We start from the raw sequence: 219,463 nt of genomic DNA, 5'->3' as shown, positions 1-219,463 counted from the left end.
CCTCTGCAGGTACGCATACCTCCATGCTTATCTTGTGTATGCTGTCTTAATGTCATAAGGAATACATGGGAGGAAGTGGTCTCTAAGAAAAACTGGGCCTACACCATTTATGGCTTTATGGATTAAAAAACTAGCACTTTGAATAGTACCTAGAAGGCTGCAGAAGGCCAACACTGATATAAGAGCACCAATGTAACCTACTCCCAATGATCTATCCTACTGGGAGGTAGGGCTGTGCATGAAAACAACCATTACTTTTCAGTCTGTTATGGCATTTCATTAATTTTTATGTTACTTCAATTAAATCCAGTGGGGCAAGCAATGAACATGCTAAATTTGCCTATAAAAATAGTGGTATTCCACCCAATGTTTATGAAACTTGTTGACACTAAAGCTTTCTTCCTCCAAATGACTGCAAGAACTGGGGGAGTGACAGTACACCAGCATTAGAGGCAGCGGCAGAGTGGAGGTGGGTGGCACAGACTAGTACATAGGGAACACTGAGGTGTTGGCAAGGTGCCACACTTTTTCTTCTCCAGTCCCCCCTCCCCCCCGTTTCCCTGCAGTAAGAGCACTCAGCAAAGCACTGGTCTTCAGGGTGTGAAAGTGCCTCCAGAGCTGTGCTTTCTTTTTTGAGTCCCCCTGTGAAACCCTTGGGTGCTGCTGGAAGATCCTTTGGTGTGGCTGGTATTGAGGGCAGATGAAACCAAACTGCATTCAGTTCTGGACCCTGCAATTTAAGATAAACTGGATCGAGTACAGGGAAAGGCAATGAAGATGGTGAGGAGTCTGGAAACCAAGTCAAGATTAGCCTGCACTTTAGTTAGATTTATGTTAAGGGAATCACTAAAAGGTTTTGTTTTAGTTTGCTGGGGGAAAAACAAACTTCTTTGCTCAGATTGTTTGACTCTGTATTTCAGACACAGGGAGATGTATCAGCAGCATGTTCATTTCCCCCACAGGTTTTCCTTTTGCATAATACGAATATGAATATTTATATGCCGCTTTTCAACAAAAGTTCCCAAAGTGGTTTACATAGATATAAAATAAATAAAATGCACATCCAAAAGTGTGCAAAGTGGATGGTGCAAGTGACTAATGCATTTGCTGATTCCACTTTCTTGTAATATAACAAATGCTCAGAACTTCTACATAATCTCTCTCTTGACATATTCTGTTTAGGATGTAAACATATAGGAGGCACAAAGTATTATTTGAAAACAAAGGTTTATTCTTAAAAGGATTCTTAAAAATTGCAGGGCTGGGATGAAAGCAGAAATTTCATTCAACCTTTTTTATGTTTAGACCAGGTAAACAAAAGCCAGATAGATTTATTGTGTGTTCCTTTCACACCTTCAGCAGCTGTGGTTATAAGGCAAACAAAATACAGAATTTAGAAGACAATGAACTAAACTGCTGCTCATAAAAACCTCAAGCTATACAACCTTGTAGTCTGTAACACCAGCAGCAGATTTTTAAAAAAGTATTTAGAAGAAATGTTAAAGTCCTGGCTAGAAAATTATATAAGAGATGAATAAGAAGTGTTAAAGAATAAGTTTACAACCAATACATCTTTTTTAAAAAATCAATAAATTATATATGCATATATATTTAGAATATCTAATGAACTCAAGGCACATTTGTACATTGTTCCAAACTGGAATAGCAACTCTTCAGATTCTTGGAATGCACACAATTAGCAGACTTGGTAAGAAAATATCATAATTCTTTATTTCAAAAAAGGTAGTTATCTATATAAATCTATTTTTAAAAACATACTCATTGAAACTTCAGATTTATAAATTAATGATTTTGATAAAATCTTTGTGGAGTTACAAAATGAATAGTAATGAAATTCTGATCTGCAGAGGGAAGAGACCTATCTTTGTGGTAGTCAAAATTAAAAACTGCTTGCAAATAAAACGTCCTTGGTGGTCTTACTCCAGTTTACATTTATCTTGTTTATCTAGTGTGCTTTGACACTTATCTAACATGTATAGTTTTTCAGTTGGCATTTGCCCCAAACTGTTAGACTCAAAGACTATATAATCAAACATCCCATATGTATAATTTAAATACCATTTTGCGAAGTCCTCATTTTTTAAACGATGAAAATGTATATAAGACTGAGAAGAGAAAAACATGCATACACATTCATTGCATTCAACATTCAGCTCTGCTGCATACTTGCTATTAAGTTAACTACAAAGAATACCTTTGCTCATACCCCCTTAATACACAGTGGTAAAAACAGTGAAATATTTCTTGGCTCTTATATAGAAATAAAAATAATGTCTGTTCCTATTTGGGTTTAACCACTAATGTATTATAGAATATGTGTATTTATATTCACTGCAATCCAGGAAAGCCTACTTTCTCTCAAAAAGAATATATAGTATTTAAAGCAATTTGTTAAACTATACAACTATACATGTTCTTAATATTTCCCATAAACTCAAAAGAAAATTCTTGATTAATATATCTTCCCCCACTTTCAATAAGTTAAGAATTTAAAGTACAGTATACATTAATGCTAAACTTTTAAAACCAACGAACAGATGTTAATATCTATAAATAATTTTACAAATATACATGTTAAGATAACTTTTAAACAACCACCAGGCAAGATACAAAGAAAGTCTCTCTCTGCCTAGATCAGTCTATCCAGGATTGCAAAAGGCTTCTTATTAGGAGAGCTTCTCTTTCAGTCTTGCTGTCAGCTGCATTAATATTTTAGACTCATATATACACAAAAATATATTTATATTTATATATATATAAAATAGATATACACACAATTCTAGTGAAGAAACCTTTTTGTTATGCTAAAGGCACTTGCCTACTGGTACCCGTATTTACTTTCACCAAGTATTTTGTTGCTAGATTGAAACAACTGCTACATTTCTGGGGACAGGTTGTAGAAATCTGTTGTGAAGACTCTTAAGGCCCCATTCTGTAGTTTCTAAGCACGGCAAATAAGTAAATAAATATAGCAAATACCAAGAGTCAGGTTTAACGCTCTCTTTAAGAATCTTAAGCAACCCCCAAGAAAAATTTAGAGGAAAGGAACCACAACATGCCCCCATTTACTATAACCCGCAATGCCTCCAGTCATTCATGTTCTTTCTTGCCTGCATATATTCATTCCATTACTGTCCCACCCCTAGTGCAATAGTCAGCTATTCTTTACCATGGCAAAACTAAGGCAACTTTTCAAGAGGACTAATGCTTTTTAACACTGACTGATTCTTCAAAATGATTTTAAAAATAATTTTAAACAGTGATTTTTCTTTTAAAAATTAGATGTTTACATTAGATGACTGAATCCTGCAGGCAATGCAGCTGTTGAGTGCCACCTAAAAGGTTCATGTACCAATTCCTACATTCTTGACATGTTTTTTTCTCTTTAAAACAGAGACAATTTGTCTCCTTCCTGCTTCCCGCCCCACTGCCCTAATATTCTAGATGCAAAAAGGCAACTCTGGCCTTCTTACTGGAAGTTGAAGGTTCAGCACCTAGATGTAACACTAGCTTGTCTGAATGCTACTACCTTTGCAAACAACTGGTTCTTTCAGACAAACAGTGCTTCTTGACTTCTGATTTTGTTATTGCCTGCATATACACACAACAGAAAATGCTTTATGGCTTTACAGCAATTTTTGCGCTGTGGAGCAAAATCACCATAAAACCCTCCCACAGGTTTTGTACTTGGTCTCTTTCTGACAATACATTCAAGAATCTCTCTTTTTTGCAGTTCTGTCTGTCAGCATGTCCTGATGATGTCATTTGCTTGCTGTTTTGGAAGACAAGGCTCATCTGGCAGAAGATCATGTGCAAATACAGAGTCATCTCCTGAAGAGCAGGCACTGTGGGTGTCCTGGCCTGATGGTGAATACTGCTCAAAAGGCGCTGACAGGTCAAGATACTCCTGCAAAGAAACAATTGCATGGATAATAAAGGGGGCAAAAATGGCTAACACTTCGTTACAGAGTGGTACCTAATTCCCATAGCCATTCATGTTAGATCTGGAAATTCCACATGTAGGTTATAAATATGGCTGATCTGTGGAACGGAACACTATGATTCCAAGTGGTTTAATGACATAATGGCAGGACTCAAACAGACCTGAAGATAATGCAAGGCACAAGTCTCCATTATGGAGCTCACATCACCCACCTCCACTGTCCCATTGTGTCTATTACAAGCTCATAGTAACAAAACATATGATACCTACATAACTGATATTCAAGTTTAAATTCCACTTTACATCAATGCAAACGCATGCTTTTGTAGGACTGACTGCAGCATGCTCACTGCTCACACTACCTTCAAAGTCATTTTCACAGCATCTAGATGAATACTGTGGAGCTTAAGCATGTTGGAAACACACATGGACAATTTTAGACACAGGTGTGAAAGTCAGCTTCTTCAATGTCAGGGCTTTCTGATAACAGAGGAGGAGATACTCACATCAGTTGAGGTCACTGTCAGGACTCTATCCAGGTCTTCAACTAACTGCTTAAAAGTTGGCCTCTGCGAAGGTACTGCATGCCAGCACTCCCTCATGATCATGTACCTGGAGCAAAGGGAGAAAGACATAGGACTCAGCGGAGCAAAGTCTTTGGCTAGCTCATGGGCATGCATCAGCATGATAGGAATGAGGGTGGACCCAAAACACCTCTGCAGGGGTGGGGGACGAGATAGGATGGTCCACCCTTGGAGGCTTATGGATTCTTGATGGCTCTGGAGAAGTTTCCTGCTCAGAGAGTGGACAATCCTGTTGATGGCCTGGTCTCCCTCTGGTATGAATGGGTCAGGAGATTGACATGGTTGCGCCTAGGCATCCTCTCCCGACCTGCTGAGTCCAGCGACTCCCTAGTATATAGGTGAGTTGCGGACAATGAAGCAGGCTGGTAGATGGCTTGAGCATTGTTGACGAAAAACTCAGAATGAATGTGACTGAACACAGGCTAGAGCCCATATTAGGGCCTACACTATGGAGGTTATGGCGGCGAAGAAATCTTACTTTTCCACAACCATTGTGGCGGCTCGTCATCCAGCAGAGCTTTATCGAGTGGTTTGGGGCCTCCTAGGTGAGGATCTCAAAAGACCATCAAACAGAACCCTCAGCAGCCAACTGTGACCAATTTGCATTACATTTTGCGGATAAAAGAGCTTGCATTTGTTCTGACTTGGATGCTAAGATTTTTGCAGTGCTGGAACTGGATGTTGCCGATGCACCGTCCGGTCTTATGATGGGCAACAGCTGCTATCAGCTCCACAGCTGCAGCCTTGTGTGGAAATGCTAGTGAAGGGCAGGAATTGGAGAACCAGTCACTTTTGGAGGCCAGGGATTGGGTGGCCAATCCACTTGCCTGGCCAGGGAAGAAGGAGCAAGAGAAGTGTCCTAATTGTAGGGCTTTATTTAAGGCATGGGCTGCCAAAGATGAGACAATCATCAGGGATGGGGTTTGTTGGTCTGGTGGACTCCCAGACAGGAGCTCAGACCTTTGCTCCCGCTGATAGGCGAAGGAGTAGAGTGACTATACTTCCCTCCTCCCAAACTCTGAGGCAATGCCTGTGCCTATAATTTAGTGCAAGAGGGTGGGAAGGTTGATTAGAGAATTCTTCCTCCCTAAACATGGACACTTACCATGTGCGTGCTTGACCCTTGCCCTTCATGTTTGGTGAAGGCTTCTAAGGAGGCGTGGGTCTATGGGTGGCGGGGGTGATGAATGCCTCTCTACGGCAGGGGGTGGTGCCCCCTCAGCTGCAGTCACCAGGCACCTTCTTAAAAAGCCCTGATTGGACCCAGATGACCTAAATAAAATTTGACCAGTTTCTAACCTCCCATTCTTGGGCAAGGTGTTGGAGAGTGTGGTGGCCCTGGATGAATCTGATTACTTAGATCCTTTCCAGTCTGGCTTCCAACCTGGATATGGAACAGAAACTGCCTTGGTCACCCTGGTGGATGATCTATGCCGGGAGATAGACAGAGAGAGTGTGACTCTGTTGATTCTCCTGGACCTTTCAGCCACTTTTGATACTATCGACCATGGTATCCTTCTGGGACGTCTCTCTGGGTTGGAACTTGGGGCCATGGTTATACAGTGGATCTGTTCCTGTATTTATTGATTTAAAATATTTAAAATAAATATTTAAAATATTAATTTAAGGGTTGCTGGGGGATGCCTGCTCCACCCCTTGACCTTTGGCCTATGGGGTGCCACAGGGATCTATTCTGTCCCCCATACTGCTTAACATCTACATGAAACCTCTGGGAGAGGTCATCCATAGGTGTGGGCTGCGGTGCCATCAGTATGCTGATGACACCCAGCCGTACCTATCTTTTAAGTCAGCAGATACCAGGGAGGCAGTGGATGCTCTGAACCAAGGCTTGAAGGCTGTTCTGGACTGGATGGGGGCAAACAAACTGAAACTTAATCCAGATAAGACGGAAGTGCTCTGGGTTGGTAGAACTGATCATCCGAGCAGTGAGGTAAATCTGGTCTTGGATGGGGTCACACTCCCTCACACTCCCTGACAAAGTCAGCAGCTTGGGGGTGCTTCTGGACCCAATGCTGTCCTTGGAGGCAGCGGTGTGCACTGTGAGCCCCACCGCCTGTTAAGACGGCTGGTGCACCACTTGCGGCCTTACTTGGAGAAGTTGGACCTGACCTCAGTCACTCATGCTTTGGTAACATCCAGATTGGACTACTGCAATGTGCTCTATGTGGGATGACCCTTGAAGATGGTTCAGAAGCTTCAGCTGGTGCAGAACGCTGCCACAAGGATGCTTGTGGGTGCAAGTTGCTTCACAAGAATCACATCCATCTTGCAGCAGCTTTATTGGTTACCAGTCTGCTTCCAGGCTAGATTCAAGGTGTTGGTCTTGGCCTTTAAAGCCCTACATGGCTTGGGGCTGGGGTACCTGTCGGACTGCATTCACCCATGTGAACCTGCCAGGGCCCTCTGCTCATTATCTCAGGCCCTGCTCATGGCCCCACCACTAACAGAGATCCGGCTGGCAGGGACTAGAGACTAGAGACAGGGCCTTTTCAGTTGTGGCCCCTCAGCTTTTGAATGCTCTCCCTGAAGAGCTTCACCATGCTCCCTCCCTCAGTGTTTTTTTTAAAAAAATAACTAAAACAAATCTTTTTAAAGAGGCTTTTAAATGTTCCACCTGTTCCTTATATCTGGTAGGTTCTTTAGTCTTTCTAATTCTTAGTTTTTAGCTCTTTCAAGAATTTAACTTTAAATTTTAAAAGCTAATTCTGATTGTGATTTTAGCTTGCATTTTTAACTTGTTTAATTTGGTTAATTTTATTAGTCTGATTTTATATTGTAACTATTTTATAAATGTTGTGAGCCGCCCTGAGCAGTAATGTACTGGAGAGGTGGGGTATAAATATAATACAATACAATACAATACAACACAATACAATAAAATGGGCTGTGCTTTCTCAATTGTTGCCCCTAGATTGTGGAATATGCTCCCTGTGAGTATGAAAGGCTTACCATCTTTGGAGGCCTTCAATACAGTCCTAAAGACCCATCTTTTCAGCCTGGCTTCTAATAATATTTAATTGGTTTTAAATGGTTTGAAAAATGAGTTTTATATTAATTTTAACTGTTTTTATTTTATATCCATAAGTTTAAATGTTATATTACTGTGTGTGTGTGTGTGTGTGTGTGTGTGTGAACTGCCCCGAACTGTTCTGGGACGGAAGATATAGAAATGAATAAACAAAAAAACAAACTGGATGAGCACATTTCCTTTTGAAACGGAGAGCGTTGCCTTAATGAGATATGGTATACATATACAGGATTGGGTTAACCACTATGCCATAGTTTAAAGCCAAGCTGTACTCTAGAAGCAGAATGAGTCCACTCATCATAGAAACTATAGCTGCACACAAGTCTGCTAGACTCTTCTTGAGGCCATCAGGATATCAAAAGTGCCAGACACCTTCACACTACATGTGTGGGATGGGGATGGTTAAATAGTATTGAATAGAGACAAAGCAAAAAGATGGCTCAGAGGCACAGAAGAGGAGAATGATGAAATCCTTCCCCACCGCTTCTGAGAATGAAGGCATTTGCAACTTACAAATCATGGGTACAGTTTGCTGGCTTGTCCATGCGATGGCCCTCCTTTAAGAGTTTGAAAAGTTCCTCAACCGGAATCCCCGGGTATGGAGACCCTCCCAAAGTGAAGATCTCCCACAGCAGCACTCCAAAAGACCATCTGAGAAACAAAGTAAGTTTCAAAATTCAATGAGATTTGGGGAAAGAAAATGTAGGAACAGATTTTCTTTGTTTCTGTGCAGCCATACATAGTTAATAAGTTATCAATGGCATGACGAATAGCCTGGGTCATTTTTACTAGGTGCCTGCAGCTCTCTGCTGATCTAGCTCAACAGAAATCCAAGGCACCAAATCTAAAAGAAACCCCAAGCATTTAATCAGATGGCTGACAGCCCATCTATTACTCTATGCTCTTTATGAAGCTTTCCACCAGCTCCAGTGAGTGGAACAAGTGAAATTATTCATGCAAAGAATCACTGGATTCCATCTGTGCTTGGCATTTCAATTGTTTTCATGATTGTCTGCATTTTGCTGTTTTGCTTCATTGTTTAAAACTGTGGGTAATGCTTACACATCACTCTGGTGAGTGTAGACCCGATCAAACAATGCTTCTGGAGCCATCCATTTCACGGGTAGTCGACCCTGTAATTAGGGAGATAAAAAGGAAGTCTCTATCAGCAATTTCACCCAGCCCCTATGGCACCACCTGGACTTTCCATTTTAATCTAGTCTGAATCACGATGTGAGACAGTAACAATAATGGGTAAATGGATTATACTATTTGATCCCTTAGTCCAGAATGAGCATTTCTGTTGTAAGTGCCTTCACTGGAGAGCAAGAGGCTTCAAGAAAGGTTTTGGCTAGCATTTATCCTTCCTCCAGGATGTGTGTTGCCCATCCTCTTGCAACCCTAACCCATAACTCTACTCTTTCACTCCTCCCTGATGTGGTAAAACTTCACAACCACAAACACAATGCAATGCAAAGATGGTATTTTACTACAGGAATAGACCGAGTATATTCAAGGCTACCTAACCTTCTCATCAAAGCATCCCTCCTCTTATGAAAACAATGAAGCTCAGGGGTAACTCAGTTCAGCTTGAAATGGCTGCTAGTTTGGGAATTACACAAGGTTGCCTAGGGTGCAATCATGTGTGCATTTCACAAAGAATTAGTTTCACCTTATCCTGAAGGGACTGTTTTGCAGCTAGTTCCTCCAAAACCTGAGGCAGCACCTCTGACAAAAACTCAAGGTAAAAAGAGGCATTCTTCTTGTCGGGTGTTTAATGACAAGTAAATCATTCCCTTAGAACTGGGGGAGGCAACTTTAGCACTTCAGCTGTTGCCACAATTTGGAGAGCCAAAGTTGTCTACCCCTGCCTTAGAACAAGCAGCCCTTTTTAATATCATTTTAAGGGATTTCTGATTTGCACCTAATTACTTTTATGTCTAGAAGTGAGGAAGATGTGAACAACATTGGGACTACAATAACTGATGTTAAGAGAAAGTGGGGGTGGGGCAGGGAGAGAGACCCAGCAACAAGGACTTTCTACAACCATGGGCTATTTCATGTTCCACTAACTGCCTAGAAATAAAACTAAACAGAAGCAAATGAAACATGCTGAGGCGTAAAGGCCATTTGCTCCCTCCTCCCTCTGCAGTGGCAAGAGTCAGCCACTGCAGCCTTGGCCACCAGGCACTTCATCGGGCAAGCCAGCGGGGCAGAAGGAGGAGAAGCCATAGCCAGGCCTGAGTTCTTCTGGCGATGTGTGCAGCAGCTCCTCCTCCCATCTTCCTTATCAACCAATGAGCTTGGTCCCAAGAGTCCCCATGTGCTTGGGACCCTCCCTTCCTCCTGCCCTCCAGATGCAAGCGCCTTTGGAGAAAGCCCATTGGACAATGGGAGAGGGACAGAGTTGCTGCTGAAAGGATTGGCAGCAGCAGCAGCAGGGGCAGATCTTCTCCCCATGGTGGGAAGAAGAGGTGCTGCTGTCGCTGTCAAGTTCTTCAGTGGAAAGTCCTCCCTCTCCCACTGTTGGAGAGTAGGAATCCCCCTCTCTGAGGTGGGGAAGGAGTTGCTGCCGCTTGCATGCTGCTGCCTATTTAAGATGAGGAAGGGCCTGGCCAAAGGGCTCATCACAATCTAACATTGGCCCTCCTCAAGGTTCATGAAAGAGGGTCCTCTTGATGCATGGCATAGAAGGCACTCATCATAGCAGGGCTGGGGAGGGGCAGCACCACAAAGACTGAGCTGCCTGCATGCCCTGGCTCAAGAGGATTACCAACCTCTTGGTGCGACGCTTCCTGCATTTTAAATATATGGATGCCCTATTAAGAGTCACATTCACTTCTCAAGATACGATGCAACTGAATCATCTATCATAAGCTCTCTTGATTGAGGTGAGACCTATGGATTGTATAATTCATAGGACCTCCCTATTAAGGGGAGACACAAATATGAACCTTTTAGATACAGGAGGGATTTGCAGGAGTCCACCTATGTCTTGCAGTTCAGGCTAATAATACTTCTCCGGATAAAATGAGTAAATCAGATGTTTCAAGAAGCCTTGCTTCAGAACATATAGGTGGATCTATTGTTTCTGACACTAATATATGGTAAGAAATTCCCCCCCCCCTGAAAGTTGTTCATTTTGAGTAACCACAGGAAAGTTGTCATTTCTTGCTGAATTCCCTCAAAGTAGCTGGTCTGTGAACATGACATATAGAAGATGTCATGGATGTGCATATCAAGTTGTTACTGCTTTCCTCATGAGGAGAATATAAAATACACAAGTTATCTGCTTCTACGATGCTTGACCCCTTAAGCTATCAAGAATTGCCTCTTTGCTGGGGAAATCTTCACTCACATTAGTTGTTTTTTTGTAATAATCAATGTTGTGAACATCTCTGGCAAGACCAAAATCAGCTATCTTCATCACGTTGTCATCAGTGACCAAGACATTTCTAGCTGCCAAGTCCCGATGGATGCACTGCAAAAGAATGGGCAAATAAAGAAATGTGGGCTGATTAAAATGTTTTACAACAAAAACAAACCACCATTTATGGTTTATGAGCTGCTAATCAAACTCTAAAGGGTGCCTTTTAATTAGTTGCTGTTTGAGTTTGTGGTGCAAACTACTTCTCAACAACATGGAACACCAGGCTTCTCACACCAAATGTACCACACATCATATCTGCTACAGCAGCTCTTCATTCACCTGTCATGGCTATCTGTGCAGTGTTCTTGCCATAATGAAAAAGGAAATATACCTATTACAGAGCAAACATATGATCAAACTTCAACAGAACTAGAATTATCTCCCCAGAATTAAGTAGGAATTAAACAATGTAAAGGTTCTTGAAAACACCTTGGGTTTTATTCTTAGTTTATTAATATGGCTATATGAAGCTTCCCTTTAACTCATTGGTACAAGTAGGGAAAATGACAGAAAGTAGTAGCTATGCTCAGTGGATCATTCTGCAGGGAGGAAATATTGCTTGAGATAGTGAAAACAGATTTCCAAGTCTCTGCAGAAATAGATGTATGATGTAGCAGGGCAGAAGGAGAACATGCAAGACACAACAGACATTTGTGCTGGGAGTCAATGTGGGGCTGGAAAGAGCTGAGGTGCTGATGTGGCTGTTTGGTATCCCCCTTCGGTAAAGAAGAGAAGGAATGTTGCAGAAGCCTGCCTTGCTTTGGAAAAGTTCTGCCAAGCACAAGCTGCGTCTTTAATATAGGAGTTCCATTCTGGGAGCTTATTCTGAGTCAATTCCCGGACAATTCTACATTTGCTTCAAGGGCATCCAACATAATTTTGCTTAATATACAGAGATTATTTCACTTGTTCTGTATCTCTCTGGAAATAGTAGGAGTATTTAACTTCTTTTCTTTCTTCAAAAACTGCTGATTTTTTCTTGCCTTTTCCATTTTTTGTGTCCACTTTCTTTGGATTGTCCATGTTCTTCATCAATTCTGAAATTGTTAGCCAGAAAAATCAGTCCTTTAAAAAAATAAAAATAAATTCCCGACGAGGGAACCAAAACGAGGAGCCACAGCAACCGAGGGACTGATTGCTATGGCACTCAAAAAGGAACGGAGGGAGCAGTGTTTCTTCCTGCCTTAAATAGCAGCCATGTGGTCACGCAGGGCGGGACTGAAATGCCATGAGGAGCTGTGGTACTCCACACCAAGGGATTCCACAAGGCGCAGAACCCATTTCTAATGGAGCTCGATGGATCACAATCCAGATCATCAGATTTGATCTGGATTTGATCTCCTAAGAGAGTGGGAGACAACTGGTGGCACCATGCTGATTCACACGAGACTTGGCTGTGATGTTGTTTGAGCTGCTTAGAACATGTTGGTTTTGAACCATGGGCAGAAACTCAGCTAGAGTGAGTTGGACTAATCAGAGCTCAAGCCAGTTGATGCAGTGATGTCTGCCCATGCGGTGCCCCCTGCCCTGGGCCACCCGGTTGTTGCAATGGGCTCCCCAGTCCCAGAGGTTCGCAACAGGAGTCATCTGAATTCTGAGAGGTTCCCTGAGGGGGATTCCCTTCAGAAGGGCTGGTGATAGCATCACTGGAATAAGGCGTGGATTTATTTGGATAGAGGAAGGCATATGTGGACCTTGTGCACATCTGATTTTGCTGGGGAGGAGGATCCACTGCAGAGGTCAAGAGTGCCACCTGGTCCATGGTGCAATCTATGCATGCTATCATGGACCCTAAGATCTGTGTCAGTCACATGAGATCTGCGGATGTTTTCCAGGCCAGGGACCTCAGTAGTAGTACAATCTTGGGCCTCCTGTCCCTGCAGGACAAAGTGGCTCAGTGGGTGTCAAAAAGTGCTTGTATGTGTAGTGGACACTGAGCCAAAATGAGAGAGCTCTTTGCTATGTTCGCAATGAAGCTGTAGTTGTCTAGTTGTAGGGTTAGGCTGATATCTGTTTGGCCCCATAGCAGAGAAAGCAACTTGTTTAGTAAGCCATACAGAGAGAGAGATGGATCCCCTGGGTTCTCATGTGTGCCACAAGAGCCACCATGATTTTATGAACACCCACAGTGCAGACAAGAGTCTAAAGGGGAGAGCCCTGTACTGCAAGGGTTGATGGTGATAGCAAAATCAAAGAAACCAGTGATGGGCTGGGAGGATCATGACATGCAGATATGCCTCAGATAGATCCAGGGACACTAGGAAGCCTTCTGGTTGAATGACCTCTTTGATCATTCGAAGAAGCTCCCTTCTGATTGTGTTGTGAATAAAGCAGTTGAGTTATTTTAGGCTCAAATGGCTCTCCATATCCTGTCCCTCTTTGGTACCAGAAATAAAATAGAATAGTTGCATGCACATAATTCTATTGGTGGTACTAGTTCTGTCTCATAGTTCTGAATCAGATGTTGAACAGCCTGTTGCATCAGAGAGTGCTTGGCAGGGTTCTTGAGAGCGGTGTGTGCATGAAGTGGTTGTAGGGAATGGCGACGAAGATGGAGACATAACTCTCTCTTATGGTGGAGATGACCCACTGATCTTGAGTGGACCTGAGGAAATTCCTTGAGTTCTCCTCCTATCTGAGGGTCCATACAGTCATTACTGTTGCTTACAATTGTTTTTGTTGCCTCCTGCAGGAATGAATGGATGTACATGCTGGATGTTGGCAGGTTATTCCTGGATCTAGGAGGCTAGGGGGAATGCCAGGAAGACTTGAGATTGTGGTTGCCTTTGAAACAACACAAATTATTGGAAGAAGGAAAGGAAGACTGGTTAGTTCTGAAGGATCTACATCCTTCTTTCTGCCCTGAGGGTTTAGCTTTCTTTTTGTCACATTTCTACCAGAATAGCTTTGAGAAGGTTACCAAAACCTTTTTGTTCCCTTAAAGCAGGGCTGCTCAACTTCAGCCCTCCTGCAGATGTTGGCCGACAACTCTCATCACCCCTGACTACTGGCCACTGTGGCTGGGGATGCTGGGAGCCGTAGTCCAAAAACAGCTGGAGGGCCGAAGTTGAGCAGTCCTACCTTAAAGGGAGTGGAAGCCAGATTAATTCTAGACTTTGCACCTACATTCCAGATCCACCAGTTGCACAGAGGTTTTTGTTTGAATTGAGGGTTCTTGATGAGTGACCGCCCAAGAAATGTCCAGCTGGGTGGGATCTGCAGCACTGTGTGCTAGGCATTAAGTGGCCTCTGCACTGTTTGGAGTTGGAGGTGGTAGCAGCAGTTGCGTTGCAAGGAGTACTGTGCTATGCTCAGCAAACATCCCTGGTCCTCCATGCTCACTGGAACACTACCCAGAAGGCATGGCAGGCTTAGCAGGAAATGGCTGTGTTCAACAGACTGTACATCTTGGTTGAAGGAGGACGTGTAAGTCAGTGTTGGTGCTGCTTGGCTGAGCCATGAGGAACTTGTTAAGATAGGTAACTAACTGTTGGGCCTTTTTTGCCACTTTCCCCTGCTTTGGAGAATGAGCACTTCTGTATTCCCAGGCAGAGTCTTGCCCTCCCGACTGGAGCGTTTGGATGAGGGATGATGGATTTCAACTGGATTTTGATTTAGTAGACATTTTGTCCCTATTGCCAGTGGAGGGTTCCTTGAAGAGAGAGCCAGCCAAAAACTCTGTAGCAGTGGCCAATCAACAAGCCAAATTAAAAAGAAAAATAGAGAAGAGATTCATTTTTAAAAATCTAGGATCAACTTCCTGACTGAAGTCTAAAGGTCAGCAGAGAGAAAAGTAAAAGTAAAAGAAGAAACCAAGAGAAAAAAACTAAGGAGGAAAAAATGCTGGAAGCAGAAGCAACTAGAGAGCAGGAGCTCTTCTGCAGTCATGTAGACCAGGCGCAAACTATATCATACTTTGGAACATTATGCGAAAACGCAGCTCCCTTGAGAAGTCCATAATGCTAGGACACGTTGGAGGAAAGAGAAGAGGGTGACCAGCAGCAAGGTGGATGGACTTGCTTAGCAATGAATGCACTACTGAGAGACCTTAAAGGCCAAGTTGATCATTCTGGAGAGAATCTATCCATGTGGTCGCTAAGAGTTTACACTGACTTGAAGACAATCAATCAATCAATCAATCAATCAACCAAGTGGAAGCAAGACAGGAGTGGATCTGGAAGGGTTATGCTCCCGCAGAATGATTGGAAAAAGCCTAATCTACATAAGCCCTGTCTATTTGCAGGATACAAAACCTGCAAAACAGTGTTGGATGCCCTCCTGCACTGTATGAGAAAGCACAGGTCAAAGCAATGAAGCTCCTTCTTGGTTCCTTAAATCTGCAGATACTACTCTTAAAGAATGTCAGAAGCACTTGTACAATTTTTGCTTCACTGTATCAATATGAAGCAGATAACCCTAGATACCAACAGAAAGCACTCTTGGGAATATCTTTTCTGAAAAGCTGTTTGCGACTTACTTTCTGAGATGCCAGGTATTCCATCCCACGGGCCACCTGGTAGGCACATGAGACTAAGTCTTTAAATGTCAACTGCTCCTCAGGTAACTTGCAGGTATCAAAAGAGTAATCCATGCCAGGTGGTCGACGAGCTCTAAGATATTCCCGTAAATTTCCCTTCGATGCATATTCCACCAGAACATAGAGAGGACCTGGGGCGGAAAACAACCAAGTATTATCCAAAAAAGGTACTATTATATTTGCAAGCTCCTGTTCTGATGAGCATCAAGAAGTTCTTTTGTACTGTGGCATATCCAGTCCAAAGGCAGGAGCTTCAGCTCTGGATTGGAAGAGTCAACTTCAAAACAACAAAAAGCAGCACACACTGTAACAAGATAGCAAGGATGCTCATGGGTGCTAGTCACTACACAAGTATTACACCAATCCTATGGCAGCTTCACTGGTTGCCAGTTTGCCTCCAGGCCAGACTCAAAGTGCTGGCCTTGACCTTTAAAGCCCTACATGGCTTGGGACTGGGGTACCTGTTGGACTCACACATATGAATCTGCAAGGCCCTCAGATTCTCAAATTGAGTCCTTCTCTCAGCCCCACCATTGACACAAATCCAGTTGGCAGGAACCAGGGATAGTGCTTTTTCAGTAGTGGCACCCTGACTTTGGAATGCCCTCCCAGATGGGCTTTGTCAGTCTCCCTTTGTCTAGTTTTAAAAAGAGAACTTAAAACCCCTCATTTTTAAAGAAGCTTAAAAAACTGGCTGTAAGTGGGTCCCCAGTGTCAATAGGTTTTAATTCTGACTGCTGTTCTACCTTGTGTATTGTTTATATTATCTGCTTCTATCTTTTATTGTGTTTTATGATGATTAATCATGTTTACATGGTTACTTTTATCTTCACAACAACCTTGTGAGGTAGATTAGGCTGAGAGTTAAGGCTCAGAATCACCCAGTGAGTTCCATGGCTGAATAGGGATTTGAATTCAGGTCTCCCTGGTCCTAGTCCAGGACTCTTACCACTACACTACACTGGCTTATAAATTTGGCTTATAAGCTTGGCTTTGGCTTATAAATTTGGCCCAAGCAGCAGTGTGCTGAACAGGAGGGATATAATTATTTTAAATAAATAAATAGAGAAGATGCAGATGGACAGCTCTGGAGAAAAATGCCTCCCCCCCCCCGACCAAATCACAGGAGGGCATACAAAAGCAACGCCATCCCTGGGGCCTCAAAATTCTTTATTTACTAAGGAAAACCTAATGGACAAATGCAGGCAAATTCACATCAAAGTGGAAGAATGCAAACTGCCTTACAGATTTCTTCCAAGCAGGGAGCGTTCACTTTTCCTCATATGTTCTACTTCAAGATTGGGTGGTGGGGGAGGAAGAGTGTTGAAATTTCAAAAAAGTGACATTCAAAGCAGGTTTCAGGGTTCCTCCCAAGGCGAAACATCTGATAATTTTCAAGGGAAGCCAAACAAGTTTTTATAACAGCAACATTTCTCAGAGAGTTCCTGCACATTTCTACTTTTGGGGAGCCTTAAAGAGAACAAAAATAGTCAGAGGGCCTCTGTGAAAATGGGATTGCTTAAATGGTCTGAACATCCACATGTATTAGATGGCTCCCCTTCCATGTCACTGATGTGCCCTGGTGCCTATTTTCTTGGATCTCACTACTGTTGCCTCTTGTTAGGGAAAACCATTCCCTGGCTGCACATATGAAGGAAGTGAGAAGCCCACACGACACTTTAAAGCTGAAAGGGGGAATCACTATAAGAGTGATTTTTCACCAAGTCCTGCTGTGCTCTAAAAACTTCAGAGCCCATAACTATTCACTATCCCCTATGTGGGAATGGGGAAGAAAAGCTGCACAGCAAGCTACTCCCCACTTACACTGAAGATGGGGGAAGAAAAGTATCTCCTTTGCATTTAACAAAGAACATAAGAGCAGCCCTGCTGGATCAGAAAAATGGCGCCTCTAATCTAGCATCCTGTTTCTCATAGTAGCCAGCCAGATCCTCTAGAGAGCCCACAAGCAGAGAATTTATGGCAATAATTGTACGTTTCCAGCAAGAGTCTTTCTAGCAATATGTTTCCAGCAACTGGTTTTCAGAGGTATACTGCCTGTAAAAACGAGAAGTTCCATTCAGCTATCCTGGCTAATAGACCCTGAGAGCTCGGACCTCCATGAATTTGTCAAATCCCCTTTTTAAACCATCTAGGCTAATACTGTTGCCACAGCAAATTCTATACATTAATGAAGAAGGACTTTCTCATCTGTCCTGAATCTACAGCCGATCAAATTCACTGGGTGACCCAGAGCTCCAAAATCATAAGAAAGGGCAAATAAATTCTCCACATTTCCAACATGAAAATTTTATAATGATTTCTCCCTACTTCCTGTTAGTCATATTTCTTCTAAGCCAAATTAAGCTCCAAATGGGCTCAAAGAAGGGAGAAAGGACAGAATGGGGTGGCAAAAAACCTTGCTGATGTTACTAAAACGAGGCTCCTGGTACAAAACCGGAAGATCATTTCAAGGTGTTGGAGGAAAAGTTCATCTATGGGCTAGATAGAGAGAGAGTTGCTTCCTGGAAGGAGGTCAGAGATTGGCTGAACCTTCTGGTCTCTAAAAGGAGGAGCATTCCACAGCACAAATCACCTTTTTGATTAGATTTCAAAATGCTTCACAGACATATTACTTTGGTTATTTACAGTTATGGTAGTGCCTGGGAAGAGGGGGACTAGATGACCCAGACACTTTTCAGCACAGGTTTGAATGCCATGGCTTGAATGACTGATTCATACAACCTCTTTGACATGGCAGAACAGGAAACCACAGAGCTAATTACAAGAGCAGAATATGATTAATTTACCACTGCACACTTTCAATATACATTTTTGCTATGGGACCTCAGCATATGAGAATGGGGCTGTGGATCAGTGGTAGAGCAACTTGCTTTGCATGCAGATGGTCCCAGGTTCAATTCTTGGCATCTTCAGTTAGGGTTGGGAAACCTTGCCTGAAACCCACTGCCAGCCAGTGTAGACAATGCTGAGGGAGATGGTGTGATTCAACATATGCCAGCTTCCTCTGTTCTTATATGTTGGTGAATTTGGATTCAAGATAATAATCTGTGTCCCATAACATTTGGAACAGTCTCATCCATCACCTGGAATGATTCAGAAGCCCAAATTCCACATGTTTGCCTGCTAGTTTTCCCTCAGCAACTAATGAATAATGCTTTTCAACACAGACAGACAAATTTCAGACTTAACTACTGTTCTTCATCTGTGCAGTCTCAGCAATGCAACAGAAATATGTACATAACAACTTTGGAATACCTGAGCTTTAGGCAGGGAAGTGACATTCACCCCACAACAAGTACCACTCCTAAATTGGCAGAGCAAGCATGTCCCACTCAGTTCCTTCTACCTGGTAACAGAACCAAGGAAAGGGCACAACAAGGAGAAAGGAGGGTGGGATGTGCAACTGCAAAGATGACACTCAAAGAACATCACTTATAATTAAGCAACTTTTGATTGAGCAGAGAGAGAAAAAGAGATAAGTGCCAGAGTGGCCAGCTTGTGGAGATTTACAAGGACTTCCTGCCCCTGTTTATGGTTTGCTCCATCATACTGAAAGATCAAGGGACTGAACCTCTGGGTGCCACACCTGCTGTTGGCTTGAGAAATAAAATCTATCCTGACTAGGAAAGTGCTATGGGTTCCAACAAAGTTGGAGAAGTAGGAGGAACTATACGTTATATGCAGCCATAGCAAGGCAACAAGGGTGCACTTGGCATCATCTCACCATAAGGACTCAAGGGAATAAGGCAGAGATGGGCCCCTTCCATCTCAAAAGCACTGCCTTTCAGCCACCCTGGAACTACACTTTCAGTAGGGTCACAAAGAGGTCTAAGGAAAAGTGGAGCACCTGTGCTTAGACTTCTTCATGACCTCACTGGGTGCTGAAACACTACATCCAGGTGATGAGGATAAGATACCACTCATGTCCCACTACTACTGATCAGCTGAGGATGTCCATGACCATATTTTGTTTGCCTGGCAGGTGCATAGCAATGAGGAGAATGTCATGGGCTACACATTAGAGCTAAACTTGCATGGCCAATCTGTATGGGGCAGAGACATTTAGGTCGAACTTGATGGCCATGTTATTGCTGGCCAGTTAGACTAGCTGTGTAATGGAAGGTCCTCGAGGCATTCAGAATAGCTGTCTCCTCCATAGTGCTGGACTGGTACACTACTCTTAGAACCAGGCTCCATTCACTATGAGGGAATGGCAGCATACTCCTAGAAGCATCAGTAGTCAGATTGCATTGGCAGATGAAAAGGAAGGTCATGAGAGAAATCTGGGTCATTGGCCCATCAGGCTAGGGAGGCCAGCAATTTCAGTGGGATCAATAGCCACATGGTGACAAATGCCTGGACAGAAGACAGAGACACCACAGCTGGAGCTGTGCATGTTGGAAGAACAAAGTACAGGTGGCCACATGGCCTGAATTGCTCTTGCTTGGCATGAGGGCAGTAGTGGATTCAGTGGATATGGGACAGGACTGTGACTGCCCTGTTGGAGGAGAGAAAGATCTGGCCTGGGTTGTGTTTAGAAAAGCTTTGATGAACTGCAAACACCTGCAAGGATGGAGGTGAGACTTCTCCCAATTGAAGAAGAGATGAGGTGATGAAGGAGGACTGAGGTATGACGTAAATGTGAACGAAGTTGGTCTTGTGATGCCACAACCAAGACCCAGTTATCTGCATAATTACAGTTTATTGTTTCCAAAGATGCATGGCCAACCACACACTTTAAAAATACACTGGGAGCTGCTGAAAGTCCAAAATGGGAGGATGCAATATTGATAATCATCAACTCAAATAGTGAAAAACACAAATACTGGTGAAGTTGAAGCCAGTATCAAGACATGAAAGCATGTGCCTTTTAGATTAATGGAAGCTAGCCAAACTGTTGTTGCAGACCAGTAGGCTGAAATTCATTTTATTCAGAATTTGTGAGCCTTTATGAAGGCATGAAGTACTCTGAAGTTGAGGAGTGGATGTAGCATGCCATCAATCTTGGGAAGCATGAAATATTGGGAGTAAAAGCTTCACTGATCCAGTTCTATCATCTCCTTGATGAGAAGAGAGTCAACCTCATGAAGAAAAGTGGGCAGTTGGTGGGGTGGAAGAGAAGATGTAGCTTGTGTAAACAACCATGAACATCTAGGTGTCAAGGAAACAGTAAAGTAGTGTGCTGAAGTGTGGGTGGTGGTGGGAGAATGGAACCAGCTGGTAGGCCGCAGGACAGGAAACAGGGAGTCAAAAACCTGTCATCAGGTGAAGTCACTATCACTTGTCACCAGTGATGTCACAGGTTCTAGCCAAATGGTATATAGAGAAGAAAGGAGAATCACATTTATTCAGCGTCATCAACTTATTTGACTGCTGGGTAACACACAATTTTTCTTGAAACCAAAGTGCAAGCTGAGCAGGGGAGGAAAGATCCTCCTAATAATTTCAAACACCATTGTCTGGATCTTACACAGCAGAACATGTTTCTTGCAGAGGAAAGCCCTTGTCTGGAAATGCCTGTAACCACACTACTTCCTGAAGGCTTACTTGCTCAAGCCTTGGAACCAAGTTAATACCTTCATGTTCTTATACAGTGAGGGAAATAAGTATTTGATCCCCTGCTGATTTTGTCCGTTTGCCCTCTGACACAGAAATGACCGGGCTATAATTGGAATGGTAGGTTTATTGTAGCTGTGAGAGACAGAATAACAACAAACAAACCCTCAAAAGCCCAGTGCCCAAAAGTCAGCAATGGATTTGCATTGTAGTGAGGGAAATAAGTATTCGATCCCTTCACAAAAGATGTCTTAGTACTTGGTGGCAAAACCCTTGTTGGCAATCACAGAGGTCAGATGTTTCTTGTAGTTGGCCACCAGGTTTGCACACAACCCAGGAGGGATGTTGTCCCACTCCTCTTTGCAGATCCTCTCCAAGTCAGAAAGGTTTCGAGGCTGATGTTTGGCAACCCGAACCTTCAGCTCCCTCCACAGATTTTCTATGGGATTAAGGTCTGGAGACTGGCTGGGCCACTCCAGGACCTTCATGTGCTTCTTCTTGAGCCACTCCTTTGTTGCCTTGGCTGTGTGTTTTGGGTCATTGTCATGCTGGAATACCCATCCACGACCCATTCTCAATGCCCTGGCTGAGGGAAGGAGGTGCTCACCCAAGATCTGACGGTACATGGTCCCGTCCATCGTCCCTTCGATGCAGTGAAGGTGTCCTGTCCCCTTAGCAGAAAAACACCCCCAAAGCATAATGTGCCCACCTCCATGTTTGACGGTGGGGATGGTGTTCTTGGGCTCATAGGCAGTATTCCTCCTCCTCCACACACGGCGAGTTGAGTTGATGCCAAAGAGCTCGATTTTGGTCTCATCTGACCACAGCACTTTCGCCCAGTTCTCCTCTGGATCATTCAGATGTGCATTGGCAAACTGCAGACAGGCCGGTACATGTGCTGCCTTGAGCAGGGGGACCTTGCGGGCACTGCAAGATTTCAGTCCTTCACGGAGTAGTGTGTTACCAATTGTTTTCTTGGTGACTATGGTTCCAGCTGCCCTGAGATCATTGACAAGTTCCCCCCGTGTAGTTCTGGGCTGCTTTGTCACCGTTCTCATGATCATTGCAACTCCACGAGGTGAGATCTTGCATGGAGCCCCAGACCGAGGGAGATTGACAGTTATTTTGTGTTTCTTCCATTTGCGAGTTATCGTGCCAACTGTGGTCACCTTCTCACCAAGCTGCTTGGCGACAGTCTTGTAGCCCAGTCCAGCCTTGTGCAGGTCTACAACCTTGTCCCTGACATCCTTCAACAGCTCTTTGGTCTTGGGCATGGTGGTGAGTTTGGAAGCTGAGTGATTGCTTGCTTCTATGGACAGGTGTCTTTTATACAGGTACTGTAACAAGCTGGGATTAGGAGCACTCCCTTACAGAGGGTGTTCCTCATCTCAGCTCGTTACCTGCATATAGTGAAAAGACACCTGGGAGCCTGAAATCTTGCTGGTTGATAGGGGATCGAATACTTATTTCCCTCACTACAATGCAAATCCATCGCTGACTTTTGGGCACTGAGCTTTTGAGGGTTTGTTTGTTGTTATTCTGTCTCTCACAGCTACAATAAACCTACCATTCCAATTATAGCCTGGTCATTTCTGTGTCAGAGGGCAAACGGACAAAATCAGCAGGGGATCAAATACTTATTTCCCTCACTGTATATTACAAATGCCCACCCCAGTTAACATATTAACTCTCCATCACATGCAGACAAGTCTTGAAGGATAATTCATCTTCACATACAAACCTTGGCTTAGTTTGCCCTGCACAACTGAAAAAGTTGAACTTGGCCTGTGACAGAAACTGCAGCATAAAGGTGGATGGTAGTGCTATTGCTGCATGCCAATTGTAAACACAGAAAACAGACCAGGCTGGTATGTGACCAACTTCATTAGCTTCCCACCCACATGGCCGTGGGAACATACCATCCTGTGTGCAGGCACCTAAGAGGTTAATGATGTTTTTGTGCTTCCCAATCATTTTCATCATTTCCATTTCTGAGACCAAGTCAGAAAGATCCTTGTCCGTAGCATCATCTGTAAAGAAAGAGAAAAAAATTCATTAGAAACTCCCCTGATTTTATCACATATTATAGATAGAATTTATTCAGCAGCATACTACAGCCCAACTGCAGGACTATGCACATACAGTTGGAGCATTCTATGTTATTTGCTTGCTGTTCCATTGCTCTGGGCTGTTACTGGATGTACATACATATACAGAGGTCCCATTCCAAGTCAGAAACTCAACGTAATGTAACAAGTGATGCTTCCAGATCTAACAACCTGCAGGTAACCAGCACTCTGGTTACAGAGCACTGATCATTGCAAACACATGTTCAGGCAGGAAAAGGGAAGTGATTCACATTTTGATCACAGCTAGTCCATGTGGACTAACAGAACTAGCACAGTGGGTAAGGCTTTTGTGGGGCCTAAATATTGACCGTAAGCAGTGGTCCCTCTAATTTTTTTCATCTCTGGGCGGAATGAGTTTGTTCTGGGCAGCAGTATCAAGGCAATGCATTCAGATTGGGGCCTTCCTAATTCAACCTGAGCAGAATCTAAAATTAACTGAAAATTTGTGAGCTTGTGAAGGTGCACACGCCTGAGAGGGAACATAAGAACATAGGAAACTGCCATATACTGAGTCAGACCATTGGTCTATCTAGCTCAGTATTGTCTTCACAGACTGGCAGTGGCTTCTCCAAGGTTGCAGGCAGGAATCTCTCTCAGCCCTATCTTGGAGAAGCCAGGGAGGGAACTTGAAACCTTCTGCTCTTCCCAGAGCGGCTCCATCCCCTAAGACAGGGATTCTCAAACTTGGGTCCTCAGGTGTTATTGGACTTCAACTCCCATAATCCCCAGCCTCTGGTTGGGGATTATGGGAGTTGAAGTCCAATAACATCTGGGGACCCAAGTTTGAGAATCACTGCCCTAAGGGATCTTGCAGTGCTGACACATCAAGTCTCCCATCCATATGCAACCAGGGCAGACCCTGGTTAGCTATGGGGACAAGTCATGCTTGCTACCACAAGACCAGCTCTCTTCTCCTAACAGTGACCATAAGCCTCTAAAACAGGAAGTTTTCCTTTAGTGAAGGCTTCTTCTGGCTGCTGCATCCAAGGGTGTCTCACATGTGGGTTATGTTCCATGACACTCTAGAAGGCAGGACTATGCAAATTAAGTTAGGCTTTTTAAGGCTGGGAGGAGCACGACCAGTTCTTTTAGGACCTCAGTTCTTTAAGGACCAGGGGCGCCTTAGAGCACCTCTATGAAGAAAAAACCACTCTAACTAATGTTAACTAAAGACCAATGAATCCAAACTAACTGGAGCTACCTATGGTAAACAGGAAAAGTCTTGTGGTGCCTGTCTAGGCTAGGCTCCAATACGACGAAGAAGTTATAAAATATGCAGGAGCAGTCAAAGCAAAAAGAGATTACCCCTTCAGAGTATCCCTGTCACCTGTCTCCCTAGGTAGTGGGCCCCTGGGATTCAGGGAATCTGGTTCAGAGAGTTCAGATGTATGCACTCTCTCATCTCTGTTATGATTCACATCTCCCCCTTTGGTTTTTTAAACATGTTTTCATTTCTTCTTTGCTTTTTTAGGGTCTGGCTCTTCCGAGACTGAAGAAGCGGTAGAGGATGTGGAGGAAACCCGCTTGGCTCACTTTCTCTTTTATAGACCTCAGTTGGTCATATTTCTCAAATGACTTTGCCAATAAATCCCCAAACCATGTGCCCCAGATGGGTAGCATATCCCCTGGCATCTGGGAGAGGGCTTCACCCACTGGGGTTGGTTGAGGGAGTGTGGATGCCCCTGAGGGTCCTGGGGTGGGGGAGGAAAAATGACCCAACTTGGGCTGGGCTCACTGGATGAGAAGATGCTGCCATCGCTGCACTTCTGGTAATAACCGTGCATGTCGTTGCAGCCATTGGGCCTGCTTTCGTGCCTTCAGGCGCCTCCATTGCCTTTTGCACCCCCATTATCCTCTGTGCCTTTTGGCCACTATTGGAGGCCATAGTTGGGGCTTATGGGCCTCAGCGTTCTTCTGCTCCCCCCACAAGACAGTGAAGTTGGTGCCTGGACCACTTCCCTGCCCTCCAAAATGGCGGCTCTTATTCTTTCTCATTCCGGAATGCCACCCACCAGCTGTTCAGCATGGGCTGAGCATTCCACGGAGCTGAACTGTGCCACTGAGCAAGCCGGTACACAGGACCTCAGGGGTGGGTTCCCGGCTGCTCTAAAGGCCCTTTGGAGGCCCTGTTGCTGTTTGCCTTTTGGTACCCTCATGTTGAGTACACTGGTTGCTCTTTCCCTGCAGCGAAAGAGCAGAGAAAAACAGCAGAAGCACAAAGAGGGGAAATGAAAGTGGAAGAAGCAAACTGGAACGTTCTCTCTCTGTCTGTATATATGTCTGTCTGTCTGTATGCATCTGGAAAGCAAGCCATTTGAATTTGCCATCAGTTCCGACCCCCAATACCTGCCACTTACTGTTTTCTTCTCCTCCTTTTAGAAAGTGGCAGCTTCTCCGGCCACTTTTCCTTTAAGAGCATTTGAAAGGTGTGATTGGTAGAAATGGCAAGGATGAGAGACTGTACAGGCACAGAGAGAAAACTGAGAGAAGCTGATGCAGAAGGAACCAGTAGCAATATGGCATGCCAAGGTGCAAGGGGGCCCATCTATGTTCTAGGTACCTTTCAGCATCTTGACAGCTACTGTGATTGCCTTGTTTGGTTTTTCTCTGTCGATCCCAATAGCTTCTGCCATCACTACTTGACCGAAACAGCCTTCACCTAATGGCTTCCCAAGAGTCAGGCTGAAATGGCAAACACAGGCAAAGATATTAGGATGTAAACACTGTGATATATGAAGCACCCAGAGGCATATCTGGGGAAAATAGCGCCTACAAGCACTGAAATTGCGCCCCCTGTCCAAACATCTGACAACCATCTTTCAGATAACTTTACCATAATATCAGCTCAAAAATACAAGTCAAGCTCATTAATCTTTTAATATTTCAAAAACTATTTAGCAGTGGATGTAGCCAGACCAAAAAATGCTGGAAAACTACAAATTTCAGTATTCTGGGGCTCATGAAATACCCAAATACTATGCGGAGGTGTACTTGGAAAACTAATGTCTCATTCTCTACTATGCATTGTAGCATCACTATTACATAAGTTTTAAAAATAAATGGAGAATTTGACTTTGCCCAGATACTCTGAAAATAATTAAAGGATATGCAGAGTAAACTGGGTCACTGCTTGGAATATATTCTAGTATTTCAGAAAGACAGTTAAAATGAGAGAAAGAGAGCAAGAAATTCCCAGTGGGCCTTAATACTAAGGATTTCACACTGATTCAAAGACAAACACACCATTAAATAGCCATATTATTAAGACATCACATATAATAATAATAATAATAATAATAATAATAATAATAATAATAATAATTCGATTTCTATACCGCCCTTCCAAAAATGGCTCAGGGCAGTTTACAAAGAGAAATAACAAACAAATAAGATGGCTCCCTGTCCCCAAAGGGCTCACATTCTAAAAAGAAACATAAGACACACACCAGCAACAGTCACTGGAAGTACATTTAACTCACTTATCACAAGAAGCAAAGTAAGAGCAAAAGAATACAATCCTAGCTCATAAGCTTCAGCTCATTATTCACAAGCCCTAATTCTCTGTACATAGTGCCAAACTGAATATGTGTACAGTGACTTATGTTATATTAATTTTTTTTAAAAAACCAGTAACCCCTTTGGGGGCTTCTTAAAGGCTGTGGGGTGGGTCTGCAAAGGTTCCCCCTCCCCTCGCTGGCCTCTAGGGCTTTGAAGGGACCATATGAGCATGCGCGGTGGCCATTTTATATATATATATATATATATATATATATATATATATATATATATATGGCTGCTGAAAACAAAATGGCAGCCGTGCATGCTCAAATGGCCTCTGTGAGGCCTGGCATGGCCTAGGGCCTCACAGATGCCATTTGAGCATGCACAGTGGCCATTTTGTTTTCAGAGGCCATTTTTAATTTTTTTTTTTAAATTTTTAAAAATGGTGCCCCCCTTCAAGTGGCGCCCGGGGCACATGCCCTGCCTGCCCTAGATAGCCCCTGGAAGCACCATAAACAAGCAGGCAGGCACCCGGTGCCCGGCTCACGTGCCCTGCCTGTCCTAGATAGCCCCTGGAAGCACCATAAACAAGCAGGCAGGCACCCGGCTCAAAACTACTCTTGCTGCATACACTGTACTAACCGAGATCTTGCCAGTTCCCACTTGGGGTCAGCAGGCAGCTCAAGCTCTGAGACATTTGCCAGCATTGGTCCATCACTGGAGGAAAGGCGAGTGATCCTGACCAGTGGCGTGTTGGAATTCATCGAAGAGTTCGATTCCAAAGAAACCTGCTTGAATAGAACAAATGAAGTGTTATTGCCAACCGTTTCTAACAAGCACTGAGAAAAGTTAAAAGGAAATTAACTGGAGATTTTGTTTGAACCAATCTTTGTTTCATTTAGTCAGCTGCAACATAGGAACTAGATTCCTCCTCTCTTAACCATATAATTTCAAGGTCATCTTTTGGTTTAAATCAGAACAGTTTCCATGTTCAGCCATGCTATTTAGCAAGCTAAGAGGAAAATAATAATAAGTTGTTAATGTGCAGAGAGTTTCAGATAACTGGAGGTGCACAACCAGAGTTAATTTGCTAATTTCTAGGTGCAAAGAGCCTGCTTCGTAGGTTCTGCCATATAAAATAAGCATGAAGATCAGAACTCCAAAGCAGTTAACCTGGGCCGCCAATGCACAATAGAAGTGGCCACATTCATCAAGGCAAGACAAGATTACATTTTACTCCTAAGGAGATTAACCGCTTGTTGGAAAGGGGTGTGGAGAGAAGATATTAACTCTGTAAGGTCATTAACTGGAACTTGATCTGTTTTTCTTTCCTCTAGAACAGGGATTCTCAATAGCGGGTAACAAGCTGCAGTCAGGCTATTTGTTCTCCATCTGAGGATTGTCAGCTTGAAGCCAATGCATCCTCAGTAACATGTCCACTGCAGAAGGAGAGGGAGGAAAGTGAAGACCCTCCTCCTCTGCTCCTGATTGGTTGGCTATATGCTAATGCTCGGCATACCTCTCCCCTCAAGCTGACTGAGAGACTTCAGGAAACTTGAGTACTCCCACTGACATTAATAGAACAGGTAAACTTGTCCCATTGATTTCAATGAGAGTTTTCATGAGTAACTTAGTCTGGATGTAAGCCAGTGACTGGACTAACCTATCTCATAAATAGGTTTAAATACAACATCTAAATTTGTATGTGTGTTTCTGTATGGACACACACAAACATGTGAAAACACACACACACACATTCTCTAGGGGGTATATGAGCTGAAGGTGTGCGACAAAAGAGACACACTCGTTTAAAAAGGTTGGGAACTTCTGTTCAAGAACATGTCAGGGACCCCTTGTTAAAGTCCCTATTAATGACCTTAAGCAGAGTATCTCCTGACTCCCAAAGAGGGCATGAGAGAGGAAGTGCTGTGGAGATGTAGCTCTCTGATCCCAGACAAGGCATTTTTAAGCTTTTAATGGGCCCAGGATAAGAATAATTTGTACTCCTGCAATGACGACTCAAAATTGTTTCAGCCAGGCTGAAACCAGAAGAGTCTCTGTTGTGCTGTGGCACATGATGCCTGTAAGCACAGGATCCTGGGCAACCACCCCAGTGCTTCATATCAGATACACTTGCCTGGAAGTACAGCTCCATAGGATAGGCAATTCAGGTGCCAATTCAGGTGTCTATTTATTACTGAATTATTATTGCATTATTTATGTAAGTGCTTTAGGAGCTTACAAGATACATTTTGAAATGGCGAGCAGATGACAAGAGGAGAGGATTGAAGGGAGGAGAGCAAGAGAAGGATGGTGTTTCTTAGAATCACTGGGTCTAAACCAAACACAAAACAGTTTTTACTCAAGAGTAAGTTTCCCACTGAATTTAGTGAAACTCTAATTACTGCCCCTGTAGCCAATCCTAGACATGTTTACTCCAAAGTAAGTCCCATTGTGTTCAGCAGTGCTTACTCCCAGCCTTAGTCCTATAAATCTGTGGCCTTTATATACATTTATAACAAGTGTCAAGAAAGCCTATGCATATTTACTCAGAAGTAAATCACAAATTCAACGAGGATTGCTCTCAGCAGCTCCTGTTGTGGCAAAAATGGCTCTGAATTCATTTTAGTTTATGACCAGTTAAGTTTAAGGGAAACTACCTTAAAACAGTTGTATTAAATATAATGGTAACTTCCAGGCTGGACTTCTGAAACAAGCTATATGTGGGGCTGCCTTTGTACATAGTCTAGAAATTGCAACTGGTGCATAATGCAGCAGCCAGATTGGTCTCTGATCTGAAGAGACCATATACTGATTTTAAAAGAACTGCAATAGCTGCCAATATGTTTCTGAGCAAAATACAAAGTGCTGGTTATTACTATAAAACCCTTAATGGCTTGGGTCTAGGGTTAGCTAGAGAGCGCCTTCTCTGTCATGAATCCCACCGCTTATGGAGTTCATGTGGAGTTATATGGAGTTATAGTTGCCAACAGCGCATTTGATGGTGACATGTGGGACAGAGTTTTCTTTGTCGCTGCCCCAGGGCTTTGGAATGCTCTCCCTGACAATATAAGAACTTCTCCATCTCTGGCTGCCTTCAAAAAATAGCTTGATGTACCTGTTTTCTCAGGTCTTTTGGTTTTTTAAAACTGTTTTAAAACTGTTTTGATTGTGTTGTATTTACTGTGTTTAAATCATTGTACACAGCCTCAGGATTAATATGTTATTTATTTGTTCATTCATTCATTCATTCTATATATCACCCTTCCTGTGGCTCAGGGCAGTTTACATTAAAATAACCCCCCCCACACAATATAATAAAATAATTGAAATATTTTTTTTAACCAGATTAAAATTAAATATCATTAAAAGCCAGACTAAAAGAGCCCCTGGTGGCACAGTGGTAAAACTGCTGCCCTGTAACCAGAAGGTTACAAGTTCGATCCTGACCAGGGGCTCAAGGTTGACTCAGCCTTCCATCCTTCCGAGGTCGGTAAAATGAGTACCCAGAATGTTGGGGGCAACATGCTAAATCATTGTAAACAGCTTAGAGAGCTCCGGCTATAAAGCGGTATATAAATGTAAGTGCTAGTGCTATAAAAAGTTGGGTCTTTAAGGCTCTCCTAAAGGCCTCCAAGGAAGATAATCCTCATATCAACAGGGGAGCACATTCCATAACCCAGGGGAGACAACTGAGAAGGAACTATCCCAGGCCACCACCAGATGAACTGGTGGCACCTGAAGACAGACCCCTCTGGTGATCTTAATGAGTGGTGCAGATCTTGTGGAGAATGGCGTTCTCTCAGGTAACCTGGACCTAAGATATTCAGGGCTTTAAAGGTAATAACCAGCACTTTGTACTTGGCCCGGAAACATATTGGCAGCTAGTGCAATAGTTTAAGAACAGGCATAATGCGATACCTCAGAGACCAATCTGGATGCCTCATTTTGAACTAAATGAAGTTTCCGAACCACATATAAAGGCAGCCCTACATAGAGTGCATTGCAGTAGTCCAACCTGGAGGTTACCAGCTGGTGTACCACTGTTTTCAAGTCATTCTCCTCAAGGAATGGCCAGAGTTGTCTAGTTACCAGTTAATAAAAAGCGCTCCTGGTCACAGCCTCAACCTGAGGCACAAGGATGAGACTCAGGTCCAAGAATACTCCCAAGCTACGAACCTGTTCTTTCTGGGGTAGTGTAACATTGTCCAGAATAGGAGGTTCTATCCTGTCTTGCAGATTACTATCCCAAACAATGAGCACCTATGTTTTGCTTGTATTCAGCTTCAGTTTATTATCCCTCATCTGGACCATTACTGCTTGTAGGCAGGCATTTAAGGAGCTAGTGCCATTTTCCATATATTAATTGGTTCATAAACTAACCAACTAAATAGATATTGATCTTAAGAAAACGATCCTCCTATAGGCCTCCACTCCAGTTCTGCTGCCCATGGGATGCTGGTTTACTTCAGAGTAACTACCACAGTTTATTGGTCATATTTTTCCAAACCAAAGTTTTAGATGGGATTATAAAGCATTTTATCATCCTGATCCATGACCTTGTTAAGCCAAAACAGGTCAGAATTTTCCCTTTCTCCTCTACAAATTATGTTTGTAAACCCAAGTCACAGAAGGTTAGGGTTGAAGCTACTAGGGTATAAACTGATCACCCTAAAATAATAAAAATCCTTAACATTTTTCCTTTGAAAATAATTAAAAAAGAATATCCTGCAGCTTTAAAAACATCTCACATCTGCAACACAGAAAGGATTCTGGTTTTCAAACTTGTAATCCTAAACAAACTTACTTGGAATAGCAGCAGTTCCTCAAGTTATCTGAAATTCTTTTTAACCATGCTCTTACTACGCAAATTTACCTTGGAGCAAATCCCTTGAACTCAGTGACACTTACTTCCATATGTAAACATCACAGATGCAGCTTTGGTCTGCTTCTTTTCTCCCCCCACCCCTTCTCCCTAGCCCTCCAGCAATTACTCCTTATCCATCCTAGGCGGGCAGGTCTTTCACAACAGCAGGCTGGGAAAGGAGAAAAAGAACTACTCCTGCTAGAGCTGAGGAGAAGAGAGGAGAGTGTCCGCCGCTACAGCCAACAAGCATTCCCAGTGCAGCAGATTGCTGAGCAGGGCTGCTGCTAAGCCCATAATGTGCTAGACTTCAGGCAACTGCTCCCCATTCCCCCCTCTCAGATGCCCAGGGAAGGAAGTTTGCCTGTCTCTTTCCTAAAAGGAAACTGGAGGAGACAGGTGCTGTGCTGGAGTCTAGAGACTCTGTTCTGTCCTCACACAGCCCTCATCAGAGAACAGATGGACAACTGAAGCTCTCGTTGCTGCAGGAACAGCAGCAACAAGGGAATGAGCAGATGAGGGTGGGTGAGGGAGGAGAGGTGTTGCGGTCCCTCAACCAGGGATAAAATTTCCAGGCGCCATGGTGTGCTGGTGACTTGTGGAGCCTTGTCTGCACCACTGCCGTTTGTGACTACCACATGGAGTTACGGTAGGTCAAGACACTGGGCTGCTCCACAACAGTTCCAATCTAGGTCCTTCTGCTTGTCTTAAGATTTTAGGAGCCAGAAAGCTAAGGCTGGATCCACTGCATTTAGCGTACATCAGTGGGAATGGAGTTCGGTCCAGCTGTGTTCTCCAGGCATGAATGTTTACCCCATAAAGCAAAAGTAAATAAAGTACAACACCCATGGTCTCTGCAAGGTCTATGCTTTCTTTCAGTTATCAGGTTTCTTTAACACACTATATAATGTCAGATCTTGGCAGAATAACCAGTGAAAGAAGAAGAGGATCTATAACCAGAACATCTTAAACTATCATCAGATTTTAAGGCTACACTTTACATAATATTGTTTTAAATATTTTTCAGCGAAATTAAGAAAATCATATCTATCTTCTGCAGACACTATACTACTAAAATATCTCATTTAGAACTTCAATAGGCATATGTAATCAGGAGATTTGTATCTAGAAAGAAAATTGCAAAGAGAAAGTGGGGGTATGGAGGGCAATGGAATCTTGTATCTACTTTCTGTTACCTGTCTCTTGAGTGGGAATTTGGAGACTTTCTGAACAGCGATGGAGTTCATAGGTTTTTTGGTTGGTCTTTTTATTCTATAAATAATCACCACCACTGCCATCAGTATGAAAAAAACAAAGCCAGTCCCATAGCTGAGGATGCCTGCATAAAGAGAGCTGGAGTCATCCACTGCAACTCGCTCTTCCGCTGCAGAATAATAGACATATGTTAGGAACCCAAATAGGTGACAGCATTTTACAGTACATACACTGACTTCTGAGTCTATTATGTGCAGTTCATGGCAACATTAATCTCACGTGACAGCCTTTCACGTAAAATGTTCAAATGCTCTGGATCACTGGAATGTGCTCCTGGGACACCAAAAGGCACCCCACTGTCTTCCACACACTAGACTGGACTCATGTTAATCTATAGATCCTGTTTCATTACTTGGCAATAAGATGAGCAATGTACTGAACCAATGTACTCCAAGGTCATCACCACTATCTATAGAATGCAATTAAAAAAGTTGACAGACCTCTGCAGAGATTGCTTTTCAGCATAAGGGATATGAAGCATCATCTTCTCAGAGTTCAGTCAAGCACTGTAGTTATTCTCTATCATGTCTATTAATAAACTACTAACCATTTAAATATTAAAGAAAATGCAGCACTAAGAAGTGATTAATTGTGAATTAATAGTCATACTATGACTATTCAGATTCAGTTCATGGAGATGCTTATTCAAACGCAATTATCAATTAGAAAGAAAATACTGAAATACAAAATGGGATTTGTGAAAGTGAAAGGCTTTATATGCTGAAGCTCTTCTTGAGAAACTGTTGTACCTTGGCTGAAAGAGCACCAATAATCTCTACTGAACTAGCACAGATAGGGATATTTAAGGGAGAATGAATTTGTAGGGCACACATTCCTGCGATTCCCATGATGGTGGTGTTCATTTTGCATAGAGCATCAACATACCGTCTCAAAAGAAGCCCATGGAGCTGAAAGGACTGGGCGTCTTTTGCTCAGCAGGTACATCGTGTGTGAAATTTAAGAACCATGCTGGGCCTAACACACAAGGCTTGGGTGTTTCCCAAGATGAAATATGTGCACAAACAACTCAGAAAAACACTTTATCTAAACACAATGATATGAAAACCTACCCTACTCACTTAAAAGCCAATGGTTAGAAATGCCAAATGTCTGAGCTATACACAGATTGAGAAAGAAGATTTTGCTTAATTTGATAAGCAATTCATATAACAATTCAAATAATTGGCAGCAGTGTGTCTGCTCTGGTGCACTTTAAAATGCTGTATACTGAGGTGTGCCATGTGTTTGCAGCAACATGGATATCAAAGGGCCAGATCAGAAGTGATGCTGGAAATGCATGAATGTATCTCCTAGTGCCTTTCTTTTGGCTAAAAGAAGGGGAGGGGGTAATTAGAACTGGAGTTGCAGAGGGGGGAGTTTAACTCTTTTCCTAACATCAGTTTCCCCATGCAACAGTCCACTGTGACCAGAGCTGCTATTAGCCACAGAGTGGAAAACATGCAGGTAGCTTATTGTACTTGCATATCCAACCCACCCCCCGAGTAATTTGCACTAGGGAATTGGCACAGGAGTAAAGGATTAAACTCAGTAAAAGGTAAAATAGCCCTGATCCAAAAACACCCCTCCCCCTCCCCTGCTGCAATGCTTTAAACAAAAGAAAAAGGTGCCAGAAGATGTATTCAGACATCTCCAGTGTCATGTCTCATTTGGCCCTAAATTGTACATCTCAAGGGCAGTGAAATCTACTTTAAGCCCATGAAGAAAATTCTGCTCACTTATAAACAAGCTGGCTGAAGATATTTATGGAAGCTAGAGAACTTGGCATTTCTGTAGTGGGCAAAGGCCCCTTCAAGAGGGAAAGGAAAAGGTGACAGAGCAGAAGTACCTGATAATACCGTCAGCCAAGCAGAATGATGTGAAAACCCAATAGAATTCCCAGCAAGACAAGTATACTCCCCAGCATCCTCAAAAGTAACATTGGGCAAGTACAGAATTTCTAGCTCTTTATCCGTTGTGTTAACACCAGCAGTCTATAGAGGAGAAAGAAAAACAAAAAAAGACAGAGGCAGAGAAGAAAGGAAAAACACAGGATAAGCCAAATTCTAGAGAAGGCAACACACACACTCAGGAAAATTTCAAAAGCAGATTGTAATTTTTGAGGTGCCAGAGATTTGTCTTCATTCTCTACCACAACCAGCTGTATAAAAAGCAAAAGGATTCCCTTCACCAGGCTCTTACTCTGTCCCATGAATGACACATGCAAGCAAAAGCATCAAAATGGAAAATTGCCTCCACAATATGACTGTCTTGGTTAATATGATAGCAAGTGGGGTGAAAGAAAAGAGAATAAACCAAGGGGGAAGAAAAACAAGCAACAAGAGTTAAAGTGCAGCTCATGTAAGTGGTGAATTAGCATAGCAAAGACAAGGCTTAAGTTTTAAAAAGTCAGGATTTTTCTTTTCTTTTTAGAGACATATTCGGAACTTTTCGTTAACTATATTTATGTAGCTTCCAACTATTTCAGTGGCCAACATGTCGTGCAAGGTAACACTGGTGTTTCCAGTCCACTGGGGCTGCTGCTCACATGAAAGACAGCTCCAGCGGTGTTGCGCAGGAGCACATTTGCACAATTAATTAATTCAGCGCACAGGTAGTTGCAGACTGCTACTTCCTTTGTTTCCAATGGAGTAGCACTGCAAAAGTGCCCACATGCTGCTTTAAATAGTTTTGCAAAAACGCTCTTGTGCAACACCATTGGGGCAGACTTTCACATGGGCAGCAGCCCTGGTGGCCTGGAAATGCTGGCGTTGCCTTATGCAACATGTTGGCCAGTGTATTTAAGTGCAATTACTGAGAGACTCTTGAGGGAAACTGGCAAAGAAATACCCCAAGAGTCTGGAAACTTATGTCTGTGCGGAAACTTTCCCATTATTCCCAGATGGGAAGGGTATATCTGATGACTAATATTTGATCCACTGAAGATATTCACAGATTGATGAATAACAAAAAAAAAAAGGGGGGGGGGACTGTGAATAGTTTATATTAGGATTATGAACCAACAGGTAATTAACATGCAAGGGGAAATGATGAGTGAGCAAAGTTTAATTGACAGTCATGACTGTGGGAATTTTTCATTGCAACTGGTTTTTTTAAAAGCATTTGTTATTTTAAAAATTAGCGAAGTAGTAAGAGCTAGACATATAATATTAGTGAACAGGATGGAATACAAAACATATAGTAATTTTAATGACTAGCACCTTAAAGTGTTACAGCTTGTTCTTGCAGTTGCTAAGCTTTTGGGACAGAGTCTAGGGTTTACCTGGTTTTGATTTGCGAATGTGGAGCCAAAATGATTTTTCGGCTCTGCCTACGAAATTGTTGGCTCTACATAGATATTCGCCTTCATCTTGTTCTGTCACATTGAACAGATTTAGGTTAGCATCGGCTTCAGCGTTTTTACTGATCCAAGACTGCAGAATAGACAGAAATCTGAACTTCAGTAAACCAAACAACATTCCTCCATCACACTTAGACAGACAGGACTAGTTTTCTTGCATGCAAGTTATTTCTTTGCATGTGCTTTCTGAATACAGAGATTATTTCATATGCACGGCTTCTACACATGCACACCAAAAAGAATCTGATTTTGCTGATGAGCTGTTCTTCCGTCCACTGAAGTGTTCCTTTTGCAGCCTTTGCTGCTGCTTGTTTGGAAAAAAAAAGTTAGTTAAAGCAAAAGTTCTCATGCTTTTTCAGTTGCTATCCAGAGCTCCCTTCTAACTGCAGTTTTCAGTGTTTAATTGCACCTGACCACTCAGCAAGTGTTATTCCTAAAATTTCCTCTCACTTTTTGGGATACAAGGGACTGCGCATGCAGGCTCTTCCTAGAAGACTCTGAAAGGTCATCTTTATGCTCATTTGTCTATAAATTCTATCATTTGTCAGCTTGCACCAATCAATCTAGCAAGGAGCCAAGGTGTGTAGTACAGATTAAAGAGAAGAATTAGAATGAAATTAAAATAATCCTAGGGGATTGTGACCCTGATCCATATTGGGAGGGGAAGACTTAGATACCTCCTGGGCCACATTGTGGACCCTGTTTTGAAACTCTTGCATGAAATTATGAAGCTCAAATACTGTAACAAAAACAGACAAACCATTCACCCTTGTTGAGATACAGATTATTTCTAATAGTTAAGGACTCAAATCCTGGCAAGTTCAGAGTGGAGAATAGCAGTCTTTAAAGGCAAAGGTGTGGTCACTCTCATTGTGTCAAGTCCCACATTGCAGAGGGTTTTCAGGGAGCCCCATCTTTCATTTTGGATCTGGTGGCTAGAAATGTTGGAGGCAGCATAAGTCAAGCAAAAGGCAGCTCTTTCAGTTTGCACAAAATGGCCAGAAAGATTGGTTCCAACTTCCCAAACTGAAAGATTGTGTTTAGGTGACCCCTCCCACGCCACCAAAGAGGACTGTACAGTCTATCTGGATGCAATGTTGCCACCAAACAGATGGAGTCTCTTCCGGCAAGACAGTGCCAGCAATCTACCTTCCCAGATGGCTTGCTGATGTTTGAGAGAATAGCAGGGGTTATGAATCTGGGTTTAGAGCAGGCAAACTGAACCATATGCCCAGGTCCCTCAAGATGATGACTTAACTGCTGCTAAGATGCTAGTGTTGCATTTCTATAAAGATAATGACGTATTTGGGTATGATTACACTTGGTGCTAAAGGACAATATTTGCTAAGATGTCACAAGTTTATGTCAGAAGTGGTTCGGTGATTATGACTTGACACAGAAGTCAGAAAAAGGCAAAGACAGAATCATAAAATGTGGATGGAGCCATCACCATCTGCAATCTTGCATATCTACAAGAACACCACTTTGCATTGGGCTCCATTTTTTCCTGGAAATTCAGTAACAGAAGGTGGTGCTGGGGACTATAGCTCTACCTCATGGTCATGGGATTACAGACTGTTGCAAGAGTCCATCTTGTCTTGTATTTAAAGTCTATATAAAAATATTGGGTGAGGTCATCTGGATATTTGGACTTGACTTCCATTAGTATGCAGAATACACCCAGTTCTCTCTCATTTTCATCTGCTAATCTAAGGGAGACTGTGCCAACCAGTGTTTGACATCAGTATTGAACTGGATGGATGCACACAAGCTGATATTTAATCCGGGTGAGACAGAGGAACTGACGGGGCTTTGATGTTTGAGGACTTATTGTACAGTCTATTTTGGATGGGGATGCACTCACTTCTAGGGGTCCTCCTGATAGCAGTGGTAACCAGGAGTCCTTTTTTTCACCATTTCCAGTTGGTATTTCCATTCCTAGAAAAATAAGACTGGTCCTCAGTCATTCCACCCTAGTCACAGCAACATTAGATAATGAATGTGCTCTGTGGAGGGTTGCCTTTGAGGATGATTCTAAAACTTCAACCGGTTCAACATATGACTGCCATATTACCTGGAGCTAGCAGGAGAGATCATATTATACCTGTACTAAGCTATCTTCATTGGTTACCAGTTTGCTTTCTAGCTCAATTCAAAGTACTGTCTTTAAAGCCTTAAATCATCTGCGACCAGCTATCTTAAAAACAGTCTCCCCTCACCTACACACTGAGACAAAGATCTGAGGTCCTGTTCCATGTTCTGCCACTGGAGGCACAGCAGTGGACACAAAATAGCAGGGTCTTTTCTATAAAGATGACAATACTTTGGAACACCCTCTCAGAGGAGGTCTGCCCAATTCAGTCTTTTTACTTGCCTTTAGGTGGGGGACAAACATGGTTTTATTCTAAGGGGCATTGAGTTCCTTTTATTGATGTGTTGAATGTACTATAGTGTAGGGAGCGTGGTGTTGCGTGGTTAGCAACACCAGAAACATCACATGGGTTCGTGGATAAGGATCTGCTCTCCTCTTTTTTAAAGATCCTGTGCGCTGCTCTGCTCCCCACAGCACAGAACAGGTTCAGTGCTGAACCTTGGTTCATGCACATCGCTACTGTGCTGTGCCATCTGCAGCTAAATGAGCAAAGAGGCACCTTTTAAAATGCTGGTTCTCTTATATTTAGCAGGGGGAGAGCAACAGTTCTTATCCAGTCCCAGCACAGCATCTCTTCAGTAGCTTCTTGCTGGTAGCTACCTTTTTAGTGAGCCCTTTGGGGACAGGGAACCATATATATATACATACACACACACACATATACATATATACATATATATACATATACACACACACACACACACACACACACACACACACACATATTTGTTTTGCCTATGTCAATTACTTTGAGAACATTTGTTGAAAAGCAACATATTAAATAGTAGTAGTAGTAGTAGTCTGTTTTATCTTACTGCTTCATTATTTTGTATTCACTGCTTGAACTTTGTTAAGCACTCTGATCATCTTCCGGTAGAAGAGTTTAATAGTTTAGAAATAAATAAAATTCATTTTACCCTCTGGGTTTTCCAAAACAAAAAAAAAGACAGCATTACAAAAGTCAGCATTAGCCCAGGCATAACTAACAAGATGCAGCAGAGAAATGTGCTTCATTAAATCAAATCCTGTAAACTTTTCTTGCTGCTAGTTGTCAGATATTCACAGGAAAATACCCAAATAGCAACTGTAGTTGGTCATTCAACACACTAATTTAGATGTATACTTTGTATACCCCAATAAAAGAGGAGCCTGCATTTACAATAATTCTCTTTCAAATCAATTTATAAACTCTCAAAGGCAGCATTTAGTTCAAATCAAATATTAGAATAACTGTAGAGATGGCACTGAATGAAAGGGGATTTTATTCAACATTTGTTACTTTGGCTTTTTAGGAAATAAATTTACATACTAAGAATCTGGAAAAAGTTGTTCACTAATATGTGAACAAGCAAAGAAAAACATAAATGGTGGTGTTTCTAACATTAAATAATTTTTGCCAAAGCTGGCATAATTGTACATGTAGTCTCAGTCACACACTTCTACTGAAAGTAGCACAACCACATTTTGGATTCTTTCAGGAGATTTCCCATTAATTTTGCTGTAGTTATTGTTTATCCTTCACATATGCTACAGACTGACTTAAGGGGATCTCATAAGTCAAAACAACATTTCAATAGTATTTACTCTCTGATATAGTTAGAAATTAGCTGATTAGCAGAGCATCGGTGCCCCAAGTTCTCCTTGTCTTTCCTCCCCATCTTCATCCCCCTCTGCTTCAGCCACAATCCATTCTCCCCCTCCCAGGCCACTTTCCCTCGCCAGCCAGCCTGGCCAGTGCTTTCCCTCCCCGCTGGTCAGCCTGGCTGGCACTTTCCCTCACTGCCCGCTGGCGGCACTTTCCCTCGCTGGCCCAGCTGGCACTTTCTAGTTTTCCCTGCCGCAGTTTCCTCCCATGCTCGCCCTCCCCATCGTCATCACCACTGCTGTCATTTTCTCCTGCCCACCCGCACCCCTCCCCCTCCTCGTGCCCGCCGGCTCCATCACTTGCCCACCATCATTATCTCCCCAGCCCGCCGGCCAGATGGCTGCCACCGCCGCCATTTTCTTGCCCCCACCCATCCCCGTCGCTATCCAGCAGCTCTCCGAACTCTTGTGAGAGCTGCCATGCATGGGATTAGCCATGGGTATGCCTTCATGAATACTGCTAAACAGATGCTGCTGCCACCAGCCAGCTGTGTTTCTAATTTCAGTTCATTAATGACTACTTAGATGGCATTTTTGGTCTCTAACCAGATGACAAACCTGGAGCTGAATGTAAGAAACAGAACTAACTATTCTGCGCAGAAGCTGGATGGAAATATTGTCCTTTAATGATTGTGAGTGTGCTCTTGACACCACTCCTACCAGAGTTTGTCACAGTACTTGGTTTTGATTCCTCATCTTTGTGCCTGTAAGTTCTCAATAACCTCCCTCTGTCCTGATCTACATTTGACATAGTTTGCTTTATGCTTTCATGATGAGCAACACGTTTCACATTGTAAGGTTCCTATAAGCTATAAATTTCAAAAGCAGATCACCAGCACTGGATGGGGTTGACAAACACATAAACAGGGACTCGTCTTTAAGGAGAGAGGGCTTCACAGTTCTTGCTATCAGCACACTGAAACTGCAATGAATGCTGGACAGCATCCTGTTTCTCAAAACAAGCATTATACCCAGTTTCCTCTGCTGCATTATTAACTCATGAACCAGATAATATAAAACAAATACATCTGTACAATTCATCACTTAATACTGATGAACACACTATGTCACAATGAAAAGTGATATAGAACAACAAAATGAATGACATCCACAGAAACAAACTGCTGGCAGAGAGCAAATTTAAGAACAGAAAAACAGCCCCGGTGGATCAGGCCCAAGGCCTATCTAGTCCAGCATCCTCTTTCACACAGCAGCCCACCAGATGCCTCTGGCAAGCCTACAGGCAAGTGCTGAAGTCTGGCTTTCTTTCCAGCTGTTGCTGCCCTACAACTGGTATTAGAGGCATCTTGCCTCTTAGGCTGGAGGTGGCCTATGGACCTCAGACTAGTAGTCACTGATGGACTTGTCCTCCATGAATTTATATAAGCCCTTCTTAAAGCCATTCAGGCTTTTGGTAGTCATCACACCTTGTAGCAGAGAATTCCATAGGTTAATTTAAGTACTTCCTTTTGTTGGTCCTAAATTTCTTGGCAATCAGTTTCATGGGATGACCCCTGGTTCTAGTGTTATGTGAGAGGGAGACAAATTTCTCTATCAACGTTCTCCACACTACGCATGATCTTATAGACCTCTATCATGTCTCCCCTCAGTTGTCTTTTTTCTAAACTAAAAAGCCCCAGATGTTGTAGCCTTGCCTCATAAGAAAGGTGCTTTAGATCCCTGATCACCTTGGTTGCCCTCTTCCGTACCTTCTCCAGTTCTATAATGTCCTTTCTAAGGTATGGTGACCAGAACTGTATACAGTACTCCAAATGTGGCCACACCATAATTTTGTATAAAGGCATTATATTAGCAGTTTTATTTATTTTCAATCCCCTTTCTAATGATTCCAAGCATGGAATTGGACTTTTTCACAGCTGCTGCACATTGAGTTTACACTTTTGATGAGCTGTCCATTACAACCCCATCATCGTATATCTGAAGTCGGAGATTTTTGTCCTAATGTGTATCACTTAACACTTGCTAAAACTGAACTGCATTTGCCATTTTGTTGCCCATTCCCTCAGTTTGGAGAGATCCTTTTGGAGCTCCTCACAATCTGTTGTGGATTTGTGCCAGTGTAAGATGTTAGATGGGCTAAAAATTGAGAATTTGCAGAATTCTGCTACTGCACCATAGTACTATAGCACTCTTGCTCAAACGTCCCCATTCATACAAATAGGACTTCTGTTCAAGTGCAAACATGTTTGTGCTAGTGCAACACTAGTTAGGAGGGCAAGCTCTAGATTTATCACAACTAACTAGATCAACACCCTTCTACAAGCGGTTTCTTGCTCTGAATGTCAGCCAATGAGTATGCTGGCTTCAAATGGTAAATCTGAAGTCCAGTTATCCAACAATGTTCCATTAAAGATGGATTATTTTATACTATAGGAAGAATTAACTATTAGGTTTCTCAGAAAGTCTCGCTTCACATATACTTGCCAACTTGTTATGAAAGGCTTTCTATAGACATTGTCCATGTTTAAAGTACGTGCCTTTATTGTCAAAAATGCCCAAATTACAGCTGTGGATATTTCTGGATCCTCTTAAACTGCCTCAGCAGGGCATGTCCCACCCCTAGTGTGACATAGACATAAATGAGATCTTAATTTACCCACATAGCTGCATACCAACCTTGAGGACAGTGACGTAAGGTGTCCCATCTGGTCCATATTTACTTCCATTGACCTCCACATGTTTCAGCCACTGGATGTGAGGCTGGGCATCACTATACACTTTGCAGTGGAATTCAACATCACTCCCAACAACCACAGTCTGGTTAGCAGGTAATCCTGCTTGGAGTATAGGACGGTGGGGTGACCTTTCTACATAAGAAAAGAAGGCAGGGATGGGCTTACTCTTTCCTGGTACTCAATTAGAAGGCTGCTCTATATGGCAGCTTTGTTTTAAAGAAACAGTCTATTGTTATAGTTGTGAATGCTGCTGGGTTCACAACTATATGTTGAGAAAGGCATAGACAGCTACTCTGCAGTTTCTGGCACACAGCACTCCAATACCATTCTACCTTGCTATTTCATTCATTCCCCCTGAGCTTCTGTGCCTTCTTAAAGCTTTCTGTTTGCACTGTTCATGCCAGATGGAGCATTTTTATGCTCAGAATCACCTGCTGAATAAGTGTGTTATTCAGTGAATGTGACGGGATTCACTTCCCCAAAGGATTCACTTCCCCACTTCCCCTTGGGGATTCACTTCCTCAAGTGAATCAGTGGGGAAAACAGTCCCCGAGGGACACCATCTGGAACCTACCCAAGAGGTAGGAGCAGAACCACCGCAAAGCAGAGCCTCACCACTCCGAACCCCCTCAGACGTTCTAGAAGGATACTATGGTCGATAGTAGCGAAAGCCGCCAAGAGGTCCAAAAGGACCAACAGAGTCACACTCCCTCTTGATATTTTTCCTATACTTTATTGTTAATTTATTTATTTATTGTTAAATTTATATACCGCCTTTTATTAAAAATTTAAACACAAGATGGTACTTCAGCTGCTTGGCAGTCAGAACTTCAACAGGTGCAGTTTCCATCCCTACATGCTGGGGGAAACTCCACTGGCCTCATAGCTGTCTGTTATTCAGCTGTCACGCAGAGCACTGAGCATGGGGGAAGCAAGTAATGCCTTCTCTATGTATAGCTCTCTGCTAAACGGAGAGTGAGTTCAATTATTTGTTGGCCCTTGAGGGTTGCTATAGGAGAGAAACTGAAAGAGAAGAATTCTGTGGAGAGACTTTGAGAGAGAAAACAGAACATCCTGAGGAGAAGTTGGATTTCTAGAGGAGTTTATGAAGTGTTGGAGACAGGAAGATCTGAGAAGGGCAAAACCTATGAGACTGGAAAGAGGAGAGTGGCAGCTTTCTGCTATCAAGGCCAGCACTTAGAAGTTGAGGCCTGAAACTGCAGACAAGCCTTGGATCTGCTTCATAATCCATCCTGTGTAATACAAACCTTGATGAGATGCCTTCTTTGGAATTGGTTTGCTTTCACCCACACAAACAACAACTTTCTGAGGGAATTTACATACTCTGAGTGTGTGTTTGTATAATTTATGTATACATATCGAGATATATATATATATATATATATATATATATATATATATATATATATATATATATATATATAATTCTCTTATGGCCGACCCGAAAGAGAACTACGTCCGGATGTGTCTGGAGCATCTGGATGCCTGGAACCCATTGCCTGGGGAGGGAGCGGCAGGAGGGAGGCAGGCGGGAATTGGCAGACTCAGGGAACGGAGGAAGAAAGGCGGACAGGCTGAGGCGGGGAAAAGGAGGAAGAAAGGAGGCAATCGGTGGTGGAGGAGGACATCAGGGAGGGAGAATTCAAGGAGCACCCTCAAGGAGTAGGTAAAGAGGACTGGGGTGCCTAGCCTTCAAACGGGGGGGGGGGGGCGGGCATTTGCTCTGCACAGGTTCAGCTAATGGCGGGTAAGCTGAAAGCGGCAGAGAGAGATCAACAAATGAACTGCTGTCAAAATGAAGCCCAAAATCACTGGTAGCATTAAGGAGAGGAAGGAGACGACAACACTGGCTAGGGTAAAGCGTATTTAATATAGTGGTGGGGGATCGACAGTGTGAGTGCCTGGGACTGTGAGGGCACACTTCTGACCTTCCCGCCCCCAAAATAAAATAACCTGTTTGGCCATTGTTCCCAGCCCCGCTTCCCACAAAAAAACACCTTGGGATCGTGAAAATCAGAACAGCCAGTCTTCCACAGCCCACACCACCAAAAAACCAAAAACAAACAAACAAACAAAAACACCCCACAATCCCCCGCTCAGCTTCCAGTCACCCCTTCAACCCCCCCAAAACACCAAAAAACCTGGCAGCCCCCCCCCCGCAAAACAGACAGTCTTCCTGACCCCACATACAAAAAAATGGGGGGGACCCACCCAAAAAATGGGACTGTGTGGGCCAGCATTGCCTACAATGCTGGGAACTGAGAGCACAAACCGCTGCTCTTAAAAAAACAAAAAAATAAACTTGGGGACTGTGTGGGCCAGCCTCTGGAAGGTCCCCCCCCCACCAACCCCCTCCCCAGTCTTCCTGACTCCCCTCTAGTTTAGAACAGTGAGGACAAAAAACCAGCTAAACCTCAAAAAGTAGGTAAGGAGGGGGGAAAGTAGGTAAGGAGGGGGGAAGGAAGGAAAAAGAAGGAAAGGCAGAGTGTGTGGGGGGGGAGGAAGAAAGGAGGACAGCCAGTCGGGCAAGTGGTGTGGGGGGAGAGAGCGAGGGGGGGAGAGAGTGGGGGGGGGGAAGGGGGATGCCACAGGCTCAGTGCACTACCACACAGATGTTCTGTGCAGGGTCAGCAAAAACCCCCAAAGTAAGTAAACTACTGCACAGATGCTCTGTGTGGGTTCAGCTAGTTATTGTTTAACAGTATATTATTTCTTTTCAAAGCCTCTGAATTCATTTCTGTGTTGGTCTCTACAGTGTGGACTCTGGGTCTAATTGTGCTGATTGTAGTTATTACCTTTTAAGGTAAGAGCACCCACCATATGCTCAGAGGCACATGTTACCAGATTCTTAAACACTGCTGTAACACTAATCCCCATTTTTGCTGCTGCCACCAGCCTACACAGGTAGTGGATTGGAGCATGGAGGACCTAGCTAGGGGTGTGCATGGAACCAGTTCTGTGCACACCTGGGAGGCGGGTAGGGGCTACTTTAAGGTGTGGAGAGGGTGCTCTTATCTTCCCCGTGGGGCTTCCCCCTCCAGCGCTGCGTAAAAACCGCTGGTGCGAGGTGGCTGTATTCCCTCTTGCCACCCCAGTCAGTGTAATACTAGAAGTGGTGTGTGTGCGGGCACGGGCATGACGTGTGCCCACCACTTCCAATATTACTCTGGCCAAGGTAGCAAGAGGGAATACAACTGCCCCACACCAGCGGTTTTTATGTAGCGCTGGTGGGGGAATCTTATCACAGGGGAGATAAGAGCACCCTCTCCACGCCCTAGAGGAGCCCCCACCCCCCGTAGTTGAACCGGTTCCAATGCAGGGTTCCAGACCTGTTCAGCATTCTAGGACTAGAACGCTGAACAGGTTTGTGCACATCCCTAGACCTAGCCAAATTGTGTTTCCATTCTTATGGTTTTGTAGGCCAATACAATATCTGCAGATTTCATGTTCTCATAGCATGATATGAACATCATGGAGACCCCAATCACAGACGATATCTATTTTCAAATCAGGTCTAATTTAAGAGGCAAGAGAAAAGATAGGTATGTTCAGAGGAAGCACATAGCGCTGGTAACCCAAACTAACATTGGGCAAGTGATGAGTTTTCTGACATGCAAGGAGGAAAGAACACTCACCAAGAACATCGAGCTGGTAAGTGTGCTGAATGACACCATATTTGTTCCGCACAACACAGGTGTAGTTGCCTCGGTCTGATGGAACCACACTCTCCATGACAAGGCTCCATTGCTGATGCCGTAACTGCAAAGAGAAATAAAAAATAATCACAAATTGTTCTTGTTTGCAGAATCCATCTCTGAAAGAGAGAGAAGTGAAAACATTGAATATTTTCCTGTGTTCTTACACCTTCAAATTAATAAGTTAGTAATAAAGCAGCTTTGAAACAAAAGAAGCCTGGCTGAATGTGAGCAATTCTTATCCACTATGATCTCATGTAAAGATAATTTCCTCCTAGGATGATAAATATAAGAGAAAGTGGGAAAAGTTTAACATACTGTTATCTCAGAAGAACAATAGTGTTACATTTGCAAACAGTTTCAACATATCATTGACTTTAGCTATTAAATGAATTTTCTATTAGTTTATATATTCCAATGCTATTATATATTGGGCTGTATCCAAAGTTAGTTAGTCATTACTACATTGAAATGAATGGATAAATTATCGCAATCAGCTTGTCTCACTGATTTCAATGGTGCTTAATGACCAAAAAAGAAAAAGAAAAAAGAAAAAAAGGAGGGGGGAAATTCTTAACTAACCTTCCTCAGGAAAAAACAACAACCCCAAACACACCACAAATACTCCATAAGCTTTTCCCCCTTGGCCTTCATATCTCTAGTCCTCTCTCACACACCCAACTCAAGGCCAGCAGCAGTCAATGAGCCACTTAGACAATCTGTCTGATCAGATTTTATGGAATTGCCCTAAGGGAATATGCCTGCCTGCTACATTTCAGACAGATACAACAAAGGGGCAACATTTTTGATGTATTTCAGAAGGTAAACAGACTTGCAACCTAAATGCTGCCTAAGGTTTAAACCAATGTTTAAACCTTAGTTTTTTAAACCAATGTTTTTTAAAAGCTGGTTGATTTGTTTTTATTTTATGAGATTATTTTTACTGTATTTTGTGAAATTTTAATGATTTTACTCTGTTTATTATTGTTTTTTTTTTAATTTTGTACACCGCCTAGAGATTTACATAACAAGTGGTATAAAAGTATGATAAATAAGCAAGCAAGCAAACAGCAATAAAAACTACAGGTATGACAGGGGATAACCTAGCTGGGCAGACTAAGCAGATTTCAAAAGGAGCTAACTGCTACTAAAAAGCTATCAATTCAATATCATACAAACACCCACTAAATAATATGCTGGGGCAACAAAGAATACATGTGGTGGAGGGTAGATTTATTTATTTGTTTATTTATTATTAACATTTATATCCCGCTCTTCCTCCAAGGAGCTCAGAGTGGTGTACATGCTCATTAGATGAAGCCAGTGTGGTGTAGTGGTTAGAGTGCTGGTCCAGGACCGGGGCGACCCGAGTTAAAATCCCCATTCAGCCATGAAACTAGCTGGGTGACTCTGGGCCAGTCACTTCTCTCTCAGCCTAACCTACTTCACAGGGTTGTTGTGAAAGAGAAACTCAAGTATGTAGTACACCGCTCTGGGCTCCTTGGAGGAAGAGCGGGATATAAATGTAATAATAATAATAATAATAATAATAATAATAATAATAATAATAATAATAGAAGATCAATGATTTGGAAAACAGATTTCAAAGAAAATGGGAGTCTGTCATCTGAGATTTGGCAGTTCTGGTTCCTTGGAGGGGTCCTAGAATGCCTGAATACTTCAAGGTGATTGGCTAGAAAACATCATTTAGATGCTGGAGGAATGCAGCTAGTTTTCCCATTAAAATCAGTGAGAAACAAATTAACTGGATGAATGTCATGGTAAAAGAAATACAATTTAAATGAATAAATACAAAAATAAGCAATAAAAATAAAAGCAAATGAAATGCTCAGCAATGAAAATTAGAGCAAATGGATTACCAAAATAAAATCTTGCATACCCTAATATATAACCCGTAAAAGTTTAAAATAAACAAAAACCACCTTTCTCATACTTCTTTTAAGGAAAAATGTGTTAAGGTTATTTACTAGAGGACACACTTCTGGGCAGTCACACAATGCTACTTCCACTGGAAAGCAGTACTTTAAAATTACGCAGCACTACCATAGCACTGGTGGGTCCTTTACACAGAAGTTCTATTACCTAATACAGATGTTCTATTACCTAATACTTGTCATCTTAATTTTTTTTGTCTAGCAAGTTTTCCTCAAATTTTTGGTATGGGTGGGGAATCAATTGTTACCCCAGCCAATTTATTCTCCATCCTTCCAGCATATCAAAACAAATGTCAAACTTTTGTCCCCATATGAAACCTTACTCTTTTGCCTCTACTACAGGCTTTTTTTTGTATGACTTCTATTATCTAGAAAGACATTTGAGTAAATATATTGATTTAAAGATACAAATGAAAATGGAGCACAGCAGCATGTTCCACCTGGTTTTATAAAGTACAAAAAGCCAAGCTATTGTGTCTCGTTGAGAAAAAAGATAGGAAGTGTAATTTTTAGTCACCTTCTAGACAGCCTCTCAACAAGTTGGTCAAGTATTATTTTGTAGTGGTGTCAGAATTCTAATGCAGAATCAAGAGGCTGGCTTGTAGTTATTCCAGATTAGTTTACTAAGTAAGCATAGCTCTTAATCCAATCCATGGGAGAGGGCTCCAGCCCTATTGACTTGAGTCAGATCTTTATCTATTTGTTAGCTGTGAAGGAACGAGACCTAAACCTCTTCTTTTTGTATCTAGGATTTTATGTTGCCATATTGTCTTGCTATTCACTGTGTTAAGAAATCTGTGCAGGGGTCAGAAGTTCATGGCTCCTGTTCAGCAGTTTCATTTTTGATGGTAATGAAATGTACTGGTTTGATTTTGGAGGGAAAGGGAGGTTTGATTGTATCGGCTATGTTTTGAAAAATGGAGGGAAGTTCACTTGAACTCTTCAGTTCTGTACTTCTTCTTCCAAACTGAACTGCACTCCCTTGGACTCTTTTCCCAGCACTCTTAACTTGTCATGCACATGAACTCTTCCTTTCCAGCCCTCCAACTCATACTGCACTTGAACATTTATTCACCTAAGCTTTTAACTAGAACTGTGGTTTAAAGCGTTTTAATGTTTTGTTTCCTGTTTTAATTTATTTTATATTGTTGTGAACCTCCCAGAGATGTAAGATTGGGACGGTGCACAAATAAAATAATAAAATAAAATAAAATAAAATAAAATAAAATAAAATAATAATAATAAATAAAATAAAATAAAATGCGTTCGTCACAAATATCAGTATGTACTGAACTCCAAATCCCTACATTCCTAACAGTGTGTGAAGCAATATTGTAAATATTACTTATCAACATGAATGCAGAACATATACTGATCTTTGGGACGAATGCATTATTTTTATTTATTTATTATATTTGCACACCGTCCCAATCTTACATCTCCGGGCAGTTCACAACAATATAAAATAAATTAAAACAAGAAATAAAACATCAAAACACTTATAAATCACAGTTCTAGTTAAAAGCTTGGGTGAATAAATGTGTTTTAAAAGACTTTTAAAAAGCTGTCAGAAATGGGGAGGCTCTTATTTCATCAGGGAGTGCATTCCAAAGTCTTGGGGCGGCAAAGGAGAAGGCCCATCCCTGTGTGGCAACTGCAGATGAACCTCTCCAGATGATCTCAATGGGCAGTGGGCTCATGGGGAAGAAGATGTTCTGTTAAGTACCCCAGGCCTAAACTGTTTAGAACTTTATAGGTTGCTAGCTGGGCTGGGCGAAGACCTGGGGACTGCAACCTGGCTGCCACAACCTGGGGACTAACCTGGCTGCCACATTTGACACCAATTGCAGTTTCTGGACTACATACAAAGGCAGCCCCACATAGAGTGCATTGCAGTAATCCAGTCTGGAGGTAACCAGCATATGTACTACCGTCCTGGGGTTTAATCTCAAGAAATGGACACAGCTGGTGTATCAGCTGAAGCTGACAGAAAACACCTCTGGCTATTGCCTCAACCTAAGACACCAGAGAGAGATTTGGAACCAGAACCACTCCCAGATTGTTCCCTCTGGGGGAGTATAACCCTGCCTAGAACTGGCAGAACAAAATTGTCTCATGAGTTCTGACCCCACACAATAAGCACATCTGTCTTATTTGGATTCAGTCTCAGTTTGTTATCCCTCATTCAGTCCATCACTGCCTCCAGGCAGGCATTTAGGGAAGCTATGTCTTTTCCTGATGGCTCTGACATGGAGAAATAGATTTGGGTGTTATCAGCATATTGATAACTCTCTCTCTCTATCCGTTCAGTCGTGTCCGACTCTCGGTCACTCACGGCATTGATAAAACACTACACCAAATCTCCTCATGATCTCTCCCAGCGTTTTCATGTACATGTTAAAGAAAATTTGAGACAGTATGGCACCCTGGGGGGTGCCATATAAACTTTCTGAAGAGCAACAGTCTCCAAGCAACACCATCTGGAATCTGCCTGAGAGGTAGGAAACCACTGCAAAGTAGAGCCTCCCACTCCTAACTGTTCCAGAAGGACACTGTGGTTGATAGTATCGAAAGCCACTGAGAGATTTAAAAGGACCAACAGAATCACATTCTGTCAATTCCCCACAGGAGATCATCCATCAGGCTGACCAAGGCAGTCTCCACCCCACCCCTGACCAAAACCCAGTTTGAAATGGGTCTAGATAATCAATTTCCTCCAAGACTGGCTAGAGCTGGGAAGCCACCACCATCTCAGTTACCTTGCTCAGCCATGGAAGTTGCTTAACTCTGAGGAATCTAGAGTTTTCAGACTTCTTCAAAAGCAGTCTAATAATTTCCTCCTTAAAACAGGAAGGCATCCTACGCCCCCTCAGAGAAGCACTTATAATATCTATCAGGCTTTTTACAGCAACCCCTCTAACATATAGTATAAGGCATGCTGGACAAGGGTCAAGAGGACAAGTCTTGGGAGCATTAGTTTTGGGATGTTTCCAAAACTGGAGATTAATCAAATGAATCACAATCCAGATTCTAATTTAATATTTTTATTGTGTAACTTTTATAGTCTTATATTGTTTTAAATGTTTTTTAAACCACCTGTTTTAATGAAAGGCAACATATAAATTTAACAATAAATAAATAAATAAATTAGCCAACTGATGCCTTACTTTGATGCCCCCAATCCGGTGTTCTCCTTTGAATTCTTTGTCATTTTTCAGCCAGTATATGGAAGGAGAGGGATTGCCAGCAGCTGGGCAGCGGAAACGAACTGTGTTGGCAGCAGGCACAGCCAGAAGCTTCCTTTCCATTTTTTCAGGACGGGTCCAATAAGGGGCAACTGTAGACAAAAAAGCAAACACACACATATATAGTTATTTTAAACTGGAATGTATACATTTTTGAAATCAGAGCATTAAAAAAAATTATTACTACAATTATTTATATCCTGATTTTCAACAACAAAAATTCAAGTAGTTTACATAGTAAGGGAAGAAAGATGATTCCTTGTACATAAAGAGGCTTACAATCTAAAAAAGGACACACAAGAGACACCAGCAAACAGCAAATGGGAGGGACGCTGTGCTGAGATGAATAGGGAATTGCGGAAACGTGTGCCAATTGGCATGCAGCAAAGGGACCTGTTATGTGTGATGTATGTAAATAATCATCAACTAGCTGACCCGAGCATCTGTATGCTTTGGGGCCGGCTGTTTTCCACTCCCTCCCCCTCCCTCTCTCCCCCCTTCCCTCCAAGCTCGCACTATCTTGCCCTCCCTCCCTCCCTTCTGTTCCTCCCCCTCCCCCCACATAGAGCCTCACCAGGCTGCAGGCGGCCAAAAAGGGCCCCGCCGCTGCCGCTCCTCCTCTCCGATGGAGAACAGGGAAGCCCCGCCGCCTGATTCCTTCCCACCCCAGGCTGTAACAGGTGAGTGGGCTGTGCCCCACCACTCGTTCCCCACTCACCCCTGCAGGCACCTCCAGGGCCAGTCTGTCCCACTGCTTCCCGCCTCCCGCTTTCTCCCAGCCCAGGCCGCGGCTGTGATGGCCAGGCTAGGGCTGCCGCCACCTCCTTACAGCTGTCTGCGGCCGCCATTTCCCCTCACAGCTGCAGCTCAATTCAACGGCCTCCTGCCGCTTGCTCAGCCAATCCCAACAACTCCCGCAGCCCAGCCAATCCGCTGGGTTACCGGGACGCATCCCCACAGAGGCACATCTATGGGGATTAAATATATGGATTTATTCCACAAACTGCCAAGGCTAAAATAACTTACAGAAAGCTAAGATCATTTCCACAGATAAATATAAGTACTGTACTGTATTTACTTCAAGAGGTTTGTGGATAAGTCATGCTTCTTCCCAAAACTGATTCAACTCCAAAATAATATCCATGAAATTAGGCATAAGAGTCATTACAGGCTGGCATCAGAATAAGTCCTCAGACTGTCTGAATGCACCTGTTCTAAACCCATTTTCAAGGCAATGCTGTGCTTAGCAGCCAAGCACCACAGAGAACAGAAAAACGTCAGAAAATAATTTCAGAATAATTGTTGCAGAGATACTTCAAGTAAGTGAAGATACTTGTGAATTTGGAGATACTGATGTTTGTACAAGACAGTTTTTCAAAATCTGTCTTAAGTAGAAAGCAGTATTTCTTGGCATTGCTAGAAATATTATAAAATGATTCCAGGTGTTCAGTTATAAATTGACTTCAGGTATTATGTAAGCGGGTGCATTGTACATTATTACGTCAACAGGAGCACATTAGCAAGCCTTGCCCTCATGCTCCTTCACCAAGACCCCCAGCTCTCCATGGATACAGTGTTTGTCTGCAGGGACAAATTGTGTACCAAGGGAGAGCTCCACTCCCTGATTAAGAACTCCAAGTGCCGGGTGATCTTTCCACTCATGGGCAAGAACTTGCAGGGTTAATCTTTGCAGGCAAATAACATATCCATAGAGAACTGGGGATCATGGCGAAGGAGCATATTGGTGCAGGGCTTGCTCCTAGTGGCATGGTAACCGTGTACATCATACACATTACATGCTGCTTTTAAAAGGCTTAAGGCAATAGTAGATGCAAACACATTCTACTATGTGGAAAAATTCTACAGTTTCCTTATAAGGAAACATTGTACAGCTGCATGTTTATTGTCACACTTAAAAGCTACCCATCATGGCACATTTCAAGTCAGAAAGACTCATGGTAAGATAATTTTTACTTACTATAGTGGGATAATTCAAATCATGTGAAATTTATGATTGGAAGAATTCAAAAGAGGATTCATTTCTGATATTAGAAATAAAAATCAACCCAATTTCTGAACTTTATTTGCATCCCATAGACTAATTTAGTGTGCAATATTTCCTGTCTTCTATGGTGCACAAAATCAGTTGGTTGCTGATCTGTAGGGAATTGCTGGCTTTCCGTTCTCCCAGCTTCTAAAGCTCAGCTCAGTTCAGAAGCCTCCCACCTTAAAGCTATATGCCACTGCATCTGGCACTCACTGAAGAAAAATTGAAAGCTTGGTGTATGTAGCATGGCTGTTCAAAGGTTAAGAGGGAGGGAGCTACTGAGTTCTAGTGCCTGATCTAGAACTGCCCTGTGATCTTCAGCTGTGGAACAGCCGGTGTTTGGACCTAGTAACTGCTTTCCTCTTCTTATCCTTGCACTGCACATGGCTGAGGGGGCTGAAAAAGCTCTGATAGAGTCAAGGGGGTTGCTGTCTCCCTTTCTCTCTCTGTGAGCTTATAGGACACTTCTATGTAGTGAGCTTAAATAGGTTTCTTCAGAAGTAACTGACACTCGGCATCAAGGTGTTACAGTATCCGTTAACACTGTTCAATGTCGAGGTCAACTGTCTTGCCTTCGGCATTGGTGGGGACTTCATCGGCATTGCTGCCGGGGAAAAGGAATCCACTCTCAATATTGATGCCGACTTAGGTGCTGATGGGGATAGTAGCTTCAGTGTTGATGATCTCGATGCCAAGAGAGATGCAGCAGACAAAGCTTGTGTCGATGTTGAAGCTGCTACCACCACAAGATCCTTCAATGTCAATGCGTGGACATGGATGGCACTTGCCGATGTTGAGGATGGATCTTTTGATGTCAATGCTGGTACTGAAGCCGCTTGCTTTGGTGTTGATTGTCTCAGTGTCAATGCGGTCGGAGTCGATGGTCTCGATATTGACACAAAAACTTCTTGTGCTGAAGTTGGAGACAGAGTTGCTTTTGATGTTGACGATTTCTTTTTCTTCATGTGTCCACAATTTTGTCTCCATGCCGTTTCGATGCTTTAGGAGACTTAAATGCCAGCGTCGAGGATTTAGACTGGGACGAAGCCTCAGCCCTTGAGCCATCTCTGTTAGAAGTCGGATGAGTTCCCTCTTTAGACAGACCAGGGGAACTTAATACATCATTGTAAAGCGCAGCCCTCAAACGAAGCTCCCGGTTGCGTTGCATTTGCTTTGAAAAGGACTGGCAAATCTTACATGCAGAGGTGTTGTGGGCTTTCCCCAGACACAGCAGACATAAGTCATGGCCACCTTACGAGGATAACTTCACTTTATATTTAGAACTACTTTTGCAAGTATTTTTATCCATTTTCTTCTCTAAGTGTTTAGGGTCATCCATTGCCATTCCGTATTCAAAACCAAAAACTATCAGTCTAATCGTTCACCTCAAATAGTTCATGCACTAAAACAGTTCAAAGGTCAACACAGCCAATACATTTTTTTATTTAAAAAAAAAAAATAGAAATCACTCAAAAGCTAGGAACCAGAACGAGGAGCCAGTGACCAAGGAACCAATCGCTACAGCAATCACAAAGGAACTGAAGTGCTGGCGCTTCCTCCTGCCTGAAATAACTACGTGGTCATGAGGCGGGGGGGGAGCAAACGTCAAAAAGAGCTGTGGTATTGCACCTTGACAGGCTTTGGTGCAGCCGCAGAACCCATTCTAATGGATCACGCCCCAGATCTATGCCTTTGAAGTGTCCTTATGTGTCCCTACAACTGTACCAAATTTGATCCAAATTGGTTACCACTTGCACCTCAAACGTCCACCATCGTGTCTTGTAACAATTTTGGTTCAAATTGGTTAGGCAGTCACAAGATAGCCCGGTTAGGTCTCAAATGTTCATGCATCCACCATCTTAAATTGGGGTGGATGACATCACCACAAACCACACCATCTAGGTGTCCCTATGTGTCACTCAACTGTACCAAATCTGTTTCAAATCAGTTAGACGGTACACAAGTTAGCCCACTTGCACCTCAAACGTTCACGTGTCCACCATCTTGAAGCAGGGTGGATGACATCATCACAAATTATGCCACTGAGGTGTCCCTATGTGTCCCCTCCAACCATATCCAATTTGGTTCACATTTGTCCAAGCATTGCAAAGTTGATAGACACACACACACACACACACACACACACACACACACACACACACAGAGCTGGATGATCTCATGAGCTTACTTTCCCTAAGAAAAGTAGGCTAAAAACAAGGCTAGTTAAAAGCCATCACAATAGCAGCAGTCAATCCTCATATTAGACAAAATGCTTTTAGCTCCAAGACTGAGATGGTTGCTTCAAATTAACACAAACACTCAAAATATTAAGGGCTTGTTGGTGACTGACCTTGCTTTGCCGCTACACAACTTTCCTGTTTCAAAAGAAGGATAGTAGAGCTGCAAGTCTATCTGTCATGTCTCCTGATATGGTTTGAAGTGTTCAGCATATTGTGCTTTTTTATTTTTAAATAAAAGGAGGAGGAGTTTGTATAGGAGTTAAAAAAAGAAAAACAGTTGTCCACACAACAGAGGGCATTACAGACATTGCCTATGTGCTACAAACAGCAGGAGCATAGTAAAATGGAATCTATTCTCAACCAGCAAAAGACCCAAGTGTCTTTGTTGTTGTTGAACCGAATGACAATCGAGTCAAGAAGATGAAAGAGAAAAAGGAGAAAGAACAAGGATAAGATTGGGAAGTCAAGTCCTAGAAGGTAGGTCTGGCCCTAGGGTTTTTGGCACCCTAAGTGAAGTTTGATTGTGGCACCCCTCCTCCAGATGAGAAATGTGAGCCCTGGCTTTAGCTTGAGGTAGAATGGCCAGCCCACACAGTTGACCAGCGAATGACTAACCCAATCTGGCTTGAGGATATCAATGGGAGAGTTCCTTGTCTATTATGGGGGCAAAACTCTAACACTTGAGAGATCAAAAGATGCTGCTGTTAATCTGGAAATTCAGTCTGACAGAATATATGTACTGTACCTCATGCTCTTCTGAGTGCAGTTCCAAGCAAACATTTTTACAATGAATGCTGAAAAATCACGGGGAAAGAGAGAAGTGTTTTTCAATACTGCTAAAGCTTTCTTATAGGTACTGAATATTACTAACTGGAAATGTTTCAGCTCAGCATTAATCATAAAAGATTAACTAATCTTTAATAGCAAAGAAGCTGAAATCACTGAAATCTACACATCAGTCTTTTATCAGCACTGGTGCAAATCCCATTAATTCCAAGATAGTTGATGTGAGAGCACTGGATTTTGTCTGTCTCAGACCCCAGACATTTACCTCCATCTTCAGATTCATCATCATCATCATCTTCATCTTCATCATCACCCGATGATGGAGAGTCTTGAAAAAGAAGGGAGAAAATAATGGAAATTATTATACTTTATGTAAATGACATTTTAAAACTCATTCCTATATCCACATGTTCTGATGCTGGAAAATTAATTGCCATGCATCAAGTTCAATGAATTTAATTATCTCATTTGGTGATTTTTTGAATATAGCTTGCATTTCTGCAGCTTCATTGTGTATACTTGCCATACAACAATGCACTATGAATACTGCTAGATCTTATGGATATGCTAAGTCAGCTATGGCCAATACATGGGTCTTTAGAAGTGAATGAAAGCCACAAATGGTGTGATCAGGTGTCAGTTTGGACGATACTTTCTCCAGCCACACCAGCCCATGCTCCAAGAGCATGCTCATCTTGTCTTTTCTGGATGCCCCGACCAGCCTGCTGGTGCATTACTTTATTATGTGGGGGTCAGTTCATTTTAACCACAGCTCCAAACACAACCCAAATGCTACTTAAAACTAGAATCTTCTACCCTGCCTCTTCCCTCTGCCGCCCCTCCCCCAGATTAGGCCCCCTTGATGTTTGCATGTAGACAACCCATTTTAGAATATAGGGTATACTTCATAGGACCAATAATTACTTCAGTATTTTTGGATTATTTACATTGACACAGGATGCAGTGGCTGACATGCACAGTTAAATGTAACATTTGTGCAGCTGCATAAAAGTGCTATTGTGCAAGCACAAAAATAGCATAAATGGAGTTGTGCGACACTACAGCCATTACACATATAATGCATAAATGTTATATTCCACCATCTGCATAGGAGGGAGTTAAGATGGCAACAATGCAACAGCTCCAGCCAAGTACTCCAGAGTATATTTGCTGATTTATTGTTTTTATCAATTAGTTTTAGTATAAATTTTATTGTCTTACTGCTATTACTCCCTATTTTTGGATGCAATAAGAGTGGTTTGTTTTGAACGAGATTGACGGCTGTTGCTGCCTTTTTATGCATTGGGATTCTAGCCCAGCTGAGATATAGGTCTGAAGAAAAGACTGGGTTCACCGACTCAACTGCCGGATACCCAGGCAGGAAAACAGTTGAGATTAGATCACATTTGGGTGAATGAGCTGGATGATACTATATTTATCTTCCCATAAATAACAAATTTTCAGTTTAGGAAACGTTTGATGGAGAAGAACAAACACTACCGCAAGATTCGACTTCCCCCATACAAGGTAAATCACAGCACTCTGTTGAACAATTTGATAAAAGTATATTTGAGATACTTTCCAAACAAGCTCTTACCATGGCAGAAATTGGATTAAATGTCTTTGAAAAACTTCGTGGGATGGAGAATAAGCTTGAAACCTTGTGTAAGGCAATTGATTTATTAAGGGGCAATGTGAAGGGAGAGAACCAACACTTGGAGCTCTTACTAGCTTAAATGACTCAGCTAATTTTAAACCTGCCCCTCAGGTGACGCACTCTGTGACTCATTCATATAATAGAGATATTGTTTCTGGTAGTATTAAACATCTTGTGTTTTGCAAAGGAATCAAATTGTATTTTGCATTCCTCATGGGGATTTGCACTGGAAACACTAGGACCCATATCAGCAAGTTGCTCAATCTTTGTGTCTTTTGCTAAACTGTAATGCTCCACAATTAGCGATGTGTTCATTTTTTTTGGCTGCCAAGAGACATTAATTACAAGAGGATAGTCATTCTATTTAAAGACTTTAAGACTCCCGACAATTTACTTCGATGCTGTGGGTACCTCAAGAAATTTGGTATTGTGCCTGTATGAATTTTTAAGGATATTACAGCCCTCGCTTTGCTTCAACAGAAGTATACTCTTCCTGCTGGAGCTGCTACAAAATATAGCTCTGAGCTTGGGAAAGAGAAATCTGACTTTTGTTGGCAGAATTCCCTACATAACATAAGAACTTGGCCAGGAGCTCCTGGCAGATGGTCCAGTCAGGTGGGCAGTAGCTCTAGTGAGACACTACCTAGATATTTACCCAGGAGAGAAGAGCCTCCATCTATTAGGACTGCTAAAAACTTTCAGAAATGGTTCAGGCTTATAGGAATATCCCTTTACAGCCTGTTAAGAACAATAATGACTTATCTGTGAGGGAGGGCATGCAGACTGGATGTACAGAACTTGTGGCAACTAATTTTAACTCATCAGCACTGACTACACATGCTTCATCTGATCTAACTGAATGTTTACCTGTTGGTTCTTCTTGACCTGAATCTACACCACTACCTAAACACTCTGTTTCGGACAGCTACTTAGATGTGCGAGCTACAGTGGACAATTATGGCACTGAGGATTGCAGGTACCTTCATGCTCCCCTCAGCCCAACCACGAAACCCCTGAGGGAGGCTTCATTTCTACCATTGGATACTTTCAGTAATTGTCCTATTCAATCAGTTGACCAGATGGAGTTATCAATGGTGGCCGATAAAAGGGTCTCATTGAAATCTGCCTCAGAAACACCCTTGAGGGCCTACAACTTTCACAGGATATGGCCTCTATAGAGCTCTGGGAGCTGGATTAAAGAGTCCATCTCAGCATTTTGTATGACCAACAGAATCATACACCTTCTAGGTCGCTAGCCCAGCAGCTACATGATGCTCAATTGACTGATGTTGCTAGCCCACCTCACTCCTTTTTGGGAATCCAGCAGGAGGTTGAGCTTTCTAAGTATGATTCTCCTGAACATCCTATACATGATTATTGTGCAGCCTCTCCTATTGAGGAGTCTGAGGCATCTCTAACATTTAACATTTAAATGTTAATCAGGTAGCCGAGGCTAATGGTGCATTGATGCATAACGCCATAATAACGATTTTGTCACTCCTTTGTCGTGGAATATTTCAGGGTGGGCAGCTAAAAAAAAAAAAAGGATAGCACCTTTATTGCATATTTATCTGGGTTTGATATTATATTGATCCAGGAGACATGTATGTCAATTGATATTGATCTAGAAGGGTATGGTTATTATGGACCAAAAGCTGACCCTGCAGTAAGTAACCAAGGGTAGGGGCCAAAGGAGGATTGGATGTGTTCATTTCCATGAAATTGTGGGGGGAAGTACTGGAACTTGAACCTCATGCTTCCTTTTCTAAGGCTATTATTATCAAATTTACTGGTTGCAATTTGTTGATCATCAATGTATACTCCCCCCTCCCGAAAAATTGCATTCTGAAATTAGAGTTGTATGGAGAGGTTTTGAGGTTTATGTTCTTATGAACTTCTTATGAAGTTCCAAAAATTCTATGTTGTTATAGCTGGTGATTTTAATGCTAGATTGGGCCCAAATGACAACACTTTATATACAGCCCATCAAAGATAGCCCCCAGAAAAGGACTGTCCCCTTCCAATCCAAACACGCCAGTCCAAAGATCGGGTTTGTAATCTCACAGGCCTTTGTTTGACTAATCTAATGAATTTTCTGGATTTTTTTTGTAATGAATGGGGCTATGGAAAACTCGAGCGAGGGGGAGTTTACTTAGTGGGCTGGGAGGAGGGCAAGTGTTTCAGATTATATCCTTGTATCATGTAACTTACTGAGTTTGTTGGATCATTTAAAGATAGATAACCACATAGATAGTGACCATCTCTCTTTGGTCCTTTCTCTGAAACCCCTTTCAGAGGGATTATATTTAGAGCATATTTACCAGACTGCCAAGGTGCCAAGATGGTGCCAAGTTCACTAGAGTGAAATAGTCTACCCGACTAGACGGACAATTTAAGAAGCTGTTGCTCTTGGATAACTTATTACAATGTTGGGCTACCTTGCTAACTGAGCACTCCAGTGATGGGGTACTTGATCAATTCCACAATCTTATTCAGTTAATTGAACAGCCCCTTGCCCAATGTGCTAAGAACAGATCTAATGGATGTAGAGGTGGTATTAGTGGATGGTTCAACCAAGATTGCCTTAATGCAAAGAAGGTCTTAGTTGCCAACTTTGAATTTTATAGGGCCAATACGAACTGCATTACGTTACAACATAGTCTCTATCAGAAAAAAACAATATAAAGCACTAATAAAAGGGAAAGAGAGAGTTGCACTTAGGGAAACCTGGGAGTGAGTTTGGGTCGCCTCTAGGTCTAAAGATACCACCACGTTTTGGAATATCACATTTTGGAATAAGGGGGCCCTTATTGCCCCAGTTAGAAACTCTACTGATTTGGCCTTCAGCTTCCATTAAAGAGATCACTAGTGACCCAACTCAAACCAGGTAAGACCCCGGGGTTGGATCAGATACCTTCTGAACTGTTAAAATCGAACATTGCATGGTGGGCCCCTGTACTTGAAATACTCTTTACTTATATTAATTGTACTCCCTGTATCTCAGAGGAGTGGGGTACAGCGGTGATTGTTCCCATCTACAAGAAAGGCCAATGCTCTGACTCTTCTAATTATTGACCAATCAGCCTGTTAAGTATTATTATTAAATTATATTCTAGGCACCTATATGTTAAACTCAGCTGGAACAGGAGAACATACTAAGGGACAAACAGGCGAGGTTTAGATCTAGTAGGTCGACTCTTGATCAGGCCCTAGTTCTACTTCTGGCTGAAAAGTATTCACCGCTGTATGCAGCTTTTATTGATTTTAAAGCAGCATTTGACTCAATTTTTAGAGAGCACTAGTGGAGTAAACTTTCCAATTTCTCCATTGATTGTTGGCTGCTCTCTTTAACCAAATGTTGCATGAGAACACCTCACTGAGGGTGAGAGGCAGTGTCCAAGCACATCAGAAGAGAGTAAAACAGGGATACATTTTGGCCCCACATCTTTTCAATCTTTATATAAACTCTCTTATATTGAATGCACGGATAACCCAGATTTCCACTCTCCTAAATTAGCCAGTAAATCTATCACAGTGCTGCTTTATGCTGCTTTATGCTGCTGCTCTTTGGGAACAGGGATTCATCCATTTTATTTCTTATTTCTCTGTGTAAACCGCCCTGAGCTATTTTTGGAAGGGCAGTATAGAAACTGAATAGATGATGATGATGATGATGCGCTTATTCTATCCAGAATATCTGTTGGCATGAGAAGAGCTTTTTGTAGGTTAGCTCAATACTGTGAAGAGGAATATTTCCAAAAGTCTAAGATCTTGGTTTTTGCTAAAACAAACAAACAAAAAAACCAAACACCTAAGAAACATGTCTGGTGGATTAATGTGGAGATAACTGATCAAGTAAGAACTTATAAATATCTGGGAGTGGTTTTCAATGAAAATGGCTCTTGGAGGGCCCACTGTGAGCATGTTGCAACTAACACTCAGAAGAGTGCCTCTGCTATCTTAAAATTCTTCTTTCACAGATATGGCCACTGTATACCTGCTGCAATTAAGGTTTACGAGGCTAAAATACTCTCACAATTGATGTATGGTGCTGCTATTTGTGTGCCACATACCTTTAAACAAATGGAAGTGGTCCAATCAAAATTTTTGTGTGTTCTATTCTCAGCCCCCAGATGTGTGCCCAATGTCATTCTACGGCTGGAGGCCAGCCTAACAAGAGTGGAGGTCAAGGTTTGGATGCATGTATTTAACCTTTGGATTTAAATCATTTTCTGTCCTAAAGGACTAGACCCCTTTTGTTTTGGAAGATGGCTTCCAATCTAGCTGGCGTAAATGACTCTATGATGTGTTGGGCAAGCATGGATTTCCCTCTCAATTTCTAATGCCTCTGGCCTGTGATGCTACTAAAGGGCTTATAAAATAACATATAGCAGACATTGAGCAACCTGGCACGAATTTCTGCAAGAAACTCTCTTGGTAGTTTCATGAATTTCCCTAAACCAGCCCACTATTTAATGAATTTAACTACTTTGTCCCAGAGAAGGACCTTCTTCCTCACACGATTTAGCGCACTTCCATCTGATGTACTGGAGGCTAGGTTCCATAAAACCCTTATAACCAGTCAAATCTGTTCTTGTGAGCAGGGTGTCGAAACTGTGACTCATGTTTTTCTATACTGCACATTTTACAGAGATATTCATATTTCTCTTATCTCCCTCCTCTTATCAGACATTCTTGTTAGAATGGATGATGGATATACAACTTTTTAATTAGCTGATCGCTGTGTATCTACAACATTGTGTGCGTGGCCAAATTTTGTGCAGCCACATATAAGATCAGGTCTGAGCTGATTCAAGTTATTGGTGTTTTGTATTACTGTATTATTTTCATTTTGTATTGTTTCTGTAATGTTGGGTCAACGACCGTAATAAAGCATTTATAATATTACATAGTATGTCAGCAAGAGAAAAGCATCTATGTGTACGCATGTGTGTCTGTGTGACGGGGCTCAAACATTCTGCTAGGGATGTGCATGAACTGAAGCTCATGCACAGGTTTGGCGCTGCAGGTGGGGAGCAGCGAGTGCGATCTTTAAAAATGAGGAGAGCAGGTCCTCTTGGGGATGCATATACTGCAGCAGGAAGCTACATGGGGCAGCGGAGAGCAGGTAAGACTGCTCTCCTCCTTTTGAAGGATCCTGCTCACTGCTTCCCCCTCTTCCTAGCGCCGCCAAACCTGTGCATGAACCGAGGTCTCTGCATTCTGCTCCTGGGCCTTTCAAGAGTTCTGAGAAAAAATCCTGAGGCCAACAGTTGCAATGAGAAGAAGGAAAGTGAAAGAGAGAGAAGAAGGAAAGGGAAGAAAGAAAGGAAAAGAAAAGGAGAAGGCAGGAGAAATAAAGATAAAGCAGTGAGTTTTTGTGCCCAACTATGACAGACAGCTTTGGAACCCAGTCACAACAGCATATGCAACTTCTTAAAGTGCATACCTATGAGATAAGAGTTATCCAAGTACTTATATTTCTCTGTAACAAAATATAGCATTAAGTGTTTGTAAGGTAAATGTACATTTCTTTATCTTCCATTACTATTAACCTTCTCTATTATTGTTCCATACAGTTTCCCCCCTCTAATAACAAATGAGAAGGGCCTTGGAAAAATATCTGGAATCCCTAATTAGAGTAACATACCCCTAAGGAGGATTACATCTGGCCTGAAGGAGTGACTGGTAGGGATGTGCACGGGGGTGGTTCGGCGGGTGTATGCGTGCATCTTTAAGGGTGAGGGAGGGTGCACTTACCCCTCCCGCCACATTTCCCCCACTAGAGCTCCGTTTTGTTAAAGCCTCTCAGGGCGACAGCATACCTCCCTGCTGCCCCGTCTCCCGGAAGTTCTGTGCACCTCCCTAGTGACTGGTGAACTGACAACATTACACATGTTAGGAGCTGAGGGGAACTAGAAGGTCTTCTGTCTAATTCCCTGCACGAAGAAGAAAAAGGCATATTGCTTAGACAACTGGAAGCCCTTTTCACATGTTCACTGTGAAAATATGGTCACAGTGAACATGTTCTGAAGCTTTGTAGTAGAGCCAAATCAAATTCCAGAGGAAATATTACAACTGTGATTTGTTTTACAAAATGCAGTTTAAAATATTCATTTCACACATACAAATAAGCAAACATAGTCCAGTACTGTATACTTATTAAAAAAAACAACCCCAAAACAAAACACAAGTGATACTGAACGTATAACTATGGAGAAATTAGTATTTTTTTGCTTTGTATAAGGTTTGTATTATGTATATGTATGATGATACATTCTGTTATATTTGTGGTAGAGAGTATTGGTAAGTATAGTTTGGTCAATAAAGAATTAACAGGATATAAGGTGTGCGCTAGGGCTTTTTAGTAGAGCAGCCCCTGCGTTGCCCAGGAAATCTTGTATGGAATGTTGCCAGGGAGAGATGAGAGTTAACAGGCTTGTCACGAGGCAAGTTAGAGTTGGTGTCTGACTCTCAAGAAGAGAGGTCAGTAGAAGATAGTGTTCTGCTCTTTGAGAGAAAAGAGTGGTTTGTGTTAATCTCTTGTTTAGCCTAGCTCTGTGACAAAGTGGAATGGCTAATCATCTTTCTGTTATTTTAAGAACATAAGAACTGCCCTGCTGGACCAAGGCTTATACCATGGCCCAACAGATGCCTCTGGGAAGCCTACAGGCAAGAGGTGAGGGCATGCCCTCTCTTGCTGTTGCTGCCCTGAAACTGGTATTGTATTTAGAGGCATCTTGCCTCTGAGGCTGGAGGTGGCCTATAGCTACCAGACTAGTAGCCATTGTTAGACCTGTCCTCCATGAGTTTGTCTAAGTGCCTTTTAAAGCCATCCAAGCTAGTGCCACATCCCATGGCAGAGAATTCTATAGATTATTTATTTATTCATCAAATTTATATGCCACCCCAAATTTCCATCTCTTCACTGTGTGAAAAAGTACTTCCTTTTGTTGGTCTTAAGTTTCCCGGCCTTCACTTTCATGGGATGACCCCTGGTTCTAGTGTTGTGAGAGTGGGAGAACAATTTCTCTTTGTCCACTCTTTCTACTCCATGCATATACATATACACCTCTATCACGCCTCTTTTCCAAACTGAAAAGCCCCAGATGCAGTAGTCTTGCCTCATAAGTAAGGTGCTCCAGGCCCCCAATAGTCTTGGTTTCACTTTTCTGTACCTTTTCCAGTTCTACAATGTTCTTCTTGAGATACGGTGACCAGAACTGCATGCAGTACTCAAAATGTGGCCGCACCATAGATTTGTATAACAGGATTATAATATTAGCATTTTTATTTTCAATCCTCTTCCTAATGATCCGTAGCATGGAATTTGTCTTTTTCACAGGTGCCGTGCACTGTCGACACTTTCAATGACCTGACCTCCACGACCTCAAGATCTCTCTCCTGGTCAGTCACAGACAGCTCAGAACCCATGTGTGTATGTTAAACTCGGGGTTTTGTTTGTTTTTTGCCTCAATATGCATCACTTTACACTTGTTCAAACTGAACCACATTTGCCATTATGTTGCCCACTCACCCAGTTTGGAGAGATCCTTTTGGAGCTCCTCACAATCTGTTGTGGATTTCACTACCCTAAATAGTTTGTCATCTGCACATTTGGCCACTTTGCTGCTTACCCAAACTTCTAGATCACATATGAATAAGTTAAAGAGCTCTAGTCCCACCCAGTACAGATCCCTGGGGGACCCCACTTACTTCCCTCCATTGTGAAAACTGTCCATTTATTCCTACCCTCTGTTTCCTCTCCTTCAACCAGTTACTGATGCACACATGAATCTGTCTCCTTATCCCATGACTGCTAAGTTTACTCAAGAGCCTTTGGTGGGGAACTTTGTCAAAAGCTTTTTGGAAGTCTAAGTATGTCAATAGGATCACCTTTATCCACATGCCTGTTGACACTCTCAAAGAACTCCAAAAGGTTAGTGAGGCAAGACTTGCCTTTCCAGAAGCCATGCTGGTTCTACTACAGCAAGGCCTGTTCTTCTACATGTTTAACAATTTTGTCCTTAAGTACGCTTTCCATTAATTTACCCGGCACAGAAATTAAGCTAACTGGCCTGTAATTTCTCGTATCCCCCTTGGATCCCTTTCTGAAAATCAGAGTTACATTAGCTACTTTCCAGTCCTTTGGTACAAAGCCTGATTGTAGGAACAAGTTATATATTTTTGCTAGGTGATCAGCAATTTCACATTTGAGTTCCTTCAGGAATGGCTGCCATCTGGCCCTGGCAACTTGTTATTTTTTAGTTTTTCAAGACAGTTTAGAACAGTGTTTCTTAACGTTTTTGGAGTCATGGACTGGTACATTATTTGTGCGCAGTTTCCCAGACCAGCAATTAGCAAGGGGTTCGCCCCCATCACCCCCAAACCCACCCCCAGGCATCCCCCCCAAAACAATTTTGGGTAGCTCTCTGGAGCTCATTTCCAGGCAGCCCTCACTGCTGGATAATGTTCATTTTGAACATTATCCAGCAGTGAGAGCTGCCTGGAAATGAGCTCCAGAGAGCTCCTGCCAGCCCAAAATTGTTTTTTTGGGGGGTGATTTTTATTAGTGATGCCTCGTGGACCGGCACCGGTCTGCGGACCAGGAGTTGAGAAACACTGGTTTAGAACATCCTCTCTCATCACCTCAAATTGGTCCAGTTCTTCAGCCTCTAAGCCTGAGAAACTCAGTTCCGGAGTGGCTATATTGTCAGCATCCTCTGCCATGAAGACAGATGCAAAGAACTATTTTGGCTTCTCTGCAATCTCCTTATCCTCCTTAATAATCCCTTTCATGACCTCATCATGTAAGGGTCCAATCACCTCCTTGGCAGGTTTTCTGTTTCTGATATATTTAAAGAAGTTTTTGTTGTTCCACTTGACACTTCTAGCTATTTGCTCCTCAAACTCCCTTTTTGCATCCCTTATTGTCTCCTTGCATTTCTTTTGCCAGAGTTTATGTTCCTTTCTGTTCTCTTCATTTGGGCAGGACTTCTATTTTCTGAAGGAAGTCTTCTTCCCCTTTTATATCTTCCCCAACTGATGATTTTTAGGATTTTCTTGAGGTTCCATCTTTGGAACTTCCAAGCATGGGGTCCTTGTTCCCAATACTATACATTTTCACTCGAAAGTAAGCCCCAAAGAAATAAATGAGGTTCCCCCCTTAGAAGGGTTCCTTGCTTCTATGCTTTGTTGAGGGGCTGGGAGGAAGGGGGGGGGGAAAGAGGACCCACATTCTTGCCTAGGATCTCTGCTGATTCTTATGTGTGTTTACTCAGAAATAAGTGCCAACCTAATCAATGGACTTAGGTTCTAGTAAGTAAGTAATGGACTTACTTTCAGGGGGCACTTCCCAGTGTATTGCTCAGAGTGCTGCATGGATGACTATCTGCTTGATGGGCAGAAGTCACAGGTGTGTGTTTGGTGCAAGGAACTTCTGGCTCTCAGGGAACAAGTTTGTTCCTTCGAGACCAAGGTGGCGGATCTGGAGAAGCTTAGAGAAACAGAGAGGGATGAGGATGAGACCTTCAGGGACGTGGTAGAGGCATCCCACTCCAAGGCTGATAGCTCCTCTGCTGTCAGGGAGAATGAAGGTCTCGGGGAAGGAGGACAACAGTCTGAGGAAGAGGGAAATGCTCCCTTAGAAGGGACCCCTTCCATGGATGATGAGCCCATATCCTCTGGCACAGGGGATACTCCTTCGGGGGGTGGGGGCATCCGTGTAGTCGGTTATTCAATCATTAGAGGTATAGAGAGATGGGTTTGTGACCCGCGTGTTGACCATAAGGTGACTTGCCTGCCTGGTCCGAAGGTTGCAGACACCATGCAGCTTCTAGATAGGCTGTTAGGCAGTGCTGGGGAGGAGACAGCTGTCGTGGTACACGTTGGAACCAACAATGTGGGGAAGTGTAGTCGGGAGGTCCTGGAAGCCAAATTTAGGCTGATAGGTAGTGTAGTGAAGTCCAGGATCCCCAAGGTAGCATTCTCAGAAATGCTACCTGTTCCACGCGCAGGTACAGTGAGACAGGCAGAGCTGAGGGATCTCAATGCATGGATGAAACGTTGGGGCCAGGAGGAGGGGTTTATATTTGTTAGGCACTGGGATACATTTGGGGGCAAGCAAAGCCTGTACAAAAGGGATGGGCTGCACTTGAATCAAGATGGAAACAAACTGCTGCCGCTTAAAACAAAAAAGGTTGCAGATCAGCTTTTAAAAGGATGCACTGGGGAATAGCCGACAGGAGCTGGGCAGTATCCGGTTCGGCAAATGCCATCCTTTAAAGTGTGAGCTTTAAAAGGATTTTTAAAAAACAACAGAAGGGGACAGAGCAGAACCACATAAAGAGCAGACAGAAGGCTGTGCTAGCTAGTCAAAGAGATCAAGGAGCCAAAAGAAAGATAGCATACACTAGATGAGAGATTCAGCATATAGGTGCTTATATGCCCATGCCAGAAGTCTCTGAGCCAGGATGGGTTGCCCTCTTCTGCACCTTTTACAGTTCTACAATGTCCTTCTTTAGATGTGATGACTAGAATTGTACACAGTACTCCAGGTGTGGCCGCACCATCGTTTTGTAGAAGGTCATTATAATATTAGCAGTTTTATTTTCAGTTCCCTTCCTAATGATCCCTAGCATGGAATTGGCCTTTTTCACAGCTGCCGCACATTGAGTTGACACTTTCAACGAGCTGTCCACCGCGACCCCAAGATCCCTCTCCTGGTCAGTCACTGACAGCTCAGATCCCATCAGCATATACTTGAAGTTGGGGTTTTTCATCCAATGTGCATCACTTTACACTTGCCAACATTGAAAAGCATTTGCCATTTTGCCGCCCACTCCCCTAGTCTGGAGAGATCCTTTTGGAGTTCCTTACAATCCATTTTGGATTTCACCACCCGAAGGAGTTTGGTATCATCTGCAAATTTGACCACCTCGCTGCTTACCCAACTTCTAGGGGTAACCATATATACTAGCTGGGTGACTCTGGGCCAGTCACTTCTCTTTCAGCCTAACCTACTTCACAGGGTTGTTGTGAGGAGAAACTCAAGTACGTAGTAGTACTCTGGGCTCCTTGGAGGAAGAGTGGGATATAAATGTAAAAATAAATAAATAAAATAGTTCAATTGAATATATGGTTTTTGCAGCATTGCATTCTATTTCCCCAGATAGAAAAGGAGACCTAGATGTTTCTTCCACCTCCAAAGAGCCAGGACAGGCACCTGAAATATGGGGACAAGAGAGCCAGTGTGGTGTAGTGGTTAGAGTGCTGGACTTGGACTGGAGCGACCCAAGTTCAAATCCCCATTCAGCCATAAAACTAGCTGGGTGACTCTGGGCCAGTCACTTCTCTCTCAGCCTAACCTACTTCACAGGGTTGTTGTGAAAGAGAAACTCAAGTATGTAGTACACCGCTCTGGGCTCCTTGGAGGAAGAGCAGGATATAAATGTTAAAATAATAAAAAATAATAATAATAATGAGAGAGGCCAATGTGTAAGGGTATGATTGTCCAGGGGTATTTGCTATTAGCCCCAAGAACCACACATTTATCACACAAATACTTTAATTGTTCAATGCTGATTGTTAATCTGAAGTGTGAAAAGACAATTCTATTTTAAAATGTTATTTTAAAAAATCATAACTTTCCTTCCAGTTAATCATTCAAAATGGTTTAAGTTAACTCATCCTAAACACAATCATCAAATCAAATAAAAACCTGGACCTGCAAATGCATGAGGCAAGTATAAAGTTGCCCTCTAGTAACCAGGTGCTAATCCCTTCTTTGCAGTTCATTGCTAGCATGAGTCTGGCCTTTTAAAAGAAATATACAAGACATGCTCAGTTCAGCAATGAGTAAACCCATGCATGACTAACAAATATGCAATCCTATGCATAATTATTCAGAAGCAAGTCCAATTATGTTCATTTGGATTGAATGCATGTGTAAGTTGTTCATGGGATTGCTGGCCCAGCCAATTCTGTACCTAAAGAAGGCATAGGCAACCTTTCAGAAAGTGGTGTGCCAATCAGGGGTATTGTTAGGGTCCACCAATGGTCCACTATGGTCCACCAATGAATTGCTCAGAGCCCCAAATCTCAGCAGCCATCTCCCTCTGTGACCTCTACCAGAAAGAAAATGTAGCAGTGGAGGTACCTGCACAGAGCAAGGGAGAGAGGTCCTAGCCTCCCCTGGCTCTCTGCTGCTTCCACTTCCATGCTGTATTATAATAGAGACTTTTTTAAAAAATGAAGATATTTGAGCGGGGTATGATTGAGTTTAAGTGGGGCTGTGGATCTTTTAAGTACCTAGCAACACACCTGGCACCAAATCTTTAGGGGTGGCTTGAGGAGAGGGCAGCTTGAAGCAAAGCTGGCAGCCCTGCCTTGCTAGCCCAGCCCCCCACCCAACCATAGCATCAGCCAGGCCATGATACTTCCCCATTCCCCACATCACTAACCATGAATTGAGCTGCAGAACTCACCACTGGGCTAGAAGCCTTATGCTGATCACTCCTTCTCTTCTTCTCAGCAGTGTTCAGCATTGTTCTCCAGCCAGCATTAAGCACTGCCATTCTTCAAACTTTTGTGCTTTCTCTGCTCCATTTCAGGAGCAGATAAACCATCAAGGTTAGTTGCTGGATGGGAGGGAGAGCCCACACATAAGGAAGACCAGCTGCTATGATGCCTGCTGCCTGCCTCTGGCTGGTATGTCACTGCTTGCTGTAGCAGGCAGTGGACATCCAGAATTGGGGATGGCGATCTCTCTGGCTGGGCAGTTGTCTCTTTCTCACACATGCACATTCATTTTTTCAGAGCACGCATGTTCAATAGAAACTAAGTAGGCCCCAAGGTCAACCTGCACGTACATACACACGCACACACACACAAACCCACCTATCTACCTCAGAGTAAGATAAGGCAGCCTCCCATAAGGTGAGATGAGGTGGTCACCTCATGCAGTGGATTTTGAGGACAGTAAAATGCCCCCTAGTTCATCTGCCTCCCTCTACAACATGTTGCAACTGGAGTGCACCTTAGCAGAGCAATGGAAGAGCTGCCACTGCTCAAACAGCTGCCCTAAAGCAATAGTTTGCTGTGACCTCCTCCTTCCAGACCAGCACGCACCTTCCTACTTCTCCCACTGGGCTAGTCATTAAAAGAAACGACAAGGAAATAATGAAAGTAGAATACAGTACACACTCTATAAAACATCTATCGAGTATTTCTTTCCATAGCGCACAGGAGACACACCATAGAGTGCCTCCTGTACTCTACCGCCCTTACATCATTTCCTCTTCTGCTTCCTTCTTTTCATAATATTCATACATGAGGGAAGTAGGAGAGTGTGTGCCCAGCCAGGTAACAGCAGTGGCAATTGTCACTGCTGCAGAAGGGAGAGGAAACAGAGGAGGTGGTAGGTGTTTGCATGCATATGTGCACACATCTAGGGAAGCAGTGGCCATTGCAAACAGGGGGGAAAGAGGCATAATTGGCGGAGGGAGGGAGGCAGCATTTAGCACTCTGAACTCTTAGGCCACTACTGACAAGCAACCTGCCTCTAGATAGGGTTGGAGAGGGGTGAACAAAAAACAGAGTCTGCCAGGAGGGAGTGTGGCACATTCAGATGAGTAACCACCCTATGCTGGAATTTGCAGTTGCTCTACTACTGAATGCTTCAGGGACAGACACAGCACTTGGGGAGGGGGGGGGGGATAAAAGCAAAATCAGCTCCCTCATGTGCCCCCCTGCCACTTCTCATGGATTTTGCATCTCTACATCCCCTCTCAGATTTGACTCCATTATTTCTGCTTTATTGCAAAATGGAAATGAGAATGAAAAATTCAAAGTTCCATCTGCTTCAATAGTGCTTTGCACAGCCACAATGGCCAGTGCCTGAACTCCATCAAAGTCGGAAATATCATTACAAATAAACTCCGGATGCAACAATTTAGCAATGATGTAAGGATTCTCTGTAAAAATGGAGTGAAGGAGAAAAGAAAGCAGAAAAAAGAGCTATAGAAAAATTCCTGGTAAGGCCTTTGGGGCTTTTTTGGTATCTTATTGCATTTAAGTTTAGAAAGTTGTAACAGAGCAGAGTGGAGAGAAAAAACCTGTTACAATATGAGGAAAACAGACACATTAGCTCCAAGATCCTATTGATCAATAGCAAAGGCACTGATCAAAGCCGTCTGATTTTTAGTGTAGAGCCTGGGGCCAAACCTTCAACACCCATTCCGATTTGTAGACAAAGACTGATTTGTGGAGACTGAGTGAACAGCAAAAAACAAAAAACAAAAAACCCCAAACAAACTTTGCAATCTCACTTACCTGTCACTCGAACTGTAAAATTCCTGAGCATTTCAGTGGAGTGCCTTGGTTTACAGCTGTACAGGCCAGAATCATCATAGGACACATTGATAATCCTTAACATTTTTTGTCCAATATGAGTTCGGTTAGTAAGTGAAATCCCAATGCCATCTTTATACCAGAAGACAGACATAGAAGAGACTGCAGTATTACAGGAAAGTTCAATGGTATCACCAGTTCCAAACACCAGTTCTTCAAGGGAAGTAGTTTCTTTCTTTAAATAATCTATGAGGAGGAAAAAAATTGAGACAACATTAGTATGTTCTTGATTATCTATCTCTCTATCTAATTCTCTAAGGCGTACCCGTGGCTAATCCTATGTGTGGCAGGTCTCGTGAGGGTTCGTGAGCAGAAGCACCATGGTGATTGGGCAGTGGAGATTCTATATGCAGACAGGAAGAAGGAGCCTGTGATGGTTAAGGACAGTTGAAATGCAACTCTTACTGGTTGGAAGATATTCTTGATTGTAGAGGAGAGGGATATATGAAAATTATCTATATCTATATCTATCTAAAGGACAGTGAGCAGGGGTCTGCGAGGAGAGGGGTCGTGAGGGAGGAAAGAGCCTCTGCAGGAGAAGGAGGCTGCTGTTGTGTAAATTAGATGAGGAAACAAGATGAACAAGATCTGTTAACTGAGAGGGGGGTGGGGAAAAAGAAAGAAGGGAGGGGAAGAAAGACAAAGGGGAAGAGCGAGTGGAGGAGAAAGAAAGAGAAAAAGGAGGGAGGGGAAGAGAGAAAGAAGGAAGGACAAGGGGTGGGCCTGAGCCTGTCAGCAGCCTGAGGGGAACGTGTGAACCTATTGGCAACAAGGAAGGGCCCAGTCAATCACTGCTGCTGTTTGGGGCTACCAAGGCCATTGGCAGAGGCAGGCAGGCAAGGGACAGGCCTGGGCCTGTCAGCGGCCTAAGGGGAACAAGCGGCAATGGCAGTGGCATCAGCGTGGAAGGTCAACTGCTGCTGCTGCTGCTGCTCCTGTGGGGAGGAGCAGGAGTGGGGCTCTGATGAGGAGGTCTCTGGGGATAGGGGGCTACAGCTTGGCCAACAGGCACCAGCAATGCTGCAGTCGTGACCAAGAGGGGTGAGGGGGATGAAGATCAAGAGGGGTAAGAAGGATGGAAGCAATTGGATGGAGGAGGAGCAGCAGGTGTGAGGCTCAGGTGAGGGTGGAGAGATCTCTTAGGTGAGGCGGGCTGTGGCATGGGGTGCGGGGAGGGGAGCAATCAAGTACTGACATGCAGATGCTCTGTGCGGGTTAAGCTAGTTCAGAATAATCTAGCGATATGCCCATAAAGTGGTAGGTATGTGTATAAAACATGGTATTTTAAAAAACGTGAGAGGATGGGTCTCAGCCCCTAACACTCTTGCCTGTTCCCAGTGGCTTTTAGTTGCTTTATTTTGGCTCCTGCTTCCTCCGGTCCTCCTACTCTCAGTTACAGAATGTTAGAGCTGGAAGGAACCTTGGAGGTTTTCTACTCCAGTCTTCTGCTCAGTGCAGGAAAATGTTGCAGCATCCCTGACAGATGGCTGCCCCAAGCTCTATCTGAAAATCTTTAGAACCCCTCTGCATGAGGCAGACTGGTTCATGCTGAACAGCATTGTTAGAAGATTCGCCATAATGTCTAAATTTTTTCTTGTGATTTCAATCCACTGGCCCTAGTCTGGCCCTCAGGAACAACAGAAAACAAGCCAATTCCTCCTCCTATGTGACAGCCCTTCAGATATTTGGCTATCGTATCCCCCATTAGTCTTCTCCAGCCTAAAACATACCCCTGCTGAGCAAAGAAGTGACTTTTAAAAGTGGTAGTTCTTTTTATTTAGCAGGAGGAAAGCAACTGACCCTATCCATCCCCAGCTGATCCCCATCCCTCCAGTGGCTTTTGCTGGTGTCTATCTTATGTTTCTTTTTTAAGATTGTGAGCCCTTTGGGGACAGAGAGCCATTCTATTCTATTCTATTCTATTCTATTCTATTCTATTCTATTCTATTCTATTCTATTCTATTCTATTCTATTCTATTCTATTCTAAACTGCTTTAGGAGCTTCTGTTGAAAAGCAGTATATAAATATTTGTCATATTCTTATTCAACACCGGCAACCATTCCTCATAGACACTATTCTTTATTGCAAGGCCTAGGAGTCAGTGGTTCCCCCTGCTACTTTTGCTAACTGAGCAAAGAAGCATCTTTGAAAAAATGGTATTCTCTTATATTTAACAGGGGAGATCAACTATCCCAGTCCAACCCCAGCACAGCATTTCTCTAGTGCAGGCCTGCTCAATTTAGGGCCCCCAGCTCTTTTTGAACTACAACTCTCATAATCCCCCAGCCACAGAGGCCAACAGCCAGAGATTATGGGAGTTCTAGGCCAACATCTGCAGGAGGGCCGAAGTTGAGCAGCCCTGCTCTAGTGGATGTTGCTGGTGTCTACCTTATATTTCCTTTTAGATGGCAAGACCTTTTGGGACTAGGAACCATCTTATTTACTATTGGTGTTTCTATGTAAACCATATTGAACATTTTTGTTAAAGAGTGATATTTATAAATATTTGTTGTAATAGTAGTAGTGGTGGCGGTGGCAGCAGCTCCCATCAGCCCAAGAGTGGTTCCCTGACTAATTGTTTTTTGGGCCTGTATGAAACTTCAGCCAAAGCTGAAAACTCTGCACAGCCCCATGGCACCATGTGGAGGAGACTGTTCCCACTGTGCAGTGGTGCATTTTGCCCAGCACCAGTAGGCCTCTTAAGGGGAACAAAGCTCTCTGGAGCCCCTAAACCATCTTGGAAGCTGTGCACAGAGTACTGGGACATGTACCCTTCCCAACATTTTCTCATCAAGCTCTAAGAGAGGCAGAGCCTTCTTAAGCTCTCGAGGGCCCCCTGAGCCCTTGAAAAAGGGGTATACTGAGTAGAGGTCAGCACCCTCGCTGATTGCATTTATGGCATAAGCAGGTGAAATACAGAACAGACCCGCCTGAATGCTGCAAAAAGGAACAAAAGAGAAAGGAATGCCACCTCTCTTCCCTCCTAATTTGATAAGAAGCTCCCAAGGCTGAGTCAAGCTCTACCTACTATCTCCCTATTGTTGTCTGTGCCAGAGGGTGTGATGTTCCCTCCTCTCTCCCCTTTGTCCAGGTGATTGCTTTAGTGATCTCCCTCTTTGAATATATTTTGTCATGGAGCATACAGGAAACCACCACCCAGGGACAACCTAATCATAATTTATTCATGCCTTATCAGGAACAGTAATTCCTGAAGTCATCAGGAAATTCCAGGAAGGGACCATCTGCTGGACTCCTCCTAGCTGGAGGACTGGATGGTGACCATCTGCTGGACTCTTCAGGAGAGGAGAGCTGGTCTTGTGGTAGCAAGGCAAGCATGACTTGCCCCCTTAGCTAAGCAGGGTCCACCCTGGTTGCATATGAATGGGGGACTTGATGTGTGAGCACTGTAAGATATTCCCCTTAGGGGATGGAGATAATATGGGAAGAGCAGAAGGTTCCAAGTTCCCTCACTGGCATCTCCAAGACAGGGCTGGGAGGGATTCCTGCCTGCAACCTTGGAGAAGCTGCTGCCAGTCTGTGTAGACAATACTGAGTGAGATGGACCAATGCTCTGGCTCAGTATATGGCAGCTTCCTATGTTCCTAGCCTTAGGACATTTTTGCCTATAAGAAACCCCTTCAAACATGGGATAATGCTTTTGGTGTTGCCTTGCATCTGGCACACATACTGTCCATGCAACCCGCATGCATCCTACCATCAGAATCTGCATCCCCCATGCTGCCCGGGTCTGCCTCGCTCTGTGCTTGAGCTCCCCAGAGATAATTCCCACAGTGAGATTAAGGAAGATATGACAAATGGCTTTCCTCTGTATTTCTCTTTCTTTCACCCCCAAACCTCTATTCCCCCTTCCTAGTATAGCAACCTAGTAACATGCCTAACCAACCACATTTTCATTTTCTATACCCCTATTATCCCTCAATAAAGCAACTCTTTATTTTCAAAGTAACGAAAGAGTAACTTTACCTTTCCAGTATGTCCACATTGTGGCCACCTCTCGCACAGCTCTTAAGGCATGTTTATTGCTGTTCATGGGTCTGCACCCATTTGATGCTAATTTCCCCCATTTGAGCCAAAACATAGTCACAGAGGGTGGTAGCTGACACATCTCACAGTCATCGTAATAAACCTTGCTGATATTTCTGAATACCTTTTACATCTTTTAATGTAAACACCAAACTTTAAAAAGTGTCCTTGAACAAAAACCCCTACATCTATTTGTCTGTGATCTGGCAGGCTTTATGAAGTGTTTCATTCTGGGATCAAAGTTATAGTGTTTTAGTGATAATCTCTGAAGCAAAAAGTAATGTGCAGTCAAAGCAGCAAAGTGAGTCACACACTCCTCCAAATGTCTGAGGTAGTTTCTGAATCAAATCTTTGTTCTGTGTGCAGCCCTAAAAAGGTCTCCCAAGCTCAGAGTGTCTGGTTCAGTAGAAGAATCTCTTGTAGCAGGAATGGGAAAGACCCAGCCAAGATCTCTGAATGCCACTGCTAGCTGGAGAAAGTACTACTGGACTGAGTCTGGCTCAGAGCTTTACAGCTTTACATCTTAGAGGAGCACCTGAGATGCAAAAATGGGCAGCGTTTGCAGTCTCAGTCTATACGCAAATGTAATAGTTAAAAAGAAATCCACATCCACCCTATCGGGCACCTCAAATTCTTTGATCTGCTTTATCATAGTCTTGCAGCAGGTGAAGAGGAACTGTTGCAGATGTGAACAAGCTGAGCAAGTTCCACTTCAAACATGACAAGAAGTGCTGCCAGCTGAATATATAAGTGAAGGCATTCAGCGAACACAGCTCCTCCATAACATATGAAGCTGCTTTTACGCAAAGAAACTCAGAAAGCCAAAAGGGCAGTCTTCAAGAAAAACTGGCAAAACACACACACACACACACACACCCCACAACACCACCAAAATTTGGATCTTTGTTTTAATTCAAATATAATTAGCTCCAAAGCATGATGAAGCCAATGTAAAACAATACATATTCCTTGAAACGACCAGTAATAATGTTATAAAGAATAAGAAATGTTTCACCCATGGTGATCAACATGAAGTTAGAACTATCTTTTCTGTATGTGCCTTTTTTTGCTCTTTAGGAAGCAAAAATCAACACATATAGGGAATGGAAAGAGGAGCATATATATCTAAGGAAGAGTACAAAAGAAGAGATGGTGTCAGGAAAGCTAAGGCTCAGAATGAGCTGTGGCCTGCTTTCAAGGTATTCCAAAACCAACCAAAACTGGTTTTACAGATATATCCGGAGCAAGAGGAGGGTGTTTTATTATTAATTATTACTGAGTAGTCGCCTCTGAGGAAAGACACAAAGTTGAAAATGCATTGGGAAATCTGATAATCAGGTTTGTTAATTGTCTTGCTCCTACTGACTCTACCTTTTCTTAATTCAACGAGTGATGTGGCCTTTCTTCCATTTGCAGAATTCATTACAACTACAAATTAACCCAAATAGCAAGATTGAACAAATGGATAAGGCTAGCATTCCCCAATCACATAAGCAAGTAACTATTGTTTGCTTATTAATTTTGTGTACCACTTCACCCAGATGGCTCTAGGTGGTTCACATAAATAAAAGCAGATAAACACAAAAACCATTTAAAACAATTAAAATTGTTTAATTTTTTATTTTAAAAATTACTGAAGGCTAAACTAAAAAGATGTGTTCTTAGGGGTCTTTTAATGGCTGGTATTGGTCTAAAGCCTCCGATATCTATAGGGAACGCATTCCACAGCCCAGTAGTAGCTACAGCAAAAGCCTGATCCCAAGTCACTGCCAGATGAACCAGCAGAAGCTGGTTCAGGACTGCCATCTTGAATTATTAGCTGTTCTATGCCTTGACAAAATTGTCATTCAATCTAGGAGCCAGCCCAAAAATTCATGAGCCAGATTAAGTGTTGCTTTAGAGGATCAATGGACCTCTAAAACAACATTTCATTCATTCAAGGTTCAAATCACTGGGAAGATGGGGCAGGTGGAGAACTGAGAGACCCAATAATGGGGATACTTTTGTGTCAAATGTTGGGAGAGGGCAACATGGTTCCGGAGGAGGAGCATGAGAAATGAAAGGGAGTTGTGAATTACATCCTGGGGCATGTAGGACTCAATACTTGAGGAGCCAGATATCTCTGTTCTAAGTTGCTACAGAGGAAGAATAGGTCAAGGTATGGGTTTGGCTTGTTGAGAATGGGGAAGCACAGTGGCATGCTAGAAAGTAGTAGGGAAAGAGCCAGAAGAAAAAGATACGCTGATAATTTGGTGAGGATAACTGAAAGGTCACCAGGAGTTGGCAGGGGTAGGGTCAAGGGGACACATAGTGGGGATAAGGACAGGAGAGAAAGGGGAGAAATAGGAAAGGACTGAGAAAGGCAAAAGAAGGAGGGAGAGCTAGAAGAGGAAGCAAGGGGTGGGAGACTGATAAGAGAGATCAGAGCAGATGGTTTTAATTTTGGCATTGAAGAGCATGAAGCCTTGAGCAGAGAGAAGGAAGAGGAAAGGCAGGGGACAGGCCTTTTTACTTGGGTTGTTTTCAAACAATAGCCAGAACACTGTATTCTCAATCCCAAATCAGGGGGAAATTCACCACTACACAAAGTATGTGACCAATGAGTAACTTTGCTACAGCTACCATGACAGTCAAGTTGTATCCCATTCTACACTGTGGTGGAAGCACTGGTGCCAAAAGCATTTTAAGGAAGCCTGGCCCACTAGAGGATCACGATGGCATCACAGTGCAACATGGGTATTGCTTCTTGACAGGCTCAGCCTCAGTCCCCACACAACTTAGACCCTCAATTTTAATTATGCCACTCAGCCTCAAATCATTCAGAAGACTAGACGGGCCCTTCCTCCTCAAAGTATTTCCACTTGCATAACATGCCAGAATCTCCCCCTGCCCATATAGTTATTGTGTCTATAGGCAAGGCAACCATCACAATGATAGCTCAAAACACTATGCTGAGTTTGTGTAATGAAGTAGGGCAGAAAATTTCATTCTGTTCTTCTGAAGTTCAAGCAGAGGCCTAACTAGGGAAAATAGCGCCTAGGGCAAGGACTGAAATTGTGCCCCTGTCCAAACAGGAATGATGGGACTTGTAGTCAGCAATATCTGGAAATCCCTGTTAAAAGGAACACTGTACCATCTAGACATGGTTGTTGATCAAAACCTGAAAACATGAGCCATCTCTGTAAAAGACTTAGAACAACAGTCAGGAGTTATGCGAGGATTCCAAGTGTCATTTTCTCTGTCTCATCTCATTCTTTTTTAAAAAACATGACTTTGTCCTAGAGGATCACCTGCCCAAATAGCCACTAGCAAAATAGGGGAAGAAGACGGTGGTAGTGGTGGTGGTGGGTCTATAAACCAGTGAATGATTCCTGCCAGCCTTTGTCTTATGATGACTGTTGGCTCATGATGGGGTATATGTGCATTCACCACACCAGTGCTTACTTTGACACCAAGAGGGAGGAGGATACATTAGTTTGCCACACTAGACAGAGGCATTTGCAACAGGAGCAGACAGCCAAGTTCTGCCAGGGCCAAAACCAGCCCCTGCCAGACTAAGAAATCATTGTAATTTGCCCCTTCCTGTCACAAGCAGCGTGCTGTTCTTTTATTATTTACTCTAACTCTCAAATATCCCAGTCATGGATGGAAAATTCAGGGTCAATTTACAAGAGACAAATTTTCTACATGGAAGTTTCTTCTGTGCAGGTGTTGTGCAGAACCCATGTGTAGTGACCGCCAGGGGCATAGCAAGGTTGGAATGGGCCAAGATGATATTTTAAAATGGGCCCCAGACCCTCAAAGTCCAGGGCCTCCACACACCCCAGGCCCCCAAGAATTTAAGTCTGATATTTCAAAATAAGTATGCTGCCTGGAAATACATTTCACTGAATACACACATGCACACTTCACAGTATATAGTGATATACATTGAGTACTATATATTTGTCCTTTTAATGCCTAGACCACACTAGCAACGCTAATCATTAAAATGGCCCCCTCGCTGCAGATTAGCAAAGGAGACTTTCAACCATGCAGGGTGAGCCTATGTTTGTTTTCTCAGAATTCTGAACAAATTCAGTAAAGTTTGATTCCAGGAGGTTTTTCACACGAGGCTTTTAAAGCCCTTTAACACACATCTCCTCTGGAATGGAGGTGCTGCATTCACATGTTGGCCAGATTTACCCTGAAGTCCCTGCAAGTTATTGGAGAGCAGTTCACACACAAGAAAAATAAAATAAAAGCACAGCACATGCTTCACAGTTCTCACTCAGACCTTCTGGGTTGCAAAACAACTTGAACATAAGTGCATTTATGAATGAATGGATAAATAAATAAATATTTGTTCCAGAAGTTTTTGTAATTTTCTGACATGAAACAAGCCACTTATAGGTCTTTTTAGATAGTTTTTGTTTTTAAAGCCAGCACATTTTTCAGTCTGTTTTAAATTAAATATTCAGAGACTTCTCAGTCTCGCCCCACCCCCCATATCAAAGCCCTATGGCAAGCAGATCCCTATATGGGCGGGGGGGTAACCACAAAAAGGAATTCACAGCCTACCTGGCAAAGGCTGTAATGGATGGTCTGGGCAGAGGGTCTGCTGCAGGGAACTCTGCCAGCTTCTTTCCTGGCTTCTTGTCTCCCTTCGTGCCTGCTGAGTTCAGGCTTCAGGGAGGCCTGCTCGGAGGCCTCTCCGGAAGCCCCGCCCACCCGCTGATCAGCTGAGAGGCAGGGAGAGAAGAGCTCTGCAGTTTGCAGGCTGCTCCGATCCTAGGCCTCGCCGATCCTAGGCTGGAGCTGGAGGCAAGTGGCTGAGGGGCCCTGGGGCTGGGCAATGGGGTGGGGGTGGCAGGAACTGGCATGGCGCCCCCACCTCAGTGGCACGTAGGGCACGTGCCCTGTCTGCCCCCCCCCCAAGTTCCGCCTATGAGTTCAAGCAAGCACACTAGCCATAGGATGGTCCTTCCCCTTCTCATGTTTTTGCTTTCTTCTCAACTACTCCATTCTTTGAAATGCAGATTACAGATCTACCAATGTGCAACAATGCCTTGCCAGTAATCATTAGCAGAGACATTAAAATGTAAAGATCATTGCTTTCAGGACATATGTAGCACCTGAATAAAATGCACAGTTGGACAAGGGATTTCAGCAAACTCCAGGCTTAAGCAAGGGGAAAGTGACCCTCACCTTCATCCACTCAACTCTGCTTCTTTTCTGTAGAAGTTTTGGGAACTCTTTTCTGACAGTACGCAATGTACCAGGGCTTCTCTTTTGTGGAAGAGAGCATGTAAGCTGAAGGCTGCCAAAGAGTGCTACTACATTCACTTGAATACCATGCCTTCTATTCCTATGCAAATTGCTACAGTATTTTTCAAACTCAGAGTTATAGCAATGTTGGCCTCCTTCCTCCAAGCATGGGAACTGCCAAGGAGAAGGCTGAGTCTTGACTTAATTACACCATGTGGTGGAATATCAGCACTTTCTCCACTATATTGTTGAACCCTTAAATTGCTGCACAAATACTGTATGACACCAATATCATGGAAATGTCCAGCATAAGGAGATTGCTAGTAAGACAATGACCAATAGATTCTTCATATTCCTGCCAATTCAAGCATGCAAGCCAAAACACCTTTTCATCACCTTCACTTCAGCAGTTCAAATGCAGAAGATTAGATGGCTGGACGTGACATATGCATTCATGTTCTAAATAAGAGTCACAGAGTAACTGAGGTCAAACAGAATTATTTCCCCAACATTCAAGAATATTTAACATGAGGAAATATGTCGCACATTTTAAAGCACTAACCAAAGAAGTCACACTTTTGCCAACTGTCTGCAGCACAAAGTTTGTATTAGTTTAAAAAACATTTAGCGTAGTGGATTTTCCAAAGAGTAGCCAGTGATCTGAAACTGGTACACTATTGCTATTTTAAATCAAACCAATACTTTCTAATATCAACTCCAAATTTGTGCCCTGCAATCCTCAAATACATGGCAGGACTAGCAGTCCTCAATAACTAAGGCTTTGAAAAGGAAGCGAACACTACATTTGAGAGGCTTTGCATTTTCAACACTACTTGGTATTCAAAAGGAGACTGAACAGTAATCTGTTTATGGAGAGCCAAGCCATGGCATCCTTCCTAGGAACTTGTTGATCTTAGGAAGGGTACCCAAGGGTATTGTACTCTTTTCACCAATGTTTCCTGCAGTGGTCTGCATTGGTTCAGAGTGCACAGCATCTCACAGAATACTGAAGTGGAAATCCTGGCACTAAATCAGGGACTTGTGTGCTGGGGTGGGGTGGAGACGAAACTATTTCATAGTCATTCCCTGCTGCCCCGTTTAGTTACTCTGAAGTTAACTAGCTACCAAGTTTAGAATATCGGATCCTGGAAGTTATACTGAGACCACCAAGACTGTATAAAGAAATCAAAATATCTAGGGGCGGGGGCAGATTTCTCCCTGAAATGCGCATGTGCACACACACACTTCTATATTTCAGCTTTCTACTGGCCGTAACAGGCAATCACTGCAATCCATCCATATATGTTTCTAACATGGTAACAAAGGTCCAGACCATATTCTTTTTCTATATTCTTCATATTTTCTCTATGTGGTAAGCTCTTCACCCCAACAACCTTTTGAACATCTCTTTCAGCTGGAAGCAAAATGCAATTGCCTTGAACATAAACATTTTTATTTTTATTATGTCAAAAGTGAAGAGTTTTTATTCTGCAGAATGTTTAGTGGCACAACTACATGGCTAACAGTGTGTGTGTCAATGACCAAAAATAGGACATTTCTCATCTGGCTATTCAGCCACAAAAAGAAGCTGAAATGGCTGTTAACACATACAATAAGCCTGACTTGTTGGTCCAGGGATATAATTCTTGCTTATAGTGCAAGAGAATCCAGGTTCATATCCTACACAAGCCCAGCCTGGAGGGAGGATAGGGTGACTGAACCTTTGGGGAAGGGGCCAAAGCTTAATGACTGAGTAAATGCTTTGCATGCCAGAGATTCCAGGATCAATCCCAGGCATCTCTAAGTAGGGCTGGGAAAGACCCCCCTGAAACCCTGGATGATCTGCTTCCAATAGACAACACTGAGCTAGATGAAACAACAGTTTAACTTGGTACAAAGCAGTTTCATATGTTCTCTGTTAAGACACTGCTGGTTCTGTTGGCTCTCGAGCAAGGTGTTTCCAATGGGGGAGGGGAGAGAGAGCATGCAAACAACTCTCCCATGCTGTCTCTGACTGTCCTGGTGCTCTTTCTGTGTAAAGTAAGAATAGAAGCACCATTCAGAAAGTGGCCTCTGGCAAGTGTCCAACCTTGCCACCCACTGGACTTGGTCACAAGTTAACCTTTTAAGGCAGCAGAAGCCAAGCTAGTCTCTTATTGGATGACACCATTTTGAAGACCTGTTAATGGGGGGAGTTCACACCACAAATCTCTCTTTCATAAGAAGATTATTTTTCTCCTCCTCTTCAAATAATCTGGTGATGCTCTTTATTAATATGCCATTCCACCTAGTTGATCTGCCACAGCTATACATCCTTGTCTCTATATATAGCAGGCCTACTCAACCCAAGCTGTTTTTGAACTACAACTCCCATCATCCGCAGCCACAATGGCTAATAGCCAGGGATTATAGGAGTTGTAGGCCAAAATCTGCAGGAGGGTCACCGTTGAGCTTCCCTGATATGCAGGAACTAACTATATATATTGCCTGTATATTGTCTGGGAACTAACTATATTTCTCAGTAGGATCTGAGGATAGTGGCCTGTAGAATGTGGTGTTGGAGAGTTGTCTTTCAGCCTCCTGTAGCCCTACTTGTTCGTTATGACAAATGGAGAAACAGTTACTACTATGGACAAGTAGGTACCACATACAGGAGGCTGAAAGGCTCCTACAACACCATATTCTACAGTTTGCTACTCTCAGACACTACTGAGAAATACCAGAAGGAATCATACAACTTGAAGGAATTTCCTACAGAGGGTACAAGAACAAAATTGGCACTGACTGTAACCATCTACTAGCGGCCTTCTATTTATTACCACAAATATACACATGGGCAAACTGGGGCCCCCCAGAATTTTAGGCATTGGCACTATCATAATCTGTGTAGGTGGACTCAGTTCTCAGGACTTATATCAACAAACTCTATACACCAGCACTCCTCACAAAAATGGACTACAAGCTATCAGGGTGGATTGATTTAAATTATCAAGAGAAACCTTCCGTTTTGATCAGTTTTAAATCAAGTTTCCCCACGGATACTTCTTCATATATTTCTTTAACAATGGTGCAAATCTGATCATCAAAACATGCTAATTTACAATCCAACAGCATTTACAACATCTAGTGTGAGCACTAGAAGATCTGCAGAAGGTTTCAAGTTCCCTCCCTGGTTTCTCCAAGGAAGGGCTGAGAGAGATTCCTGCCTGCAACCTTGGAGAAGCCGCTGCCAGTCTGTGAAGACAATAGTGAGCTAGATAGACCAATGGTCTGACTCAGTATATGACAGCTTCCTATGTTCCTATCTAGGTGGTATACCTTTTTTTTTTTTTAAGGTAACTTGAGGTTATGAATTTAGGAAATAGTACATAATACCTGGTTGTTTTTTTAATGGTATGGATACCTTTAATCACTACCTGTGTCAAGCTGACCTGCATCTCCCTGTTGGACTACTCACACTTGACACATTTTACCCAGGGAAGGCATTTCTTCAAAATATTCCCAGACTGAGGTGGGTGGTGGTGGTGTCTCTTACACCCAGAGACTATGACATTTTTTCTGAGGCGAGCTGTGGGGCCCACTGGGACATCCTCCAGGGGCATCCCAATGCCCTCCTTGATTACATACGGAGGCTGTTTATCCTAAACATGTGCTACACCAGGAAGTCCATGAAGAACGTCCTGACAGCGCCACTTTTGGCACACACCCTCTTCATGTGCACTGAGACAGCCCACTGACCCAATGTTTGAATCAGCCCACTGTCTACTTAGAAACAAACTGGGAGCCCAGAAATTTCCAAAAGCAAGAGCTTTTAGTATTTTATATTTACATTATTTAGTAGTCATGTAGTATTTACATCATTTAAAAAAAAAAGATTTAAATTTTTTTAAAAGAATTTTTAAAAATAATCCATTTTAATCCACCCTTAAAGGTAAAGTGTGCCATTGAGCTGATTTTGATTCCTGGCGCCCACAGAGCCCTGTGGTTTTCTTTGGTAGAATACAGGAGGGGTTTACTATTGCCTCCTCCCTCACAGTATGAGATGCCTTTCAGCATCTTCCTATATTGCTGCTGCCCAATATAGTAGCAGCGGGGATTTGAACCGGCAACCTTCTGCTTGTTAGCCAAGCATTTCCCCGCTGCACCACTTATGGTGGCCTAATCAGAAATACTACCCCAGATGATATTACAGCAAGTCTACCAAACTTTGCCATTTTGTCCTCACCCTTCAAGTTTGGTCATAATTTGTATTGTTAGGCCAACAGTACTGCCATGAAGATTCACATAGTTTCTCAGTATGCCACCCTATTCATGGTTGATTTAGTCCTCAGTTCCTGCTCCCAAAAAGCTTCTCCTCTACCTGAGATTCATTGATAACATCATCCTCTCATGGGCAGAAGATCCTTGAGAAATTCTATCAGGACTTTTGCCCTACCATCAGCCTTCCTGAATCACTCCATTGAGCAGTGGATACTGGATACTACTATACAGCTATATGATGGTCTTATAAGCAGTAGCCTAAACAAACAAAGAACCACCGACCGCTACACATACTTGCACACTTCCAGCTTTCACTGAGAGTACAGCACATGTTCTGTTGCCTATAGTCAAGCCCTACATTAAAACTGCATTTATTCCACTCATTGGACAGGGACTTACACCTGAAGGATTTAGAAAAGTCATTCCTAAAGTTACAACACCCAACCAAGTGATTGACAGGGCTAGAATGGTACCGAGGGATGAGAGACCCTACATGACAGACCCAGAAGTGAAAAAGGCAGAAAGACCATTAGTTGTCACCTATAGCTCCCAATTCATTCCATCCCCATTCCATAGACTCCCATTCCAATGTATTAATGACCGACACCCCATCCTGGTCAATTATACTTCTCTCCAACAGAACTTGGGTACCAGATCTGTCTTTACTTATTGGCAGCCCACAAATGTAAAATACGTTACTCACCAAAAACAAATAAAAGGACCAGATCCTTCCACAAACGCCAATGCCAATTCTGTTCCCATATCCACTCAGGGAACACCATTATAGAACCCCAATATTGTCAGCTACACTATCAGGGTTTCATTCACTTGCTCATTCTCCGATGTGATATATACTATTGTCAACAGTGCCCTTCTCCAACAGATTAGTATCTACAAAAACAGTAAATGGCAAAAAATAATAATAATAGCAATAGCACTTACATTTATATACCGCTCTCTAGCCGGAGCTCTCTAAGCGGTTTACAATGATTTAGCATATTGCCCCCAACATTCTGGGTACTCATTTTACCGACCTCGGAAGGATGGAAGGCTGAGTCAACCTTGAGCCCCTGGTCAGGATCGAACTTGTAACCTTCTGGTTACAGGGCGGCAGTTTTACCACTGTGCCACCAGGGGCTCTGGTGGCGCAGAGCCCACCAGAGGGCAAAACTCTGACATGAGAAATGACATCATTCAGAAAACAAGTCAGAGAACAGTTTAACCTTGCAGGACACTTTGCTGTAGTAACCCCTGCCAACTGTGCAAAGAGACACCATTTTAACACGGTGATTCTTTTTATTTAGCTGGGGAAGAGGAACTGGCCGTATCCACCACCAGCACAGTACCTCCAGTAACTGTTGCTGGTGTCTATCCTATGTTTCTTTTTTAGATTGTGAGCCTTTTGGGGACATGGATTGATCCTATTTATTATTTCTTTATGTAAACCACTTTGGAAACTTTTGCTGAAAAGCAATATTTATTGTTATAGGTGTAAAAGTAACAATTCTTTAATAGAAAATGTTCAAATGAAGACTATTAATTGAATTAGAACCAGCGGAATTAGAATTTATAAGCTAGGCTTAACACCACCACCACAGGCCTTGAGAGACAAAGGTTTATCACCACATTAGAAAGTTAATTAACTTAGCATTGCTAAGAGGTTATCGTCATCTGTTACTGCTGTTTTGAACTGTCATCATGTTTGCCTTGTAAGTTTTTAAACTAGTCACAAGCCCCTTGCATGTCCTGGCATTTGACAACCCATTTTTAATTTCAAGGTGTCACAAGACTTTCTATATTGCACAAGTGATTAGGATGCAGGGCTGCAAAGCCTCCTGAATAGTCAAGTGGGCTTACAACCCTATTGTGAACTGTGGAGAAGGAATTCTCTCTGACAAAGAAAATCCGTTGCTTCATCCCATAGCAGAGTGCTGTGGCTCTGCCATCAACCTAGAGGAGGTGGATATTCAACACACTCAGACTTACTGGGAAAGTATTTTTTAAAAGTTGCATAATACAAAACATTTACAAACTTCTTCCCTATAAATGATCAAGTTATTCTGGTAAGAACTAATCCACCAACTTTTTTTTCACCATAATCTTAACTGATAATTACCATCTTCATGTTAGCCCACTTCAGCCTGTTCACACATCTGCCATCTTGAATTGGGGTGGATGACATCATCACAAAATACATCGTTGAGCAGTCCCTATGTATCCCTATAGCCGTAACAAATTTAGTTCAGATTGGTTAGGCGGCACACAAGCTAGTCATAGGAACATAGGAAGCTGCCTTATACTGAGTCAGACCACTGGTCCATCTAGCTCAGTATTGTATAAACACAACGGCAGTGGCTTCAGGGTTGCAGGCAGGAATCTCTCTCAGCCCTATTTTGGAGATGCTAGGGAGGGAACTTGCCAGAGCAGCCCCATACCCCATGGGAAGTCTTACAGTGCTGACATATGTCTCCCATTCAGATGCAAACCAGGGCAGACCCTGCTTAGCAAAGGGGACAATTCACACAAGACCAGCTCTCCTCCCACTACCTCTTGTGCCTCAAATGTTCACATGCCTGCCATCTTGAATTGGGGTGGGTGACATCAGCACAAACTACGCTGTTAAGGTGTCCATATGGTTCACTCAGCACAACTGCACCAAATTTGGTGCAAACTGGTTAGGCAGTCCACAAGTTAGTCCACTTGTGCCTCAAACATTCACGCCTCCACCAACCTGAATCAGGATGGGTGACATCATTACAAACTACACCCTGGAGCCATCCCTATGTGTCCCTACAACTGTACAAAATTTGATTCAAATAAGTTAGCCAGTTAGCACAGTTATGCCTCAAATGGTCATGCCGCCATCTTGAATTGAGGTGGATGACACCATCTCAAACTATGCTATTGAGGTGTCCCTATGCGTCACTCACTACAACTGCAGCAAATTTGGTTCAAATTGGTTAGACAGTCCACAAGTTAGCCCACTTGCGCCTCAAACGTTTATATGTCTGCCATCTTGAATTGGGGTAGATGACTGGGAGACTAGAAGTGTGAGCCCTGTAAGATATTCCCTTCAGGGGATGGAGCCGCTCTGGGAAGAGCAAAAGGTTTCAAGTTCCCTCCCTGGCTTCTCCAAAATAGGGCTGAGAGAGATTGCTGCCTGCCACCTCGGAGAAGCTGTTGCCAGTCTGTGAAGACAATTCTGAGCTAGATAGACCAATGGTCTGACTCAGTATATGGCAGCTTCCTATGTTCCTATGACATAATCACAAACTACGCCATTGAGGTGTCCCTATATGTCCCAGCAACTGCACCCAATATGGTTCATATCATCCAGGCACTGTGAAGTTAATGGGATACATGCTCACACACTCACTCTTAGCCGGGTGATCTCATAAGCTTACTTGGAAAGTAGGCTAAAAAGCCAGCTTTTGTGAGTAGTTGGTAGGAGAGAGGGTTCCTGATTCCAGAATGTTACTTTCTGTGTTAGTTTTGCTGAGCCCATGCTGCATGGCTCTTAGGAGTTTACAGAGTTCACCTTGATACAAGCTTTTGTTTTGTGATCTGCAACTTAAGACCTAAGGTCTACTGAGCCTCCTGTCTAAACACCAGACAGGAAGAAAGGTACCTTGCTTGTGCATTTTGACCATTTTGCCTGCAAAACGTCCTGCTTTTTATGTTTACTTGCTTTTTATATTTACTTAAATAAACTAGATTGTGATTGTTTTAAACTTGATCTGGGCTGGAAACCTGCTCTGTTGTGCCTCCATAAGTGCCTGCTCTGGCTTACATGTTATTTAAGAATTTTTGAGGTATTTTGTTATGCTCTGTGCTCACCCGTTTCTAGAGACAACAGGGAAGATTTTGAGGTTGTCTCATAGGAGACTGGTGGCACCTCTAACAAGGATTTTAATGAACTCGGGGTTCATTGAGGGCAAGAAACTTCCTCCGTTTGCCACAAGCCTCTTCTAGATGTTTTCTGGAATTCCAGACCCAATATAAACAAACCTATCTTGCTCTGGAGGAAAGGGGAAAAACCAAGGACTATGCTTTCTCAAACAAGCTGACTTTACATTCAGTTATTGCTAACTCCAATCCACCAGCATCTGATTCCTGTGCCCATGCTCCGGAGGAAGTGTGCTGCGGATTAATGACCCTGAGCATTAGCAGAGGCATTAAAAAGGAAGGATGCGAGTCAGAGTAGTATGCATTTGTTGCTGGGAAACCCGAGAGTCACACCTCTCCATGTTTACACCAGAAACAAAAGACTATTTCCAATGTTTCCTTTGTGCCGGAGAAAGATTTGCATTTCTACCCAGGGAGGAGTCAGAACGAGGAGCCTCACTATCCCATGACACACTACCTACTGGAAACAAAAAATGCTGCAAACACAAAGAAAAAGCCTGGGGAAAAAATCTGCATCTCAGAGGGAAATGGGGGGCGGGGAGCTTTAAATCCCAAGGGAGGAGGTCTGCCTCTCCAACCTACACTGCTCCCACCAGAAACTTTGAAACATAAGACAGACACCAGCAACAGTCACTGGAGATACTGTGCTGGGGGTGGATAGGGCTAGTTACACCCCCCCAGTAAATAAAGAGAATCACCACTTTTAAAAGGTGCCTCTTTGCCAAGTTAACAGGGAGTCATCTTTCTTGAGGGAAGCTGCTATGCCATGGATGACCCAGCTCCTTTCGGCTGCGCACACAGCTGGAGGTTGCACAGTGAAGGTCTGACCAGCCTCAGGCCCCCTCTCTTCCTCCACGGAGGCGGGTGGAGGCATGAGTAAGTGGAGAATGAGGAAGGTTTGATGCTGTAAGCTTGAGATTACTCACTTTGGCTGGGGCAGTGGGGGGAACACAATTTGCCACTGCGGTTAGGGACTGTAGGAATTATTCAGCAGGTATGGATGGAACTAGTGCTGGGTAGAAATTTAAACTGCACTTTCAAAAAGTAGGCTGGAGATGTTCCTGTGGAGCTACTCCCTTGAATCAGTGCTCCACCCCTGCACCCAATTAGCTCATTCAGTTTGAAGCATCTGACAGGAGTACTCCCACTCTTAGGCTTGCTCCTCAGTGCCTGCACTTCAGGTCCATTGTTCTGTTCACCCACTGTGAGGAACTCAAGTTCCTCCCTTTCCACACACAAGACCATGAAGTAAGGCACTAAACACCAGGAATCTGATTATACCAGCTTTTCTGAAAACATACCCTAGGAAAATAAGATGGTGCAAAAATACCCTAATTTTCATGCAAATGCTAATGACCTTCTTCCAAATGGCAGCACAATTTCAAGAGAAGAATGCAAAAGGCTTTTACCCTTGCTGCAGGAGACCTTTTTGGACACATTACACTGTCTAGCTGGCGTCACTCTGCTCCATGTATGAAGAATGACAGGGCAAGTTTGATTGGATTACCTTTCATGTTTAACTACCAAGTTTACCTAAGGCTTTGCTCTTCTCATATCTCAGAGTTCTTGTTTGCTTTTGATATCACAAAGCCTTCCTGGTGACTAAAGACAAAGGTTACGAGGACCAGCAATAATGAATATCAGATTCACTGTATAAAGCCACCCTTGCCTTCATATAGTCTCCATAGCATTATAAACTAAGAGTACTTCTTGCAGAAGGAAGAAAATAAAGCACAATTCAAACATATACAGATCCAGAAGAACTATACTACTACTACTACTACTGGTTACAATGAAGTGGTATGGATTTGAAAGCAACTCAACAGACCAAAGAGCTCAGACTTGCATCTCTCCATTATGGAGGAATCTCACAAACAGGCAATAATGGTGTTCTTAAGCCTATGGTTTGTATGATTGCAGGCATGTTTTATGCAGGATTTATGGATAAACACTATATGGTGAATTAAAACTGAAGAGCTATTGGTCATAGTAACATAGAACTAAATAATTAAAGTTTTATGTCAAGGCAATCCAAATATTTGTCAAGGCAATCCAAATATTTCACCAAGAAAGCTGAACCTCCAAATTAAGCAAAAATGCACAATTCCTCCTAGGAACAGGCAGCCCTCAGGGCTACACAATGGACTTGCAGGGGAAAGGGAGGTAGCTGAAATTCCCTCACACACATACGCTACTGTCAGTGTGTTAGTTTAGAACTCTTAGGAACATAGAAAGTGACATTCTACCAAGTCAGACCATAGGTCCATCTAGCTCAGTATTGTCTACACAGAGTGGCAGCAGCTTCTCCAAGATTACAGTCTCTCTCAGCCCTATCTTGGAGATGCCAAGGAGGGAACTTGAAACCTTTTGCATGCAAGCATGCAGTTGCTCTTCCCAGAGCAGCCCATCCCCTTAGGGGAATATCTTCCAGTGCTCATAAATGTAATCTCACATTCCAATGCAAACCAGGGCAGAACCTGCTTAGCAAAGGGGACAATTCATGCTTGCTACCTCAAGACCACCACCTACTGGTGCAGCAGAGAAATGACTTGACTAGCAAGCCAGATGTTGCCGGTTTGAATCCCTGCTGGTATGTTTCCCAGACTATGTTTCCCAGACTATGGGAAACACCTATATCAGGCAGCAGCAATATATGAAGATGCTGGAAGGGATCATCTTTCAAGATGAGAGTCGACACTGACTCGGCGGCACACTTTACCTTTACCACACGACCAGCAGTCCACACCCCACTGGTACTTCATTAGACAGGAAGTCAGCCAGTTCCTATTTACCGAAAAGGATCTTTCAAAAATGGTAGAGTCCATAGTATGAAACTATGGAAAGAACTCAAGAGGACATAAAGCCCCATTAACCTCCCTCAGAACTTAAATTTCAAGGATGGATCATCATCACAAGCACATTTCAGTCTCCAGTTCTTTTCACTTAATACCTCATGTGAGAGTAAGTTCTCTTTCGGTCTGTATATGCAGCCTGCTATATGTATGGCCAAGGCAGAAAGAAGCAGGAAAACAAGTTGGAATGTTGCCTAAAGCTTTTCTGCAACCTTCCACCCACTAGGCACACTTAGATTAGGAAAATAAAACTGGAGAACACTGCCTGCCCCCAGGGAGCCAATTTCTTTCTTTTTTTCTTTCTTTATTGCAACAAGTTGGCTGCCATATTATTATTTATTTACCCTCCTGGTACATTAGGGGCCAACACAGCCACAGAAGCTAGAAGCTTAAGGCTGTCTCCTTCCCTATGCATAATGGAGCAAGTCAGCTCCAAACCTGCTATTGCAGCTGAAATATCAAAGTGAATCAGCACAGCAGACCAGGAAGGTAAGCAGCAGTAGGGTGAATGGTTTAGAAAGCTTGTAGTAAGGCAGAAGTTGCTCATGGTGCAAGACATATTAGATCTATCTAGCCATGCTGCAAAGTGGAAGAGGATTAAACACAGCAGTTTGTCCATACACACAAGCCACCAGAGCCATGAAAGAGACGAAAAAGAGGATGAAAAGTCTTGGTCCATGACTATAAATTTAATAAAAGTAAAGTAAAAAAGAGGAAGACAGCACTTCCATTGAATGTTTCAAAGCTTCAAGCTATTAATTTAATACCTTTTTACTAACAATAGAAGCAACATCTATCTTCTATCTATCTATAATTCTCTAAGACGTACCCGTGACTAACCTTATGTGTGGCAGCTCTCGCGAGAGTTCGCAAGCGAGGGGAGGAAAGGGAGAAGAAAGAGAGGGCAGCAGGAATGTAAGGCCAACGGATAGGCCAGCAAACGGGCAGGCAGGCAGTGGCGGCTGGGGGGGGGGGCAAAGGTGGTGGGCAGCTGGAAAAAGTGGCTGGCCAGGCAGCCAGAGAGAGAGCGGGGGTGGGGGGAACACTGGAGGGGAAGGGCTGAGAATGAGGGAGAACTAGAGCGCAGATGCCCTGCGCCCAGGCCAGCTAGTCTAAATATATTACAATAAGCAAGATGGAAAGCATTGTATACTAAGAGAAACAAAATGATGTGTGAAGAAGCACTCAAGATGAGATGTGGCAGAAGCTTCTCAGAACTTCTTGTGGATTTGTGAATGCCAAGTCAGAAATGGATTTTTCCTAACTCTAAGATTTCAGTATCAGTCCCATGACTACATTCATTAACATACTCAATAGGTAGAGAAAAAGGAATAATTGTCACTTCTACAGATTTCAAGAAAATATACATCAAAATTAACCTAGCGACACTGGAGACTGAAAACAGATCCCATTGGTTGATGTGATAGTGGCATCACTATTCAGAGCTTCATCTGTGGGGCAGATATTGTAGGGGAAGAATGGCAGTTCAGTCCCCAAATAACAAAGCAAAACTAGTTTGGTAAGAAAGCAGCAAAGCAAGAGGTCTTGAGATAGTTTTTTAATATTGAAGAACTAGATAAAGATAAAGTGTGCCGTTGAGTCAGTGTTGACTCCTGGCGACCACAGAGCCCTGTGGTTGTCTTTGGTAGACTACAGGAGGGGTTTACCATTACCATCTCCTGCACAGTATGAGATAACGCCTTTCATCTTCCTATATCGCCGCTGCCCGATATAGGTGTTTCCTATAGTCTGGGATTCAAACTGGCAACCTCTGGCTTACTAATCAAGTCATTTCCCCTCTGCGCCATTAGGTGGACACTGAAGAACTACAAGGATTTATTTAAAGAAAAGGTTACAATCAACTGTGAAAAAGCCTGCAGCTTAATTTTAGCTGTAGCTCATGGCTGAAGAGAGAGACCAAAATAAACAGCCATCTCTGGAGAAACAAAATGGAGACTAACATTGGGAGAACAAAGAGGGGAGGAGTCCAACACTTTCATCCATGACCCTAAACCCCCACAGTGGTCACTATGTAGCTGAGAGCTGATGCTGTCAGGGTCCTAGTTCCAATAGATATATGGCAAATGGAGCTGCTTATTCTGCTGGCTTTGCTCTGTCTTCTTCAAACTTTGCTGCCAACTAAGGCCACAAAATCCTAGCAGGCCATTAAGATGAGCAAACTGCATGGTGGCGGGTGTGTGTGTGTGGGGGGGGGGCAGTTCTTCCAGCCAGGGTTAGTTTTCAATGCTCAATCTGCAGCCTGTTTAACAGCCTACAAAAATCTTGCCTTGATATCCCACACCTTTTGCAGCATATGAGGAGGGTGCAGTTCTTATTTGGGTGGGATACTGGGGAACTCTCTCTTTCTCTACCACCATCTCTAATGATCCTGGGAGTGGGGATGGAGTGGTGGGGAGCAAAAGGCATGTGTGTAAAGGGACAATTACTAGGTTATATGCAAAGGCCACAGAAGCTGTGTTTGAGTTTCTCCTATGTTCCTAAAGAGAAACCCCCCTGAGTTGGGGAGGACCAAGAAGATCAACATAGGAACGTGGGGATTAGGGTCCCAAAGGACAGAAAGCAGAAGAAAGTGTGGATCAGTGCAGCACGAAGAGACAACAGGAGTGTAAAATTACAGATAATTTTAACCTAAGTATATTCACAGTACAAAATATAACAAATAAGTGGGGTAGGGTTGAGGTTGAATAGATGGACAGAAATCCACTGTCAGTCCAACTGATCTACCCAGGTCTGAGCCTCTTTTTTCAGAAGAGGAGCATATTCTAACACTATAGCATGAAGGTGTCAAACTCAGATCTACTGGTAGGCTGGATTGGATTCTGATGCCCCACCTTCTGTCGCCTTGTGCCCACCTCACACCACATTCTGTCTCCCCCGCCCCATTCCCCCTTTCCCCTGCCACTTAAATTGGTTGAATGCACTACTTTTACACTAGAATATGCTCAGGGAAATCTTAAATATTTTTTGGTGTGTTTTTTTTTTTTGAAGAAATTCTGCTGGGAGGATGCAGGGGGAGGAGTAGGGTTGCCAGCATAGCAACAGATTCACACACTTTTTTTATCCTTTATCACAAACCCCATGTGTGGCCAGAGGGTGCGTGGCTAGAGAGAGAGGGGATGGGGCAGGCTTGACAAGGGGTGGGGGAGAAAGAAAGAGAAAGGGAAAGGGATGAAAGAGGGGGAGAGAAATACCAATGGCAAAGTGAAGGAGGAAGCCGGTTGGACGTCAGCACAGCCAGGCTGGGGGGGGGGGGTAGAAGCGGAAAGGAATAGTGGCTCAAGGGGTAGAAGCAAGCTGGTTGGTACTTTGGATGCCACCGCTTTGATGGGAGAAGGGAAGGAAGGAGTGGTGCACTCTGTGTGTGCCTGTGCATATGTAGGAAGGAAGCTAGCCAGTACTTTGGCACTTTAGTGTGGGGCAGGAGGAAAGGAAAGGAAAGAGTGATGCAGCACTGCAAAGGGGAAGGAGGCAAAGTAAGAGGGACAGAGGAAGGAGCTGCATGGCCTGGAACTGGCCCACAGGGTGTGGGTTTCATAGCCCTACTCTAACCATAGTTTTAAAGCTTTGGTTTTAGAGGTTTTTATTGTATTTTAAAGTGTTTTAATTATGTTAATGATTTAATGGTTTTATACATTGTGAACCACCCAGTGACCTGTTTGTATGGGGCAGTATATAGATGTACTAAATAAATAAATACCATATTGAGCCACTTTGAATCTCAATAGGTGAAAAAAAGTGCCATTGTCCAGCCACACTGAAAAACACTCTATATACCGTTGTCTCCCATAGCTGTATATAACCTACAGCAGAAGATGTTCTGTTGGATCTATTAAAGGTAAAGTGTGCTGTTGAGTCAGTGTCGACTCCTGGTGCCCACAGAACCATGCGGTTTTCTTTGGTAGAATACAGGAGGGGTTTACCATTGCCATCTTCTGTGCAGTGTGAGATGCCTTTCCGCATCTTCCTATATTGCTGCTGCCTGATATTATTATTATTACTTCTTGTTTACACAGTCAGACAGGTGTTATTGACTGGTTTGTTTTATCCAGACATCGAGTCCTTCCCAAGGACCCAGGATGGCTGAATTTTATTGTCAATTGTTATAGATATTGTCGCGGAATATAGGCTGTTCCCAGTAAAGCTGCTTTTTGTAATTGGCTGATGGTGATTTCTAGTGATGTGCACGGTCCGGAGAAGTCCGGACCGGCACCGAAGGGGGGCCTTGTTTTTAGGGCGGGGAGGGCTTGCTTAGCCCTCCCGCCTCCTTGCCCCCGCCAGCGCCCATATTTAACAGTATAGGGGCGCTGGAAACCAGCCGCCCCCCCACCGCCGCCGCGGCGAAAGAACTCCCCAAGCCAGCCCTCTCTCCCTCCCAGCTAGCTGCCCGCCCGCACACCCACCCACCCGCTCGCTCACCCGCTCACTGGATAAGAAACGAGAGGAGCTCCGGCACAGAGCTCCTCTCGTTCGGAAGGCCTCCTGCAGAATGGTGGCTTGCGCGCGCGCACATGCGCGCGCTGCAAAGCACGCCGTTCTCCGGAGGCCTGGTCTACCCGCCGGGAAAGGGCCGGGTAGAACGGGCCTCCGATCGCTGAGTAGACCGGGCCTCCGATCGCCGGAGGCCCGGTCTACCCAGCGATCGGAGGCCCGGTCTGCCCGCCGGGAAGGGGCCGGGTAGAACTGGCCTCCGATCGCTGGGTAGACTGGGCCTCCGGCGATCGGAGGCCCGGTCTACTCAGCGATCGGAGGCCCGGTCTACCCGGCCCTTTCCCGGCGGGTAGACTGGGCCTCCGGAGAACGGCGTGCTTTGTGGTGCGCGCATGCGCGCGCGCGCAAGCCGCCATTCTGCAGGAGGCCTTCCAAATGAGAGGAGCTCTGTGCCGGAGCTCCTCTCGTTTCTTATCCAGTGAGCGGGTGAGTGAGCGGGTGGGTGGGTGTGCGGGCGGGCAGCTAGCTTGGAGGGAGGGAGGGCTGGCTGGCTTGGGGAGTTCTTTCGCCACGGTGGCGGCAGCGGCTGGTTTCCAGCGCTCCTATACTGTTAAATACGGGCGCTGGCGGGGGCAAGGAGGCGGGAGGGCTAAGCAAGCCCTCCCGCCCTTAAAGGCATACCCCCCACCCGGACCCGAACCAGGCAGGGCCGGACCGGTCCGGCAGTTCGGCCATTCTTTGGAATGGCCGCCGGACCGGTTCGGGCACACCGCTAGTGATTTCTGTGACCCCTATGGTGTTGAGGTGCTCTTCAAGGTCTTTTGGGACTGCACCCAGGGCGCCAATTACCACTGGGATTATTTGGGTCTTTTTCTGCCACAGCCTTTCAATTTCAATTTGTAAATCTTTGTATTTTGTGATTTTTTTCTATTTCTTTTTCTTCTATTCTGCTATCCCCTGGTATTGCTATGTCGATTATTTTCACTTGTTTTGCTTTCTTCTCAACTACAGTGATATCTGGTTTATTGTGTGGCAGATGTTTGTCTGTTTGTAGTCGGAAGTCCCATAATATTTTTACATCTTCATTTTCTTCAACTTTTTCAATTTGATGGTCCCACCAATCTTTGGCTACAGGTAACTTGTATTTTTTGCAGATGTTCCAGTGTATCATCCCTGCTACCTTGTCATGCCTTTGTTTGTAGTCAGTCTGTGTGATCTTTTTACAACAGCTGATTAGGCAGTCCACTGTTTCATCTGCTTCTTTACAAAGGCAGCACTTGCTGTTTGTTGTGGATTTTTCTACTTTTGCTCTTATTGCATTTGTTCTTAGTGCCTGTTCTTGCGCAGCCAGTATTAAACCCTCTGTTTCTTTCTTCAAGTTGCCATTCTTAAGCCATTGCCAGGTCTTGGTGATGTCTGATTTTCCACTTACATTGTGCAAATATAAGCCACTGCATGGTCAATTTTTCCATTTTTCTGCTTGGTTCTTGACTTGTTCTTTCTCGTAGGCCTGCTTTGTTTCATTGGTGTTGAATAGTTTCTCGTTCTTGACCATTTGAAGTGCATCTTCTTCACTGTCCTTGATATATTCTTCAAGGATATCCTCTTTCTCCTCCTCTACTGTTTGATGGACTTGCAGCATTCCTCTTCCACCTGAGCTGCGAGGGAGGTATAGCCTATCTACATCACTGCGGGGGTGCAGAGCATGACTCATGGTCATTATTTTCCTGGTCTTACGATCCAGCGTCTCTAGCTCTGCCTGGGTCCAGTCTATTATTCCTGCAGTGTATCTGATAACAGGTATAGCCCAGGTGTTTATGGCTTGTATGGTGTTCCTGCCATTGAGTTTGGACTTGAGGATTTTTCTAACTCTCCTGATGTATTCACTTCCAATTTCAGTGTGTGCAATGTCATCAGCCTGGAGAATGCCCAAGTATTTGTAAGGTTCTTTCTCTTCTAGATTCTTGATCTTGCTTCCATTGGGTAGTTCTGTTCCTTCTGTTTTTGTTGTTTTTCCTCTGTTCATTATTAATGCAGCACACTTGTCTAGTCCAAACTCCATTGCTATATCGCTACTGAATATACGGACAGTGTTTAGCAGTGATTCGATTTCTGACTGGGACTTTCCATACAACTTCAGATCGTCCATGTACAGCATATGGTTGATTTTACTGGATGTTTTAGATGTTTGGTATCCGATGCCTGTTTTGTTAGTATTTGTGAAAGTGGGGTCATGGCAATTACAAACAAAAGAGGGGATAGTAAGTCCCCTTGGAAAATGCCTCTTCTAATGCTAACCTGTCCAAGTGTCTCACCATTGATTGTTAACTGTGTACTCCACATGCTCATTGCTTTTTTAAATAAATATCTGAATGTTTTTACTGACACCAGTTGTTTCTAAACATTTTAGTATCCATGTGTGAGGCAATGAGTCAAAGGCTTTCTTGTAGTCAATCCATGCTACACTTAGATTGGTTTTTCTTCTCTTGCAATTTTCTAAAATCATTTTGTCAATCAGCAGCTGGTCTTTTGTGCCTCCGGTGTTCGGGCAATTTCCTTTCTGTTCAACTGGAAGCTGTCTGTTAGTTAATAAGTGTTGCATCACTTCATCTGCTATTATTCCAGTTAATAATTTGAACATGGATGGCAGGCAGGTTATCAGTCTATAATTACCTGGAACTGCACCTTTTGCTGGGTCTTTCATTATGAGATGAGTTTTCCCAGTTGTTAGCCATTGTTCAATATCACTTCCTTGCAAAATGTGATTGAACTGTTTTGATAGTTGTTTATGAAGGCTTGTTAGGTGTTTAAGCCAAAAGCCATGAAATTCATCGTCGCCTGGAGCAGTCCAATTTTTAATTTTCTTTGCTCTTTCACTTATTAATTCTGGTGTTATTATTAGATCTTGCATTTGTTGGTTACATTTTTGACCTCTTTCATCCAGCCTGCTTTTTTATTATCATCTATTGGATTGTCCCATAATTTCCCCTAGAATTGCACTGTTTCTTCTTTATTTGGGGTTTCTACGTTTCTTGCAGTTTCTCCTTCTATGCTTTGGTAGAAACGTCTCTGATTCGACTGGAATTGGAGATTCTGCCTGTGTTGTGTGATTCTGGATTCGTATCTGCTAATCTTCTTTGACACTGCTGTTATTTGTTGCTTTATTATTTCCAGGACTTCTCTAATTTTCCTTGAATCTAGGTGGTATTTTTGGATCAGATACTGTTTGGTGTTTTCATTCTTCAGCTTCTTGTTGGAGATGACCTTCCAGTGCATCGACCTTTTGCACCAACTGTCCTAATGACCACTAGGGGCATTGGGAGTAGAGACAGTGAGTCAGGGTCTCCCTATCTGTCCCTACTCTATGACCCCTGAACTGACTCTGCAGCACTTCCTGTGCTGAGTCACAATCCTTCCTTTCCTCCTAGAGAACCGATGGAAACATCTCTCTCTCTCCTTACCTATCTACTATGTAGTCCTTTAGATTAGAGATAGGTCTTTCGTATCTAAGTGTATTTAACCAATAAATATTTAGTGTTTACTCATACAAGGATCTCTATGTGTTTTTCTCTAAACAGCTGCAATATCCAAACCATCCTCTGCTACCTACTCTGTAACTTGAGTGTGTGTTCATTCCTTAGTGCTCTGCTGTTTTACCTATTGTGGGTAAAAATCAACAACCTCTAACACTTCTTGTCTTTCATATCTTTCAATTTTCTAGCATCTGATCTGAGCCTGGAGATTTTATTTTCTAATCTAATCTTCCATTTAGGTGATGTACTGCTTTCTTTTTTTACAGGTCCATTGATCTTATATCCGAGCTCTTGTGTTGTTATTGTTGCTGCACTATAAATTAGTTGGTTTGTTTCTTGCAAATTGGTCAGCGACCAGCATGAGATTAAAACAAATGTAGAAGCCACATTGTAGCTACAAAAGTTGCTCTGGCCTTAAATCCATCACCCATTTTCCCATTATTAAGCTCTTACGCAAAAGGAGGACTGCACTACAAAATTTAGCTACCTATTTGGTGCTGGTACTGGAATTACTTCCTTCCAACAGCATGGCAAACATCTGAGGAGAATCAAGACCTGGGCATTTAGCCATCAAAGGGTACATGAGATCCTGAAGCAGGTCTCTATAGAACAAACATTCTAATAGCACATGGGTGACTGTTTCCACTTGACCCTCCCCACATGGGCAGAGCCTCTCCCCATAGGGAGTCCCTTTATATATGCCCTCTAAGAGGACTGAAGGCAGGGCATTGCATCTTGCCAGAGTAAAAACTCTTCTAAGTGGAGGCACCTCCAAGATAGTGAGATAGGATGCTGGGGTCAAACTATACCTGACTGATTCCTGGCTCTGAAAGTCAGGTGCCCGTGCTATATCCGTTTGTCTCTCAGTATCCTCTATTCTCTGTTTAATGAGCTTCCTAGCTGTCTCCAAACTTTGCATAAGCAAGGCAGACTGATCGAGGAACAGTGGATGGAAAATATGAATGGCCATCAGCCTACAACAAAGCATTAAACAACCCTTTACTCACCATTTTAAACTGTTGCACTATTTCATCACACTATGCAAATCTCATATTCTTTAACTGTTGCAAATCTCATATTCCTGATAACGCCCAGGAGTTTCATGTGGGCTTCAGCAGGCCTCTTGTGCAATCTCCGTTGAAATGAACACCTTGCCCCCCTAACCCTGAGTGATGACTTTCAATCCAGCTGGAAACAGTCAATTATGACTAAAATATTGTTCCTGGGCCTATACCCACCACACCGTATTTAGTTAACATGGGCTACGATCCAGCCATGGCTCTTATCAAACAGCATGTTACAGACATAGAACGCAAGTCTGATATAGGCAAGGCCCTGAACTATTTATATACCAAAATATTTGTATACCGCTTTTCAACAAAAGTTTCCAAAGCAGTTTACACAGAAAAAAATCAATCAATCAATCAATCAATCAATCAAATGGATCCCTGTACCCAAATGGCTCACAGTCTAAAAAACATAAGACACACCAGCAACAGTTACTGTGCTGGGAGTGGATAGGGCCATTTACTCTCCATCTGCTAAATAAAGAGAATCACCATGTTAAAAAGTTGCCTCTTTGCGCAGTTAGCAGGGGTTGATAACTTGATTTATCAGTGAAGTACTCAGGTATACTACCTCTCCTTTGGCATACCTAACACAACTGGAAGTCCCAAAGCACAGGACGGCCTTCACACTGGCATGTTGCCATGTTCTTCCCTCAGCTGTGCTTGAGGGACGATATAGGAAGATCCCACTCTCAGAACATCAATGCCCCAGTGATTCTGGGCAAGTAACTACAGGGCACGTCCTCCTTCAGTGTTTGTACTACAGGAACATCCATGCCACCTTCACTCTACCATTATTACATAAGTATCCTGATCATATGGACCAATTTTACACCTCCTTACCGCTATCTGATAGCAACCCTGCCACCACTTACAGTGTTGCCAGGTTCTGCGCGGCAGTGATTAAAATCCGGCGGATGATGACCTCTTACTCATGCCCAGCGCCCAACTGTATGGTCTAACTCAAGCACACCCTTGTCTGCTGTCTCAGAGCACTTCATGGCAGTCCTGCGCTCCTACAGTTCTATAGCCCCACACCTTCTTGGCTTTTTATCTTGCCCTAAATTGATAAAACTCTTACTATGTCTATAGTTGCCATTGTATGATTTTATATATCCTTTTATGCCTCTATGTTTTTAATACAACTTTTTAATGCATTCTTGCTTATCTCTTTTATGCCTTTTGAAAAAATGATGTTTTTATGATGCCTTATATAAAGATTTGTACCCATTTTTTTTTTACCATGCTTAACTACTGTTAACTACAGTTTTCAGGACTCGGCCATTAAGGGTCATTTAGTTTGTGGTCTTGCTTTGTTTTAGACAGCCATAGTTTTATTTTAAATTTTACTTCCATTTCTGATTTTTATATTCATAAAAGACTACAGAGGGTAGATGGAAAAAATGGAAGAACTCCAAGAGGATGAAAAAGTCCCAAAAAATAAAAATAGCAACTCCAGGAAAAAAAGAATACACAAGGAAAAACTGTAGGCACTTACAGAAAACTTAAAATAAATATTGAGCTCATTAAAAGAGGATAAAACATTAACAAACCACAGAGCTCCGAAGTTAGAGTCCTGACTAAACACCATCTTGGTTCCTTCCCCCAACAAAATAAATCATTCTTAGTCACTACCCTTTTATAATAGTCTTTCAGTAATTGTGCACCCCTAGGCTGCTGAAACTTTTACTTTTAATATGTAATATGTAATCACCCCCCACAACGTTATGCTGGTCTATGACCAAAATAAAGATGGATGTCATTTGAAATGAACAGGAGGTATTCAGCAGCACTTCCTGGATGGTTTCATCTGCATTTGCAAGTGTGATGTTTCTATTTACAATGCAAGAGTTAATCAATATGCGTGGTATTTTTTCCATAAGGAAAAAAAGGTTCCTAGAGAAAGGACTGAATATATCACATATTGTTTTTGTAAAACAAAAAAACCACACACATACACACACACACAAAACCTAGAGAAGATATAAAGTTGTAAAGTTTAGGGGTGTGCACAAATCAATTTTTTTCTTTAGATTTGTACCTGAATTGAAACACCCCCAATTTGTTTTGGGTCCAAATCTGACCCCCCCAATCACCCCAGATTCAATTTGTACCTCAATTTTCTGAATCCTAATCGATTTGGATAAAAAAGGGGTCCCAGGGCCAAAAGAGTGGGGTAGGTGGTAGTGCCCAATGGGTGTAAGCTACCACTCAAATTTCAAAGAAATTGGGCAAAGGGGTGATTTTTAAAGAATTTTTAAAATTTACGCTTCTTTAAGCTTTTCCCCATAGGGAATAATGGGGATTTCAGCAAACTTATAGCTCCACGTGGGGGGGGGGCACCAGGGTGGACCAGAGCAGTTGTGGTGGGTGATAGTGCCCAATGGGTGCAAGGAAGCTACAATCCAGATTTCAAAGAAATTGGGCAAAGGGGTGATTAAACAAGCATTGAATCCACTCATTTGCTACCAGAGAATCTACTCTCAGAACACATGAGAAACAACAAAACCCAGTGCCTCATGGGCCTGTGGGCTTTGGGGTGGCTGGCACCCTATGTGCCCTACACAGCACCCTGCTCTGGGCCACCCTGGTGCCCCCCCCAAGTGGAGTTATGGGGCTGCTGAAATTCCCCATTATTCCCAATGGGGGGAAAGCTTAAAGATGTGCAAACTTCAGAAATTCTTTAAAAATCACCCTTTTCACCAATTTATTTGAAATCTGGATGGTAGCAGGCACCCATTGGGGCACTACCATCTGACCCACTCTTCTGCCCTGAAACCCCTTTTCTGCCCCAAATCTGCCCCAAAGACATGCCAACTTCAAAAATTCTTTAGAAGTCACCCTTTGCCCAATTTCTTTGGAATTTGGGTGGTAGCTTCCACCCATTAGGCACTAGCACCCAACCCACTTTGACCACAAAGTGGTGGTCAAATATTTAGTGGTCCAAATCTCCGAATTTTTCAGATCTGAATCGGGGGTGATTAGTTTTGTACTCAAATCTGGGCAATTCAGGACGGGGTGATTTGTTTTGTCTACAAATCACCCGAATTGGCCAGATTTGGGTACAAATCATTTTGTACCTGAATCGTTTTGTACATCCCTAGTAAAGTTGTACCGTTGAGTCAGTGATGACTCCTGGCAACCACAGAGCCTTGTGTTTTTCTTTGGTAGAGTACAGGAGGGGTTCACCATTGCCATCTCCCGCACGGTATGAGATAATGCCTTTCAGCATCTTCCTATATCCCCTGCTAACTGGGCAAAGAGGCACCTTTTACCGTGGTGATTCTCTTTATTTAGCAGGGGGAGAATAACTGGCCCTATTCACCCCCAGCACAGTACCTCCAGTGACTGTTGCTGGTGTCTGTCATGTTTCTTTTTAGAATGTGAGCCCTTTGGGGACAGGGAGCAATCCTATTTGTTTGTTATTTCTCTTTGTAAGCCGCCCTGAGCCATTTCTGGAAGGGCGGTATAGAAATCGAAATTACTACTACTACTATTATTATTATATCGCTGCTGCCTGATATAGGGGTTTCCCATAGTCTGGGATACATACCAGCGGGGATTTGAACCAGCAACCTCTTGCTCCCTAGGCAAGTTACTTCCCCACTACTTCATTAGTTGACTAGAGAAGATATAGGAGCCCTTATTTCTTGGCACAGAAAATGTATGTAGAAATAGTGCTCTGCCCCACTTGGTTAAAATGGGAGCACCAAGTGCTTCTTTACCAATTGCCAGATTACAAGAAGTAGGAAAAGCTGCTATCTCTATTTCTGATACAACGTGTGAAGCAAATCACACTGCAGCAAGTTCCATGAGCTCTAGATTGTTTCTAGCTCATACATCTTGCCACTCATGAACCCGTACATGGTACACAAGTGCAAGAAGCCTATGCTCTGTTTTCCCTCTGCTTGTTTTAAAATCCAAATCAGCTCCAACTTATGCCTCACAGTTTAACACAGGTGTTTACATGAATTTGTTGTTCTTCATTGATATGAGCAAATGTAATATGTTCATTAACAAAAACTCTCTCTCAAATTTCCTCATCAAATTCAGTGTGTAGAAAAGTGCTCTCTCTTTACTGGACAACAGGATTTCTCTGTACTAGAGATTTAAAAATAAGTCACATGGAAGTAGCAGCACAATTGGAGCAGGACACTTCACGGACTTCTTAGCAATGGTAAATGTTATTTATCTGTCTGCAGTCTAACATAGTTAGCACTACTTGACATTCACAAACCGTACCAAGTAATATCTTTATCTGAATACTAATGCAAATTGCAAGAGCTTTCGTATCCAGACATCTATTCTGTGGCTGCTGAATAGAGCGACCACATGCTCAAGGCCGCGAAAGAGTTCATTGACCTCCCTAATCATCTCTGTCATTGCTAGTGAATGACATACACGGTCAGTTCTGCCTTGCCTCTCCACTTTCATTCATAAAAAAAAATGACATTGTTCTCCTTGAAGCAGTCCTGAGAAAAGGAGAGGAGAGAAATTCAGCCTAGATGAGGCCCCAGTGTTTTTAGTGTGAATTCTATTCAGCAAGAGCCCCACCATCTGCCTTCTTCCTGCTAGCAGCAGAACATCTCCCTGTAGAGATGTTAAAATTTGCACCACCTCCCCTAATAGCTAGTATTCATATTAGCAAACATACACATACCTTCAGAATGCCTCCTTTCAATGTGTGTTTTATGTAGCTGAGCAGCAGCACAAGGCAGTAGCTGTTACAACCTTCACAGCCCTGTGTGGAGAATTAGATCACTAGGGAAAAATGCTTCCAAGCCCCTTTATGGAAAATAAGGTCTTGGATGGTTAAATGCAAACGCTGCTGAACAACAAGCCTCAGTAATGAACCAATACCCCATGGCCCATTTGACCAAGAGAAAGTATTTCCTTGTGAGTGTGCAATTTATAGATTAAAAGTAAATGTGTGCATTTTGCTTGGCTCTGAATTTCTATCTTCTTTGTACAGGTCATTAAATAAAATATTTTTTCAAAGATAATGTTTAAACTCTTCAAGAACAGGGATTGACTTGACTAAAGCTAGCTAAAAAAACAAAGTTAGCTATTCTTCTGTAGTCTTGCTTCTGTTACTAGTCATTATGAATTGAAATTGATGTGAATTATATTTAAGAGTTGTTCTGCTTTTATGGACTGAATCTGTTTTTCTAGTGGGAATATAAACTGGTTCATATACTCAGTAAATTGTTAGTCATATTTCTTGGAAACAAGTTAAACTAGCTCTATTCAGACATTTTTGAATGGTGTTATCCCTATCCCTCGCCAAAATAGGAGCACCCACCATCATTGATACAGCGCTTCCCTGTTCACACAAATGCTGCTCTAAGTGTGAGCAACAGGGCACGATGGTGATGGATGGGTTGGCCTCTGTCTGCTGGTGAGTGAGCCTGTTGAAACTGCCCTGGACTTACTTGCAAGTAATCATTTAAAAAAAAAAGATTTCTTGGACCAGGTTACAACCCTGCAATCCAAACAGCCACTGAGTTCATTGCCACTTACTTCCAAGTGAATCTGCATAGGACTGCAGTCTGTGTATACTTCCTTGGAAGCAAAATCTCCTTGAAACCTGTGGGGCTGCCCTTCAAATGACCTTGGTTAGGGTGAAGCTGCGACAATCTGAATCAACGGCCTACTAGATTTTTAAAAGAGATGTTTAAGATGTTTTTTGAAACAGCCCTCATCTCTTAAATATGTTTGCAGAACTATCCAGAGCTGAATGGCACAGAGAGTCTCTACTTTGCATGCAGAAAGTCCTGAGTTCAAATCCTGACATTCCTAGATTAAACACTGCAGGTAGTAGGCATGGAGGGCCTGCTGCTGCCTGTCAGAGGAGATGATGCTTCATGTGGGCCAGCATATCACTGGCATAAAGTTATATTGACTATAACTTAACATAGGAAGCTGTGATCTTCAGAACAATACAGCCAGAGATCGCATGTGTTCCTCTGGAGAAAAACCAAGGTGTTTTCAACTGCAGAAACCCCAGATACACTAAGCAGAATGATTGTCTAGAGCAGGAGTTCCTAGCTTTGGGCCTCCAGATGTTGGAATACAGATCTCATCACCTCCAGCCATAATAGTCTTTGGGGATGATGGAAACTGAAGTTCAGCAACAACTGGGGAACCAAGGATGAGAGCCCCTGTTCTAAAGATGAACTAAGCCAATATTTATTGAACCCTGATCATGATCTAGTTTGGGCTGGGCAAACTTAGCCCTCCAGTTGTTGTTGAATTACAACTCCCATCTTCCCAAGCCACAATAAATTTGATGGGAATTATAGGTCAACAAGAGCTGGATGGCCAAGTTTGCTCACCCTAATCTAGCCTAAGAAAGCCATTGACAATTGGTCCTTAAGTGCAAAATTCGCAAGACATAAGGATACAAATGCCAAAGTGACATTTTGCATTTGAAACATTTAACTCATTTCCTAAATAAATATTGCTGGATCACAAGTCTGAGAAACAGAATAATTATTCTTGTATATGGAGGACAGTCTTTATACAATATGGCAGGTTGGTGTAGCTTCTTCCCAAGAGCAAGCACATACCAGCATCGCTTAAGGAACCATCCAGCGAGTAACATTTTTATCTGGCTGGTGAACTGAGCTCACATTTACTGACCCCTGAGTCATTTAAATGAGCTCCTATTAAAGATATTCCACAACACAAGCTAATTGTTTTCTGCTATACACAAAACTCAGTCTACCATGACAAAACTGTTGAGAAATAAGCCCACAAGTCAACTATTTGGAAACGAAAATTGAGCCAAACAATTTTCCATGGAAAATCTAGTGTTCTGTTAAAACTTCCTGGAAAACAAAAGTATGTCTGTATGATTTAGAGCTCTAACCAAAGAGGATATGGCCGTTATGTCCTCAGCCTGAGACTCCGTGAAGCACATCTATCTTCCATCACGTTTTTTGGCAAACATATTTTAACTCTTCGGCAAACAATGGAAACTTGATGTGGATGGAAGTTTCATGAAAGAAAGAGCATGTGGGCATAACTGAGGGGAGTGCCAGGATGGCGGCAAGCTGAGGAGCAGCAGGTATGGAATGGCTCTCCTATGCTTAAAGGGGCTGTGTAAGCCCTAGATTTTAAAGGGAGGTGCCCACCATTTGGACAGCTGAATCACATTTTGACAGATCTCTAGTCTCCCCCTCCCCACACCCACACAACAGATTCAAAGAGCAGTTGAGGATTATTAGAGCAAAACCAGTTTTGTATATTGACACTTTTTCAAACAGTTTTTTTTTTAACTGTGCAAGAACTATATATAAATTCTTCTTCTGATTGTTATTATTTCTTTATTTACCAATAAAGGGCAAATTAGAAGAGCCTAATGAACTCTCTCTCTCTTTCATTGTTTTCATAATTAAGCTACTTTCTACAATTATTTTACCACTTTAAAGTGGATATAATAAATGGAGGCAGTTAGGCATTCAGCACAAATGTGCATGTCTCCTTTATTTCAAAGATCCAAACGGGAATTATTTACTTTCTCTGCTTTTTCCTTACTTCAGTATAGCCTTGGAACACCACATAACAAATAATAGTAAATTCACTGCACTGAGGCCAGAAAATGAATTTGAATTCATTTCAAGGTGCTGTTTATTTCCAAGTTTCAAAAGTACAAAACATTTTTTATAAGTCGATATTATTTTGTGTGGTCTGAACATTCACTATTTTAAGATTTGAAGACACATGAGTTCATTTTTATGGGCAGCCATAAGCAACTGGGTGTGCTCACACTAATAGTTTGCCACTTGTTTACTGCTGCAATTACAACTGGAGGTGCTCCTACTATTGTGGAGTTTGCCCTTGACCAGCTCAAGCCTGATGTTGAAAAACGTCTGGGAGAGTCAGCAGAAGTTTCAAACATTCCAGATAAAGTATGGCAAAGAGACAGTGCAGACCATTCTGGAGGGAAAAGAAACTATGGCTGCCCTTTGGAATAGAAATAGTTGGACTGTGCCCTTTTCAAGAGGGCAAGGTTCCAGAGGGACAGCCATGTTGGTCTGTTGCAACAAAGTCTCCAAAGAATTTTGTGGCACCTGAAAAACTCATTTACATCTTTAAGGTGCCACAAGATCAACTGCAGAATAGGTTTTTGTAGACTACAACCCACTTCATCAGCCCATGAAAACTGTTACAATGAAGTTGTTGGTCATCACAAGACTCTGTTGTAAGAACTAGTGATATTGTGATAGGAGCTTTTGCAGCCAACAGCCTGTTTTCCAAAGGCTGAATCCTCCAGATTTCATTATACCATGCAAAAGAATACAGGAGCAGCCACCAGAGTTTTCCCTCCACGCAAGAGGATATTGGAACAGCAACAGCTTGATTCCCTCTGAAGTAGCAGTGCAAATGTACAAAACAATACTGCTGAAATATTAGTGGGAAAACTGCTCTCACATGAAAGTGAAGGTGCAAAGCCACCCCATCACAAGTAACACGAACAGCAAAGTTACTGGCTGAAACTGAATCTTGACTGGGATCAGGCCATATCAGACAAAAATAAAAATCCAAGGCTTGTTCATACATTATGCAGTTACACGACATTTGGTGTATACTATACACAATAGCTAAAAACTTACTGACAATATTAATACGTTGCACATTTAATTGTTTCTCATCACCTTCACCTTGATATTCACAGGGATATTCACAAGGACTTAAACCATTAATTTTGATCACAAACAATTCCAGCTTTAATATAACTAGTGCCCACCCCCCACCTGGAAACTGGAATAGAAGTGACTGCCACAAAGTCAGAAAAGGAAGAAAGCAACAACAGTTGCAGCTAAAGTTGTAACATTAGGTACTGAATCGGGAAAAATAACCCTGCTGCCTGCCTTTGCTGTGACAAGAAGCCTGCTTGGGAGAGCACCAGGCTGCAACTGGAGAGAGGGGCCATGTAGTTTCGTAAGATCGCTAGCTAAGAAAGTCACAGGGAAACAGGGAACCCCCTAGCAAGTTGTAAGAGAAGCCCTCCATCCTGCACCACAACCTTGCTTACCTGATGACTCTCTTGTAAACCTGTCTTCGAGATCTGAAATAGGCAATCTTGCTGCAGGAAGACTGCCGACAGTCACCACCAGGAAAAAGCAAGACAGTGTTCCCCAAGCAGGAATCATTCCTCTCCTCTCACTCTGGGAATGGGAAAACCAGCGTTGGGTGGCGGCTGTAGCACTGCCTTGGCCAGACTCAGCCATCCTCTGGATGCATGCTGCCCCTCGCACCAAGGTCCCCCACTTGTGCCCGTCAAATGGTGTGGGGATAGTGCTCTGCAAGGAGGCAAGAGGAGATAACACGCATACCACAGGCTTAGTGCAGACTCAAAAGGTGAGCTCAATTCCTCCCTCCATAAGTATAAACATTGCCATTTAAAGTTTTTTAAGCACCGTTTGAAAGCCAAGCATGCTATTGCCTTTTAAGATCTCTCTCTCTCTGTATCTCTCTCTCACACACACAGAGCATTTTGTTATAATGCTCTCTATTCTAAGTTTTACGTCTGAAAGCCAGAGAGTTTCGAGAAGTGTTTTCCGCTGCCGCCGCCGCCGCCGCCACCAGATCTCCCGGTTTTAGGAGAAGTGTGCAGGATCCCTGCCCCTCTTAACTGGATCTGTCCTCCTTTATAATCTCTTTCCCAGGTGTAGAACCGAGGTAGCAAGAGAGGCAGCTTTCTACTCGCTCCTGGCCGCTCTCACACCCTTCCCCTCACCGAAGCACCCACCCAGGCTTCCGCGCCTGCTGCTCCCTGAGGCGAATAGCAAGTAATGCCGGCCACAGACACGAGCCGTCCGGCAAGCTCCAGCCAAGCACTGGCGGAGGTTGCGCGCGAGGAAGAAAGCCCCGGGGAATAACGCGCCTTTCCTGCCCGCCTTACCTGCCGCTGCCGGGCTGCTTCTGGGCGCCGCTGCCTGAGCGCTCTTCTGTACTGAGACGACGGCTGTGTCTGGTTCGCCGGCCGCCCCGCCCCCTTCAAGGGGTGGTGCGCTGTGACCGGCCCCCTGCAGCGAAAGGGCGGGCTGCTCCTTCGCTGCAGGCAGCGCTGCTGTCCCTAGGAGTGGGCGAAGAAGAGGGGCATTGCTCCAAGCCCCATACCTCCGCTAGCCCTGCACTAGCGGCCATGGAGATACTCCGGGCGGGAATCTTCTGTCCCCAGTGCGAGGGTGTGCCGTGGGGCTGGCTGGGTGGGAAGGAAGCGGCTCCACAGGTGGGACCTGTGCGCAGTCCGCGCAGAGATTTCTCACCCCCGCAGGCCTGGAGCAGCCGCTGCTAGCCATGCCCTGCGGCGCGCCCTGCTCAGCACAGCAGATCAGATCGTGCCATAGGGCTGGCTGAGTTGGAGGGCGGCTGCTGCAGTGGGTGGGAGGTGTGCTCCGCTAGTGAATGTTCCCAATCCCCACCACTGCTGCACAACTCTTGATTGTCTCAGTGGTCGCTCTGCAACTCGAACGGCTCCGCAGCAGGCTGGTCAGGGGCGTGGTAGCAAGGGGAGAGGGGGCCTGTGTTCGCCACTCTCCCCAGCAGCTAAAGGTAAGGTAAAGTGTGCCGTCGAGTCCATGTAGACTCCTGGCAACCCCCAAGCCCTGTGGTTGTCTTTGGTAGAATACAAGAGGGGGTTACCATTGCCTTCTCCCACGCAGTATGAGATGATGCCTTTCAGCATCTTCCTGTATTGCTGCTGCCCGATATAGTAGCAGTGGGGATTCGAACCAGCAGCCTTCTACTTGTTAGTCAAGCATTTCTCCACTGCACCACCTCTTAAGGTGGTCCCTAGCAGCTAGGGTTGCCAAATGTCCCTATTTCCAAGAGTGAAATGCTCATCCCATTCAAGACTCAATTTCTACATTTTAATTAAAAAAAAAAAAAACCTTTTTAAAAATGCTGCTGCTCTGCAGCAGTGGTGCAGCTGGGACGGTGGCGAGAGCTCTGCCTGCCTCCCAATTGCGCAGAGGCCTGAAATCGGGCCAGTCGGCATCATTTGGGAGGAAGATGGGCCAGGGAAGGAGCTGCTTTGCTGCTGTCTCTCCCACCTGCCTCCAGCGCGTCTGCCCCAACCTCACCTGTCATGGTTTGGGTCTGAGAAGCGGGCGGAGCTCTCGCCACCACCTGCACTGCTACTGTGCAGCAGCAGCCACCCCACCCCCCGCCCACCAGGTGGGCGCAGCCGGCAGCCTGAGCAGTGCTCCAGAGGGCCTGGCTGCACCCTTTGAACATGGGGCCAAGTCCCACTCCTGGGTGTCCCTAGTCTCCCCCAAGACTCCCCCCCCCCGGCCCTGCCTTGTGTCCTGATTTTGGCCAACATAATGTTGGCAACCCTACTGGCGGCCCCTTGGAGTGAGATAATGAAGACAATAGGGAGGGGTGGACCTGGGGCGGGGCCTGGGTTCTTTGAACCCATCCGGTCAATGATAACTATGCCCCTGAGGCTGGCTCTGCTCAGCAAGGCAGAGCGGGCCATGGCATGGAGGGTGGCTGCTGCTGTCGTGGGCAGGAGCTGTGCTCCACAGCAGCGGCAATGTTGGAATTTCCCACTGGCCCAGAGCACAGCTCCTTCGGTGGTTTCCCTCTAACTTGATTGGGCCCACAGTGCTCTCTGCCTGGCAAACCAGAGCACATTCTAGGGCTGGCTGAGTTGGCAGTCAAGTGTGGATGGGAGCTGTGCTCCACCTTTGGCAGCCACATGGAGATTTCCCATCAGCAGCAGCAGCTGGGAATTCTACTCCTGCCTGTTGCAGTAGTTGCTCTCCGACTTGGCCAGGCCCCCCATCCTCAGCTACGCTCAGCAAACCAGTGTGTGCCATGAGGCTGGCTGAGGCAGCGGCAGGTGGGAGCTGCGGCAGGTGGGAGCTGCGCTTTGCCAGGGGCAGTGGTAGTACAGAGATTTTCCTCCACTGCTGGCTCAGATTGTACATTGTCGCTACTGCCTGTCACGGCAGTTGCCCTTCAACTTGGTCGGCCCTGCACTGCACTCTGCTTAGTAAACCCGAGCACACTGCGAGGCTGGCTGAGTCAGAGGGCAGCCGCTGAGGTGGGAGCTGCTCAGCATCAGCAGCATGGAGATTTCCCACTGCTGGAGGTGTGGTGGAGCACAGCTCCCATCTTCTGCAGCAGCTGCCCTCCAACTTGACCAGGACCGGTGGCACGCTCTTCTCTGCAAGCTAGAGCATGCCACAGGGCTGCCTTGAGTCAGCATCGCTGGTCCAGAGCCTGCCCTGCTGCAGGGATGTCTGAGTCGGAGGGCAGCTGTTGTGGTGGGCAGGGGCAGCAGCACAGATATTTCTCACTGCTGCTGACTCAGAGTTTGGCTCCTGCCTTTCTCAGCAGCGGCCCTCCAACTAGGCTGCACCCAGCACCCTGCAAGGGGCTGACTTAATTTGGGGGCGGGAACTGTGCTCTGACAGCAGCCGTGCTGTGGCAGGATTCCTCACTGCCGTTAGCTCAGAGTGTGGCGCCTGCCTGTCATAGCGGCTGCGCTCCAGCTGGGCTAGCCTCCGCCTCATGCTCTGCTCGACAAACCATAGTACACTTCAAGGGTATCTACTGCGGTGGGTGGAACAGAAGTAGTGCTCCAGCTGGCTGTGGTGGTGGTTATGAGGCGATTCCAGGCAGGAATCTCTGCCCTCATTGGGGTTTTGCATCTCTGTGCCACTATGCCTCTCTCTGAGGCCCCACACCCCCTAAGGACAGCCTTGCAGGCAGGCAAGTCAGCAAACAAGCAAGGGTGGAGCTTAGGCGATAATCTCTGCCTCACTCTGCCAGCTGATGTGGTGAGTACAGGAGAAAAAGGTTCTTGGCAGGACCCAACCTGGGGAGTGGGGAAGGGAAAGCCTCGGTTGGCAGGCATCCCTTTAAATATTGGCCAACTGGCAGCCAAGGAACGTCCCAGGCGGAAGAGCTATGTTGTCTCCCTTTTGCATGCCAACTTGATGAACCCACATGGAAAAGCAAAAGCTGGCTGAAGCCGTTGATTTAAGTAGAGTGGCCAGAGAGAGAGAGAGAGAGAGAGAGAGAGCGAGCGCATGGCATGCTTGGAAAGATTTGACATGAAATTCAAACCAGCTTGAAAGCTGCTGTCTAAGCCTTCCAAACAAGTCCATTTTCTCATGGGGATGGATTTGGTAGTCATCCAGGTTTGGCGGAGGAAGACATTTCACTTACACGCATGAACATGCTTTGGAGAGGGACCCGCTAGCTTGTCCTTAGCATGTGGCTAAAGTGGCTTGGTTTCCTTATTGCCAGAATCAACTACTTGCTAAAGCGAAAAGCAGTTAGTGAGAAAACTGCTTTATCTCAGTTATCTAGTGAGATAACTGGGGCAGACACCCTGCCTAGGTCACTGGGCTGCCTTTGGTGGGGCTCTTGTGCAGACACACCCCTGATCTCGTCTGGATGATGTGGCTGCTGTCAGCTGTTGAATCTTACCCAATTGCAGGGAAGTGGCTTGGCTTTGGAGAATTTTGATTCCCTCCCTCTCCACTCAATACTTCTCTGAATGCATTTCTGAGGTTCCAAAATCTATCCTAGGCCTCAGCGTACCAAGTGTCAAGTGTCTAAACTTTGATATTTTAAAATAACTGAAACATCAATGCTTCCAAAATGGCAGATTTCAAACTTCTGAAGCTTGTCTGCTAAAAACAGGTCCATCTTAACCTAGGAGCGCTAAGGGAGATTTCTGTCTTCTAAGGCAGCAGGCTAGTGATTCAAAAAACTAACTACAACACATTTTTATGTAGCACTTTTCAACCAATTTTTTCAAAGCAGTTTATACAGGAAAACAAACATAAATAAAATGGTTTGTCACTAATAATTACTTTACTAGGATAATAGTTATAATATTTGGAAATGAATTTAATTTACAAAATGAATAATTTGTGTGTTTCTACATTGCAATGGTAAAAAGTAATAAAAGTCTAATTTTTCACAATGGTACCTTGACCACCAAATTTCACAGCTGAACTCTCCCCACAGAGCTTGAGTCTTGCAAAGACTAGAACATTTAATAAGTTTGTATTTGATTGCAAAGGGTTTGAATTTGCATTTGAGATTCAAATTTAAGTATATGCTTATTGCAGAAATAATTTTACATGAACAGCTTTCTGTGTCTCATATTAGGACTAGAGGAAGACAGCTGTGGAGTCTATAGGTGTTTTAATTATAGTTATTGAAAACATCAATGTTATAATTTTATTTATCATATTTATATACCACCTGATATGTGTATCTTTAGGCAGTTTTATATTTTTAAAACAAATATAAAACAGTAAAAAAACAATTTCACAAAATAAAAAGTTGAAACAATTAAATAAAAAGATAAAAAGGATAAAAAGAAACATTTTAAAATTAATTTCAGTTAAAAGCCTGAGAAAACAGGTGTGTCTTGAGGGTCTTTCTGAAAGCAATCAGAGGCGGCCTCACCCAGCCCAGAGTCATCAACAAATCGAGCTGGTGGCAACCATAACTGGACCTCCCCAGATGACCTTAATAGGCAGCTGGGTTCCTGACAAAGAAGGTGCTCTCTTAAATACCCGGGACCCAAGCTGTTAAGGGCTTTATAGGTGGCAATCAGCATTTTGTATTTTGCTTGGAAACATATTTACAGTCAGTGCAGTTCTTTCAGAATCAGTATTATATGGTCCCTTTGAGTTGTCCCAGAGACCAGTGTGGTTGCTGCATTCTGTACCAGTTGTAGTTTCTGGACTGTGTACAAAGGCAGTCCCATGTAGAGTACATTACAGTAGTCAGTCCTGAAGGTTACCAGCATATGCACCAGTGTTTTAAGGTCATTTACCTCCAGAAATGGGCATAGCTGACGTTATCAGTTGAAGATGATAAAAAGCGTTCCTGGCCACTGCCTCAACCTTAGAGAGAGTTTTGGATCCAGGAGCACTCCCAAGCTATGTACCTGATTTTTCAGGGGGAGTGTAAGATCTCCAGAACAGGCAGATCTAAACCATCTCTTGGGTTTTGACCCCCACATTCAGTGATTGATTGATTGATTGATTGATTGATTAAGTGCCGTCAAGTTGGTTTCGACTCTTAGCAACCACATAGATAGATTCTCTCCAGGATGATCTGTCTTCAACTTGGCCTTTAAGGTTTCTCAGTGGTGCATTCATTGCTGTCATAATCGAGTCCATCCACTTTGCTGCTGGTCGTCCTCTTCATCTCTTTCCTTCAACTTTTCCCAGCATTATGGACTTCTCAAGGGAGCTGGGTTTTCACATAATCACAGTCAGTACCTCCATCTTATTCAGATTCAACTTCAGTTTGTTATCCCTCATTCAGCCAATTACAGCCTCCAGGCAGGCATTTAGGGAAGTTATGCCATTTCCTGATGAGGTTGATATAGAAAAATAGATTTGGGTGTCATCAACATATTGATAACACCCTGCACCAGATCTCCTGATGATTTCTCCCAGTAGTTTCATGCAGATGTTAAAGAGCACTGGAGAAATTATTGAGCCTTGTGGAACTCTATACTTTAATTCTCGTTTTGCAGACCAGCAGTCTCTAAGCGACACCATCTGGAATCTACCTGAGAGGTAGGAATGTAACCATCGTAAAATGGTGCCACCCAATCCCACCTCCTTCAGCAAACCCAGAAGGATACCACAGTCGATGGTATCGAAAGCCACAGAGAGATCCAAAAGGATCAGCATAGTCACACTCCTTCTGTCAATAACCCATTGGAGATCATTCATCAGGCTGACCAAGGCACTCTCAGCCCCATAGCCAGCTTGAAAGCCAGTTTGAAATGGGTCTAGGTACTCTGCATCATCCAGGACTGCCTGGAGCTGAGAGGCCACCACCCACTCCTTGTCCAACCTTGTCCAACCATGGAAGATTAGAAATGGGTCTGTAATTAGCTAACTCTGAGGGATCCAATGCAGATTTCTTCAAATAACAGCCTCCTTAAGACAAGAAGGCATCCTGCCCTCCCTTAGAGAAGCATTTATAATATTTAACAAACCCTCTCTGATAATATGATTACCAGATGAAATAAGCCAGGTTGGGCAAGGGTCAAGAGAACAGGTTGTAGGACACACTGATTAGAGCAGTTTGTCCACATCCTCAGGAGTCACAAACTGAAAGTGACCCAATCTAATCCAATAAGAAGAGTTGCTGGACACCTCCACAGTAGACTCTGCAGTAACTGTGGAATCCAGTTTGGCCCTGGAATATGAGAGAATTTATTCACGAAAAGTCATTGAAAACATCACAGTGAGTGACTGATGGTTCCAAATTCAAATTTATGTGTTGGTATGTGGACATACTAGCCCCTTCACAACTCTAGACAACTCCACTGGATGTGAATTTGCAGAAGCAATCTGGTCAGAAAAGAACAGCTTCTTTGCCACCCACATTGCCAGAGCATAGATCTTCAAATGGGCTCTATGTGGTGATCTGTTGGATTCACACTGAGTCTTCCTCCTCTTGTGCTCTAGTTGTCTACCTCGCCACCTCAGCTCAATTTTGTTCTTGTGCTGAGACTTGATCTTCCATTGTAACATCATAATGATGATGAACATGGTATTTAAAACCCGTGGATCTTACTTCTACATGGGATTTTGCTATGGAATCACCCCAGGCTTTTTAGCAAATGATTTCTTTTTTAACTTCATTATATGTGATCTACGTTTCAATGTTTCTGTAGCACATGTACACACATGCCATTATACTGACACGTCATTTCAAACTTAGAAAGGGTTTGATATCTTCCCAAATGACAGTATGTACTCTACAGTTGTGCAGTTGACTAGCAACAATTGACAATTACAATACTGATGGAGAATGGGAGATGCAAATATATCACACCAAATGGGAAAGGCCGTATCAATGTGTCAGCCTAAATCAATCATCCAGTAAAGACTTTTGTTGAAACATTTAGCTTAGAGGGGGTAGACAAAGGACTTTGTTAAAAATGTTTAAAATCTAAGGATCTAAAATGATAAATTGCAAAATTACTTGCAAGACTCATTCCATATGTGCCTGCCTGGTCATTAAGATTTTCAGAGGGTGTGGGGAGACTTGCTCCAGATTCCACCCCTCTCTGAGGCACAATTTGGTGTGACCCGTGAAAGGGTCTTATCAGTGGCAGCACTTATCAATAGAGTGTGTAGGTGGACACAGAGCTCTCATTTAAGGGTGGGAGGCATTCGGAGTTGATGTGTGGGACCACAAGTCATGCCCCAAAATGTTAGTCAGATCAGCCCCCAAACCAAAAACCACACCCAACAAAGCAGAGAGCACATATGGTTTGTAGCCACAGAATGTTTTAATGAAGGTTCTGAAAGGAGAGGGTTCTGCCAATCAGCAGGGCAGAGCCAATAACACTGAATGTTTGGAGGGGCAGAGTGAGAGAAATCATGCGGGGGAGGAAGCAGAGAAAACCACGGACAGTGGGTGACAGTTGGTGTTAACATTACACAACACAGGCTACACAGAGAAAAAAGGGGAAGAAAATGACAAAAACAAAAACAGAGAGGGCGTCCTAAAAACAAAAAGAATCAAACTTTTAAAAGAAAAAGAAACAATGAAAGCAACAAAATATACTATGCCAAAGAAGAAAAACAGTTCTGACAAGATCCTCCTAGTCCCAAACCTACATTTCTCCTTCCTGCTGCCCATCAATGCCAGCCTTTCCCCACCAATATAGCATGTGAGGTTTCAGAGCTGACAGTGATGGTTTTGTTGTGGGTTCCACTTGTACTTTGGAATTCCCTGCCCATGGATATTTGTCCTTTTGCAGAGAACTTAAGATTGTGCTCTTCTGTCTAGCATTTTAAACTTGAAATATTTGTTGTCTTTTAGTTTGATGTGTGTATTTTCTGTTGTAGTTGATTGTGAATTGTTGGTTTTAAATGGTTTGGTTATTGTATTTTATTGTAAATTGTCATGTTTAGTTTATTTATTTTTAATTGTATGCTGTCTTGAGTTCCAGCATTTGAAAGAAAAGTGGTATATAAATCTGTGAAATTATATAATATCTTAAAAAAAATTGACTGTCAGTACCTGTGAGGTAAGGAAAAGATGTAGTCTCATCACCGTAATTTTTTGATGAAAATCTAAAAGCCTTCATTTGATTCAATTAGAATAAGTAATTTTGGATCTTTCATCATAAAATTTAAGAAGGGTATATGCCACCCAGGCTCTGACCAGTTAGACCTTCTTTGCTTCAGCAAAGGGGCTATTTTAAGTGCCCTCAGGCTATACCCAATGCACTATGAAGCGGCCAAACCCCCAGATCCCCCAAGCATGGCAAGCATCAAGCACAACACAAAAGGTAACAGGAATGGTTTCAAAAAAATCACAAACCAGATTTTGAAGATCTTGAGCTGATTAACCAATAACCTCATATTGAGGACCCAACGATACATTAATTGAACGATCAAATTTCCTGACATTTGAACGTTTATTTTAAAGCAACTGTGGGATGAGGCTCTGAATTGGATCCTAGCAGGGACATAGGGAACTCACCAGCGGCCGTGGGACAAGCTCTTGCCAGTGTGGCTCCCCCGCTGTATTGTTTGTGTGCAGCCATGCCCCTGTAGATGCTATCATACGCGGGAGGCATGGCCACCACTGGCAAGATCTTCTGCTGCTTCCAGTCAGTGCTTTATTCAAGCCAGGGGTGTACCATCAATAAGACGAAGGGAGACAAATGTCTCCTGGCCCAGCCTCCTCTGAGAGGCCCCCAAGGCCAGTCCCCCCAACAACACCCAAGAAGCCTGGCAGTCTACTCCCCCCCCTTTCGATTTGCACTCACCCCTTCAAGCAATGCAATTTCAAACTCCCCACCTCACCTTTTCCCCACTCTCTCCCCCATTTGCAGGGAAGATGGTATCTCCCAGAATGCTACCTATGTTTGCGGAAGAGAGTCACTTGCTGTTGGGTTCTACTGGATGGAGACAGCAGCGGTGGCTCTGTGGAAGCTGCTGTTGCTGAGGGGGAGGTTGGGGAGGGGGCAAAGAAAACAGCATGAGTGGGAAAGAGCAACTGCTGAGAACCCGGAAAGGTGAGAGGGTGGCAGTGTGTGGGGGCTGAGCCGCAGGTTTGTGGGAGGTGGGAGAGATGCAGGACGTTGGTGCAAAGAGGCGCAGGATCCCATCCGATCTCTTTCAGTCAGAATAGGTCGCCAGTGAGAGGGACGTGCTATCGCCCTCCGGATCATAATGCCGACAGTGACTGGGAGTTGCAGGAGGAAATCAGGGAGGCGTCAAGGAGAGGCAGGGCTGTAATTATGGGTGATTTCAATTACCCACACATAGACTGGGTAAATTCACATTCAAGTCAGGACAAAGAGGTCAAATTTCTAGATACACTAAATGACTGTGCCCTAGAACAGTTGGTCATGGAACCAACCAGATAGAAGGCAACATTGGATCTAATTCTGAGTGACACCCAGGACCTGGTGCGTGACGTCAGTGTCATCGACCCTTTAGGGAACAGTGACCACAGTGCCATCAAATTCAGCATACATGCGGGGAGAGAATCACCAAGCATGTCTAACACAGACATTTTGAATTTCAGAAGAGGAAACTTCTCCAAAATGAGGAGTATGGTGAAAAGAAAGCTGAGGGGGGAAATCAGGAGAGTCACTTCATTCCGGAGTACATGGCGTTTACTCAAAAACACAATAATAGAAGCCCAGTTAGATTGTATACCCAAAAGGAGGAAAGGTACCACTAAGTCCAGGAGGATGCCAGCATGGCTAACGGGTACCGTCAATGAAGCCATAAAAGGGAAGAAGACTTCCTTCCGAAATTGGAAGGCCTGTCCAAATGAAGAGAACAGAAAGGAACACAAACTCTGGCAAAAGAAATGCAAGGTGACAATAAGGGAGGCAAAAAGAGAGTTTGAGGAACTTTTAGCCAAAAGTTTCAAGGGGAATAACAAAAACATATTTAAGTACATCAGAAGCAGGAAACCTGCCAGGGAGGCAGTTGGACCATTAGAAAATGAGGGATTATTAAGGATTATTATTATTATTATTATTATTATTATTATTATTATTAGGGAGGATTATTAAGGAGGATTAAGGGATTATTAAGGAGGATATGGAGGTTGCAGAGAAGCTGAATGAGTTCTTTGCAGCTGTCTTCACGGCAGAGGATACTGAGCATATACCTGTTCCTGAACCAGGCTTTTTAGGGATGGAGGCTAGAGAGCTGAGTCAGATAGAAGTGACAAGGGATGATGTTCTAAACTGTCTGGAAAAACTGAAAGCTAACAAATCAGGATGGCCAGGGCCAGATGGCATCCATCCAAGAGTCCTCAAAGAACTCAAATGTGAGATTGCCGACCTCCTTGCTAAAATATTTAACTTATCCCTGAAATCGGGCTCTGTACCAGAGGACTGGAGAATAGCAAATGTAACACCAATTTTCAAGAAGGGATCCAGGGGTGATTCGGGAAATTACAGGCTGGTTAGCCTAACGTCTGTTCCAGGCAAATTGATGGAAAGCATCCTCAAAGATAAAATTGTAAAGCACCTAGAAGAACAGGCCCTGCTGGGAGTGAGCCAGCATGGCTTCCGCAAAGGTAAATCTTGCCTCACCAACCTTTTGGACTTCTTTGAGAGTGTCAACGAGTGTGTGCATCAAGGTGATCCAGTTGACATTGTATACCTGGACTTCCAAAAAGCTTTTGATAAAGTTCCTCATTAAAGACTCCTGAGGACACTTAGCGGTCATGGGATAAGGGGACAAGTACATGTGTGGATTGCTAACTGGTTGAAAGACAGGAAACAGAGGGTAGGTATAAATGGAGAGTTTTCACAATGGAGGGAAGTAAGAAGTGGGGTCCCCCAAGGATCTGTACTGGGACCGGTGCTTTTTAATTTATTCATAAATGATCTAGAAGCAGGGGTAAGCAGCGATGTGGCCAAATTTGCAGATGATACCAAACTCTTCCGGGTAGTGAAATCCAAAATGGATTGTGAGCAGCTCCAAAAGGATCTCTCCAAACTGGGGGAGTGGGCGACAAAATGGCAAATGCGGTTCAATGTTAGCAAGTGTAAAATGATGCACATTGGGACAAAAAAACCCAACTTCAAGTATATGTTGATGGGATCCGAGCTGTCGGTGACGGACCAGGAGAGGGATCTTGGGGTTGTGGTGGACAGCTCGTTGAAAGTGTCTATTCAATGTGCGGCAGCTGTGAAAAAGGCAAATTTCATGCTAGGGATCATTAGAAAGGGGATTGAAAATGAAACGGCTAACATTATAATGCCCTTATACAAAACTATGGTGCGAACACACTTGGAGTACTGCGTACAATTCTGGTCACCACATCTTAAAAAGGACATTGTTGAACTGGAGAAGGTACAGAAGAGGGCAACCAAGATGATCAGGGGCCTAGAGCACCTTTCTTATGAGGCAAGACTACAACACCTGGGGCTTTTTAGTTTAGAAAAAAGATGACTGCGGGGAGACATGATAGAGGTCTATAAAATCATGCATGGTGTGGAGAAAGTGGAGAGAGAGAAATTCTTTTCCCTCTCACACAACACTAGAACCAGGGGTCACTCCATGAAATTGATTGCCAGGAGGTCTAGGACCAACAAACGGAAGTACTTTTTCACACAATGCGTGATCCACTTGTGGAACTCTCTGCCACAGGATGTGATGACAGCCAACAACCTGGATGGCTTTAAGAGGGGTTTGGATGACTTCATGGAGGAGAGGTCTATCAATGGCTACTAGTCAGAGGGCTGTGGGCCACCTCCAGCCTCAAAGGCAGGGTGCCTCTGAGTACCAGTTGCAGGGGAGTAATGGCAGGTGAGAGGGCACGCCCTCAACTCCTGTCTGTGGCTTCCAGCGGCATCTGGTGGGCCACTGTGTGAAACAGGATGCTGGACTAGATGGGCCTTGGGCCTGATCCAGCAGGGCTGTTCTTATGTTCTTATGAGTCCAAGAGAGAGTCCTGGAAGGCAGAGAAGTCAAGTCTTTTAGAAAGAGTGAAAGCTGAACGCTGAAGAAGACAGAGTCCTGGGAGTGAGTCCTGAGAGAGAGACCCGGCAGCAGAGTATAGTGGTCTGCAGACAGTGTGCAGCCAGCAAGAAGAAAAGCCTTCGAGCTGAAATTGCTGAAGAAAAAGAAGAACCAGGCTGGATTGCCCAGCAAGAAAGTACAAGAAGACTCTGAACAGGGACCTGTATAGAGGCAGGTAGTGATTACATTTCTCCAGCTTTTTATTTTCGCTAACCTGCTCTGTAAGTAACTGTTTTGAGTTTGTATTTTTTCTGTAAACAATATGTTTTAATTGAACTAATTTTTCTAAAGTAAATTTTCTTGTTAAAAAATTAGAAGCTTCTTGATTGTCTCCACCCCACGCCTGTAAGCCTTTCCACACTACTGAGGTTTGTTTTGGGGTTTGGTTTTTTTGGAAGTTTTTGATAAATGTGAAGGGCTGTTGTAGTGGACCCAGCCATACCAAAAGTTCACCTGGTGGCAGCGGTAAAAAGGTTTGGAGGAATAGAGGGCTGTTCCTCCACATGTGGTGGTAGCAGTGGGTTAGCTGTTCCTCCACAGGGCTGCTCTGGGAAGAGCAGCTGCATGCTTATATGCAAAAGGTTCCAAGTTCCCTCCCTGACATCTCCAGATAGGGCTGAGAGAGACTCCTGCTTATAACCTTGGAGAAGCCACTGCCAGACTGTGTAGACAGTTATGAGCCAGATGGATCGATGGTCTGACTCAAAAGAAGGCAGCTTCCTATGTTCCTTTGAGGAGTTTTTCTAGCAAGTAATTGCTGGAGATGCACCTCTTGAATTTATGCCTCAGTGCATCCATCCCCAGTCCAATCTCAGTCTGAAAGACCTACACAAAGTGTGGGTGCATGGAGCCTCATTTCTAAAGCAGCATAATATAGAATAGTGTATCATCTTTACAGTTTATATGGCACAGAAGTTAAGATGGGCACTTTTACTTGCAATTTCCATGCTTTTTAGAGCACAAGTGAAAAAGTAAAGTCTCTCATCTTCAGTCAGTCAGATCTTTATTACAGTCAATGACCAGCAATAGACAGCCTAGAAATGCACGTATCAGGTAGTATACAAATATGATAAACAAAATAGAAAAGAAAAAGATACAGTTATGAATACACAAGGTATTTGTACATATCTGACTAATATTGTTTAAGCAGAAGCTACAATAATACAATAAGCCCTAAAGTCACAGATGGGTCTCTGTTATCTAAAATAAACTTAACATAAAAGCCACATGACCTGGTAATTTTGCTAATATTGGTAAAATCAAGCCTAGCCTCAGAGCACGATAAAAGGACATGGGTTGTTGACTCAATCTCACCAGAGCCACAAGGACATTGGCGTTGCAATACAGATACTGTATACATTGGAATCTACCTTCTAATAATGCTGAGGGAAGAACATTAAAATGGGACCTAGAAAAAGCCCAGCAATATTTTGCATAGGTAAGAGTTGATAGATAAGATGCTGGTACAGATCTAGAAAGTTTCCCTCAGCCACCTATAGGAACTAGACCAGCAAGCTTAAATCACTCTGCAGTTCAGAATCCAATATATGCTGTTGGATGATACTGACTTTTCATGGCTCTGAGACAGTAGATAATCAGAAAAAAGGCCATAAGAGAGCAATTTATGCTTTATAGCCTTCTGTTAAGCAGACTGAAATGTATTCAACATAATTAAAGGTGTCAGTCCCACAGGGATAAAATTGAGCCTAAGCCAGAAGAAAACAGCGGCGATCCAAACTCTGGCTTCAAATCTAATCATACCTGCTTCCACTCTCAGTACAGTTGTGGCACATATAGGTATAGTAAAAAGAGCTCTTAGGAATCCAGATTGAACTTTGGCCTGCTTGAAAAAGTTGGATTATGGGCCCAATTGCGCTCCATATAAGAGTTTTGCTGATTGCTTAGCAGAGAATAATTTAATGGCCGCAGGGAGGAAATTTCCTCCCTGTGCAGAATGGAATCTTAAAATGGCTGCAGCACTTCTCTGGGCCAGTGTAACAGCATGTTTAACTTGTGCAGTTTTCTTTCCATTGGCCTGAAAAACAGCACTTAAATATTTAAAGCAGCTTACTTGATCAATAGATTGGTTATCAATATACCAATTATAGATTTTTGGCCTGATGGAAAAGACCATAGTTTTCATTTTAGAATAACTGATGACCAAGTGCTCTTCCTTGCAATATTGAGCAAGGGCCTTAAGGGCTCACTTTAGGCTAATTTGATTTTGTGATAAAATTACTGCCTTATCTGCATACAGTAAAATAGGCAGGCATCTGTTTGCCAGCTTAGGGGCATGTAGAGCAAGTCCCTGCGCTGCAACTGCTTAATTAAGGAGTTGAATTTGATGTATATATTGAATAAAAAGAGTGCCAAAATACAACTTTGCCTAAAACTCTTGTATGTAGAAATGGGATTAGATCGATGTCCCACTAAATTGCATCTAACTCTAAGGCTGGTTCTCTCAAAGTTTATATATCAATCACAGCAGGCATCTGTTCAACACTAGATCTTACCCATTATTTTATTTATTTAAAACATTTATACACTGCCCCTCCAGTACAGTACTGGTTTCAATGTAAAATTAAGCTAAACAAGTTAAAAATTCAAGCTAAAACCAGAATCAAAATGACAGATTTTGAAATTTCAAATAAAAAAGTTATTTAAAAAAACTAAGAATTGTAAAAACTAAAGAACCTACCAGATATAAGCAACAGGTGAAACATTAAAAAGCCTCTTTAAAAAGATGTGTTTGTAGTTGTTTTTTTAAAACACTGGGGGAGGGAGCAAGGGGAAGGTCTACAGCAGGCTTCCCCAACCTGCGGCCCTCCAGATGTTGCTGAACTACAACTCCCAGCATACCCAGCCACAGTAAATTGTGGACAGAGATGCTGGCAGCTGTAGTTCAGCAACATCTGGAGGAGTGCAGGTTGGGGAAGCCTGGTCTACAGGGAAGACCAGAGCCGAGGCGCCACAACCAAAAAGGCCCTATCACTAGTTCCCACCAACCAGAAGTCTATCAGTGGCAGGACCATGAGCAAGGCCTGAGATGATGAGCAGAGGGCCCTGGCAGGTTCATATGGGTGAATGCAGTCTGACCGATACCCTGCCCCCAAGCCATCTGGAGCTTTAAAGGTCAAGACCAGCACCTTGAATCTAGCCTGAAGTGGACCAGTAACCAATGAAGCTGCAACAGGAAGGAAGTTATACTCATGAAGTGACTTGCACCTACAAGCATCCTTGCAGCAGCATTCTTCACCAGCGGAAGCTCCCAAACTGTCTTCAAGGGCAGCTCCATTTTAAAGCAGGGAGATCCGTTCCCGGCCTTGCTGCAATTGCGGTGCTGGGCGGAATATATTTGAAAACAGAGTGTGTGGCTCGGTTTGCAAGCATGTCAGATGCGGGGTGTGTGGCTGGGGGGCGGGCTGCCACTGGTGAGCTGAACCAGGGCTGCTGGCAGCTTCCCTACACCCCTGGGAGGCATGATGATGTCTCTTATCACCCAGTTTATGTCTGCATGTGGTCATGCCGATTTGACAGACTGTTTTAATTTTATGAGCAAGAGAATGTTCAGGGCTAATAATGGTAAAATTTTGAAACAACTCCTTCTACTGACACTACTGTGGCAGAATAATCCCATCCACCCAGTATTTGCACCAACTCTATTTTTTGCAAACTTTCCCCTAAAAATACCAAGCAAGAATGCCTGGATAGAAGGCATGATCAGGATATATCCATTTGTTTGTATTTCTTTTGTAGGTACAAGCTGCCTTCAATCCTTCATTTTGGTAATGGAATTAGGTAAAAAAAACTAAAGAGATAAAGGAGATCTGTGATTGGATCTCTCAATGGTTTTTAGAAACTTATACGCAGCTGTGGGGCAGAATCTGAATTGGACTGGTAGAATGGTACCGAGGGAGAGGGTGTTCACTCCTCCCCCATGCCATTTACCTGATTAAAATTATGTCCCTGAAGCTACTATTTGCTCCATGGAACAAAACAAACAAACAACAACCACAGGCATAATTAAAGGTAGCTGTCCCTCCACCCAGTATGGCTGTAATGAAGTCCTTACACTCACTGTGTGTCAAGCTCTAGCTCTTTTGATTTGCAAGCTCCCCTAGTTTGTGTTTAGTAAAAAGTTACAATCAAAACCCTGAATGCTCTGCAGAACAGAGACAGCTTTGTTGGGCCCACTCCCCCAGATAGGGATGTGCACAAACCACGGTTCGTGTACAGGTTTGCCACCATGGGGAGGGAAGTGGCGAGTGGGATCTTTTAAAAAAGAGGAGAGCAGGTCCTTACCTCTTCCTGCTTCCTCCTCTTTTTAAAAGATCCTGCTCACTGCTCACCTCCCTGCAGCGCCGAACTGGTTCAGCACCGAACATCCCTACCCCATGAGTGCCTGCTGTGTCCAGAGGCTCCTTTCTCCACAGAACTTGAGGTAAAGATCCATGCTCCAGCAGCTCCCGCTATCTAAGCCCCCAAATCATGCAGGTTGCCGCCTGCCTGGTGGTAGCAGAAATCTCCTCTGTCTAGCCATTGGTAAACACAAGTCAAGACACACATGCAACCAGGTGGTTTGGCTGCAGCGCCAGCAGCATGCCTGATCTCCTCCTGATGGCAGCGGAGGCTGGGCAGGAGTCGTGTGGGCTCCCCTGTGTCAAGATTCTCAATCCCAGCCAGAGCTGGAGGCAGTGCAGGCCCTCAGGAGCGCCTAAGTTGAGCAGAGAGGAGCAATCTGAAGGGGGAGTTACTGAACACTAGCTTTCAGGACAGAGGAAGAAAAAGAAGCAGAGGAGAGGTGGGCAAAGAAAGAAGCAGTAGTGCCGTACCATTCTCCTGCTTTTTTCTTCACCCTCTCTGCGTTTCTTTCTTCCTTTGCTTGCTGTAAACGTAGGTGGGCCTTTGAAAGCAAGCCTCCACCTCTCCCTCTCCCATTCCATTGACTGAGGGCAACAGGAACAGAATGTGTAAACTCAGAGGCTTAAATCTGTTGTGCTGCTTGATCTCCAAGTAGCCTATTGGCTCTTCCCTCTAAATCCCTCAGAACTCAGATCTTCCCCTCAGAACATGAATGCTGGAAAGGGATGAGGACGGAGTAAGAAACGAGTGAGTTTCTGTCTTCTCCCCACCTTCAGCTTTGCCTTTTCATTTACTATGTGGTGGGCACTGTTCCCTGTAAGAGGGATTTCCAATGGCTGAAGATTCTGAAAATCCTCAGCCAAAGGCCATTGCAGCTGAGGATTCTGGGAGCTGTAGTTAACAACATCTGGAAATTCCTCTTACAGGGAACACTGATGGTGGGGGTTGATGAAATTCTAGCTTGGTTGGTTTTACTCTGGTCTGTGGTGGTTGTTAAAAGTATATTCACATACTGTATTGCTTTTCAACCAGACAAGTTCTCAAAATAATATATGGTTTCTTGCTCCCAGAATCGCTCACAATACCTTGCGGGAGGGGGAGTAGAGAATCTTTGATTGCTAATTTTAAACTGGCCTGATTGGATTTTCCCCTAAAGCAATTTACATAGCAGAAAGTATGAAAACATGGTTCTCTGCTCCAATATGACTCTCCTCAAAAGAGTTAGTGGCTTAAATTTTTTTTTTTTGCTCAGTGCTTATAATAGCTCACACACAAATAATTTACATATTATCTGTTTTACAGGTGAAACTCGGAAAATTAGAATATCGTGCAAAAGTCCATTAATTTCAGTAATGCAAATTAAAAGGTGAAACTGATATATGAGACAGATGCATTACATGCAAAGCGAGATAAGTCAAGCCTTAATTTGTTATAATTGTGATGATCATGGCGTACAGCTCATGAAAACCCCAAATCCACAATCTCAGAAAATTAGAATATTACATGGAACCAAGAAGACAAGGATTGAAGAATAGAACAATATCGGACCTCTGAAAAGTATAAGCATGCATATGTATTCAGTACTTGGTTTGGGCCCCTTTTGCAGCAATTGCTGCCTCAGTGCGGCGTGGCATGGATGCTATCAGCCTGTGGCATTGATGAGGTACTATGGAAGACCAGGACGCTTCATTAGCGGCCTTCAGCAATTCTGCATTGTTTGGTCTCATGTCTCTCATCCTTCTCTTGGCAATGCCCCATAGATTCTCTATGGGGTCAGGTCAGGCAAGTTTGCTGGCCAATCAAGCACAGTACACTGTATACTTTTCAGAGATCTGATATTGTTCTATTCTTCAATCCTTGTCTTATTGGTTCCATGTAATATTCTAATTTTCTGAGATTGTGGATTTGGGGTTTTCATGAGCTGTACGCCATGATCATCACAATTATAACAAATTAAGGCTTGACTTATCTCGCTTTGCATGTAATGCGTCTCATATATCAGTTTCACCTTTTAATTTGCATTACTGAAATTAATGGACTTTTGCACGATATTCTAATTTTCCAAGTTTCACCTGTATAAGCTTGCACTGTAATAAAATAGACCCCAATTTTTGTGACTTTACTCTTTGCAAAGGAGTACAAAATGCAAAATTCAAATTTAAACATTTCTCCCACCCACCACACCAAAAATACATGATTTTGTAGTCTGTTTTTTAAAATGCTTTGGCTGCTGTCAGCATAGCTTCCTCTGTTCCCTTGATTTCATTGTGACTTTGTAATAGACTAGAGGATCAGGTGGTGGTGTGGGTTATGTACTTTTATTCAGGATCAATAGTTCTTAGAAATGACTTCGGACAGTTTGTATCTATCTGAACTAATTCTGTTAGTCAGGGGAGTTCTCCACACAGTGCATTTTCTGCGAGGCTTTACAGCGAACTCAACGCTATCCAAAAAACCTGATGCAAAAAGTTGATTTTTTTTAACCCCGGATATAAATTGGGTTGCACTCTAACGAGCAGTGAAAAACCTGAATTGTGTGTGAAGTGCTCCCCAATAGCTCACAGGGACTTTGGGATAAATCTGCCCAAAATGTGAACGTGCCTGCTCCATTCCAGAGGAGATGCGGGCTAAAAGCTGGGTGTGGAAAACTTCAGAGAGAAGGTGACCATGGCTTAGTTTTCACCACAAGGGTGAAAGGAATGTTTGTCACTGCTATTTAAATACTGGCAGAAACGATGATGGTAAATGCCTGTTTACACAAAAATTGGGGGATTGCAATATTCATGGTGCCTGTGGTATGATATAATGGTATCATACAACGATATAATGGTATGATATGATGACCACAATGATGTTTGGATCACAGCATAACAAGGGGCTAAAGACAGAAGGGAATAAAAGGTTCTTGCTTATCCCTAGCTAGCATTGCTACATACATCACTGTTTTGTATTGTTCTCTGCTTATTTAATGATCTATTGTATGATGCTCTAAAGACGATGTAGCTGGTGGAAAAGCAGGAAACAAATGCCCCAATAAATTCAAGACAATCCTATTCCTCCTCTGAGACCTTGTTTCTGACACTTTGAAATAGGGAGAGAATGCCTTACAAGCACCCCCCACACATTGTAAGGTGATTAAGTCCAGGAGCTGCATCACTGGCTGTGTTGTGTTCTAAGGAAGTCTAATTCGCGAGAACAGTCTGTCTGCCTGGGAGTTATTTGCACACAGCTTCATGCTTTGGGGTAAATGTTGAGTGAAGCCACTTCAAACTACACTTGCAGCATTGAGGGAAGCAGCTCCTCCCCTCTGCTCTTGGATTTTGTTTTGAAACAAGTTCACATGGCATGCTCTGTGTTTTCCTTCTAGCCAATGGGGGTGGGGGAGAGCTTCCTAATGACGATATCTCCATTTCTAAAGAGAACTTCCCTATTATCATGCTAATGATTCTAGGTCAGTGCTCCTATTTGCTCCAGGGCTTTCAGAAAAATTAGCTTAAAACCAGCATTTAAAAAATCCGGAAATACATTGAGATAAGGTAGAATTCACATCACAGAGCCCGATTTGTATGTGGAGTGGGTTCAAGAATCTCAAAGGGACTTCAGGGTAAGTTTGGCTGGTGTGTGAACTCACACACTCTCCTCTGAAGTAGATTCGGGGTAGATGCCCTGTGTGTAAAGCCTCCTGGTAGAACTCAAGGATTCTACATGTAATTATCTTTTACTTCTGGAGTTGGTCACAACAAGGTTCTATTAGTTCAGGCGAGCTAGCTTCATTATTATATTTGGTTTAATGTGTGGTGTTGCAACTTCTTTTTCCACTACTCCTTTTCAAACCAGGCCCTTACCCCTCTGTTAAAAGAAACTACCTTTTGATCTGGTAACTGCTGGTCTGTATCTGGTATGTCTAATCCCAAAACTCCCAATGGCCCAGATGTTTGGGACATGTTGTTGTAAAAAGGAGGTAGTCTGGGGCTAGCCATCCTACTCTGTCAGGTGGGCTGTTACAATGACCAATTAAGTTTTAAGGATTTGGATTATTTTAATCAGAGAAATGTTGTGGGGTTAACTTTCCTGTCAGCACCTCTGCCCCAATCTAATTTGATATCCCAACATGCTTTAAAGTTAATGGTTTCCACTGCATTGTTTATGTTATATTGTAAGCTTCTGTCAGAACCCACCCAGATCGGGAGGCCCCCTCAGAGGAAAAGGGGGAGAAAGTCCCAACCAAAGTCCCCCTGGGTCCCTCAGACCCTGAGCAGTTTGAGATTTCCTCCTTCACAGAAACTCAGGTACTACAAAGATCCAGTGCCTATCCGATCCTCGGGATCACTTCCATCACCCCTGAGGGGCCAGCAGCAGAAGGGATGCCAAGCCAGGGATGAGTTCCAGCACTGAAGTTGACATGCTCACCTGTAGGGGTGTGCAATTCAGATTTTCAGTGATTCAGTTTGGGACCCGAACCGAATCACCCCTGTTCTGTTTTGTGCTCGAATATGGGCCACCCGAATCACCCTTGATTCGGTTCGGATTCGGATTTAATCCGAATCTGAATCGATTCGGGGGGGAAAGGGGCCCCAGGGGCAAAATATTGGGGTGGGTGGTAGTGCCCAATGGGTGGAAGCTACCACCCCAATTTCAGGGGGATTGGGCAAAGGGCTGATTTTTGGAGAATTTTTGAAGTTTCAGTGACTTTGGGGCAGTTCGGGGGCATAGCATGGGATCTGGGCAAAAAGAGTAGGGTGGGGTGGTAGTACCTAATGGGTGCAGGCTACCACCCCAATTTCCAGGGGATTGGGCAAAGGGCTGATTTTTGGGGAATTTCTGAAGTTTTCATGTCTTTGGGGCAGATTGGGGCAGAAAGTGGGGCCTGGGGCAGAATAGTGGTGTGGTGTGGTAGTGCCTAATGGGTGGAGGCTACCACCCCAATTTAAGGGGGATTGGACAAAGGGCTGGATTTTTTGGGAATTTCTGAAGTTTTTGTGTCTTTGGGGCAGTTTGGGGGCAGAAAGTGGATCTGTCCCAAAAGAGTGGGGTGGGGTGGTAGTGCCTATTGGGTGGAGGCTACCACCCCAATTTCAGGGGTATTGGGCAGAGGGCTGATTTTTTGGGAATTTTTGAAGTTTTGGTGTCTTTGGGGCAGATTGGGGGCAGAAAGTGGATCTGCCCCAAAAGAGTGGGGTGGGCTGGTAGATAGTGCCTAATGGGTGGAGGCTACCACCCATCCCCAATTTCACCCATCCCCTCAAAAGTTTTTCTGAAGGGATGTTATTCCCTTATTTTCTGAGGTGTGAATTCTCATTCTATGATAGAAAATGAGAGTTTTTTCAATTAAACAACTCTCATGACCCCACTTTCACTTTTTCACACTCTCATTTACTAAGAATATGATGAATGGATCAATCTAGCAAACTGCACCTTATGAAGAAAAACCTCAGAAATTCACCAAAATTCAGCCCTCTGCCCAATCACTCTGAAATTGGGGATGGGTGGTAGCCTCCACCCATTGGGCACTATCTACCCACCCCCACTCTTTTGGGGAAGATCCACTTTCTGCCCCCAATCTGCCCCAAAGACACCAAAACTTCAAAAATTCCCAAAAAATCAGCCCTCTTCCCAATCCCCCTGAAATTGGGGTGGTAGCCTCCACCCATTAGGCACTACCACCCCACCCCACTCTTTTGGGGCAGATCCACTTTCTGCCCCCAAACTGCCCCAAAGTCACTAAAACTTCAAAAATTCCCAAAAAACCAGCCCTTTGTCCAATCCCCCTGAAATTGGGGTGGTAGCCTCCACCCATTGGGCACTACCATCCCACCCCACTCTTCTGCCCCAGGCCCCACTTTCTGCCCCAATCTGCCCCAAAGACACAAAAACTTCAGAATTTCCCCCAAAATCAGCTCTTTGCCCAATCCCCTGAAAGTAGGGTGGTAGCCTGCACCCATTAGGCACTACCACCCTACCCCACTCTTTTTGCCAAGATCCCATGCTATGCCTTCGAACTGCCCCAAAGTCACTAAAACTTCAAAAATTCCCAAAAAATCGGTCATGAGCCGAATCACCCGATTTTTTTTGCCCCGAAATTCAGGTGATTCGGCTCGGCCCCGAAAAATATCGGGGGGCATCGGGGGTGATTCGGTTCGTCCCTGAATCACCCGAAATTGCTCGTTTCGGGCACAGATCGATCTGTGCCCGAAATTTTTTGCACATCCCTACTCACCTGGCTGTTTGAGGTTTCCCTCCAAATAGGCTTACTCTGGAAGAAGGAGAGGAAAGCTCAGGTGCCTGTGTTGGATCACAGCCGGGCTGAGATCCTGGAAGAGGTGGAGCTGCTAGCTCCCATATAAGAAGCATGTGTAAAGGGGTGATTCAGACAAAGCAGGGACATATCCAGTGTATGTTCTTATGGTGTGAATGATGGAGGTTTTGGTTGAGAGAAGTACACTTTATGGATGGGAGAAAGCCAGGGCGGTGATTGCCCCCACTTCATTTTAAATAATTTCAGGGTTGGCCTTGCTTGCTATTAGCTCCACCTACCATTAGCCCCAGCTATTGTTATTGCTAGCTCTGCTGCTTTGCCCACAATTAGCTGCCCTGCTCTTTGGGTTCAGAGGACTAGTGCCAGGCACACTGAATATCCATGCCAACATGCATCAGAAACATTTAATTATAGGTGGTACTTCCACACTAATACTACGAAGTGCTGCAATCCATGGGCCACGAACAAGCAAAAAAGGCTGTTAAAGAATATTGGACATGGAATGGCAACAGGAGTTAAGCAAGGCCCCCAAACAACTTAAATTATGGAGACATGCCTTTAGCACCACGCCAGCTGATTACTGTCAAGCCCTAATAGTTTCCAAATATTGCAGAGCATTTGCGTGAGCCCGCTTTGATGTATTGCCCTCAGCAGTGCCGTATGGCAGATATAGTGGGACTCCCTGCTCTGAACACTACTGTTCCTGTAGTACACTGACCATAGAGGATGTGGGTCATGTTTTATTATATTGTAATTTTTACAGGGATTCACGTGCATCATTAATTTTACCCTTGATTAAGGATTTGCCAGGCAGAGGAGATGAAGCATACATTTTATTTCTTTTATCAGATCATCAAGCCCACGTTACTCATAACGTGGCTAAATTTTGTTTAATAGCAATGAATATACGACAACAACTAATGACCATTATCATGCCACTGTATATTCATAAAGTTATGCTGTTGCAGTGTGTATGATAATATTGTTAATATTGTTGTTATGTGTATGATAATATGTTTTTTCTGCTTGCTTCTGTACTGGTCAAAGACCACAATAAAGTTTATCTATCTGTCTGTCTGTCTGTCTATCACTAATACTAGTTTACTAAGTTTATGTTGTTTTAATAAAAGTCGGGCATGTATTTTTTATTAATCAGTTTTACATATCTTTTTAAAGAAAAGGGAAAAACACACACACCAACAAAGCAGTTTCACAAACCAAAACATAGCCATAATGCAGCAATATGTTAACATTACAGGGAATATGGTTTATGGTTTTTAATGTTGATTTTAAGGTTTTAAATGCAACTTTTATGGCATTTTATTGTATTATCTTTTGATTATGAAAGGCAGTATAAAAACTGAACAATTAATAAATATCTGTAAGATACAATCAGAAAAAGAAAATAGAGTAAAAGGGACTATTCTTATTTCAGAGGGAAAGAACATCTTTCTGAAATGTTAAATAACTACTAGAACCATGAAAGATATCTCTGTTATAAGAGGATACCAATGGTTAATAAAACAATCTGAGGTGGAAGATACTTGAAAAATTTCAAAGCTGTTGAATTAATTTGATTTTTTTGGGATCACAAAACACTGGGGGTCAAGGAAGGTATCAAGTACCCTGTTTCCCCGAAAGTAAGACCTACCCCGAAAGTAAGACCTAGCAGTAATTTCTGATGTACCGCTAATTGCCCTAGTGCATTTGGGGGGGCTAAAATTAATATAAGACACTGTCTTATTTTCGGGGAAACACGGTAATAATGGTGTTGCTAGGTTTTTTAGCCATATTTCCCCTACAAGTACTATTGCTTTAAGGTGAGGATTAACTATTTCCTTGTTATTAACTAGAGATGAGTCCGGACCAGTTCGGAGGCCATTGCAAAGGCCTCCGAACTGTCCGGACCGGTCTGTCCCCTGGCCGGTTCGGTTCGGGTGGGGGGTCTCCCCTTAAGGGCGGGGAGGGTTTACTTACCCCTCCCGCCGCTTTGCCCCCTCCAGCGCCCGTATTCTTAGTAGAAGCCGCCCCTTCTGCCTCCTCCAGTGCCAATGCCGCCTGGGCGCGCGCGCGGCTTTGCTTTTAAAAGTTCCTTTTGCTGGCGCTGAGGGATTAAACACCAAACAGAAGCCGGCAGAGCACCGCGCCAGCCGGCGGCTCCCCCATGCTCAGCCGCCCAGCAGCCACTGAGAACGCCCAGCGAGGACGCGCCGTCACCATCGCCGACGCGCCGCGGCCCCCAGGCAACCCTAACTTCCGGCTTCCATGCGACTTCCCCCCGCATACAGAGTGGCAGAATGCAGCCACTCTGTATGCTGGGGGAAGTCGCATGGAAGCCGGAAGTTAGGGTTGCCTGGGGGCCACGGCGCGTCGGCGATGGCGACGGCGCGTCCTCGCTGGGCGTTCTCAGTGGCTGCTGGGCGGCTGAGCATGGGGGAGCCGCCGGCCGGCGCGGTGCTCTGCCGGCTTCTGTTTGGTGTTTAATCCCTCAGCGCCAGCAAAAGGAACTTTTAAAAGCAAAGCCGCGCGCGCGCCCAGGCGGCATTGGCACTGGAGGAGGCAGAAGGGGCGGCTTCTACTAAGAATACGGGCGCTGGAGGGGGCAAAGCGGCGGGAGGGGTAAGTAAACCCTCCCCGCCCTTAAAGGGAGACCCCCCTTCAGTGCCGGTCCGGACCGCTCCGGACCATGCACATCCCTATTATTAACCCACTGCCAGTCAAATGGTAGCATTGTCTGTTCAGGATATAGTTCAGGAGATGCTTTCATTTCCGCCCACAGCTGGGAATTATCCTCTTGAGGTATCATAGTATGCATGTAAAGAGGAACCCCAAACCCATCCTTTCTTACTTCCCTATGAATTATCTTTTTTGATATATGGGTTTCCTACCTTTGTGTATGAAGGAGTCTATTATTGTTTTCCATTCTTTCAATTGAGGAGGAGGGATAAAAATAGAAATGTTTTGGAATAAAAAATTCATATGTGGAAGTATTTTCATGTAACAGTGGGTATTCTGCCACTAGTCTTGTCCTGCCATTTTAAAAAATCTAGTTTTATTGACTCTATCAATGGATCAAAATTAACTTCTATCGGTTTAGAATGATGTTTGGGAATTGCTCCTCCTAAACATTTTAGGTAATGTTTCATAAAAGAGAAACCAAACCACTCATTTTAGCCAATATTGATTGTGAACTTTCTGGGGTATACATACAAAATAACTCTGATATATTTCAATTGTAAAACCAGCTACTTTACCATGTTTTTCAATAAGATAAAGTAATTCTGGGATGGCTTCTTTGGGATTAACAAGAAAGATAGCTATGTCATCTGCAAATAAATTAATATTATAAATTTGCTTACCAGTTTTGGTCTTTTAATTAGTGGAGAATAACTTATAGTATCTGCTAGTGTTTCTAGTGAAGATGCAAAAAGCAAAGGAGAAAGTGGGCAACCCTGTCTGGTATTACTGATTATATTAATTAAAAATGAATCAAAGGCATTAGAATGAATTGTGGCCAATGTTGGACTACATATACACACACACACACACACACACACACACACACACACATATATATATACACACATATACATACACACACACACACACACACACACAATGTTGGACTCAAAGATAATATGCAAAAATTGTCGCCCCCATATCCATTTTATACATTAATGCCTTAAGGTATGGTCATCCACTAGGGATGTGTGAAATGATTCGGGTACAAAACAATTTGTATCTGAATCTGGCCAATTCAGGTGATTTGTAGACAAAACAAATCACTCCTATCCTCAACTACTCAGATCTGGGGACAAAACAAATCACCTCCGATTGGATCAAAAAAATTCAGAGATCCAGACCACCATTTTGTGGCCAAAGAGGGTTGAGTGGTAGTGCCCAATGGGTGGAGGTTACCACCCAAATTTCAAAGAGATTTGACAAAGGGGTGATTTTTAAAGAATTTTTGGTGCATCTTTAAGCTTCCCTTCATAGGGAATAATGGGGATTTCAGCAGCCTTATAGCTCCATGTGGGGGGCACCAGGATGGCCCAGAGCAGGTTGTGGTGAGTGGTAGTGCCCAATGGGTGCAATGAAGGTACCACCTAGATTTCAAAGGAATTGGGCAAAGGGGTGATCTTTAAAGAATTTTTGAAGATGATGTTCTTTGGGGCAGAAAAGGGGTTTCAGAGGCAGAAGAGCGGGTCAGGTGGTAGTGCCCCAATGGGTGCCTGCTACCACCCAGATTTCAAATAGACTGGTGAAAGTTGTCGTGTCTTTAAGCTTTTCCCCATAGGGAATAATGGGGATTTCAGCAGCCCCATAACTCCACTTGGAGGGCACCAGGGTGTTCCAGAGTGAGTGGTAGTGTAGTGCACATAGAATGCCAACCACCCCAAACCCACAAGCCCATGGGGCACTGGGTTTTGTTGTTTCTGAGGTGTTCTGAGAGTAGATTCTCTGGTAGCAAATAAGAGTGGATTCAATGACAAACATTGAAATTTGGGTGGTAGCTTCCACCCATTGGGCACTACCACCCACCCCACTCTTTTGGCTCCGGGACCCTTTTAAAAAAAAATCCAAATTGATTCAGATTTGGAAAATTCAGGTACAAATCAAATCTGGGATGATTCGGGCTGTGTGTGTGTGTGTGTGTGTGTGAGATTCGGACCCAAAACAACTGGGGGGTGTTTCAATTCAGGTACAAATAAAAAAAAAATCAATTCGTGCACACCCCTAAACTTTACAACTTTATGTCTTCTCTAGGTTGTTTTGTTTTGTTTTGTTTTGTTTTACAAAAACGAGTACAAATAGAATCTGGGGTGATTCAGGGGGGCAGATTCGGACCTAAAGCAAATCGGGGGTGATTCAATTTGTGTACAAATAGAATTGAAAAAATCTATTCATGCACACCCCTACCATCCATCATGTCAAAAGCTTTGCATGCATCCAGTGAAAAGATAGTTACTGGGTGATTTAATTTTGTGGCTGTAATGAACAATATTCTCTCAACATAAGCAAAACTCTGGCATGTTTAATCAGACATTGGTGTGTCTCCTTCTCTACCGTCTAAAAAGGGTTACATTTTAAAAGCTGTCAGCATAGGGGATAGACTCTGAGCATAGATAAAGTACATTCATTAGACCTTATGGAGGACAAGGTACAAAGAGGCTACAGCTTCCTGGTGTGTAAGCACATAGGAACAAACATAGGAACATAGGAAGCTGCCATATTCTGAGTCAGACCATTGGTCCATCTAGCTCAGTATTGTCTTCACCGACTGGCAGCGGCTTCTCCAAGGTTGTAGGCAGGAATCTCTCTCAGCCCTATCTTGGAGAAGCCAGGGAGGGAACTTGAAACCTTCTGCTCTTCCCAGAGCAGCTCCATCCCCTAAGGGGAATACACTTCTAGTCTCCCTTTCATATGTAACCAGGGCGGACCCTGCTTAGCTAAGGGGACAAGTCATGCTTGCTACCACAAGACCAGCTCTCCTCTCTTAAGACCAGCTCTCTCTCTCTCTCTCTCTCTCTCTCTCTCTCTCTCTCTCTCTCTCTCTCTCTCTGAAAGAAATAATAAACTACTAAATCATTAAACCTACCAACAGAGGGCACAGTTTCTGAGCATACACAGAGTACATTTATCGTCTTTGGGGGAGAAGGTACAAATATGCTACCACCTACCGATGCTTAGACAGGACACAAGCCAGACACAAATAATATGTTAGTGGAAAACAGCTGCTTAGGGGTCTGTTTTCTATTGATTAGCCTGTCGTAATGGGATCTTCAAAGGCTAATAAGTTGAGAAATATTCAGCAGATTGCTTTTTTAAAATAACAAATAATGAACTGCTCTGTGGACCTGAGTTTTTGGATAGAGGTGGACCTTGTTTATTGTGGTACTGCTATTCGCGGTTCCATGTATCTGCAGTCAGAGAATGGGCACCCGGCCTCAATATCCATGGATACAAAAGGGTTAAACCTGCGTATCTGCAATTCCTAGGAAATGACCTCAGAGGTCATTTCCGGCCACCATATGGTTTAAAGGAGGCATTTTGTGGCTCTTCTGTTAGGGGAAAAAAATCCCCCCCCCCCACAATTTTTCATGGGGAAATCGGCAAAATTCTGTGTTGGGGGGTGGGGATTGCTGGACAGCTGGGAACCTGCAGAGCACGTTATGGCACTTTCTTTCTTCAATGTTTGTCTTTTTATTCCTCTTTTTTTTTTTTGCCCTGCAGGAACCTAACCTTCCAATTGCCATTGCCTTAATGCTGTGTTATCCACGGTTTCGTTACCTGTGGTTTGCACCCCAATCTTATGTATATTTACTTTGGAGCAAGTCCCAATGTGTTAAATGGGACTTGCTCCAAAGAAAGTGGGTATAGGATTTCTACATATGTGGGAAGGTCCTACTTGTGGCAGGGGAAGGGCTAAAGAACTGTTACCTCAGAGACAGCAACAATTATCAGCAGAGTTGGGTTCTGAAGAAACAATATGGAATCATAATTCATAACTATAAGGAGCTTTCCTTTGAGCTTTTATAAAAAAATAAGAAAAACGTAGTAAAAACGAGTCATGCTGAATGAGAAAGCTGGGTTACATGTTTACTTGGATGGAGAGAGAGTGCAATTGAAAAAGGGGGGTCAAATGTCCATAGGCCCCGAGGGAGCCTCCCCCCGGCTGGGTGACAACTTGCTTGATGCTCCCCTGTTCATACCTCTCTGAAGAGGAGCCTGTCTTCAACTCTTTTCTCAGGGCCCACCCCACCCTTGCTACGTATGCCCCTGGTGCAGGAATCAAAATCTATATATCAATTCCTCCCTCACACCGCTCTTCAGAAGTAAAAATAACATCAACAGTTTACTTTCTGACTAGGAATAATCCAACGGCTATCACAATTCCAACAACAACTGTGTGTGCTTTTTGTGCTGGTGATTTCCTGCCATTCTAGAAAATGCTTTTTGCTTCCACGAATACTGGAACACTGGCATTGTGTTTTTTAGAGCACATAGAACTGTTAGAATTTTAATGAATTCCCTCACATTCACACTGTGCACACATGAAAAAGTCATTTAAGATGAATGAAAAGGGGGGAATATATTTGAAGGTAAAGTATATTTTTAATACTGTGTATATTTCACTCAGTGTAAGAATGGCCAGAAGGTAAGTTAACCCCATTGCTTTTGATGCCATATATATGTAAGCATTACCAGTGCTTTGAAAAATCAATGGAATGTTGGGTGGCGTGGTAACTGAAACGCTCAGCAATAGTCAAACAGTTGCAAATGACCTCAGGGAAACTTCAGAGCCGCACCTTTGTCTCTGCACAACTTTTAGTGTTTATCTACAGTTGCTTTGGACTGAGGTATGCTATATCTTTTGAAAACACATGTAAGGCCTCATTCTCCACTCCCTTGCACCTTGACACATTATTCATCTTACATCAGTGTAGGAAGCCACTTCAGAGAATAAAGAATTTGGATGTGGTTTGTATGTTAAAAGCTATAGATAATTAGACAAGTTCTTAGAATAAGTAAGGGCCTTTATGATGAGAACTTCTCTTCTTCGATGTGGTCTTTGTCTTCTACACAAATGGGCTATGCGCCTGCGCAGAGACCTCATTGGAACCTAATGAGCTGAATTCTCCTGCTTCGGGCGGGAACCCTGTCCCCAGCCGCTATATGTGGCTGCGCCACTCCTCATCCCCTCAGTCTTTCTTTGTCCATGCTTCAATGAACATCATGGAGTCTGCAGCTCAGCAATGAGTAGGATCAAGATGTCTCCTTGTTGTTTTCCCCCTTGCTTCTTTAGTTTCTTAGTTTTCTTTGTTTGTTTCCTTAATTCTTTCACGTAGTAGCGGTTTTTCTTTGGCATTTTGTTACTTGCGGGTTTTTTTTCTTCCTTGGAGCTCCAATCCCAGCTGGGACAGAGCATGGTGGCCAGCCAGCTTTTGGCATTTATGCCGGGCATGATGAACTTCAAAAAATGTATCTGCTGCGGATCAAAGATCCCTTCCCCCAATATTCATACCAAGTGTCTCTTGTGCTTGGGGGAATCCCACATTGTCAAGACCTGTCTTCACTGCCAGAAGTTCATGAAGCAGTCTCGCAAAAATAGGGTTTCTTGCCTGCGCGCAGCCCTGTGGGATCTGGCTCTCCATTCCTCGGAAGCCCTATCATTGAAGAGGTCTGTAAAAATGGCTTCATCAGTACAATCGGAGCGCATAGTATCTGCTCCTGTAGAGGCCGAAAACCCAACCCTGTTACGGGTCTCGGCATCCTCTACCGCTTGGCCTTCGATGGCTTCGAGTGAGCGCAGGTCCTCCCTCAGCATCAGGCGCCTGTGGTACCGGTCCTCCCCGAATACCTCAGGGTTAGTACTGAAGATAAAAAGGAAGAAGCTGCATTATCATTTGCCAGTCGGTCAACACCTCCCTATTATAAAGAAGAAGAAATCGGAGGAAGTTCCTACGTCAGAGGCTCCTGTGGCTAAAAAGACTAAAGTGGCCTCGGATCATCCAGCGCAGAAGTCATCAGGGTCAACAAGACTCAGCTCACCCATGGCTGCGGAGTCGGTAGAATTAGCCCACGATCGGGCTAGATCGAGTAGAGAACGTTCGGTGGCAGCGGATGAACTGGGGTGTGCTTCATCAGAGGAGGAAGCTTATTCTCCAACCAAGCTAGCAGAAGATGCATCGTGGCTGCCTAGACACCGGTTGCCCCCTCAAGGGTATCCCTCTTAGAGGGTATCCCTCTTAGGGTATCTCTTGTGCTTGGTATCCCTCTTAGGGAACATGGTACCTGTTGGGACTCGGAAGAACGCTCCTCGACTTACAGACAGGATCGGTCCTGGGACTGTCGTGATCAATTGTACCAAGATCGATACCAGACGCCGGAATATCGCTCACCCTTGGTGGATGCTGAGCCTTTTCTGGGTCATGCGATCGATACCAAGTGGACTATCGGTCTGACTACGCGGACTATGTTCGACCCCATTATGGGTCCTGTTACTTGGAAGGTCCCATGTATGGGAAACCCGTAATGATGAGGGGTTGGTGTGAACCCCCCTCACACTAAGAAGGGAGGCTCCTGGGTCTTTCTCCATAGCATGTAAAGCCTGGGAGCTTACCTTTGCCAGATGGTGTAAACTCGGCTCAGAGATTCAGGAATTCTCTCTTTTTCAATACTTATGGGTGGATTCTTATCCCAACCCTTGACTAACATATTTAAATAACAAAATAATGCAACTGGGCCTTTCTCCTTTTGAACTTCTCACTCGGGAATGCAATAAGGTGAAGGAAATACTATTTCTCCGGTTGCATGACACTGAATGTCAGGAACTAATGTCTTTGGCCAACAGGACTTGTTCCCCTCTGCATTTTGGGATTTTGCAACCTAGGGGAGATAGAGGTGCCAATTACTTAACAACGTTGCACTTTTCTAAATTTCGGGTCTCATTTGCTCGGGCTCGGTTAAACATGTTGCCCTCTTCTCTTTTGGAACGGAGGTTTGCTAAAGACCAATCTGCTATGGTTTTTTACTCTTGTGGTGCTGGCCTCCTGGAAACTGTCACCCATGTTCTGCTATATTGTTCTTTGTATCGGGATGCTAGAGAAGAACTTATTTCCCCTTTATTAATCAAATTTCCTGGGAGGTGTGAGCGTTTTTATACAAATTACTGTCTCACGGATGTAAGCTTACAATTACAAAAATTGTAGCAAAAATTTTTTATATTGCCATTAGGTTAAGGTCTCAATTAAGTGCTTAACTGTGGGAGCTGTTTATGCTTTTTAAACTAATTTTTAATGAATGACTGTATTGTGTCTTATTGTGTTTCAGTATTGTTGTATTGGATATGTTTGTTATTTCTATTTCTGCTGGCCAATGGCTGTAATAAAATTGATGATGATGAAGAAGGGAGGCTGTGTTCCTGCTTAGTGCAACACTCCCCGAGGGATCGTAACAAGCGTCATGAACTGCCCCCTTCGGTTCCAGTACTGCATCAGGCTACTGTGCCTGTCCAAAGTTTGCAGGCAGGACATTCCGCTTCGATACCGGACAACACAGGTAGCAAATCAGGCTCCCCTTCGGGTTCAATGCCCGTGCCACAAGACCCTCTGACTCCCCCGGAGCCCGAATATGAAAGCGATGCTAGCTCCCAGGACTTTGAAATAGTTTCCCTGGGCTTGTCCCTGCTCGACATACAGTCTGACTCGAAGCCTGTCTCCCTTTTGGGGGACCTCAAACTGTACTCCGCTTATGTGGCCCGAATGGTGTCAGTCTTGGGAGTGAGCCTCAGTAACCAGCAAAAGGGAGAACTGGACCCTTTGTTCAGTCTTATTGATTCAGAGGCCAAGATACCAGCCGCTCTGCCCCTGAATTCGGTATTGCTGAAGGTCATGTGAGCTCACTGGAAAAAGCCAACAATGCTTTCTCAGCCTAACAGGCATTTAGAGAACTTCTACAGGATGCAACTGCAGGATGATATGGCCTTTTTGAAAAATCATCCCACCCCAAATTCGATTGTTGTGGAGGCTTCCTTGCAAAGGACCAGGGGTTACAGCCAGTCTGCAGCAAGTGACAAGGAAGGCAGAAAGTTGGAATCCTTCGGGAGGAGGCTGTATTCGACCTCAGCGCTTCACTCGAGGGTGGCCAATTATCAGGCTTATAACGCCTGATATGACCACTTTTTGTGGAAGAAGGTGGGTCCTTTCCTGGATCTCCTCCCACAGGACAAGAGGGATCTGGCAAAAGCATTTTTCCATGAGGCCATTCAGCTGGCAAAATAGGAACTTTATTCGGCCCAACATTCGGTGTAATGTGCGGCCAAGTTGATGACCACATCTGTGGCACTCAGATGACACACTTGGCTGCACTTGTCTAGACTTAACTATGAGGCCCGTACTAGGGTCAAGGACTTGCCCTTTGAGGACTCTAGTCTCTTTTCAGAACAGACTGATGACACGCTCCAGAAAGTTCAGAAGTTGAGGAGCACAGCACGTTCTATGTCGTATGCTTCACCGACTACCAAACCTCAGAAAACTGCCAGGTGGTCGCCTTATCAGACACAGAGGGCCTCTTCCCAGCAACTGTCACCTTTGGAATGGTCCTTTCATGGCAACAAATTCCAACCAAGATACAAGTCGGGTGGCCAGCCCAGTAAGCTGGTCTTTCAGAAACAGCACCCGAATATCTCCCAGAAGAAGCAAGGATTCGGGGTGCTTCAGGACTTGCCTGGCCCCATTCTCGGTGAGCTGGGACAAAGTGACTACAGACCAGTGGGTCCTCACAATTATATGTTTGGGCTGTGCCCTGGAGTTTTGTGGGATAAGGCTGGTGTCCGGGATCTTGGTGACCACTTGCACCCTGGAGTTGGATCAAGAGGTCGCTGCTCTCCTGGAAAAGGATGCGATCGAGCCAGTAGCCAACCCCCACAGCCCTGGGTTCTATACCCGATACTTTCTTGTGCCCAAGCCAGATGGTGGTCTGTGCCCTAGACTATACCTCAGGGCCCTAAACAAACATTTGGTCTACAAAAGGTTCCAAATGCTGTCGGTACTGACCATTATGACCATTCTGGAAAAGAACATGTGGGTGGTTTCCCTGGATTTAAAAGATGCGTACTATCATGTTTCAATACGCCCTCAGCATCAACGCTTCCCGCGGTTTCAGAGCGTGAGAGAGAATGCTGCTGGGGGGGATACAGAGCGCGCGCGAGAGTGCTGCTGGGGTGGAGACAGAATGCGCGTGAGAGCGCTACGGGGGGAGACAGAGTGTGTGAGAGAGTGCTGCTGGGGGGGAGACAGAGCGTGAGAGAGAGTGCTGCTGGGGGGAGACAGAACGTAAGAGAGAGTGCTGCTGGGGGGGAGACAGAGCGCACGAGAGAGTGCTGCTGGGGGGAGACAGAGCGTGAGAGAGAGTGCTGCTGGGGGGAGACAGAGCATGAGAGAGAGTGCTGCTGGGGGGGAGACAGAGTGCACGAGAGAGTGCTGCTGGGGGGAGACAGAGCGCACAAGAGAGTGCTGCTGGGGGGAGACAGAGCGTGAGAGAGAGTGCTGCTGGGGGGAGACAGAGCGTGAGAGAGAGTGCTGCTGGGGGGAGACAGAGCGTGAGAGAGAGTGCTGCTGGGGGGAGACAGAGCGTGAGAGAGAGTGCTGCTGGGGGGAGACAGAGCGTGAGAGAGAGTGCTGCTGGGGGGGAGACAGAGCGTGAGAGAGAGTGCTGCTGGGGGGAGACAGAGCGTGAGAGAGAGTGCTGCTGGGGGGGAGACAGAGCGTGAGAGAGAGTGCTGCTGGGGGGAGACAGAGCGCGAGAGAGAGTGCTGCTGGGGGGAGACAGAGCGCGAGAGAGAGTGCTGCTGGGGGGGAGACAGATCGCACGAGAGAGTGCTGCTGGGGGGAGACAGAGCGCACGAGAGAGTGCTGCTGGGGGGAGACAGCGTGAGAGAGAGTGCTGCTGGGGGGAGACAGAGCATGAGAGAGAGTGCTGCTGGGGGGAGACAGAGCGTGAGAGAGAGTGCTGCTGGGGGGAGACAGAGCGCACGAGAGAGTGCTGCTCGGGGGGAGACAGAGCGTGAGAGAGAGCGCCGCTGGGGGGGGAGACAGAGTGCGCGAGAGAGTGCTGCTGGGGGGAGACAGAGCGTGAGAGAGAGTGCTGCTGGGGGGAGACAGAGCGTGAGAGAGAGTGCTGCTGGGTGGAGACAGAGCGTGAGAAAGCGCTGCTGGGGTGGAGACAGATTGCGCGAGAGAGCGCTACTGGGGAGGGAGACAGAGCGTGAGAGGGAGTGCTGCTGGGGGGAGACAGAGCGTGAGAGAGAGTGCTGCTGGGGGGAGACAGAGCGTGAGAGAGAGCGCTGCTGGGGGGGGAGACAGAGTGCGCGAGAGAGTGCTGCTGGGGGGAGACAGAGCGTGAGAGAGAGTGCTGCTGGGGGGAGACAGAGCGTGAGAGAGAGTGCTGCTGGGGGGAGACAGAGCGTGAGAAAGCGCTGCTGGGGTGGAGACAGATTGCGCGAGAGAGCGCTACTGGGGAGGGAGACAGAGCGTGAGAGGGAGTGCTGCTGGGGGGAGACAGAGCGTGAGAGAGAATGCTGCTAGGGGGAGACAGAGCATGAGAAAGCGCTGCTGGGGTGGAGACAGATTGCGCGAGAGAGCGCTACTGGGGGGGGAGACAGAATGTGAGAGGGAGTGCTGCTGGGGGGGGAGTCAGAGTGCGCGAGAGAGCACTACTGGGGGGGGAAGACAGAGCGTGAGAGAGAGTGCTGCTGGGGGGAGACAGAGCATGAGAAAGCGCTGCTGGGGTGGAGACAGATTGCGCGAGAGAGCGCTACTGGGGGGGGAGACAGAGCGTGAGAGAGAATGCTGCTGGGGGGAGACAGAGCATGAGAAAGCTCTGCTGGGGTGGAGACAGATTGCGCGAGAGAGCGCTACTGGGGGTGAGACAGAGTGTGAGAGAGAATGCTGCTGGGGGGAGACAGAGCATGAGAAAGCGCTGCTGGGGTGGAGACAGATTGCGCGAGAGAGCGCTACTGGGGGGGGAGACAGAGTGTGAGAGGGAGTGCTGCTGGGGGGGGAGTCAGAGTGCGCGAGAGAGCGCTACTGGGGGGGGAAGACAGAGCGTGAGAGAGAGTGCTGCTGGGGGGAGACAGAGCGTGAGAGAGAGTGCTGCTGGGGGGAGACAGAGCGTGAGAGAGAGTGCTGCTGGGGGGAGACAGAGCGTGAGAGAGCGTGCTGCTGGGGGGGAGACAGAGTGCACGAGAGAGTGCTGCTCGGGGGGAGACAGAGCGTGAGAGAGAGCGCTGCTGGGGGGGAGACAGAGTGCGCGAGAGAGTGCTGCTGGGGGGAGACAGAGCGTGAGAGAGAGTGCTGCTGGGGGGAGACAGAGCATGAGAAAGCGCTGCTGGGGTGGAGACAGATTGCGCGAGAGAGCGCTACTGGGGAGGGAGACAGAGCGTGGGAGGGAGTGCTGCTGGGGGGAGACAGAGCGTGAGAGAGAATGCTGCTGGGGGGAGACAGACCATGAGAAAGCGCTGCTGGGGTGGAGACAGATTGCGCGAGAGAGCGCTACTGGGGGGGGAGACAGAGTGTGAGAGGGAGTGCTGCTGGGGGGGAAGTCAGAGTGCGCGAGAGAGCGCTACTGGGGGGGGAGACAGAGTGTGAGAGGGAGTGCTGCTGGGGGGGGAGTCAGAGTGCGCGAGACAGCGCTACTGGGGGGGGAGACAGAGTGTGAGAGGGAGTGCTGCTGGGGGGGAGTCAGAGTGCCAGAGAGCACTGCTGATGGGAGTCAAGATGAGTGAGAGAGTACTGCTGGGAGGGAGACAGAGCGCATGAGAGTGCTACTGGGGGGGGGAGGAAGAGCACGTGAGAGCCCATGGGGGGGGAGACAGAGTGAGCAAGGGAGCGCTGGGGGGGCGAATGAGACAGTGCTCCTATCCTCCCCAGCTGGATGTTTTCTACACATCTGGTACACATCTTCCTCTGCCCCCACATCCAAGTTATTTACAAAAAAGTTGAACAGTTCAGCGGCCAGAACATAGTTTTGTCACACTCCACTCAATATACCTCCCTCCCGGCTGATGTGGAATCATGAATGAACATCCATTAGGTACTGTTGTGCAATCAGTTGTGAATCCAGTTAACCCTTGTATCATCACATTTTACATCTTGTCAACAAGGATATCATGGGATACTTTGTCAAATGCTTTGCTGAAATCAAGATACATTCCCATGATCTACTAAACAAGTAACTGTAAAAAAAAAAAGGAGATGAAATTAGTTGGCCTAACTTGTTCTTGAAAAACCCATGCTGGCTTCTACTATTCACCAGATCGTTTGTTCACAGAAAGATGTCTTTATAAACTGTTTTAGGAGCTTGTCAGGTAGTGATGTCAAGCTGATCAGTCTGTAATTTTCTGGCTCCCCCGCCTGCCCCTTTTGAAGATAGGGATAGCGTTTGCTTGTCTCTTCTTTTCCAGCACTCATCTCTGAGCTTTCAGAGATTAAAGACAGTGGCTGACATCCTGATTAATGAAGCACAGATGCTTCTTAGTTCAACTAACTCAACTCCACTGCTGGTTCAGTGGTGGGGGAAAATTTCAAAGCCCTCCCCTTCCCCAGTTCTCAGGGATATCTTTCCAGTTGACACAAAGGCTTCTGGGGAAAGGGGATGTATTTGAAATTCACACACACACACACACACACAGTGTTAGTCTGGAACTCTTCAGAAGCCCAGTGTTCTTCCCATTACACTGGGGTTTAATTAGTCAAGATGTCAGTCAAGGGGTCTGCGATCACATCTCCATGTTCCAGGGAAGGTCATTTAAGACAGGTAGGTGTCCTTTTTAGTGTCTCTATTCCCTTGACCTGTTGGGAGAAGATAGATGCGAAACAGGCAATAAGCAGCTTGGTCTTCTCTCTTTTATGTTGTACTGTGAGCATTTATTAATTATGGCCCAGTTCAAATCTCTGCTAGTGGAGTGGCTGCCATAAAAAATAATGTCCACAAAGTGGTGGGTTTTGAGAACCTCTTAAAGACCCTTCCCACAAGAGTCTGAGGATTGTGTGTGGGGAGGGCGGTCTGCTGGTGCTGCACCTCCAAGGGGTCCAAGGAGTGCTGCCACAGCCCCATCCCTCACAGTGTGCTGGACTTGTGGGGAGGGACTCAACTGTTCTTGCAGCGACATGACATCTTCACCATGCAGACACAATTTAGACAGCAGCCACCCCTCTTGCAGAACATTTCAATCAGCCCTTTGTCGTAAATTGCCATGAGCTGATACAGCATGGGGGGTGGGATAAAATGTATTAAATATTTCACAGGCAGAGTAGATGCATTCACAGGTTAGTTTATTTTCAATGCCTAATTCAGCCAGTAGTAGTGACTATTTCAAAGAGCAGGTCAAAAGTTGAAGGCTTGAATAAATGAATCACTCTTTGAAGGGGAAAAAAAATCCTGTTATTTATCCTTTGGAGACATGCAAGTATTACAGACACCATTTTCTAATGAAAGGGGATGTTTAATAATAAGTTATATTGGGAACAGGAGTTTAAAAAGCAAATAATAACTGACTGGAGCATGTTTATGCAAGCAAGCAAGTTTTCAAACAAATTGTCAACAGTGAACTGCATTATGAAGCTATTAGGAAGGAGAAAAGCTGTAAACAACTCTCTTGCCCCAGCAATTATTTCATTTGAGACCAGTAAATAAGCTTTTCTTTGGAATACAAACCAAGCTGTTGTGAATTTATTGGCTCATTTGCCTGCAAGAAGTCCCCAATGCAGAGTCCAACTGGAACAGGGTTGCCACCTTTTCAACCAGCCCCGCTCCTGTGACTGAAACCTTCCCCACCACTTCATTGCCATTTCAGGGTTCTATTTCTGTATGCCAAATTGCCATGTTTATAGGATTTTTTTTAAATTTAAAAAATACTACTACTACTACTACTACTACTACTACTACTACTACTGTACTTTATATTAAGCATGGTCAGTATAAAGGTGAAATTATAGCCTTTTCCTCTACACCTTTTGTTGTACTCATTAAATTTCTCCAGAGCACCCCCTGCCCCCGCCGCCCAGTCTGCCTTTTTATCTTTGCAATGTAATCTGAGCGTGTGGCATGTGCATGGCCTTTTCTGCCCCAGTCATGCCATTTTTGTCAAGGCGTCTGCCTTGGAGACTTTCCAGATGGCAGTTTATACCACCCGGACTGCCGATTCCTTGGGTCAAGCTTGCTGGATGGCCAGATGACATACTGTCCTTCCTGCATTTTTTGTTCATGACTAGCCCTGTAATCCATGAGAGAGCTGGACCTTTTCAATAATACTTTTTTACTGACCTGAATGCAGATAGTGAAATATTCCACAAGTAGGAGTAGTGTGTGGATGAACTGTGCACAAACTGTAGAGATGTGGTTATCTGTGTTGGTGATGATGCAGGGGAAGGTTGGCTCGAGTATGTATGTATGTATGTATGTATTTAAATTTTCTTATATACTGCCTCCTCCAAAGACTCTAGGCAGTGAACAACAATACCAATAACAATTTATTATTATTATTAAATTATTATCTTGTTTACACAGTCAGACAGGTGTTATTGACTGGTTTGTTTTATCCAGACATCGAGTCCTTCACAAGGACCTGGGATGCCAGAATTTTATCATCAATACTGTTGGTTATTATAGATATCGTCGCAAAATATAGGCTGTTCCCAGTAAAGCTGCTTTTTGTAATTGGCTGATGGTGATTTCTGTGGCCCCTAAGGTGTTGATGTGCTCTTCAAGGTCTTTTGGGACTACACCCAGGGTGCCAATTACCACTGGGATTATTTGGGTCTTTTTCTGCCACAGCCTTTCAATTTCAATTTGTAGATCTTTGTATTTGGTGATTTTTTCTATTTCTTTTTCTTCTATTCTGCTATCCCCTGGTATTGTTACGTCGATTATTTTCACTTGTTTTTCTTTCTTCTCGACTACAGTTATATCTGGTGTATTGTGTGGCAGATGTTTGTCTGTTTGTAGTCGGAAGTCCCACAATATTTTTACATCTTCATTTTCTTCAACTTTTTCAATTTTATGGTCCCACCAATTTTTGGCTACAGGTAGCTTGTATTTTTTGCAGATGTTCCAGTGTATCATCCCTGCTACCTTGTCATGCCTTTGTTTGTAGTCAGTCTGTGCGATCTTCTTACAACAGCTGATCAGCTAGTCCACTGTTTCATCTGCTTCTTTACAAAGGCGGCACTTGCTGTTTGTTGTGGATTTTTCGACTTTTGCTCTTATTGCATTTGTTCTTAGTGCCTGTTCTTGTGCAGCCAGCATTAAACCCTCTGTTTCTTTCTTCAAGTTGCCATTCTTAAGCCATTGCCAGGTCTTGGTGATGTCTGATTTTCCACTTATATTGTGCAAATATTGACCATGCAGGGGCTTATTTTTCCATTTTTCTGCTCGGTTCTTGACTTGTTCTTTCTTGTAGGCCTGCTTTGTTTCATTGGTGTTGAATAGTTTCTCGTTCATGACCATTTGAAGTGCATCTTCTTCACTGTCCTTGATATATTCTTCAAGGCCTCTTTTCTCCTCCTCTACTGTTTGATGGACTTGAAGCATTCCTCTTCCACCTGAGCTGCGAGCGAGGTATAGCCTATCTACATCACTGCGGGGGTGCAGAGCATGATTGATGGTCATGATTTTCCTGGTCTTACGATCTAGCGTCTCTAGTTTTGCCTGGGTCCAGTCTATTATTCCTGCAGTGTATCTGATAACAGGTATAGCCCAGGTCTTTATGGCTTGTATGGTGTTCCCGCCATTGAGTTTGGACTTGAGGATTTTTCTAACTCTCCTGATGTATTCACTTCCCATTTTTCTTTTAACTTCAGTGTGTGCGATCTTATCAGCCTGGAGAATGCCCAAGTATTTGTAATGTTCTTTCTCTTCCAGGTTCTTGATCTTGCTTCCATTGGGTAGTTCTATTCCTTCTGTTTTTCTTATTTTCCCTCTGTTCATTATTAATGCAGCGCACTTGTCTAGTCCAAACTCCATTGCTATATCGCTACTGAATATACGGACAGTGTTTATCAGTGATTCGATTTCTGACTGGGACTTTCCATACAACTTCAGATCGTCCATGTACAGCAGATGGTTGATTTTACTTGATGTTTTAGATGTTTGGTATCCAAGGCCTGTTTTGTTTAGTATTTGTGAAAGTGGGGTCATGGAGATTACAAACAACAGAGGGGATAGTGAGTCCCCTTGGAAAATGCCTCTTGGAAAATGCCTCTTCTAATGCTAACCTGTCCAAGTGCCTCGCCATTGATTGTTAACTGTGTACTCCACATGCTCATTGCTTTTTTTATAAATATCTGAATGTTTTTGCTGACACCAGTTGTTTCTAAACATTTTCGTATCCATGTGTGAGGCAATGAATCGAAGGCTTTCTTGTAGTCAATCCATGCAACACTTAGATTGGTTTTTCTTCTCTTGCAGTTTTCTAAAATCATTTTGTCAATCGGCAGCTGGTCTTTTGTGCCTCTGGTGTTCGGGCAATTTCCTTTCTGTTCAACTGGAAGCTGTTTGTTAGTTAATAAGTGTTGCATCACTTCATCTGCTATAATAATAATAATAATAATAATAATAATAATAATAATAAGTATAATAATAATAAAGGGCAAACCCCTGGCGAAACAGGTGGGTCTTACGCAGGGCCTTAAAAGCAGCCAGGGAGGGAGCTGAATGAATCTTGGGGGGGGGGAGAGTGTTCCAACGAAGAGGGGCGTTCACAGAGAAGGCCCTCTTATTGGCCCAGGTACTACACACTACACCAGGGCCTGGGACTCTAAAGAGGGCCAGCTGAGAAGACCTCACAGGCCGGGATACATCTGTCCAAGAGAGGTGATTCAGGAGATATACAGGTGCTAAGCCCATAAGGGTTTTGTAGGTGAGAACCAGCACTTTGAATTGGACCCGGAAGCGAACAGGCAATCAGTGTAGCAACCATAAAAGAGGTGTAGCACTATCAAATCTACAGCCACCAATAAGGAGGCAGACTGCTGCATTCTGGACTAGTTGAAGCTTCCGAATCATTTTCTAAGGCAACCCTAGGTAGAGTGCATTACCGTAATCCAAACAAGAGGTAACGAAGGCATGAGTTACTGTTGCCAGGACCTGTCAGTTGAGAAAAGGCTGTAACTGGTGTACCAGCTGAAACTGGGCAAAGGGACCCCTGGCCATGGCCTCCACCAGCTGTTCAAGCAGGAGCCGCGAGTAAAGAAGGACCCTCAGATCACAAAACATCTCTCAAGGGAAGCATAACCCCATCAAGAGATAAACTTGCACATGGCAATTGGCCAGATCGCAAACTGAACAAGAGCAACTTGGTCTTGGAAGGACTGAGCCTGAGCTTCTTTTGGCCCATCCAGGTCCTGACAGCCTCTAGGCACTAAGCCAGCACATGGAGGGGTGTGAGTACTGCCCCACACACCCCTCACTTCTGCATCTATGCAATTATGCACAGTCATTTTCTGGTCTGTGACCCATCGAGGTGTTCTTCATTGATCCCTAGCTATCCATTTTTTTTTTTTTTGGTATATTTGTGCAAGTTTGCAATCACGGGCAGCACTTGGGTTCTCTAATCCACACGTGGATTCTCTAATGGTAAGCATGTTAATCTGTAACCACGGAGCTGAAGGCCATATGAGCAGGGTGGCATGGCAGCATGGGGTAAAACATTTTTTTTAAATTGCTGTCTTAACATCTTTCATTTAGACTGTTTAGTGACTAAGTTGTCATATTTCACTTAACACGGCTTAACAGGTTTGTGAAATGGGCTGTAAAAGTAATTATGAATTACCTCTCAACTGCTTGGAGATATCAAGGGATGGTCTCCAGAATCTTGAATGGCTGCCCAGTATTTGTATTGGGAAGAATTACTATTGTTCTTTTGTTAGCTCTTCTATTTTTCTTTTACAACCTTTTTTTCATAAATACTATTACCCTCACAGAGACTTTGGTTCATGTGGATTATTCACATAAATATTAGTTTGTAGGAACTGCCAGTCGTGGGAACTGCTGGGAGCCATGCGGCTTCTGGCAGTTAGCCCACTTAAGTTATCCCCCTTAAACAAGGTTAGTGGAGCAAATACTCCACTAACCCCATTTTGCGGATCATGTGCTGCCAAAGTGCAGCTCTGCACCATGGCAACACCTGAGGAGACCCCTGACGGGGAGGCTACAAGCAGCCTCCTGGCCTTGGGGGGGTCTCCCCAGAGTGCCTCCATGCTCTTGCACCTGGGAGTTCTGGGGGCTGGGCGGCCCCTGATCCCCACTGCCCCTGCTGGCTCCGTGATGGAGCTGGTAGTCATGTGGGTGGCTGATCTGGCTGCCCAGGGATGGCTCCCTGCTCGTCTGTGGGGTGAGCAGGCTTAGCCTGCTCTACCCAATCATTGTGCCTCATTGATTGATGGATTCACCAGGCAGTTGGGATCTAGCACAGAACTTGTAACATTCAGCAATCACATTCAAAGTAGGGTTGAAGTGGTCATCTAAGGTTTGAAGAGCAGCTTCATAAGGGTTGGCATCCACTTTCAAGTTGGTAGAAAAGGATGAATGCTTATATTCTTAGGCCTTTTGGATCCAGGCAGTGAAACAATATAGCCTTCTGCTTTGCTGGAGTAAAATCAGGGGTCTGTATAGTGAGGAGGTAATTGCAGAAATAGTTGCAGAAATCCCTGTTTCCAGGGAAGAGCAGGTTATCTTGGGGTGGACAAGAAAAAAGGTGAGCATCCTTAAAACAACGAAGTCAAGAGTGGATAAGGAAAAATTACCTTCAGTACTTGTGCAGGTAAGGAAAGTACCTTGTGCAGGTCAGGAAGCTGGAGAAACAATCAGCAGTAGTAATAGTGGAATGCAGCAGTTCAGGGATGTAGGCCCAGTAATGCAATAAAATGAAGATCCATGAACCTTCACAAGCTTTGCAGGCATAGCTGATTCAAAACCTCATCGCTAAATGTTTTATAGCTGCTTTCCTCGTACAATCAAAGTAATCTTATGTTTGTTTAACTAAGAGTTTATTCCAGAAACAACTTCATTTTCTCCTCTTCCTTTTCCTTTCTGACTCCACCCCCACCCCACACACTCTAGACTACAGGATGCTCACTTGTACAAACTTCTAATCAACAAAACATAAAGGACTACTAAATAGACTAAAACAGCCCCAAACAAGCTAAAAATGATGGAAACATTTGGAGCAAGCTGAGAAAGCAGATCAATGGATACAGCCAAGAAAGGACCCCCTCTATAAACAAGTCTTGAACATGTGAGGAAAAATAGAAGAGCTTGGGATGATGGACACTGGAGTGGAAAAGCTAGTTGTACTGGGTCAGGTTGGAAACAGGAGGAGAGGCAAAAGAACTGCAGACTGTACTTGGTGCTACATATTCTGCAAAATAAACATTTTTTTTGTTTCCTCATTCCGTTTGTTTGTCATTTGTAGATGTTTGAACATATCCTCATCCCACTTCTTCTTCTGTATATGCCCATTTTTATTTTATGTTGTTGCATCTGGGGTATCTTGAGTGGGGTGAGGATATGTTCAAACATCTACAAATGACAAACAAATGGAATGAGGGAAGGGTGGATGGGACGTGTAGCATCTAAACCTTTTGGAGGCACTAGCCAGGTGGGCGGCAGGAGGCTAGTTCTTGAGGCTTTTTGTGGGAATTGTGCCAAAAAGGAACATCTAGTTAGACTTGGTTACCTAAATGCAGCTTGGCTGTAGAGATTTCTCATCACTGGAGTGAGGTTTATGGTCTATCAGATATCTGGCCCCACTGAAACTTAGGTGGATCTCCATGTGCATATGCCATTAATGTAGATTTCATGTTCCATCTACAGCCTTTGAAATAGCAAAATCTCATATGTTGTTTAAGCTTTATCAAAAGAGGCAGCTTTTCATTTGACAATGTTCTGTTGGTGCAAAAGTTTGTAAGCCTTCTTTTGCAATAGAAGCACAATTCTGCTTGTTGCTGCAGAAAATCTTAGCTAGGCAGCATGAAGTCTGGTAATCCTGACACACAACAAATACACCAGAAATAATTGAAATGGTACCATAGAAAATAGTTATCTAGGTGACAGCATCATTTATTGGAGAATAATATTATGGGGATGCTGTTTTGGAGAACATGGCTGCTGAGCAAAAGAAGATAAATTTGCCATGGGCTCTTTTTCTTTTTACAAAATGTGTTCTTTTTTAATGCCATTTTAATTCCGATCTAATATAACCTACTTTATGCTGGTCAAAGACAGCAATAAAGATTGATTTGATTTGATTTGTGTTTTGAGCAGGAATTCTGTCTGAATGAAGACATTGTGAGAGTCCAAGCTGGACTCTCATTCATTTTACTGATGATGCAAATGAGTAATTTTAAGAGCATTAAAAAGTGTGACACTTGAACAAACAGCTCAGATCACATCTTAATTAAGTATAGGGATTTTTTTTTTTAAGGGGGAGGCATAGTTAAAACCCATTTGGTGTGTCTGCAATTACAACTCAAACAGCACAGGCAAAAACATGTGCTTTGATAAACATATAAGGGCCTGCATTCAGTTGTGCTTGGGTGATCCCACTCTACAGAGGTGACAGCTCAACCAATCACATTCCTAATTAGCATGCACTGCAAATGAGAATTCTCTTTTCTCAGGACTGGGACAGATGGCCTGAACCACTCAAACAACTCCCCACTCCTAATCCCCCCTCCATCATGTTTGCTCCTGTGGCTGCGGATATTTGCACTGACTCAACAATAACCTATTGAAACAAACCAGTTTGTTTTTGTCCCTAAAATAAAAAAATAAAATACTGCAGGCTGCTGCCCCAATGTGAATCTCACTATGTGTTTGATAGTGAGGATAAAACAAGATAAGGTTACTTTCTAAACCACTCTGCATCCCTGGGAAAGCAGGAAAGATAATCTAAGGGTGTGGAACAGACAACCATACAAACAGGGATCAGTGTGGGCTAAGGTGGGATGAACTGTTTCCTCCCATCTTAACTCTCTCATGCATAGTCAGACAGACACATGACATACACATACCCTAACTTTCAAATCCTATGTGGATTTCCTCTTCCCTTTTGTCCCTCTCTTGTGCTTTAGATGGTCCACCCACCCTTAATTATTTTAAAGCACTTTTATCATCATCATCATCATCATCATCTTAATAATATTGATTGATTGTCTGGCCACCACTGAACTACCACCTTCATCACCTCTCTCCCACAGTGCTTAGGATGGGAGAGTGTTTCAGTCACCCTGATGCTCCTCTTCTGAACATATTGCCCACAAACATTGCTCCTCACTGGGAACGAGATGCATCCTCCCGCTTGCCATAATTAACATTCCCTCTTCCTCCCTGAAATAGCCCTTTGCACCTCATACAGTCTTGCAGGCAGCTTCCAGTTTCCCATGAGACTGAGAGCCCTTTTTGGCGCAGCCACTGACAAGTGGCAAATTACCCACCATCCTCTTTTATCTAGCCACACTTTTGCGGCTGAGTTTGCACTTCTCTCAGGCATGCGTCACCTCCCACCACCAGCTCTGGCTCATCTTGCCAAGCTATAACCCATACTGAAAGATAGGTCCACTATATTCTAGCAGATGATAACATTGATTAGGGCAAACAGAAAATAATTTTTCTCAGTGTCTGTGGCAACAACACATATTCCCTCTGAAGAACTCTGTTGAAACCTCAGATGTCAGGAGACACGCGTGTGTGTATGTGTGTGTGTGTGCGCACGCACGCGTGGTTGTGCGCAGGCATGTCAGGTACTTCTGGTGACGTAGGAACCGAGGAGGCAACAGGGTGGCAGGGAGGTAAGCTGCCGCCCCGACGGACCCTTTGCAAATGGTAGGGGGAAAGCGGAGGGAGGCGTAAGCACCCTCCCCCACCCTTAAAGTCATATCTCTTAAAGCCTTTGAACCTGTGGAACTGCTGGCCGTTCTGTCAATCTGTCAGTTTCTTTACATCATGGTATATAATCTATTTGTTTTCTTAATAACCATGATATTAAACACATTTTATTATTCTCACTAAATTGCATCTGGAATCTAATATTGAGATTTCTAAGATTGGACAAATCAATAAAAGAATGTCAGTTCCCTCAGGGTTTATGATGGTCCTTCCACTCCTTTCAGCTTGCAGGAGAGGAAGTTGTTGCACACACTGCCTCCTCCGGCTGGACTAAATCTCTCTCGGTCTGGTCTCTTGCCAGAGGAGCCAGACTCCACCTCAGCACTGTGCATTGGGTGAGCGATAGCCTGGTTATAGAAAACCTTTTGCCATTTCTGCTACTCATGTAATCCATTATCTTGGTACCTTCACTGGCAGGTGAGTGAGGTTCAGCAGACAGCTTAGTGCCACACATTCCACCACTACATCTTCTTGCTCTCTCCACCTAGAACCAAGCTCCAAACCTGCCCCCACTTCTGGGCTGTACCCCATTAGGAGACATGGGAAAAGACCAGAGATGTACTGCTGATGGTTGATCCACTGATGCCAGGCTTATTGAAGCTGTGGTTGCTGCTATTGTGATCTTTTTTGCTTTTTCTGCTGGCTAAAATCCCTGCTTCTGCAAGCTCAGATGTTTCTGAATGCTTTACTTGTTCCAAACACTAGGTCTGACATTGTGGGAGGGGTTGGTTTCATCTGCCCTAATCTGGGAACACAGAACTATGTAGTGCTTCACACTAGTTTTGAGACACTATCATCATCAGGGGAAACAAAACTGAAGTTTCTAAAGAGAAACAGAGGCTGCCTTCAGATGTAATGTGGAATCACAGGTTCAATGGACCTGTGGTTCCGCCTCCTCGCACCCTGTGCTTTCCTGCCCAAATTTGGATGTTCAGGAGAGCTCCCTCTCTGTAGTCTCGCTGACTGCAGAGTGGAGGGGGAACTGGCTTCCTGGGCTTCTATCTTTACCAGAGTGAGGGAGGTGGGAGGAACTTCCTCCTTTAACTCCAGTAGCAAAACAACTGGACTACAAGGCCAGCATTTGAACGTAATGCTGACTAGGGGTGTGCACAAACCAAAAATAGCTGTTTGGCTTGAATTTGAATCAAATTCAAGCCGAGCTGCAAGCTGCCAAACTGGTTCTGCTGAACTGACTGGCTGATCCAGTCCATTTGACTAAATTGGTTCAGCAGTTCGTGTGGCTAATATACTTGTAAAGGGGTATCTGGTAAGGATTCACCTTTACAAGTACAGGGGTGGGGGACCCTGGCAATGGTAAGGGGCATTTCTTTAGGAAACTGCCAATGTGGTTGTGGAGTAGTTCCAGCCTCTGTGGATGCAAGGAGGCCATTTGCATTGTGTGCACACATGTGCAGATACCATTAGTGTGGCCCCACAAGTTGCATGGCCACACAAATAGCATCTGTGCATGTGTGGAAGCCAGAACTGCTCTTCTTAAGTGTGGGTGGTTTCCTAAAGAAGGCAGAGCTCGCACTTGGGGCCGCACCAAGGAGGGAGAGTGGCAGTGAGCTGCGGCAGCTGTGCCAGCCGGGTAAGGACCTTACTACCTCCCTCACCACCCCACCTGACTACCTGTTCCTTGCCAAATCGGTTTGCCTGAACCGGGCCTGGTTTGGTTCGATCACGGACCGAACTCCCCCTGGTTTGGTTTGTGTTTGAAGCTCTGAACTGGCTCGGTTCGGAGCAAACCAGTTCAACAACGAACAGTTCATGCACACTCCTAATGCTGGCACTGTAGAACCATAGGTCCAGGCAAAGGACCTCACTACAAACCAAAAGTACAAATCACTGTTTAGGGAGGGAAACTGCGGGTCTGTTTTCTTTCTTAACTGCAATTGCCCACTTTTGGACATTCAAAAATGGAAACCGGAAGCCCTTCACCTCCTGTTTCATGTAATGTGTGAATGCAGCTAGGGTGTTCTCCCCCATCCCAACTGACTTATAACGGGAATGAGGGGGGGAAACACCATAGAAAGCCCATTCTGTTTGGAGTAGTTTTCTATTCTGTGTCATATTTGGATTAATAACATAAATATCATCAATGGTGAAGGGGCATATTTGTGGATATATTGTGTACTGGATTGCAGGTAAGAGTTTGACAACAAGAGCGCAGTTGTTTGCTTGTTTATGCACCTTAGGCAGCTGAGGGTGGAAATCTACGCCAAAATTTGGATAAGGGTTAAAGCTCCTGCTTCATTTTGACTGCAGAAAATAACTGACACTTTTCTATTATGCTTTCTGACATGGAGTGGGTGTCGTTTTGTCTCATCAATGTGAAAATATAAATATGATATGCTAAATGGGCAAAAAGTCATCTATTAAAGTGGCAGCTTTTTAGCAGGGGGAAAACAATCATCTCTATTCATTTGTAGCACATAGCATCCTTTCCAATGGTTGTTACTGGTGTCTCCCCTGTTTTTCTTTTTAGATTAAGAACACTTTTGAGACAAGCTACCATTTTCCCATTCCTTTTGCCATTTAACCACTTGATGAACTTTGTTGTTAAATTAATATTTATTTATTTATTTAAAATATTTATACTCTGGCCCTCCAGTACACAATGCTCAGGGTGACTAACAAATTCAGTAAAACCAATATACTATAAAAACAATATAAAACTAATAAAATAGAACTAACTAAAACCAAACCTCGGTTAAAACCAAAATTTTAAATTACAAGTTAAAATATCAATAATACAATACTTATACACAGCTGTACCATACAATATGTGACCCTGAATTCAGTTGGAAGACTGAGAGCTGGTCTTGTGGTAGCAAGCATGACTTGTCCCTTTAGCTAAGCAGGGTCCACCCTGGTTGCATATGAATGGGAGACTAGAAATATGAGCACTGAAAGATATTCCCCTCAGGGGATGGAGCCACTCTGAAGAGCAGAAGGTTCCAAGTTCCCTCCCTGGCATCTCCAAGAGAGGGCTGAGAGAGATTCCTGCCTGCAACCTTGGAGAAGCCACTGCCAGTCTGTGAAGACAATTCTGAGCTAGATAGACCAATGGTCTGAATAGTGAGGCTATTCACACGATGGGGCGAAATTGGGCTAGTGGAGGCTAGCCCTATTTCGCCCCATTGTGTGAACCACCGGGCTCGGCTGCAAGCCCAGTGGTTCCTAGGCGGGTAACACACCTAAGTACCCCTTCCCTAAAACCAGGTTTGTGGAGCTTAAAGATCGTGGTTTTAAAGATCGTAAGTAGTCGCGGCACAGCTTCGTGCCACAGTAACTCACGAGTAGACCCCTGGAGGGGAGGCAAAAAGCTGCCACCCAGCTCCGGGAGTCTCCCCAGTATGCCCTGCGTGCTTGTGCAGGGCATACTGGAGCTTCCGGGGACTGTGTGGCCCCCAAGCTCCCCAGCCCCCATCGGCTCCATCACAGAGCTGGCAATCCAGTGGGCGGCCGATCCAGCCCCCCAGGGCTCTCTCCATGCTTGTGTGCGGGGAGAGCGGGCTTAGGCCACTCTCCCCGCTCACCCTTCTAAATCGAGTCTCACTGATCGTGAGACCCGGCTCAGTATGTGGCAGCTTCCTATGTTCCTATAGTGTAGGAAGGAATAAGTATATATAATTAAGATAACTTCTGCAGCCCATATACATATCTAAGGAGGCTATTTAGGAGATTGGGCAGGTCAATGAAATGCTAGTCTTGTCTCTAGTCCTGCCATAAAATAAGCAATTGCTTGAGCCCCTCTAAAATTTAATAAGGCAGCTAGACCTTATGCACTGCAATCTTTTTCACTCCATTTTGGTTTACCATAGTGCCATTGTCTTAGTTTGGGTGACTGTCCCCAGGCAAAGCAAGGCCTCTTTTATCTTTGTTTGGTTTCTTAGACTCAGGTAGGCCATTCACACGACCAGGCGGGTAGGGCGGCAGGTGGGCAGTGAAGAAGGCTGGTTGAACTCACCTTCCCCCCAAACGAGCACTTGTCTGTTGCTGGGAGCACTCCAGAGGTTGGGACAACATGGCCTCCAGATATCCCACTGTGTGACGTGCGTGATGCATTGGGGGATTCCCCTGCCTCTAGGCATCTGTCTCTGTGTCCACTGGGGCTGAATGAAGCTCCAGCGAACACACAATCCCAGAGCCCGGGTTAAGAATTTGCTTGGAATTAAGGGTTCGCTAGCTCAGAATCAGGTTTAAAAGGTGGGCTGGATGCCACTTCCCCACTGGAATCAGGCCCAATCCTGGCGGTTCTCACACACAACCTAACAACCTCAGGGTATTCTCAGCCTATTTATGCTGAGGGCAGAAACTACTCAGTGAAGTATTGTGCAGAGATATGTCTTTGGGGGTGGGTGGGCAAAGAACAAGGAGTGAAGAAGAGCTTCCTTCCTCCCTTTACCCCTTTCTTCAACTGTGATTTCTTAGACATCCCCATTATGAGATATAGAGGCTGTTTTCACGAGCAGCCTAGCCCACATGGATCCACGTGGATCCCAGCGCTTCCACCAAGCCAAACCTTACTTTTAATTCGGCTCTTAGCCAAGGCTAAGGGAGCGAGAGAGGGAGTGAGGGCTCCTTTTACCTGGCTGCCCGCAGCCTGAGGAGACACAGAGAGAGGCGCCCAGAGCACCCCTCTGATGGGGGAATCCCCCAATGCACTGTGCTCAGCACGCGGTGCATCATGGAATACCCAGAGGTCAGATGGTCCCAGCTGCTGGAGCTCCGTGCTGTGTGGCACAGTGCTGCTCATCTGCTCATCCATGATCCTAGCAACGTTTGAAGGATCATCTGGGGAGGAAGGGAAGGTTTTGCAGCCTTCCACCCTGCCCTTCCTCCCAAATGGTAATGTGAATAGCCCCATAGAGGTTATTCACACAATCAAAAACTGTGTTCTACCCGGGTTTGGGTGCTTTGTGTGCTCCTAATTTTTGTTTGTGGAAGCGAGGTAGGAGGAAACGCTACCCAGGTTTTCCTCTTACCTTGCTTCCACACAAGTGAAAATTGGGAGCACACACAGCTCCCAAAGCCAGGTAAAACAGTGTTTGATTGTGTGAATGACCTCTTAATGTCCTATCCATCTACCCCACTGAAGTAATACGGTAGCAAAAACCTATGGAATCAAAAAGCAAAATCTTGCATGCACTCATAACTTCCTGCTACCGACCCACAATTCTGCTTAAAGCTCGCTTCCCCAAGCACTGAGATTTTCTTTCAATTCAGCACAGTTCAAAAATATTCCCTTGCCATGAGATGATACCTATAAGGGTATGTATTTTGATTTTTTTAAAAATTTATTACCAAAGCTTGATTTCTTGCATTTATTTCCTTAGAGACTTGCATAGTAAAATACTAAAACCCCACTTCTAGTGAATCCGACAAGTGGCAATATTTGAAAATGAAAACAAAACAAGATGTCTCTTTAGAACTAATTCCACCAGTTTGTGTAGATGAGGATTGTTTATGCAGTGTAAAGCTCCAGGCGACATCAGCCTGAATAAAAATCAGCCTGCGGTAAATATCCTCTGAAGGAAAAAAAAGAGGCAGGCAACCACATGGAAATCTTGTGTTTAAGCCCATTAGCAGGCTGTTTAGTTAGTCCCCCACCTCTGTGAATCAAACTTTTTCCCCCATCTCAGAAGTATTCCAGGTCATCATCAACGTCAGATGCCAACCATTTCTCAGGACTACAAAAGGCATGAGAGTGTCAGAGAGGGAAAGATGAAGAATATTCACATCTAGTAGCCAGTGACAGCTTTATAGCCCACAATACAATGGTTAGAGACTCCATCTTGATGAGCCGAATGCACCCGTCTGCCCCCATGGTCCCCCTTGTGCTTCAGCTTCACAGAACAAATCAGCAGATCGGTCACAGAGGCCCCAGCTGAGGGGCCCCGGACAGACACACCTTTGTGATGGTCTCCAAAGAAAAGCTGCTACTTAGCAAAACAAAAGGCATCTTATAATCTATGTATTGTGCCTCATTAGGATTGAAGGCGGCTCTGTCACCTAATGGGGAGGCGGGCTGTGCACTCCAAGGTTTCTATTGGTTGTAATGAAGACATTTTGCTGATCTCGTCAAAGCATGACAGGACATACCAGCCTTTTCTGAAGGACAACCTGACATCTTCATTGTCTTTGCTAGAGGTTGATTCCCTCTACCCAATAACTCCCCCACCCCCGATTTCTTCTAGATTAAAACAACAACAAACAACCTATTTTACTGTGAACAAAATCAGTCTGTTTTGAAAGAGTACAAGTTGGAAAAAGAAACACATGTGGCTGTTTGCTTGAGTGATCTTAATACATTTTCAGAAAGTATAGTTGTCATCCAGGGGAATTTGTACAAAAGAATGCTAAGCTAGTTTAGAAAATATGCCACTGTAACATAGCTCTGAGGTGCAAAATGTGTATTTAGCATTGGTATATCACAGGCCAATAGATTCACTGAGATGCTTCAGTTGATAAACTGAGCCCAGCCTTCCTCAGTCTACTGATATTAATAAATCTGTTATTTTTATCTGGCATAAGCCTTTCAAGATACATACATTATATATACAAAATGGATCTTAGCAACCCCAAGATCTCAGGGTAGGATATAAGTAAGTGTGTGTGTGTGTGTGTGTGTGTGTGAATGAATCTGTTACATACATACATACATACATACATACATACATACATACATACATACATACCATGGCATTGCTCCCAGTTCTGGCTTTGCTCCTGAATAGGCAGGTGAATTTTTGTGGTTGTATTATGGAAACAAAAATGGGCTCCCATCAGCAATCTAGCTGTTATAATTTACAGCTAAAATTTGTAGACACTTTTCATAGGCAGCTCCACGTACATGTTGGAGGTTGTTAATTTTTACCCCCAGTAGGTAAAACAGCAGAGCATTAAGGAATGAGCACACACTCCAGTTACAGAGTAGGTAGCAGAGGATGGTTTAGATGTTGCAGCTATTTAGAGAAAACACATGGAGATCCTTGTAGAACTAAATACTAAGCATGTTGTAGTGGTTAGAGTGCTGGACAAGGACTGGGGAGACCCAAGTTCAAATCCCCATTCAGCCATGAAAACTAGCTGGGTGACCCTGGGCCAGTCACTTCTCTCTCAGCCTAACCTACATCACAGGGTTGTTGTGAAAGAGAAACTCAAGTATGTAGTACACCGCTCTGGGCTCCTTGGAGGAAAAGTGGGATATAAATGTAAATAATAATAATAATAATATTGGTTAAGTACACTTGGATAGGAAAGACCTAAAACTAATCTAAAGAACTACATAATGAATAGGTAAGGAGGGAGAGAGATGTTTCTATCTTCTCTCTAGGAGGAAAGGAAGGATTGTGACGCAGCACAGGAAGTGAGGAAGAGTCAGATCAGGGGTCATAGAGTAGAGACAGGTAGAACAGTTACGGAGACCCTTACTCACTATCTTTACTCCCAATGCCCCTAGTGGTCATTAGGATAGTTGGTGCAAAAGGTCAATGCACTGGAACTCCATCTCCAACAGTACAATGCATAGATCAACCTGGACATGACCAAAACATACACAGCTGTGGCAAGATCCAGCCTCACCAAGAAAGGTTGCTGCTGGCACACTAGCTGGGAATGGGTATCAATTGGTTGTATTTGCAGTTGCAGCCTCGTAACTTTAGATACCTATAGCAAATGTCTGACTTTCTACTACTCCAAGCACCCATGCACATTCCTTATCTGTTTCCCAGGACTCCCACTCCCCCAAAGCATCAGTCCAAATTATTCTGGCACTGGCTGATGCTCAAAGATACTGGGCCTAATCTGGAAAAACAGGCTTGGAAGCAATCATGCCCCTGCCTATCACAGCCAGCATGGCTGCACCATTCAGCTCATCAGTCCTGAAGGGGAGAGAGGTGCTGCTGAACCCAAAAGCATGGTTGCCACAGTAATGGAGATGCAACACTGGGAGGCAGCGGAAGAATCCCATATCTTTCAGGGAGGCCAATGGGTGGCCATTATCCCCTTAACCTCTTCTGATGCTTTTGTTGAAAAGCGGAATATAAATATTTGTTGTATCCGCTGTCCTCATAGTCTCGTCAAGACCCTTTTCAGTATAGTATTATTGCCTTCATTGCTTTCAGACTCACAGGGGAAATGAATAATTAATTCTCAGAGTAGCTAACTTGCATGCTTTTTCTTTTAAAGTGAAAAGATTACATACACTTTTTCTTAGCAGACAAGTGAGAAATAAGCAGACCTTGATCTCTCCACTGCCAACCTAAATTCCCTTTCTTCCTCACTTCAGTGATGGAACATTTTATTTGAATAAATTAATATTTTCAGTAATGTATTTTCTGTATTCAGTCTAGCTGGGCCAAACTGACAAGTTTCATGGGTAGCATTCAAACCACATCTCAAGGGAAATAAATAAATAAATCACATGAAACAGAAGCAACAAATATATTCCTAAGCACAACACATTTGAAAAAGATTTTCCAAAGGAGTTGAAAATATAAAGATTACTCCAAGGGGAAATGCTCTGTTTTATCTGTACTTCTTCATTGCAGGAAACTAAAAGGGACATGGTAGTTGTTACCTCAGTGCTGTAATGCAGATTGAAAATAAAACATTAACTTGGACTTTAAAATACATTAGGTAAACTGAGTAATGTGAGAAGGCTGAGCCATCCAAATTAGCTTTCAAATTGACTTTCAAAAGCAATGACATTTGTGTGAGTCTTTCCATTTGCCTTTTGATTCTGACTTTGTAGGGCACATGTTGCTGTCTTATTTTCTGTGACTATGAGGTCTAGAAACTTTCTTTTTCTATTATAAACAAACCCTAGTTTTTTGTTCTTTTAAGAAAAAGAGTAAGGTATCATGTGAGGCAAAAATCTTTGGTTTAACCTTTAAGCATTACATTCTTTGGCCATTAGCTAAACTGAGCTGTCAGAACCTTCTCTTGAAACATTCCTTTCTGGCCTTTTAAAATCATATATAAGAATTACTTAATCAGAAGCTGACACTCATATCATCTTCTCCTATAGCTGTGCCTGCCCATCTTTCTGAGGTCATGTGGCAGAGCATGACTGAAGCTCTCAGTAAGCTGCACATAACTTCATGTGATCTGTGTTGGAATTCTTCTCAGCCAAAGGCTCATGCATTTTTTAAAATTTTTTTTTGCACATTAGAAATTCCCTTTTGTTTGGATCCAGAGTTCTTTAGCAGGTGTTAAGGAGGGCTGAGAGTCTTTCTGCTCCACTCTGGCTATATTAATCTTGCTTTTGAGGATAAAGGATACAAGCACAGTTCAGCTGCTTAAATCTCATTGAAGTCAATGGGATGTAAGCAGTCCAGCTATGAGCAAAATTGTAGATAAGACCAGCCTTTTCTGTTTCAGTTCCTTTGAAAGCTTCCTCTGAATGCCTCATAGCAAAAATTGGGTGCCTTACACAATTAGTTCATTAGGAACAGAAAGTTTCATGTGCAGAATAACTGCAGCTTAAAAATTAAAGAAGTCATCCTGATGTTTCTGAGGATGTAGTATTCCCTTGGGAAGAGGTGATCACATGGAAGCGCGCATTATGCACAGGAGCAGAATATTCAGGAGATATTCAGTGCTACTGGGGCTGAGTAACCAGTACAAAGCCCTACCTATGGAGAGTGGCCTGCAGCCCCCTGAACAAGGATTGTCATCCCAGGCTGCACAGAAGAGGGAAGAAGATACCCAGTCCCCTGTGATTGGGAGGGACCCAGCTACTGCCCTGTTGAGTAGGAGACACATGAGGGGTTGGTGGTAGCTAGGGGACTTTCTGCTGAGAGGGATGGAGCCATCTGTGTGCAGACAGAGATGGACAGCCTGTAGTTTTTCAGGGTCAGGATGGTACTCTGGGTAGAATGGGATTAGATGAATTGATATATAAGCTTGGGGACAGCTACCCAGAGGATGTTTCGTATGATGCTGTTTTGTAAGATCTCAAAGTCTGATATATGTGGGATATTGGTTCACCTTAGAGGAGAGGGAGACATGGGTTCTTCCAAAGAGATTTGCTCTCTCTTCCAATTCATGTGATTCATGGGCAGAAACTACAAAAATGTGAAAACATACGGGTCTTGGGCTGTTTTCTCTGACCTGTGTGAGTTCTCTCTTGGAGTGGATGCTTGGAGGAGGTTTAAGTATGTTCCAAAAGATCCTTCCCCAAATTTCTTTTACCCCAGTACCCAAAGAACATACACTTGAGTACAATACACTTCAGTACAATATTCCCATTAAGTACTTTGGAATCTCTGCACCCATATCTCTGAAATTTTGCAGGGAACTTCCTTAGCATGAGCCCCGCATTTCTCATGACTCTAGTGCAAATTGGACAGGGGGAAAAAAGTCATAAGCCCATTTATGTAATCCTGGCAGACATCCACCATGGCATACATGTTCCAAACACCACTGCACATGCAGTGCTAGCTCCTGCACTAGTCTCCAATGCTTCTGAAGCATAGGCACTGTTGTGCAAAACTGCAACTGATGTGCAAAACGTGGTGCTCTGGAAGAATGTATTTTCTGTCTAACAGGTCCCTCAGTGCCAAGAGAACTACAAAGTATTTGTACTGGTGCACGAGAGCACTTGTGCTTTGGATGCATTGAGGACAAATGTGATGACTAGTGCTGCATTTGCACCATGTCTGGAGCATGTGTGCAGTGTTAGGATGTCAGCCACTGTTTTTATGAACCTCTGGACCTATCTTTTTAAAATTTGCAGAAATCTTATCCAGGGGCACCTCTACATTTCCCGTTTTATACATATTAGCCACAGACGTAAGTTGCAGGACCACCATGAATTTTTTAAAATTATCAGTTGCCCCTAGAACTAAAATTGCAGCACCTGTTTGCATATAATTTAGCAGGCTTTGCCCCTCATGCAGGGCCTCCTGTCTTGTCAAATTTTACCTGATTCTGAAAAGAAATTAGAAAGTTACCAATGAGGTTAAATTGTCCAATTAAAATAACTGGGAAATTATTTTCAAAATAATCAAACTTGAAATGAAGCAATTGCCCAAATCAGACACAAATAAATTGTTGAAATGAACTAAAGAAATTAATCAATCCACCAAAGCGATAAAATGAAAAGTTAAATGAGTGTGTATATATTTGCACATCCATACATTCTGTTACTTTCAACCGCATCTACTATGCTTGCCAGTGGCAGCCAGTGAGGGTGCCACGGTGGGGTGGGCGGGTGGGGCGGTGGTTGAGATCTTTAAAACTAAATTAGTTAGTGCTTACCAGTGTTACAGCTGCACCTGCACTGTGCCTGGCATCCCACATGGTGTAGGGCAGCTCCAAAACTTACCTAGCCTCTGTGCATGCCAAGAGGCCATTTATGTGGTCGGAATGGTGTTGATGACCATGCAAATGGCCTCCACACATGCAGAGGCCAGGTGACTTTTTGAGCTGCCCCTCTGCCGTGCGGGATGCTGGGTGCAGTGCTGTTGCTTGCCGTATTCGCAGGTGTGGCAGTAACACTGGAAAGCACTAACTAATTTTTTAATAATAATAACTGCCCAATGGAAGCAAGATCAAGAACCTGGAAGAGAAGAACATTACAAATACTTGGGCATTCACCAGGCTGATAAGATCGCACAAACTGAAGTTAAAAGAAAAATGGGAAGTGAATACACCAGGAGAATTAGAAAAATCCTCAAGTCCAAACTCAATGGCAGGAACACCATACAAGCCATAAACACCTGGGCTATACCAGTTATCAGATACACTGCAGGAATAATAGACTGGACCCAGGCAGAGCTAGAGACGCTAGATCGTAAGACCAGGAAAATCATGACCATCTATCATGCTCTGCACCCTCACAGTGATGTCGATAGGCTATACCTCCCTTGCAGCTCAAGTGGAAGAGGAATGCTGCAAGTCCATCAAACAGTAGAGGAGGAGAAAAGAGGCCTTGAAGAATATATAAAGGACAGTGAAGAAGATGCACTTAAAATGGTCAATATAAGTGGAAAATCACAATATAAGTGGAAAATCAGACATCACCAAGACCTGGCAATGGCTTATGAATGGCAACTTGAAGAAAGAAACAGAGGGTTTAATACTGGCTGCACAAGAACAGGCACTAAGAACAAATGCAATAAGAGCAAAAGTCAAAAAATCCAAAACAAACAGCAAGTGCCGCCTTTGTAAAGAAACAGATGAAACAGTGGACCACCTAATCAGCTGTTGTAAAAAGATCACACAGACTGACTACAAACAAAGGCACAACAAAGTAGCAGGGATGATACACTGGAACATATGCAAAAAATACAAGCTACCTGTAGCCAAAAATTGGTGGGACCATAAAATTGAAAAAGTTGAAGAAAATGAAGATGTAAAAATATTATGGGACTTCCGACTACAAACAGACAAACATCTGCCACACAATACACCAGATATAACTGTAGTCGAGAAGAAAGAAAAACAAGTGAAAATAATCGACTTGGCAATACCAGGGGATAGCAGAATAGAAGAAAAAGAAATAGAAAAAATCACCAAATACAAAGATCTACAAATTGAAATTGAAAGGCTATGGCAGAAAAAGACCCAAATAATCCCAGTGGTAATTGGCACCCTGGGTGCAGTTCCAAAAGACCTTGAAGAGCACCTCAACACCATAGGGGTCACAGAAATCACCATCAGCCAATTACAAAATGCAGCTTTACTGGGAACAGCCGATATTCTGCGACGACATCTATAACAACAGCAACAACATTGACAATAAAATTCAGCCCTCCTAGGTCCTTGGGAAGGACTCGATGTCTGGATAAAACAAACCCGTCAATAACACCTGTCTGACTGTGTAAAATCATCATCATCATCATCATCATCATCATCATCATCAACATCACACATGGATACTAAAATGTTTAGAAACAACTGGTGTCAGCAAAAACATTCAGATATTTATATAAAAAAAGCAATGAGCATGTGGAATACACAGTTAACAATCAATGGTGAGACACTTGGACAGCTTAGCATTAGAAGAGGCATTTTCCAAGGGGACTCACTATCCCCTCTGTTGTTTGTAATTGCCATGACACCTCTTTCACAAATACTAAACAAAACAGGCCTCGGATACCAAACATCTAAAACATCAAGTAAAATCAACCATCTGCTGTACATGGATGATCTGAAGTTGTATGGAAAGTCCCAATCAGAAATCAAATCACTGCTAAACACTGTCCGTATATTCAGTAGCGATATAGCAATGGAGTTTGGACTAGACAAGTGTGCTGCATTAATAATGAACAGAGGGAAAATAAGAAAAACAGAAGGAATAGAACTACCCAATGGAAGCAAGATCAAGAACCTGGAAGAGAAAGAACATTACAAATACTTGGGCATTCTCCAGGCTGATAAGATCGCACACACTGAAGTTAAAAGAAAAATGGGAAGTGAATACATCAGGAGAGTTAGAAAAATCCTCAAGTCCAAACTCAATGGCGGGAACACCATACAAGCCATAAAGACCTGGGCTATACCTGTTATCAGATACACTGCAGGAATAATAGACTGGACCCAGGCAGAGCTAGAGATGCTAGATCGTAAGACCAGGAAAATCATGAATATCAATCATGCTCTGCACCCCTGCAGTGATGTCGATAGGCTATACCTCGCTCGCAGCTCAGGTGGAAGAGGAATGCTGCAAGTCCATCAAACAGTAGAGGAGGAGAAAAGAGGCCTTGAAGAATATATCAAGGACAGTGAAGACGATGCACTTAAAATGGTCAATAACACAAAACTATTCAACACCAATGAAAGAAAGCAGGCCTACAAGAAAGAACAAGTCAAGAACCGAGCAGAAAAATGGAGAAATAAGCCCCTGCATGGTCAATATTTGCACAATATAATTTGAAAATCAGACATCACCAAGACCTGGCAATGGCTTAGGAATGGTTGCTTGAAGAAAGAAACAGAGGGTTTAATACTGGCTGCGCAAGAACAGGCACTAAGAACAAATGCAATAAGAGCAAAAGTCGAAAAATCCAAAACAAACAGCAAGTGCCGCCTTTGTAAAGAAGCAAATGAAACAGTGTACCACCTAATCAGCTGTTGTAAAAAGATCACACAGACTGACTACAAACAAAGGCATGGCAAGGTAGCAGGGATGATACACTGGAACATCTGCAAAAAATACAAGCTACCTGTAGCCAAAAATTGGTGGGACCATAAAATTGAAAAAGTTGAAGAAAATGAAGATGTAAAAATATTATAGGACTTCCTACTACAAACAGACAAACATCTGCCACACAATACACCAGATATAACTGTAGTCGAGAAGAAAAAAAACCAAGTCAAAATAATAGACATAGCAATACCAGGTGACAGCAGAATAGAAGAAAAAGAAACAGAAAAAATCACCAAATAAAAAGATCTACGAATTGAAATTGAAAGGGTGTGACAGAAGAAGACCAAAATAATCCCAGTAGTAATTGGCATTGTAGGTGCAATTCCAAAACATCTTGAAGAGCACCTCAACACCTTAGGGGCCACAGAAATCACCATCAGCCAACTACAAAAAAACAACTTTACTGGGAACAGCCTACATTTTGCAGCGATACCTATAAAACCAACAATATTGATAACAAAATTCTGGCATCCCAAGTCCTTGGGAAGGACTCAATGTCTGGATTAAAAAAACCAGTCAATAACACCTGTTTGAATGTGCAAACAATGAATAACAATAACAATAACAATATTGATAAAATTCAGCCCTCCCAGGTCCTTGGGAAGGCCTTGATGTCTGGATAAAACAAGCCAGTCAATAACACCTGTCTGACTGTGTAAACAAGAAATAATAATAAACAACTTTATTTGTTAGCTGCCCCATAACAAATTGTTCTCTGGGCATCTCACAACAGAGGATTAAAACATACAATGTATAAAAAGTACACAACACATCAAATCATAACGGAAAGAAGAAGAAGAAGAAGAAGAAGAAGAAGAAGAAGAAGAAGAAGAAGAAGAAGAAGAAGAAGAAGAAGAAGAAGAAGAAGAAGAAATTAGTTTTAAAGGTACCTCCCGCTGGCCCCCCACCCCACCTCACAGAGGCGCCCTTGCTAGCTGCCACTGATGTTTGCAATGAATCAGTTTACAAGCTACACTTATATAAATTATCCAAGTACATAAGAACATAAGAAGAGCCCTGCTGGATCAGGCCCAAGGCCCATCTAGTCCAGCATCCTGTTTCACACAGTGGCCCACCGAAGTATAATGGAGGGTGGTGCAGTTTTGAAATCATTTGAGGCAAAAGTAATAGCACAACCGCTATATGATGCACAGTTGGGTCTTTACTCTAATTTTGCGCTGGCAGAGACAGTACAATCAAAGTTTTTAAGATCAATCATGCAAGTCCCTAGAGGCATTTCTAACACAATGCTAAGACTGGAATTGGGAGTCACTAGTTTGGAGACCCGGATGTGGATTACCATCTTTAATTATTGGTTGAAGATGGTATTACTTGGGTGGCGCTGGCTCCACTGGTGCTTGAAGACAGTTCCCAGTCATGGTGGAAGCCAGCTGTTAGAGAAAAGCTTGCTTTTTATGGCTTTTCTCCTGAAGCGCTATGAATTGTGGGATATGAACAAGCAAAAAGGGTTTGTAAAGCAAAGAATACTAGATATGGAATGGCAACTAAAATGAGTAAGGCCCCGAAACAACTTAGAATATTTAAATCTGCCTTTATTTATTTAATTAATGTATATACCGTCGGACTCCAAAGGTTCTAGGCCAGCCAATTACTGTCAAGCTCTATTTTTAAGTATCTTCGAACATTTGTGCCAGCCTGTTTCGATGTATTGCCCTCAGCTGTTGTCAATGGAAGATATGGCAAGATTCCTTATTCTGAATGCTACTGCCCATGTGATACACACGCCCTAGAGGATGTGGGTCATGTTTTTATCTATCTTTCTATCTATCTATCTATCTATCTATCTATCTATCTATCTATCTAATTTCTATATTGCCTGATATGTACATCTCTAGGCGGTGTACAAAATTTAAAATATTTAAAAGTCACAGATTAAAATACATGACAATAAAAACAACAGAATAAAAGAGTTATTAAAACAAGTTTTAAAAATTATTTAGTTTTAATAATATTGTAATTTTATAGGGATCTGCGAGAGACTTTAATTTTATCTCTAATTAAGGATATACCAGGCAGAGAAGATGAAGTGTACATTTCATTTCTCCTGTCAGATCATCAAGCTAATGTTACTTATAACGTGGCTACGTTTTGCCTAATAGCAATTAATATATGACAATAGTTAATTACTAATGCATTTGAATAATCTACTATGTAGTTATATATTCATAAAAAATCATATTTTTGCTACTGTTAACAGGTATGATATCTGTTGCTTCGTGTTTCTGTACTGGTCAAGGATTGTAATAAAGTTTGTCTGTCTATCTAGTCATATTGGCATTCTTGTGAGAGTTCAACACTTTTGCATGAATCCACCTGCCTTCTTAGAAGAGTTTAATCCTCTCACAGCAAGCCATCTTCCTTCATATGTTACTTTAATCCTTTTGCATAGGAAATAAACATTCAGGAGAACAATTAAGTTTATGCCGCCTTAAACCATGGTGATGTGAGGCCATAAGCAAAATATGCCTGTGTGAATATGATGAATTGAATTGATGGAATCCTCTGAAATGTGAATTTGTAGCTAGCTCTTCTTCAGGTAGCCACTTCTCAGAACTGGAAATAAAACTACAAAATGGGATTCTTCCTGTTGGCACCATGGATCTAAGCTTCAGTGGAGGAGTTGTGGGTTTTGCTTGTAATGCGCATGGGGTAACCCTGCAGTTCATCATGAATGGTTCCCCATTCCAAACATCCGTGCTGTCACTAGTGCAGTGGTTCCCAGGCAGCATTCCCTCTAATTTTTTTCATCTGTGCAAAAAAAGGAGTTTTGTTCCAAGTGGCAGTATCAAGGCAGTGTGCACGCACATATATTCAGAGTGGGACCTTCCTGAGTGGGATCTAAAATTAACTGAGCAGACATACAAAAACTTGTGTGTGCACGCATGTGCTCACGTCCTAGAGGGAACACTGTTCCTTATCAGGATTCCTTCAGATGTTGCAGAACTACAACTCCCAGCACCCCCAGCCTTAATAAATTGTGGCTAGGGATGCTGGGGGAGTTGTAGTTCAGCAATATCTGGAGAAACCCAAATTGGGAACCACTGCACTAGCTGGTGTCAGGAGCTGCCTGGCCGAAAGCCATCCATGCTTTTTTAATACAGTGGCTCCACATGGCAGATTACTGAACAGCAACATTCTTACCAGAACCTATAGATCTCAGGCCCTGCACTGGCCCCGCCCAGCCAGCCAGGCTGACTAGTGGATCCTTCCAGAAGGATATAAAGGCTTCCAATTTGACTGTTTTGCCTCAGTACCAAGGTCTTTTTGGTCCTGATGCATTGGTACCTACAATTCCTGGTTTGTCACAGCTGGCAACTTTGGTCATTATGAATACAGACTTTACCACGTCTAGTATACGCATAGTATCTTTGACGGTTTGACAGTTTATGCTGGTACTTATGTGTTAGAAACAAAGAATTTGAGAAGTGTGTAGGTACTTTAGGCAAGCTTACTGACGGAAACGATGCTACAACCCACCAATTAGCCTCCTCATTGCTTGCTACTTGTAGCAAGATTGCTTGTTAATCTGTTACAGTTCCATCAGACTGGGAAGTTAACAGTTGGTCCAAAGGTTCATGATCCCCTTTTGTATGAAATATTTTGATTATTTCAGCAAAAGAAATAATGTGTTCTAATTTCACATACAGTAAAGACATTTGCTTCCTAATTCTAGATGCTGTGGAACACAATTCTGGAACAAGTGTGCATCGATTAAGATGGAAAATCAGTAAAGATATAGAAATGCAAACCCAAGGCAATGGAGAGCTAATTCAGATCAGATATGCTCTGCATTCCTACTGAGTCATCATGTTACAGAATTTCCCTTGAGATAATGCTCCTACCTTGCTTGTCTGGTTTTTCAGGTATGTGTACAACTATTTTTACAATCAAGATCATGCCAGTTTCTCTATCTGTTTAACAAAAACAAAGAATCAGAGTCAATAGCTGCTAGTGAAACAATACCAGAGTTTAAATAGAGAGTAATACCTGCAAGCGGGCCAAAAATATTGCAAGCCTTATGTCTCTAAAGGTTATGTATTGTGCCAAATCCCTCCACAATTGTGAACGAGATAACATGGTCACAAAGAAAAAGGACAGCAAGAACTGGGCTGTACACATGGTGAGGCAGCAGAATTCTGTGAATGCCGCTGCTGGGAAAAGTACAGCCAAGATAACGGAGATGGCAGGATCCTTGGAGAGTGCTCCAGGTGGCTGATCCCTGATGTTGGCCTTGCCTGTCCAGTCCACTTTGTCCTTGCAGTTTGAGCAATGCTGTCACGTCTGTGGTCCTCTGAGAGAGGAGGGAGGTGCATGTGACTGCTACTGGTGATGGCTGCTGCTGCTGCTGGTGTCACTGAATGTCCAGTAGTGACTCCTGCCACTTCTCCCAAGCTGCCTCCTTGTCCACTTCCTCCTCCTCCTCTCCGGCCAGCCTGAACCCTTTTTAAAGGGCTGTGCCTGGAGTGGGGCATAGCCACACACCACCAGGGCTGTCCTTAGGGCATGGCAAGCAGGGCGACCACCCCGGGCCCTGCTCTTTTAACTATCATTAGAATTAACTGGAAAGGGGCCCTGAACTGGATGATTTGCCCCGGGACCCACACCCCACCAGGGCTCTCTAAGGACAGCCCTGCATACCACTACCAGCATAGCACTACCCTGCGATCTCCATTTCTGGTGAGGCTGGGCCACGTGGAGTAGCCATGATTGCCCCCACAGTGGTGATGGTGGTGCTGGCTACACCCTGCACACAGAAAACTCAGGGAGGAGGTTAGGCTACAAACCTTCTGCCTAGCATCTAGTTCTCTACTCAGCAGTTACTGGCACCACTTATAGGAATTAGGGTGGATTTAGTCCCAGTAATATAGTTGGAATAAGTAAACCCTAGCAATGAGGCATTCTTGAATCGGTTTGGATTCACCTATTGGATGGGTGTAGGGATGTGCCTGAAACATGATTTGGCGTCCAAATCGTGGGCACATCCCATTTAAACCAAGGGTTTACGCAGCCCCTCTAACATGGGAGCATGTTCATACCTGCTCCTCCTCCAATTGCACCATTGCCTTAATCCCAGATCTTAATCCCAGTGCATTGCCTTAATCCCAGCGCTCCCTCCAGTTATGCCTGCATGCACATGCGCAGAGGTCATGGGCGTGGCGTGTTTAGAGCATCTTCCAGCATGCAGGGGCAGCTGGGAGATGCTCTGCCAGTGCTTGGGCATAGCTGGGGGGAGTGCCGGGATTACGGTAATGGCAGTGATTGGAGGAGGAGCAGGTATGGACCTGCTCCCCTCAAGGGGCTGTGTAAGTGCTTCATTTCAAAGGGATGTGCTCATGATTTGGATGCCGAATCGCATTTTGGCACATCCCTAGATTGGGTGGGGGTCAGGATCTGGTTTCTTAAAACTCTACAGTTGGGAGGAGAGCTGGTCTTGTGGTAGCAAGCATGACTTGTCCCCTTAGATAAGCAGGGTCCACCCTGGTTGCATTTGAATGTGAGACTAGAAGTGTGAGCACTGAATGTTATTCCCCTCAGGGGATGGAGCCACTCTGGGAAGAGCAGAAGTTTCGAAGTTCCCTCCCTGGCAGCATCTCCAAGATAGGCCTGAGAGAGTTTCCTGCCTGCAACCTTGGAGAAGCTGCTGCCAGTCTGTGAAGACAAACCTGAGCTAGATAGACCAATGGTCAGACTCAGTATATGGCAGCTTCCTATGTTCCTATGTTATTTTGGAATTCACATGAAAGCTGTTCACAACATTAGTGTTATGCTGAAGTAGGGATAGTGATGGTGAACAATGAAACTGCTCCTGTGCATCATGACAAAGCCAAGTTCCCTCTCCTTCCTCTGGTACTCATTTTAAGGGGAGGGCACATGTGATGCCCCCACTTACATGGTCATATATACCAATGCAAATGTTTTCCATCATAGGGGCGTTCGGGACTATTTCGGCCCCTTTGAAAGCACTTTTTCATGGATGACTGTTTGGCTCAGCCCTATTTCAGATCTCTGTGGCCCACATACTGTGTAGTGTCACCATCTGCTGTTGGGAGAGAAAGTTTAAACTGTTTAATTAGCTAGCAACTTCAGCTAAGACCTAATGTTCAAATAAACGATCCCCATAGACTCTAAACAACCAACAAAACTAGTTATGAAGATAGAAAGCAGGGGAGGGGGCACTTCCCAGTGTTGCATGGAGTGTTGCTCAGAATGCAGCAAGGATGACTATCTGCTTGATGGGCAGAAGTCATGGGTGTGTGTTTGGTGCAAGGAACTTCTGGCTCTCAGAGAACAAGTTCGTTCCCTCGAAACCAAGGTAGCAGACCTGGCGAATCTCAGAGAGGCTGAGAGGAATGTGGAGGGGAGCTTCAGGGACGTGATAGAAGCATCCCACTCCCAGGCTGACAGCTCCTCTGCTGTCATGGAGAATGAAGGTCTTGGGGAAGGAGTACATCATTATGACGAAGAGAGAAATGCTCCCTGAGAAGGGGATGATGAACCCATACCTTGGATGATGAACCCATACCCTCGCACACATAGGATACTCCTCGGGGGTGGGGGCCTTCTAGTGGTGGGTGATTTGATCATTAGAGACATAGAGAGATGGGTCTGTGGCTCACGTGTAGCCCGCACAATGACTTGCCTGCCTGGTGCAAAGATTGCAGATGTCACACAGCGTCTAGATCGACTGTTAAGCAGTGCTAGGGAGGGGTCAGCTGTCATGGTGCATGCCAGCATCAATGATGGGGAATGTAAGTGGGAGGTCCTGGAAGCCAAATTTAGGTTGCTAGGTAGCATATTGAAGTCCAGGTGGCTAGATAGCATTTAATTGATAGCACAAAAGGACACCCCATGGAACGGTGTTAATAATTATTTGGGGTCCTGCCTTCTCAGCTGGGGCCTGGTCCCTAGAGGACTGGCACTATATTATCCTTGCCTGGGTGAAGGCCCCAGAATGGGCAGGTGTAATTAGGGGCCAAAAATATTGCAAGCTTTGTGTCTCTAAAGATTATTTATAGTGCCAAATTCCTCCAGAATTGTGAATGTGAGAACACGATCACAATGAAAAAGGACAACATGAACCGGGCTGCACATGTGGTGAGGCAGCAGACCTCTGTGACTGCAGCTGCTGGGAAAAGTACAGGCAAGACAGAAGAAATGGCAGGATCCTTGGTGAGTGCCCCAGGTGGCTGATCCCTGGTGCTGTTTGCAAATGGCCAGTTTGATCTGCCACTCCAAATCTCTTTCCCCTTCTCCCCCTCAGCCTGTTCTAAATAAGGCAATTGCTAGAACAACATTGTTTTCTTAGAAATCCTTAAAGAGCTCTTTTTAATCCAGACATATCTGATGATTCTGAGAGAAATCCTTCACAATATTGAATACATCCAGATAATTGCCAATGTTGGATCCAACAGCACAGTCAGATAAATCTGAATAAACAGCCCTAGTGTATAGGTGAAACTTTGGATATATTGTTTTTCGCCCCAGTGTGCGTCACTTTACTCTTATCTATGTTAAACTGCTTTTGTTATTTGATTGAACATCCCCCAAGTTTGAGACATCTTTTTGGAATTCTTCACAATCCATTTTTGTTTCTACCAGCTTGAATACTTTTGTGTCATCTGTGAACTTGATTACCCACCAAACCTCACTCACCCTAATTTCAGATAATTTATGAATAAGATAAAAAGCACCAATCTCAATACAGATCCTCAGAGAGCCCTAATTCTTATTTCTTCCCATTGTGAGAATTGTCAGTTTCTTTCTGTTTTCTGCTTCCTGTGCACCACTTCATAAGAGGACCTGTCCTGTTATCCCATGACTGCAAAGTTTACTTAAGAGCTTTTTGTGAGGGACTTTACAGAAGTTTTTTGACACATTGACTTGGCTTTTCAAAAGACTGAAAACATTATAAAAGAGGCTAAACCCAGAAAACTTCTCATTAGAAATCTGCTGCTGTTAAACCATGAAGTTTAATCAAGGTCAGGAACACACCAGAGGTCAAGCCAAGCAGACAGTTGGAAGTCAGGGGATAAACCAGTAGCCAAAGGTCAGGGACATGACAGAGGCCAGGCTGAGCAGACAGAACAATGAAGCAGGCAGGACACACCAGAATATACCAGAAGCAAAGGGACTGAGGAAACTGAGGCAAGATTCACTTTCAGACAGGAAGACTCATATTCCTTTTGTCCGTAGGTAAGTCAATAACATAGAACCTGGAAACTTGAAAGCTGTGGCAGATCAGTAAGTCACCACAAGGGGCAGTGGAAAGCAGAATCTCAACCTCAGGAACCCGTAACACAATGGCCAAATTCAGATGTAACACGAAACAGGTTGGTGAACCTGCAGTTTCAATTGTAAATTGTAAATTGCACCGCAGACTTTTGTCCAACGTCCAACATTTGTCTGTCAACCTCCAGTTCCAGGTGAGGGGAGCCCCTCCCTGCTCCTCGGCCTCCGAGGCTGATCCCAGCAAGCTCCATGGCCAGACTGTGGGCATCAGCGCATCAGTGGAGTGGCCGTGATTGGCCACGATCTTGAAGGGAGCGTACCAAGCATGATTGTATTTTTTCAGAGCAGTCTGCCCGCCCTTGGCATGCAAAGGGCATTGAATTCCCTTTAAATGCCATGCCATGCCATGCCAGCACTTCTTCAGACAGTGATAGCACCACTGCCTTCCAAAGAGCACTGCACTGAAATAGTCCCACACAAGCATCATTTTGGGGGAGGGAGGTTGGGAGGACACAATTTCCCTGTTACTCAGGAAAGGGAAGGGAACTTCGTGGGGGGGGGTATGTATATGAGGCAGGGCAAAGGATCCTTGGTGGGGGAAGGGTCTGTCCCACTGAGAGAGGAGAGCTGGTCTTGGGGTAGCAAGCATGATGAGTCCCCTTAGCTAAGCAGGATCTGCCCTGGCTACATATGAATGGGAGACTAGATGTGTGAGCACTCTAAGTTCTAAGTTCCCTCCCTGGCTTCCCCAAGACAGGGCTGGGAGAGATTCTTGCCTGCAACCTTGGAGAAGTTGCTGCCAGTCTGTATAGACACTACTGAGCTAGATGGTTCTGCGGTCCGACTCAGTATATGGCAGCTTCCTATGTTCCTATGATCTAGGATGCTGTTGAGCGGGATCACCCTATCAGAGCAATCCATAAAGAGCAAACTATATTCCAGCTCTACTGTTGGGCTATCTCTCTCATGAGAGGGCCATTCCCCTGGGGAGGACCATGGGGTTGTGGACTGCACACTCACAAGCTGAGTTAACTAAACAAAGTCCTCCCTCCACTTGTGTGGGGCCTCCAAACCGCCATGTTAAAATATAGAACAGAAGCATTGCAAACTGCCCCCCATTCCCTGTGAATCCTTCTATGTGAACCACCCAAAGGTGATTTTGGCACACCATGTGTGCCGCTGGCATGGACAGAACACTGGATGCCTGGACAGATCTTTAAACCCATTCAGAATTCCGGGGTTCGAGCTGGCATTGCGCTGTATGCAGATCTGCCAGCGCAGGGAATCACGAGAGAGGGGAGCCCTGATTTCCAGGGACTCCAGGATCATGTGGTCACCATTTAGAGGGCACAAGCAAGGTTATGCATGCCCACATGGACAGTTGGGCTGGCAGGGGGCAAGCTAGCTTTGACAGCTATTTGGTGGCAGTCACCAAGACAGGGAGAGCAGTTGCTGGGTAGGGGTGTGCACTGATGTGCACGCACGCAAAGCATTACTGGGAGTTTTGCAGAGCCGCAGCGGGGAAGGGGCAGCAGGGAGGTATCCTGCCGCCCCAATTACTCTACTAATTACTCTACTAATTACGGTGCCACGGCGGAAAGTGGTGGGAGGGGTAAGTAAACCCTCCCGCCGCTCTTAAAGCGACCCCCCACCCCCAATCCGGACCACCCAGGTCTGGACCGGTCCGGGCCCATCCCTATTGCTGGGGTACCAAATCCCGCAGCTTTTCTCTATACAGCAACCTGGCTTGATATAGAGCCCCCATGGCCAGTGAGAGAGCTGTCCGTGGGGAGAGGGGTTATTTTGTCATCGCACGTGATTAGAGATTTTGCTGAGCAACTCTCTCCCCTCAGACGGTTCGTCTCATGAGTTGTGAAGGGGTGTCCCCATGACCTGGCACACTCTTGAGCAAGCATGGGTGCCCCAGGCCGGCATCGGTCATCATTGCATATGGAGAATCTTCCTTCTCAGCAATGACAATGCTGATCCTGCTGCCTGGCCCTGCTCAGGAGTAAGGCTAGGGACCATACAGGTACCCGCAAGGGGAAGGGGCTGGGCCTCCCTTCCCCAACCTTTCTGTGAAAAAAATAGAACTTGGCTGCTCGAGAATCCCTGGTTGGGGCTGCCTTTTAAATGTGACTCTGGGTATCTGCACCTGCCAGCCATTGGTTCCCCTCCCAGTGCTGTGATGGGCTGCCCTACTTATGTTGCCACCTGGATTGTTTGTGCTTGTGAACAAACATCACTGTCACTTCATTATTGGGGAGCAAAGCACTTAGTGATGGTCCTGTCATCCTGTCCCCTTTCCCTCCTGCTTGCCAGGAGGGGAGGAGCAAGGGACAGAGTGGCAAGAGGGAATGCCCCTGTGTGACTGTGCCACTTGACAGGCTGACAAGCCTGGGGTGGGACATAGTGGCAACTGACTAGCTAGATAGGTGACAGGAGGGATGGGGTACTCTGAGAGGTGGCCAGTGAGAAGTGCTGCAGTCATGGAGCGGCTGTGATTCCAGACTGGTCTGAGCCACTGTCTCTATGATTTTGGTTTCAAAATCAGTTATGGGGGCATCTGGGATCGGACGTAACATTTTCGCGGCTAAACTGGAGGTCTTGGCAGCAAACCTTGTGCAAACTGAAGGTTCACATTGGACTTCGGTGAGGCAAACTGCAACTCGTTCTTGGCTTGAAACCACAAGTTCATGAATTTGGACATAATTGAGTTCCAACCTCTGCCCCACTGAACTCAGGTTTTGTGTTACATCTGAATCCGGCCAATGTGGACAACCTCCCACATGCTTTCTTCTTCTTCTTCTTCTAGGTTGCAAGCCTTATGATTCCTTCTTTTTCTCTGGCACGAGGAGGATCCCTCTCATGTCCTTGTATTGACTGAGACTCTCCTCTACATTTTCTGGCCAGATTTTATAGATATCGATGGCACTAGGACATTTTATACTCATATTGCAAGGCTGAACGAACTCCTCCACAATGAAGCACCTTTCTGAGGCCTGAACCCTTTGTTTTGGGCTATGGTTCTTATTTATAGAGTTCATATGAGTTTCCTTGTTTTGTACTACTTGCAAATCCTTTAAGTTTGTCATAGCTGCTTCCACAGTTGCTGCCAATCCTACAATTATAGCCCAAGTCAGATTTCCTGCCTCTTGTTTTACTCCACAAAATAACCCATATCTCAACATATCATCCAAAACTTTACCAAATGAGCTGTGATCATTTAGCTTTTTGAGGTTAACTAAATATTCTCATACAGCCTCCCTTCTTCTCATCCTGCTAAAGAATTTAAAATGTTCCACAATAATTAAGATATTTTGCAGATCTGCTAGACGTCTGTCTCTTGGCTTCTGAAGTTGCAACAGACTTTTTAAGGGGGAGTATGTTTTGCTGCCACAGACACTGTGAAAATATTGCTTTCTGTTTGTCCTGACATGTGATATTGTTTACTAGAAAACAGTGGCCCAATTTTTCAGTATATTGCTGCCCATATTCTTTTTCTGAAACAAACTTCTCAATTTCCCCAAAGGATTCCATAGGTAGATTTTCTCAACACTGGTTTTGTATAGATGCTAATGCTTCAGAAAACAGAACAAAAACCACTGACTTTTATTTGAAGCCAAACTTAAAAAAAACAAAAAAACTGTTGGGTGGATAGAAATGCACTAATTAGAAATGAAAAGGAACAAGAAATGAAGAAGTCTAACTCCAGAAGGTTCTAATATTTAACTCTCTAATGTTATGGTTGCCTATCTGGTTTCTTTCTCTGTCTCCTGATCAGCCTCAGCATTTTGCTCAGGAGCAATATTATTTCTCCAGTTCAGCCTGGTATTACCACTCACAATGATTCAGTGCTGGAGTCTGCCACTTTTGAATTTGCTGTTGTATAGGATAACCTAGGAATATTCCATGTCCTCTTGGAAAAAACCCAAGTAGGGATATGCACAAAACTGGTTTTCCCAGTTTGGTTCATGTCTGAACTGGGCTCGGACCAAACAGGGCCTGTTCAATTTTGGCACCTTGAATGAGGGGCCTGGCTTGGCTCAAATTTGAGCTGGTGAGGGGCCAGTATGGGGTTAAAATGGCAGACTTACTGCCTCCGAGGCCTGGGGGGGGTGCTGCTGGCAGTTGCAGGGTGTGTGTGTGTCTGTCTATGGAAGTTCACCTTTCCCCCACTGACCAGGTCACCTCTCCCTGTGTGCGTGTGCGGTGGCCTCCAGAATGGCCACTGCAAGCTCGGTGAGGGCTGGAATGCCCCCCAAATGGGCTAAAATGGCCCGGGGGAGACCAGGGGGGCAGTGGTGTAGAGGGAACTTCCAGAGACCCCCCATGGCTGCCAGCAGCACCCCTGAGGCCTTGGAGGTGGTAAGTCCACCATTAAAACAAACAAACAAACAAAAGACCCTGGCCTGGCCCCAGACCAGCCTATGGGCTTTGGCTCGACCTTGAGTCTGGCCCAGTCTGGCTTGAGGCTTGATGGTGAACTAGCTCAATGTCAAGCTGGTTCTCACATCCCTAAACCCAAGTACCATAATTGCAGAGTCTGCTATAACCTATGGATGATATAACAGATGACCCAGGTACCAGAAGCAGAGACTATGGACATAACAAAATAAAAATGAACTGACTAGTTGAACCAAGTGATTCTTAGAAGATCCCGTATTTGTTAACATCAAAGGAAAGAGTTTGAACATCAAATCAAACGTTTACAAATTATGCAAAATCAATTACAACTAGAGATCTGCAATCCAATATTTGAATGGTTAGTTCAAAATCAATAAGTGCAGCTCAGCTCCTTTCCATTACTTCTTTGGATCTCTTGGCCCAGTTCATCTGCCCCTAAAGCTCCGATTATCTGCTCCATTCCTTTCAACAGCTTCTGCCCATCCATTTTGTCTGAGGCTTTCCCCAGCCTCTTTATATGCCTTGTTCCTTCTTTTCTCTATGGTATGCTTTCCTCTTTTCTTTAAGACTCAAACTATCAGATGCATAGCAAACCTATTTTTACTGTCAGGGCTGGCCAGTCCCAAAGCTGCCATGGGAAAGAACAGCACTGATATCTTTCTTACCTGTTTTACTTTCTTTTCTTTTCTTTTTTGTTTTGCATATGTGCAAAAATGAGTAGTTCCAGGATACTCCTAATGAAATTAATGAATGTGAATTTAGACCAGATTTTCTAATATATAAATTATGATTTGTGGCTTTTAAAATACATAATATGCACATTTTCACATTTGATTTTGATAATTTACCTTTTACTGGTTTTTAATCAAGTTTTATATCTGGATTTCATGCCCTTCTATCTGACCCTATATGTCCCATCAGCTTGGAAAGTATAATACAAATATGTTAAATAAGAACAGGATTCTTTCAAATCTAACACTACACTATTTCTTCTGCTTCCTGTTACAAATTACAGGGCCAGGAAAAAAAAATTCTAGAATGGAATCCTTACCCATAAAAGCCTTGGGCGTGCGTCCGTGCCGCCCGTGTCTTTTTCGCCCGATCTGGGCATGCGCGGAGCGCATGCCCAGATCGGGCGAAAAAGATACGGCCGCCCAGAGACGGGCGGCCATGTTGGACCAGGCGGTGGCCGCGGCGGAGCGACTGGCTCCGATGGCGGCCGCCGCCGTTACGGCGAGAGGGCCGGGAGGAGCAGAAGCGGCGGGCCAAGGAGAAGCGGCCGCCGCTAACGGCAGGAGGAGAGTGTGGCCGAGGCGGCGGCGGAGCCGCGGCCTCGGCCAAAGGTAGTTGTGGCCGCGGTGGGGCGACTGGCCCCGTTGGCGGCGGCTGCGACGCCACCGAGAGTGCGGGTGAGGCGGTGGCGGGGCGACTAGCCCCGATGGCGGCCGCGGCCTCAGCAAGAGGTGGCAGTAGCTCCCCTTAAGGCTAGCGCCCGTTATTACAACGGGCTAAAAATTACTAGTGACTAATAAGAATTGATCTAGGGTTGCCAACTAGGGACTTGTATAGAGGACATACAACTATTTTGGCATCTGGTGTGGTGTCCAAAGTCCTGGGGAGCAGCTGGAACATTTTGTTTGCTCAGAACACTTTGCTTTCATGAGCAGCTTCTCTTCCTCTCTCTCTCCTTCCCCTTCCTACTCACCATCCATCCAATGGGGAAGCCAGAGGGGAGATTCTGCTTCAGTGGCAGGTTGCAGAGTCATGTGATGCAGGAGCACGGAGAGGTGGGCCTGACAGTGACAGGTGCAGCTTGCTTCTTTCATGTGATGGCGGTGAGAAGTTAGTATTTACCTAACTAACTTTACTCAGTTAGCAGTTGCTGAGTAAAAAGGTGGTGGATCTCTTCTGTTTATCATGGGGGGAGCAACTGGCCCCATCCAACCCCAGCACAACATTACTTCAATGGCTGGTGCTGGTGTTACCTTGAGTTTCTTTTTAGATTGTGAGCCCTTTGGGGACAGGGGAGCATCTTATTATTTAATTTTCTTTGAAAAACCACTGTGAAACCTTCTGTTGAAAAGCAGCCGATAAATGTTTGTAGTCATAGAAAAGAGCAAGTGAGTGGGAGACTGTGCACTCACTGCTGTGCCAGCAAGGCAAAGAGGCTGGCTCGGTAGCTAGCTAGCTACCCTACCTTGAGCCTGAAGTTGTGGGCCTGGCTGGGGAGAGCTGGCTGGCTGGGTGACCTGTGGGGGAGGAGGGCAGAGGACTCTGCGTGTGGTAAACCTAACCAGGAGAGGAATTTACTGTTAAGGAGCAGGGGCCTTGAGCAAACAGCACCTAGACAGCAGACTGAGCAGACATGCAGTTCACTTGGTCATCAGCTTCACAGTGGTGAGCTGTATTTATTCTCAAATCACCCAATTGTTAAATCAAAATATGTATCTATTTTGGATGTTGACTTTTCTCACCATCTGGACCTGGCAAGCCTAGACTGATCACAGCTCCCTTTCTCCTGCACATCATGCCACTGAAATGTCATTCAAACATGAATCTCAGTTTGAGGCTGGAGTTCTGATTGCACCAGAGGATTGAACAGCCATGACCAACCTCTCCTCAAATCATCGCCATTCATATGGTCACAAAAGGCAAATGTGAGGACAGAAGGAGAACTGAGCAGAGTCTCAGGCTAAGCATGCAACAATGTGATTGCTATAAATGACTCTTTCAACCATAAATTGCATGTGGACAGTAATCCCCCATCACATTTCTCTTTCCCCCCACTGCAAGTCTCAGGACAAAGGATTGCCTCTCTGAAGGATGCCTTTCTGGAGGATTAAGCAGCTTTTGCTGACAAAATACAAATTACAACTCTTTTACGTGGAACCCCGCCTTCTCAGCTGGGGCCTGATCTCTAGGGAATTGGCACGATATTGTCCTTGCCTGGGTGAAGGACCCAGAATGGGCAGATGTAATTATTAACATCATTCCATGGGGTGTCCTTCTGTGCTATCAATTAAAAATCTCTACTGTTTTCTTTGCACTAAATGCTGCCTGCTGGTGTCACTTAATCCCCCCCCCTTAATGCAACTTTTATTTCAAGGGGCAGGAGGGAGGGAGAGAGATGTCATTTGCTTCGGGGGAAAGTTAGTTGGAAGACTTTTGTAGTGAACTCATCACATATTCGGTCACAACACATTGTTTAAGAATCCCTTAAGATATAAACTAAGTACAGTACAATGTTGCAAATTGTTTTGTATCAGTACAATTTCATCTACTTTGGACTAGTACCGCAGAGTTCCTGTTGCAAAAGTAGTGAACTACACATTTATTAAGTTATGATCACCAGACAGAATCAGTATACAACACTCATCACCAAGATGCTTACACAAATTAACAAGCAAGTTTTGACTCAGCAGTCTTTCTTAACAGCATAACCCTGCAAATGTACACTAAAGAAATCCAAATAGAGCATCCATCTTCCAGGAGGAATGGGCAGATGGTAATTCACTGAGTACTACAAGAACTTAGAATGATCTCTTATTGTATTATTATACAATCTTTGAGTCATATTTTCCCAAATAAAGGCAGTGAAATTATTATTTTTAAAAATCAAGAGAGAAACATTTTTTTACAACCCATAACTGAAAGGCAGGAATTAGCTGCCTCCACCAGGTCTTCGGTTCTCTTTTTCAGTTTTTCTATTCCTGTTGGTAGAAATATTATATTGACATTGTAGTGCCAGTAGAGTTAAGATGATTAGTTGTTTCAACATTCTACCATAATATACCGTGAACATTCTATTAGCCATACAATCAAAAGCATCTGTCAGATCTGCCTGACTGTTTGCAGACATCAACTAGGCGACAAGAGACACCACCCTTTGAAATTTGGTATAGATCCATTGAGAAATGGCTTAGATACAGCAGTTTAAATATCATCCCCTATGAAGAAGAGTTTTAAGTGTTGGCTGCCTTTTTCACCACCAATAATGTACTTTTTCAATTTTTAATGTCAATGTTCTAAAAATAAATAAATTAGGTCAGTGCTGGACTAGTGCCTTTTGCTTGTTTGAAAAATACTCATAAAATATTTTTAAAGTAATTAGTGTTTGAAGTCCCTATAATAACGGCAAAATCAACAAAGGGCATGCAATGTCTATTTGCCTACTGAGGGTTCTGAAGCCAGAGTTGGGAGGTGCAAGTCCTAGCAAGTTGTAGAAAGTGCCTTCCTTGTTGTGAACTAAATGTCTGATAAGGAGAGTCTGTGAACACTCTAGCACTTGTATAGTTAAACAAGGGTTCTCTTCCACTTTCCTTTTGTTTTATGGGCTTTTGTTTTTTCCTCTCTTTTTGCCTTTTTCTCTCACCTCCACCAAAGCTTGGAAAAAATCATTCAGAAGCAAGTCCATTAATTCCACTTGGGCTTACTTCTGAGTAATATCAGAGATCCTGGGAAAGAATGTAGGCTTTCGCCCCCATTCCCTCACTCTGGCCCCTCAACAGAGGATAGAATAACTAAATTGAGGGGGGGGGAACCATTGATTAATAATAAGAACATAAGAACAGCCCTGCTGGATCAGGCCCAAGGCCCATCTAGTCCAGCATCCTCTTTCACACAGGGCCCACCAGATGCCTCTGGAAGCCTACAGCCAGGAGTTGAGGGCATGCCCTCTCTCCTGCTGTTACTCTCCTGCAACTGGGACTTACTGCAAAGTAAACATGTGTAGGATTGCAAACAAGGACCAAAGCTAGAAAACTAAAAAGAAAAAAAGAAAAAAGAAAAAAGAGCAGCAAGGAACCTCTGTACACCATTCCCACTCACTGCCAATAAACTAGTTTTCTGGTGAAGGCTCCCCTTGAACATGGAGGTTCTACATCAGAGCCAAGTTGCCTGTGAATATGTGGATGCTTTAATTTTTCAGTATGTGTAAGTGAGCTCTCAATATTATATCAGAATATAACATTATTCCGGGCATCTTTCAGGGCACGAGATCTGTTAGTATATTTTAAACAAGAAAGCCAATAACTAGGGATGTGCCCGGACTTCAATTTGAAGCATGGTTTGGGCACTTTTAGGGAAATTAGAAAGTGAACCCAAAAGGCCCCCGCAAACTATCAGCATGCACATGGTGTCTGTGCATGCACGGGTGCCATTTGCATGGTCAGCAACACCATGCTGACCATGCAAATGGTGCCCACGCATGCGTGGATTCCATGTGTGTGCTGACAGTGCACAGGACTTTTTGGAATGCAAAGCACCCCAGCAGGAAGCTGGAAGGGACAGCAGAGAGCAGGTAAGCACATGCTCTTCTTTTCCTTAGAGTTCACTTTCTAATTTCCCTTAAAGTGCTTGAATTCAGGTCGTGAATTCCATGCTTCGGACACATCCTGTCCAATAACCCCTCCTCCTCTGCAGGGAAGACAGTAAGGAAGAGCATTAAGAGGAAGCCTGTTGCTTAAAGGGGAGACGTACCCTGTGTAAGCTCTGTTGACAGCTTTTAAAATGTACTACTTTCTGGGGAAGAAAGATACTGACCAATAAGTATCCTTAAAACATGCCACAACTTCATTAAAAGTAGTAGAGAGCCAAGGAGGACCAAACCAAATTGTATTTCCATTGTTATGATGATCAGCTCCTGAGAATGCAGCCCTTCACCCAGCTTTCCAGGCCTTCTTAAGGCTTGTATACCCTGAGGAAAGGAATAATTAGAGCAAGAAACATCTGGTATACAGGGTTAGTTATGGGTGTGGAAGCTCCAACTTAACTCCAACAAGTGAAGAAATGTGAGGAAATGACCTGATATTTGGTGTGAGATATTCTAGTGCCCCCACACCAGCTGGACCTCCTCCTCCTACCCCCTCTGGCTCCATCTGCCGAAGTTCCATGAGAGTCTGATGTCCCCTTTTGCGAGACTTTCAATGGAATCTAGAATCTCAGCCTCAAACGGAGCTGGAGGAGGGAGGAGGATACAGCTTTGGCGATGGGCAGCCCAGCCCACTCCCAAGTCTTTCTTAACAGCCTTATAAAACTCCTGCCCACAAGGCACGCTGAGTTTGAGCACACAAAGATTCTGAGAGGAGAGAGCTGTCACTTGATTTCTTCAGCTTTCTGGGCCTGATTTCTTTTGAGAGAGTGCTGACCTTGCTTTTCAGGGCTATTTCTCCTATAGTCCCTGCAGAATAGGGTCTGATTTCATTTGAGAGAGCATTTGCTTTTCAAAGCTGTTCTCGGGTTTATATTATAATCCCTACAGGTTCTGATTTCATGAGAGAGAACATGGACTTTGCTTCAGAGCTATTTCTTCCATTTATATTGTAGTCTCTATCTATAGAATAGGGTCTGGTTCAAGAGTCTGTGGGTTTTGCTTTACAGGATTGTTTCCCCAGTTCATATAATCAAAATAATGCCCACAAATTAGGGTCTGGTTCAAGAGTCTGTGGGCTTTGCCTTTCAGGGCTGTTTCCCCAGTTCATATCATCAATATACCAACAAAATGGAGAGAGATAATAGAGAGCCCCTGGTGGCGCAGTGGTAAAACTGCCGCCCTGTAACCAGAAGGTTACAAGTTTGATCCTGACCAAGGGGCTCAAGGCTGACTCAGCCTTCCATCCTTCCGAGGTCGGTAAAATGAGTACCCAGAATGTTGGGGGGGGCAACATGCTAAATCATTGTAAACCGCTTAGAGAGCTCTGGCTATAGAGCGGTATATAAATGTAAGTGCTATTGCTATTGCTATTGCTAAAATAGGGTCTGGTTTAAGAGTGCGGGCCCAGTGAGTGGCTGGGGGCGGGGAATTAAAAAAAAAAATTCCTGTCTGCCAGAGTGTATCTGTTTTGTCCTTTTATGGTCGGCAATTTTATTTTTTTACTTTAGCCAAAGGTGTACATAGTATGTTCCCTTTACTATATTGCTGTCATTTTACCCTGTTTTAAATATGCAGTGTTTGTTTTTAGTGCTATCCAGCTGGACTTCACAAACATTAGACATTTTCATTTGCAGAGTTTAAGTTTTGTCCTTTGTGTTCAGAGATTTATCCAACTGCATGAAAAGACGTATCCCTGATGTTATGTGTTTTGGTTTCTCCATCTCCTCACCTTATACGGTGCATACTCTTCCGCTCAGAGCCTCTCACTGTGTGGCTGAAGTTAGACAATGACACAGAAAGCTCATCCCATTCATGTCACTGTGTTTACTTCTTATTTCAACAAACCAACCTGAATTCTTAGGCAGGAAGAATAAAACCCTAAACATGAGAGGCCTGCATTACAGATTTGTCTACAGTGCTTCATACTTCAGCGGTGAAAGCACTGTTGAGATAGCTGAAAAGTACAAACCCGGCATTTCCATTGCTAAGAAAGCATTTTCCCATATAGGGTTTTTCTTTTTCTTGAGTAATTGGGGAAATATTTATTGCATTGGAAAGCTAACATAATGAAGTTGTGGCAACCAAGGACTGGGCCCCTACACTATCCTTTATTTGCCCTGCATCATGTCTATACTAGCTACTACTATGACACATAATTATATTCCGCTCTTCAAACAATGTTCTCAGAGCAGTTTACATAGAAAATTTATCTATCTATCTATCTATCTATCTATCTATCTATCTATCTATCTATATATATATATGGAGCCATATATATATGCCCTACATGTATGTGTATGTATGTGTGTGTGTATGTATATATATGTGTATATATGTGTATATATATATATATATATATATATATATATATATATATATATATCCCCCATCATATATTAAGGTGTTTCTTTGCTTAGTTAGCAGGGGTTAGGCTACCAGTGTTACTTAGTCAAATTACCCAGGCCACTTACAGCTATGGCTATGGGCCTCAGGTATGTAGTTGGTATCAAGACAGGAGGACTGCAACAGGATGGTGATTCTGAATGTCAGCAACCTTGGTGCTTGCTACTACTGATACAAAATGAAGCCCTGGTAAGTTCAAACTGTTGAGGGGTATGAGGAGAAACATTAAAGTTCTCACACAGCAGAGTATGCTCTAGTGGTAAAGAGGTTTAGCCTAAGATATTATCTGAAGACACTAGGTTGAGTTCAAAAAGCAAATAAAGCTTTATCAAGAAACTAAAACATCACATACTGAGAGAATTGAACAAAATATCCAAACAGGCACAAGCCTTCAACAACTGAACAGTTCTAACTGACTTGTAAGTGGCCAAGAGGATCTATTCATATAACTCCTTATGCCTCTAGTAGCCAGAAGAGGTAACTGAGGTGTTAAGAGCAATGCTTTAGAAGTCCCACTTCTAACACAAACATTGGCCAGGTTCATACATAACGCCAAACAAGTGAAACATGGCAGAGGTTGTAACTCCAGTACATTCAAACATGCGGAACTGTGATTTCATGGCAAAATCAGCCTCTGGTTTGCCTCACCAAACTGCAATCTGAACCCAGTTTTTACCCTAACTTTGTTTCCACACAACCGAATTTTTTTTGATTGTGTGAATGACCTTAATATATATTAAAATAACCAAGCAGAGAGCAAGAAAAGTGTGAAAAGGCAATAGAAAAAAGCAAAGTGGGCTTGCTCTGGATTAAATAAAGTGTGTGATTTCACTGATCCTACCACTAAAACCACTCCAGTCACATACTCTGAGTGAGGGTTTTTGCTATGGGCAGTAAGGGAGTGAATTCAGAGTGAGTGCATTCATGAGGAGGCAAACTTGCAAACTCAACATAGCTTGTGCACAGCTATGAAAAATTACTAATATCTTTTGTATTAGGAACAAGTAGTTCTGATAAGAACTAATCTGCCTACTTTTCTTTCATTATTCCAACAACAACAACTACTACTACTACTACTATTACTTAGTAGAAGAAGAAGAACTGGACTAAATTTGGTCCAAATCAGTTTGGCAGTTCAAAAGTTAGCCCACTTGTGCCTCAAATGTTCATGCATCTGCCATCTTGAATTGGGGTGGATGACTCCATCACAAACTACGCAGTTGAGGTGTCCCTTTGTGTAACTCACTATAACTACACCAAATTTGGTCCAAATCGGTTAGGCAGTCCACAAGTTAGCCCACTTGCATCTCAAATGTTCATGCATCTGCCATCTTAAATCAGGGTGGATGACATCATCACAAACTATGCTGTTGAGGTATCCCTATGTGTCCTTACAGCTGTACCAAATTTGGTTCAAATTAGTCACGCAGTTCACAAGTTACCCACTTGCACCTCAAATGTTTACACATCCACCATCTTGAAATGGGGTGGATTACATCATCACAAACTATGCCATTGATATGTCCCTATGTATCCCTACAATTGTACCCAATTTGGTTCATATTGGTCAGGCATTGCAAAGTTGATAGTGACGGACACACACACTGCCGGGTGATCTCATAAGCTATTTTCCTTAAGGAAAGTAGTCTAAAAATCGTTGAGCTCTGTGATGACAATTTTGAATTACTAGATGGTAAAAATAAATATCAATATTGATAAACCGTGCTTAATCATTAAGGAATTTTGTTGTACTAATTCAGAAAATAGGAACAAATCAAGAGGATTTTAACATCCTAACAAAGAACCAGTGCAATGGGAGAAACCTCGATGCTTCTGAAATGTCCAAATAACTCAGCTCCACTACTGGCTCTGTGGTGGATGCAAATTTCAACAATCTCCCCTTCCCCAAGAAGTGCTCTGGGCCACCCCAAATTGTTCCTAAGGGTCATACAGCCCTCAGGGACATATTTATGGGAGACAGAGGGAAGGGGAGGTCATTAAAATTCCTCCTCACTACACACACACACACACGGGTATAGAACTCCTCAGAAGCACTGGTGATATACTGGTGCTTCTCCCGCTGCTTCATTAGGATGTCAGTCATTAGGATGTCAGTCATTGTCAGAGATGATGTTTGTATTTTTTATTTAATCAATCACGTGGCACTTGAATTGAAGCATTGCAGATTGCAGCTGGGGAAATCTCTGACTGCACTCTGTTCCTAATAAAAGAAAGTTTTCCCTGACATGCTAGTTTTGAACTATTTTCAAATAAAAGTTGCAGGCAGCTAATGAAACTCGGGCCATTGGTCTCCCTTCTCTCTGAGCTTATTGACAATACCTTTACTGTTTCATCTGGCAAAAGGAGAAGATGGACACACAAATAAAGAAAATCATAGGGAAAGATACAAAGGACTGAACAATTCAGACTCTTGTGTGATAAGGAATATATTAATTTAGATCTGTGAAATAGTATGGGAAGAGGTTTTTCTTTTATATAAAGTAGGAGACTATATTCATCTCTAAAGATAGTAGGGTTGTTCTTGGGAGAACAATGCTTGCAATCACTTTAAAATTAATTAAAAACCAAAACCTGTTCTAGCACGACTCCTTTGCTTACTTCACCATTTCTACACAGTCCATCCATGTCTCATGTTGCATGTATATTCATTGCAGTTTGTACTGAAACTATGCATAAATTGCACAAAAGCACATTCATTCCCATGAATGCCAATGCATTTGATCTAATGTGGAAAGGGTGGGTGAAGCTTTGAGATATCATTGTGGAAATGGGAGGAGGGAACCCAAACTGGCATGTTTAGTTTGTTTTTTGAAAGGAAAAGAGCTCTGATTATGAAAAGGTGGAACAATGAGAGCAAGGCAGTTTTCCAAAGAGGCAAATTAATGTTTTGTTAACCAAGTGCCAGAAAGTGAATTGCTCATGAGTGACAATCAGTGCCAGGATGTGGGACAAGTCTCCGTTTACACCAGCTACTTGGACTATTTTCAGAGGGAGAGTGCATGAAAATTAGATGGTTGGCGTTCTACTCTTCCTAGTCTTCCAGGCTATGTACTGTATACAGCAGCAACAGTAACAGTTCAACACTGGCCCTTTAAAGAGTTAAAGTCAGAGTTAATTAAAAAAAATTTTTTGAACATACCAAGCTATGACAAATGGATTTAAGTAAGAGCATGTCTTGACAGTGGCTTTCAGCACAAGCCCTACATGACCGCCTGACTCACAAGCCCATTTAATCTCCTAACTTGACTCTGAATCAACACATCACTGAGGGTGGGGGGGGGGCAACACATCAGTCCCTTTTCTTGTTGCAGGAATATGTGTGCTTTTGGCTAAAGTGAAATGTTCAACATCTGTCAGCAATCGGAGGGAGGACCCTGAAGGTAGTTTGCACATGAACAATGCTAGATGGCAAAATCCAGCAGGCAGCCTCTGAGCATGGAAACACTCTGAGAAGACAAGAACTTGCCTTTTGATAAGCCAAACATGCTCTGGCCTAACATGATAAAGGAGGGTCTAGCACTGAGGTCTAAACAGCAAACATAAATGTATTAAGGTGATTGGTTCACATCATATTGTTAAGTGCTTCCCACTTCCTTGAGCAGTCAAAAGTGCAGGTGAAGTGCCACAGAGTTTAGTTTCCTTGGGATGAGAGAGCACCTGAGACTTATGGTGTCTTTGTAATATCTACAAATACATGAAAATGACACTCTGGAAGCAGACAGACGTCCCAAGCAGACAGCCCAACCACCAATCCATATCCAATCATGCACCCAGCTGCTTCCAATCCAGCCTGTAAAAAAACCCCTCAGCTCCTGCTGTCTCTGTTTGAGTCTAAATTCAAATTGCTAAACTACTTCAAATTGTTTCTATGCTTATTCCCCTAACTTCAGTGGAAATAATAGCCATGAGAGCTCAGGAGGGGAGATTTCTTTATCTGCCCCAGCTACAGTGGAAGTGCACAGGTAAGGGAGCACTGCTAATTAATATTGTCTGGAGACATGGAGTTTCCAAATACACTCCAAATAAAGTAGTTTATTTAGGAAATCCATCAGGGAGATAGATTGAGACCTACATGCCTCATTGCTACCTACATACAGGAAGAAGAAGAGGAGAAGGAAGGGAGAAGAAGGAAGTCTTTCTCTTTGGATGAGAGAATGAAACCTGAGAGTCTAACAAAGGGGAATCAGAGTAGATAAAGGAATACCATTACTGGATGTCTCTACTACTAATGCCCCTAGTGGTCAATAGGGTTGCTGGTGCTAAGAGTTGATGCCATCAGGAGCTGCATCTCCAACACCCCTTCTCATCATCTCATGCACCGATCTACAACTCCCATCTTCTCTTGAAGAATCTGGAACTGTTCTATTGGTAGTGGCTTGGTCAGGCCATCTGCTAGCATGTCTTGAGTTGGACAGTACTTCAGCTTAACTAGTCCACTCTCTTGTGCCTCTCGAACATAGTGCTGCTGCTTTGTGTCTGTGTGCTTTGTTCGAGATATAGTATTTTCTATCAGAGATAGTTGGATGCATCCTTGGTTGTCCTCAAACATCTTAGTTGGCTTTGGCTCATCAGTTACAAAATCTGACAGCAACTTGTGTAGCCATGTGTCTTTTTGACATGCTTGGCTGGCTGATACAGTTTGTACTCCAGTTCTGTGGATGGAAGTGCAACAATTCACTGCTTCTGGTTAGTCGAACTGATGGCTCTGCCTTCATAGAAAAACAGATGTCTGCTTGTGGACTTGCGATCAGTTCTCTCTTAGGCTCAGTCTGCATCCATGCATTCTACTAGTCTGGAGTTGCTGCTTGCTGGTATCATGAGTTTGAAGTGTGCTGTACCCTTCAGGTATCTTCCAAGCCTTTTGATTGCTGTCCAGTCATTCTTGGTTGGGGCACTCACTCTTCTCCTTAGAATCCACCCACCCACTGCTGCAACTATGTCTGGCCTTGTGACTGTTACTTTGTACAGAGTTTTCCCAATTGCTCTTCTGAATAGACTGTCTGGCAATGGCTCACTGTCCTGATCTTGCTTCAAGAAGCTTGTTTCCATTGATGTACTGACCTCGTTGGCTTCTGTCAGTTTCAGGCATTCTAGGAGATTTTTTATCTTCTGTTTCTGATTAAGAAGGTAACTTCCAGGGGTGTACCAAGGTTGGAGTGGGCCCGAAGACGAGATTTTAAAATGGGCCCCTCATTGCCTTCCTCTCCTTCTCCTGGCCCCATATCTCTGCTGCAGAACATTATTAATGAATAAGCACCATAAATATGGAAGGAAAAAGAAGTGTATTTTACAATTCTACTCTATTTTGTTACAAAGTATAATAAAAGCAAGGCAATACTTCAATAAACAGTTACTGAAAGTAATAATACTTCAATATTCAAATTAGTATGGTGGAAGTAGTATTATCACACAGCTGCCTAGAACGAAAATCATACCGCACACAGATGAAAAAAAACACAGAATGCTGATCTGGCCTCAGGTCTGCATCCACCAAATGTGTATGACAGGGGGCCTACCTTGCAAGGCTCTTTGTGCTGTTTTCTTAGCATACTGAGATCCCGCTCATCACCCAAGAAGCATTGTCAACCTGCTTCACAAATGCAATCACACATAATGACCAGAACTTCAAGTGACCATGTGCATAACAGTGTATATGCACCATAAGTGAAGATGGGGAGGCAGGGAGCGCCTTCGTTGAATGTGGGGCAGCTCTTCCGGTGGTGGTGGGGAATAGAAGAAGTAACGTCTATGAGTCTATGTCTCTGTTTATATCATGTATATATTATTATAATATCATGTGTATTATTATGTATGCTTTACATTTTGGTCTATGACCGTAAATAAACATGACTGACTGACTGACTGACTGAAGAAGTAACGTTGGCAGGTCAGCAGGTTGTCCAGGGGAAGGGTAGTCAGAAACCTAATAGCTATCTCCCCTTCCGGCTGTCCTGCCAGCTCTTTGACCTTAGGGAGCATTGCCAATATCCCTCATAACCTTACCTTGCTCCTCTGCAATGCCAGTTTGGTCCAAAATAAATTAGAACTCATCCATGATTCGATCGTGGATGAAGGGGCCGACCTGGTGTGTATTACTGAGACTTGGTTAGGGGAGGCTAGTGGCCCAGTCTGGTCCCAGCTTCTTCCTCCAGGATATCCTGTAGAGGAGCGGGTGAGGGGACGTGGGTGGGGACGTGGAGTGGCTGTGGTCTATAAGGATAATATCTCCCTTACAAGGGTTCCTGTTAGGGTATCGGACCATATTGAATGTGTGTACTTGAGTTTGGGGACCAGGGATAGATTGGGACTTCTGTTTGTATACCGATCGCCCCGCTGCCCAACTGAGTCCCTTCCTGAGCTCACGGACTTGGTTGCGGGACTTGTGTTGGAATCTCACAGACTTTTGGTGCTGGGGGACTTCAATGTTCATTTCGGGACCAATTTGTCTGGGGCAGCTCAGGAGTTCATAGCGGCCATGACAACTATGGGCATATCCCAAGCAGTCTCTGGATCGACGCATATTGCAGGTCACACACTTGATTTGGTCTTTTACTCTGATCAGGGTGGTGTTCTGTGGGTGGAGACTCCTACGATCTCCCGGTTGTCATGGATGGACCACCATCTGGTTAAGGTTGGACTTACATCCACTTCCCACCTCCGCAGGGGCGAGGGGCCTATTAGAATGGTCTGCCCGAAGAGGTTACTGGATCCGGTAGGATTCCAAGAAGCCTTGGAGAGATTCAATGTTGGCTCTGCTGGTGATCCTGTTGATGCCTTGGTTGAGAATTGGAACAACTTGCTCACCAGGGCAGTAGACACGATTGCTCCTAAGCATCCCCTCCAACCTGCTTCAAAATTGGCCCCTTTGTACACGGAAGATCTATGGGGGCTGAAGCAGCAAGGTAGGCGACTGGAGCGCAAGTGGAGAAAGACTCAGCTCGAATCCAACAGATTACAACATGGAACCCTTTTAAAGATCTATGCTCAGGCAATACGTGCAGCAAAGAAGCGGTTCTTTCCTGCCCGTATTGTTTCTGCAAGTTCATGTCCGGCGGAGTTGTTCAGGGTTGTGAGGGGACTAGTATCTGCCCCCACTCCCTTGAACCAGAATTTGGAAGCATCAGTTGCCCGCTGTGATGTGTTTAATGAATTTTTCGCAGACAAAATCTCTCGGATTCGGGCTGACTTAGATAGAGACTCCACAATTAATATGATGTCTGAACTGGAGGTGTCCAACAACTCCTCTTATACGATTCGACTGGATCAATTCAGTTTGTGACTCCTGATGATGTGGACAAGCTGCTTGGAGCGGTGAGGCCTACCACTTGTTCTCTTGACCCTTGTCCAACATGATTTGTTCGATCTAGCAGGGAGGCTGTTGTAGGCGGCCTGGTAGAAATAATAAATACTTCTCTGAGGGAGGGCAGGATGCCTCCTTGTCTTAAGGAGGCAATCATTAAACCTCTTCTAAAGAAGCCTGCATTAGATCCATCAGAGTTGAGCAATTATAGGCCAGTTTCCAATCTCCCATGGCTGGGCAAGGTAATTGAGAGGGCGGTGGCCTCTCCGCTCCAGGCAGTCTTGGGGGAAACTGATGATCTAGACCCACTTCAAACTGGTTTTTGGATAGGCTATGGGGTGGAGACTGCCTTGGTTGGCCTGATGGATGATCTCCAATTGGGAATTGACAGAGGAAGTGTGACTCTGTTGGTCCTCTTGGATCTCTCAGCGGCTTTCGATACTATCGACCATAGTATCCTTCTGGAACATCTGAGGGAGTTGAGGGGAGGAGGCACTGTTTTACAGTGGTTCCGCTCCTACCTCTTGGACAGATTCCACATGGTGTTGATTGCAGATTGTTGCTCTTCAAAATATGAGCTTAAGTATGGTGTCCCTCAGGGCTCCATACTCTCTCCAATGCTTTTTAACATCTCCATGAAACCGCTGGGAGAGATCATCAAGGGATTTAGAGCTGGGTGTTACCAGTACGCTGATGACACCCAGATCTACTTCTCCATGTCAACTTCTTCAGGAGTTGGCATATCCCCCCTAAATGCCTGCCTGGAAGCGGTAATGGGCTGGATGAGGGAGAATAAACTGAAGCTGAATCCAAATAAGATGGAGGTTCTTATTGTGCGGGGTCAGAACTCTAGAGATGATTTGATCTACCTGTTCTAGACAGGGTCACACTTCCCCAAAAGGAACAGGTTCGCAGTCTTGGAGTACTTCTGGATCAATGTCTCTCCTTGGTTTCTCAGGTTGAGGCAGTGGCCAGGGGTGCTTTCTATCAGCTTCGGCTGCGCCCGTTTCTTAAGATCAGTGACCTCAAAATAGTGATACATCTGTTGGTAACCTCCAGACTTGACTTCTGTAATGCGCTCTAGTCTGGAAACTTCAGTTGGTTCAGAATGCGGCAGCCAGGTTGGTCTCTGGGTCATCTCGGAGAGACCACGTTACTTCTCTGTTGATGGAGCTACACTGGCTGCCAATAGGTTTCCGGGCAAAATACAAAGTGCTAGTTATACAAAGCCCTAAACGGCTTAGGCCCTGGGTATTTAAGAGAGCGTCTTCTTCGCTATGAGTCCCACCGCCCATTGAGGTCACTTGAGGAGGGCCGTCTCCAGCTGCCGCCAACTCGTTTGGTAGCTACACAGAGACGGGCCTTCTCGTCTGTTGCCCCGAGATTGTGGAATGTGCTCCCTGCTGGGATACCAGCCTCCCCATCTCTTGCAATTTTTAAAAAATGTGTTTTCAGAACACATCTCTTCAACCAGGCTTTCTCAGCTTTTTAAAACCTGTTTTTAAATTGTTTTGATTATTTAATTGCTGTTTTATGATGTTTTTAATTGTTAATCATTGTGTTATGCTTTGATAATTTTTGTTTTAATTATTAACTGATTTTAATGGTGTTTTAATGTAAACCGCCCTGAGCCTTTTGTAAGGCTCTATTTTAAAAGTTTTAAAAATAAATAAATAAATAAATAAATAATAACCTATGTTGATGTCCCAAACATGCACACTCCTGGCCAGTCACCCATATATTTTTGAAAATGCATGCTCCAGGTCTCAGGGAAAGATAGATGGTGAATTTCACTTCAAGACAATCCACAGAAAGACACAACCAGAGTTGGAAGTCAGTTGCCTCTTAATAAACAAGAACTTAATGTAGCACACTGTAGCTTCCAAACTGCATTTTGTGCTTGTGCACACCACCAAGGTAACACCACTACCCCAAAATGGCCCTATCCACCCCCAGCACAGTACCTCCAGTAACTGTTGCTGGTGTCTCTCTTATGTTTCTTTTTAGATTGTGAGCCCTTTGGGGACAGGGAGCCATCTTTCTTTCTTTCTTTCTTTCTTTCTTTCTTTCTTTCTTTCTTTCTTATTTATTTATTTATTTATTTATTTATTTATGCTCAGTGTAAACCGCCCTGAGCCATTTTTGGAAGGGCAGTATAGAAATCAATCAAACAAACAAACAAAATGGGAAAAGGTGGGAGGGAAGAATGATTGACATCACAATACACACGGGATTATGAATAGGAAACCCCAATGGAAGAATGAGGGCAGAAGCAGTGGGGACAATAAGAACAGTTTTATATGCCTAGCCCATGTTGGTTGGTTTTAATAGAGAACCTGGCAGGAAACATTTAGCCACCCAGACTGAACATACAACAAACCCATTCCCTCCCTCCCTTCACTATTATGTCACTAGGATGCTAAATGCAATGCTGGTAGCTCATTTTTCCTCCTCAGCAGCAGACCTCTTCTTTTATTTGAACTGGCCTCAAGCCATTCTCAAGCCATTGAGAGCCTCAAGCCTCAAGCCATTGAGAGCCATCAAGTCGCTATTGCAACTCAGAAACACAGGGAAGCAACGGAAACACAAGGAGGGAGGTGCAGAAATATTTTTCCTGAGAATTACCCCCACTGCCACAATCTCGTGAACTGCTCATGCAAAAACAAGAGGAGTCCTGTTCCTCTCCCACCTAACTTATTATCTGGAGCTCCTCCTTCGTCGGCTTGCTCAAAACAACAGGGCATGCACTAGGCAGAAGGAGAGCACGAGCGAGCAACTTTCGATAGCTCCCTGCGCCCTGTGCTCCCCTGCAAACATTTTCAGGGGAAGGGACTAAGGGAGAGCAAATCTTGCTGAGGGCTCTTGTTGCTGAGGTTATCTTTAAAAATTTGCACCTAAAGAAGATGCATGTCACGTGCCAATTGCTTTAAAAAAATAAAATAAAATAATAATATTTTTAAAAACCTAGCTGCCTCACGAAGCAAAGTCTTGCAGAGGAGAAGGGGAGGGGGGATACATATAAAAGGAAGTGGAGAGGGAAACTGGAGGAGGCGGTGGCGGTGGCTGCAGCAGCAGCAGCAGCAGCAGCAGCAGCAGCAACAACAACGAGAGAAAGGTGGGAGCCACTCAAGAATTGCTCTGCTGCTGTAACACTTGGGGGCTGACTGAATAAGGCAGCAGGCTCAGTGCTTTGGTGCAGCCCAGCATTGTCCTATTGTTGCTGCCACTGGTGCCTCCGTTTTGTTGGTTGCAATGACTCTCCCCGTGGCTCGCGCTCTTCCCAATGGAACACCGCTCAACTCCCCTCAATTGTGACACTGTTGATGACATTTGCAGGGCTGCGTCCTCCTGTCCCATGTCACACTCCCAGCACCTTGTGGAGTGGGGAAAAGACAGAAATAGTAGCCTAAGCTACTACTTAGCTTAGTAGCAACGGGCGGAAGCTGAGCTGGAGGAGGAGGAGGAGGAGACCTGGCTGGGGGGAGGGGGGAAGGAGAGGGATAAAGAGGTGGCGGCGGCCACCTGGGAGAGGGCAAATGGGCAGGGACAGGGGTGCAACATGTTGGGTTGAGCCAGACCAAGCTGCTTGGGGGCTCCTCAGAAGCTGTGGGCCAGGAGACATTCGTCTCTCCTTGCCTTATTAACCATATGCCCCTGGTAACTTCCATCCTCTTCTCTTTCTGTTTGAATGCCAAGATAATAGGAAATGCTTCCTATTCCTTCTATTTCTTTGTTCAGGTGCTCCACAGTCCCTTGAATATCTTGCTTCTTTTCATAACAAATAATCAAGTCATCAACATAAGTCAAAATGTAAGTCCATCTGTCATTTTTGAATCTTAGGTACAGGCAGGAGGTCAGCCTTCCCTTGTGTGAACCCCTCTTTGAGTAACTGCTGGTTCAGCTTCTCAGTCCATGCAGCTTACTTCAATTCATAGATGCTTTTCTGGAGTTTGCATACAAGCCTCTCTTAGGGGTGTTTGAACTGGCTCAATTCAAAGGGTGGTTCAAATCAAATTGTCCTTGTTTGGGCGGTCCAAGTTCGAACCAGACTGGCACACAAAAGGAGGGGGGAGTGCTGGTCCGAGTTCAAACTGGCCCAGCCCTGGTTCTAAGAACCAGTTCGTGTTGGGAATTCTCTCTGGTAAGAGATATTCTTCTATTACAGCAGAGTGCACTGAGGCACGACACAATGGAGTCTGCCTAGGCATGCATGTATGCTGAGAGTTAAAGTAACTTGGAGCCAGTTCATAGTTTCCAATCAATATAAGGAGTCTTTATTGGTGATCTCCATTCTAGATAGTAAAGTGGAGAGATATAATCTCTAATCTAGCTAGCTAGCTGGATGAAGAGAGATGGTTTCTGCATCTCTGCACACATGGTGCAGGGAGAGAGGAGTGTGTGTGTGTGTTGTAAGGGAGAAGAAAAGGGAAGAGGAAGAGGAAATGCAGGAAGTAAGTAAGTCCCTGAGAGTAGCAATCTACATATCAAAGGGACAGTGTCAGAGCAGTAGAAAAGGGACCAATGTCTTGCCCCCTCTAGCCCTCTGACTCACTAGTCTGTCCCCCTCTGTCATTGAGACATGAGATAGCGCAGAGTCCTTCACTTCCAACAGTTTGCAGACTCATTTGGGGATACTTGTAAAGGGGAATCTGGCAAGGATTCCCCTTTACAAGTAAAGGGGGCATTCCCTAATCGCTATCCTAAAGGTAGCCAGGGTGAGTGTGTGAAAGAAAGGTTATTTCTCTGCACCTTTAGCGGTGGTGGCGGAGGCAGGGGAGAGACATTGGAGGTGGCAGGGGATGTAGTGGCAGGGACTCCTCCAAGCCCCTCCCCCCAGCTTCCTGAAGGACAGCCCGTGCTGGCTGCAGCCCAGTTTGGGACTCCGCACACATGCGGAGGCCATTTCCTTGACCTCCACACATGTGTGGAGGCCATTTGTGTCACCATGTGATCTCCCTTTACCACAAGATCCCCCTTTACACATGGGCTTGTGATCCACCATGAGATCCCCCTTTACAAGTATCCCTGAACCAGCCTGCCAACCAGTTTGACCTGGTTCGATGGCCAAACTGGACCTGTTTTGGCCAAACCCAGATTTGGACTGGATCAGTTCAAATCTGGTCTGGATATGAACTGAACTGGCCAAACCAGTTCCGTGTACATCGCTAGCCTCTCTTTTCCAGGTTCTTCAAATTCTGGTGGCTGCTCCACATAGATGTCTTCCTTTATTTCTCCATGCAGACAAGCAGGTTTCACATCTAGGTGATCAACTTGTATCTTTCTTGATGATGCTATGCTGAGAAGTGTTCTTACTGAAGCATGCTTCACAACAGATGCAAATTTTTCATCATAGTTTTTACCCTATTCTTGAGTGTACCCCTTGGCTACTAATCTGGCTTTGTAGTGCTTGATGTCTCCTTAATATGCTCAGTTAAACCCTATCCTTCTCTGAGTTTAATAGGACACAATCCCTATCTTAGTTTCAATTTTTTCCAAGGGATGCTGCATATTGTTACAGTTCTGGCTCTGAGCAATGACCAAGGCATGGTTCAAAGGGAGATATGCTTGGGGAAGTCCTGGGGCCCTGCGGGCTATGGAGAAACTAGGTGCAGTCAGTACTTGACCAATTCAGGATTTAATTAGATTAAATCCTGCTAGCTTGGCAAAGAGGCACCTTTTAACATGCTGATTCTCTTTATTTAGCAGGGGGAGAGTAACTAGCCCTACCCACCCCTAGCACAGTACCTCCAGTGACTGTTGCTGGTGTCTGTCTTTTGTTTCTTTTCAGATTGTGAAGTCAGATTGTGATTGTGTTTGGGGACAGGGATCCATCTTATTTATTTATTCTTTCTCTGTGTAAACCGTCCTGAGCCATTTTTGGAAGGGTGGTATAAAAATTGAATAAACAAACAAACAAACAAACAAACAACTAACATAAAAATTATCCACCTGAGCCAGAATCCCCTGGACTGACATACAGGAAGATAGGAACATAAGCCGCTGCCTTATACTGAGTCAGACCATTGGTTCATCTAGCTCAGTGTTGTCTACACAGACTGGCAGTGGCTTCTCCAAGGTTGTGGGCAGGAATCTCTCTCAGCCCTGTCTTGGATAAGAACTTTCTGCTCTTCCCAGAGCGGCTCCATCCCCTGAGGGGAATATCTTACAGTGCTCACATGTAGTCTCCTATTCAAATGCAAACCACGACAGACCCTGCTTAGCAAAGGGGACAATTCATGCTTGCTACCACAAGACCGGCTCTCCTCCTTACATCCCCAAAGAGCCCTTCAAGGAGCCTCTAATCTTTACTTCATCACCTGCCAATGGGTTCAGCTAAACACAGATGAGCTGTGACTGAGGGCAAATATCTAGGCATGGGGACTGCCCCTTTGAACCCCTCCATCCAATCCAGAGGGAGATGGGGCCAGACACAGGGGCAATCTAAAGGCTCAGTTGGCAGATCAAGCTTGGAGCATGATTTGACTGCCTACAGCTGGGTTGACTCTCCCTAGAACCTTTTCTTGTTCATGGGCTCCTGCTCAAGGTCAGGATAAAAGGCCAGCTTTTATTATAATGAATTATACTTCCACCACCCTGGCCCACGTGATTAAAAGGGGGGCACCCAGAGAGCCTTCAGTTGCGACATCTTTCTGACATGTTCCAGGGCCCTTCCGGTGAATCCCTTCTTGGGGTGGGGGGCTGCGCATCTGAATAGCAGCTCTTGCAACTCATACACTGGTTTAAACTATCAACATTATTTCAATATGATTTCATTGTATTAAATGTTTAATTAATTTTACAGGAATTTTTGCAGGTGTTTTGTGTGATGAAAAGCAAGATTTAAAATAAGACATTCATCAGCTTCGTTTTATCCACTTCCAGAAAGGAAGCCAGAAGTCAGGGGGCTTCTCCACGTGTTGAGACATTTTCAGAGGAATTTGTTTCCTCAGGTGCTTTTTATTGTGTATATTTATTTCAGTCTCCAACAAACTTAACAACCTTACAGGTCTGATAACCTTTTCTGGCAGCATAGGTACAGGTCCCCCCAAAAGGCAGGCACAAAGGTATGTCATGGGCAGGATGAGGAGAGGCAGATATATGCCAGCTCCTACACCTGTCTCACCAGACATGCCCCCAACAATGTTAATGTTACACTGACTTCAGAGATGGTGCAAATGGAGGATCACCCATTCAGCTAAAATGGAATCAACAAATATTGCCCCCGCCCACTGCCTCTTGATTCACTAATCCATCCACTCCACCACAACACTGGATTCAGACTACCTCTGCAGTCAATCACATCAGACCTACTCCAATATAGAAAACCCTAACAGATCCTAACCACATTATATAAGTGCTCCACCAGCATAGTGATGACATTGGCATAATTGCACTATTGAATAGCCTGGCCTAATTCATAATTCATTCTATCCATTTTGTGCTGTTGACCTAAACTATACTTCAAATGGCTGCCATTTTGCAATTGTTCAATTGTTGATTTCTAAAGAAGCTTTGGGAGAAGTGTTAGGCCTAATATTAGTTTGCAATCAAAATTTCATCAGCAATGTGGCTGGAAGAGTATATGTTGGTAAGTGGCTGGTATCAGTCATCTCAGGTGCCACCCTTCACTTTGGGATCAAAGCTAAAGTGCCTTCCTTAGATACACAGATTTGGATTCACGAGTTTGGCAAACATGAAAAGCACTCAAGCAAAGAAATTTCCTTCAGAGTCTCAACACTTGGGAAATTTCCCTAATTTCTGTAGTATAAGAAAGCATTTTCTACTAAAGTCATCTGTTCTTGCAAATTCCATCTAGTATCTTTACCGATGTCAATATAACAAGTGTGAGAGAGGAAATTCGGGTCTGTAATGCTTAAAAATTACAGTGTGGCTTAAAAATCAGAGATGACTCTTTTTATCCATTCAGTAAGAGTAGGTACGGATACTAAAATCCTTCTCAACTTCAGCCTGCTTTTGGCTAATTTATTAGGTCACTTGCACAGAGGAACAGAGTTTGTAAAAGGCCTTCTTAGATGAATTTTACTATACATGCTGGATTCTGAATGCACGTTGTACTGTATCCAAGTCCAAGGATTTACACCAGGAGAACTTGACTGCTTAATCTGGTTACTGCTTTGTGTGAAAGCTGGTGGGATGAGGGCAGCAACAGAGAAAGCCTTATGCCTATTTGCGCAATGAAACCCCATCTCTTCTTTAGAAACCAATCACTGGCATCTTTCATGCTTAATTGCTTCCAAAATGCTAAGCATCGGTTCTATAATTGAGAGGCAAACTACAGCAGTACCTTTATACCCAGGTTCCATTAGGCTTTGTTGCATCCCTAGCAAGCTACAAGGAGGGCTGAACAACCTTTCCCTGTTGAGTAAAGTGATTAATACCACAGTTCAAACTTTCAATTAATCCTTTCAGTGCTGGTGGAAAGTGTGTATGTCACAACTGTTGTTTGAAAAAGAAATTTCATTGATTCAGTCATGTAGAGAACCACACTGTTTCTGCATAGCTTCTTTCATATAAACTCTATCTTAATGAAATTAAAGCTAGAAGTAAAGCTAATAAGCATCAGAAGAGAGAGAGAGAAAGGTAAGGCAGTAGTGGCACAGAAGCTGCTTTGCTAACCAGCCTGCTAGTTATTTCCTAGTTTTCTGGAATTTTCTGGTGAACTCCTCTCAGCTCTAGAAGAAGAGTGCACCAAACTGTGGATGCCACAGCACGTGGCAATTGTATCAGTTTCTTTATTGAGACTTCTGATGTCCCAATCAGCAGACACTAGTAAAACAGCAGAAGAGATAATTCAGTAAGATATGGACAATCAGTGTCTGAGAAAACCTAGTCAGGGATTACGTGACAATAACATAAGGAAGCTGAGAATTGTGAAGCCAGATGTGAAGCTCCATTCCAGGTAAAGCAACCAACCACACAATGTAGTCAAGAGTACATTTGACTTCTTTGTGTTTTTGAGCAGGTAAAGGGCAAATACTAATCTGGGTGGCCCAGTGGCCTACAGTAATATCCCACTGGCAAGGGCCCTCTGGGGCATTCATCTTGTTCTTCTTAAACTTTGAGAAATTCCACAAATGACTCTGTAAATATGGAAGAATAATAGGAAAAACCTTTTTAAAATGTGGGAGGAGATATGTCCCACTTGACAGCCTGGGTGGGGAAACTTTGGTCCAACCCTGCACAGAGGATTATTATTATTATTTATTGGTCAATGTGATGCACAATGCAACACTGGCATTGTCCATCATGTGGCATTGCTGCACACGTTACAGAAAGCACCTGTCAGTATTGTGCAAGTGGGCAGTTGCGCAACTGCTTAAAACTGTGTATCTGCAGTTACACAGCATGACTTCCATTGGTTCTAAATCAAAAGGGGGTGGGCTTCCATCTGCCCCTTCCCTTACACTGTGGTCACGTCCCAGGTGCCAAGGGAAAGCAAGCCTGACATCCCTCATCCATCCAGGATCTACTGACTTTCTAGGTGCCTAGCAGTTGCTGCTCTTTTTTCACCAGGCCCCACTCTATTCTTGGTTGTCTCTCTCCCAGTTGTCCTGAAAGAGAAAGGAGGCTTTCGCTTTTGGAGGGCAACCACAGGAAGTCTTGCATTTTGCTGGCATTGAAGGCTGGCAGACCACCAGGGACAAGACTTGTGGACATTCTTGGTAGGCTTTGGGTCCAAGTGGGGGATAGTCTCTTCACTGGCTGACTAGCCAGCTAGAAGACTAAAGAGTGGTGGTTGTATTTGGTAAACGTGCTTGGATGAAGCCTGCTCTCAGCAGACAATAGTCTGAGAACTGGGTGTCTCCATCTCTCCCCTGCCCATCAGACTTACTCTTTGTATTCTAAACATGGAATTGAACTGTAGACTGATACTTCAGATAATAACCAATTACTTCCCCTTGCACCTCAAAAATCTAGGTTTCTTTATTGTAATTGCATAGTCTTGTTTTCCTTCAGTAATAAACTCTTGTTGATGAAGTGTGCTACTCTTCATTTTGGGTCTGCCTTATTCACATGCCTTTGGAGGTTTAGGACAGCTCAGCCCTTTTAGGGGAGGGTTTTGCCACTTTACTCCCCCAGGAATCATATGGAGAGAGTGTTTTGTCTCACATTAAAATAAAATGGATGGTGGCAGTCTACTGTGAATCCCTTGCAGATTCACCCCAGTGAACTCCCCACTCCTTGTCTGGCTCTGGTAGGAGCTATGACAGTAGGTTCATGCACAGACCTAAAAGTTGGAGTTGGGATCTGGATCGGGGTCAGAATCAGGACAATCAGGGAAATTTTTTTAAGTAACCGCAGATTTTCACTGTGAATCTGAAAGAAAGGTAGCACAACACCAAAGAGTAGCAGGGGAAGTGACATAACTATAGAGAATCCAAGGGGAAGTGACGTAACATCAGAGAATTGCACAAGAAACCCAGAAATAGACTGGTGGCTGCTGCTTTGTGAGTGGAAATGGAACAAAAACACTTTTTTAAAGTTAAAAAAATACATATGCACAGGCAAGTGGGGAGATGGGCAGAAGATAGTTCCCTCCCCGCTGGAACCATGATCTCTCTCTCTCTCTCTCTCACACACACACACACACCCCTTTCACCGTCATTTGGAGCTCTGGAGAGCTCTGATTATTATTTTTTTTTAAAGGGGTGAGAAGTCCAACTTGAACTGGGTTGGCCAAGTTGGGTTTGGATGCTCTCCAGACTTTTCTGATTTCAGTAAAATCAGACCATGTCCGATTTTACATATCTGACTTTGCACAAGCCTATACAGTTAATTGTATTTTCTTTGTAATTCCTTGTAAGTGCATTTCTTTACTCCCATTTACCCCTATTTCCCCCAGTTCCTTACCCTGTGTGCAACTTTTACTTCTCTTAATAAATTTCATATATCTAGAAGTGGCTTTGGTCTGGTTTTAAAAGGTTCTAGACTTGTAAACTCTCTCCTTCTGTGCCTTGCGAGGTCACAGTACTACTGAATGCTTGCTTATTTTATTTTACTTTTAGAATAAAAATACTGTTGTCTAGAACTGGGTACTGTGGACTTTAGCTGTACAGTGCCAGCAAGGGCCAGGCCAGACAGTTCTAGAGTGTATTGAAGCTGTATCTGAGCCCAGTCTGTGGCTCCAGATCAGTTTTCAACTGGTGGCAGCCTACTTCGAAGACACGGCATGCTCCAAAGTGGAATCAGAGCAATCTCTCTACTAAGGGCAGATCCCAAGAAATGAACTTAAACCCCTCAGTCTGTCACAGTAGCAAAAAATAATTATTTTGTAACACTGGAAATATCAAAATATCCCACCGAAACAACAGTGGGCTAATGACCTCACTGACTTGGATGTATATAAACAGTTTGCTTATAAGGGCCAGGATCTGTTAGACACTTCTTTATATATGGAATGTGTTGACTTCAACTGATGCATCAGGGTATTATTTATGTATTTATTTGATGTATAGCCTGCTCTATCCCATGGATGCATAGTGGCTTGTAGTGTATTCCCAAGGGGCTCACACTCTGAAGAATTAATGGTTTGCGGGTGGGGTGGGTGGGAAAAAGCCAAATGAAATCAAAGTAACATTTTAAACAAAATCTATTTAAAAGCAGAAGGGAAGAGGAGCTCAGTCCTAAGTGTGGTGGTAGTATGGTCTCTGGAGGGAGAAATGCTCCTGAATGCTCCAGAAATGCTCCTACTCCTACTCCAGCTGCAGCATTTATTTATTTATTTATTTGCTTGTTTATTTGTTTATTTATTTATTTATTTGATTGATTTCTATACTGCCCTTCAAAAAATGGCTCAGAGCAGTTTACACAGAGCAATAATAAATAAATAAGATGGATCCCTGTCCCCAAAGGGCTCACAATCTAAAAAGAAACACAAGACAGACACCAGCAACAGTCACTGGAGGTGCTGTGCTGGGGGTGAATAGGGCCAGTTACTATCCCCCTGCTAAATAAAGAGAATCACCATATTAAAAGGTGCCTCTTGGCCAAGTTAGCAGTTACCATGCTACCATGAGCATTAACTGCTCATGGAGGCTTTTCAGACAGCAGGCTTTACTGCAAGTCTGTCGTGAGACTTCACTGCAGGTTTGGGGCATAATGGATACTCCCAACGCAAAAAGAGGATTAAAATTGGGCTAGGTTCCAATAGGGAGAGAAAACCCCGAATGGTGTGTGAAGTGCTCTCTGAAATATCTCACGGACTTTGGGGTAAATCTGGCCAACAGGTGAATGCGCATGGGCCTTCCCAAAGTAAAGTCATGGGCTGAAAAGGCTCATGGCAGCTGTTTGAAAAGGTGCCACAGAGTGGGCTGAGCTGGGTGGCCGGTAGGCCTAGACGAGGTGATGGAGTCCCTCAGCTTCTGTCTAGGAGGGCTTATTGCCCACTATCCTTTGGGTGCTGGCCCCCAGCCTACCCAATTTGTGACCTTCTTTTCCCCTCTTTTTCTACCCTGCCCCACACTGTTAAATGCACATTACGTTGTGTTATTTTTATGTTTGTAATGACTGTTAAAAGCTCTAATTAAAAAAGCAATAGTCCATCCCCACAACCAAGAATACAATTGTTATGAACAATAAAAACAATACTTTAAAAAACCTGTTGGGATACTATTATTTTTGTCTCTGAAGTAAACAGTGTTGGAAAGCTCAGAAAATATGCTATGGTCACAGTTCTTTGACTACAATGCCACAGAGCAAGAGACTCAAGACAGAGCTAAAAGACAACTGAAAACACTAATTATATGCTGCTTCAGCTGACATGATCTCACGCTCAAAAAATCCATTTTGCAATTATGAGCTTAGGGGAAAGAGAAACCAAGGGAAATCCAAGTGACAGGGGCCTTCACTTGATGGGTTGCGGTGGGCCATTTGCTCATAGCCTTGGCTGCCCACCCCCAAGTAATTTGGAGGACCACATGAGAAAAATACAGATTTGAACCTATTTAAGAGTTTGATATGGAGTGGAAAAAAGAATGGTAAATAAATAAAGATTTAAAATCCCACTTTCTGGGTGACCCTTTTGAACGGAAAAAGGATCTTGTGACACCTGACTGGCAACACCAACCTATAAAATATCTTTTAAAAAAAAAAGTGCAAGAGAGAGTCAGGTTGTTCACGGGGTCAGGGAAGGGTCAGGGAAGGGAGGAGCTCTTTCCCCGTGCTCCAGACAATCTCCATTTTCCTTTGGGCTGCATGGCTTGCATGGCACGTGCACCCACACAAGCCGTGCTCTCTGGAGCCACGCAGCCATCTGGAGGCTGGGAGTATGCAGCCCAGCCTCCAAAAAGCCCTCAATGCACTACACAAGGAGTGAGGTGCATTGGAGGATTTCCCCTGCAAGCCGGGTGCTCTAGGTGCCTGCTGGCTCTGTGGCTGCTCAGGCTGCAGGAAGCCTGAGCAGACACAAGACTGGGTACTGGGGTAGAAGGGCGCGCACACTCTCTTTTTTTCTTTGTAATAGCCTGGGGACAAAACCCGGCCTGCCCAGTGGGGCAGTGCTGGGATCAAGCTCAATCCCAGCACTCCACATGAGCAGCCCCAACCGGCTGGGCTGTGCAAGTCCAGGTAGGGCTGCTCATGTGAACAGCCTCAGTGCTTCTGAAGAATATTTGAAGTGTAAAGGCACATATTGAAAACAGACAGCCCAACTGTAAGGCAGCTCTTCCGCCAAAGGGACAAGATACAATTAGCTTTGCAAAAGTTGTACTCCATTCTGAACTGTGGTTCAAACAAACACATGTGTTTCCAGTATCTAATATTTCAAGCAGTGTGTTGTAACTGGAGGAACAGTGTTTGAACAGCCTACCTTCATACCTTACTAGCAGCCTGCCTTGCCTTCTTTGCTGAGGCTGTCTGCTGTCAGACATACTGACTCCAGTTAATAAACTCACTTAAAAGCAGAGCTTTCTTAAGTAACAGAGTAAGTACATCAATTAGTTGTTTCAGTATTAAGACAAACATACTTCTCCTCCATCACTTTCTCTGGCTCACCTAGTTAACAGCAAGGAAGCCAAGTCAGTAGCTGGGAAACAAAGAGTCCATTGCTGATGTTGTCTGAAGGCCAGAAACATTTGAGACTCAAGCCGTCCCAGCTCCAAATGGTCGCACTGAGTAAATGTATTCATTGGTAATAACCAAGCAATTTACTTAGGAACATTCTTCGAGATTCTTGCAAGAGACTTCCTTTTGCTGTTTGCACCCAGGCCTAAGAGTGATATGTATGGATCCATGCCCATTGCCCAATTCATTTTTTGTATATGGGTCTACATTCATGAGACCAACATAACTGCACATATAGTTAAGTATGAAAGAATTAGACATGGGCCCAGGGGCACAACTAGGTAATTTTGGAGCCCAGACCTGAAGTGCTTCGGAGCCTCCCTCCACTTGAGGGCTTGTGGGGTGGGGTGGGGGAAGTTAAATATTTTCTTTTCTACTTATTTTCAACCACCACAAGAGGATAGTAACGGAGACGGAGGCAGGAGCAAGAGCTCCTTCTCTGAGCCCACCTGCCACCCAAATGACAGGTCAGGCCTTTTTCAGTAGGGATGTACACGGAATCACGGAGGCATGGTCTGGCACTGGGGGGAGTGTGGCTTTAAGGGCGGGGGGTAGTACTTACCGCCCCGGCCACTCTACCGTCTCTGGCGCTGGACTTTGCTAAAACGTTTTTGGGGCGTCTGAGTTCCTTCCTGCTGCCCCTGCTACCGACATTGTCTGCAGAGTTTGCAAGTAGTAGAAGCTGGCACCACGCATGCACCCGTCGCGGTGTGCGCACACCGCATAAGTTATTGTGACGTATGCTGCGCATGTGCTGGCGGTGGCAACGGGCGCATGCACGCCGCAACGGGCGCATGTGTGGCGCCAGCTTCTACTGCTTGCAAACTCTGTAGACAACGACGGGGGCAAGGGCAGCAGGGAGGAACTCTGCCGCCCCAAAAACGTTTTAGCAAAGTCCAGCGCCGGAGGGGGAAGAGCAGCGGTGGGGGGATAAGTACTACCCCCCCACCCTTAAAGCCACACTCCCCCCCGCCAGACTGCCGGACTGGCCAAATTCCAGACCAGTCCGGGGGCCTCTTGCATGGCCCTGGACCGGTCCATGCACACCCCTATTTTTCAGACCATTTCAGGGTTCTCAGGGAAGGAGCTCTTGCCGCCCCCTCTGCCTTCCTCACCTCGGTCTCCCCTCGAGTGCCCATCCCCTGCCGGCTGCACCCCCCGTCTCTGCTACCATCCCTGCCATACAGCATTGGCTGGGGAGGGAAAGCAAAATTAATTAATTAATTAATTAATTAACTTGTCCGGCAGGTGCAGGTTGGGTGCAGGGCAGCAGCAGGGCTCTGGGGAGGCCCACATGGAAACAGGAGGCCAAGGACCTGATCCTCAAGGTCCATGGCAAAGTGCACCTCTGTATGGGCTTCTTTCAAAAATGAAGAAACAGAAGCTGAGGGAAAATGAGGGCACTGGCTGACATCCAGAGCAGCCTGCCAGCAGCAGGAAAGAAAGGTGCATTGGCACAAGAGAGAGCTTCCTTACGATTGCTGTGCCTGTGCAAGACAGGGGAATAAATTCTGATGATATGCTCTGGCTCAGGGAGTGCCCTATGTGTCTTCCAAAAATGTGCCCCTAAGGGCTGTGCAACTCTCAGGGACATATTTTCAGGTGACACAGGGCACTCCCAGAGCAAGAGTGAATTATTAAAATTTACGCCCCCTTTCTACATACCCAAGGCTGCAGGCCTCCAGCGCAGCTAAGAAAGCTCTCTCTTGTGCCAACACATCTTCCTTTCCCACTATTGGAATGCTACTGTGTTGTGGGTAAAAAAGATGCTTCATAGCAAGTAAAACTGAGATGCAAGGGAGAAGTGCCTTGTTGTAGACCAATATAATATATGATTTAAATGGTAGCACAGGTACTCAAGTACATGCAAAGCATATGATTCCAGCCTACCAAGGCAGATGAGACTAGATCCTACCCTCTATATGCCATGCACTGCATAGTGCCTTATCGTTGTACATCTATTTACATGCAGCTGCACTAGAGATATGGCGCATCCACCTACCCACCCACTGACTCGGAGATTGAACAACCACTCCAGCAATTCATACAGGGAAAAAACCTGAACAGGGCATCTGCAAGAGGCAAAAACAGGGGCAAAATAAGGTGAGTGATTTACCAGGGAAAGATTCCAGAAAACAGTGATTGTCTCTGGCTGGTGTGTAGGGTCAGTTGAAGCCTATATCCAAACAAAACTTAGAATTAACCTTGCTTGAGGCAACATCAAACAAAACTGAACAAACACTTCTTCCCCTAACATGAACTCAGTTGGGTGGCCTCCCAATGCAGAAACAACTCATTATTAATACATGCAGATAAAAGGAAAGTCAATTCACTCTCCCAGCCTGCCTCCTCTGCAGGAAACAGAACATCTGAAACCAAACCCCAATGTCAGGAATACAACAGCTTTTTATCTGACAGCTTTTAAAAGGTCCTTAAAAACACATGTGTTCACCCAGGCTTTTAACTGATACTGTTTTGATTGTTTTTAATGTTGTTTTAGAGCATTGTTTTAATTTTGTTTTAATTGTTGTGTTTTAAATTTTTTATTTTTGTTTTAACTAATGTTTTAATGCTGTTTTTATCTGTTGTGAACCGCCCAGAGACATAGGTTTGGGGTGCTATAGAAATATGTAAAATAAATAAATAAACAAACAGGAAAGACAGAAATACTATTTATGTAGATTTAAATTTTCTTAATGCCTGATTTTTGTGAATGTTGTGGTGTTTTTGTTTAATCAATTTCTTGATCTAGGCCATCTTTTGAATGGGGCTTTAGTTACTTGTATTCCAGTCCTGGAGTAGAGGCGGGGCTAACAAACATCTAGCAGCAAGACACTGAAGGCAGACTGCATTTGCCTCTCTGGACATAATATCTATTTCCTTAAACTGTTAACATTCCCAGTTCCAATTCACTACCTTGTCCTTGCTACCACAACGCTTTCCCTTGGATTCTTCACTGGCGACCAGAGTGGCTAAGAATCCCTCCATAAGCCAACCAACAAAACTCCCTTCTCAATAACAGAAAGCAACAAAGAGAAGAAATGGCCTATAAGACACAGAGAGGACAAAATGAAGGCAAAGGACAGAAGCAAGTGGTAGCAAGCATGACTTGTCCCCTTATCTAAGCAGGGTCCACCCTGGATGCATATAGATGGGAGATGTGATGCGTGAGCACTGTAAGATATTCCCCTTAAGGGATGGAGCCACTCTGGGAAGAGCATCTAGGTTCCAAGTTCCTTCCCTAGCATTTCCAAGACAGGGCTGAGAGAGACTCCTGCCTGCAACCTAGGAGAAGTTGCTGCCAGTCTGTGTAGACAATATTGAGCTAGATGAACCAATGGTCTGACTCGGTATATGGCAGCTTCCTATGTTCCTAAACAAAGACACACCATTCTTCTGACCAGGTATTTCTGTCTCTCCTTCACTTGGAATTCAAAATTTTTCTTCATAGAGATAACATACTGTGTAACACAAGACTTTTGCAGCAGCCTGTTGTTGCGTGCAGCAGCCATCTTATCTACTGTATAGTCTCTTAGCTCTGCCTGAAGGATTGGCATGGCAGCCATTTTGAGCACTTCTTTTCTTCAGTGGCACAGCATACTTTTCCAACAGTGACTGGTTCCTTTTCCAGTTTAAGGAGCTTCTGCCTTTGTTAGGTAGTAGTAGTAAGTTTATTACGGTCCTTAGACCAGTTTAACATTTAGAATAATACATTTATAATTTACAAAATATTCACGTTGCTAGTACAAACTCTATGAAGTTTGGATGCAACAAAACAAAACTTGGCCACATTAATAGAGGTAACAGATTTAAAATTTGACAGCAAAAAATCCAAGTAAAACTGATCTGTATGGCCAGGGTGATTCTTTAAGAGAGGAGCAATAAACTTAATACGAGCATCCCTATAAAATTGACAATACAGAATAACATGAACAACTGACTCTATATCCCCTGAGCCACAAGGGCAACAACACAATGTTTATGGAACTCGTTTATATTTCCCATCTAGGAGTGCAGAGGGAAGGGAGTTCAAATGAGCAAGGGTCAGTGCTCTCCTAAACTTAGGTAGAACACATTATCTAAATATTCAGCTGGTTTGTGACTGAAATATTGGGAGCCTTGATACATTTTCCTTGGTAGTCGTGCACACTCCTCCTGCAGATCTATATCCAATAGCCGTTGCCTGACAAAACATATCGCC

The 219,463-nt window shown here is 44.0% G+C and overlaps 1 protein-coding gene across 3 annotated transcripts; it reads right to left on the bottom strand.

Moving 5' to 3' along the window:
- Positions 1 to 1,208: 1,208 nt before the first annotated feature.
- Positions 1,209 to 112,224, bottom strand: FGFR3 (fibroblast growth factor receptor 3). Of its 3 annotated transcripts, none has more exons than XM_053308026.1 (18): positions 112,085 to 112,224; positions 111,215 to 111,482; positions 72,738 to 73,001; positions 57,015 to 57,077; positions 51,599 to 51,768; positions 46,417 to 46,540; positions 42,702 to 42,892; positions 34,757 to 34,901; positions 32,826 to 33,019; positions 27,414 to 27,559; positions 25,831 to 25,952; positions 23,061 to 23,171; positions 15,505 to 15,695; positions 10,956 to 11,078; positions 8,660 to 8,730; positions 8,111 to 8,248; positions 4,471 to 4,576; positions 1,209 to 3,928 (listed from the first exon to the last, which is right to left on the bottom strand). In XM_053308026.1, the coding sequence occupies exons 2-18, from the start codon at positions 111,408 to 111,410 to the stop codon at positions 3,764 to 3,766; spliced, it is 2,520 nt and encodes an 839-aa protein (XP_053164001.1). In that variant the 5' UTR covers positions 111,411 to 111,482; positions 112,085 to 112,224; the 3' UTR covers positions 1,209 to 3,763. The 3 variants fall into 3 exon arrangements, with proteins under 3 accessions (XP_053164001.1, XP_053164002.1, XP_053164004.1); XM_053308027.1 differs by having other exon boundaries at positions 27,414 to 27,562; positions 32,832 to 33,019; positions 112,085 to 112,223; XM_053308029.1 differs by having other exon boundaries at positions 32,832 to 33,019; positions 112,085 to 112,223.
- Between the last annotated feature and the right edge of the window lie 107,239 nt (positions 112,225 to 219,463).

The sequence above is a fragment of the Hemicordylus capensis genome, chromosome 3 (genome assembly GCF_027244095.1).
Source record: "Hemicordylus capensis ecotype Gifberg chromosome 3, rHemCap1.1.pri, whole genome shotgun sequence".
NCBI classification, from domain to species: Eukaryota; Metazoa; Chordata; class Lepidosauria; order Squamata; family Cordylidae; genus Hemicordylus; species Hemicordylus capensis.
This window is presented reverse-complemented; position numbering and strand designations above follow the sequence as displayed.

Excerpts from the sequence above, each read along its gene's own strand:
- FGFR3 (XM_053308026.1), bottom strand. The coding sequence starts at position 111,410 with ATGGCTGAGTCTGGCCAAGGCAGTGCTACAGCCGCCACCCAACGCTGG. Across the intron at positions 51,769-57,014 it reads TGATGAATCTGAAGATGGAG|TTGCCCCTTATTGGACCCGT; the intron begins GTAAATGTCTGG and ends TTTTGTCTACAG. Across the intron at positions 34,902-42,701 it reads CTTACGTCACTGTCCTCAAG|ACTGCTGGTGTTAACACAAC; the intron begins GTTGGTATGCAG and ends TCTCCTCTATAG.